The sequence below is a fragment of the Trachurus trachurus genome, assembly GCF_905171665.1.
Source record: "Trachurus trachurus genome assembly, chromosome: 16".
Lineage (NCBI taxonomy): Eukaryota > Metazoa > Chordata > Actinopteri > Carangiformes > Carangidae > Trachurus > Trachurus trachurus.
In genome coordinates, this window is record NC_139902.1 from 27,672,434 (window position 1) to 27,883,160 (window position 210,727).

At 41.1% G+C, this 210,727-nt stretch overlaps 10 protein-coding genes across 12 annotated transcripts; 6 read left to right on the forward strand and 4 right to left on the reverse strand.

The window, feature by feature from the left end:
- Positions 1 to 1,022: 1,022 nt before the first annotated feature.
- Positions 1,023 to 27,759, forward strand: adcy3a (adenylate cyclase 3a; the record flags this gene model as incomplete). 2 transcript variants are annotated; one of them, XM_083989924.1, is made up of 20 exons in its annotated part: positions 1,023 to 1,697; positions 5,619 to 5,768; positions 10,621 to 10,751; positions 13,011 to 13,122; positions 14,539 to 14,666; positions 15,710 to 15,868; positions 16,818 to 16,983; positions 17,706 to 17,825; positions 18,177 to 18,319; positions 19,062 to 19,223; positions 19,381 to 19,468; positions 20,944 to 21,060; positions 22,283 to 22,575; positions 23,828 to 23,909; positions 24,027 to 24,185; positions 24,820 to 24,966; positions 25,047 to 25,160; positions 25,251 to 25,377; positions 26,012 to 26,136; positions 27,191 to 27,759. In XM_083989924.1, the coding sequence occupies 20 exons, from the start codon at positions 1,023 to 1,025 to the stop codon at positions 27,368 to 27,370; spliced, it is 3,378 nt and encodes a 1,125-aa protein (XP_083846050.1). In that variant the 3' UTR covers positions 27,371 to 27,759. The 2 variants fall into 2 exon arrangements, with proteins under 2 accessions (XP_083846050.1, XP_083846051.1); XM_083989925.1 differs by having other exon boundaries at positions 16,818 to 16,980.
- Positions 27,760 to 38,465: 10,706 nt separating this feature from the next.
- On the reverse strand, positions 38,466 to 44,948 carry LOC310999774 (G-protein coupled receptor family C group 6 member A-like; the record flags this gene model as incomplete). Its single annotated transcript, XM_083990328.1, has 7 exons — positions 38,466 to 39,589; positions 40,352 to 40,475; positions 41,313 to 41,531; positions 41,942 to 42,139; positions 42,638 to 42,736; positions 43,229 to 43,508; positions 44,902 to 44,948. The coding sequence occupies 7 exons, from the start codon at positions 44,946 to 44,948 to the stop codon at positions 38,466 to 38,468; spliced, it is 2,091 nt and encodes a 696-aa protein (XP_083846454.1).
- Positions 44,949 to 60,923: 15,975 nt separating this feature from the next.
- On the forward strand, positions 60,924 to 79,553 carry wdr26a (WD repeat domain 26a). Its single transcript, XM_083989936.1, has 14 exons — positions 60,924 to 62,083; positions 63,549 to 63,648; positions 63,762 to 63,818; positions 64,682 to 64,818; positions 66,695 to 66,792; positions 68,323 to 68,479; positions 69,401 to 69,539; positions 69,665 to 69,805; positions 71,861 to 71,980; positions 73,366 to 73,511; positions 74,069 to 74,147; positions 74,331 to 74,460; positions 75,154 to 75,348; positions 77,371 to 79,553. Exons 1-14 carry the CDS (start codon positions 61,641 to 61,643, stop codon positions 77,391 to 77,393), a joined length of 1,965 nt encoding a protein of 654 aa, XP_083846062.1. The 5' UTR covers positions 60,924 to 61,640; the 3' UTR covers positions 77,394 to 79,553.
- Positions 79,554 to 82,541: 2,988 nt separating this feature from the next.
- On the reverse strand, positions 82,542 to 86,888 carry cnih4 (cornichon family member 4). Its single transcript, XM_083989964.1, has 5 exons — positions 86,802 to 86,888; positions 85,537 to 85,605; positions 85,301 to 85,413; positions 83,766 to 83,906; positions 82,542 to 82,809 (listed from the first exon to the last, which is right to left on the reverse strand). The coding sequence occupies exons 1-5, from the start codon at positions 86,868 to 86,870 to the stop codon at positions 82,782 to 82,784; spliced, it is 420 nt and encodes a 139-aa protein (XP_083846090.1). The 5' UTR covers positions 86,871 to 86,888; the 3' UTR covers positions 82,542 to 82,781.
- Positions 86,889 to 92,663: 5,775 nt separating this feature from the next.
- LOC310999775 (G-protein coupled receptor family C group 6 member A-like) lies at positions 92,664 to 99,880 on the forward strand (the record flags this gene model as incomplete). The annotated part of the gene is made up of 6 exons (XM_083990329.1): positions 92,664 to 92,911; positions 94,664 to 94,955; positions 95,624 to 96,427; positions 96,779 to 96,994; positions 97,699 to 97,822; positions 98,757 to 99,880. The coding sequence occupies 6 exons, from the start codon at positions 92,664 to 92,666 to the stop codon at positions 99,878 to 99,880; spliced, it is 2,808 nt and encodes a 935-aa protein (XP_083846455.1).
- A 4,101-nt stretch (positions 99,881 to 103,981) lies between these two features.
- LOC310999776 (G-protein coupled receptor family C group 6 member A-like) lies at positions 103,982 to 110,421 on the forward strand (the record flags this gene model as incomplete). Its single annotated transcript, XM_083990330.1, has 5 exons — positions 103,982 to 104,059; positions 104,207 to 105,004; positions 106,162 to 106,386; positions 108,423 to 108,546; positions 109,298 to 110,421. 5 exons carry the CDS (start codon positions 103,982 to 103,984, stop codon positions 110,419 to 110,421), a joined length of 2,349 nt encoding a protein of 782 aa, XP_083846456.1.
- Positions 110,422 to 120,339: 9,918 nt separating this feature from the next.
- On the reverse strand, positions 120,340 to 137,092 carry kpna5 (karyopherin alpha 5 (importin alpha 6)). 2 transcript variants are annotated; one of them, XM_083989831.1, is made up of 14 exons: positions 137,021 to 137,092; positions 134,342 to 134,478; positions 132,698 to 132,799; positions 132,465 to 132,564; positions 131,989 to 132,083; positions 130,628 to 130,759; positions 129,256 to 129,344; positions 129,046 to 129,145; positions 127,830 to 127,993; positions 125,979 to 126,057; positions 124,135 to 124,260; positions 123,911 to 124,038; positions 123,073 to 123,251; positions 120,340 to 122,006 (listed from the first exon to the last, which is right to left on the reverse strand). In XM_083989831.1, the coding sequence occupies exons 2-14, from the start codon at positions 134,468 to 134,470 to the stop codon at positions 121,819 to 121,821; spliced, it is 1,611 nt and encodes a 536-aa protein (XP_083845957.1). In that variant the 5' UTR covers positions 134,471 to 134,478; positions 137,021 to 137,092; the 3' UTR covers positions 120,340 to 121,818. The 2 variants fall into 2 exon arrangements, with proteins under 2 accessions (XP_083845957.1, XP_083845956.1); XM_083989830.1 differs by having other exon boundaries at positions 134,342 to 134,475; positions 137,020 to 137,086.
- Positions 137,093 to 138,234: 1,142 nt separating this feature from the next.
- Positions 138,235 to 167,491, forward strand: zufsp (zinc finger containing ubiquitin peptidase 1). Its single transcript, XM_083990332.1, has 12 exons — positions 138,235 to 138,284; positions 141,293 to 141,770; positions 142,865 to 142,978; positions 143,198 to 143,290; positions 144,517 to 144,612; positions 144,696 to 144,811; positions 147,108 to 147,276; positions 152,524 to 152,712; positions 155,820 to 155,985; positions 161,257 to 161,417; positions 166,329 to 166,549; positions 167,417 to 167,491. Exons 2-12 carry the CDS (start codon positions 141,302 to 141,304, stop codon positions 167,462 to 167,464), a joined length of 1,842 nt encoding a protein of 613 aa, XP_083846458.1. The 5' UTR covers positions 138,235 to 138,284; positions 141,293 to 141,301; the 3' UTR covers positions 167,465 to 167,491.
- A 2,920-nt stretch (positions 167,492 to 170,411) lies between these two features.
- On the forward strand, positions 170,412 to 180,854 carry LOC310999505 (amine sulfotransferase-like). The gene is made up of 6 exons (XM_083989955.1): positions 170,412 to 170,867; positions 174,999 to 175,213; positions 177,219 to 177,345; positions 177,467 to 177,561; positions 178,545 to 178,725; positions 179,633 to 180,854. The coding sequence occupies exons 1-6, from the start codon at positions 170,699 to 170,701 to the stop codon at positions 179,755 to 179,757; spliced, it is 912 nt and encodes a 303-aa protein (XP_083846081.1). The 5' UTR covers positions 170,412 to 170,698; the 3' UTR covers positions 179,758 to 180,854.
- A 6,777-nt stretch (positions 180,855 to 187,631) lies between these two features.
- Positions 187,632 to 192,008, reverse strand: rwdd1 (RWD domain containing 1). The gene is made up of 7 exons (XM_083988817.1): positions 191,763 to 192,008; positions 190,784 to 190,849; positions 190,356 to 190,486; positions 190,026 to 190,169; positions 189,782 to 189,914; positions 189,627 to 189,689; positions 187,632 to 188,214 (listed from the first exon to the last, which is right to left on the reverse strand). The coding sequence occupies exons 1-7, from the start codon at positions 191,833 to 191,835 to the stop codon at positions 188,102 to 188,104; spliced, it is 723 nt and encodes a 240-aa protein (XP_083844943.1). The 5' UTR covers positions 191,836 to 192,008; the 3' UTR covers positions 187,632 to 188,101.
- Between the last annotated feature and the right edge of the window lie 18,719 nt (positions 192,009 to 210,727).

Sequence of the window (210,727 nt, forward strand, 5' to 3'; positions counted from 1 at the left end):
TCGTCCAACATCCAGCAACCAGCCGCCGCCGCTGCCGCCCGACCGGGAACACAGGAACAACAAGTCACAGTCACACACGTCGCTCACCACAACAGCAACAACAACAAGAAGCCCGAGCTGCTGCAGACCCGGTGTGGATGAAGACATGGCGGTTCACGGGTGTGGCTCTACGGTGCACGGGCGGAGAGGAGGAGCCGACGCAGCGATAGAAACAGCAGCACGTTGTTGTTGTGACGCCTTCTGACGACACAAACACACACAAGTAGAAGTAGAAGTATTAGTAGAAGTAGGCGTGCTCAGATTTTGTGACAGCAGCAGTGGATGCAGCGATGTAAAGTAAAGAGAGGACTGGTCTCGTCTCTCTCTGCACAGTCCAACAAGCAGAGACAATCTAACACTGTGTCGCTGTGGTTCATGCCGCCGCCTCAGACGGGGGCTCTGAGGTCGGCGCCGGCGGTTCGAGAGCAGCAGGTGATGTGATGCACACCTGAGAGAGCCGTGGTCTGACACCTGCAGCACACGCACAAACACACTATATGGCTGTTCGATTAATCGATTTAAAATCGTAATCGCGATTATTTGGAATCGTAAAAATCGATTTTTTTACTCTAACTAGGGTAATTACGGTAGGCTAAGCCCCTGTTCATGAATCTGGGCTGCGCTGAATTACCGTAATGACTGCTGCCTCCTTCCTCCCATCACCACTGCCCTCCCCACACACTGTAAACAAGTATGTCGGCATTTTGCTAAGACCAGTGATGAGGATTTCGTTGCCAAAAAGACCCTTTTCCCTTTTCCACTACACAGTTAACAGCTCTCACGGTCCATTACTGTAGGTCCATTTAAAAAGACACAAGAAACAGCACACAAAATAGTTTGTGTCATTTAACAAAAAAATCGTAATCGGAAATCGATTTTTCAGAGAGAAAGAAAATCGCGAGATTTTATTTTGGGGCAAAATCGAACAGCCCTAACACACACACACACCGCTTTAACAGTTCATGAACAACCGGAGCGCCACCATGCCGAGGAACCGAGCCTTCTCCGAGCCCGAGTACTCGGCGGAGTACTCTGCCGACTGCTCGGTGACGCTGCCCTCGGACCCCGGGCAGGCGGTGGGCCGGACGCACGAGGTGACGGTGCGGAGCTCGGGCTGCTGCCTCTGCCTGCCGAGGTTCATGCGCCTCACCTTCGCCCCCGAGTCTCTGGAGAACCTGTACCAGACCTACTTCCGACGGCAGAGGCACGAGACGCTGCTGGTGCTGGTGGTGTTCGCCGCGCTCTTCGACAGCTACATCATCATCATGTGCGCCGTCGTCTACACCGGCGACAAACTGGCGTCCGTGCTGGTGGCCTCGGTGGGACTGGCCGCGGACATCGTGCTCTACCTGCTGTGCCGCTTCGGGCTGCTGCCGGACCGCATCTCCCGCCGGGTGGTGCCCTACGCGCTGTGGGTGCTGATAGCGGCGCAGATATTCTGCTACCTGGGGCTGAACTACGCCCGTTTCCACCAGGCCAGCGACACGGTGGGCTGGCAGGCCTTCTTCAGCTTCTCCTTCTTCCTCACGCTGCCTCTGAGGCTCACGCCCATCGTGCTCATCACCACCGTGTCGTGCGGCGTCCACACGCTGGTGCTGGGCGTCACCATCGCCCAGCAGCAGCAGGAGGAGATCCAGGGGGCCGCGCTGGGCAGACAGGTAAGGAAAGAGGGTCCGGGGGGAGGAGAGGGGTATAGTACCACATTCACTTTACTTTTTGTAGCTTTTGACCATCTCATCAGCAATCTGACCAAACTTTATCCACAGTTTATTCTTCACCCTGGAAACTTAAAGCAGAAGTGAGTGATATATTTGTGTTAATATAGGCTAAGTCTTAAATAGTTATATCTTCCGACAGCAATCACTTACATAGAGTGTTTGGTCTGAAACACGGGTCTGTCAGTCACTCTGCTCTGCTCTGAGCCGAGGAGAAAACATTTATCGTATCCTACAGTTTTTATCCAATGAGGAGAGAGAACGGCATGCAGGGCTGTGTGTGCAGCCAAGGGATGCGCGTGAATGTGGTGATGTAGGGACGAGGACTGTTATGGTGCGTTCAAGGAAACTCGTTTTTTTCCGACCTGTGAAGTCATACCAGTTCGATCTGGTACATAGACTGTACAAAAAGACGTACTGGTACGATTTCACGGGTCGGAAGTTACGAGTGGCCGTTATAGTGACTTTCACCGGTAAAACAGGTCGGAAAAACACGAGTGGGTTGCCTGGAACGCTACAAAGTCGTAAGTTGTGACTTGAAGCTGTAATTTATGATTTCAAAAGCCTGCCTGGAACGCAGCATTTGCGAAAACGACCGGATCACTCACTTCTGCTTTAAAGCAGAAGTAAGCGATCCGGTGGTTTCGGCTAACTTCCTGTCAGCCGATGGAGATAGCAGTCCCCGCCCTCGTCCCTACATCACCACATTCACGTGCATCCCTTGGCTGCACACACAGAGAGGATTGCCCCTTTATGCCGTTCTCTCTCCTCATTGGATAAAGGTTGTAGGATACAAGGAAAGTTTTCTCCTCGGCTTACAGCAGAGCAGAGTGACAGACAGACCCGTGTTTTGGACCAAACACTCTATATAAGTGATTGCTGTCGGAAGATATAACTATTTAAGACTTATATTAACACAAATATTCAGCTTACTTCTGCTTTAAGCTCAGGGGAGTTAAACTAATTTTAGTTCAGGGGCCACATACAGTGCAATTTGATCTCAAGTGGTCCGGACCAGTAAAATAATAGCATAATAACCTATAAATAACAAGAACTCTAAATATTCCCCTTATTTTAGTGCAAATGAACCCTCTGTTTTACAAAACATGCTATGATTAAACTGGAATTTGTTGAGAAAAACACTGGCAATTTCAACAATATTATGCCTCTTCTGGCTTCTACAGTATGTGATTTTAACACCGGGCCGGTTTTGGCCCACGGGCCGTATGTTTGACATCCCTGCTTTAGCTGAAGAAAAAAAAAAGAATCTGAATATGTTTAATAGCAAAAAACCAAATGTCACATCTGATCTATCACAAGCAGCTCCACAGTTTTTATTGATAAGACACTGGAGGTGGACAGATAGTGGATAGTGGATTTTTAAAGGCAGATATAATAGAATAAGAAAACTTTTTATTGTTTGTCCTCACAGAACATTTTTCTTTGGCATGGCTCAACTACATAAAACAATCAATAATAAACACTCGGACTAAAAGAGATGCAGTGCAAAACCAGCGTAAAAATAAGTTTAATGTATGTGAAGTGGTATAATGCATCAGAGTTATTCATGTTCGTTATTCATTGTTTGTTTAAGATGTTTATAGCAGTGTGGATGAGTGAGTTCTTGCAGGTCTTCTTCTTGACTACTGGGATTTTGTAGCAGTATGAGCTTGAAGGATTTGTGCAGGGGGGGGTTATGATAAACAATAGTTTGGAGCAGGGAAAAGCCGACAGCTGATTAATCGACTGAATCCCCGCCTAAAAAAAAAGCAGATTAGACAGTCGGTAGTTGGTACGTATGTGAGTGATGCAACATATTTTAATCACAATAACCCTTTTTTTGTCCCTCACCGTCTCCTGTAGAAAAGATTGTCTGCAGAAAACTCCACTTTCATGATATAAGAAGCGGTTTATTTTGCATTTAATTTATCAGGCATCAGCAGTAATGTTTAAATATGAATCATCTCAGGGACACAGTGGAGTTTCCCTGATCTGAATAAGATGCTGTGGATCGACTGTGTGACCGGTGGAGGGTGAACAGACATCAAACACGATCAGAGCCGATACTTCAAGTTGATAAAACGTCCGATTGCAGCCAATTAATCAAACTATAGAAGATAATGATCATAATCAAGAATGATCTGATTCAGTAATCAACAGCATCACCCAGCTCTGTGCAAAGAAACAGAAAACTGATGAAGCTGTAGTTTCTATGAACAGATACAGTGTGTTCAGTCTTTTACCTGCCTGCGCTAACACTGTGTGTGTGTACTTAAGCAAATGAACCATATTCAGCTGAATGGACCAAACACACACACACACACACACTCACAGCTGAAGGTGTTGTACGAGCGCTGAGCTGTTCAAACTGTGTCTGTAGCTCTGAAGTGGAACGAAGCAACAGGAAGCAGATCCACCAATGTTTAACGATCGTTATCCAAACAGGAATGGTTGTTCCCCCATGCAGGTCTGTGATGTATGAACATCCTGAATCTGCGTTTATGAATCTGTCACTGATCAATGTGACTCATTATTTCACTCTCATATGATATAAAAACACAATATTTAGTTAAAGGGATAGTTCAACATTTTGGCAAATTCTCCTCTCACCTTAATCCCTCCCACCTAGTCATAGCAGTAGGTTCATTACCTTTAATTATCGGTGCATGTTGTTTTGAGATCCGCAGGGCAGAGACATGAGCTGCTCAGTGAACACAATGGAGGTGAACGGTGCAGGTCCCCTGTCCCTCATCAAACTCATCAAATACACAATCCAACAACTCCAAAACGCTCTGGTGGACAAGTTGTGACCTGCACATTCACCACGCTATGAGATAATAACAGAACGTTACCAGACAGAGTTGCTTTAGAGGCAAATGCAGAGACTGCTTGATGAAAAACTGCCCCCGATGGGAACGCACATCAGTGGTTTTACATGAATTTACCTCTAAAACAACTGTCTGGTAACGTTCTGTTATTATCTCATAGCGTGGTGAATGTGCAGGTCACAACTTGTCCACCACAGCATTTTGGAGTTGTTGGATTGTGTATTTGATGAGTTTGATGAGGGAAACCAAGAAATCCCATTAGCCTCCGTAGCGTAGCTCTGAGCAGCTCACGGCTCTGCTCCGCCGTTCTAAAAATAGCTTGCACCGACAATTAAAGGTAACAAACCTACTGCTAAGACTATAGTGATTATGGCGATAGGAGAATCTGTCAAAATATTGAACTATCCCTTTAAACACCTGTCGTCAGACACTGTCACTGTCTCTGAAGTTAGAATAAATAACCGTCCAGATGTTTAATGTCTCATCAGATGTTTTTTTCTTCAGTATCCGTACTAGTTTCTGAGGTCTGAGAACTAATAGGATCAGATAATCACAGTGTAACAGGATGTTTATGGGATGGATGTGGTTTTAGACTGAGGTTCATCAACTCAACTTTCACAGCACAGTCTTTCAACAAGCTCATCACGAGCTTTGACCTCTCTGGCATTTCCTCTGATGGAGGAGTTGATAAATAGAGCTGCACTGCTGGTTCAAAGGGTTTTCTGGTTCCAGATCAGTGTGGGAAAAGTATGTAAATTGATTTTTAGTCATTTCCTGATCAGATACAGAGAGATCATTATGTTCAGTTTTCTAAGATACTGGTCCAACGCTTGTTCTAATGTTTCAGCTGCATTCAAACGACCTGTTACAGAAACACCCTGAATGAAAGGAATAATGTGTGTCTGTGTGTTGAGCAGAGTAAAGTCTGATGGGAGAAACTGGAGCTCCATCAAACAGCAGGATGGAAACTCAAATGAAATATAATAATACTTTAGTTTCTAATAATGATGTATTTCTCTTGTCTTTTCACCTGCAGCTTCTGGCCAACATTGTGATCTACGTGTGTGCGATCACCGTGGGCGTGATGTCGTACTACATGGCCGACAGGAAGCATCGGAAGGCCTTCCTCGAGGCGCGGCAGTCACTGGAGGTCAAACTCAACCTGGAGGAGCAGAGCCAGCAACAGGTCAGAGCAGATCAAACCTTGTTCCTCACAGCTGTAGTTGAACCTCTTTAAAGGGATAGTTCAACATTTTGGCAAAGTGGCCCATTGCCATAATCCCTACAGTCATAGTAGTAGGTTTGTTACCTTTATTTGTGGGTGCAAGCTATTTTTAGAACGGCGGAGCAGAGCCGTGAGCTGCTCAGAGCTACGCTACGGAGGCTCATTATGGGATTTCTTGGTTTCCCTCATCAAACTCATCAAATACACAATCCAACAACTCCAAAACGCTCTGGTGGACAAGTTGTGACCTGCACATTCACCACGCTATGAGATAATAACAGAACGTTATCAGACAGAGTTGTTTTAGAGGGAAATTCAGAGACTGATTGCTGAAAAACTGCCCCGACACTGATCAGTGAACAAACCCAGTGTAGGTTATAAGGAGTAAAATAAAATAATAGCATGTAAATTTCCCTTCAGTAATGGTATTTATCTTCATAGAGTTTAGAGTTTCTGAAATCCAGTCACGCATCTGTCCTCAGATCTGCAAACGCAGTCACATCTGCTCACAGATCAGTGTCAGGGTTTATGGATCAATATCAGATTGTTCAAATGAAGATCAATTAGAGTCAGTCTGACTGGCCTCGAAATCCAACAGTGCAATAGAAGTAATGATTGAACAGTGTGTTTCAGTTGTTGTTGTTAATGATGGATGGTGGGAGGCTGAGCTAACATCTGGACAGAGGTTGAAAGTTACAGTTTGTTCTCCCACAGGCACGACTTCAAATCCAGTTTGTTTCATGACGTTTTTATTTTATTTTATTGTGAGTCAAAGGAATAGTTCACCAAAAAATGAAATTCAGTCATTATTGACTCACCCTCATGCTGATGAATACTCCGGAGTAGTTTTTTATTCCTCAAAGTGCATCTAGAGACCCGGGAGGGGGGTTCGTAGTCCAACGAAAACTTTATATGAGAGTCAATAGCGTCCGACACAAAAACGTCCATAAAACTACACAAAACCCATTTAATATTCCTCCACACTGCTCGTCCACTGCAATCCAAGTGTCCTGAAGGGAGATAGTCCAGAGTTTACTGGAAACAACGTCATATAAGACATTCTTACAGGACTGTTTAGGCTGTAAAAATGATGTTGGTTAGAGTAAACTCTGGACTATCTCCCTTCAGGACACTTGGATTGATTGCAGCGGACGAGCAGTGTGGAGGAATATTAAATGGTTTTTGTGTAGTTTTATGGACGTTTTTGTGTCGGGCCCTATTGACTCTCATATAAAGTTTTGGTTGGACTAGGAACCGGCCTCCCGGGTCTCCAGATGCACTTTGAGGAATAAAAAACTACTCCATAGTATTCATCAGCATGTGGGTGAGTCAACAATGACTGAATTTCATTTTTTGGTGAACTATTCCTTTAAACTTGGCAGCATGGAGAAGATTAGTAATAATAATAGGATGTTATCCAGATGTTCATGCTCTCCAGAGGTTGTCACACCTCCATGAGGTCGACAGCAGACGGCTGCTGGGTGGATGGATGGAGGGTGCTGACATCTTGGACAAAAAAAAAAAACTGTCACGGTCCCAGTTGGCAACACGTTACATGTTACCATGGCGATCATGAGACTTCCCATCAGGCTCAGCTGTAGCTACTTTTGTGTTAAATGTTAATTAAGCTCATGCATGTAGCAGCAGTAGTATTAGTATTAGTGGTAGTAGTGGTGGTTGATGGCATTAGACAAAGAAAGAAAAAAAAACCCAAACATGACCACGACCGACCAAGTCTGGCTGGTCTGGATGACCCGTTTCCATGGTAACTTCACTCGGACTTATTTAAATGTAGGTTACTTCTTCTAAAATAATCCTGATTCTGTGAAGTGATCGTGTGTGTGTGTGTGTGTGTGTGTGTGTGTGTGTGTGTGTGTGTGTGTGTGTGTGTGTGTGTGTGTGTGTGTGTGTGTGTGTGAGAGAGAGAGAGAGAGAGCTGGTACTGTGTCAGCAGTCAGCTCTCTCTCTCTCCTCTCACATCTGCGGCCTCTGGGTTTTTTCTCCGTCACTACTATTTATGGAACAGATGGTTTACACCACGGAGAGAGCGAGAGAGCAAGCAAAAAGACCAGAGGAAACAGAGAGAGAGAGAGAGAAAAGAGAGAGAAGAGAAAAGAGATAGACAGAGACAACAAGAGCTCTGATGAAAAATAAATAAATAAATAGATTTAAAAAAAAAACACAAGTGGAAGAAACTCCCAGAATACTAATGGAGAAGCCACGACGACGACGAGGACGAGCTGCCGAGAGAGACGAGGGGGCCGTCAACCAACCAATCAAGGAGCATCCGGTGGTGGCTGCCGGTTACCGTGGCAACCGGCCCTCCTGAGACGGTGTCAGCTGTAATCACAGAGTCGACCCGCTCGGCCGTTTTGTTGCCTCTCTCCCTCTCTCTCTCTCTCTGTCAGGTTTTTTGATAAGAGTATTGAAGCTGCCACACTAACACTCAGCTGTGTGTGTGTGTGTGTGTGTGTGTGTGTGTGTGTGTGTGTGTGTGTGTGTGTGTGTGTGTGTGTGTGTGTGTGTGTGTGTGTGTGTGTGTGTGTGTGTGTTCAGCTCCTGTAAACACGGACGGCTGCTCTCACCTCCTTCATGCTGTTGTAAAAAAAAAAAAGTATTGACTCGAGACTAAATTGTTTCTGTGTTTTTAGTCTCAGCAGCTGTTTTTTTTTTTTTTCTGGGTCATGTGACCAGGAAGCAGCGTCATTTCCTGTGTTGCCATCTCTGTTTGTCATGCGCAACAGGTAAAAAAAATATATATATATAGCCTGGCTACATACAGAGGTGAACAGGTTTACTACCTGTGGAGCTGCTGCCTCTGATTCTCCTCCTCTTCCTCCTCTGTCCGTCTCAGACCAGATGGGAGTTATCATAATCCCCTCCTGCACTTGAACTTCATCAGAGCCTGAACCAGCTTGTCTATTATAATAATAATAATGATGATAAATTTCATTTGTAAGTGCTTTTACAGATGCTCAAAGACACTTTACACTTTAAAAATCATAAAATAGAGCAAAGTCAGGGTGGAAATCCAACTAAAAAACAGCAATAAAACAGTATAAAACACACATAGAAATTATATATTAAAAGCTCATTTAAAAAGGTGTGTGTAAAGGTGTGTATAATATAACCCTTTTCCACCGAGGCAGTTTTATTTGGAGCTGGTCCCAAAACCTCAAGGCCATGATGCAGGAGAACCGGTCCCAGCAGGGCAGCACCCGTTCTCCACTGGTCTAGAGCCAAGGAGCGTTTATGGTGTCATGTTATCATGTTCTGCAAAATCAACCAAAACTTGATGATCACGAGTTTAAAAAAAAAAAAAACAGACCGGAGGATTGTTTACAACAGGAACAGAAGTGTAGTTCCTGAATTCAGCAGCTCAGCTCACCTGTACCTGAGGATAATTCATCTAAACTCACATAGACAGATCCTAGTTAAATACACACTTCATACCTTGTAATATATAGAATAATGAAGCACGCTGCCTCTGTTCATTTTCATTGATTTATTGTTATTGAAATGTGTTGAGTGCTCAGAGGCAGAGCTGTTGTTAAACTCTTCTCAGACCTACGAGCAGCTACGACTATATTTCATCTAGTGCAATAATCTGTGAGTACTAGATAGATAGATGTCAGTGGAGACAGTGATATCTGTCCTTCACCTCATTCCCAAATCTTATCCTCAATAAACAATAAACAATCGACCCCAGGAGGACGACCAACAATGCCCAGACTATATGGACTCATCAATACACTCATGGAGCAATTTATTAGCACACTTATACCTATGTACTTACAGCCAATCGTGTAGCAGCTGTAGCTCCGGGTGAGGAGCTGCAGACCTGCTAATGATGTTTCCTTCATCAAACTCAAAAGAGGTAAATGCAGAGGCTGCTTGCTGAAAAACTGTCCCTGACGGGAACGCGCATCAGCGGTTTTGCATGAATTTCCCTCTAAAACAACTCTGTCTCGTAACGTTCTGTTATTATCTCATAGCGTGGTGAATGTGCAGGTCACAACTTGTCCATGAGAGCGTTTTGGAGTTGTTGGATTGTGTATTTGATGAGTTTGATGAGGGAAACCAAGAAATCCCATGAGCCTCCATAGCATTGCACCAACAATTAAAGGTAACATTATTATGGTAATGGGCCAATTTGCCAAAATGTTGAACTATCCCTTTAATGTGGAACACACACAACCCAAAAATTGACTGCTGCATGCTGGACAATCAAAAATAGAAAAGTCTGCACACCAGAAAGTTCTCCTATTGGATATATCATTAAAATGCTTTAATGACATATCACCACATACAGTATGTGCGTGCGACTTTTCAAACGACCTGCCCTTTACCAACAAAAGTGGAGACACACCTTCATAATATATACACAGTTACACACACATACACACACCCAAAAACACATGATTTATAACCTGTGTGTCATGTGATAGATGATATGCAAACAACAAATGAAATAACTTCTTTTTTTTTTGTAGCAGAGAAGTTACATCAGATGAGAGAGACGACGTGCAACAATAAACACAATATCTCTATACATTGCTAATTGGTACAAGGGCACATATTGTGTATATATATAACACACTTACGTAACAAAAGTATCAATGTAACTTTTTTTCTTGGGGAACATTTGACTCATCTGACACTTCAGGCCTTAACACAGATTAGTCACAGTCTGATACTATAGCTGTTAATGAAAGACACTGTGCTTTTCACACGCAACCAACCACCATTACTAAAGTTGTGTGTGTGTGTTTGTGTGTGTCTTTCTGTGTGTGTGTTTGTGTGGTCTCCACAGGAGCGTCTGCTGCTCTCCATCCTCCCGAAGCACATCGCTGACGAGATGCTGCAGGACATGAAGAAGGAGCCGAGTCAGAAGGAGATGCAGCAGTTCAACACCATGTACATGTACAGACACGAGAACGTCAGGTGATCCGCCGCCTCCGTCTCTCTCGCCCGTTTTGCTGCCACAACCGGTCTGCAGCCTGTTTACTCAGCGCCGCCGTGGTTAATGATAATTAGCTGCTCTTTTTTTCTTTTTTTTCAAGTGTGCGTGTGTGTGTCCGTTTACTTAAAAGAAGAGGAAGATTTATTTATAGAGCACATCTCAAGCAGAGGGCGTTGCACTTTTTCTTTTCTTTTCTTTTTCTGGAGCATGGTAACTGAATGAAGCTTCACCTGCAACTACAATAAGGCTGGAGCTCTAGTGGAAGTGGACTCTATAGTGGAAGACACTATGAGAATACATATTATACATATTATTAGGGTATATATTAGCCAGAGTAATGTGATGTAACATCATATAAGGTAAACACTTTACTTATAAATATAGTTATTATGTGTTATAATTGGCTTATAAACGTGCATAACTATTATTATAAACACTCATAAATTATCATAAGGCTTTATAACAATAAAGAGCATCATAGAGCATTTTATAATGGCTTAGTATATATATATAGGGCTAAGTATTATAATAGAGTTCTCTATAATGTGTTATAATTTCTTATTGTTATAAAGCATTATGATCATTTCTGAGTGTTTATAACTATATTATACATTATAACTAAGTATGGATATAATGTGTTATAGAGATAGGCGTCAAATAAAGTGTTACCTAATAGAATGTAACATACGGTAACATAACTTGGATTTCTTTTGGGATCAATAATGTATATCTGAGTCTGATAACATAACATAGAAACTCACAGTATAGCACACAACAGCACAACACAACACTATGCGTGTGTGTGTCCGTTTACTTAAAAGAAGAGGAAGATTTATTTATAGAGCACATCTCATGCAGAAAAAAGCAACTCGGTGTGTGCTTCACAACAGGAATACTTGTAAATAATAAAACATACATGAATGAACAGGAGGATTATGATGTGTAATGGTTCCACAGAGAAGGTGTAGATAATTAATGTGGATTATAGGAACAAGACAAACCAGTGCTGAGCCCCATTAAAAAGATAAACCTGTTAAATCTGCTTTTAATAGAGTGTTTGGGCGTTTCCGACGTTTCTGGGAAGGGCGTTTTTCTTTTCTTTTTTTTTGCAGCATGGTAACCGAATGAAGCTTCACCTGCAACTACAATAAGACTGGAGCTCTTTTACTTTTACCTTTTATTTTTATTTGTTCATTTTCACAGGGACAGCAGTGCATATTAATCAACTTTTCTGTGAATGCAAGAGTATTTGCTAAGTACATGTAGCTGGTTTTCAACTGCAGTCCCTGGGCTGCAAACATGTAACAAAACAACATTACATACTGTTTAGTTTAGTTTAGTTTAGTTTAGTTTAGTTTAGTTTAGTTTAGTTTAGTTTAGTGTGTTTATTTTGGTCTTGTAAAAACAAGTACAATAGATAAATATAAAAGTATAGATACAAAACAAAACAAAGAAAAACAATGAACTTGCATCAGCTTATTTTGCCTACCCTTCTTAAATTAACATTTTCTGTTCACTCATTTAAAAATTTTTGACAGAACAAAAAACCTGCATATTCTACATGAGCACACTAGTATTTATAATTCAGTTTTATATTTATTAATAATATTTTTAAATAAGCTTTTCAATCTGTTAAGTGTGTTACACAGTTTGATTTCTAATTCTAGATTATTCCATTGATTGACTCCTTTAATTGATATATATCTTTGTTTCAAATTTGTTCGTACCTTTGCTTTTGTATACTGTACACATAAGTCCCTCTTAGTTCATATTTACAGGTTCGAGTCTGAAACATCCTCTGGACACCATCTGGAAGCATATTATTATTTACTTTATACATATAGTACATACATACAGTTTTATAGTCCACAAGATCATTAAATTTTAAGGTCTGTAGGTTTATGAAAAAATTGTTTGTTGAGTCTCGATAATCAGCCCTGTTGATTATCCTTATTGCTCTCTTACTGTATTATACTTATATTATTACTTACTGTATGCATATTACATGATACGTCCCTAAAATAATACTACATTAAAGCACATATGTCATTGAAATAGTAACACATATGCATACAGCGAATAGAAACATACAACATAAGGTTTCCTGTTTGCTCATATGGTGCAAGCAGTGCTTTGATAAATTAAGGTATAAGACCATTTAGTGCTTTATAAGCAGTTACAAGACTGTACTGATGCTCTGTGTGTGTGTGTGTGTGTGTGTGTGTCTGTGTGTGTGTTAGTATCCTGTTTGCAGACATCGTTGGCTTCACCCAGCTGTCGTCGTCCTGCAGCGCTCAGGAGTTGGTCAAACTGCTCAACGAGCTGTTCGCTCGCTTCGACAAACTGGCCGCAGTGAGTTTCACTCTGTTACCTCACCACCGCCACCGTTCAGTTACATACGAGACACGAACATGAATTTAACATGACGTCGCAAAGGAACATGATCAAAGTGTGGAGACGCTTCGATCTGAGTGGTTTCTGTCTGTTTTAAACAATTAGACGATGTCACAGTTACATAAAAAAGAATATTATCTTATTCTCATCTAATTTCCATGAACGACTGTAGAACGTCCGGACATATTCATGTTTGATCCTGATCAGATATTCTGATTAACTGATTGTTATTCACGCTGAGTGAATGTTTTATAACCACCAGACTGTGGGGAGCACGATGACACAGGAACATGTGTGTGTGTGTGTGTGTCAGCCCAACATGAGTTTAACAGTAATTCACACTCATGTCAGATCAGTGTATATGACGGAGCACTAGTGACAGTAGAGGTCAAAGGTCACGAAATCTGGGCTTTTACAGACGTAACAGGAATGTGAATGTAGTGAAAGCAGGAGGCGTTGTCTTTCCAAATTAAACAGATTAAAGCAGAATAATTATTACAACCAATGTGGTTTCATCAGCTCTTAAAACAAAAACTCCTGCTTTATTTCAATGTAGAGATGCAACACACTTTGTTTTTCTGCTCTTTGCAGTTTTTCATGTATTTATGATCCTATAACCACATTGTTTGTCTACATTGAGTTATTATCCTGTTGTTTAACAGTTTTTTTTTTTTTTACTTCTTCTAAGACTATGTTTCTGAAATAGTGGAAGACACTATGAGAATACATATTATACATATTATTAGGGTATGTATTAGCCAGAGTAATGTGATCATATAAGGTAAAAACTTTATTTATAAATATAGTTATAATGTCTTATAATTGGCTTATAAACGTGCATAACTATTATCATAAATACAAAAAACATATATATATATATATATATATATATATATATATATATATATATATATATATATATATATATATATATATATATATATATATATATATATATATATATATATATATATGTCTTATTGTTATAAAACATTATGATAATTTATGAGTGTTTATAACTATATTATACATTATAACTAAGTATGGTTATAATGCATTATAGAGATAGGCGTCAAATAAAGTGTTACCTAATAGAATGTAACATAACATAACATAACATAACATAGCATAACACAACTTACATAACTTGAATTTCCTTTGGGATCAATAATGTATCTCTGGGTCTGATAACATAACATAGAAACTCAGTAAAGCACACAACAGCACAACACAACACAACAACATGTTGCTGTTTTACATGTTTTACAACATGTAAAACAGTATTTCCAGATATATCCAGTGGTTGATCGGTGGTGTCTCTTTCTCTCCGTCTGGTCTCGTCGTGTCTCTGACTGAACTTTGTCCTCCCGTCAGAAATATCACCAGCTGAGGATCAAGATCCTGGGAGACTGCTACTACTGCATCTGCGGGCTGCCGGACTACAGGGAGGACCACGCTGCCTGCTCCATCATGATGGGCCTGGCCATGGTGGAGGCCATCTCGTAAGTACCGGGACCAGAACCGGGACCAGAACCGGGGTCTGTGGTCTCTGTGGTCTGTGATGCAGCAGCGTGTTAGAGATAATCGATGCTCTGATGGACTCGTATCGACTCGGCTATGAAGTAAAGTGAAGTGAGCAGCAGCTGACAGTGAGAGGTCATGGAGCTCACACTGGTGCTGATGCAACGCTTTGATTAGACCGGAGAGGAAGGGAGAGGGGGAGAGGGGTGAGGGGGTGAGGGACAAACTCAACTAGGACCTGGTCTTTTTTTGTTCTTAAAGGGATAGTTCAACATTTTGGCAAATTGACCCATTGCCATAATCCCTATAGTTTTAGAAGTAGGTTCATTACCTTTAATTGTCGGTGCAAGCTATTTTTAGAACGGCGGTGCAGAGCCGTGAGCTGCTCAGAGCTACGCTACGGAGGCTCATGGGATTTCTTGGTTTCCAATAGCGTGGTGAATGTGCAGGTCACAACTTGTCCACCAGAGCGTTTTGGAGTTGTTGGATTCTGTATTTGATGAGATTGATGAGGGAAACCAAGAAATCCCATTAGCCTTCGTAGCGTAGCTCTGCTCCGCTGTTCTAAAAACAGCTTGCACCGACTATTAAAGGTAACGAACCTACTGCTGTGACTATAGGGATTATGGCAATGGACCAATTTGCCAAGATGTTGAACTATCCCTTTAATGTGGAGACAACATACACAACCCGAAAAACTGACTGCTGGGTGCTGGACAAAAAAACGGGTACAAAAGATCAAAAATAGCAAAGTCTGCACACCAGAAGTTCTCCTATTGGATATATCATTAAAATGCTGTAATGATATCACCACATCTGTGCTTGCGACTTTTCAGACGACCTGCCCTTTACCAACAGAAGTGGAGACACACCTTCATATATATACATAGTTACACACACATACACACACCCAAAAACACATGATTTCCTACTGCTAAGACTAAAGGGATTATGGCAATGGGCCAATTTGCCAAAATGTTGGAACTATCCCTTTAAAGCGTTTCTCTCTGTGAAACCACCTCAGGTACGTGAGAGAGAAAACCCAGACCGATGTGGACATGAGGGTGGGGGTCCACAGCGGCACCGTGCTGGGAGGGGTGCTGGGCCAGAAACGCTGGCAGTACGACGTCTGGTCCACCGACGTCACCGTGGCCAACAAGATGGAGGCTGGAGGAATCCCAGGGTAAGACCCCAGACCCCAGCCGGGGGTTTTAATTTATTTATTGTTAACACTATTAAGCATTAGTTAAGCAATACTGAATTTCTTCATTTCCAACACATGGATACTCATTAGTATGTAGTTTATAATACAGTTAGTGCTTATCAGTGATGAGTAAAACATTTTTAACTGTGGTTATAAACTACATACTAATGAGTATTCATGTGTAATAAATGATGAATTCAGTATTTCATGCTTAACTAAATGCTTAACAGCGTGTTCTTATTATAAAGTGTTACCTATTTATTTATTTATTTATTTATTTCGAACATGTAAGGTAGTATAAAAAGAAACTGACACAAGACAAAGCAAAAAATAAAATACAAAAACAAAGCAAATGGTAACAGAAAACAACTAAAATTCTTATTAAGTTATATTCATCAGTAGTCTAAACATGTTCGATAGCAAGTAGGAAGAAGTAAAGAAAACTTATATGATCCTACCCCTTGTCCTTTTTATCATATTTTCCTCTAATGATTATTGTCAATATTGCTTATCAATATATGAAATATATGGTAACACTTTATAATAAGTACGTTAAGCATTAGTTCAGCATGAAATACTGAATTCATCATTTTTAACACATGAATACTCATTAGTATGTAGTTTATAACCACAGTTAAGCACTAACTGTGTTTATAAACGACATACTGAGTATTCATGCGTTATAAATGAAGAATTCAATATTTATTAATGTGTGTACTTATTATAAAGTGTTACCAAATATAAATATATATATATAAAGTTATGCAGTTTCATCCTGAAGACACAGAGGATTCATGCAGGGAAATGTTTAGGTTAATTGATGAGAGCATGCCGCATCGTATGTTATGACGACTGTAAGATCCGTAGATGGATCAATGACCTGTCTGATCGATCAATAACCTGATGTGACCTTCTGCTGTGGACGCAGTCGTGTCCACATCTCTCAGAGCACCATGGAGTGTCTTCACGGAGAGTTCGACGTGGAGCCGGGCAACGGGGGCGACCGCTGTGACTACCTGAGGGAGAGGGGCATCGACACCTACCTGGTGGTCGTCCCCAAAGGACCCGTGGGCAAGAACGGCATCAACGGGGTAGTAAGTCACACACCTGTCACACACCTGTCATAGAATAGAATAGAATAGAATAGAATAGAATAGAAACTTTATTTGTCTGAAACCAAGGGTATTTGACTTAAATTTGTCTTTGACAGGGCTCAACACCACCTTTACATACACACAAGACGTTAAAAAAAAGACCACCAGATGAAAAAAAAGTAATTCACACAGCTGTCACACACCTGTCATAGAATAGAATAGAATAGAATAGAATAGAATAGAATAGAATAGGAACTTTATTTGTCTGAAACCAAGGGGAACACTACCTTTACATACATACAAGACGTTAAAAAAAAGAGCCATAAAAACAAAGAACACCAGATGGAAAAAAAAAAGTTTCACTTTATTAAAAACCTTTTTTCTTTTTTTGTCATTAAAGTATTTATTTTCCATCAAATAATACAAATAACTTACAAAAGACAACAAAAACTAAACACAAAACACAAAAAGGCAAACTTAAAGGACAACACACCTCTGTACCATTGTATTGACTGTGATTATATCAGTCGCAATGTGTTTCAACATACCGGTATACTTAATGTAACAAGCCCTTAATATATAAAAATAAATCGTCCCATACTAAATGTAACTTCCCTTTAACATTGTTCCTCCTGGTAATCGAATATTCGTATGATGCAGTCTCCAAGATTCGTGGGGCTCGCCTCAGCTATCTAACTTCCTGTTCCCTGACTTGTCATCAGAAGCTGTCTGTGACGTCGTCCAATGGAAACTCTCCCCTGCTGATCAACACCACCGAGTGCAACGGCAGCGCCAACACGGCCTGCACCACCCCGGAGGAGCCGGAGGAGCTGGACACCAGGGTAACCGATGGATAGATAGATAGATAGATAGATAGATAGATAGATAGATAGATAGATAGATAGATAGATAGATAGATAGATAGATAGATAGATAGATAGATGGATGGATAGATAGATAGATAGATAGATAGATAGATAGATAGATAGATAGATAGATAGATAGATAGATAGATAGATAGATAGATAGATAGATAGATAGATAGATAGATAGATAGATAGATAGATAGATAGATAGATAGATCCTGAGACACTGATTGGTGAATAGATAGGTTTACAAAACAGAGAGATGTTGGACGCGGGTCTCCTCCATCATGAGAGCTGTTTCTTTATTGTTTGTTTATTTCTCTCCAGGTGGTGAATCCGTCCTTCCCGAACCCGCGGAGACGACTGCGGCTGCGCGACCTGGCTGAGCGGGTGATCGACGCTCAGGAGAACGAGCAGGAGCTCAACAAACTGCTGAACGAGGCTCTGCTGGAGAGAGAGACGGTGCAGGCGTAAGTGACGATGGCCAGACCGGACACTAACTGGGTCAACTCAGTGACATGTAGTCATGGAGTTCCTGTGGTAGTCTAGGTTTATAGCAGTGTCATTAAAGGGATAGTTCAACATTTTGGCAAATTGGCCCATTGCCATAATCCCTATAGTCATAGCAGTAGGTTTGTTACCTTTAACTGGTGGTTCAAGCTATTTTTAGAACGGCGGAGCAGAGCCGTGAGCTGCTCAGAGCTACGCTACGGAGGCCAATGGGATTTCTTGGTTTCCCCTCATCAAACTCATCAAATACACAATCCAACAACTCCAAAACGCTCTGGTGGACAAGTTGTGACCTGCACATTCACCACGCTATGAGATAATAACAGAACGTTACCAGACAGAGTTGTTTTAGAGGTAAATACAGAGACTGTTTGCTGAAATCTGCCCCGACGGGAACGCGCATCAGCGGTTTTGCATGAATTTACCTCGAAAACAACTCTGTTTGGTAACATTACATTATTACATTATTATCTCATATTGTGGTGAATGTGCAAAAAAATAGCTTGCATCGACAATTAAAAGTAACAAACCTACTCCTAAAACTATAGGGATTATGGCAATGGGCCAATTTGCCAAAATGTTGAACTATCCCTTTAACACACCACTGCATGCCAGGTACTTACTATCTGAGCTGTAGATGCAGATGAAGTCTAGTATTGTTTTCCTCTCTAACAGCTGAAGGTTTTTTCCTCGTGTCATCAGATTGAAGGGGAAACACACCAACAAACTCTCCCTGAGGTTTGTGGACCCGGACCTGGAGACTCGTTACTCTGTGGAGAAGGAGAAGCAGAGCGGAGCGGCCTTCTGCTGCTCCTGTGTGGTCCTGCTCTTCACCGCGCTCATGGAGGCGCTGATCGACCCCTGGTGAGTCCACAACGACACCAGAACCGAACCCTCACACTTCTGTGTATCCTCATGTTCATCATGACACACAGATGTTGGAGGACTTGTTGACAGATGTTTGCTGCTCTGCTCTCACCATCTGTGTATTTGTTTGTTTTTTTCTTTGCTGTGGAAACAGGCTGATTGCAAACTACATCACCTTTGCAGTGGGAGAAGTCCTGCTCCTCGTCCTCACCATCTGCTCTCTGGCTGCCATCTTCCCCAGAGTGAGTCACAGCACTTTTTATTTATTTATTTTTTTACATCTGACAGCTGGGTCATTGAGGGTCTGGTTGGTTTCCTTTAGGGGCACCAGGAAATATGAATTCCCACCAGAGACTGGGACTCTTAATGCAAAATATGTAACTTATCTAATAAAATAATAACAAAAGATGTCATGAAATAGCAAGGGATTATGGGAGTTGTTGTTCTTTCCACTATAACTATCACCTTCTAAGTGTCAGTAGCTCAGGAAATCAAACAGATACAGTCAATAAATGCATTTAAAATGTTTAAATCCAATCCATTTTATTTATAAAGCACAATTTTAAATAAACACAAAGGTTTCCAAAGTGCTGTACAGTAAAATAAAAACCATAAAACATAATAAAAAGACAAAATACTAATGATAAAAGACACAATAAAACATAATAAATAAATAGAGTGACCACCCCAGATAAAATATCTGTACAGATAAAATCATACGTAGTGTGAAAAGCCAAAGAAAAGACAGATTTGGCTTAAAACAAGATAAAATAAAGTTTTTACACTTCTGTCGGACATACACTATGCAAACACATGTAGAGGATTTTCATGTCAATGACATTTACGGTTACTATGATTAAATTCACTGATTTTTCCAGTTTTGAGAGCCGATGGAACAACAACAGAGGTGTTTTTAGACACTTTAATGTGGAAAAGTCTCATGAAAGAGCTGCCAGAGAAACATTTAGGAAATGTTTTGGGACATTTTGTGTTCAGAGAGGATCAATATCAGCGAGTGTGTGTTCAAACTGGAGCTGGAGTTGAGATGTGGTTTATCAGGTTTATTCTCATAACGATAAACATTAAGAAGAACAAAATGTAATATAAGAAAGGTCAAGCAAATCGTATGAACCAGGTCTGGCCTTGAAGACTTTAGTGAACTCTGATAGAGGAGGTGTTGTCTTTGTGATTGCTGTTCAGTGTGTGTGTGTGTGTGTGTGTGTGTGTGTGTGTGTGTGTGTGTTTGGCTTGCAGCGGTTCTGTTGATTCCACCTCGTCATGGAAAGTCAGATGTATTGACGCAGCAGCGAGCAGGACGCTATCGACCGCCGCTGTCACACTCACTCAGTCACATGCTCTGAGAAAGATGCACACTCGATAATCACGTCAGATATCACAGTGTCACCACCAGGCTGCTGCGCTGACGTTTCCATTAACACACACACACACACACACACACACACACACACACACACACACTAACACCTGTAACTGACCAATAATGAAAATCTTTAAAGAATGTGATTGTGTTGTAAATGAATGAACGATCACTTTATATAAACAAATCCTTGTAAAGACTAATGTGTTCACCAATAAATAGATAAATAGAAAAATAAATAGATGATGACGTTAAAAAGCAGATGGACGATTCGTGTGAATAGTAATCAATCAAATGAATAAATCTGGACTTGTGTGTTTGTGTGTGTGTGTGTGTCAGGTCTTTCCCAAGAAGCTGGTGTCCTTCTCCACCTGGATCGACCACACCCGCTGGGCCAGGAACACCTGGGCCATGGCGGCCATCTTCATCCTCACCATGGCCGACATCATAGACATGGTGAGCTGTCTTCAAGCTCTCTTCAAGGTGTTAGTTTAACCCATGGTGTAGAAGTACAGCAGCCCCTCCAGAGATCAAGTTCACCGACCGCAAACTTCTCTAGTAGATGGATGGATGGATGGATGGATGGATGGATGGATGGATGGATGGATGGATGGATGGATGGATGGATGGATGGATGGATGGATGGATGGATGGATGGATGGATGGATGGATGGATGGATGGATGGATGGATGGATGGATGGATGGATGGATGGATGGATGGATGGATGGATAGATTGATGGATGGATAGATTGATAGATAGATAGATAGATAGATAGATAGATAGATAGATAGATAGATAGATAGATAGATAGATAGATAGATAGATAGATAGATAGATAGATAGATAGATAGATGCCTTCCCCCCAGTGCAGAGTTGTAGAGCTTGACAGCTCTAGGGACAAAAGAGTCTTCGAGTCTATTTGTTTTGCTTCTGGGAAGAAGCAGTCTTCCACTGATCCAGCTTCTCTGTGCGCTGATGATAGTGTGCAGTTGTAGCGACTTTAGCACAGACCGCACGATAGCAAAATACTCCTGTCTTTGTAGCCAAGAGGAGAATCGGTGAGATGTTTGTTGTTTGTTTTTTGTCTCTTTTCAATAGAAACCAGGCAAAGCCAGCATGTGCTTGATGCTTCGTATTAATGTGCTGGGACCGTATTTGTACTGTTGACGAAGTTTGGTGCTGTTCTGAGCATCATTTGTGGCTACGAGTGGCTTTTTTGATGGCGGTTGGCTCTTGGCTCCATAGACAGCAGTGTTTTGCTGTCTGGCTATCTGTGCTGAAGTCGCCACAACTAGAGAAGTTTGCGGTCGGCAAACTTGATCTCTTGAGGGCATGTTCTACTCTGTCTCATGGTGCGTTAGACCATGGGTTAAACTTACGCTGGAATATCCCTTTAAAGGTTCAGTGTGTAATAAATGTCAAGGTTTATTGGCAAAATCTGAATATACTACCCTTGAATATATTTGTACAAGTGTATAATCGCTATAAAATAAAATTTGTTTGGTGAGGGGTACAGTAAGTGCGAGTGAGCGCTGCAAACTAGAATCTGAACGCTAGATGTCACGGTTTCCCTCCATTTTACAGACTGGACCTTTAACGTGACCGTGGACAGGAACTCATCAGAGTCCAGTTTTAGAAATGATCCTAATGATGACTTGTGTCTCTCCTCCTGCAGCTGAGTTGTCTCCCTCGGGTCTCGGACTCGGGCAGCACCACTGTGGCTCCTTCCTCTTCCTCTTCCTCTTCCTCCTCCACTCGGCCCAGCCCCGACGGTTGCCTGGGCAACCCCAAATATTACAGCTACATCGCCGTGTTGGCCCTGATGGCGACCACCATGCTGGTGCAGGTCAGCCACATGGTGAAGCTCACGCTGATGCTGCTCATCACCGTGGCGACCGGCATCGTGAACATCTACAGCTGGAGGGACATCTTCGACCGCTACGACATGGCCCGTTTCCAGGACTACAGGTGAGGCAGGAGGAAGCACGGGGGCGAGACACACACACACACACACACACACACCTGGGGCCTGTCCCAATATGCACACTCGATCACACTTATACGCTTGTGCACTTGGCGTGTGCGTTTGTGTGCTTAAGTGTGTCCCATTTCTCCAACGACCAAAAGTTCTAGGGCTGGGCCAAAAAATCGATTTTCATATTAATTGCGATTTTTTTCTGGCGATTTTGTTTTTTAAATTTTGATTTTTTTTTTTTTTTTTTTTTTTTTGGGACGACCAATCTTTATTGTACGATCATGTATTCTGTGCCATTAAACTCAACAAAGTCAAACCGACCTGTTGTGTTCGTTTGTTCACAGATATCTATGTGAACAAACAAACACAACAGACAAACTGATGTGATGTGTGTATTCTTTTTTTGTAAATATGACTTATGATGTATTGTCAAGTGTTTGGTTCAACCTACTCTTGTTTAAGGAAAGAAAATCACAATAATTGAAATATAAAATCGCAATACTTGTTTAATCAGAATCGCAATTTAAATCGAATCGGGACCCAAAAATCGTTAGAGAATCGAATCGGCACAAAAGCGTATCGGCCCAGCCCTAAAAAGTGCAGCGCACTTGATTTGCACTTTACCCACACGTACGGTAAGACCGCATCGGAGCGGTACAGTATTTGGCCAAGTATAAATCCCACAATGCACCAGCTGGTGAAGTCTGCCGTCACCCAGAGCCACAAGCCACATTTGGGAAATGCCATTGAATACATTTCAATAAAATGAATTTGACTTTCTGTCCCATAATTATGACTTTTTAATCTCATATATTTTACATAGGCCTACTTTTATCTCATATTTTTCAATTCCAGTTTTGTTGTCTTTTTTGACCTGTTATCATGTTATTATGAATTTTCTCTATTGATTATAGCTTATGTGAAAATTTTTCATCACACTCTGTTTAATCCGATGTGTTTATCTTTTTTTCTTTCTTTTTTTACATTTTTTACAAGACACTTTTGGAGTAGATGAGACTGTGATCCAGCAGCACTGTTTATTTAAGTTGTTGCTGTGCTCTGTGTGTGTCGGAGTTGTGCTACTAGTGCACAGTAGCACTCAGATGACAGGCTTCACTTGTCTAGTACAGGGTGTATGTATGTATTTCATGTATGTCCCGATTGCTTTTAAATATCCCCGCGCGCTTGGCCACTTAATCCCAAAAGGCTCCTGCACCAGGTCTCACACACTGTGTCTCTCTGCAGGTCGTACCTCGTTCCCTCCAAGTTCATCATGACCATCATGATCTTCATTATGATGGTCAGCTTCTACTACTTCTCCAGACACGTAAGTTCATGTGTTCATTAGGGATCATTCATGCTTGTGCTGTTCACACACACACACACACACACACACACACACACACTGACACTAACACTGATGGTCCGGTCCCACTGTGTGAAGGTGGAGAAGCTCGCTCGCACCCTGTTCCTGTGGAAGATCGAGGTCCATGAGCAGAAGGAGAAGGTTTATGAGATGAGGCGCTGGAACGAAGCGCTGGTCACCAACATGCTGCCGGAGCACGTGGCGCGGCACTTCCTGGGCTCCAAGAAGAGGGACGAGGTGAGATCCAGTGTGTGTGTGTGTGTGTGTGTGTATGTGTGTGTGTTCATCTGCAGCTGTGTTCTCTAAGACAGAAGTCTTCACCAGGGTGTCCGCGCCCTCTAGTGGGCCGGCTGAGGTACTGCAGGGGTCACAAATTGAGATCTCTTTTCCAAGGAACAGATTAAACAGATGTAGTAACAAAAAAATAACAATCAAATGCAATCGCCAAAACAACTGTAGCAATGAAACACCAAAGCTTCAAAACGATAAAATAAAATAATATAAATGGCTGCACTGTACTTTGCACATGTTTAAAATAAAAACATAGATTTATAAACCTGTGTATTATTTGAATAGCTTAGTATCGAATGCACAATAACAAGGTACGTTTATACATGTTCACTAGACCCAGTTTAACATAAAACATAATGTTGGGTTGTGCATTACATGCTGTTTATTTTTTCACTGTGGTGATGGTTAATTGATTAATTGACTTCTGCTTATTCCCTCTTTGAGGTTATCAACCTGCTTATGATTCAACAAAATTGACAAAAGTCAAATAAAAGAAAGGACTAAGTTGAAGTCAGTTGACTCCTGGGTCCTCTTTACTAAGCCTGATCGAGCTCTGTTCTGACCCTGTAACCTGATCCAGGAGCTGTACAGTCAGTCCTACGACGAGATCGGCGTCATGTTCGCCTCGATCCCGAACTTCTCCGACTTCTACACAGAGGAGAGCATCAACAACGGAGGCATCGAGTGTCTGCGCTTCCTCAACGAGATCATCTCTGACTTCGACAGTGTAAGTGCTGCTCTGTGTGTGTGTATGTTAAAGCGTTTGACCTCATGTTCTTGACCTTTGACCTGTGTCCGCATCACCAGCTGCTGGATGAGCCTCAGTTCCGCTGCATCACCAAAATCAAGACCATCGGCAGCACCTACATGGCCGCGTCGGGCGTCACCCCCGACGTCAGCAACGGCTACACCTGCATGAAGGTGAGTTAACTAACCGACCGCTGTGATGTAACGATGCAGCAGTCTCTGACCTCTGACCTCTCTGCTCTCTGATTGGTCTGCGCCTGACAGAAGGAGGAGCAGTCGGACAGGGAGCGCTGGCAGCACCTGGCGGACCTGGCGGACTTTGCTCTGGCCATGAAGGTCACGCTCATGAACATCAACTACCAGTCGTTCAACAACTTCATGCTGCGAATCGGTACGTTAAGATCTCTGCCCTTATAAGGATTTTTTTTTTAAGTAAAACAAGTCGGCATGTATCTTAGTTCAGGCGAAGAGTGCAAAATCATTCACTTTGATAAAAGGCTTTTGGCATTCCCATATTCATTGCAGAATAGTAAAAGGTAAAAGGCTAATTCAGTCATTTCCCACCATTATTCTTAATTAGTGATGTCACGATTACAAATTTTGTTGGTACGATTACTATCAGAGAAATAATCAAGGTAGTAACGATTAATTTCCCAACACTATGAATGTGTAAAATCAAATACATTCAAAATAGAATTACATTACTAAATATTTGAAGCATTAACATAGGACCAATTATTACAGTAATCCCCCAGGGGAGATGTTTGAAATATTCAGGTCATAAATTGTGATTCACAACAAATGTTTAAGTTTATTTGAATCGTTTTTTTAAATACAAAAATATTACTTTCGGTTGCAATCAGTAAAAACGACTTCTGCATACCAGCTTGTAAATATTTATATTCACTGCGATTGTATGATTATTTAGGGGGGAATATTGGCTGGGTTAGATTTTTGGGGGGATTTACGCCCATGGCCTAAATTGACGACAACCCACCTGTCTCCTGTGTCCACTGTTCCTTCAGGTCTGAATAAGGGCGGAGTCTTAGCCGGAGTGATCGGTGCCCGTAAACCTCACTACGACATCTGGGGCAACACTGTGAATGTGGCGAGTCGCATGGAGTCCACAGGGGTGATGGGAAACATCCAGGTACAGTAAATTGTGTCTACTGGGATCACTCACACTATTTATACTGCTGTCGCAATGCTGAAGTTGAAATTGGATTGGATGGTACTTTATTGTCCAGTAGAGAAATGTGTGTTGGGCTCCAAGCCACTGCATTACACAGCACAGTAAACATTACACAATATATACATTACTGTAACGTACTGTACATACACAGTGCTTCCATACAATACATATAAAATAGTAAGAAACCCACAGTTCTTAAAGGGATAGTTCAACATTTTGGCAAATTTGCCCATTGCCATAATCCCTATAGTCTTAGCAGTAGGTTCGTGACCTTTAATTGTTGGTGCAAGCTATTTTTGGAACGGCGGAGCAGAGCCGTGAGCTGCTCAGAGCTACGCTACGGAGGCTAATGGGATTTCTTGGTTTCCCTCATCAAACTCATCAAATACACAATCCAACAGCTCCAAAACGCTCTGGTGGACAAGTTGTGACCTTCACATTCACCACGCTATGAGATAATAACAGAACGTTACAAAACTGAGCCATTTTCGAGGTATCCGCTGATGCATGTTCCCGTCTGGGGCAGTTTTCAGCAAGCAGTCTCTGCATTTACCTCTAAAACAACTCTGGTAACGTTACATTATTATCTCATAGCGTGGTGAATGTGCAGGTCACAACTTGTCCACCAGAGCGTTGTGGAGTTGTTGGATTGTGTATTTGATGAGTTTGATGAGGGAAACCAAGAAATTCCATGAGCCTCCGTAGCGTAGCTCTGAGCAGCTCGCGACTCTGCTCCACCGTTCTAAAAATAGCTTGCACCGACAATTAAAGGTAACAAACCTATTTGCTATGACTATAGGGATTATGGAAATGGGCCAATTTGCCAAAATGTTTAAGTATCCCTTTAATAACAGCTGGAATAAATTAGTTCCTATACCTGTTCAGTCTGCTTTTCAGTACTCTGAGCCGTCGAGCTGAGGGCAGCGCATCAAATTCTGGATGGAGGATGTGTGTCGGGTCGTTAAACGTATACGTGTGTGTGTGTGTTTGTGTGTGTGTGTGTGTGTCCCAGGTGGTGGAGGACTGCTACAACATCCTGAAGGAGTACGGCTTCCGCTTCGTGAGGCGGGGGCCCATCTTTGTGAAGGGGAAGGGGGAGCTGCTCACCTACTTCCTGAAGGGCAGAGACAAACAGGGCTCCTTCATCAACGGCTCCTCCGTCACTCTGCCTCACCAGGTGGTGGACAGCTAGAGGCCACGCCCACACACACACACACACACACACACACACACACACATACTGCCCACCGGTGTGATCACTGCAGGGTGGGGAGGACTGAACCTGGCCTGAGCTTCACACAATGTTTACAGTTCACACTACACTACACACACACACACAGCTGTGACAATGTCGATGGAAAGAGATGAGAGCCAGGAGAGTCTGAATGTCACGTTCAGGTTGAACCACGAATTCAAAACCAGAATCATTTTAATTTAAATTAATTGAAAAGAAAAATATGTATGAGTAGTTTTTATTGTCAGAATCTCATCTTTTCTTGCGTCCAGAACACTTTAAAAAACATTACAAAATATAACACAATATAACACCAAACAGACTAAATGACAGAAACATTAGAAAAATGTAACACAAGACAAACAGCAGACATGTGACGTGCTATACTGTATATGTAGCATCAAAGTGCTACGTATATAGCACGTCACATGTCTGATATTTGTCTAACACACAGCAATAATTAGACTGTGTTTATTGTTTATTTTGGATCCCCAATTAGACTTCATTGAGATGAAGACTATTCTTCCTGGGGTCCACGCTAAATCCAACATAGAAAATGAAAAGCATTACAGCATCTTCACCTAAAGAAAATCCATGAAGTCATTCACTTCATTGAGTCCCAGAATGAATAACTAATTTAGCAACAGCATTTTTGCTTTTTACAACCAATAGATCTGCATCCTTTTAAGCTATGAACAAAAACAAATTGCACATTATTCAGTTATTATTCAGTAACATTTTTGCGAATACCACAAGATCCATTTGAAGACAACTAAACAACACACATATTTATACATGTGTGAGGTTCAGGTGTCATCATAGTCCCGTCATTCATGTGCAGCTGATGAATAAAAATCACCAGTTTATTGGCCCATGACACTAAATGTGACTTAAAGGGATAGTTCAACATTTTGGCAAATTGGACCATTGCCATAATCGCTATAGTCATAACAGTAGGTTCGTTACCTTTAATTTGACCTGAGCCTGAATGTGATTTAACAGGAGTTTCATGAAGTCAGTAGTGTTCTCCAGCCCTCGCACAGTTGATGCTTTATGATATTATTAATAATAATGATGAGATAATGAGAAGTTAGATGTCCGAATTCTAAAATGAAAATGATTTAATCGTTAATTTTTGTGTTTGTTTTTTTTTAATTCAGTGTTTCTGCATGAAGATGACTAATTCAGATTAGGATTTTTATTTAAATACAATGATGGGCTTCATCTCTTTCCGACACTGACCACACACATACACACACACACACACACACACACACACCCATCTCCTCAGCACATTAACACCACGTGTCTTTTAAATTCTGGACGTTGCCGTTTACAGAATACTTCCATGTACTGAGTCTGACAAGACAGACTGACAGATCTGAGTTCAGGTCTCTGTCTCTGATGAGGACGAGGATGAGGACGTGGACCAATCAGAGACCAGGGTGTGATGATGATAATGAAGATAACAGTGATCAGACTCTTGGTTCTGCTTGATCCTGATCCGGGGGGGAACAAACGTCCATAGTGTCAAATGTAAGAGCAGCAGGACACGCTGCTGCTGACACATGGTGGACTGATGGAAGACGCCTCAGTCCCAGTCCACCAGTTCATTTCAGTTCATTATAAAGGTCATAAAATAAAAATAAAAAGAGATCTGGAGAGACAGACACGAGCAGTCGGACGAGGACACATCAGATCCTCTCTGTCACTTTCAAAATAAAGCGTTGATCGTCTGACTGACTGCTCCCACGTGACCTCGGACACCGACGTTAAATAGAAAAGCACCGAAGACGGACGGACACCTGATCACAGCGGGGGGAGAAAAAATAGGAAAAGAAGAAGTTGATATTTTATTATGTAAAAGCGTAAGAGTTTAACTTTTCCAGCAGGTGTTTGAACATGTGAGCTGCACCTGATGTCGTCGAGGCCTTTGAATTCACACCTGGAAGTTTAATTCATGTTTAATTCCAGCTAGCTCTCTCTACACACACACACACACACACACACCTGTTGTGCAGCAGACTTTTTCAGACGTTTCCAGTTGTCCACCCACTGTGCTTATTATGTGTGTTATGTGATGTTAAACACACCTGGATGAGGTAGATTCAGTGGCACAGACGCACAGATCTGATGTTGGAGTGTACATACAGTACCTCAGAGGTGAAAGAATGAAGGAACCGACGTCATCGTGAACCCGTGCGGTTCTGTGGACTCACTCAGACAATCTAATCTCGTCCTCTCACGGCCTCTTCACACTTCAGATTCACCTCAGACTCAGATCTTTTCTTCTACTTGGGGTTTAGATGGAGAGATCAGCAGGTACATTGGTGGGGAGGAAAAAAAAAAAAAAGGTGTGACAATACAAAAATCCAGGGGTTTTTCTGGGTTCAAACTCGAAAACCCTTAGAGAAGTGACGTTGGACCTTTGTCTGAGGTTTTGGGGGAAAGTATTTTAGGAGCCGAGTGCTGCTCTTTCCTCTGTTGATTGTAAAACCCATTAGTGTCTCTGTAGAATGGGATGAAAGTGCAATAGTTTCTTCTTCTACAAACCCCCGACGCTCTCCTCTCCTCTCCTTAAAAGGCTCAATCATTCCTTCCCCTTTAATTCATATTTTTATAAAGTAATGGTTTTGTTCTATATTTAAAGAAAGGGAATGAGGACGTTTCCTCACTGTACATAGAGTTCAGACTGTGTTTATTGGTCAGATTTATTTATTGGAGATGACAGGGACATTGTCCTGTGTTTTTTTTTGTTTTTTTTTCTTACACAGATGTGAAAGTGCCAATGATAAAGGAATGGCTTCAGATGTAAAAAGCCACATCACGGACCACGGCTGTTTCCTCTCCTCTCCTTTGTATTTTAAAAAGAATCTCAGGCTTGGGAACAAAATAGCACTTTGAATACTGTGTCAACTCTGTAATATGATTCCAGGTTTTGATCGCAAAAACATTTTTTGAGCTAATAAGTTCCAACACCAGGAGGACGGTGAGAAGCCGTGTGCGGGGCCCGAGCCGAGCCACAGCCATGGGCCGGGCCGGCTGACGGCTGGTGATCCGATCCTGTGGTGGTCGTGTAGTTGTTGTTGTTACTGTTCAAGATCCAGAGCTGCGTCTCCTCTTCACAGTTTTGTGGATTGAATTAGACACTGTAGTTCTGTTCTGAGCAGCTGAACCCAATCGTGGTCTTTAAGTTGAAGAATCAGTGTACGTACCCTCTTTCATTTCAGTTGTTTGTCATCATAAGGTGAGTTGAATAAAGAAATCTAATAAAATCAAGTGTCATCATTGTGTCATCATCACTCTTAGTAGGGGTGGGAGAAAAAATCGATTCACATAAATATCGCAATGTCTTTTCTGACGATTTTTAAATCGATTTCCTTTTTCAAAAATCGATTTTATTTTTTGAAAAAAAAATTTAAAAAAAATTGAATTTTTTAAAATATTGTGCAATGTGCATTTGTTATCCTTTTTTACATAGCTACAGAGAGTACAGGTTTTGAAAAGGGTTTAAGTTCACTTTATAATGGAGTATGCTAATTTATAGGCTCCTATAGTATTTGTGTGCAGATAAATGTTAAAAATGCAGACTGAAAATCCAGAGAATCGGCAATATCGTAGAATCGCAATTTAAATCAAATCGCCATCCAAAAAATCGTAGAAGAATCGAATCGGGAGAAAAGCATATCGTCCCAGCCCTAACTCTTAGCCTGCACACGTGAGAACACTTCAAACTTTATCATTGTATTTATGACACAAAAGATCAGGCTAAAGGAAAAAGACCACACTGACACCCAGATATAATCAAATAAATCTATTGTGCTTTAATGGAAGTGAGATCAAAAATTGCAGTTTGAATTAGTTTCAATAGCAGATTTTCCTGCTTAACAGTACAACAATAGTGCATTTAAGACTAACTGTAGGAGCTGAGCTGGAAATAATAAGATCAAATAAAAATACACAATTATCGATATCAATGTATTGTTTTTAACAAGAGGGTATCATCATACCTCTGCAGTCTGGACACACGGTGCAAGGAGTTTTGAAGGTCAGTGCTGCACAAACTTATTCACACTTGGCTAGAAAGAGCATTTTTGCACTAATGAGAGCACACATTCAGCTCATAATCAAGCATAAGTTACTCACCACACACATACACATAATTTTAGGCGATTACAGTCACACACAAACACACAGGATCAACGGGATACCAGGAAATGCTTTGTCCCTGTTTGGCCAAAGACACAGAGCAGTTGAGATGCAACTACAATTTTCATTATTTTCTCACAGCCATGGGAAAGACAGCAAATGTCTTTGTTCTTGCAGGTCTGGGAGGAGCGGCCCAATTTGAATGTTGTGTTTACAGCACCAGCCAAAAGTTTGTACAACGTTTGCTATATCATTATATATGTGAATAACAGTAGCCTAAATTATTTTAGGCTGCAACCATTGCTTCCTAGTTTCTGTATCCTCTCTATCTGATGAGCCTCTCTTCTCCCTTCCCTCAAGCTCCTGGTGAATATCAGTAATCAGTCTTGGACTGCCATCTAGTGACCAGTCTTTGTTAGTGTAGGAAAGGTAGAAAAGGGAGGAGACTATTGAGCCCTGTAATCTGAACAGGTGCTCATCGCATTTTGGTATCTGAAGTCTGAATTGAAATGTATGGGCAGTCTAGTTTTGGGGGTTGTTTAGTAACCTGTTGAGAAATTATAAATGAAATGCTTTGCCTGTGTCTAAATCTCTCTGTTTTTTTTATTGTTTTTTTTTTTTACTAGCCTACTTTCCTACAGTTTCACAGTGGTAAGGCAGGGAATATAATTTAAATACCCTACCTGTAGCTACAATGGTCATCATATATTTAAAAAATGAAACAAAAACATTTGACCTCATAAGCATTCACTTGATAGCCTGACAAGCCAGACTATCATTAAAATGTATAAATAGAAATATATTTGCTGCCGCTAGGGCGCGTCTAGATTTCACTTGAGTGTTTCTTAGCAGGATCAGGACTTCCGGTCAAGATGGCGGACTGCGTGCAGTGGAAGTCAGCTCACGATTTTACTCAAAGTTTAAAAACTAACTATACTGGGTCCTTCAGTAGGCTATATTAACGGGGAAATACTGCTGAGAATTGCGTCGTGATGACTGTGAAGCGAGCTCCACCTGAACCGGAGCTTCCCGTGGACCGAGCCGCCGAGATGGACTCAGTACTCGGCTGCAGGTAAGCTAAAGTTAACGGTGAACGGACGATATGCTAATTTAACAGAAGTCTGCGCTGGAACAAGAGCTAAAGTTAGTGTAGCACTGAGCTACTGTGACAAAATGTCACGTTATACCGGTTATAAAGTAATAACAAATTAAAGTTATCCGTTTTATTGTTAAATCCAGCACGTGAAACATGCATAGTAACTGTCACCATGGCAACAGGTGCTGGTTTAGTTGCTAATGTTAGCCTGACAGAATCAATAAAAGTGAGTCAAAGTCATGACAAGGAAAAAATGATCGCCGATCCTAACCAGGGGCCTGTTATCTTTTTACTTTTACTGGAAAAAAATGTCATAAAGTACAAACAGTGTTCTATGGTTGTCTGGATGTGATCTCATAATTTCCAAAGGGATACAAGAGTTTTGGGTTCAAACTGTCCCAAAACTTTTGTATTAGGCTAAATGCAGATATACAGGTGCAGAATTGAAAACAACACATATATATTCACAAATAATCCATCTGAGAATTGACTTTTGTTTTGTCTGACATGTGTATTTGCAAATATGCCATATTTGTGAAGTTTTTTTTTTTTGTTTTTTTTTTACAGATCACATAAAACAATTTTCAGTCTGTTTAGACAAAGCGCTTTCTTAGCTACTCAGTGCTTATTATTTAGTTAAAATTTCTTACATTTGTTTTTCAACAAAATTTTAATAGAAACAGGAGCTAGAGTTAAATGTTAAGACTGTTTAGGAGACACATTACTAATATTATTCATATAGATGATTGGTGATTATGTCAATTAGGCTATATTACAGGGCAATAAATTAATATCTGACAGGGAGACTCTTTTCCTGTTAGGTAGGTCACATCAAGATGACCCGGATGTCCACCCCGGAAGTGGATATAGTCAACAGTGCTTATCCGGTTAGCAAAGTCCAGGGCAGGCAATACAATACAGAACGTCTCTGTCGTTAGGCTGGCCTGAAAATATTTTTCTCCAGCTGTGAAAACACAGTTGTCTCAGGGGCACCACCCAGGACATCTAAGCAAGACATGTCAAAGAACATCCATTCAAACGGAAGTCGCATGTTTATTGAAACTTCATTTTACCGCTGTCAGTAGGCCTCCTCGCCGGAACAGGTAAGATCAACATTTCTTACATCTTCTTGCCGGTCATTTGTGTCATAGTTGTACTCAAACAGCCTTCAGTGATGACACTGTACTGTAGTTAACTGTGCTTCCAAAAAGAGAAAAGATTGAATGAGCCCACAGCACGGGCATGTGTGTATATGAAGCTAACTCAGCAGGCTGAAAGCTTCACTGTAGATGCTAAATGAGGGATCTGTGTAGAAAAACCAGGCAAAGCCTTCATTTATTCTTGTCGAACATCATAATAAAGGTGTGTTGCTGGTGTGTGTGTCACAGAGAGATGATGGAAAGTTACCAGTCACCACCACCTCGTGCTCATGTCGTCTCCATTTGTTTTTCTTGTACAGAGCTCAAGAAATCTAACAAGACGATGACTGTGAAGAGTAAACTACTGTTGTTGACTGTGATCTCTCTGTTGATGCCCCACCTTACAAGAGTAGAAGGTGAGTGAGGCGTTCACTGTCTCTCTGATCTGATTCCTGTCAAAATAAGCTGATGACCATGTTAACACTCACCATTGTGCATTCAATGTTTCAACAAGCTATATTGTATCAATATTTTTTCACAATTAATAATTTCTATGAATGTTGTCAGTGTTTTATTTGTCATTTAACTTTGATATTATATTAAATCTAAGAATAAATCAGGTTCTTATAGGGCTGAATGTGAGGGTAGGGCTTTAAAGGGATAGTTCGGGTTTTTTGATATGAATCTATATGGCATCCCCATCATCAGTTACGTGCTGTGACGGTGACTTTCCCCGGACTGTGTCCCGTGAGCGGAGTTCCGGCCTGGTTTCGGTGCTGACAAATGTAGTCCGGCTATTGGCTGGGGTCACGAAAATAAAGCGTTTTTCTTCTCAAAACAATATGCATTCAAAAGAGTGATACATTTGCATCACAAAACCGTTGTCCACGAAAAAGTCTGACCTCGCAATCGCTTGGCGCTATTTTCTCTCCTCCGTATCACTGCGCGCTGCCGCCTGTAGACGGCTGTGCACGTTTCTATCAGCTGTTTCACGGAGTTTACTGCTCGGATAGTTCACATAAACATATCTGATTATGACACAAGTGATGAAGCCATCCCTTGTTTTAGCACAGAGCCAAAGGGAGAGCTTTATGAACCTGATGTGATGCTGAACTTCGTCAGATGGAGTTAGGTAAAGAGGTGGGTGATCGTTGCAGCGCAGTTCATGGTGGAAGATCAGACCTACAAACATACACAGACAGACAGGGTGCATCACCTGCACCGGACGGTGCTGCTGGAAAAAAAAGAAAAAAAAAAAAAAGAACGGCACTAGCTACTCTCCAGCCAGCTGACGTGCAGCTCACCTGCGGCTCACCTGCAGCTGTCAGAGGAGCCTCAGATCTTCCATAACGGACTGCGCTGCATTACTGATCATCACCCTGTCCGTCACAGCTACAGCTGTGGTCTAACTTCAGCTTGTCACTTCCCTGTCCCTCCTCTCTCTGTCTGCTCGTTTTAACTCCATCTGACGAAGTTCAGCATCACATCAGGTTCATAAAGCTCTCCCTTTAGCTCTGTGCTAAAACAAGGGATGGCTTCATCACTTGTGTCATAATCAGATATGTTTATGTGAACTATCCGAGCAGTAAACTCCGTGAAACAGCTGATAGAAACGTGCACAGCCGTCTACAGGCGGCAGCGCGCAGTGATACGGAGGGAGAGAAAATAGCGCCAAGCGATTGCGAGGTCAGACTTTTTCGTGGACAACGGTTTTGTGATGCAAATGTATCACTCTTTTGAACGCATATTGTTTTGAGAAGAAAAACGCTTTATTTTCGTGACCCCAGCCAATAGCCGGACTACATTCGTCAGCACCGAAACCAGGCCGGAACTCCGCTCACGGGACACAGTCCGGGGAAAGTCACCGTCACAGCACGTAACTGATGATGGGGATGCCATATAGATTCATATCAAAAAACCCGAACTATCCCTTTAAGAAGCCCTGCCCTGTCTAATAAGAAGATGACTGTGAGGAGTAAACTACTGTTCTCTCTCTTAAAGCAGAAGTAAGCGATCCGGTCGTTTTGGCTAATGCTGCGTTCCAGACAGGCTTTTGAAACCGGCAAGCTTCAAATCACGACTTAAGACTTTGTAGCGTTCCAGGCAACCCACTCGTGTTTTTCCAACCTGTTTTACCTGTGAAAGTCACTATAACGGCCACTCGTAACTTCCGACCCGTGAACTCGTACCAGATCGAACTGGTACGACTTCACAGGTCGGAAAGGAGTTACGGGTTGCCTTGAACGCACCATAACGTCTTGTCAGCCGATGAAGTTAGCAGCCCCCGCCCTCGTCATGGATCTATTGGTCCTCGTCCCTACGTCACCACATTCACACGCATCCCTTGGCTGCACACACAGCCCTTCATGCCGTTCTCTCTCCTCATTGGATAAAACTTGTAGGATACAAGAAAAGTTTTCTCCTCAGCTCAGAGCAGAGCAGAGGGACTGACAGACCCGTGTTTCAGACCAAACACTCTATGTAAGTGATTGCTGTCGGAAGATATAACTATTTAAGACTTATATTAACACAAAAATATCACTTACTTCTGCTTTAATGCTTGGCGATCTTACAAGAGGAAAAAGTGAGTGAGGCGTTCACTGTCTCTCTGATATGATTCCAGTCACAATATACTGTTGGTCATGTTAACACTCAACATTGTACTCACTCAATGCTGTATCAATTATTTTTCACCTTTGATATTATATTTAATTTAGGACTAAACCAGGTTCTTGTATAGGGCTCAATGTGACGGCAGATAACACAGGGGTTATGTAATATTGTTGTTAAATCAGAAAACTTTTTTCAGTCTCTTAAATGCTACATACAGATTGTTTATTGATGTCTCTCTCTCATTAACAAGCTCTTCTTCACCTGATGTTTTGCAGATGTAACAGTGCACTGCGCGGAGGGGGGGAGCTGCATTTTACCATGCAGCATCCCGCCTGGCACTGATCCAGACATCCACTGGAATAAAATTGAAGGACACCAGAATGATGTGGAAATTAATCTACACCTACTACAACAACGCAGACCATCTTGAACACCAAGACAAGCGCTTCAAAAAGAGACAAAAACTGTTCCCACATCAGATCTTCAAAGGAAACGCTTCACTTGAGCCGAGAAGTGTTAACACTTCAAGACCAGGGCATATACACATGCAAAACCAGGAAACGGTCGTGCATCAGCCTACAGGTGATCGGTAGGAGATATTTTTCAATAATACAAAAAAAGAACTGGTTTGTGCGTAGTTACCTTACCTGAGCCTGTAAAGCAGGTTGATATATTTTTCAATTAAAAAAAAATCTTGCTCTGTCATTGCTAACAGGACAGACGCTGTTCTAACTGCTCCTGTGCTGAGCAGCCAAATCACAACAGACTATCAGTGTTTTTCCAACATTTTATTTTAAAATTCCCATAGCACACCACCACCACCAATAATTGTTTAACACAAAAAAAGAAAACAAACAGGTTAATTGGTGAATTATTTTTGTTAAGCCTCTCATGGTCTTAACATAAAAATAGATAAATATGTTCCACACAAACAAAACCATCCCCAACATATGAATTCTACCATAAATATTGTAAATAACCAGACACATCTAACCATCTTTAAATTAGATGTATTGTTTAGCAGACTAGTGTATGAGTTTAAAGGTACATTGTGTAAGTTCTCCTTTTATCTATTCACGAAAATCGATTACAGTATTTCGTTCAAAAGTACGTTTTTCATTCATCAATAATTACCCCCATCAATAAACTGAAGTGTTCCGGTAAGCTCTGAGTTTGCCGTTCATATCATTCATATATACATCGAGTGGGCAAGCTCGGTGGTAGCTGCCATGTTGTGTCACCATGTTTTTACGTTCAGTGGCAGCGTGACGGTAGGAAACCACAGAAACTCACCGGAGACACCGGAGCTGTCGGCTCAGGTCGAGGTGGCGTCTGTGAAAAGTCACCACGGTGCCGCACGTTAATGCTGCATTCAGGTGCAGTCGGAAAAACGGCCGTCAGTAGGCTAACAAACTAGATGTCATTTTAGTCACAGAAGTCCAGAGAAAGCCGGTAAAACGTGGGTCAGGTAAACAATATGACATCGCCATGACAACATATTGTCACGTCTATTGTTTTGCCTCGTGCTGACGGGCCACTTGTTTACATAAAGACTTGTTTAAGCCGTTACCTGCAGCGGCTGTTGTCCGTCTGCCATCTAACCGATTTCACATGAATGCAGCATGAAAAATACGACCGAGTTGCTTGCGATCTACAACCGCACCGCTAGATGGGAGTAATTCTTACACAATATACCTTTGATATGAACAAGTTTCATTAGTTTGGAGCAAAACATCTGAATAACTGAAAGAAATTCCGAAATGTCTTCAAATCAGCAAAAACTATGACGCCATGCACAGTAGGAATGACATTTATTTTTTGCTGACTGTTAACCGACGCTCATTAACCGTTTATTAAACGTTAATAACAATGCATGTTAGTGTTTAGGTTCCGTAACATATTTTTTAATGTTTCCAATCTTTAACCTACTGTGGAATCAAGAGATTCACAATGTGACCACAGATACAACTAAAAGAATCCAGTACAGAGCACTTACTTTGAATCATAAAATATAATTGAATATAAAATCTTTAGAGTTTGCAAAAGATTTTGAGCATCACATGCTGGTGTGTCTCTTGAGGCGGCGGTGTGTGATTGAGCCCCTGAGCAGACCTGGATACAGGTGCACAGGTGTGTTTGTTTCTTTGTAGTCCGTCACCACAGCAGGTTTGAGAGGAGCTGCTGGTACAGGCAGGGTCAGAGCACTGGCAGTGGTGTGTTGACAGCTGCACTGAGACTCTGACCCTAAACTCCCAGACACAGAGAAAGGCTCAGTGGTTTGATTGGAGTATGCATAGAGATTCTGCCTGAAGACACTTTTGGTGTTTTTCTCCTTCTTAAAGAGGATTGTGTGGCACTTTGGAAAGAAATGGCAGCAGAGGATGCTGTAATTGGAGATGAGAATGACAATCATTTCCACTGCTGACAGGTATTTTCCTTTGGTGGTCACCTGGATAATGATAAAGAGCATCCAGGAGATGACGTTGAGCAGCATGCTGAAGGTGATGGACTTTGCATCGTTATACTCCTGTGGAAGTCTACGTCCTTTGAAGGCGCAGACTAAACATACAAAAGCCAAGACAGCTATATAACCTAGCATCACCCAGAAGGCCACATGTGAGCCCTCATTACATCGCTCAAGCAGAATTGTATCTAGTCCTTCAACATCCTTTTCAGGGCCTCTGAGGAGCAGCCAGCAGGTACAGATGATGACCTGCATGGCCACGACAACACCGATGATGATATACGGCTGGTAGAGCCTCCTCAGAACATCCTGCAGCCCAGGGTTGAACTGGAAGGCCAGCAGGATCTTCAGGCTCTTGACCAGGATGCAGGAGACACACAGAGTGAAGCTGATACCAAACAGCACCTGTCGACTCTTGCACTGGATAGAGTTGGGCTGACCCACAAACAGAATGGCACTGATGTAGCTGACGAGCAAAGAGAAGAGAATGACCTGGCACAGAGGCCCCCCAGCAGCCTTCACTACCGGAGTGTCAGCCTGGTGAAAGAATAGAGCTGATACCATGAGAACCAGGATGATGCCCAGGGCAGTGGAGGTCACGGGCGCTATGGCGAAGCTGTCGTCCCAGGAGAAATAATCCACAGTTTTCTGTCTGCAGTTGGGACTGCCTGCTGCAGACCACTCTTCCTTGCCACACTTCTTACACTTGTCCATGTCTGCAAAGGAGGACAGAGCACAGGTGCACATAAACACACTTACTACACAGAGCTCTAAGCCTGACCCGGTACTCATCCACCTAGTTGTGCTTTTGATAGCAAATGTTTGTGCTACACCTATTTCTGTTTGTGCAAATTGTCTACTTGCAGTTAAGGTTAGGAAACTTGACAGTATAGTTGTTAGTCTGGACGCCGAGAAGGCTTTCGATTGAGTCGAATGGCCATATCTCTTTTCTAATCTGGAGATAGGCCTAGGTGAACCATTTCTTAGCTGGGTGAAGCTATCATACGACAACCCATTGTCAACTGTATCTACCAATGGCAACAGATCGCTCTATTTCAGGCTGGATCGGGGTACTAGATAGGGGTGCCCTCTGTCCCCACTACTATTCACAATTGCTATTGAGCCGTTAGCAGAGGCTATCAGGCGCGCCCCCTCTACTTCAGATATCTCAGTTGGTGGAAAAACTCAAGAAATATCTTGCTGACGATGTTCTCCTGTTTCTTACTAAGCCAGCAGTGCTAGACCTGACTGGTTGCTTCAGGCTACAAAATTAATTTTTCAAAATCAGAAGCACTTCCTTGAGGTGGTTTCCCCCACACAAATCTCTCACCCCCTTAATCTTGCCCATTCAGATGGGCACCACAAGGCTTTAGGTATTTCGGTAACTCCATTCCTTCACCAATTATAGCTGCCAATTTTACAGCTTTACTTATATGAGGACCTTGAAAGGTGGACTTCCTTACCACCATCCATGTTACCTTTTTCATCAGAGTAGTGGTTCTTAGTGCAGTTGATGCACTTGTAACAGCAGTCTTGTTGACCCCCAGTGCTCTTCTTTATGGTTCCAGGCATACAGGTGTTGAAGCATCTGGATGTGGTGTTCTGAGGAAAACACAGAGACGTAGGCTGTCGTCAGAGGGTCTTTTTTTTCAGGAAGATCCAAAGAACTGGGCTGAAGTGTCTGAATTGCAACGTGATGGTGTTTCCTGTCTTACCTCCAGTAGCAGAGGAAACAGTGCACCTTGCTTCACAGAGGAAATTACGTCTCATAATTTATCACTGCAGCAGCATTTAAAGCAAAGTCCTGTCATAGTTTGAGAGCAGCTGTTTGATGTTTGGGACCTGATCCGGAAACTGATGGAAATCTTTATCTGTTCTTTCATATCTACTTGGGAGTCGCCATGAAGAACAACCAGACTGAATTTCTTATTAATAATATTATTATCATATACAGCCTACACGTAAATGCCTTTTACACTAAATCCTAAAGCATTAAAAGTGAACAGCTATTTAAAAAATGTAAAATGTAAAATGCACAAATGAACATATGAATGGATGTATTATACTCACTTGCTCAATTCTGTTAGCATTACTCGACTCGACTTGACTCTGTTTTTTATTTTATTTCACATTAGTACTTTGTACTTGATGCTTTATTTGGTGTCGCCTCTGGCAAGGAACCACTGATCTGTACTGCAACTGTCATACGAGTAGCAAGCACACCGTCATCTCAGTGTCCTCCAGTTGCGTATAAAAGGACATTGCGGCAATTTCGCACAGCCGAGCTGTGATGGCCCCACCCACGTTGAGGGGGCACTATGAAGTACTCAATTGTAATGGAAAATTACCATAACAGAGTAGGGTCGAGTCGAGTACAGCCGAGTAGTGCTATAAGTGTGTAGTGGAGAAGGGCCATAAAACTATAAAAGAACAACACACCTTCAGCTCCATGAACTCCTGGGTTCTGATGGCCCACCTCTTCCAAGTGAAATTCTTTGCAAATATGTCATATTCAGCCAGCATGTAATGGATGATTTTTCCTTTTTTTCGTGGCATCCCTAGGGTCACGACGTAGTTCCGGTACAGGTCTCCCTCCTTGGTGAAGCTGTAGGTCTTTCCTCCATGTTTAAACTTCTGCTTCTTCAGTATTTCCAGCAACTATGGAACATTATTTTCAGGTGTTAGTATCATGATCAGCCCACTTCCATGGACGAGTCAACCAAACCACTATATCTCAACTTGACAAGGACAAACAGCCTCTAGCAGAGACTCTCTGCCAATATGATGTATGAGGGTTAGGGTTAGGGAGAAACATGCTGCCAATTGTCCGTCATAAACCCTGTTTTTATGGTATGTAAACCAAGTGTCATATGCAGTGTAAAAATGAGCTACAGCTAGAATAATTAGCTCCTGTAACCTGAATCCAGACTTACTGTACTGCTAATCTAGCCCATAAACTTTACCCATGTTAATCCCAAAAACATAACAGACGCACGCACGCGCACACGCACGCACGCACGCACGCACGCACACACACACACACGTCTAAGTCTTGTGTAAGTAAGTACCTCATGTGGCTGCACTTTGCCTGGTGTTTTACAGTCTCTTCTCCAGCACAGTGAAGATACAGCATGAGCAATGGCGCTCACAGCCATCTCCACACCAATGCCAACACGACTCCTACGTTTTAAGATCTTTACAGCCTGAGAGAGCACCTTGGCATCAGTACGGACACGATAACGGCGTCTTATCTGATTGAAGAACTTCTGCAGAAAACCATTATTTATTGAGTCTAGACGCTTAGTTTTCTCCAGCCTGTGTAGGTACCCATCGAAGGATCTTTGGTTTCCATGTTGGAATGTGAAGCCCACAATATGTCCGATTTCCTTTAGACTTAATTTTCCTTCCACAGTGGGGGACCAGATGCGACTGGCCAACCAGACCCGTCTCATTGATTCTGAGCTATTTAGATTTCTTAGTGTCCAGTTCTTCATCTCTTGTAAAAGAGACTCCATGATAGTGCCACCAGCAAATGAGACGATGACTTTCACATTGTTGTGGTTGCAGATGGTTTTGGCAGCACTCATTATTTTATTGTTAAAATCCAGACTGTCACTGGAAGCAGGGAGAAGTATTTGAAAGGCTACACAGATGTTCTTTGTAAGGTAATTGGGCACAAAAAAATCAAGAGGTGCGCGACCATACTCATCAACTGTGGTTACAACACCCACAGAGCTCCATTTACGTTTTTGGATAAAACGGACCATGGCAGCTGTTTTGTGCTTATCACTAGGAACAGTCCTCAGGAAGGCAGGGAATTGGTCCTTATCACTCAGTCTCTCTGCAGTTGATGAAGGACTTATCTGGAGAACAATGGAAAATGAACGGAAAAGCAGGTTACATCTAAAACTAGAGACATGGTCATCTAGAAGTTGGGGTGCATGAAAAGCAGGTGATTATTCAGAGAATGAACTGGCATTGGATCAACTATAAATGATCCCATCTCATTTCTTCTGAGCTCTTAAATAAATGTATTTTTTGTTCCAGGGTTTGTTCCTGTTCCACTTCTAACATGGCAGAAGGTATGAATGATTTGACTTTTGTCACATCATGAAGGCAAAGCCTGTCCCGATGGCACAATTCCCCCGAATAACGATAATGATTGTTTTATTTTTGGGTTATGGTTAGGGTTGTGTTATCAAATGGCCAAATTGAACACCCAGGTACCACAGTGACCCCTAGTAGTGCACATTTGAGCTTGGATTATATTGAAGATTCAGTTGTTAGTGTCCCTGTTTATCTGTGATTCATCACCCTGAAAACTGTCACACTGAGTCAGCAGCTTGGTCTCTTACCTGAGGAATGGAGTTGAAAGTCAGTTGCCTGGCAATGGCCATGGAGACCTCCGAGTTGGGCGGACCTACAACAGCCATGATTGGCTGTCTCCTTCCTGCATGGCAGTCGTGCTGTTGCACCAAGTCTGCAGTGAGTCTCAGAGCTGTGCTCACATCACGGCAGTAGTCCAGGACCCGGTATCCCAGAGTAATGTTCACTCGTCTCAGCAGTGGGGATTTATTACTCCATTCTATGGCGTTGATCAACATCAGAACACGGATCAGGGTTCTCCTACGGAACCTGAATGAACAGGAAAAACAATACTGAACTGTACCGAACCCGGAGGAAACTACAGTGATCTGCGTGAGAAGCATTGTGGATCATGTCAAATACAAATGAATATCATGCTCTGGATATTGACAGGATACATACTGCAGAACTCATAATCATTCTACATCAGACGACATCCACATAAAGCAATGAATAAGGGGATATGAACAACTGGAACTGAAAACATTTTAATACACTGAACTTAGAACAAGACCCTGACAATCATTGCTTCTCCACCACTAATCACAACTATGCCGACAGTCAGTTCAGACAAAACATTAAAGCTGCAGGGTAAATTTGGAATTATTCACTTTAATGGTAGAAGTCGTATGGAAATTTTGACAATATTAGGAACTATTTATGCAAATTCTCACAGTCATTCAATTTTATAGCAATATCTGAAATATGGTTCAACACTGATAAAAGGATTGAATTCGAATTGGATGGGTATGAGCTGAGATATAATGACAAGAAACAAAGGTGGTGGAGGAGTTGCTTTATTCGTTTGTAAATCTTTAGATTTTAAAATATTTGCTGGGCTGAGGGCTTGTTAAGCTTTATAGAGAGGCTATAGTCCTCGCCGCAGCTGGCCCCGTATCAAATCCGAACTCTGGCGGCCTTTGCTGCATGTCATTCCCCGTCTCTCTGCCTACTATTTCTTGTCTGTCTCAACTGTAGTATCCATTAAAGGAAAAAATACCCCAAAATGTACTTGATGGGCTGACAATTGTGGTTGATAACCAGTGTTGTGCTAGTTACTGGAAAATAGTAACTAGTTACAGTTACTAGTTACTTCATTAAAAAAGTAACTCAGTTAGTAACTCAGTTACTTCAACCAAAAAGTAATGCGTTACTGAGAAAGTAACTTTTTCGTTACTTTAAAACGTTTTTTTCCCCAATGCTCCCATTAAATAAAGGTTGATTGAATTCCCCTCCTCTAACCTCATTTCAGTTCTGTACTGATGCTGATGAAAAAACGGTTTTTATCTTTAAAATGTTACCATCATCATCATCATCATGCTGCATGATGTCAGCATGTAGCCTACAGCAGCATGACAGAACTGCAAACATCTTGAGGATACTACTTTGACCGAGTTACGTTCAAGAACCTGATTTAATGACGTTAAGTACTAAATTCACTCCAGCAGTAATTTTTTTTTATCGATCGATCAGCTTTGTTTACCCAGAGCGATCAGCTGTGTTTACCGTTTCAGGCGTCCGTCTGTCGGACTCCAACACCGCTGCTGCTCGGTGGAGTGGGTGCTTAGTGTCTCGCTGTGACTCGAGCTGTGTCCCAGTTGAGGGGCTGCAGCCTGAACTGACACACAGCTTCGGTCTCGGATGCTGCGTTAGCAAACGTTACCTTAGCTCGCCGTCATGCCCTGCCCTGACCGGTCCAGTCCTCTTCATGGAGCGTGTTAGATTACGTGTGGGACGCTAGAGGGCGGCCACCAAGCGCTTTGTTTTTCACAGTGTCACAGTGTGCTCTGTCTTTCTTTCAATTCAATGAAACTTTATTGATCGCTGAAATGTTATAGCAAGTGTGTGCCGCTGTAAAACCTCACGAAAAGGAACGGAGTAACGCAGCGTCTGGTAACGGGAACGGAGTTACTGATTTAAAAAAACAACGCGTTACGTTATTAGTTACTGAAAAAAGTAACGGCGTTACGTAACGGCGTTACTAATAACGCGTTACTACCCAACACTGTTGATAACTTACTGGAATGTCTAACAATTGAAATCCATAAAGACAAAATCTGTTAGCTATAGAGTACCAGGAACAAACATTGAAACTCTCAACAAATGGATGGAAAGTACTATGTTCTCAAAAATAAGTAACAAAACATTTTTCATTTCTGGGGATTTCAATAATGATTTATTGAACCCTAATAAACACACCACTACAGACAAAATTAATCAATAATGTGTAGTATGTGACTATTTCCGAGAATCACAACCCTGCATAATTACGGCCCATAGTACCTCTCTCATATTGTAATATACAGTATTCTCTAATGGCATTGATAACAACGCACACAATGCAGTGTGTTGCCAGTGTTCACAATTCACGCACGAACTCACTGTTTTTACAGTCCAAATTAATTAAATGTATTGTGTACATATGTTTACACAGCCTAATTGAGATGAAGCACATTATTGTATACAGTAATGTATTAGCCTAATTTATGGAGAAGAGGTATATTTTATACATTTGTGTTACGTACTTGCATATTTGAAATAAACACACACTTGACTTCACTATCTGAAGCCCCTTCAAACTTGTTTAAACTGAATTTGAATGGTTTCTGGTCTGAGCTATTTTATTGTTGTATTATTTATCAGTTTATTCATAAATTCCCTATTTAATGTCTCATCCCCTACATCCTGTCCTGATTATGTCAGATTTTAGATTTATCAGCAATATTAATGTAGCAGCCATTTTTTTAAGTTGAATGCAAGGCTTTTGGAGTCTACTTTGAATTGCTTTTTATCATGTGATTAAATTAAATTTAATTTAAACGGTCTCACCGGTAACACTTCCTCGGCCAAGGTGAGCATGGTTTGTTGTAATTCTTTACTACACGTCCATGAAGTGGGTACAGTATTCCGATCATGATATCTCCTGGAGCTTCAGCTGTTGGCTGTCTGGTGTGTTTTCCAGCAGTGTGTCCAGTCTCCAGGATGATGAGGAGGAGAAGGACGAGGTGAGAAGAGATGATAAGACCAGTCGAGGCCATCGTCCTGTCCTCTGCGATGTCTCTCAGCTCCCTGTCGCTCTGATCCACTGATCCTCCTCTTTTTAAGCATCTTCACAGCAAAAAAAATCCCTTGTGCCTCCTCCTTGATGCTGCACTGTTCACACGTTCTACCCTGCAGCCCTGCCCACCGTTTCGTGACTGATAACAGGTGAGTTACTGTTCAGCAGAAGCATCTGTCATCACATCTGTTGTTGTTTTGCATCTTTTTGAGCTGTCAGCTATGCACAGATACCCAAACTCACGAATAGCCTACACAAACGGTCACTCTTTTTTGAACATCAACAGACTCTCTGTAAGGTTGTTTGACATTTGTATTCACAAGGAAGTTAGTAGCTGTTGATGCAAATAGCAAAATTTTTTCCATATTAAATAATGTGTAAATGGAAACAGATGTCTATAACCACACACTGATGCATTGATCACACATTACTGTTTGGTACTAAAAACCAATTGGTAATGGGAACAATTGTTATCAGATGGTGGACATCCTGTTGATGGGTCTCTGGCCCAGTCATGAAGTAGATGACTAGGCCAGAGACCCTGACCTCGGCCTCATCACTAATATTTTCAATACCCCAATAGCAAAACCAGGCACCTGAGAGTTGGAATTCATCACATCTGTTGCTGTTTTGCATCTTTTTGAGCTGTCAGTTACGATCTGATGCACAGATACCCAAACTCATGAAGATGTCACTCTTTTTTGAACAACAGACTCTCTGTAATGTTGTCTGACATTTGTATTCACAAGGAAGTTAGTAGCTGTTGATACATTACAAATAGCAACATTTTTTCCATATTGAATTATGTGGAATTCAATGCAGTAGAGTTTTATTCACTTTACAGTCAACAAAACCGGAGTTGTGCCCAAACAAGAGTAGGGGCCCCACTCATACAACGGGACACGACTGAAGGAATTCCTCTATACCATACTGACTTAGGTGAAGTCTCTCCGCCTCCTTTCCATTATTTCAACCTCAATCAATCATATTACTGGGCTGATGTTGCACTTTTAATGCCAGTATCACCATCCTCTCAGACTTGCTCCTCAGAGGCTCTCTCTCTTCTGATCATAGATCCTCTGACCTACACACTCCTTTCACTACACTACTACGCCACAGTAGGGATGCAATGTCCAAGTTTGAAACTGTTTAAAAATAAATAAAAAGATTTAGTAGTAAATTTAGAAGTAAATGTTGGTAGTTACCATTAGGTATACGGTATCATTTTGTGTACATTTGTCTACATAGGCTAATTGAGAGGAAGCAGATTATGACCTGACTATGTCGATGCCTCCTAATTACTACACCACAGTAGGGGCCTGCTGGTACTGCCTGCTCCCCTCGATGGCCAGGGGGCTCGGTACTCTTCCCTGTTTCAATTTATAGAACTTGATTGGATTATAAGACCTAAAAAGGTGCAGAGGTGTGTCGTTTAGCTCAGTTGGTAGAGCAGGCTCCCCATATACAGAGGCTGTAGTCCTCCCTGCAGCTTTCCCCGCAGGTTTTTAGAGGTTTACCGCCGGCTGGATAAATAAATGTTGGTCTTATATTGATTAGTTGTTGTTTGTTTGTTTATTTGTTTAGTTTGTTTGAATGAAAAGTGAAGCTTCATGTGTGACCTGGACAGAAGAGCAGCGCTGCCTCGGGGCTCTGTGTGTACACAAATCACCATCTATAGATCAATAAATAGATGTTTTACAATGAACTGATCAGTCTACATTGAATTTAACTTACATCGAAATTCGGTGCGATATGCTTGTTATTTTGTGCACGTATATTGTATATGTTGGTGCATGTGCAGAAGCAGTCCGGAGTGGTCTTAATACTCAGCCTGCACATGCCACACATGCAGGCCTGGGTTTTGTATAACATCAATCATGGCTGAAGGTGACTGATTATTCATATCAATCATTATCTGTTTTATTCAAGGTAGTGTAACTGTAACTGTGCTGAGTGCCAAGTAAGTTTCAAGTCTTAAACTTTAAGTCTCAAGCAAGTGCCAAGTCATTTTTTTCTTGGGGAAGTCAAGTCACCTTATTATAGAGTAGCCTATAGCCTAGTAAGCCTACCTAGAGTATAATGATATCATTGGCCAATGTATCTAACCCATTTAAAAAGTGTGACAATGAATTGACCATATTTACAGCATAACTTGGATTTACTCCATTTTAAGATCATATTTTCTTCATTTGCTCCGTTCTCAAACCATTTCTTCATTTACTCAATATACACACACACACACACACACACACACACACACACACACACACACACACACACACACACACACACACACACACACACACACACAGGAGCAACAGGATAACAGGAAATGCTTTGTCTCTGTTTGATCAAAAGCACAGAGCAGGTGAGATTCAGTGCATTTTACACTCTTTTCTCGCAGCCGTGGAAGAGAGAACACATTTTGCTGTTCTGGCAGGTTTGGGCTACCAGCCAAAAGTTTGTACAAAGTTTGGTTTATCATTTATATTATATGTGAATAGCAGTAAATTATAGGCTGCCACCTCTGCTTCCTAGTTTCTGTATCCTCCATCTGATGACCCTCTCTCCTCCCTTCACTCAAGCGCTGGTGAATATCAGTAATCGGTTTTGAACTGCCATCTAGTGACCAATGTTTGTTAGTGTAGCAAAGGTAGGAAAAGGAAGTGACTTACTTTTCATATTCAGGATATATATTTTAGGATGTTGTGCATCCCTACAGTACAAACAAACAGAATGAGTGTTAACAACTGCTTTGATAATAACGTGGTCTTGTGGCACAACTTAAGTTGTTGAGGTTTGGGAAGTTTTGCGATTAGGCCATATTGCATCTTGGGAAGAATCCTGCATCTTCCTCTTTGAAAGTAAAGCTTGACCTAACCATAAACAACTTTACCTCAGGAACTTACTTAATGTAGCCTGTAACGCCGCATTATGTAATAATGACGCATTATGTAATAATGTAATAAATCTTCACGTCATTATGTAATAACGCCGCATTTTGTAATAATCTGCCGCATTTTGTAATAAAAATCTTGAACGCAATATGTAATAAACTTTGCCGCATTTTGTAATAAGTTGTTACATTTTACATCACTTATTACATATTGCGGGTGTTACACTTTTTTATGAAAAAAATGTAATAATTTGGTGCATTATGTAATAAACCACCAAAATGGATGTCTTAATTAGAAAAAAAAGACATTAGGACCATCAGAATAACATTGACTTTAAGCATACCAGCATGCATGAATCATATGAATTAATTTCTAGTAGGACGGTCAAATCTAACTATCTATCTATCTATCCCACTGACCAGCACCCAGGGTGCTCAACCTGGGTGCTCCCTGAGGGGCACGCCACCAGATGCGCTTTTCTCCGTGCCGCTCGGCAGGCGCCTCGGCCCCTCAGATGTGTGTGTGTGTGGGTATGTGTATCATGTGTAGCCCGTATGTGTCGCCTGTGTGAATGTGTGTGTTAAATCTCGCTCGCGCTCTGTTAAGATGAATAAACAAATCGTTGCAGAGCACGAGCCTGGCACAGAGGTGCGCGCTCTGGCGCATCTGTTAAAGGAAACTGGCTCCGCTCCGCGGCTATTTCGCGTCCGACGTCTTATGTTAAGCACATGTTTTTATTGATATTGTAGCGTCCGACCCAACGTAACTATACAACAGCATAACACAAACTTTATCAGACAGCTCTCACTTCTTCCTCTGCTCCACCTCACTCACTCACTCACCTACACATGCACACATGAGGACCCCCAAACTGGGATCATCCCTATGTTCCCCGGGTCCTATGTTCCCCGCTTTGTATGGAACCGGGGAACATAGGACCCTTCTTTTATAAAAAGGTCCTATGTTCCCCGCTGTTCACCCAAAAGGTCCTATGTTCCCCGCTTTGTATGGAACCGGGGAACATAGGACCCTTTTTTTTAAAAAAAGGTCCTATGTTCCCCACTGTTCACCCAAAGACCCGCGAAACATAGGACCCTTTTTTAAATAAAGGGTCCTATGTTCCCCACCGTTGCCGGTTGACGGACGCGGAGAATCTCTCTCTCTGTCTCTCTCTCTCTCTCTCTCTCTCTCTCTCTCTCTCTCTCTCTCTCTCTCATACTTTTTACTGGACTCAATCGGTCAGCATCTCTGTTAAAATGAATAAACACAAATCGCCGCAGAGCGCGAGCCTGGCACAGAGGTGCGCGCTCTGGCGCAACTGGCACAATCGGCACAGAAATGAAATTGGCTCCGCTCCGCAGTAGCGTCCCAACCGACGTAACTACAACATAACACAAACTTATCTGACAGCTCTCACTTCTTCTGCTCCTCCCCACTCACACACCTACAGGCACACACAGACAGACAGGACTCTGTCTTCCTCACCCTTAACCCAGCCCATTATAAAATGCGTTATATTATTATTTTATTATTATATTTTTCTACTTGTGGAGAAGACAGTGTTGAGTTCTCTTTCTGCCTTATGGACAGTGCCATGGATGTATTTGCCACAGAGTGAACTACTGATATCTTTTGTCTAGTGCTGAACTGTGACCAAGTCACGCTGTCCGCTGTCTCGGTGCTGAAATGAATGACAGCGCGTCACTGAGAGAGAGAGAGAGAGACGGAGATCGCGGCGGATGCATCTTTATCCACAGGATGCGCTGCGCTCTGACTCTTTCTTTTCTTTCTTCCTACCAGCTCTCCTGTTCGTCTACACATTTGTTTTTCAGTTTATGACTCCTGCCCTCCCTGCAGATTAACAGCTGATTTGAGAACCTAATGCATATGATTTACTATTGCACATTTCCTTTTGCTGCTATAATAAACATTTTCTCAGGATTTATTGTGATACAAATATGATGGAAACTGGTAACAAACGTGCAGTAAAATGACAGAAAGAAGTGGCAGGAAAGAAGTTTTGCTCAAGACAAAGTTTCTTCATCTTAAAGAATGAAAATGTCAATTTGTTAGGCTTTCAAATCACCAAATGATTTGCTTGGAATAATTTCGTTTGTTGTAATGGTTGTGAGCATAGACAACGGACATCTTGGCTGAGCCAAATGTCATTTTACGTGTAGGTGGAGCTGAACAGGCAGACGCACAGAGGCATGCGTAAAACACACATTTTAACTACTTCGTGCTGTTGCTTTTTTTGTTTGTTTGTTTGTTTTTTCTTTACCTTTCGTTTCCTTTGGATCTTTGTGCATATTATAAAGCTGTCCTGGTCCCTGTTTGTAAGCCTTTTTTATCCGGAGGAAATTCCCCAAAGTTGCAACAACTTGTAGTGATCCACTGGGTTTTGCCTATAGTCTGTTGGAGCTATGGGCTCGTTGATTTGCAGCTTTGCTCCCCAGGTTTTTTTCATGATCAATTATGCTTGGCGTTTGCGCACGGGGATGTGCGGACCTGTAATGAATGAATGAATGAATGTTTTGTTTTTTTGCCGTAAGTTGTGTGCGTAATGCGCACAGGTGCATTAATGGGACCGTGGCAGTCGGCGTTTGGACGGCTGGTGTGGGGGCGATTCCAAAGCATCATAGTGGATTATTTATGGTGTGTGGTTACCCTGTAAAGGCCCGTCTGGACGCAGCACGGCCGGGTCCGTCTGCAGCCAAGCGGGACGAGGGAGAGGATTGGCGTGGTCACCTCGGCGTCTCTCGTGTGGACAGACCAACAAACTCTCCCTCACTCGCCCTCACCACGCGCCAACACACACACACACACCTGCACACGGGGGGGAGACTTTGTGTTTATTTATTAAGCTTCCACTGACTGTATCACATCTGTACGCATGTCTTAAAACGTGCGTGTGTGTCAACCAGCAACAGCGGGGAACATAGGACCCTTATTTAAAAAGAAGGTCCTATGTTCCCCGGCAACAGCGGGGAACATAGGACCTTCTTATTAAATAAAGGGTCCTATGTTCCCCGGTTCCATACAAACCGGGGAACATAGGAGCTTTTTTGGAAAAAACGGGGAACATAGGACCTTTTTTAAAACAAAAGGGGGAACATAGAACCCGGGGAACATAGGTACGCTCCCCTCAAACTCACCTTTCAGTTGTGCAGTATTATTAATAATGAGTATGAATATTAAAATCTGGTGAAAATCAGAGGCAAAATCACTTCCAGCATCATCAGCCCGATGAAATCCCACAGCTCGATCCCCCCCAGCTCGCCCCAGCTGCGGCTCCGGGGGCGGTGATCCCAGCCGCCCCTGCCGCTGCTGGAGCAGAGCTGGACCCGGCCTGGAGCTCCAGTCGGACCGTGGTCCATGTCATCCCTCCACAGACGAACATGACCCGGGCGTATTATTGTCGGTGGGCAAGGGGGGAGGGAGAGACGCGGAGCGGTTACCATCCCCATGGGACCCGCTGTCGGAGGAGACCGCTCTGCTCAGCGGGGAGGAGGAGCAGCGTGTATTATTGTTAATGTTTTTTTCTAATTAAGACATCCATTTTGGTGGTTTATTACATAATGCACCAAATTATTACATTTTTTTCATAAAAAAGTGTAACACCCGCAATATGTAATAAGTGATGCAAAATGTAACAACTTATTACAAAATGCGGCGAAGTTTATTACATATTGCGTTCAAGATTTTTATTACAAAATGCGGCAGATTATTACAAAATGCGGCGTTATTACATAATGACGTGAAGATTTATTACATTATTACATAATGCGTCATTATTACATAATGCGGCGTTACATAGCCTAATCATAAAAATCCAGAATCTTGATTTAATAATTATGACATATAGACAAAATACACTCATTAAAGGGCAGGTGGCTCAACTTACCTCTGAGCATCCATATTGACAGCTAAAATTGTATTTAAAAGAAATACAATAAGAAAGAAAAGTAGCCTATAACTATATTTTTATACAGTAGCCTAAATAAATTAACTATCACCACCATATGATATAGAAATAAGAGCTATTAGGTCTGACCACAGATACAGGGGATGAAGTGTAAATTCAAATATGTGAATTCACTAACTACAATGATGTAACATTTTAAACACGTCGGCACCACAGAAGCAGTAGCCTACGTGCCAGAACATGCACAGCCCGAGAGAATAACTCGACTCACACACTCGAGACCTTTGCCAATTTCATGATCCAAACACAGTGTGTGTTGAGACACAGCAGGTTAGTGGACGAGAAGTAAGCTTAAATGTAGGGAGCAAGTCAAGAAAGGGCTTTAGGGAGAGGCTAAGGTTTGGCGGGTGCCAAGTGCACGTCCCATCCAGTCGCCAAGAGCCCTGATTGGTCCTCAGTGTCCACATGGGCTCACTCAATTGGCTGAGTCCGACTGCAAGCGGGGTATTAGATTGCGCGCGAGTAGCTATAGGTAAAAGCTCCGTGAAGACCTCCTCCCATTTGTTGTTCGAGGTCTTGGACTCCGTTGGTTGCCTACAGTATTATCCAGGTAATTTAGCTATTCTACCTCATCACATCTCATTATGTAATGACTGTCCATTACTTTTTTGTTTCAATTTAATGTATTGCGATTAGCGTCTGTTTCCTCCGGTCCAAGCTCGTTCGTCGTCGGCGGTGTCTGCCTAGTTGCAGCTTTTCGCCTGATCACACCCTTTATTTATTTTTCTTTTTACTGTGATGGAACAAGACAGTCTGTGGATTGGACAATGTGGGAGACATGAAAACAGGGGAGACAGTATACATACTGTCTCTCATACATACTCGGTGCTGCTACCGAGCTAGCCACTTAGCTAACGTGGCTCTGCACATCCGGTCAAAAATATGTTGTGTATAGTTTGTTTTAACAATGCTTGTGCCTTTATTACGTGTTTGTAGTACTGTTCGGAGTGTGTTATGACTGCCTTAAAAAAAGAGTAGTTACTGTTATGTTGTCTTTACTGTACCGGAAGATAGGTATTCATCAAGCTGTAGCAATACTACCACCACCGGAAGTGTACAGTGGGTTTCACAATAAAAGTGTCCTGACTGTTCTGCAGTAGGGTGAATATATACGCTACAGGAAGTGTTGTGTAGGCCTAAACACTGATGGTAACTTGACAGAGTGTGATAAGTCTGAGTAGAAAGTAGCATGTTGAAATATTAAATGTATCAGTTTGAGTTTTAATCTGACCAACAGTGGAATCAGATCAGAGAGACAGTGAACGCCTCACTCACCTTCTCCCGTTAGATGTAGAAAAGTCACAGTCATCTTCTTGTCAAATAGAGCTACCCTGTTGTACACTCTTGTACACTGTTTAAACATGCTAAGTAAACATTAAAATGATCTGCAGCTCTGATTTCCTTTTGTTTCTGCAGTCATCAGTCACCACACCCTGGACTGCTCTGCTGCTCTACTTCTTTTTGTATTTTTCTGTTCATTATCGTTTTGCCGTTTGTTTTCTTTACCCTTTTGAACCCCTTTTGTCCTAGTTTTTAAATAGTTTTGAATATGTTTCATATGTTTCCCTCTTCGGCTGTGTGAATTGACTTTATTTAGTTTATTATATTGTTTGTTGCATTGTTTTGTCATTTACATGTTATATATGTTGTAGCCTATATTTATTGTTTTTTTATGTTAAAACAACAGTAATAGAAATACACTACGCTCGAGCGCGGCTGAACCTGGCTTGAGCTCACAGGGGCGTGAGGCTGCTGCAGCCGCCGCTGGTGTTGACAGCTGACTGAGGGAGATGCTTTGGTTGGGCTTAGGCAATGAAGAAAGGAGTTGGTTAAGTTTAGTAAAAAGACCAGGTAGAGGCTAGACAGGCTAGAAGCATAATGAACATTATATGTCATTAATATGAAGTATATATGCTTGTTTTGCAGTTAATTATGCACATGATCCGTTTGACCCCAAAAAGGAAAGAAGGATCAATGCGCACTGGGGGTTTCCCCCAATAGCCTTTTCGGAATAGCGGGGTCTTTAGAAAAAATAGAAAACCCCGCTATTACGATGAATGGAAGTCTATTGTCAGAAAGGCGGGGCTCCGGAAAGGCGGGGTGTAACCACTTCAAGGGTTGGCGTTGTTGGAAACCTTCAATCCCCCTCTCATGTTACACATGCACTTAAAGATCCTGTAACAATAATATCATGACTAACAAACCTCTGCCAAAAAGACAGTGGGCCTGTACGGACAAGAAACTAACTGAAGTAGACTGTGGATTTCACTGTAGAGTTCAAACTAACTAAAAAAACAGGGAAACTCTTCATGTATTTGTTGCTTGTACCTAATGTTTCTCACACAGACATGATAGAAAGTCTATAACCACCACCCATGTGCTCATGTTGTCTCCATTTTGTTTTTTCTCATACAGAGCTCAATAAATTTAGCAAAAGATGAATAACCCATTTAGGGGGACTGTGATCTTTGTGCTGATCTTTATGCTGTTTCTACATTTTACAAGAGGAGAAGGTGAGTGAGGCGTTCACTGTTGGTCTGACATGAAAACAGTCACAATACAGTGTAGGTCATGTAGGCCAGTATTTCAACACGCTACTTGCTATGTTTTATTGTCACCATTAACAGTTTGTATGAATGCTGAATGTTCTGTGTTTTCTTTGTCATTTAACTTTGATATTATATTTAATTTAAGACAGAAACCAGGTTCTTGCAGGGCTGAATGTGTGGGCAGATAACACAGGGCTTATTTAGTGTTGTTGTTAAATCAGAAAACCTTTCTCAGTCTCTTAAATGCTACATACAGATGTTTATTGAATTATGTCTCTCATAAACAAGCTCTTCACCTGATGTGTGTGTTGCAGATATGAAGGTGCCCTGTGTGAAGAGGAAGGACACTTTAACATGTAACTTCTCGCCTGGCCCCGTCGAGGCAATGAGGTGTGTTAAGACAGAAGAAGACCTTACTGTCCTCGACTACTACAACAACACAGACCATCCTAAACATCAACACGGACGCTTCAGTGGCAGGTGGTCACTGTTCCTGAATGAGTCCACAGGAGACGCATCAATTCAGCTGAGAGAGATGAAGCCTTCGGACCAGGGCAGATACAAATGCTACGTTATAACTAAAGGAGGGGAAAAGTTAGTCTTCTGGTTTGAGGTGGAAGGTATGGAACATTTTCAGTAATACATTAAATCACTGGTTGTGCTTTGTTTGATTTGTTACCTGAGCCTTATATGATATTGACACCAGCACCTCAGTAAATATTGAAAGATTTTTCCACAGTTAACCATGGTGACAGTGACAATTGTTTGTTGTGATTCATCTGAACCAGTGAGGTGGAGCTGAGTCAGAGTTAATAGCAGAAAGAAACAATGCAAACATTAAACATAATGTAAAACAGATACAGTAGACCTGCTATGTCATGAAACAAATAGTCCAGAAACATTTTCTACTGTTGGAACCAGATCAACATTAAAATATTCTGTTGTTACATGTCTGTGTCTTTCAGATTCAAACAACGGTTCACACCCAGAAACAACAACAACAACAACAACAACAACAACAACAACAACAACAACCCCCAGCTCTGAATCACCCTCTGCCCTGGAAAATGACACCAACAAAACCAGTATGAGCAGGAACTGTTATTATCTATGTGACCTGCAGAAATCAACACGTCATTATTGGACCTCAAGTAACTGATTTTGATTTCTGTCTCAGGGAATTCAACTGGAGATGAAAAGAAAGCAGGTGGGATAGCCAACTGGATCTACCCAACTATAGGAGGAGTAGCAGTAGCAGGAGTAGTTGTTGGCCTGACAGTCTACTGGTGCAAGAAAAGAGGTAAGGTAACATTCTTCCTACTTTTTTTAATTTGCCTTGTTTGTTTCTATTGATGATATTTCTTCCTGGACTCAGGTCAAAGGAGAAACAACCAACCAGGCAATGAAACTGATATGTAAATCATATATGTAAGTAAATCCTCTGTCAGGCATGAATGAAATACTCACCACCAGTTCTCTACTGTTCACTTATATAACCTCCATTGAACACATTGTGATTGAATAATTCAGTTAAACCGTTCTCCTTTGTTAAAGTCTAGTTTATAACAAACTTCTGCTGTGGGTTAAAAAGAGCTGATCTCACATCACAAATGAGGATTACAATAAAGAATCTGATCAGATCAGTGAGGGAATCATGATCAGTGTGATCGTGTCTCTGCAGAAGTTGTTCTTTATGCTTAAGAAGAGTAATTAAGAAATTGTACTGATTTAATTGTATTTTTTGTTTGCAGTGAGATGCAACGTTTAAACTCTGACCTTCCCCACCCTGCTCCACTGCACCGCCCCAATGGTGTTTATTATGTCTGTGAACTGTGAAGGAGGAAACAGCTATTTTACTATTGTTAAAGGTAGAGTCTTTTATAATTATGAGTGTCTCTCACTCTCTCTCTGTTTCTCTCTCTCTCTCTCTCTCTCTCTCTCTCTCTCTCTTTCTGTGTCTCTGGGCCTGTCCCAATATGCACACTCGATGACACGCTTGGGCACTTCACTTGGCGTGTGCGCGTTCATGGCCTTAGTGTAACTGTGTCCCATTTCTCCAATTAACGACCAGAAGTGCAGCGTGCTTGATTTGCACTTTACCCCCACACTTACGGTAAGACCGCATCAGAGCGGTATGTGGCCAAGTATAAATCCCACAATGCACCAGCTGGTGAAGTCTGCCGTCACCGGAAGCCACAAGCCACGTTTGGGAAATGCCATTGAACACATTTCGATAAAATGAATTTGACTTTCTATCCAGTGTTGGGAGGGTTACTCAAGTAAAGTAATTTATTCTAAATACTTTCTGGATTACTTTTAGAATACTTCAAAATTATTTTACGCATGAACTTATAGGCTACCGTGGCTCCTTTAAACTAAAGCATTAATAAATGTGTTGGAATTTGTCAAACCACAGTTTAATTAGTTATTGATTACTCAGCCACATTTATTTTATTTTTTATCTCAATCAATCACATTGAATTAGTAGGCCTAGGCTATACAGTCCAGACTACAGCCCCTAAACCTCTCATACTTACTGAATGCAGAATACCTTCGAAACATTTTACATTCCGTTACTCCCCAACCCTGTTTCTATCTTACTTTTTCATCTGATAATATTTTGAAAGCAGTGAGTAAAACATTTTTAACTGTGTCTCTCTCTCTCTCTCTCTCTCTCTCTCTCTCTCTCTCTCTCTCTCTCTCTCTCTCTCTCTCCATCTCTGATCTATTATTTGAAATGAGAAGCAGTATCTCCAGCCTGTCGTTTGAAATAACCGACTGAAAAACAGCTGTCCATCATTTCTAAATATAATCATGCACTGAGAATCGGTACTATATAATATACGGTACCACTTCTCATCACAGCGGTGACGTTCACTTAAAGGTGATAGCTACAAGTTTCCTCCTGGCCAGTAGGTGTAGAACTCACACTGCTCTCGCTCCAACATTCCGTTTTACTGGTCGCCAGTTACACATGACATCAACATTCTAATGCTGTTGCCACAGAGATCATTCCATGCCGACGTTGCCAACGTAACCAGATGTAAATATTTATATTTCGGACCCGCCAAAATTGATTGAACAATTATTTATATACTATTTTTTTTTTAATTCAGTAAAATTAATACTTTTATTCTGCACCTCTCTAGACATTCTGTGGATGCATTATTTTTGAAAAATGAATCCTTTTGATGAAAAAGTTGTAGCTATAACCTTTAAGTCCTCGTCAAGTAATGAATTGCACATCTAAACGAGAATGAAGTATCCTCTCGTCAATACGTGAATATTTTCCGGTACCGCTTCTCATCACTTTGCACCTTGCAGAGTTTGCACTGTAGTTGAGCCCGAGAAGATGGGCCCAGTTTGAATGTTTTGTTTACAAATTGCAACAAACAAACCTCCAGACTCTACCTTTAACTGTTGTTTCTACTCTTGAAGTATTAATGAGCAAAGTTACAGAGACTGCAATATGATTAAGTGCAATACTCAGGCCTCTGAGGGGATTTTGAAGTAAACAGCCCTTGTTGCAGCTTCATGCTCCCTTTAACATGCACTTTTTTAAAAGGGGAAAACTGTTGTGTTGTTTGATAGTCATATTGATGTGTTTATTAATGAAATATATTTATATTTGTGCATGTATAAATGAATGAAATATGTATTTTTATATCTTTTTTTAGGAAATATGTATTTTTTTTATTTACTAATTAAGTATATTTATATTTTCATTGAGATACTCCCCAAAACTTGCAGTATCTGTAAAAGTTTGATTATGCCATGTTTTTCAGGGCCCGTAAAGTTTGATTTGTTCCTTTGTTGTCTTGTGTTTCCTGTTTGTCTTTTATTTTCTTTCCCTGTGTCTATTCCCCACTTCCCCTCTGGCAATAGAAGTAGGTATAGGTTTAACTCAGTACCTGAGGAGGGAAGACTATGCACATTATGTAATCTAATTGATGAACTGCATTTTGTGTTTCTTTATCCGTTATATGACGAAGCCAAGCGGTTTTTGTTCAAGAAAATGCAAAATGTGAAACCTGAGTTGTTTTGGGCTGATGGGAAAAAAAAAGTGTAAGTCTGTTTAAAAGTTACAAGTGTATTATTTAATGCACTTTTTCTTAGTGTCCAGACTTCTTTTCTGAAGAACCAACAACTTAACCTCATCATCAGACAAAACACCTGTCTCTCATCCCCCTTGTGCTTGTGTCTTTTATTTTCTTTCCCTATTCCCCACTTCCTGTCTAGTCCTCTCTCTTTTGATTGCTGATTATCTGTGTCTCATCCCTCTTGTGCTTGTTTACCCCACTGTCCGTCTTTGTCAGTTCATCTGCGTCTGTGACTGTAGGCAGTGACTCTGTTCCTGCTTACTGTAATAAAACTTTTGTTACTTTCCATAACTTGACTGGTACTTTGGTTATTGCACAGTCTATCAAACTGACAAAATTTGAAGCCATTTAACCTCTAATATTCAATCTACAATCTCAAAATCGACACTTTCATTGTCCGCTACAACTTTAGCTATTCCACAGCAGGACATTGCCTGAAATTGTGTGTTTGTTAATTACTTTCCATTGTAACTTGACTGGTAGGTTACTTGTTAAAGGTGTACAGAAATGGCCGTTTGTCCTGTTTGTCGCGCCGAGTTGTCACGAGCTGCAACACGAGTTTACCCGAGTGAGGAAAACGAATTTGATTGGTCGTTATCGAGCGGGCGGGATATTCAAAGCTTGGGGCGAGCCCGAGCTCCGTGTGTGTGTGCGTGTCTCAGACGTTGAATGACGGATTACGGATCCAATATCAGTGGCTGGTGAATCGTGTACAGGCTGACGTATAATCCGTGCGCCTGCATTATCCAATGCGAAAAAAAAAATACACACTTTCATCCCGGATTTACTCAAAAATAGAATTTTGCACAAAGTTTGGCCTACAACGTCTGAAAGATGAGTTATCACATTAATTTTATGACCCAAAGTGGGCTCAAATTCAATTTTCTTTTCTGTACACCTTTAAAATGTTTTTTGTGTTCATCTTTTTTGTATCATTGTTGTGTGAGCTACTGGACAAATTTGAATTTCCCTGCTAGGGATGAATAAAGTATTCTCTACTCTACTCTACTTTGGTTATTTCAGTCATATTTAACAACTCATTGCCTCAGTCTATCAAACACAAGTGAACGTAATGAGAACAAGACCTCTTGGTTATTGATTTATTGGGGGAAATTAAAGCCATTTAACCTTCAAATTCAATTAAATCTCAAAATCGACACTTTCATTGCACCTTTGTGAATCTTTTCACTAGCAGCAGCCTGTACTGTATCCATGGTTACTCAGCTCACGCTCACAGCGCTCTGCCGCCCTCTAGCGGTGACGCAGCGCGTACGTACGTACGGACCGAACGAGCCGACGTGAAGGAATTTCCGCCGACGTCACCGCGTACATGTCCATAACAGGGCTGCAGCTGTCTGAGAGCAACAATAACAAGCTGTACCCAAACTACTTCTCTACACCGCGGCTCTGACAGCGCCGTGCGCCACCGCCGAGCCTCGCAAAATGCGGTCGTCTAAATAACTGTGGCCTCCGTCGCTTCGACCTACGAGCCGGACAAAAAAAAAATCGGCGTTATCGTCGCGGAGGAGGACACACACACAGAGACACACACACACACACACACACACACAAGGAGACGGAGACTCGGCCGCAGGAGGAGAGGAGGGGGGAGCAGAGCAGAGCAGAGCACAGGGCAGTTCGGGGCTTGCATCTGGGTCAGTGGGCCTGTCGACGACCGGTGGTGTCGGTCGGTTGTTCTCCCCGCAGTGCCGTTGCCGTTGCTAACGTTGCCGTTGCTGCCGTTGCTACGTCCGTTGATCGGCCGTTTGTGTAGCAGCGTCGCGTCGTGTGGTGGGCCCCCCAAGTCAACAACATGCAGGCGAACGGGGCAGGAGGAGGAGCAGGAGGAGGAGGAGGAGGAGGACAACAGGACCGGGATTCAGAGGTGTCCTGCAGAAACGGAGCCCAAAACGGTGACTCGTCCTCCGGCGGAAGCAGCGGCAACAGCGGTGGTGGTAGTGGTGGTGGTAGTGGGGCAGCAGCAGCGGCAGCAGCAGCTCACTCCAACGGGCTGGTGTCAGTCTCCAACAACGGCAACAACACTGTCAGTGTCAGTGTCAGCAGCAACAACAATAACAACGGAGTGTCAGCGCAGCCTGCACCCAATAATAACAACAATAACACCAATAACAGCAGTGGAGGTGGAGGTGGAAATGGTGGTGGGTCGTCGGACGTGAAGAAAAAGAAGCGTCTGTCTCAGTCGGAGGAGGATGTCATCAGGCTGATAGGACAACACCTCCACGACCTCGGTCTCAAGTAAGTCAAGTGAGGCCGAGTACAGCTGCTCGTCGCTGGGCCAGCTGTCAGAGGAGGAGGGGGGGTTGGTGACCTCTGGGTGGAGAGTTAAAACAAACAAAACACATAACAACAGACAGCTACAGTGTGTGCACCATGTTTGTGTTATGTCAGGACTAGTGTGTGTGTGCAATGCATCATGTTTGTGTGCAAGGCCTGTTTTATTTTAAAGTGTGGCATCATCATCCTCCTCCTGTTCACTGCAGCAGATTGAACTGACACTTGTGTTTACATGTGGAGGAAGGGAGGATGAACCCCATGACCCACACACATATACATATACACACACACACTCCTGTTACAGAGTTCATACACTGTAGTGACCTTGTAATGTGACTGATGGAAACAGCAAAGCCACTGTTGTTGTCACACCAACTAGATGGTAGACCAATCAGACAGTTTTATCAATTATTAGTCAAGTCAAGTGACAGTTTATTTATAAACCACAAGACCATTTATTGATCCTACACATGGGGAATTTGGTTGTTACAGAAGCATTTGCAAAATACAATGTAAAAAAGTAGAAGATTATGCAAATATAGAGATATAAAAACAATATAAGACAAACATATAGTTATTATGTAACAAAATGTGTCAGGAATATACGGTATACAGTTATTATAAGATTAGAATAAAATTATATACACAGTGTTGGTCGTAACGCACATTTAAAAACAACCTCAGTCGACCAAAGTGCTGTATAGTTATATATTTAAAAAAGAAAAAGAAAAAATACAATATAGTTAATCATGGATAATATAATAATAATAAATAAAACAATACAAGGAATATAAGAACTCAATTTAAAGATTACTCTTAGCTGAAGGAGTTGACGTATTGATAGTGATTGATAGCTGTACATCATTTTATTGCACCACATCTCCACACACATGAAATATTTATTTTATAAAACCAGGTTTTATCTACATTAACGCTGCCCACTAAACTAAATACATAATAAAGTGCTGGAGCTTTGTAGAGCTGACCTTCCTGTGTTGTTATGGTCTTTTCAATGGGAGCTGTTGAGGGACAAAAGGGAGTTATTGTGATTTAAATATGTTGTGTAACTTACTCATGTGCTGACTCAGCTGACCGACCTGTCAGCTGATTAATAAAGTATTGTTTTGTTTTTTTTCCAAAATCTACAGATACTTTATAATAATATAAAAATGAAAAACCAAGAAATCTTATTGATCAATTCCCTGTCAGTTGATTAATTAGTGAATTAATTGACTAACTGTTCTGATGTCTGCTCATAGATACAGAACTAAACCTGTGACTCAATCCGCTCTGCACATTGTCACATGTTATTTTATCAGTCGGTCACATGACGACAGTGAACGAACGTGTCAGAACTTGGTCGTGAGTGACTGATAGTGATTGATTATTGATATTGATATTAACTGATGGTTTCCGCTGTCCACAGTCAGACGGTGGACCTCCTGATGCAGGAGTCCGGCTGCAGACTGGAGCACCCGTCCGCCACCAAGTTTCGCAACCACGTCATGGAAGGAGAGTGGGACAAGGTGCAGCATGGGAAATAATATGGATTTGATTTATTGTTTATCAACTATAAAAGATTGTTTATGTTTCTGACTTGGTGAATCTGACGTCGGTCCTTCTTTCTCTCTTCACACAGGCTGAGAGCGATCTGAACGAGCTGAAGGCCTTGATGCACTCTCCAAGTGCTATTGTGGTAAGTGACAAGTCCAGCAGCCGTCGGTCCACTCTCTCACAGGCTGTTTTCAGATTCGTTGCAAATGTTTGAAAGAAAACAGGCGAAACTACCACCAGTTTCTAAAAAAAAAAAAAAAAAAAAAAACCTCAGGGAAACTGCAGCAACTGTTGCAAATCCCTGAACAAAAACCACATGAAGCATGATGCTGCTAAGTCTGTGCAAATCCAAATGGTTCTGGAGCTCAGTGGTCTGAGCTGACACACACACACACACACACACACACACACACACACACACACACACACACACACACACACACACACTGCCTCACTGGTTCATTCTGGATGTTGGATGCTGTCAAACACAAAGACTAAACCCGAACAGACAGGCTGCTGTCAGTGTATCTGCACACTCGTCTGCTCTAGACATTTAACACTTAAACAGATACACAACAACGGAAATTCTCCAGAAATGCAGCGGTGAAACTGTGAGGTGGTCTGTTTTTTTTTTGTTTTTGTTTTTTATTTCAGTCCTGCAGTTTCTGTCACAAACGTCCAAAGTCTGTTTTTATTTCATCATCACCACGTATGTGTCAGAGAAGAAGACAAACAGGACAGAGTCTCTTTCTGTGATTGACAGTCTGTCACAAAAACAACAGTAGACGTCGTAGACACACAGTATTGGACGGAGATGATGAAAATGTGCTAAAATATCAGTAAAATAAAACTGTCTCTGTGAAACCAGCTGATTTTAGGTGTGAAGACCAGGTTATAGCAAACGGACTCTTTGCTATCAAGATTTCAATCAAATTTTTTGCAATAATGTAAAAAATAAACCATCATTGATGACCGCTGTCTCCTCTCTCTCTCTCTGGTCCTCAGAGGATGAAGTTCCTCCTGCTGCAGCAGAAGTACCTGGAGTATCTGGAGGACGGGAAGGTCCTGGAGGCGCTGCAGGTCCTCAGAGCCGAGCTCACCCCCCTCAAGTACAACACGGAGCGGATCCACATCCTGAGCGGGTCAGTTCATCAGTTCCTCCTCCAGCAACAGACAGACAGAGAGGAAGCTGAGTCACACTGATAGTAGCATGGAGTTATTAAACTGAGGTGTTGAATGTCAGGGCTGGAGTTCAACAAGACCTTTATCAACCACTTGGAGACAGTTCTTCATGTTTCTGTCTCCACCGATCCTTCATGCATGTGACGCTCCACCAGCCTGACAAGCGAGACTACATCATTAACATGTATAGTCTGGCAACGACCGGTAGACCTCGGCTCAATCCAGGGGGCGGGATGAAGGCTGTCTTTCAAACTGCCTATGCACGCAATAGGGTAGCGCTACGACCAATCAGAGCAAAGAGCAGGATGACGTTAGCCTGACAAGCCAATTAAAATGTATGTCGTCATCGCGTTAAGCCCGCCCAACGACTCTCTAAACGGATAGAGCGCTGTGATTGGTGAACACAAACGGTGTTCGAGAATCAAGAAGTTCCTATGGCTCGTTTCTAGACCCACCTACGGAGCAAATAGATTTGCTGCCGCTAGGGTGCAGCTAGATTTCTAGGCTAACGCTCCACAGCACAGGAGCGAGAAATGTGCCAACTGTGTATTTCCTCATCAGTGGTATTGATTATGATCAATCATTATCTACTGACAATTCCTGGTAAATTCAACCTGGGGCTCTAGTTTCCTAATATTTTAGGTCTGAAAGAATGAATCTGAAGATGTTCTGCAGTAATTGTGTCTGTCCCCGCATCGCTGGACCGATCTTAGGCTGTTTAGGCTGTTTACATCCCACAGAACTGCAGCATTTTTTTCACAGACAACGTCAGATGGCTATTCAAACATACACCGAAGGGTTTGTTTAATTCAAAAAAGCTGATGTGTTTGTGAACAGAGCTATAATACAAAGTCTTGCGTGAGAGTCAAGTTAACGGCTCACTGTGTTTACAGGTCGTCTGAAGCTCCCATTTGTTTTATCAACAGAGGAATATCAACTCGTAGTAGCACTAAGAGTAAAACTGCCTGTAGACAGTGTTGGGCAGGTTACTCTGAAAAACTGAGAACAAAATAAAAGTAATTAATTACAAGGAAAGTAACTATTGTGTTACTTTTTTTCAATAAAATGCTCAAATGTGTCAAATTACTTGAACTTCCCTCCCTAACCCGTAAAAAAATAAAGTAGCACGGTTATGTTATAATGCCGTTATTCCAACCACTGCCTGTAAACATACTTGAGCGCGTCAACTTGACTCTTGTGCAAGACTTTGTGCTACAGCTCCGTTTACATATGTCATCTTTCTTGAAGTAAACAAACCCCTCGGTGTATGTGTGAAGCCATCTGACGCTGTCAATGAAAAAAAATTGCAGTTTTGGGGGAAGTAAACAGTCTAAGATCAATCCGCTCCCATTATTCACTGCTGTGGCGATGCAGGGACAGACACAGCTACTGCACAACAGGAAACATTAAAAAAGAAAATCTTAAGATTCATTCTTTTAGACCTAAAATATTAGGAAACTAGAGCCCCAGGTTGAATTTTCCTGGAATTGTTCTTTAAGACGTGTGATAAACCTGCAGCCCTCTGTTGTGTGTTGATGCTCCTCAGCAGGGTGGAGACAGTTTGTCCTCCTGACGTCCTGTACTGAATTTGATTAACACCTCCAGGAAGGCTGCGTTCACTCTGACCAGACTCTGAGACACAAAGCTTTGTCATTGAAGAAATAGTGCATGTTGTCCAGAACAGACTGATCCTGACTCAACTGAAGTGCTTTAGTGTTTATCCTAAATCAAAAATCTGCTGTGGACCATGAAAATATTGACAGGGGAGGGGCTTAGTGAAAGCAGATGTGTGTGTGTGTGTGTGTGTTAATGAGAATATGTCACTGTGTGTTGCAGGTACCTGATGTGCAGCCATGCAGAGGACCTACGAGCCAAAGCAGAGTGGGAGGGGAAAGGCACGGCATCCCGAACAAAGCTGCTGGACAAGCTGCAGAGTGAGTAGTACAGTGTGACTCACTCACACACATACTCACACATACACACACTCACACACTCATGTAGTTAACACTCTCCATGAGCTGTCACTGTGTGTGTACTGTATATTGACCTGTAAGCCGTTACTCACTGTGAAAACCCTGCAGCTGCAGCAGGACATCAGCACGTTTCCTGTCGAGATCAAGTGTAGATGAGATTCAAGTGGATTATATACACACAGAGTTACATGTCAAGCTCTGCAAACAAGTGTTTATATAACATCCTATTGACAATATACTATATATATTAAAGATCTTTAGGTACGATTTACAAATCTAAGTTCATTTTGTAAAGGTCCCATTAGGTCTAAAGATAGATGTTTCTATTAAAGGGACAACGAGGAGTTTCTATTTGGTTATAAAAAAGTCTCATGTTAATGTGGATGAATCTACGCTACCCACACTTGTTAATGGGCCCATTTTCGATAAATATATCGTTTTGTCTCTATCGTTATTTTGTTATTTTAATTAATGGTGGAAATGCTGGGCGAGCCGACAAGCGTTTCCTTACTTTCGGTTTCACGGACGCTGCCTGGCAGGTCATGAGAATAACGCCGCAGAATCGCCGTTTATGGTCGGAACTATGACGGTATCTGATCGTCTTCGAACCTCTGACTTTAATTCTTGATGAATGAAAACATTCATGGCAAGACGTCCGTCTTGCACTGGTCCAAGAATTTCACCGTGCGCGCGGAGGCTCATGGTAAATGTAGTATGAGAACACTTCGCTTTCCAAAACTCCTCGTTGTCCCTTTTAAAGCTTCTTCAAAATAAAGGTAGATGTTTGTGTTATAGCTCCATACAGTATAAAGGTAGATGTTTGTGTTAAAGCTCCATACAGTATAAAGGTAGATGTCCATGTGTAGTGTGATTATAAAGCAGCTCTAGGTTCTATATTAATACTGTGAAAGTATCAAAGCTTCAGTCCACAGAGAAATGCACACAGCCTGTATTCAGAAACTGAGCATTTAAAAAACAGCCGTCAGGACTTCCTGTCACTTTGTGATGTCACAACAGAGTCACCCTAAGCCCCGCCCACAACATGGACCCATTCACCATCCAACACTTTGCAGGATTTGTTGTTGTTTTTTCTGCTAAAATCTGCTCTATTTTTATTGAATCACTCAGAAAACAGTCAGAAGCCAATCAGAAGAGAGGTTCAGAGCCTCCTCTCTTCTGATTGGCTGACACCGACCTGTTGTTATAGAGACAAAGAGTTACTACACTGAGATGTTTTATCTTCTTATTCAAGTGTAAAACTTTTAACAGCCACATTAGAAAGATAATCAGTTGAATATTCACCTCATGTGACACAGACTGAAAAGACTCAGCTGTTGTCGTGTGTCCAACATGCTTTGGTGAAGACACAGTCAACACACACAAACACACTGTGGTTGATTCATTCATGATGTTCCCTATGATGGATGTAACACAATTAAAGGCGAAACAAAATTAATCAAATATGTATGTTTTGTGTGTTTTTGCCTTCAGCCTACCTGCCTCCCTCGGTGATGCTGCCCCCTCGCCGTCTGCAGACTCTCCTGAAGCAGGCGGTGGAGCTGCAGAGGGAGCGCTGCCTCTACCACAACACTAAGCTGGACAGTGGACTGGACTCTGTGTCCCTGCTCCTGGACCACGCCTGCAGCCGGTACACACACACAACACACACACACACACACAAGCAATAAGCAATTAAGCAATACATAACGACAGGCCGTATAATGAGCGTATACCACGGACTGGAGTGATGTATTGCTTTTATAAAACGGTTACCAATAATGGCAATATGGAAGAGGAATACACAATCGATTTCATGCCGTTTCTATTCAATCAGATACATATTATTTAATAAAATGGCCCCACTATATAAAAATAACAGGGTTGTGTATTTGCTGGTTTTGTGAGGTTCATATTGATCCACAGGCAGCATTGAGAGTAAATGCTGCGTTCAGGACAAACCGAGAAGTCAAAACTCCAACTCTGAAATTTCCGGCTTCCAGCATCATAGCGTTTGGCATATTGTGGCTGATTGCTGAACATGAAAAATAAATGCAGCAGCAATTTATGCTTATTTTAGGAGCAGATGAAGATGCATGAAAACATCGACAAATAACAAATCTCATTCTTTCCATTAACGGCGATGCGGGACGCCAAGTTTTGTTGCTGTCGCTGACATCAAGTTGGAAAATCGGAGCTCTGAGATGATAACCTGTAATTTCCAAATTTGATGCTGTTTCAATTACATTTTGGAGAACATGGAGCTTGTTTTTTCCGAGTTTTGAGTTGTCTTGAACGCAGCAAAAGTGTTGGAGAGAGAACAGAAAACAAATGAAATATCTTCGCTACAGCTCTTCAGGACTCATTGATAAATTCAGTAATAAAGACTGTATTTAACGAGTGCAACTACACCAAAGTCATAAAACCATAAAAGAAAGCTGATGTGTTTTATTGGTTTGATTTAATTTATTTCTGCCTTTTAAATTAAAAGTCAAAAAGTAATGAGAGGAATTTAACCGAACCAGTACTAACACACATATCTGTGTGTGTGTGTGTGTTTCCTTATCTGTAGGAAGCAGTTCCCCTGCTACACTCAGCAGATTCTCACCGAACACTGCAACGAAGTCTGGTTCTGCAAGTTCTCCAACAACGGCACCAAACTGGCAACCGGGTCCAAAGACACCACCGTGATCGTGTGGCACGTGGACATGGTGATCACACTCAGTCGTCTTCATCATCATCATCATCATCATCATCATCTTCAGTTCTTCTTCCTCCGAGCTGAGGTCACAGGTTTGATGACGGTGTGTGTGTGTATGTGTGTGTGTGTGAGCAGGAAACGCAGCAGCTGAAGCTGATGAAGACTCTGGAGGGTCACGCCTACGGGGTCTCGTACCTGGCCTGGAGCCCCGACGACACCTACCTGATCGCCTGCGGACCTGACGACTGCTCCGAGCTGTGGCTCTGGAACGTACAGGTAATAATAATAATAATAATCATGGTGTTAACGATTATCACGATTATTATGCATTAATTAATTGTTTACCAAAATATTTTAAGTATCTGTTAATATAACTATTAACCCCCCAGGGGAAGTGTTTGAAATATTCAGGTCATAAATCGTCATCTATACCAAATGTTTACATTTATTTTAATCGTTTTTTGTTTTTCTTTAATACAAATGACACGCTAACATTTAACTTCCTACCAATTCAATGTTACGTTACGTTAAATGGACCAGTATCTGAGCATTTACCCTCAATTTGGCGCACATTAGATTAGATTAGATTATACTTTATTTATCCCCGAGGGGAAATTAGTTTGTGACAGCAGCCTTAAAAAGAAGAAAAAGCAGGATATTGAATACTAAATAAATATATACATAGCTATGCAAGAAATTATACAAAGAATAAAATACACAATTCATAAAAATACTTTGTACCTGTGCTCCCTGTCTGCTGGGCAAAATAACAGATTAAAAAGTGCTTGCTGCTAGACAAAGAAAGAAAAAAAAACAATTTTAGACAATTTTTTCTGCCGATATCGTTCCGACATAATCTTTTTTGGGGTATTTAGGAATCTTTTGTGGTGTTTAACACCACGATTAATTGTGAAAACAAGTAATCGTGACCTCCCTACCTCACACACAGTCAGAGAAGTCTAAGATAAATATCAGAGGTGTAACAGTAGGAGACTCAGATCCCCTAATCCCCAGATTTAATATAAAACAAACACGGTTTTAGTTTTGTTTTGTCGACAGTGATCTGAGTACAAGATAGAGACTCCAGAGGAGATTAAAGTCTGAAAGAAACGTCTGATCCCATTAACAAACAGAAGGAATTATGACCCTGTCAGTGTAGATTCATGATCCAGTCGTTCATCTCTGTAGTTCTGGCCACTATTTCATCACACACAGCTACACAGCTACACACAGACACACACATTATGAAAAAAACCTGCAAAACCAAATTAAGAAGCGAAGGAACAACCAGGAAAACATAGAAATGTAAAAGATGAACAACATTCAGACACTAACAACTGCTGTGTTTGAGTTTTCTCACAACAGGAAGGAGAAAATATAAAAATCTAGAGAACAAAACATAACAAAATAAAACTGCAAGCTCACAGTAAAGACGCACATGCACAACGATCCGTGCAATTACTGAAATGACCATAAGTGTCAGGATTTAAGTTGATGCTATTGAGACACAAAGGTCTAAGAAGGCAAGTAAATGAACCTGGTGAATCACAGACACTACAATGCAAGACAATATAGTCTAATTTAATAAAACACCTCTTCCTCCTCATATGTTTAATAAAGAGTCCCCAGATCTTTCTTTTTTTTATGATTAACACTTGATTGGCATTTATGAATATCACACATTACAAGTATTCATGTGGCAAATGTTGGTTATGTAACAATTGTATAGACAGGAAAACATGTTAATCAGCTATAATGTGCATTTTATTATGGCATCAACAACAATAAGAATCATTCTGTCACTTTACCTTGCGTCTAAAAATGATCAGTCAGTGTTTTAATAATTATCAACACACGGCAGAATTGTCTTGTAAAGAAAAGAGACAAAGTGTTGTTGTTGTTAGAAAGAAAATCTGAAAATTGTAACGGGTGCATCTGTAGTCTGGAGTCAGTGGAGGGAGAAACAGCTGCTGCTGCTGGAGGGGGAAACCAGGTCAGTGGGAGTGAAGCTTAGATCTGAGAGGAGCTGCAGAGACGCTGACAGTGATCTGTGGGTTTTTGTAGCTCATTAAACTTCAAAACCTAAAGCTCCTCATCCTGGATGTCACAGCTTCTCTGTCTTAACTTAAAAAAAAACACCCTAAAGCTGCAATAATAAAAGACAAATCTAAATATTACATGTGTTACTGTCGAGTCACAAACACTTTGAACCTATAAGAGCCTGTTTTCTGTTGATTATAAGGTCACAATACTATCACAGTGTCGTAGAGTGATGAGTGTGTGTGTGGTCTGATGTGTGTGTGTGTGTGTGTTTTCTCCCGCGCTGTGCAGACGGGCGAGTTGCGGACTAAGATGAGTCAGTCCCATGAGGATAGCCTGACCAGCGTGGCCTGGAACCCAGATGGTAAACGCTTCGTCACAGGAGGCCAGAGAGGCCAGTTCTACCAGTGTGTGAGTATCTGTCACTGCACACACACACACACACACACACACACACACATACTCACACGCACACACATGTCATGGCTGCTACAGACTAATCACATCGCTCTGAACACGCAGCCTGCACCGGCTCTCTGGGATCATGTGAACAGTTCCTCCTGAATTTGAACTGAATGTTGAAAAGCTTCTTGTTTGTTCACCACAGGAGCTGAAATGTGATTCGGTCAAACAAAAAACCTGCAGCTACAAACTGTTTCATGTACATTTTGCAATTGCTACAGTACAAAGCCAACGTTATAATTAGTAGCTGTGTTTTTAGCAGTGCAGAGGTAATGCCGTGATTTTCAGTATCAAAATTAATTCCTTCACTCAGCAGTTTATTGGAAAGAACATACTGTAACGTCTTGTCTTGTAAATATGGAAATTAGCCATATGGCTGTAATGTCATTCATATTTACATTATAAATGTCTATAAATATGTACTTTCCCATTTCTTAATAAATAAATAAATTGAAATTACAACAGTAGTGGAACAACTGCTAATTCTAACGTTATGTAGTATAAACTAACTTGATTAACAGGCTCCATTAAGTGTGACTCTAATTAATATAATAGGATCCTCAGGACTCTTCAGGTCATGTGCCAGTGTTTATTTTCTGATATTTTATGGACCAGATTTGTGACAAAACTATAAATAGATGATGAAAAATAAAAACCAGCTGCAGCCATAGAGTTATTTTTTGTTATTTTTATGAATACATATCACCATTCAAGTAATGTAATAGACAGAAATTAATACACCAAACATAAAAACAAACAAAAGGACAAAAAAAACCAATTTACTTACAGATTAATACTAAAACAATTCCAGTACGATGCAGTAACCAAATTAAGTTTCAAATATAGTTTTAGTCCGCAGATGACTCATCCTCTGGGGACAGATGTTATTCATTTTTCATTTAAATTAACCTTCTAATAATAAAAATAAATGTTATTTATAATGCGCTTTTACAAGTGCCCAAGGACGCTTACATGTGCAAAATTAGAATACAGAACAATGTCAAAAATAAAATAAAATAAATAAAACTCGAAAATAAAAGAACAGGAATTAGACACACTCATTAAAAGCCAGTTTAAACAGGTGGGTTTTTATAAGGGATTTGAAGGGCTTGGAGGTCTGTACAGTCTCTGGGGTTCGGATTAGTAGATAATCAATAACCACAGGTTTGTAACATAGTTGTTGTTCCTGGTTCTCCACACACACACAGAGAGTTTGTGTTGCTCAGGTTTTAATAAAACTAAAGTGTGTTAGATGGGTCCATCATTGATCCTGCTCTTATTATTATTATTGATTAAGTTATGGCTTGGTGTTTTCTCCTCCTGCTGCCTCCCAGGACCTGGATGGGAACCTGCTGGACTCGTGGGAAGGCGTCAGAGTGCAGTGCCTGTGGTGTCTGAGTGACGGCCGGACCGTCCTCGCCTCTGACACCCACCAGCGTATCCGAGGATACAACTTCGAGGACCTGACGGACAGAAACATGTGAGTCGGACTGTGAGGCCGTGGTTCTGGTTCTGGTTCTAAATAAAAATAAATGAGACGCATATTAATAATAATAATAGATATATAGAAATACATTAAATAAATCATTATTATTAATAGTTTAAGTTTACACAAATACACACTTATACACAGGGAAATTATATGTACATATATACATACCCCATGCTGCATACACATCCATATGGGTAAACATATAATACCTAATACACAATAAATTAAGCTTATAAAAATAATTGGATAAATAATTGAAAAGAAAGAAGAGAAAAAACAAGGTTATGGTCTGGCCATTATTCTATTCTCCCCCTTACAAGCCACTCTGGACTGAAATACAAAATTATTCAATCTAATTCTAATCGCAGACATTTATATATTCAGCTAGTTCAAAAAATGAAAGAAAGACTTTTCCCTCTGACTGTGTAAGTCAGTTTTTCCAAAGCCAGACTGCTAGACATCTCCCTGACTCCTTGTCTAGGATCGGATCTCTCTGTCTATCTCTATCTCTATCTTTCATGTTGTGTCATGTTGTGTTGTTGCAGAGTGCAGGAGGACCATCCCATCATGTCCTTCACCGTGTCCAAGAACGGGAGGCTCGCTCTGCTGAATGTTGCGACCCAGGTGAGCAGCTGGTACCACACTGACTGACTCACTGACCGACTGACCGACTCACCCACTCACTCACTCCCTCACTCACTCGCTGACCGACCGACTGACTCACTGACTGACTGAGTGTAAACCCAGTCCCTCACCTGGTCCAGAACCAGAACCAGCTCCTCCAGTTAACTCCTCTCTGCTCTGCAGGGAGTTCACCTGTGGGATCTGCAGGACCGGGTGCTGGTGAGGAAGTACCAGGGCGTCACCCAGGGCTTCTACACCATCCACTCCTGCCTCGGGGGCCACAACGAAGACTTCATCGCCAGTGGCAGCGAAGGTGACACAGCATCATCATCATCATCATCATCAGTAGAAACTCTCGAATTAATGCTGCGTTCAAGACAACGCGGAATCTCCCAATTGAAAACTCAGAGTTCTGACTTCAAAGCGTTTGAGACGACGCACCACGCCAGAATAACCAAAAACACAGCGAACAGGGACAAACTTTGCATTCACGGTGCTTCACATTAAAACATTAAAAAGGGCACAAAAACAAAACAAAAATGAAACGGATTATTTAAAATAAGATAAATAACAACCTAAATTCACTGTGTTCCACAACATCAGTAGATAATCTGTAAATATCAGTAAATATTCTATATTTCATAACGTTTCAATGTATGTTAATCGATGTTTGGACGTCAGACAACTGATTCTCAGAGAAGTCGGGGGAGATTTTTTTCCTCTGACTTTCTCGAGAGAGAGAGAGAGTGAGAGAGAGAGAGAGAGAGAGAGAGAGAGAGAGAGAGAGAGAGAGAGAGAGAGCTCCGACATGAGTTGGTGTTTAGTTGCACTTTTTCAAGTAGGAAGTCGGAAAAACCTGAGTTCAAAGTTGTCTTGAACGCAGCATAAGTCTTGCACAGAACTGAAATGTAAACATCTCTGCAGAGAAAGGGCTTATGGGTAATGTGTCACACATTCACACCATCTCCCTTTAAGTCTAAACCCCGTGTCTCCCATCTCCCATCAGACCACAAAGTTTACATCTGGCACCGGCGCAGCGAGCTGCCCATCGCCGAGCTCACCGGTCACACCCGCACGGTCAACTGTGTGAGCTGGAACCCCGTCCTGCCCGGGCTGCTGGCCAGCGCCTCAGACGACGGCACCGTCCGCATCTGGGGACCCGCCCCCTTCCTGGACGTCCAGGACGCAGAGGGGCTCAACGGTACGAACACCACAGGTTTTACTGTACAGAACAGGTCACCGAGGTTTTGTCACAGAGTTGCAGAGGGAAGATTTTAGTCACTAAACCTTTTTAGAGCACTCATTGATATACCTGGATTTTCCTCTATCTGTGTAGCCTAGATAATAACGGAAATTCATGCAAAACCACTGATGCGCGTTGCCTTCAGGGACCTTTTTCAGCAAGCGGTCTCTGAATTTACCTCTAAAACAACTCTATCTGGTAACGTTGTGTTATTATCTCATAGCGTGGTGAATGTGCAGGTCACAACTTGTCCATCAGAGCGTTGTGGAGTTGTTGGATTGTGTATTTGATGAGTTTGATGAGGGAAACCAAGAAATCCCATGAGCCTCCGTAGCGTAGCTCTGAGCAGCTCACGGCTCTGCTCCGCCGTTCTAAAAACAGCTTGCACCGACAATTAAAGGTAACAAACCTACTGCTATAACTATAGGGATTATGACAATGGGCCAATTTGCCAAAATGTTGAACTATCCCTTTAAGCACAATGGAGAATACTCATAAGACACGTCGTACTGCCTAGCAACGGCCAAGTTATCTCTTACTCATGAAGATGTTTTCAAAACATAACCTCTCAGAGCTGTTTGCATACCTCCACTATCTTCAAGGTCTCTTTGCTCATTAAAACTGTTCAGGTTCTCACAAAACTTAGGACATAATCAACATGGTTAAATGAACACTTGTGTGTTTTTCCATCACAATACACAAAAAAATCTTATTCTAAACATAGGTTATTAAGTTCAATGGGTTAAGTTATTTATTCATGCTCAGTATTTATTTTATTTGTCACAAATTAGCTACTGAATGTTGTTATTTGTTAAATAAAGTGATATCTTCCAACTATATCTTCTTATGGATCAACTTATCAGAAAAAGCTGTATAAATTTAAGTTTAAAAAAAATGGTGAGCAGCATAGAGGTCATGGTGGTTAAATGCATTACTCATTGTTTTTTAGTATAACTGTACTTGCTAATTGCTAGTCTATCTAAAGTCTCTCTAAATCTGTCTGTCAGTGATCCTTTGCTCTTTGACAACTCTTAGTTTTCTTTTGACTCTGTCAGGAATCTTGTGAGGACCTGGTCGTGGCCAGTTTATGGTGAAATAACGTTATTTTTATGCACTAACGGATAAAACGGTGCATTCAGACACATCTGTAATCGATGCATCAGTTTTTTCTGCAACATCAGTTTCTGATGGTCTGGAGAAGCTCTTTGCTTTTCTCCGTCATGAGACGCCTCTTGTGTGACACCTTGGTGATGAGAAACATTTTTATAGGCGTCAACTGGACTAAAGCAGCTGATATTACTTTGCACTGATAGGGGACAGGATACTTTCTACAGACTCCAGCTGCTTTCTTGGCTTTCCAAACCTTTTTGCACCTCCTTTTCTGTGTCGTTTCACTTTATTACACATTACTTAATTTATGGACATAAATGTTTGGATTTCTATGTATGTGTGCATTACTTCACTTGGGTTGTTGCCGACATCTGGTGAACATTTCATTTATTTATTTAAAAGGATCCCCATTAGCTGATGCCAATGGCACAAGCTAGTCTTCCTGGGGTCCGAAGTACCATACATCGAAAAGAGATGTAAAAAACGTATCACATTTTCAATATCATATCAGTCAAATAGACATCTTAATACATCATGTTTGCAGTAATACTTACAACAGCACATTGGTGCTGTGACATCTTACATTCTACGCCTTACATCTGATTGCATTTAAACAAGTTGGTAGTCGTCTTAATATCAGTCATTCATTTACATGTCAGTGGCTCTATTAGAAATATATTTTCTGAGAAAGATGTTGACACATTCAATACTTATTTACCCCGCTGTATGTACAGTATATATCCTGTTTGAAATGGAGTGAGATGAGTTTTCTGTGGTTCAGATGAAAGTGGAGTTTATACTGTGAATAATAACGATCCAGATGTTGGTTTGATCTGGTTGTGATGGTGTGTTTCCTCCGTGTCCCGTCAGAGTGCTGCAGCATGGACAGCTGATGAGCCGCTGGACCCGCGACGCCCTGAGGAGCATTAAGACTCTTTACACACTTGAACGGATGAAGCCGGGAGGAGAGAGGAGGGGAGATGGGGGAGAAAATCTTTGTGTTGATTGGACAGCTTCTTCCTGGAGGCGGAGCCAAGCTGGACCTCCTCCTCCTCCTCCTCCTGATCCTCCGTGTGTCAGGACGCCACAACACAGAGACGATGATGTCAGACTGGGTCACATGACACAGAGCAGAGCCCCCTCCTCCTCCTCTATCTCCTCCTCTATCTCCTCCTCCTCCTCCTCCTCTTCCTTCTCCTTCTTCTGAAAAGGAGGGTGGACTCTTGGCTCTAGGACCTCCAGTATCTGACCCACTCACCTGTCTGGACCTGTCTGTTCCCTCAGCACCATCCAGGACCACCCACCCACCCATCTACCCACCTCCTCTTATTTATTATCAGCTACATTATTTATTCATGATGATGAGTAGTTCACTGACTAGCGTTACCGTAGGCGACGGACGGCGACGGTGGCGTCTCGTCTCGTTCTCCTCCTGAAGCTTTGAAAGAGATTTTACCTGCAGGAACATTTTAACAGCCGTCGCTCACTTGAAGAGGAGTTTGATGCGTTTGTTTTAAAAAAGAAGAGAAAAAAATCTTGTTATATTGTCTTTTTTTTTTTTTTTTTAAATACAGAACTTTTTGGTTTGTTTGCTTTTATCTGAGTAGAGCCAGAGAAAGAGGAGGAGGAGGAGGAGGAAGAGGAGGAGGAGTTGATGATGATGAGCATGTTGCACAGGACGATGTGTTTGATGGCGACTCGTGTTTTTTTTTTACACTTGCAGTATAGTATCATAATATCTATTAAATGTGTTGAGTGGTGGTTTTTGCTGCTGTTACCTCTGGACGACCTGAGTCTCCTCCTCCTCCTCCTTCCTCCTCTTCTTTCTGATGTCGCTCCCTCTCTTTTACTCTTTTACTTCTGTTTCCGTTGCAGCTTTATTCTCCTTTTTGGGTTTTTTTTTATTATTTTTTTAGTTGTTACAGTTGTTTTAAGTTTCATTTACTATCACTGTGTTTGTTTTTTTTGCTTTGTTTTTTTAAATTATTATTATCATTATTATTATTATTATTATGCACCTCACATGGAGCTTTAATAATGAAGGAGACGCTCCCAGATTTTTTTTCCTCTTAAAACCTCAGCTGAACTGTCGAGAGCTTCAAAAGATGATGAGGCTGGAGTTACAAATATCTGGATTCACTACATTTTTTTAAATCAAGCAGGAGGAGATAGCGACTTTATTAGGGACTATTTTCAGCAGCGGATGAATCCACGTTTGCATTTTTCAGAAAACGCACTCACACACTGATTTTTAATAAAAAAAATAAATACATAAATGGATAAATAAATACATAATTTTATTAAATAACTTCCCAGCCGGCCTCATCCTTTTGAGTTTTTGACGCAGTAGTAACACACTGGCCGGCGTTGAGTGTGTGTGACACATTTTTGTACACAAGTGTAACATAAAAGTTATGATGATGATAATGATGATGATAAAGATGAAGATGATAATAATGAAGTGTTTTTTCAGGAGAAGAGTCGGGAGAAACCGTCCTGACGACGATGATGATGATGTGACGTTGTGTGAAATGTGCTGTTTAGTTGTAACGTTATGGCATGTGATGATGATGATGAAGATGATGATGATTATGATGAAGATGAAGATTAAGATGATGTCGATGGTTCCTCACTGTCACACCTGCTGTTTGAAAACACACACATAAACAGACACACACACGTTGAGTTTGTCAGTGTGTTTCCCATGTTCATCCGCCCAAACGCCATCACAGCCACCAGCAGCTTCAGCTCTGCCACCACACAACACACACACACACACACACAACACAAACACACACCTACACACACACGTGGTGTTTTAGCTTCGTTCTGCAGTTTGTCCATTCAGAGTATTTCAGGCTTCTTCTCTTCTACTTCTACTTCTTCTTCTTCTTATTCTTCTTTTCCTCTTCTCGCTGTAAGAAGCCAAAGTAGATCTTTGTTTTGCTTGCAGGCAGTTTTACATTTTAAATGTGTTACTACAAGAAAAAAAAAAGTGATTGTACTGTTCTGTATTGTTCTGTAGGAGAAGTATTATGTATGCATATTTTAAATAAAAGCATTCAGGGTTTTAAAAATGGACGCACTTTTTGTTTCTTTTCCTGACATGAACATGTGAGTGTGTGGATTGACACAGAGCTGCTGCACCGTCACCACACTGGATTATCTTCAGCTACAAACTCATTATTCATTAAGGGAAACACTCTGAAATTCACTGATTCAGTTAAACACAAGACTGTACAAATCATGTACAAAGCAAGATATAACCTACTTCTGGGTGAGGTACAAAATATGTTTATGGAAAGGCAGTGTGGGTATAATCTGAGAGTGGAATTGAATTTTAAGAGAATGAAATGTCAGAACAACTCTGAAAAGTATGTGCACAACAGTCTGCAATAGTGGAATGGGCTGGAGATGAAGCTCAAAAACAGCACAAACATGAAACTATTTTTAAAAAATTATTATACAAAAACATGTTTCTAAAAAAAATATGAGAATGAGGAAAAGTAGGTTGGAATATTATTTTGACTACAAAGGGATACTGTAGGTGATTATAAAACTGAGAGTGAGTCTGTTGACTTTGTTTGCTTGTATATTCGGTTTATTTTGTTATACTTGAATGAAAGTGTATATAATAAGGGTGGGAAGTGAAAAGCTCGGCTTCCTCCTGCTCATTTTCGAGCAAACTTTGTTTACTCGGACTTGTTTTTTGGGACAATAACGTGTTTCTTTCTGTCTGTCTGTCTCTTTCTTTCTTTCTTTCTTTCTATCTGTCCCTTTCTTTCTGTCTGTCTCTTTCTTTCTTTCTTTCTGTCTCTTTCTTTCTATCTATCTGTCTGTTTCTTTCTGTCTTTCTCTGTCTATCTGTCTCTTTCTTTCTATCTATCTGTCTGTTTCTTTCTGTCTTTCTCTTTCTTTCTCTCTTTCTGTCTGCCTCTTTCTTTCTATCTCTCTGTCTCTGTCTTTCTTTCTGTCTGTCTCTGTCTATCAATTCAATTCAATTCAATTCAATTAGCTTTATTGGCATGAACAGAAACCCGTTGTTGCCAAAGCACTGCACAAACCACTCAAACATACTATCTGTCTCTTTCTATATATCTGTCTCTTTCTTTCTATCTATCTGTCTGCCTCTGTCTTTTTCTGTCTGTCTCTTTCTTTCTTTCTTTCTTTCTTTCTTTCTTTCTTTCTGCCTCTGTCTTTTTCTGTCTGTCTCTGTCTCTTTCTTTCTGTCTGTCTCTTTCTTTCTTTCTGTCTGTCTCTTTCTTTCTTTCTTTCTTTCTTTCTTTCTTTCTGCCTCTGTCTTTTTCTGTCTGTCTCTGTCTCTTTCTTTCTGTCTGTCTCTTTCTTTCTTTCTGTCTGTCTCTTTCTTTCTTTCTTTCTTTCTTTCTGTCTGTCTCTATCTGTCTATTTCTTTCTGTCTGTCTCTTTCTCTCTTTCTATCTGTCTTTCTGTCTCTTTCTCTGTCTGTCTTTCTATCTGTCCCTTTCTTTCTGTCTGTCTCTGTCTTTCTGTATCTGTCTCTTTCTTTTTCTGTCTTTCTTTCTTTCTCTCTGTCTCTTTCTTTCTGTCTGTCTCTTTCTTATTATCTTTTTGTCTGTCTCTTTCTTTCTTTCTGTCTGCCTCTTTCTTTTTTTCTGTCCTGTCTTTCTGTTTCTCTCTGTCTCGTTCTTTCTGTCTGTCTCTTTCTTACTATATTTCTATCTGTCCCTTTCTTTCTGTCTGTCTCTTTCTTTCTTTCTTTCTTTCTTTCTGTCTATCTATCTCTGTCTCTTTCTTGCTTGCTGCTTTCAGTATTCACACGCATTTCCTCCTTGAAATGCTTTCTTTTTCTAGTTTCATATGCCTTTCCTTTTGTCTCTTTTTTAATATGTTCGAAATAAAGAATAATCAAATCAAAACAAATCAAACCATGGAATCGAGTGAGGACAAAAAACAAAACAAAAACAAGCTTCTTCTTTTTTTTTTTTTGTCTTTTCATCTTTATTTATGAAACTCTGCAATTTTTCTCTCCAGAAACAAACACTGCATTATAAGACATTATACTGTGTTGTAAATCAGACAGGAACCCATTCACCAGTTCACCCAGTTCATACACACACACACACACCGAACGAAGAGACAACATGGACGTCCAACCGTCCTCCTCCTCCCCCTCTCCTTTGACTCTGAAGTCAGTCGGTAAATACATCATCAGAACACACACTCACACACACCCACACATTCACACACAATCGCTTCTTTCAACATTAAACCCATTTTATGGCAAATCACATGACCCCAGTTCACAGCATCCAGGACTGATGTGTATGTGTGTATGTGTGTGTGTTCAGTGTGATTGTCCTTTAACTCTGCCCGCTGGTTCAGACTTTAATATGGATCAAATATAAATGAAATGAATATTTATCAGTCAGCTGTAGTGTGTGTGTGTGTGTGTGTGTGTGTGTGTGTGTGTGTGTGTGTGTGTGTGTGTGTGTTGAGGCGGCTCCTGTTTGCACCAAAAACCACTGTGAGAGGAACAGGATGGAGTGATAAAACACCGCTGTCACAGAGTTTAACGTCAGGTCAGTACAAAGAAACATCACAACAAAGCTCTGGTTTCAGTTTCTGTTCGACTCGCTGGTTCTGACCCGCAGTCGCCAAGGAAACCAGTGAAACACCTCGAAGAGATCAGCTTCATTCACACAGACTCAGTGTCTCTATCTTCTTTTTTTTAAATCTACATTTAATACATTTTTTCTTTTATCTCTGTTGTTTCTGAACCGTGACGTGCAGCTTAAAAAAAAAAAAAAGTTACGACTGATCCAGATTCTTTCTAAACCAGAACAAAACAAATCACATTACGTTTCACTGGTAAAAGCAAGAAAAAAAAAAGAGAAAAAGGCACAAGCGGGGGAAAAACAGATGGCGATTTAACTTCAAAACACTGAGTCTGCTGAACATCGCTGACGGTGCTGCAGGTTCAGGAGCCAGAACACGGAGCTACGTGTGTCTGAACAGGAAGGAGGAAAACTCTGAGCACTGAGCTACGGATTCAAAATGACGATCGTAGAGTTTTGTCGTGACGGAGCTGCAAAGTGTTTAAAAAACTCTGGGGTTGTGACAGCACAGTAAAGTATAGTAGCGAGTCTGTTCTCTGACAGGTTTGGTGCAACACAGCAGGACCGGAGCAGGAGCAGAGAGGAGGGAGGTGGAGGTGGAGGTGGAGGTGTCGGGGGAGTGAAGCCTGGAGTTTGGGATGATTTTTTTTGGCAGCTTGGGGGTCAGAGAAGCTGCCGAGAGCTTCAGTCGTTGATCAGAGCGAGGATCATGCTGCAGGAACAAAACAGAAAGAGAGAGGTGCTTGTCAGTCCAAACAACAATGGTCTCCATGTCAGATTAAAACGATCACAGTGGAATAAATTCTTGCCAAGTATGACCCCGACCAATCATCGATCATGACCCTGTGTGAGTTCATAGGACATCGGGGAGGCGTCACAACAAACTGTCAATCATGGATACTGCAGCGGTGTGTGTTCAGTTCAGGAGGTACATTAACGTATGTGTTCACATCAAAACCATTATCTCACATTGTGCACATGAAGCACATGTTCACCGTAAACACCAGCTGGGTTTCCATTACGCAAAATAAAAGCGATATTTTTGAAATTTCAAAAAAGTACAATTGCCATTTGCAGGTGTTTCCTTTGAAAGTTGTTTTGCGAATGAGCCGTGACTCTCGTAAAGTCTAGTTAAGTCCTTATGTGTGGCAGCGGCCATGTATAAGGGATTTCTGGGAGAGGGTTGTGAATGAGGATTTCACAAACTACGAATACAAAATTTCAGGTTGACCCGGGATACATTCAATGAGCTGTGTGAAAAACAAGTGTTTCCATTACACTTTTGTATCGATACGTCTGAAAAATCCCCTCACGAGAGCAAAGAAATGTTTTAACAATATTTGAGAGGTTTTTTGAAAATGTCGGTGTTTCCAGTTTTTTATTACGATATTTAGGTTTTGCGCATTTCTAGGGGAAATGGAAACGCACCTAATGTGTCATAGCGCTCCATTATCCTATTGGTCAACGCCAAGGTTCACCTCGAAGAAGATGTCAGACCAGGCGAAGAAATTCAAAAAATTCTAACATGCTAAACTTCCGTCACGGCGTCGTACAGCGTCCTAGACACTCATAATCGGGCCCAACGTTGAAATCGTGTGAAAATCAGTCTGAAATCGTGGGTCTGATCCTGCCTTTAGTGTGTTAAAACAGTAAAACACAGTTTCCCACCTGTACAGGTAAATGAAGAAGCAGAGCAGGTGGTAGCCCAGTTTGATCATGGCTTCCTTCATGTGCGACTTGAGCTGCCCTCGGTTGTGGATCTCAGTCGGGTCGAACACGCCCATGTTCCCCATCGGGACCTTCACGTGCCTGCGGGGACAAGAGGAGGGTGAAACCGACCAGGCGTGGACCACAGGTGAGTGATGAGGAGGAGGAGGAGGATGACATGATCAAGCAGCTTAAACTATGTAGCTTTTTTTAAGACTAGAGTTTGAGGTGTAAACCTGTTCACTTTATAGTGAACAGGAAGCTGATTTTTATTTAAAAAATAGGATGTTTTGAAAAGCAGGCTACATCTCCTCCCCTACCTTTAATAGTGTTTAATCAAAGGGATGGTTCAACATTTTGGCAAATTGACCCAGCATTGCCATAATCCCTATAGTCATACTAGTAGGTTCGTTACCTTTAGTTGTCGGTGCAAGCTATTTTTAGAACGGTGGAGCAGAGCCGTGAGCTGCTCAGAGCTACGCTACGGAGGCTCATGGGATTTCTTGGTTTCCCTCATCAAACTCATCAAATACACAATCCAACAACTCCACAACGCTCTGGTGGACAAGTTGTGACCTGCACATTCACCACGCTGTGAGATAATAACAGAACGTTACCAGACAGAGTTGTTTTAGAGGGAAATGCAGAGACTGCTTGCTGAAAAACTGCCCCCAACAGGAACGTGCATCAGCGGTTTTGCATGAATTTACCTCTAAAAGAACTATTATGGCAATGGGCCCTTTAAATTTCTGGTTAAAGCCCAGAATTAAAGCAGAAGTAAGTGATATATTTGTGTTAATATAAGTCTTAAATAGTTATATCTTCCGACAGCAATCACTTACATAGAGTGTTTGGACTGAAACACGGGTCTCTCAGTCCCTCTGCTCTGCTCTGAGCCGAGGAGAAAACTTTTCTCGTATCCTACAATTTTTATCCAATGAGGAGAGAGAACGGCATGCAGGGCTGTGTGTGCAGCCAAGGGATGCGCCTGAATGTGGTGACGTAGGGACGAGGACCAATAGATCCATGACGAGGGCGGGGGCTGCTAACTTCATCGGCTGACAAGACGTTATGGTGCGTTCAGGGCAGCCCGTAACTCGTGTTTTTCCGACCTGTGAAGTCGTACCAGTTCAATCTGGTACGAGTTCACGGGTCAGAAGTTACGAGTGGCCGTTATAGTGACTTTCACAGGTAAAACAGGTCGGAAAAACACGAGTGGGTTGCCTGGAACGCTACAAAGTCGTAAGTTGTGACTTGAAGCTGTAATTTACGGTTTCAAAAGCCTGCCTGGAACGCAGCATTAGCCAAAACGACCGGATCACTTACTTCTGCTTTAAGTACCGGTATGTCAAATGATATTTTAGCTGCTTTTTGTGTCATATCGGTCACCAATCCCTGGATCGTACTCAAAACAGTCCCATATAGTATTGAGCTGTGGCGTTTTCTTCTCAGAAAAGAAAACCAGGAAGCAGAAGCAGCACAGACGTTGGACGCACCTGTAAATGTTCCAGGCTGCTACAGGCAGGTTGAGCAGGAAGATGAACCAGTGCATGGAGACCAGCATCAGCATGGTGGAGAGACACTGGCCCACCATCTCTGGGATCACCCACTGAAACAACACAGCAGCAAGAAAACACACACCAGACTCATCAACACACACTGATATTGACAATCAATCATTATAATACATTTTAAAAAAACTAAGAAGGAGGCGCCAGGATCAATGACTCACTTTGTTGAGCTTGGAGCAGCAGGCCCGAGCATTGATGTAGTCGCACTCCAGGTCAGAGAGAGTGATGATCTGAGAGCCCAGTCAAGTAGATAAACACACATACAATGCACAAATAATGCCTGAAAAGTCTCTGCTTCATCAAACTGAACTATACTCTGTACATACTAGGGGTGTAACAACTTATCAATTCAATGAACAAGGAGTCAATAGCATCGATCCATAATAAAAACAATGATTGCATATCAATATCATCGTTTATAAGGCGCACCTTTATTTTTAAGTCTCCCTGGACATTTTAAGCAATGAGTATCTGCTGTAGGTTCATATTTAATTTCCCAAAACATGTCTAGCTGATCAAAGAGAGATCAATTAGTTTAGACTCTGCATGAATTTTAATGCTATAAATAGTTTATTATGTCTGGTTGAGCTCAAACATAAAAATAAATGATATTTTATTTTGCTTTCTGTGGTGTTGATATGAATGGAAGTGATTGTGTTGACGATATCGTTTCATATCGATCACTGATCCCTGAACTGAATGAATCAAATGAAACTCCTATCATAACAGACTTTTGCCTTATTGAATCGATATCGATATACTTGAGATTTACAGCAGGTGTAAAGTTTGACTTCTAAACTCGGTAAACGCGTGTAGTTTCAGGCCCCGGAAGTGCAAGTAAAGTGTGTAAAGTGACAGCGCTCGTCGTGTTGTGATCGAGGTCATCGGTTGTTGTGAAGCCGGTGCATATTCCCATTTGTCCAGGTCATAGTATTTCAAAAAGGAGGTTAAATTAAATCGAAAGCAACTGGACTTAGTTATTTGTCTAGTAGGAAGACGTTTCACCTCTCATCCAAGAGGCTTCATCAGTTCATGTACGCATCTATCTGACCCGACCAGGCTGGGAAAAATTAAGTTGTGAAACAGCAGCAACACACCGACCGACTGACCGACACCTCCGAGAGCTCAGACCGCGGGGACCGACCGGACCGACCGACCGCATCTCCTCACTCCCGGGTGTCGGTGCCGTGTTTTCTGGTAGTTTGTGACCACACCTCACCCCGCGGCGCAGACTGTAGAGACCGGGGGCTCAGCTCCGACAGCGACAGCGACAACACCGCGGCGGGTAACGGGTAACTCAGCTAGCCCGCCCCGGCCGCCGTAGCTCGGAAACAAACGCACATAAACAAACGGATCAAACGACCCCGCTTCCCCCTCCTCCCCAGCCTTGAAGAAACACTGAAACACCCAACAGCCGAAAGGATACGAAGTAAACCGAGAGGAAAATCAGTGCACAGCAGTCCACCAGCGACAGAATGAACACTGCCGCCTCCATCTTTCTTCTTCCGCCACTGCTCCGCTGCCACTTCCGGCCCCGGGCTGTGACCGTCCTGTCGGGGAGCGGGGAGCCACCGAGCGGCCGCGGCGGCGCCTCGACTCAGCGCCCCCTGGTGGCCGGAGAATACGGTGGCCCTGAAGTGCAAAACACAACGGCAAAAGAGAAAACACAACGGCAAAAGAGAAAACACAACACAAAAAGAGAAAACACAACACAAAAAGAGAAAACACAACGGCAAAAGAGAAAACACAACACAAAAAGAGAAAACACAACACAAAAAGAGAAAACACAACGGCAAATCAGAAAACACAACACAAAAAGAGAAAACACAACGGCAAAAGAGGAAACACAACACAAAAAGAGAAAACACAACGGCAAAAGAGAAAACACAACACAAAAAGAGAAAACACAACGGCAAATCAGAAAACACAACACAAAAAGAGAAAACACAACAGCAAAAGAGAAAACACAACACAAAAAGAGAAAACACAACGGCAAAAGAGAAAACACAACGGCAAAAGAGAAAACACAACGGCAAAAGAGAAAACACAACACAAAAAGAGAAAACACAACGGCAAAAGAGAAAACACAACACAAAAAGAGAAAACACAACGGCAAATCAGAAATCACAACAAAAAAACAGAAAACACAACGACAAATTACTAAAAAACGGCAAATCAGAAAACAGTGTATTTATGCATGTGGGGTGTCTGAGTACTATCTAAGTGTATGTTTAATACATAAAAAAAAAAAAATTATAATTTTTTTCTAAATTTTTTTGTTGTTGTATCATATATATGTGTCTGACATTTATAATAAACCAAACGGCTTGAGAATCGGTTGAATATTCGGTGAGTTATGGCGATTTTAATGGTTGATAGACCTCTGCCTCTGTTGACTAGTGCAGTAAGTAGACACGGCTTCCCCCTGACCAAGATGGCGGCCGCGTTGACGTATTCCACTCAAGGGTACCTACCTTTTCCGGTTTGGTTAATGTTGTTTTGTTTTCTCTTTCTGTGTTGTGTTTTCTCTTTTGCTTTTGTGTTTTCTGATTTGCCGTTGTGTTTTCTCTTTTTGTTTTGTGTTTTCTCTTTTGCCGTTGTGTTTTCTCTTTTTGTGTTGTGTTTTCTCTTTTGCCGTTGTTGTCTGATTTGCCGTTGTGTTTTGCACTTCAGGGCCACCACAGGGGAGGAGGAACAGCCACGGCGCAGCGGCAACCACCAGCATATACAGTACAGGCCAAAAGTTTGGACACACTCAATGCATTTCCTTTATTTTCATGACTATTTACATTGTAGATTCTCACTGAAATTCCACTAATGAACCCTGACAAGGCACACCTGTGAAGTGAAAACCATTTCAGGTCAGGTTCACCTCTTGAAGCTCATCAAGAGAATGCCAAGAGGGTGCAAAGCAGTAATCAGAGCAAAGGGTGGCTACTTTGAAGAAACTAGAATTGGTGGGGGCAGCAGAGATAGAGGAGGAGGAGGAAGAAGGAGAGGAAGAAGAAAAGAAGAAAGAGAAGACAAAGAAGAAAAGACATGTTTTCAGTTATTTCACACTTTTTTGTTAATTCCACATGTGTTCATTCATAGTTTTGGTGCCTTCAGTGAGTGAGAAGGTGTGTCCAAACTTTTGCCCTGTACTGTAAATACTGTATGTAGATATTTCTGCCTGAAGAGTCGCACATCAAGACTCCAGAACAGTTTTTTATTCTTGTGCCATTAAAGAACTAAATAGCAGCCTAAAGCAGGGGTTCTCAACTAGTCTCGCTCTGGGACCCACATTTTCCCATGGTCATTAAAGCAGATATCAGTGGAATGTTTTTGTTAATATAAGTCCTAAATAGTCCTATTTTCCGTCAGCAATCACTTACATGAAGTATTTCAGCCTAAACACGAGTCTCTCCGTCACTCTGCTCTGCTGTAACCCGAGGAGAAAATTTTCCTTGTGGGATACAAGTGTTATCCAATGAGGAGAGAGAACGGCATGAAGGGCTGTGTGTGCAGCCAAGGGATGCGCGTGAATGTGGTGACGTAGCACGAGGACCAATTGATGCCTGACAAGGGCGGGGGCTGCTAACTCATGGTGCGTTCAAAGAAACTCGTACTTTGTGTTTTTCCTTCCTGTGAAGTCATACCAGTTCGATCTGGTACGAGTTCACGGGTCGGAAGTTACGAGTGGCCGTTATAGGGAACTTTCACAGACAACAGGATGGTAAAAACACGAGCTACGGGTTACCTGGAACGCTACCAAGTCGTAGTTGTGACTTGAAGCTGTAACTTACGGTTTCAAAAGCCTGCCTTGAACGCAGCATTAGCCGAAACGGCCGTGAAGCTGATATCTGCTTTAAGTCGCGACCCACTTTTAAAGAATTCAAATTTCAAACCAAGATTTTTTTTTTTTCAAAGCCTTTAAAAACAAATTTTCCTCTTTATTGAGCAAAGTGCATTTCAGAGCACATGAATGAAACTGAGGACCATGACAACTGCATGTACGGAAGTGAATAAAAAAATATCAAACTGCACAAAATGGAGACCAACAAAACGATATATTTGACTTCTAATGCATCTCTGCATTCAGAGCATATTCACAAAAGTTAATAAATATCAAATTGCACAAAATAAAGACCCACAAAACAAAACAAGATTCACTGCATTCAGGCCACATTAATAAGAAACTGATATCTTTGCATTCAGAGCAAATAATAAGAAACTGAGGAGGACCATTGCAACTGCATGTGTTCATGTTATTTTTCAAAATAAAAGACATGTCCAACATCAGATGTGCATTAAATATTATTTACTTTTTTGACCAGCTGTCCGCGACCCATCCAGAACGGGTCCGCGATCCACTTTTGGGTCCCGACCCACCAGTTGAGAACCACTGGCCTAAAGAACAGATAGGCAACAATGGGTTGTGCAATCCCCAGCGGGCAATATGCAATATCTTTTTTTTTTTGTGGACTATATTTCATGATGTTTTTATAGGTTTTATGTTTCGTATTTATTCTGTCTTGTGTGTGTTGTGTGGTATCACAGCGGGGAAGCAACGTGAATTTCGTTGAATTCTTTTTTCAATGACAATAAAGGCAATCTAATCTAATCTAATCTAATATTTCCCCCCCAACAGAGATGGACAGAGTACTCGACCCCAGTACTTAAGTAAGAGTACAAATACTACTGGTCAAAATTTACTCTGTTACAAGTAAAAGTAGCTCAGTCGACATGTTACTCGAGTAAGAGTAAAAAAGTACTTGCTTTTAAAGGTACTTTAAGTAAAAGTAAGAGTAAGAGTACATTTCTTATTTTTCACATCAATGAATTACTATAATTTAAGGACCTTTTAACTCTTGTTTCTGAGAATTAACTCTTTGAAACCACCTGCACTGATGTGCTGCTTTTAGGGGTTAGGGTTTCCTTCTTTGACAAACACAGCTTGTGTTCAATAGTATTTTAAGGGCAGACCTGAAAGTAACGAGTACTTTTCAGCCTTCCTAGAAATTAACTTGAGTAAAAGTAAAAAATATTTGTCTTGGGAATGTATTAAAGTAAGAGTAATAAGTACCAAAGAAATCTAATACTCAAGTAAAGTACAAATCCTCTGGATATGTACTTAAGTACAGTAAATTCACTCCGTTATTGTCCACCACTGCCCCCCAAAAAGTAAGATCTGAAAAAAGGTAATAATTTTGGACGAATACCATATAGGCTACAACCTTGCAAATGGAGAAATAAATCTCCCTCAGTAGTGTGGTTTAAAAATGAGTTAAACATATTGTTTTTACTTTTATGTTTTATTGTCATAAGATTGTGTATCTTAATTTTGCCTTTTTTTGTTTTGTTTTACTGGTTTTTAGTTTGGCCTTGTAAAAAATTTAAAACTCAATAAAAGTTGAATCATTAAAAAAACTGAGTTGAACAAATAGTTTAGTTCCTTAAGATTATTGGCGAATGAACATGAGAAAATCAATATAATTGTGGAAACTGCAACGCAATGAAGAGTCTCAATAAGATTAAGTGCCTTGATTTGTTTTTGTTTTTTTTCTTGTTAGGAACATATAGTGCACATGCATTGTAGATTTTATTTATGATAATTGATGCCTTGTGGAAATAAAAATGCAATATGTTCCCATCAAGAGCCTATTTAAGTATTTGAAATTTAAGATAAAGTTTGTTTTTAAGAAAAGAAGTCAAATTTAGTCATCTATAATAAAGTGATGAAGTGGGAGTGACTAGATCCTAATTAATACATTTAGTGTGAGTTACAGTGTTTGATTTAAGCAGGAATCTACATTAAGATAAGATAAGATATTCTTAATTTGTGGTATTGCAGCAGCAAATAGAATAAAAAATAAAAAAGCTATAAATAAAAGGGGCAAAGACAAATAGAAAACAAAATAAGTTAAAATATAAATAAAAAAATAGTGTATATTCTGGCATTTCATCACAATGTTATATTGATTCAACTGACAACGATTTGACGTTTGTCTATAGCCCAAAAGTCTGATGTCAAGGTAATTCAATTCAAGGATCAGTGATCGATATGAGGCAATGTCATCTCTTCCATTCCTCACAAAAAGCAACTAAAATATAATTTCACATTTTTATTTCTGAGTTCAACCAGACATTTAAATGAACAACAACAATGAATTCTTAAAAATAAAATCAGCCTTCTGTTCACTATGAAATGCCAAATTGAGCTTTATTGAGCCTTACAGTTTTCACCCTCTACAAAATAAAACTGAAAGAACATAAAATTCCAGTTTGTCTACATTAAAGTAGGATTTTAGTAGAAATTTCAAGATACTCACCTCTCAGATGTGTAGGGGAATTTCAAAATAAAAATGCTTCTTACAAACGATTATATGTAGGCTATTAATGTCTGATCGATGTTTTGATGTGGTTTCAATGCTATTGACCTGTTGATCATTGAATTGACAATGTATTTCCACACCACAACAGCTATTAACTTCCTTGTGAATACAAATACCAAGTAACTTAGGGTGTGTTGATGTTCAACAGTGAGTGACAGTTTGTTTAGACTACGAGTTTGCTTTACATTACATGGAAAGCAAAAATGCCCTAAGGTTATTTTCTTTGCTGGACTTATTTACTATTGTGGACTGAGACCCTCACGTTCTCTTTTTTTCTTTTTGTTCTTGATCAAGATAGCTGATTCAGCACTGTGCATTTATCTATTACCAATGTGCCTTTAATATTTGTATTTTGAAGATACTTCAAAAAACAAAAAAAAACCTATTCCCCCCCCAAAAAGTAAGATCTGAAAAAAGGTAATAATTTGGGGCGAATACCATATACGACCTTGCAAATTGAGAAATAAATCTCCCTCAGTAGTGTGGTTTAAAAATGAGTTAAACATATTGTTTTTACTTTTATGTTTTATTGTCATAAGATTGTGTATCTTAATTTTGCCTTTTTTGTGATTTTGTTTGTTTTATTGGTTTTAAGTTTGGTCTTCAATAAAAGTTGAATCATAAACAAATACAAATACTTCCTTTAGTTCACATTTTTATTTCTGAGCTCAATCAGTTTGAAAAAAACAATGTTTTCTTAAAAATAAAATCACTTAGGTTACAGGTTAACAGGTTAAAAATATGCAAAACATCAACAGATGTGATGGCAGCTGCTTCTGCTGAACAGAGACTCACCTGTTGACAGTCACAGTCACGAAACAGTGGGCAGGGCTGCAGGGTGAAACTTGAGAACAGTGCAGCATGGAGGAGGAGGAGGAGGAGGCGTGAGGGAATTTTTTTTAGACCAAGTGAAGATGCTTAAGTATCAGTGTGCCGGAGGAGAAACAGCAGAAGGCAGGACCATGGCCTCGACTGCTCTTATCATCATCTCCTCTCACCTCATCCTTCTCCTCATCATCCCGGAGACTGGACACGCTGCTGCAAACCTCACCGGACCGCCGACGGCCGTAGCGCCAGGAGATATCATGATTGGAGTACTGTACCCACTTCATAAGATCGAGAAGAATGACACCCTCCTACCTGGACCTGAGAAGTGCACCACGTGAGACCATGCACATTTAATTGAATTACATTTCAATGATAAACAGCTGATAAAATAACATTTAAACAGCACAATTCAGAGACATAAAATGGGTTAATTGTAAATAATCCAAAGCCGCCAGAAGTGTTGGTATCATGCGAAGAGTCAAGCATATACTAAATTACCAGTCTTTACTTTCACTATATTATGCTTTTGTTTTTCCTTATTTGAACTACTGTGTGGAGGTCTGGGGCAATACATATAACACCAATTTGCACCCATTGATCATCCAACAGAAAAGAGCTATTCGTATTGTTTGCAATGTAAAGTACAATGAACATACTAATGACTTGTTCTTGAGGGCAGCTGCGTTGAAATTCTTAGATTTGATTAAATTTAAAACTGTACAAATTGCCTGTTTGGCAAAGCATAATCAATTACCTGTAATTATTCAAGGCCTTTTCTGTGAAAGGGAAAGTGCCAAGAGATACTGTATGACCTTCGGGGTCAACATAAACTGGCACAGCAGCTCACAAGGACAACTCTTAAATCTATGTGTGTCTCAGTTTGTGGAGTAACTGTAAATGTGGAACAGTTTGGCTGAAAACATCAGAAACAGTAAAAGTCTAAGTGAGTTTAAAAGAAAGTTTAAACAGCAGATGTTTGACGTGTATAGGGAAGATGGGGGTGGTTAAAGCAGAAGTAAGCGATCCGGTCGTTTTGGGTAATGCTGCGTTCCAGGCAGGCTTTTTAAACCGTAAATTACAGCTTCAAGTCACGACTTACGACTTTGTAGCGTTCCAGGCAACCCACTTGTGTTTTTCCGACCTGTTTTACCTGTGAAAGTCACTTTAACGGCCACTCGTAACTTCCGACCCGGGAAGTCGTACCAGATTGAACTGGTACGACTTCACAGGTCGGAAAAACAAGAGTTACGGGCTGCCTTGAACGCACCATAACCGCCCTCGTCCCTACGTCACCACATTCAGGCGCATCCCTTGGCTGCACCAGACTGGCTCTGGCTGCACACACAGCCCTTCATGCCGTTCTCTCTCCTCATTGGATAAAACTTGTAGGATACAAGAAAAGTTTTATCCTCGGCTCAGAGCAGGGTAGAGTGACTGAGAGACCCGTGTTTCGGTCCAAACACTCTATGTAAGTGATTGCTGTCGGAAGATATAACTATTTAAGACTTATATTAACACAAAAATATCGCTTACTTCTGCTTTAATACAACAATAAAAAAAAGTTAAGATCAGAAAAATTCAGAACAATTCACTTTAAACAAGTAGTTTGAAGACAGTGCATCAGTATCCCGAGAAAGACCAGAGACTGAGTGATCCTGTACCTGTGAGTTTAAACTAATGACAGCTCAGCAGCGTACACTCACAATCTATACCGAAACTTTCAACCACATATTACACTTCTGCTTTAAGTTAAAGTTGTTGAAGCAGGGGCATCTGGGAAAAACCTTAAAAGTAAAACTTGACATTAAATAATTTTTTTTCAGGTCAAGAATGATCTTCCTCATTCTTTATACTGTTGGGAAAGTGATGACATGTCTAACATATCTCTATTGTCATTATAATCAGATGAATGAGGTAGAGCAAAATAGTCAATATATCATTCTTCTGAAATAAAAAACTCAGCTCATGTGTGATTTTTACTACACAGTTATTACAGCCACAAGAAGAAGAACAACAATATTAATGTATTGGCTTGACTAGTTTAATATTACTGATACTGTAGTTATTGTTTGTCCTTTTCATTCAGGTTGCAACATGGATCCCTGACCCGTATTCTGATCTTCATTAACGCCATAGAGAAGAGTAATAAATCCCCACTGCTGAAAGAAATGAACGTTACTCTGGGATACCAGGTCCTGGACTACTGCCGTGATGTGAGAAAAGCTCTAAGAATTACTACAGACTTGCAACAGCACGACTGCGATGCAGGAGGTAACGTCTCCACCAGGAGACAGCCAATCATGGCTATTGTAGGTCCGCCCACCTCGGAGGTCTCCATCGTCATTGCCAGGCAACTGACACTCAACTATATTCCTCAGGTAAGAGACTGGACCAAACTGCTGTGAGTGAGACACTTTTCAAGGCAAGAATTCATAGATAAACAGGGACATGAACAACTGGATCTTCAACATAATCTATAAACTCAAAGGTGCACAACTGGTTGTTTAGGTCTTAATTCAACAAGGGTGGTGGCCGAGGTGTCACTGTGGTATGAGATAATAACGGAACGTCACGAGACGGAGTCGTTTTAGAGGTAAATTCATGCAAAACTGCTGATGCGTGTTGCCTTCAGGGAAATTTTTTCGTCAAGCAGTCTCTGCATTTACCTCTAAAACGACTCTGTCTCAAAACATTCCGTTATTTAGCATGGTGAATGTGCAGGTCACAACTTGTCCACCAGAGCATTTTGGAGTTGTTGGATTGTGTATTTGATGAGTTTGATGAGGGAAACCAAGAAATCCCATGAGCCTCCGTAGCGTAGCTCTGAGCAGCTCGTGGCTCTGCTCCGCCGTTCTAAAAATAGCTTGCACCGACAATTAAAGGTAACGAACCTACTGCTGCTAAGACTAGGGATTATGGCAAAGGGCCAATTTGCCAAAATGTTGAACTATCCCTTTGATTAAACACTATTAAAGGTAGGGGAGGAGATGTACCCTGCTTTTCCATTCACCCTAGACACATTACACCTTTGTCTTCTGTTCTCCAGATAAGTCCTTCATCAACTGCTGTGACACTGAGTGATAAGGACCGCTTCCCTGCCTTCCTGAGGACTGTTCCTAGTGATAAGCACCAAACAGCGGTCATGGTCGGTTTTATCAAAAAATATGACTGGAACTGGGTGGGTGTTGTTACCAAAGATGATGACTATGGTCGTGCACCTCTTGACTATTTTGTGCCCAATGCCCTTAAAGAGAAGATCTGTGTGGCCTTTGAAATAATTCTCCCTACCTCTGAACACAGCCTGGATTTCAACGAAAAAATAAGGAGTGCGGCCGAAACCATCAGCACACACAAAAATGTTAGAGTCATCGTCTCATTTGGCGACGTGAGTCACATGAAATCTCTCTTCAAGGAGATGAAGAACTGGACTCTTAGAAATCAAAATAGCTCAGAATCGATTAAACGAGTCTGGTTGGCCAGTGACAGCTGGTCCTCCAGTAGCTCTGTGACAGGGAACTCAACTCTGAAGGAAATCGGACATATTGTGGGCATTACATTCAAAAATGGAGACCGAACATCATTCATTGAGTACCTAGACAGGCTGGAGGAAGCTGAGCGTCTAGACTCAAGGAATAACAGCTTTCTGCAGGAGCTCTACAACGAGATAAATGCCAATGGTTCCCTTAGCGATACTAAGGTGCTGTCTGAGGCTGTGAAGATCGTCAAAGGGAGAATTCAGAATGACATTGTCCTGAGTCAGGAGATGGCCGTGAGCGCTATTGCTCATGCTGTGTCTTCACTCTGCAAGAGCAAAGACTGTAAAACACCAGGCGAAGTGCAGCCACATGAGGTACTTACATGACTCTCTCTCTCTCTCTGTGTGTGTGTGTGGTTAAATTTACAGGCTAGATTAAGGGTAAGTCTGGATTCAGATAACAGGAACAAATGATCAGGTTCTAGCTGATCATTGTCAAACTAAATATGACACCTTGGTTTACGTACCATAAATACAGGGTTGAGACAATTGGCAGCATGTTTCTCACACCTGTGGACTTCATGTTCAAGTTTTTCTCTATAAACATCACATTTAACAGTAGAACCACTTATCATGTCAAGTTGAGATATTGTGGTTTTGTGGACTCATATACTGTAGGGAAGTAGGCTGATCATGATACTAATACCTGACAATAATGTTCCATAGCTACTGCAAATTCTGAAGAAGCAGAAGTTTAAACTTGGAGGAAAGGACTACAACTTTACAGAAGAGGGAGACCTCAACCTGGGCTACGACCTGACCCTGTGGAAGTCAGATGATAAAAAAATCAACGTCCATAACATCCTGGCTGAGTACGACATAAAGACAAAGACCTTCATTTGGACCAGCCTCAATAACACCCAGGAGTTCATGGAGCTGGAGGTATGATGCCCTTTGGTAGTTTTATATACACAGACACACATACAGTTTGTGTTTACTAAAAACAATTCATTCAAGAAATCTGAAATTCACTGATGCTCAAGACACTTTGAGTCATTAAAATAATAGATAGCCTAAATACGTATACAGAATTGGGCAAGTGAGTATATTACATTCAGCCATAAGTCCATCTGTGCTTTAGGATTTAGTGTCAGAAGGCATTTACGTGTAATGTGTATAATGATGATGATATTCTTCATAAGAAATTCAGTCTGTTTGTACTTCATGACGACTCCCAGGTTAAAAGAACAAAAACCTGTTTTTTTCTCTCCAAATATTCTTATTGAAAAACAAAACAAAACAATAAGATACTTCCAATCAAAGAAATACAATTTAACTTGTGCACACAGTCACACATATATACTACAAAAACAACAATTAAAATATAGGATAAAATGATAACATTTTATTACAAAGTACAATGTAATGAACAATGAACAAATTACACAGTATTGCAAACAGCTGCTCTGATTAAACGACAACAGGACATTGCTTTAAATGCTGCTGCAGTGAGGAATTGTGAGACGTCATTTCCTCTATGAAGGAACATGCAGTGTTTCCTCATAAGATAGGAAGCTCAGATACTTCAGCCCAGTTCTGGGTTCCAGGTCTCTACTCTGTGATCATGGTCTCTGTGTTTCACTCAGAACATCACATCCAGATGCTCCAATAGATGTTTGCCTGGAAAAAGAAAGAAGACAGCTGAGGGTCAACACGTCTGCTGTTACCAATGCATCGACTGCAATGAGGACCACTACTCTAATGAGACAGGTGACACACACACACACACACACACACACACACACACACACACACACACACACACACACACACACACACACACACACACACACACACACACACAGAGAGAGACAAACACATCCAGGTCAGAATCACCTGTTAACATGTTTAAGGACCAGTTCTTCATTGTGTGAGGCTTGTGTTGTTTCAGCATCATTGAATGCACAATATCAAGAGCAGGATGTCAGCTTCATCACACAACAAACAGAAGTTGGTGAAAACAAACAGGGGATACTTCTGAACATTTATTATCTAAAGCAGGAACCACAATAAAAATCCTCTGCTCTTTTACAAGTGCTTAATAATTCCCAATAATATACTACAGTAATAGTGTTGTCAAAGCCTCCATCTGACAGGGTAATGCCTGAGAACTTACAAAGGAATCATGTTCAGATACAATGAGTCCAATGAGCAAGGCTTCGACTCTATAGCTATGACCAGTTATGATGCTTCGTTGGACCATTACCAGGTCAGGCTTACTGTGCGTTCACACCAAAAGCTTCCAAAGCGTCAAAAACGCTCGAGAGTGGGCGTCAGACAAGACAGCTTCCAAAATGGCAAATATTTTTCAGCCGCTTTGGCCGCTCGTCACGTGACTGATGTCAAAGTTCGATCGCGCTGGTCATTGTCGCCGGTTGCCGCCGAACCGCGTCATAGCTAATTACCCTAAAGTTAACCAGGGCTCAACTTCTCATCTGGTGACGCTTTGGAAGCTTTGGACGCTTTGGAAGCACGGCGACGCCTGTGGACGCTTTGGACGCTCAGTGTCGCCGGGCTCTCATTGAAAATGAATTGACTTGGCATTTTGACGCTTTGGAAGCTTTTGGTGTGAACGCACAGTTAGAGGTCTCTGTAGTACCCAGGTGTTTTAATGTGCACCTCTGTGCTCTGTGCTCTTCTGCAGACATGGGCGAGTGTACTAGTTGTGGCAAGGAAGAGTGGTCTGCAGCAGGCAGCCCCAACTGCACACTCAAAACTGTGGAGTATTTGTCCTGGGAGGATGGCTACGTCATAGCGCTCGTGACCATCACTGCCCTGGGCATCATCCTGGTTCTCATGGTATCAGCTCTATTCTTTCACCAGGCTGACACTCCGGTAGTGAAGGCTGCTGGGGGGCCTCTGTGCCAGGTCATTCTCTTCTCTTTGCTCGTCAGCTACATCAGTGCCATTCTGTTTGTGGGTCGGCCCAACTCTATCCAGTGCAAGAGTCGACAGGTGCTGTTTGGTATCAGCTTCACTCTGTGTGTCTCCTGCATCCTGGTCAAGAGCCTGAAGATCCTGCTGGCCTTCCAGTTCAACCCTGGGCTGCAGGATGTTCTGAGGAGGCTCTACCAGCCGTATATCATCATCGGTGTTTTCGTGGGGATGCAGGTCATCATCTGCACCTGCTGGCTGTGCCTCAGAGGCCCTGAAAAGGATGTTGATAGGCAAGATAGAATTCTGCTTGAGCGATGTAATGAGGGCTCACGTGTGGCCTTCTGGGTGATGTTAGGTTACATAGCTGTCTTGGCTTTTGTATGTTTTGTCTGCGCCTTCAAAGGACGTAGACTTCCGCAGCAGTACAACCAGGCAAAGTTCATCACCTTCAGCATGCTGCTCTACCTCATCTCCTGGATACTCTTTATCCCCATCCACTTGACCACCAAAGGAAAGTACCGACCAGCAGTGGAGATGATCATCATCCTAATCTCCAACTATGGCATCCTCGGCTGCCATTTCTTCCCAAAGTGCTACATAATCCTCTTTAAGAAGGAGAAAAACACCAAAAATGCCTTCAGGCAGAAACTCTATGAATACTCCAACAAAACCACTGACGCTTTCTCTGTGTCTGTGAGCTCAGGGTCAGAGTCTCAGTCCAGCTGTCAACACATCGCCACCAGTGCTCTGGCCCTGTCTGTCCCAGCAGCTCCTCCCACACCTGATGTGGTGATGGACTGCAAAGAAACAGACACACCTGTGCACCTGTATCCAAGTCTGCCCAGAGGCTCGGTCCCACGCCACTGCCTCAGGAGACGCTCCAGCCTGTGACAGACACTCAAAAAATTTCTTTTGTTGTTGTACTGGATTCTGGATTTTGGAATCCAGTAATTAGACACACACACGTCTTTGCAAATGAAATACGAAATTGCAGCAGATACTAAATAAAGTTGTGTCCTATAAATGATAATATATAAGAAAAATAAAATAAGAATTGCTCTATCAATCCCCAAAGGGAAATTCATTATAATATATCAATGTCTGATCTATGTTTTGATTTTGGATTCATGCTTTTGATTTGTTGATTTGTTGAATTGAAGTATCAATGTATTTTTAGTCGACTGGGCACCATGTATCCTATTACTGTAGGGAAGATGATTAGGATGGAAGAGACAGCCAATGGCTTTATAGGTCTTATAATCTGCCAATTAGAATGATCAAGTTGTCAGATAAGCCCTGTTCTATAAATTGAAACAGGGAAGAGTACCAGGGGCCCTGACCATTGAGGGGAGGAGGCAGTATCGCCAGTAATTACATAGGAGGCATGGTCATAAAAGGAGTGTGTAGGTCAGGGCCCATGATCTTTAAGGCAAGGCAAGGCAATTTTATTTGTATAGCCCGTTTTTACAAACAGTTTGTCTCAAAGGGCTTTACATGGCATCGTAACAACATCCTCTGTCCTTAGACCCTCACATCGACTGAGGAAAAACTCCATGGAAACCCTTTTAACAGGGAAAAACAGGAGAAACCTCAGGGTGAGCAACAGAGGAGGGATCCCTCACCCAGGACGGACAGACGTGCAATAGATGTTGTTACAGACAAGAAAACAGTTTACAGTTTGTCACAGAATGTGCGGAATATGGAAATGTTAGCAGGGGTTGATGAAGGCAGTCTCTAGTGAGGGGAGGGGGGGGGGCAGGGAGAGCCGGTCAGCTCGATGGGAGGACTGGGTGGCAGACTGGTCCATGGGAAGGGAGGGGAGGCCGGTCTAACGGCAGGGGAAGGGGTGGGATGGGGGCGATGTAGGCGGCGGCTGGTGCAGAGAGATGGAGCTCCGGTGGATCTGCGGAAACACAGAGAGAGTGCGAGACACCAAGGCCAAACTACAAAGTACAACAGAAAATGACAGTTCAAAAATATACTGAGGAGAGGAGAGGAGAGGAGAGGAGAGGAGAGGAGGGGAGGGGAGGGGAGAGGAGAGGAGAGGAGAGGAGAGGAGAGGAGAGGAGAGGAGAGGAGAGGAGAGGAGAGGAGAGGAGAGGAGAGGAGAAACCTTAACATGCTTACTGCCATTCAGTTGCTGAATAGCAGATAACTTACGATTGGGTTATAATTGCCTCGTGCTCATATGTTTATTTGCAAGGATTGAGCAGGCCGTTGAAATCTGCACCTTCTTGGGCACTTTGCATCTGCACTTTATGCTTCCATGCTGTTTAACTAACGTTAATTAAGGGACCCTTATTGTAAAGTGTTACCATGTATTGTATCTTCCTGGCTGCAAACCCATTTTCCCTGTTTGGGACAATAAAGATACTTTGACTTTGACATTGTTGTGTGCTTGGGGCTCCTACTCTTCTTTGGGCACGGCCCCGGTTTTGTTGACTGTATACTAGTGAATAAAACTTTACTCACTCAGGTGCCCGATTTGAAGACTCCCTAGTTGTGGACTTTATAGGACCCATCAACAGATGCCCACCATGTTATCGCTTGTTCCCATTATCAATTGGTTATTAGTATCAAACAGTAATGTGTGATCAATGCATCAGTGTGTGGTTATAGATATCTGTCTCCATTTACACATATTTAATATGGAAAAAATGTTGCTATTTGCATCAACAGCTACTAACTTCCTTGTGAATACAAATGTCAAACAACCTTACAGAGAGTCTGTTGATGTTCAAAAAAGAGTGACCGTTTGTGTAGGCTATTCGTGAGTTTGGGTATCTGTGCGTAGCTGACAGCTCAAAAAGATGTAAAACAACAACAACAGATGTGATGGCAGATGCTTCTGCTGAACAGTAACTCACCTGTTATCAGTCACGAAACGGTGGGCAGGGCTGCAGGGTAGAATGTGTGAACAGTGCAGCATCAAGGAGGAGGCACAAGGGAATTTTTTGCTCAGTGAAGATGCTTAAAAAGAGGAGGATCAATGTGTTGGAGGAAAAACAGCACAGAGAGCGACAGGGAGCTGAGAGACATAGCAGAGGACAGGACGATGGCCTCGACTGCTCTTATCATCTCTTCTCACCTCGTCCTTCTCCTCCTCATCATCATAAAGACTGGACAGGCTGCTGGAAAACACACCGGACAGCTGACGGCTGAAGCTCCAGGAGATATCATGATTGGAATGCTGTACCCACTTCATGGATACGTACAAAAGAATGACACATGCGCACCTTGGCCGAGGAAGTGTTACTGGTAAGACCATTTAAATTAAATTACATGATAAACACCTGATAAAATAAAGTTAGTAAAACAGCATAATGTTGGGGTGCTTTAAAGGGATTTAACCCTATAACACTGCAATATAATTTTCAGCCTATCAAAATAAAACTAGATTAGAGGGGGAAAAAAATCAAATATATTTTTAGGGGCTTTTTCGCCTTTAATGGATAAGACAGTTCAGAGAGAGACAGGAAATGGGAGGCAGAGAGGGGGGGAATGACACGCAGGATAGGCCGCTCGACGATATTAACGGACCCACAAGAAATAAATGCAGAATTTCGCAACTTTTATTCTAACCTTAGACTTATCATTAAATGTCGAAATGCAGTGAATTTATGGAAAATCGCAATCTCCTCTCCATAACTCAAGAGGAAGCAATCAAGTTGGAGTCCCCTATTACCCTAGATGAACTTAAAAATGCTGTTCTGAATATGAAAAGAGGAAAATCCCCCCCAGAATTATATGCTATATGTTTTGGGAAGAACTTGGACAATATATGTTAGATATGATATTAGCTTCAGTTAAAAATTGTTCTTTCTTTAAATAAAAAACTACATGGAATCGATTGTGTAGTCCTCTTTCATATTGCCATTATTGGTAACCATTTTATAAAAGCAATACATCACTTCAGGCCGTGGTATACACTCATTATACCACGCTAAGGGGCGTTCTTCAGCTGGTGCGAGGCGGATGTATTGCTTAAGTATATGAAAAGCAGTGTTTTGAACTTGGATCCTGGTCCCTCTTGTGAATAACAGGAAAATATCTTCAAAATATGATTAGATGTGGGTTATATAGATTAAATGATTTTATCTATCCATATATACAAAAACAACATAACTGGGATTTTATAAAATCACAGGTATGTTGTTTTTGTATTTTGTGTCACATCGTTTTATTGTAGTGGCACCCTCATTGACAAGAAAATTTCAAATCGGCACTCAATGTCACAAAGGTTGCCGACCCCTGGTGTATACTATGATTTGATGATACTTTTATGATGATAGATGATACATGTTCGAAATCAAATTAATTAACTCATTCATTGACAAGGCCAAAGACTGCCAGGATACTCAGTCGCAGAGAAAAAACACAAACAAAGTATAGTCCAAATTCTGAAAATCTTTACTCAAGAAAAGCAGGCCGGGTCAAACATGAGAAGGCAGTCCTAAATCAGGCAAACAAATCCAAAGAGGGCAAGGGAAGCTCCAAAACCGGTGAGAGAGAAACAGATCATGCACTAAAATCTAAACAGAAACAACAGTGTGGTGATAATTGGAAGGAAAAAGACCAAGGGAGTTTGACAGGAAGTGATGAACCACAACATGGATGAATACCGATTACAAAATAAAACAGGTAGTCCAAGCAACATAAAGACAGAGACCTGACATTCATTCATTAAATGCATTGGCTTGACTTGAGGGAATAAATCAGATTCATTGTAGTTATTATTACTGATACCATAGTTATTGTTTGTCCTGTTCATTTAGGTTGGACTGGACAGCCCTGACCCATGTTCTGATTTTCATTAACGCCATAGAGAAGAGTAATAAATCCCCACTGCTGACAGAAGTGAACATTACTCTGGGATACCAGGTCCTGGACTACTGCGGTGATGTGAGCACAGCTCTGAGACTCACTGCAGACTTGGTGCAACAGCACGACTGCCATGCAGTAAGTAACACCTCGACCAGGAGACAGCCAATCATGGCTGTTGTAGGTCCGTACACCTCGGAGGTCTCCATTGCCATCGCCAGGCAACTGACTTTCAACTTAATTCCTCAGGTAAGAGACTCAACCAAGCTGCTGACTCAGTGTGACAGTTTTATGGTTGGCACTTTAATTTCTACACAAACAATGTCTCCAGATTTATATGTTGCCCACTTTTCCATTCACCCCAGTTACATCACACCTTTGTCCTCTGTTCTCCAGATAAGTCCTTCATCAACTGCTGAGAGACTGAGTAATAAGGACCAATTCCCTGCCTTCCTGAGGACTGTTCCTAGTGATAAGCACCAAACAGCTGCCATGGTCCGCTTTATCAAAAATTATAACTGGAACACTGTGGGCATTGTTACCACAGATGATGAATATGGTCGTGTACCTCTTGACCTTTTTGTGCCCAATGCCCTTCAAGCAAACATCTGTGTAGCCTTTCAAATAGTTTTCCCTTCAGACACTCAGGACATCAACTATGAAATACGGAGTGCCACCAAAACCATCTACCAACACACAAATGTAAAGGTCATCGTCTCATTTGCCAGTTGGTATCACATGATGTATCTTTTCCAAGAGATGAAGAACCAGACACTAAGAAATCAGAATAGCTTGGAATCAATGAGACGAGTCTGGTTGGCCAGTGACAGCTGGTCCTCCAGTGGTTATTTGTATGGAAACATAACTCTAAAGGAAATCGGACATGTGGTGGGTTTCACTTTCAAAAATGGAAACCCAACATCATTCACTGAGTACCTCAGCAGGCTGGAGGAACCTGGGCGTCTAGATTCAGGAAATAATGGCTTTCTGCAGGAGTTCTACAAAGAAATAAAATCCTATGGTCTCCAGACTGATGCCGAGGTGCTCAATGTGGCTCTGAAGTTATTTGATATTATCAGTCGTGATGGCACTCTCCTCAGTCTGGAGATGGCTGTGAGTGCTATTGCTCAAGCTGTGTCTTCACTCTGCAGGAGCAAAGACTGTAAAACACCAGGCAAGATGCAACCAAAGGAGGTATTTACACATGACTGTGTGTGTGTTGTGTTTTTGGAATCCACATGGGTTAAAGGAATAGTTCACTCAAAATTGAAATTTCACTCATTATCTACTCACCCTCATGTCGACTAAGGGCTGGGAGAAGTTTCAGAGTTATCCGTGGCTTCTCTGAGTTACAGCGGGGCTCCGTGCAGCACTGCATGTCCATATGACGGTTGTAAATGGATACCACTTTTCTTCGTAACAAAAAGACACACCAAAAAACATCCAAATACCTCCATAGTGCTCGTATATAATGTCCGTCTTGTATTGAAGCCCCGAAATGCGAAATTGTTCAGGTCCGTCCAAATCTCGCGAGATTTGCGCCGGCGTCAGCGGCGTCGCAAATCTCACGAGACCAGGAAGAGGAGCTTCCGCTACAAACAAGCTTGAAATATAGACTTATTTAATTTTTTTCGGAACAATTTCGCATTTCGGGGCTTCAATACAAGAGGGACATTACATACGAGCAGCATGGAGGTATTTGGATGTTTTTTGGTGTGTCTTTTTGTTACGAAGAAAAGTGGTATCCATTTGCAACCGTTATATGGACATGCACTGCTACGCCGAGCCCCGCTGTAACTCAGAGAAGCAACGGATAACTCTGAAACTTCTCCCAGCCCTTAGTCGACATGAGGGTGAGTAGATAATGAGTGCAATTTGAATTTTGGGTGAACTATTCTTTTAAGTTTACTGGCTAGATTAGCTGTCTGGATACAGGATTCAGGTAACAGGAACTAATTATTGTACGTGTAGCTACATATGACACCTTGGTTTACATACCCTAAACACAGGGTTGAGACAACTGGCAACATGTCCCTCACATCTGTGGATTTGTTTCTATTTTTCTATATTAACAGCATATTTCACAATAGAACTACTTCTCATGTCCTGAATCCAAATACAAATTCTTTTTTAATTCACTTTTCCTTGAACAGCACCTTGAGTTATTCAATTTTTTCACTTTTTTTCCTTTGGCCTTTGAAGCACTCACCCCACCCCATCTTTTGTACAACTTTGAAAGGCCCAGAGTTACTGCAAGAGGCTTTTGTGTTTGTCAAGTTGAAATACTGTGGTTGGGTAGACTGGGAAGTAGGCTGATAATGATACTAATACCTGACAATAATGTCCCGTAGTTGCTGAAAATTCTGAAGAGGCAGATGTTTGAACTTGGAGGAAAGACCTACAACTTTACCAAGGAGGGAGACCTCTACCGGGACTACGTCGTGACCCTGTGGAGGTCAGAAAAAGCGAGAGAATTTCAATTTATTGTCCATGAAATCGTGGCTGAATATGAAATTATCACAAAGAAGTTCACTTGGACCAACCTCAGCACCACCCAGGAGTTCATGGAGCTGGAGGTGTGTTCCACTTTTGTAGTTTTATGGCCCTTTTCCATTACACAATTATAGCACTACTCGGCTCTGCCTTTTATATGTGACACAAACACATAACACATTAACAATGGGGTTGCAATGGAGTTGCTGCTCGTATAACAGTCATAGTACAGATCAGTGGTTGCTGTTTCCAGTGCATTTTTACAAGTCGCAGGTTTCACTCTTCTGCCGGACATTACGCTCAGGACTCTTCCAGTGATAACTAGGGTTGGGCACCGAAAAACGGTTCCAAATAGGAACCGGTTCCTAACGTCCGGTTCCGGAATCGTTAAGAAGCCGTTTGCATTTTGATCCTTTTTATCGGTTCCTAAATGTCCGCACTAGTTTGTTTGTTTTACTCCGCTCGCACTAGTTTGAAGTAATTTGACCCGCCCCGCACCACCGCATGTATTTTCACAACCATCCCCGCTGCTATTAAACGTCAGACAGCGGCTTTTTACTTTGAAAGGGCAGACAGAGACGCTGTGTTGCCGGTAGCTTGTCAGTGTGGAGCTCGTGAGGAGTGGGAGAGTCACAGTGCAGCAGCCGCGGCGGCGGCGACCGCCGCCTCTCCCTCTCCCCGGTCTGCTCTCTGCTCTCTGCTCTAAACCAACCCGCTCTGCTGATGCGCCCAGCCGCCGTCTCACCCGGTTCCCTCACACCTCCGCCGGCTTTCCCGTCAACATCAGCGCGCCCCTGATAACACACTCTGGACTTCATCATCAGTGTTTTTAATGACCCGCCCCACCGCGCCCCGCATCGCAAATAAAGTAAACATTTCTTGACCGGCACCGCGCGTCACTGGTGTACAGACCTCCTCAGCCTGAGAAGGCAGACATGATTATCTTCTTAAACAAAAACTGTTTTTGATTTGTCATCATGACTGCTCCAGTGTTTGTTTTATTTTGTTGCATATACATTCACCTGTTCTGCAGCTCTTTGTATGTTAGACTGCTTGCCAAGTTTCAGTTTTATAGTTACAGTTAGGGACCCTCCCTTTTAATTGAATACCATAGTTGGCAAAATCTATTTTTGGAGGCCTTTTGGAGGTCTTACAAGCTGTGTAAGATGTATGTTTGAATTCCAAGCATGCATGCAAAAATGGCCTGTGTGAAGAGTTTGTCAAATAAAAAAATATCCTGTGAAATAAGTTGTGACCTGTTGACCTGCACCTCAAAGAATCGGTATCGAGAATCGTTTAGAACCGGAATCGAAATAGAGAATCGGAATCGGAATCGCTAAAATCTAAACGATGCCCAACCCTAGTGATAACACTCTCTGACCAATCTGTGGTGGGCAGTCAGAGGCCAGAGGCAATACCTACAAAAAAAACGTAAAGTACCAAGTACTAATTTTAAAAAACAAGTCAAGTTGAGATGTGCTAATGGAGAAGGACCATTATATACACACACTACGATTTGTGTTCATTGACAACATTTAACTCTCTGCAATTCACTCATCCTCAAGACAAGTTGAGCCATTAACATAAATAATCAAACATACAGAATTGAGCAAGTGAGTACATTACATTCATATGTTCATTACTAGTGCTTTTTACATTTCTAAACAGCTATTAGGCTATGTGAAAATTCAATTTGAATGCTTTATGAATTAGTGTAAGAATGCATTTATGTGTAGGTTGTATAATGATGAGGATATCATTAAGAAATTCAGTCTGTAACCTGTATTGATGGATTTGACTTCAGTGGATTTCCATCAGTTCTGGATCAAGTCCCAAACATCAAACAGCTGCTCTGATCAAACTACGACAGGACATTGCTTTAAATACTGCCGCAGCGAGGAGTTGTGAGACATCATTTCGTGTTTATTCTCATGAAGGAAGGTGTTTCTTCTGTTATTGGAGATAAGATAAGAAGCATCAACACGTAGAAAAGTGAAACAGCTGGGTTCATGATGCTATTAACATACTTCAGCCCAATTCTTGGATCTTCCTGAGAGAAAAAAAAGCAATCTGACCACAGCTTAGGTCTCTGTGATCATGGTCTCTGTATTTTCCTCAGAACATCACATCCAGATGCTTCAACAGCTGTATGCCTGGAACCAGAAAGAAGACAGCTGAGGGTCAACATGTCTGCTGTTACGAGTGCATCAATTGCACTGAGAACCACTACTCTGATGGAACAGGTAACACACACACACACACACACACACACACACACACACACACACACACACACACACACACACACACACACACACACACACACACACACACACACACAGGTCAGAATCACCTGTTATGTAACTTTCTTTTGGACCAATTCTTCACTGTGTGAGGCTTGTGTTGTTTCAGCATAATTTAATGCAAGAGCAGGGCGTCAGGTCTTTGGTTAATCCACAGAACTATATTTTCATTTCTAAACACATCTCTATTGCTACATTTTATCCATACACAGTGGTGACACCAGAAAATTATTATTGGGGGGTGATTAGTGGGCCGGATTGTTTATAGGAGGTGCTAGTGAATTTTGACACAACAAACGTGAACAAATAATACTATAATAGATATGGATTTACTATTGTCTTTACTTGCTGCTCTTGCTTAGTGAAATTCTGCATCAACTCTGTTTCAACTCTTTGCCGTTCCTTGTTTGTCGTATTTCTTGGCAACTAATTAACTGCAAAATAGACAATTTGCGTCCTGTTCACACTGGCTCATGGATGTCTAAGTATTTTGAAATGAAAACGTAGAAGTGTGGATGTAATGGGAGGTTATATGAAGCAACAGAAATAGGTGACAACAAACAAGAGCTACTGCACAAACATGTAAGAGCAGGACCAGCAGATGGACCAGTACCAGGTCAGGCTTAAGGCTCTGTGCAGTATCCAGGTATGTTATGTGCACCTGTGCTCTGTCCTATGTCCTCCTTTGCAGACATGGAACAGTGTAAGAAGTGTGGCAAGGAAGAGTGGTCTGCAGCAGGCAGTCCCAACTGCAGACGCAAAACTGTGGATTATTTCTCCTGGGACGACGGCTTCGCCATAGCGCTCGTGACCATCACTGCCCTGGGCATCATCCTGGTTCTCATGGTATCAGCTCTATTCTTTCACCAGGCTGACACTCCGGTAGTGAAGGCTGCTGGGGGGCCTCTGTGCCAGGTCATTCTCTTCTCTTTGCTCGTCAGCTACATCAGTGCCATTCTGTTTGTGGGTCGGCCCAACTCTATCCAGTGCAAGAGTCGAGAGGTGCTGTTTGGTATCAGCTTCACTCTGTGTGTCTCCTGCATCCTGGTCAAGAGCCTGAAGATCCTGCTGGCCTTCCAGTTCAACCCTGGGCTGCATGATGTTCTGAGGAGGCTCTACCAGCCGTATATCATCATCGGTGTTGTCGTGGCCATGCAGGTCATCATCTGTACCTGCTGGCTGCTCCTCAGAGGCCCTGAAAAGGATGTTGATAGGCAAAATACAATTCTGCTTGAGCGATGTAATGAGGGCTCACATGCGTCCTTCTGGGTGATGCTAGGTTATATAGCTGTCTTGGCTTTTGTATGTTTAGTCTGTGCCTTCAAAGGACGTAGACTTCCAGGGGAGTATAACGACGCAAAGTACATCACCTTCAGCATGCTGCTCAACGTCATCTCCTGGATGCTCTTTATCCTCATCCAGGTGACCACCAAAGGAAACTACCTGTCAGCAGTGGAGATGATCGTCATTCTCATCTCCAATTACAGCATCCTCTGCTGCCATTTCTTCCCAAAGTGCTACATAATTCTCTTTAAGAAGGAGAAAAACACCCAAAATGCCTTCAGGCAGAATCTCTATGCATACTCCAATCAAACCACTGAGCCTTTCTCTGTGTCTGGGAGTTTAGGGTCAGAGTCTCAGTGCAGCTGTCAACACATCACTGCCAGTGCTCTGACCCTGCCTGTACCAGCAGCTCCTCTCAAACCTGCTGTGGCGACGGACTACAAAGAAACAAACACACCTGTGCACCTGTATCCAGGTCTGCTCAGGGGCTCAATCACACACCGCCGCCTCAAGAGACGCATAAGCATGTGATACTCTAAATATTTTGCAAACTCTAAGGATTTTACATTCAATGATATTATATGATCTGAAATAAGAGCTCTGTACTGGATTCTTTCAGTCATATCTGTGGTCACATTGTGAGTTTTTTTGATTCCACAGTAGGTAAAGATTGGAAACATTAACACATTATATGTTACCGAGCCTAAACACTGACATGCAATGTTCATATTTATTTATGTACACTTATCTAAATCATGTACACAGATCCTTATTATCAATACAGCCTCAACATACCAACCATTTTGACAGAAGACGAGGTCAGACGTAGGAAATCATAAACTTTTAAAAAACCTTTAATAAACCGATGAATGCAGGGGCGGAATGGAACAATAAATTAGGCCAGTAAATTTTGATACCATCCCAGGCCACAACCACCAGATTCATGCATGCACGACTAAGTTAGGTTTGGCGCCTAATGTTGTAGTGCAAAATAATAAAGCAAAGCCTCCACTTTCAATGCATGCCGTCCACAGGTCAGCTGAATAACATGCACCCACACACAAAATAAAAATGTTCATTGCTACTTTATGCTTTTGTGTATTTGATTACATTCATGCGCTGATCATTAAATGAATAAATCAGCAGTTACTCAGTACTTGAGTAGTTTTTTCATCAAGTACTTTCTTACTCTTACTCAAGTAAATATTTGGGTGGCTACTTTTTTTTACTTTTACTTGAGTAATATTATTCTGAAGTAACAATACTCTTACTTGAGTAAATGTTCTGGCTACTCTACCCACCTCCGTATATTTGTTTTGTTTCAATATCTTCTTAGTTTTTGCTGAATTTTGGGGGGAGGTTGTTGCAACTCTTTTGCATTTCTCTGAGTTAGTAGATATTTTGCTCCAAACTCATTAAACTTGTTCATATTAAACTCATACTTACACTAGTCTGTTAAACAATACACCTATACAATTTAAAGATGGTTAGATGTGGCAGGTCATTTACAATATTTATTTGAATGGTAGAATTCATATGTTGGGGACAGTTTTGTTTGTGTAGAACATATTTATGTATATTTCTGTTAAGACCATGAGAGGCATAACGAAATAATTCACAGGTTAACCTGGTTGTTTTCTTTTATGTGTTAAACACTTGGTGGTGGTGGTGGTGGTGTGCTATGGGAATTTTAAAATAAAATGTTGGCCAAAACACTGATGTATTGTCTGTTGTGATTTGGCTGCTCAGCATAGCACAGCATCTGTCTCACTTCAGTTTGTTAATGATTTTTTCTTTTTCTCCCCAATCCAATACAAGTAATTCATCAAAATTGACTTCCTTTTAGATTCGGGTTTCACTTGAATGTCATGAACAGATGGTCTGTTAACAGCATTAAAACAACCTCTGATTTGGAGAGCTTGTTGTGTGTTGTAACCAAACCTGGGCCAAAAGCTGCTCTTTGTGATGATGCTGTCATGTAGGAATGAGGAAGAAGTGATGACTGTCTGGACTGAGGGCTGTTCACAGTGGGTTCACCAAGAAACAGGTTCAGTTTACTTTACAACACACCTGCTCTTATGTAACCTCAGAGACTTGACTGACTTAAACGAAGTCTCTACCTCACTGTGCTTTAGAGTTTGAATAAATGTTAAAGTGTACGAAATGATGAACAATATTTTTCTCTTGGAAATAATGATGATTTCTCTGGGTGTTCTAGTTCATAGCAGCATCACTCATGGGGGCAAGACTGTTAAGTGTAAATTTGAACCCTTTTATCAGGCAAGTAACCACATTCAGTAACATATTTTTGACAAATGATCCAAGTACTTGAGCTTGGAAGAAGTATTTTCTTTACAGATTTTATGTATTAAGTTTATCTGTGTGTTTTTAAATATTTTTTATTAATTCAGAAGTTAAAGCAGAAGTAAGCGATATTTTTGTGTTAATATAAGTCTTAAATAGTTATATCTTCTGACAGCAATCACTTACATAGAGTGTTTGGACCGAAACACGGGTCTCCCAGTCCCTCTGCTCTGCTCTGAGCCGAGGAGAAAACTTTTCTCGTATCCTACAAGTTTTATCCAATGAGGAGAGAGAACGGCATGAAGGGCTGTGTGTGCAGCCAAGGGATGCGCCTGAATGTGGTGACGTAGGGACGAGGACTGTTATGGTGCGTTCAAGACAACCCGGAACTCGTGTTTTTCCGACCTGTGAAGTCGTACCAGTTCGATCTGGTACGAGTTCACGGGTCGGAAGTTACGAGTGGCCGTTATAGTGACTTTCACCGGTAAAACAGGTCGGAAAAACCTGCCTGGAACGCTACAAAGTCGTAAGTTGTGACTTGAAGCTGTAATTTACGATTTCAAAAGCCTGCCTGGAACGCAGCATTAGCCAAAACGACCGGATTGCTTACTTCTGCTTTAAGTTAAAGGTCAAGTCTTTTTATGGTTTTGTGGTTGTGGGTGTGATTTCTGATATATTGCATTTACTACCATGGAAGTCCAATGTTGTACTTCACCTGAAATCCAATTGTTCCTTCTGAGTTCACCACATTCCAATGAAACTATTCAGGAGGCTTTTAGCGTGCAAATGTTGTGTAAATAATATTAGCTCCAATGACAACAATTAATCATGTGGTATTTGTTCACATTAACACTGTGCTAACTATGTCAGTAGAAACAAGTTGTGTGGGGTTGTGACAGTCGCTGTCACAGTAATGACAACAATAGTAACAGCTTATTAATACAGCCGCTGTTAATGTTGATGCACAGAGCATCCATCTTGAATGTCCTAGGTTAGTATTAATACGATTCTTCAGGAGCTTTGTGAAAATGACTGAGGTTGGGAGGTGACTCGACCCCCCGCCCCAACATAAACTGGAAAGGATTTTATAAATGTGGTACAACGTATTCACACAAGACCAGGTCAGCGATTTAGGCCTCTGACCAGCAGCTAAAGGCGGCTAATGCTCATGCTGTTCCACGGCATGTACGCAGACACTTAATTACTTCTTATAACAAAGTGATTCATTATGACGTCACCTACGCATTGAATGGTGTTGATTAATGTAATGAAACGAAAATATAATAATTTCATGTAAACGTTACATTTTAATGTAAACAATTCATAACGTTTTTTTAAAAAGCAGAGTAAACTTACAACAAAAACATGTAATGAGCACCCAAACAAATGGGCTAGCTGTTAGCCACTGCTAGGCACAGTTGGCAATAATATTTTGATAACAACACGTGGTTTTTACACATGCAAAGAATGACGGAAAATGTCTAGAGATAATAACTGAACAGTAGTGTGTACACGGCTGATTTTAAGGTGAAACAATTACAAGAGAAATAGTGCTATGTCTTGTAATTGTCCATTGTATGACTTGTCATCACAAGGTTTTAAAGTCTTCTGTGTCTATGTCTTTTAGAAACCTGCCTTGGGACTGCGGCTGAAATTTAGCAGTTGTGCTAAGTCCGGCACATTTACACTGATGCTTAATGCGTCAGTGTTGATGATGTGCACTGTCCCAATTCAATAAATAAAGAAATGAAAATGAAATGAATAAACAGTAAAATTGCAAAGTGTTCACTTACTGTTGACCCGATGATCAGCCATTTTGAATTCTTATGTTGGGCATCCGACTCTCCGACTCGGATATCAAACTTCATGGGACGTTGCAGATTAAAATTCCAACTTTGAGCTCGGAAACTCCCGATTTCCACGTACAACTTGAACACACCACAGACCTCTAAGCTTTCCCACGCAGGAGACAGTGCTGAGTCAGTTACTTATTTTAGCATAGTGACAGTGACACTGGCTCATTGTGAAACACTGACATCCCTTTCATTCATTTTTTTTTATTATTCATTTTCATTCATAAAAATCTGCTGGGTTCTAAAACCTAGGTTTTGCTACAGTTTTTGCATTTTCTGTTCCCTCACCTTGACGTCTGTGGTTCTTCCAACCCAAATAAAAGACAGAACTGATATCTATGTTCACCACAAGCTCAAAACATTTTTACATTTTACTCTACAACATGAGATCCCTCATTAAATATACCAGTCCTGAGTGTTTTAGCTTTTTGTGGAGTTATAACAAAGTAACAAGCTAACTTCAGGGTTTGAGAACAAAGACCATTATTGATTGATATTGATATAGATTGTAGATGGTTACAAGTTTAGAGGACAAGAACATGCACATGTGGATTGTGTACATTAATGTGAGCTTGTGAACGTAATGTTAGAAGACTGTCAGCTGTGATCATTTCCTTATATCTCATTACGTTGTGGACATTCCTCTCAGCTGTGACCAGGTCTCCTGTTGTGCCTGCAGCACCTAAACAATGATCATATTGATCTTGGAGCCTTTTATGGAACCACTGTCTTATTTGTTCTGGCTGAACCGGGTCGACGGGTTCAGAGCTGGGACTTTCTGGGTGTAACTTGATGACGAGCAGCACTTGAGGCTATTTACTCTCCCATCCCAACAACCACAACCACGCAGCGTAGGCTTTGTATGAGGTGTTATTTTAATTCATGCTGTCAATGTTATCCGCCTTGTTAAATAGTAGTTTAGTGTAACTGTGTCAACATCATGACACACAATTGCCCATCTGTACACACTTCAGCAAGTTTTTTTTAGGTTTTGTTTATCGAGGGTGAAAATTGTAATGCACAATAAATCATAATGTGGTGCAACTAAGGTGAACAGATGTACAAATGTTCATTATAAAAATAATTGTTTTTTATTTAAATGTTCGGTTGAGCTCAGAAATAAAAATGTCAAATGATATTTTAGCTGTTTTTTTCTGATCTGATATATATACAGTATACTGTATATATATCACTGAACACTGAACGGGAATTTAAATGTAATTGTGAGCTCACCACATTGGTCCATTGCCACATCTGTACCTCCTCTGTCACTCAGGGCCTGGAGGTGGGGTGTGGTGAGGCCGTCGCCTTCGCGTTGGATCCCTGTGGAGGTTTCATGGCCTCGGGCTGGAGAAACATGTAATGAGTTAGAGCTAAGCATGTCAAGTCAAGCAGGATTAGTGGTTGTGTTTCATCTGTACACAAGTGGATGATCTCTGTCAACACAGCTTTGATGCGTAGTAAGTAGTACTATCTCATGCCTTGTGTAGTTTCACAGATGACCAGGACAGTCACTGTCATATCTGTGTGGATTTCAAAAAGAACGTCTCAAAATTACGTCGATGAACAGTGGCGGCCTTAGACATCTGGGGGCCCGTTTCAATATTTCATATGAGGCCCTACCCTGTTAAACATTTGATTTGCCAGCTATACGTGCCCATGTGTCGCTGCGCTTTAAACCCTGAAAGGACGCAGTAAACGCACTATCCATGCATCCCAGGTAGCTACGCACAACACATTAAAATCACTATCAGGGCAAGAAACCAGGATTTAGCAGAAAAAACGAGGACTGAAGTTGGTTTTCATCAAAAAGCTAAATCATTACATTTTCAGACACGAACAGGAATCTTAACACAATCAAAAACTAGGAGGCTTTAACAATATTCTGAATTTAAATTGGCAACAAAAGTAATGAGAGCAAAGTGCTCCGCGTTATTTCAGCACCACGGACAAGGAAAGGACGAGACATGCGGACAGACAGACGCTACAGGGCCAGGCGCTGATCCTGTCGGTGCTGCGGTGCTGGAGCAGCAGGCAGACAGACAGCTGTCTCCTCCATTATTAAAATCTGTAAATAAGCTGCCAATAATATCACATTTTAGTTGTGCTCTGGCTGTGTTTGATTTCTCTGGTAAGTTAGGACCTACTCATAGATCGCCTGTTTGGAGGCATTTTAACCCGAGGAAAAAAGAAAAGAGGAGGAAAGTGATTGACAGACGTCAATCATCAGGTTACGCAACTGGGCTCACGTCAGGAGGAAAGCAGGAAAAACCAAAGGACATAAGAGAAAAGGAATAATAGGCTACTGGGGGAAGGAAAATGAGGGTCTATTGACAGTCTGTGGGCCGTTTTCAAAGGTAAGCCTATGTTGTTATTGATATTTCCTGCCGTAGCTATTATTAATTAGGAGCGATTAGTACCGTCGCGGTGTGGCATGATGCGCACATCAGTGGTTGTAGAGCGGATCAGGGGTCGAGTGTGTGACCGCACGGTGGACAGAGCTGTTTGTGTGTGTGGTGGATGTAGGCCTGCGTGTGTGTGTATGATAAGGTGAAACCTATGAATTATTGTACTGTCTTTTACTTGGTGGCTGGCAGCTGGGGGCCCCCCTGGTGGCTGGGGCCCGTTTCAATTGAAACGGTTGAAACATAGGTAAGGCCGCCTATGTCGATGAATGTGTGTGATTGGTGGTGATCCACAAATGCTGATTCACACTTAACAAACGGAAATTTCAGTTTTACAAATGGCTTTTTTTTTACAAGTGGAAAATTATATATTTACAAACAACAAAAATGATGTGGCTTTGAATGATCAAGCATTTGGCTTTTATTGGCTCCAAAAAGCCCATTTCTTGCAAGTGCCAACAAGTAGGTAACAACACAGTTAAAGCAGAAGTAAGCGATATTTTTGTGTTAATATTAGTCTTAAATAGCTATATCTTCCGACAGCAATCACTTACATAGAGTGTTTGGACCGAAACACGGGTCTGTCAGTCACTCTGCTCTGCTCTGAGCCGAGGAGAAAACTTTTCTCGTATCCTACCATTTTTATCCAATGAGGAGAGAGAACGGCATGAAGGGCTGTGTGTGCAGCCAAGGGATGCGCCTGAATATGGTGACGTAGGGACGAGGACCAATAGATCCATGACGAGGGCGGGGGCTGCCAACTCCATCGGCTGACAAGACGTTATGGTGCGTTCAAGGCAGCCCGTAAAACTCCAGTTTTTCCAGTTCGATCTGGTACGAGTTCACAGGTCGGAAGTTACGAGTGGCCGTTATAGTGACTTTCACAGGTAAAACAGGTCGGAAAAACACGAGAGGGTTGCCTGGAACGCTACAAAGTCGTAAGTCGTGACTTGAAGCTGTAATTTACGGTTTCAAAAGCCTGCCTGGAACGCAGCATTAGCCAAAATGACCGGATCGCTTACTTCTGCTTTAACTTACTGTAAATTTAAACATACAACATTACAAATAAGGATTGCACATTTGCTCCTTCTGAAAATTACCTGTGACCAAAGAATATAAAATATCAAGCCAAACAGGTTAACAATAGGCTATAAAATTTATTTTAAAAAAAAAATGCAAATAGTACAATTAGCCTATAAGTCAAAATAAAAAACATTACATTACGGGTGCCGGCGCGGCGCCGCTGCAGTAGACACACTGCACCTTGTTCTCTTCCTTTTTGAGTAGGCCTATCTAATGATCCCAAACTTTAGATGATCTCTCTGAAGTGGTCGGGGTCAAAAGAGGTTGAATCAAGGGTAACATAAATATAATAAAGTGCTCATGACCCGGAAATATTTATTAAGTAATTTGCGGGAAAAGTTCAAGTGTCCGGAATACCGTGAGTAGCCTACTTCTGAAGTGGTCGGCCACCGTGAGTGTACGCAGTAGTCGAGTTGAGGGGGGATGGGGGGGGATGGCATCCCCCCTGAAATAAAAACGATCAAAATCATCCCCCCTGTAAAAATGCCATCCCCCCTCTCCATCCCCTTTTTACATTAAATGTTGGACATAAGACAGTTGGTTTAGGCGTGTGAAGGGAGTGGTTAAGGTTAGGGTAAGATGCAGGGATAGGCTTAGCCTTGCAGAGGCAGCCAATCAGAGGTGGAGTAAGGCGGGTCTTGGCGGGTCTTGGCTGGCCGTAGTAGGAAAAAAAATATCGCGGCCCGGTCCGGCGTGGTGCTGCAAGTGACCCACTGATGTTAGTGTGTTTACATTTTTCTAACGTCTATGAGCGTGAGGAGTGACTATTCTCGGTCAGAGTTTTGTTTTTGCTCTCCAGCCACAGCTCCACACTAGACCAGTTCTGAGTTCACTTTCATACACTTAGCCATTCTTGTCATTACAATGAAAGGAACCTTAGTCAGTACTAAATGGGCTTTTTTAAATGTTTTATCTGAAGCAATGTTGTCTTTTCCCTTTATTTTCTCCTCAGAGTACACCAGAATGCCTTATTTATGTGTTAAAAAATCACAATTTCTTTCTGGGGGAGTGCCCCCAGACCCTCCTACAGTGCTGTATGAAGATGGCAAATCAATTAAAGCCCAGCTGAGTTGGTACTAGTGGAGAAGCTCCATAATAATAATAAATTATATAATATAATTTACATGAATTACACTACCCCCCCCCCCCCCCCCGCTTTTTTTTAATAAGGTGAAAAAAATTGAAATTACTGAATTTTTTTTACAACTCGACTACTGAGTGTACGTTAGTAGAAAATGACATATCAATAAATAATATATTAGGTAGCCTACCTGGTAAAAATCATCTCTCCATCAGGTCTCATGGTCACAGCTCGGGCTAACACAAACACTGGAACAAAATAAAAATCCATGAGATTCACAGTTAGCCTACTAGCCACATTAGCCACAAGCTAACGTTAAAAGTTAGCTAACAGCTCTTATTATACACAGCAATTTATTCTTCGTGTATCACACTTAACATCAGCAATTGTTGTCTGGAGCATATCTTCACATGTGTCATAAATAAACTGCACTTTAACCATCAAAAATCAATAATATAACATATTAATTAAAGGAGCTCCGTTCTCAGTCAACTTACCAGAGTCCCACCGCCAGCAGACTGACTGACCGTTGCCTAGAAACGGCCAAACGGGGCGCACTGGTCAAGACTGCAGGGGCTCGTCGGTGTGGCATTCAAAATAAGAGTTTGTAACTCATAAATCACAAAAATAAATAAATAAATAAAACCGTTTATAACTTGATATTGTAGCAGACAGATAAATAATAATAAATTAAATGCAGTACACTTTCAATAATGACTGAAATCAGTTAGTAATGGCAAGTGGAATCACACTCAGGAGGCTGTTTGTGATAGTAGTAGCCTTAGCTCTCATAGTAATGAACGGACAACAGGTTTTTTAGGCAGAGACATTCAGTAAATAATATCAGTATGGCTCAGTATAAGTATGAATGAATAAATGAATGAATAGCCTACTTATGTCATTAGTTTTCTCACATTCAGCCATTGTGATTGATTTATTAAGTATCAATTGATTGGGGGAATAAATGTTATTGATTTCAGCATCAACATTATGTGAATGAAGGTCTGACAATTTTCAGACTTATAGGAGGGGTGGGAGAAAAAATCGATTCACATATATATCGCGATATCTTTTTTGGACGATTTTTAAATCGATTTTTTTTTTCAAAAATCGATTTTTTTTTTCTTTTTTTTTTTTTTTTTTTTAAATATTGTGCAATGTGCATTTGTTAGCCTTTTTTACATACAGAGAGTACAGGTTTTGAAAAGGGTTTAAGTTCACTTTATAATGGAGTATGTTAATTTATAGGCTCCTACAGTATTTGTGTGCAGATGAATGTTAAAAATGCAGACTAAAAATCGAGAGAATCGGCAATATCGTAGAATCGCAATTTAAATCGAATCGCCATCCAAAAAATCGTAGAAGAATCGAATCGGAAGAAAAGCATATCGTCCCAGCCCTAACTTATAGACTGATATTCTTGTGAAGGTTTGGTAAATAGACTGATATTAAATGTGGTTTCTTGAAACAGGCGCCTGTTATTGTCACTTTAAGAGCTTCTACCACCATTGTGATTGTGTCTGTTTATCATTACAAAAGCAATATACATACTATACACTATCTATGCAACTGTAGCTATAGTTGGAGTAGAAGATCTTCTCTGTTGTATTTTATAGTTTTATCACTTTACAGTTGTTTAAAACATTTATTTTGATAACAGGAGGAAACTGTGAGTCAGGACACTGTGATGCAGTGTGTTCGCCTTGTAGCCAACAGATCAGTTTATTAATTCTTGTTACACAATGGAAGTGTGTGATCCAGGTCTGTGTCGGACCTGATCCAGTCTGGACCAGGAGCCACAACACACAAACACACACACACACTTCTACTGAGAGCCACAACAACACAGCAAATCAACTCCCAAACAGGAGAAAACGAAAACACTACCAAAACCTAAAAAAAAAAAAAAAAAAAATGATATACAATCATACAAACCAGAAATATTAGAAAACTATACACAATTCAATGTGCTTGATGTAATTTCTGCATTACAAATATTTTCCATTTCACATAAATATTAGATTCATTTCATGTTCACTTCTCCGCCGGCCGACGTCGCCCGTATCCAAGCGTGCACGCATCGAAAAACTGTCCAACCGCTGTTCAGAGGGGAGTCAAAAAGTAGGACCAAACCAAAACACAGTGTGTTTCCATCCTAAGACGTCGACCACGACATGAGAACATGGGAAATTAAAAAAAAAAGAAAAAAAAAACATCAGAGAGTAAAGGGAGGAGATGAATGTCCTCATCGTGATGTAAACACGACAACTGCATCAGCTAGGAAACATAATTTGCATATCACACCTCCCTCCTCTGGCAGCCACTTTAAATACTCTGGTTACACTCTCACATGTATATATAATATACAAAAAAACCCTCCCGAGTCGACCGGTCCACCACACGAACAAAGTGATGCAGGCAGAGAGAATAATTTAGGATTAATCATGACACGAGGCTGGAAAACAGAAGAAAAACATCTTGTCTAACCAGCTGCATCATGGGATACAGAGCTGAGCCTCTGCAGCCCAAACCTCAACACCCACGAGTTTATTCAGGATTCGATTTTAGCCTTAGAAATAAAAGAAAAACAATCAGTCCGATGCTTTATCTGTTCATTCAGGGCTTTTCTTTTCTTTTTCTCCCTTCCTCCGTCCATCCACCCTCTCCCTCCCTCTCTCCCTCTCACTCTTTCTTTAGACTGAAGAGGTAGATTCACATTCAAAAAGGGATGTGGATGCTGATTTGTTTCTAATTGTAACATAAATACTCTGCACTGCACTCCATCAGGACAGGAAGTCAAAGGAACATCAACATCACAACCGAGGGGGAACGGAGAACTCTTCTTTCTAACATGACTCGGCTTTTTTGCTTTTTTTTTCGTGGCGTCAGAGGGAGAGAAAACCGGTCGGGCCGAGCCGAGCCTGCGCTCAGGGGAATCAGCTCTCACTGTCTGTCCATCTGTCCGTCCGTCTCCATAGTTACAGGCCTCTCTCTGTCTCTCCAGCCAGAGCGTGTGTTGTTGTTGTTGTGAAGGCATATTAGAGGTGGAGGTGTGGGGAGGAGGAGGAGGAGGAGGAGGAGGAGGGAGCTGGTCCCAGAAGAGTTCGCAGACCAAGAAGAAAGAAGAAAGAAGATGATGATGATGATGATGATGATAATGATGATGATGATGAAGGGGGGCGGTGGTGGAGGTGAGGTGGCGTTAAAGCTGGAATCCCTCCATGGGCCCCTCCTGCTGCTGGAAGACGAACTGGCCTTGGCTCTGGTCGACCTGCGGGGCCAGACTGGCGTCCTCCTCCTCCACGCCGAAGTAGTGTTCGATCAGGTCGAAGGCCTTCTGGTAGATCTCCTGGTTCTCGTGGCTCTGGAGGAACTCGATCTTGTCCAGGCCTGAAGGAGGAGACGGAAAAAAAGAGGAGAAAAGAGGAGGTTTAATATTGTTCTTGTCTGGATCTGTTATTTCATTAATAACATTGTTTTTTTTTACTGTTTTATTAAAATGGGGTAGTTCAACATTTTGGAAACAACTAAACAACTCTGTCTGGTAACGTTCTGTTATTATCTCATAGCGTGGTGAATGTGCAGCTCACAACTTGTCCACCAGAGCGTTTTGAAGTTGTTGGATTGTGTATTTGATGAGTTTGATGAGGGAAACCAAGAAATCTCATGAGCCTCCGTAGCGTAGCTCTGAGCAGCTCGGGGCTCTGCTCCGCCGTTCTAAAAACAGCTTGCACCGACAATTAATGGTAACACACCTACTGCTATGACTATAGGGATTATGGCAATGGGCCAATTTGCCAAAATGTTGAACTATCCCTTTAACAATGTGTGTGATAGCGGTGTTAACTGATGTGTCCCTCTGTTTTCACCAATATAACATCTGCACATAATGTCACCACTTTTTATTACACTGAACAAAACTCTTTTTTTTCTTCAATAATGCTTGCTGCTGCTGCTGCAAAACTGACAATTTTCCCATTGTTGAGGTGAATAAATATATATCTTATTAGTTAATTCACCTCACATTCCTTCATACTTGATGCAAATGTTAACTTGAACTGATGGACTAGCCTGGTCCAAAAGGCAAGGAAAGGCAATTTTATTTGTATAGCCCATTTTTACAAACAGTTTGTCTCAAAGGGCTTTACGTAGCAACATAAAGGTCAATGTGAGTTAATAAAACACGAATGGTTAATGCTCCGATTTTGACTCTCGATAAAGTTCCCAAATTTCCCTCAGGATCAATCAAGTATCTAAGTATCTATCTTAGTTTCTATCAAATGATCATAAGATGCTTGAAGCCAACAAACAATTTTTTATCAGATTATAAAAGAAAATGTAACTGTGCAGCATCTGTCTTAGCAACTGACTCAATAAACATCTGTCAGTGAGTCAGTGGAGGTGCTGTGATGTCGTAGCTGTGACGTCGTAGCTGTGATGTCATAGCTAGCCGTACCGTAGGCCTCCTCGATCAGAGCGCAGTACGGGTTGATGCCGGTCCCGTTCTGTTTGGCCTCCTGCTCTCCCAGTCTGAGGATGTTCTCCAGGCCGTTCAGAGAAACCTGCACGATCTTCGAGTCCATCACCGTCAGCAGGTCACACATGGGTTTGATGGCGTTCAGAGAAACCAGATACCTGTTCACACACACACACACACACGGGGAGAAGAGTCTGAATAAAGACGCTCAAGTTCTCTCATTTTCAATAAACTGATTAACGTAAACTCAAAATCTGGATTCCCTCTCCAGGGTATACACACAGGAATCTTGAAGTTAATTTTAATACCTTTTTAAGACTTTTTCAAGACCTTTTCAATATTTTTCAATACCTCACCGCCACGTCAAGCTGTAACCATACATCAGTGACACTTTTGACTTAACAGTTTTAGTTTGTGATAAAGACTATAGACCACTATGATACAACAGAATTCAAAATAGGCTATAGGATAAAAAATCAAAGGCAAAGTTTATTAAAAAAAAACAAAAAAAAAACATTGCTCAACTCTCAAAAAACAAAAACAACAATCTTCTTTTCTTTTTTATGTACAGGTTCATCTTTGTTTTTTAATAAAATGAATAAATTCACACACTTTTACAATGTCTTTAGGACTCAAACTCTTGGACAGCTAATTCAGAAAAAAATACCGTCAAAATTTAAGACTTTATAAAGTCATGAAAATACTTTTTAATACTTGTTAAGGGTCTTAATTTTCCCAAAATTCATTCAATCACCCTTTAATACTATTCAAGACCCCGCGGATACCCTGCTCTCTCTCTCTGTGATGATAAACACACCTGATCTGTGCCGGTGTTCCCCCTGAGGTGGCGTTGGTAATCGCCCACGCCGCCTCCTTCCTCGTGCGGAACTCGGCCTTCTGCAGGATCTCGATCAGGACCGGGAAGATGTTGGCGTCGATCACGTTCTGGTAGAAAAAAACACACACAGTTAATCAGCTGCGTGGGACGGCGTCTCTCCTTCACACAGGAAACACTGAGGGACGGGTGAAGGCGGCCGTTACCTGGATCTGAGCTCTGTTTCCTGCCGTGATGTTGGACACGGTCCAGCACGCCTCCTTCTTGATGGACTCCTTGGGGCTGCTGAGGAGGTGCAGTAAACATGGCAGCGCCGAGCAGTTCAAGATTACCTGAGGTGACGGGACACAGACAGCAGAGGGCGACGGAAACATCAGACACTCGACGTTCTGAGTCTATTTTGTTTTTAAATACTTTTGATTTTGCCTTTAAAAATGTTTAACATGCCCATGCTTAGTACAGACATGAAAATGGGTCATGGGTCAAAAAGGTGAGAAGGATACGACTGTTCTAGGGGGGTCGGGGGCATGCTCCCCTGGAAGAAAATTTTTAATATTTCATATTTGAAGGCATCAATCTGCTGCATTTTGAGAGGAAATTCAAGCAGAACTACAGACAGTATGAGTGTATAGTAAAGTATCTACATGGTCACATTATGCTATTACGATACCAACATTTTGGTACCGGACGGTATCAGTACCAACATGTTTTTCGATACTTTTCCAAATAAAAAGAGAATACAAAAATGTCATTATTGACTTTATTTTAATAGAAAATCTTAAAACTATAATATATGCATCAGTAAATAATCAGTAAACAATCACTGCTGCTGCAGGATTAAAACTGAAATTTCCATCGATATTATTCTGAACGATTCCTAAATTAAAACATTAGTGGTCTGTTTAAAAATGAATATCAACTTGTTGCATTATTTGAGGTCTGAAAACACTGCATCTCTTTTTGTTATTTTGACCAGTTGTAATTTTTGGGAGAAACTGTTATCAGTCATTTATAGAATGAAACAAAAACGATCATTTTACCCAAACACACACCTATTGTTTCCCAGACCATCTTTTTTTTCCAGCACAACTTAATCAATATGATCGGCTAATTATTTCCTGCTTTATTAACACCCTGGGCCCAAAAATACACAGAAATAAATACTTTTTATACTATGAAATTCGACAAACAAAATCAGCAATCGCACACTCAACTCTGTGCATATCTCAATTTATTTGCAAGCTTTCGGTCTGTGACCTTCTACAGGCATATACTATCAAATTAAAATGATTGTATCTCTGGTTTTACATGGTCTATCAAATAAAAACTGGAAGAGAGTTTCAAAACCGCACTTTCAACTGAAGTGGAAGTTTTTATGGCGCTTTGAAGACGTCATGTGATCATATGCTGCGTTCATAACAACTCGGAGGTCGGGATTCCCAACTCGGAAATTTCCGACTTCCGACATCATTGCGTTCACGCTGCAGGAACTCGGGAGAAAAAAAAACATGGATACCTGAAGGAAGTTTGGCATATTGTGGCTATAGCTGAATACGGAAAATAAATGCAGCAGTAAATGATGTTTATTTTGGAGGAGAGGAGACGCCGTAGATGAGTGCACATATAATGTTATAGCCTTGATAACAGTTAAACGTTATTTCCGTCACATACGAGGGCCGCAATTTCACACCATACAACAATCACAGCTTAATATAAACGTATTTCATATAGGCTACTGCAATAACTACACAAAAATATGCATTCAAACCTCAGCAAATAACTTAAAATGTCTAAATTCTAACCGTTTAAGACGAGGGCTGCCATGTTTTGATGTTGTCGTGACGTCAAGTCGGAAAGTCGGAGCTCTGATATGATACCCGAGTTCCCGACCTGTAATTTCCGAGTTCGACGCCGTTCAATTCATTTTTTACAACTCGGAGCTCGTTTTTTTCCGACTTCCGAGTTGTCTTGAACGCAGCAATAGACCCCAGAGGGTTAACAACACTGTGATAGTAAATGAATTAAGGGGATGAAGGAGGAGAGTCAGTACCTGAGTCTGGATGTCGTCTCCCGTCACGATGTTTCCCACCGCACGTAAAGCAGGAGAGACCACCTTGTAGTCACTGTGCCTGAAAGACCACAACACACACACAGTTTCACATTAAAACACTGAGAAACAATTCAATTTCTTTCCACCGAGGTTTCAACAATACACCAATCTACATCGATTATATCATCAATAAGTAAATAGCATCAATCCAAAAGGAAAACATCCATCAGACAATGATACACACGCCTTTATTTTGAAAATATCCTGGCATGTCTGAGCTATGATGATGTCTTCTGTAGTTTCATGTTTCATTTTCCAGAGACATGTGTGTAGCTAATTATCAAGATCTAAAAATATTTGGTTTGAGAGTCTGAACAGGACTCGTCCATTACAGAGTGAGGTCTTAAAATAAACAGTTTTTTCTTATTATTATCAATTATTATCATCCATTTTCTGAGAGGAGCTGGAAACTTTTAAAAGTAAACTCTTTTTAGTCTGACTTTGATGTAGTGAAAAGTGGCGGCTGTGGTTTAGAGTTACCTTATTTATTACTTTTATCTGTATTTGTTGTTTTTACTGATTGTTCTCATCTTTTATTCCTTATCTTGTCTCTTTCATTTATTACTGCTGCGTTTGTTTTTATTCCTTTTATCGTTATCTCACTGATTATTTCTATTTTTATTCCTCATCTTTTATGTGCATCAGTCTCCACGTCCCTTTGCTTTTACCTCTTTATTGCTTTTTGAATCAAACTGTAAAACACTTTAATTGCTCTTGATTGAATTGGAGGTTCTATTATAAATAAAATGTGATTGATTGTTTAATTTCAAATTAGCTCATAATTTAAAAACTGGAATTGAAAATGAATATTACAAATTTAAAGAACAGATTAAAAAATATATTTATTTTATTTAACACCCATTAAATGCACCATTTATGAATTCATAAATGGATAAATAGTGGAGTATGAAAACGATATGAGAAGCCAGTTTCTAAACATAGATTTGTTCTCTCATAAATCATTTTGTTTTTCCTGCTGATGTTGCTTTTCCTATCAGTAAATCAGTTAACAGCCTCTTCATTCAGCTTCTCCGTGACACTCAGGCTATCACACTGTTACATCTCGCTGCTGTTACATTTCATCTGAAGTATTTCATGATGGATAAATTATTCATTCATAACTTCTTCTTTTTTTTTATTCGATGCTTTTATTTCCTGTTATGGGCTGCGTTCGTTCACACACGGATGTGACTTTACAAACAGTGCTGCTTGTGTTTACTCCCAGTAGATTTGTGCTAATATGCAGTTTAACACGAATCTCCAGCACGGCAGTGGATATGTAGATGAAATGCAAAGTGCGTTGGAGTAAACAGAAGATTCCCATTAAATACAGTTCACCTGTCAAATCAGCACTCGAGATCCATGGGAACATTTTGCTTGTGTTGTGTTATAATAGTTTAGCATGACACGCTTTGAGTTTATATTCAAGACAGCTACCATTTCACTTTTTCACTGTTTTATTTCTCCGCTAATTGCTTTACATTAAAATCAGCCATGTTATTCTTATGTTTGTGTGTGTTAAAATCATTTAAAATAGTATTGCTAACGATGGCCTTTTTGTTTTGGTGCCCATTACATGTTTTTGTCGTAAGTTTGTACGGCTTTTCAAAAACTTTATAAATAGTTTGCATTGAAATCTAATATTTAAAAGTATAAAAGAGTTTAATTTTCATTTTGTTATATTAAATCGTCCATTTTTCTGTGTTTGTTTTGTAACTGGAAAGCGCTTCTCCCTTCTAGTCTAGTGAATAAATAACTGATCTCTCTAAACTGGGTGCGTTGGGTTCTTACATGAGCAGCTCCACCAGTCTGCGACAGACGCCCGAGTCGATGACCGTCTGGATCTTCTCGTTGGGGCCGTCGGAGAGGTAGGACAGAGCCCAGCAGGCGTCGGCCAGCACATCTGGATCACTGCTGAACAGCAGCCTGGACAGCACGCTGAGACAAGGAGACACCTGACACACACACAGAGGAAGAGACGAGGACAGTGAGTAAAGAGTGACAGACCGGTTTAAAGGGATAGTTCAACATTTTGGCAAATTGGCCCATTGTCATAATCCCTATAGTCATAGCAGTAGGTTCGTTACCTTTAATTGTCGGTGCAAGCTATTTTTAGAACGGCAGAGCAGAGCCGCGAGCTGCTCAGAGCTACGCTATGGAGGCTCATGGGATTTTTGAGATTTTTTTCAATCTTTGTATCACAAAATGTGCCTTGTTGTACATTGTAATTTGATGATAGCCTACTTCAAATGAAAAGAAAATAGGCTAAATAAAAATAAATTATATAAATTATTTACATAAAAAAATGTATATCTTCTTTAAAACAGTCTATGATATCTTCTCATTAAATTCAGACACTTTGAGATCTGAAAATACATTGATTCAAATTGAACTCTTGTGTTTCATGAGGTTTGGTCATCAGATGTCCCAGACAGGTAAATAAATTTGGCTGAACACATGTGATTATTTTTCTTCAAAATCAAAATTAAAGGGATAGTTCAACATTTTGGCAAATTGGCCCATAGCAGTAGGTTCGTTACCTTTAATTGTCGGTGCAAGCTATTTTTAGAACGGCGGAGCAGAGCCGTGAGCTGCTCAGAGCTACACTACGGAGGCTAGTGGGATTTCTTGGTTTCCCTCATCAAACTCATCAAATACACAATCCAACAACTCCACAACGCTCTGGTGGACAAGTTGTGACCTGCACATTCACCACGCTATGAGATAATAACAGAACATTACCAGACAGAGTTGTTTTAGAGGTAAATTCATGCAAAACCGCTGATGCACGTTCCTGTTGGGGCCAGTTTTTCATCAAGCAGTCTCTGCATTTGCCTCTAAAACAACTCTCTCTCGTAACGTTCTGTTATAATCTCATAGCGTGGTGAATGTGCAGGTCACAACTTGTCCACCAGAGTGTGCTGGGGTTGTTGGTTTGTGTATTTGATGAGTTTCACATCGTCATGACGACAGGTGAGTGAGGTCAGCGACAGACAGGTGGACTCACCTTGGCAAAATCCGGAGGCGGGTTCTTCCCTCGGCACAGGTTGGACAGAGCCCACACGGCGTTACGGGTCGTTGTGAGACGGTTGGATTTAGCGAGGAGCCTGGATGTGACCACACAACATACACACACACAGACACACACAGAGAGATGATGGAGCTGCTGTAATGAACCGACTCTGTGACGTTTGACACGTTGAGGTCGGACACTTACTGCTGCAGAGACGGCAGGATGCCACAGTTCAACACGTAGTCTCTGCACTCTGCGTTGTCTCCGGCTATGTTCCCCAGCGCCCACACCGCCTGCAACACACACACACACACACCACAACACACCTCATGTGACTTTAACGACTAAAACTACACAAAACCGTAATACAATTATCCATCTGTGCAGCTGTTACGGATTCATTCCCAGTATGAATCAGCTCGTTTCACACTGAAGCGACCCAGTGACCCACGGCTTCATGTGTTTGTTCTGACTCAGGTTCTGTTTTCGTTTCCACTGGACTCAGGTTTCAGCTCTGCTCTGCTCTGTAGGCGACGTTCAACCAAAGCTGCAACAGCTCAGATCCAACGTTCACAAACTGAGCAAGAAACAGCGACGAGCTTCATCCCCATGTGATATTATATCAACACAATGGGCGACGATTTATTCGTTGTTTGTCGGTATTACAGAGTAAAACAGTAAGTTCTATTCATATCAAGTGTTAAAAAGCAGCTAAAACATCATTTGACACGTATTTCTAATCCCAACCAGACATTTAAATAAGAAACTGTTTACTACCTGTTTGCTATAAAGTGACACCTTTTGATTTATTGAGCTTATTCATTTGTTTGTTTACATTAAAGCAGGATTTTAGTGTGAACATTAATCCTATTCAGAGTCTCAAAGTAAATATTTTTTAGAGCTTAGTAATTACCTACACTCACATCTTTGAAATTGCAGCTGATACTCATCATCGCTTAGAGAGGAATTTCAAAATAAAGGCGCATCTTATAAATGATGATATGCGAGTCAGAGATATCTTTAAAAAATTGTTTTACTGGCATGCATCAGGTTTGTTCGAATGTACATTTCGTAATTATGTTGCTTTTATGTAATTTGAATTTTGAACCTTTTTCTAACAATGCCCCTGAAAATGTCAAATGGTGTAACCACAAAATAATTATAAATATTAGATATTTATCCACCTACAGTGGATTTAAGGGTACTTGTAAAAAATATACTTTCTTCTGAAAACATTAGCCATAATTGAAATAGGTTTTTTTTTGTGCTGTATTTCTATATTAAAATGTTAATGCATTTCGGCAATACTGAGCAGGACCTATTCTAAAAACATATATTGTGACAAATTATGTAAAATTTGTCAAGAAACATAGTGTTGCATTGCAAAAATGAATTGTATTTTTTTCCCACATTTGAGTCCAGATTTATTTTCCTGTATATAGTCCTAACCTTTATGAAAAAATGTACCCATGTATCAATAGTTTCAATTTGGATCAATGTAATGGATCGATTAAACAGCTACTCTACAGCCTGGTTGATGTTGATCATTTGTACATAGAAGAAATCTCTTTTTCACCTGCTCCTGGACGTCCTCGTACTCAGAGTTCAGCAGCTCAATGAAAATGGGAACAGCTCCTGTTTCAATCACCACCTTGGTGTGCAGGAAGGTACCAGAGGCAATGTTGGTGAGCGCCCAGGCCGCCTCGAACTGTTGGAAACACACACACACACACACACACACACACACACACACACGTCAGGCCACAGTCTGGCAAAAGTTAAAAACACGATCCGTCTCTCCTCGCTTTTCTGGGTAAATTACACATAATAAGACATGATGATCCATAGTTCAATCATCCTGTCGTCATCCTCACAGTTAAACATCTGTTGTGCATCATTTTGCAGAGACGTCATTGTGAAATTCACTGTAAATTCAATGCAACTCCAACTGATAGTAACACAACCCACGGTGAAGCTGGAGGTTCACACTATCAGATTAAACACTGAACACACATCTAAGGGCGGGTTCACACCTAAAGGTCTGCTATCTGATTAGAATCAAGGTAACAATAACCATGTTTCCATCCAAAAGTGTTTCAAATCACTGAGAAATGCGCATTAAAAGAAATTCAAATCCTGTGTGTATCCATTAAAAAGTACAGACTTTGGACATTTTAGTTCGAATTACGACGTTTCCATCATAATTTTCCGATGCAATACTTCTAGATGCGCATCTAAACAGGCTGATGGAAACATGACTACTGATACATTGTTGCAGATTTTCAATTGGTCTGGTTTGCGTTCGCAAAGGCCGAACTCAAACGGTCCAAAAATTGTAAAACAAAAGTCACGTGGCCACAAATGTCGTTCGGTTATCGGTCATACAGTTTAAGCAAGTTGACAGCAACGTCCTCGCAATCTCATCATGGAGCATCGCCGGCTTATTTTAATGTTGGTGCAGATCTAGACTGTGTATCAGCAGACTTTAATGCGCCGCACATGTGAACGGCTGGTAAGACTGTGGCAAAAAAATAATGTATTAACACAAACGTTTAGCTTAAGACACTCTGCAATCAGACGATTATATCACAGAAGACCACAGGAAGTAATGAGAGCTGACCACAACTTTTTTTTCTTTGGTGTACAATGATAAGTTCAGAATCACAACGTTGGCTCATCATAACAGCAGCTCTTGTTCATAGAGTCCATGCGTCTCCATGAGCGAACAAATAAATGAATGCTGCGTAAGACGGTTCGCTTCCTATTATTGGTGCAGATGGAGTTCACACCAGAAATAAACCGCTCTAACCCGCGGTTCGCTTCAACCAGACTAAACAAGGCTGGTTTCAACACGACCTATGTCACACATCACAGCTTCCACCTCACAGGTTGGTGAGTGTAAGCCTGAGTGTGTGTGTGTCTGTATATAGTTCTCACCTGCAGTGTGCAGTTTTCACTCCTCTTCAGGAAATCCACAAAACGATTCACGACACCGGGAGTGGAGATGACCTCGTCGATGGGCGGGTTGGGCTCTGTGCAGAGGAACACATCAACACCAACATCAACATCAACATCAACATCAGCATCAACACATCTTCTCTTACTGAACGTAGCCTGATTCAAAGACGGATAAATATGTAAAAGACGCCACAACTAACGCATATAAAGTCATAAAAACCACAGATCCCACCTGCTCATGTAGTTAAATGTTCATTAAAACTTAAGATTTCTTTTGTGCATCTGTTTTTAATGACTTCAGGACATGAAACAGCTTCTTCTTCATTGTCCACAACTGCAGAGATCATCGTCAAACAACAAACCGATCACTTATGATGTAGCACTTTCTAATGTTTCCACTCTTGTCTCAAATCGTTTGCATTTAAACATTAGGATTCCCATGATGCAACACAAACCTTTGGAGAGTAATTTCCTGAATTTCTGTGTAGCAATCAGCTGCTGGTCTGGGTCTTCAGAGAAGATCATCTGAATCATATCTGGAGTTATCACTGCGTCCTGCACAACAGATCCACACACACAGAGACACAGATTAAACTCCTCACCAGTTCAGTTCAGATCAGTGTGGTCGATACCGATGCATTAGGTGAAGAAGGAAAGAAACGGTAAAAAAAAAAAAAAAACTACGTACTCCTGCAACAGGAACTGTGGAGCTGATGTCTGGATCCTGGATCGGACACTCGAGCATGGATTCATCGCTAGAGGGCACACACACGTTTCTCCTCTTGTACAGCTGTGGGCACAGAGACGAGGTCACATGATTAACCTGCTGCTGATTTGCCAAGATAATGAATCACACTCCACACACTCTTTGCACAGTTTATATATTACGCATATTTAATTTGGTGCAGTTTTCTTCTTCATTTATTCTATTTCTAGTATTTTATCTCATGACATATCGATGTACATAATTTTATATGGATGTATATAGTGTATTTATTTTCTTACCTTTCTTATCTCGGCTTTTATGTTACTCTACCATACCCTTATATTGTATTATATTATATTATATTATCTGCACAAATGCTTGAGCATTTTAAGTCTTTATTAAAAACACATTACCTGTATCCGATTTCGTTTTATTGTTATTATATGTTTTACTTGAGTGTTTATTGTACAGAACTTTGGTCAACTTGTATTTTTGAATTTGCTATAAAAATAAAATGTATTGGCATCATAATATAATATTATATTATATTATATTATATTATATATTATATGCGCTACTGGATACTTAAATTTCCTTTGGGATCAATAAAGTATCTCTAAGTCTACGTCTAACTGACATAAAAACAGCTTTGATACACTATTTTTACTTGCACATGGTGTCTGAACCCTCTAATGTCCCAGTCATGAACATTTGAGATAAAGTGTAAAAGGTGTTAAATGAGCAGTGGGAGGATATTTAGATCAACTTGAGTCCAGCCAGAGCGCTGGGTATTAATCTGAATCCGGCAGCACACACACAGAGGCGCAGGTTTTCATTTTAAAATCTCTCTCCTCCAGCTCGTAGAACAGGTTATATCAGCATAATTACTACTTCATAAACAGTTTCTCCCTCTGTTGTTTATTAAATTCCTGCAGCACCTGAAGGCAGCAAGAATCTACAGCTTCTGATTGGACGAGTGCTGCAGCAGCGTCAGCATCTGTCATCATCATCATCATGCAGAGCTCTCCACTGTGTTTACCAAGGATTAAATTACATGCAAATGACATCAAGCTGCTGCAGTTTAACCACAAACACCTGCAGACTCGGTATCAATGAAGCAAACTTTCAGATACGATGCAAACATTTATGAAGTGATATGCAAAACTGAAATAATGTAGGATAGACGCGCCCACACTCTGTAGCTTCTTATCTTTGTTGAACTCTTAGGATTCTCATAATGTTTCATAACGTGTCTTTGCCGTTTCTCTTTTACTGTTCAGTCCTTCGTTGCACCTGCTCTACAAAAGTGTTATATAAGCAGAAGCCGTGAACTTTGGGACTTAAGCGGCAAGGAAACTTTCTATAGCTTCAATGTTTTTGCAGCTAAAGTGAATGGGTTTGGAGAGAGTGTACGAATCAGTGCCCTCACCCTCTGATCTATAGTCCACTTCCGTCGGCCCATTAACATTTTGTCCTGCTGCATAAACATCAACCAAAATAGCAGCTTCACTTTGAGTCTCCGGCTGTTTCCTCCTGTGTCCAGTCCACCACCACCACCACCTCTGCTTGTATTTATTCATCATTGCGTCGTTTTTAAAATAGAAAAACCGAGGTGAAAGAGTTTACCTGCTCCTCTCTTTTCTGTTTGCGTAGCTGGATGCCTTCCTCCTCTCTTCTCCGGCGCATCTCTTGAGGATTCAGCGCTTTGTTCTTGTAGCTCTTCATCCTGAAGCTGTCTTTCCCTGGACTCGCCATCGTGTCTGAAAAAGTGAAGGGTGAAGCGGAGGTAAAGTCAGCAATCACACAGTCTTCAATCGAGGTGCATTCACTCGTTAAATGAGGAGGATGTGTGACAGGATTTTCTCCAAAATATAAACTGATTGAGTTAGTAGGGTTTAATAACATAGAAGATAGAAGATAGTGTCGTTTATATGTGACTTTGCAGACTGTTACGACTTAGAAAAGCGGTTTGTTTCCAATTTATTAACTATATAATTTCTATCTACACACAATTGCAACTAACTACAGGTGACACTTGTGCAATATGAACCTGTGCGTGGTTTCTGCTCTACATCTGATAGACGTACAGTGAAGTAAAGACGACAGATCTCCTGCAAAAGCTCTGGAGATAAGCACATACCAGTGTGTGCAGCCGGGTCTTATATAACCAAACATACAGCGTTAAGTATGTGGCCTCCGATTGTCAGGCACGTTGTCCAACAAGCTTATTATTATTATTCACAAATACTTCCCCCCAAAAAAACCATGTTATCTCCCCGAGGACACTGAGACAACATGTTGTGAATCATTGACCGTGGCCTACAAGAGGACCGGGCCCTGAACGTCTCACTGCCACACCCCTTCAGTGAGCGGCTGTTGTGAAAGCGCTCGAAGCCACCGAGGAGAATAAAGACAACAAAGACCGCTGATACATAAAGGATTTGGAGATAATAATGATAATATATGACACTACTGTCTCTCTCTGCACCAACAATAACATAGTGTAAAGCCGAGCTGAGAGATGAGGTGGTGCAGTGTTTGAATCTACATCCAAACTTCAACAACTTGACAGGCAAACAGACAAAGACAGCAGCACTACTTAAAATGGTTATGTTGTCAATCTGCATTAAACAGAGGGTTGTTATCCAAACACTGAGGACATTGTAGGTTTATTTACCTTCAAAACTGTGGGAAATTAGCAGCTCGTTAACATATAGGAGCATACAAACATCACATTAAAACAATATAAAGGCCAGCATGCAGGTGCACTGTGCATATATAAGTTACAAATTGATTAATCTAAAGGGAATAAAAAATAGCAGAAAGTGCATTCAGACCATGGTATGTACAGCGGTGTGCAAAAGTTTGGGCACCCCTAGACAAAGTTTCTGTTAATATGAACAGTTCAGCAAGTGGAGGATGAAATGATCTCTAAAAGGCATTAAGGTAAACATGAAACACTCTTTTACAATGTTTTAAGCAATATTGGTGTATTATTTTAGTTTTCTACACAGTTTTAGAGTGAAAAGGGGAAACAAAGCAGCACACTGCGACAGAATGAGAAACCCAGGAGACTTGAGCTCTCAGATAACTTTGACCAAGGTATCAGACAAGATTTTTACTATTTACACTTTTGGTGTGTGGTGATAGTTTCCAAGAGGAGAGGGCAAACCTTTGTTGCAGGTCCTTTTCCTTTTCTGTCACTTTGAAAATGTAAAAGATGAACATAAAAAGAATATATATTGTTTAAAATGTAAAAGGGAATATGTCATCTGTAACTTTATGCCTTTTAGAGATAATTTAATCCTCCACTTGCTTCACTCTTCTTCACACATTACCTCAGCCTGGACACAAACTCTTCCAGACCCTCCCAGGACCTCAGTGGGGAAGAGAAGACCAGTTTCTTTCCCACTGCAGTCAGCCTAATAATAAACAATGCCCCAGTCGCCCCCTAAATAACCCCCAACCTGTGCACAGTCACTCTGCACAACTACAACAACAATTTACACAACAACTTCTCTGTATTCTGTATAAATCTTTATCTTTATTCTATTCTTTTTATATACACCCTAAACTGTATAGCTGCGTGTTTTTTGCACTAGAATCTTTTTAATTTATTCTATTTTATCTATTCTTTTTAATTTATCGCTACCTTATACTATTTTTTGTACCTTCTGTGTCTGCACCTGACACCACGTCAAGCTCCTCGTGCTGTAAACTGACCTTTACTGCTCCTGGTGATACAAACATTTCTGGTTATGATTATGAAATTTTGACTAGGGGTATCCAAACTTCTGCATGATGCCACTGTATATCTGAATATAACTGAGTGGGAGTGGGAGATGTGTTATGATGATGCTCCCCTCACTCCCTTCCTTCCTTCTCCTTCTCCAGCCCTCTCTGGTCCCCGGAAAGCAGAGATTAGGGGTCGGTCACGGTGACAGCTCAGCCGCCCGGGAGGCTGTTACCGCTGTTACACGGTCCCAAACCTTCTCCACTCCTGTCTCCTCTCCTCCTCTAAACACCGACCGCTCCTCTAGCACATGAAAAGGAGGTCAACACGCAGCCCCGACTCCTTCTTCCTGCTCCTCTCCTCTCCCCTCGGCTAACTAACGGTTAGCATCAGCAGCTAACGGTTAGCAGCTAACAGCTAACGGTTAGCTCTCATGCTAACGCCGCGGCCGTGTCAACTTAAGTATCCCGGATGTAAGTTTTTTAAGCATCACTGACTGACAAATATCCACAGTCCAGCGAGGAAAAAACACCGACACCGACACCTTTCACCCGCCGAGGAGACAACGTACCTGTGTGTGTGTGTGCGGCTGTTTAGTCGCTGCTACCTCCGCTGCTCTGCCTCCGTCTCCAGGAGCAAAATGGCGTCCGGCTAAAACTCTCCCAGCAGCCCCGCGCATCAACAACACGCTACGTCACTTCCGCCAGCTGTGTGAGACCTGAGACCGGGTGGACTCTAACTTGTTCTATATCTTTAATTTCATTTTTTTAAGGTCTTTTTTTTTTATAATTTATTTCTTTTATTAGACCTATTTATTTATTTAATTTATTTACTTATTATTTTATCATCTCTATATTTCTTTTATTATTTATCTACTATATATTATTTGTTTAAATGTTTTGATAATGTTTGCCTTTATTATGTCTTGGAATGTCTGTTGCTTAGTTTTTTGTTCCTTTTTCAATTGTTGATGTTATTTGATGATAAATAAATTTATAAAAAAAAAAAAAAAGAGAGACCGGGTGGTCTAACATTTTTTAGACGCCATGGATGTATTAGGCTATATTATTCACCACGCTATGAGATAATAACGGAACATCACGAGACAGAGGTGTTTTCGAGGCAAATGCAGAGACTGCTTGCTAAAAAACTGCCTCTTACGGGAACGTGTATCAGCGGTTTTGCATGAATTTACCTCGAAAACAACTCTGTCTCATAATGTTCAGGTCACAACTTGTCCACGAGAGCGTTTTGGACATAGACTGTAGGTTTTGGAGTTGTTGGATTGTGTATTTGATGAGTTTGATGAGGGAAACCAAGAAATCCCATTAGCCTCTGTAGCGTAACTCTGAACAGCTCGCGGCTCTGCTCCACCGTTCTAAAAATAGCTTGCAAAGGTAACGGACCTACTGCTAAAACTATAGGGATTATGGCAATGGGCCAATTTGCCAAAATGTTGAACTATCCCTTTAATTTTGATTTGATTTGAACAAGGCAGAAGAAAATAATTACATAAACCACATGTTCAACCAAATTTATTTAGCAGTCTGGGACATCTGATGATCAAACTTTTATTCAATTAATTTTCAGATCTAAATATGATTTAATTTATTGAGATGATTTAAGTTTTTTAATGTAAATAATGTATACCGGTAAATTATATTTTGGTTTTTGGGGCTGATTCCTCCTCTAGGCCTGTCGGCAGCGCTGTTGCACCAACTCGTCGTTTGTCAATAAAGATCCAGGAAGAAGAAGAAGAAGAAACGAAGCCGGTTTCGAAACAGAAGAAAGGAAAGAAAAACAAACCGACCTGACTGCTGCTTCTTTTTATTATTCGTGAGTATATTTTCTTGACACGATTTGGAAAAAGACCTTGAATGTGACTCACGCACCTGTGGACAGGAGAGGAAAGGTGAAACGTTGTGTTTTATTATTTCACAGCTCCTGTAGGTTTGTTTTGGTCACTAAAGTCCATTCAAAAAGCTGCTCATTTACTATAGTTTCACCAGTAAAAGGCGTCATACACCTTCTTGCAGGTACAGGTAATCAAATATGATAATAGTATTAACTATTATTTATTTCGGCAGATACAGAGAACACCAATGCCAATAGATGGTTCAGTTTAGAGACAGGTTCATGACAGGGTTAAGTCACATTATTTATTTATTTTTACCAGGAAACATTTACAGACTTTAACAAATTAAAAGATAAAACCTGAATAAATGGGGAGAGACAGAAAAACACTGTCTCTGTCTATTCACAAGTCACAGCCATGTGGGAGCAAAACAAATGGAGAACAGTACAAACCAGTGTTCATCCTCCCTGTAATAACAGTAATAAAACTGTATTTGTTTTGCAGCTTTCATACACAGAGTGCAGCTCAAATTGCTTTACACAAACAGGACAGGAGCAACCAAAGAAATGCATTAGGTGTAGGCTAAATACATTTGGCAGCATAGACTACCTACATAAAAACATGACATTAATTAGAAAAAACTTATGAAGACAACAGGATCAATACGAATACAAATTACTTTATTAATAAAAAATTAATATAAAATTAATTATTAATATAAAAATGATTTGTCTGTCAGCTTATACCATTTGCAGAAAAATTAAAAAGTCTGGTGGCTGTGGGTATAAAAGATCTTCTGTATCAAATTGATCAAGGGATAAAACACAAGATTAAAATGGGCTAATCAAAAGCCTTGCAGTTCAGATATTACAAAAATGTCCATTGAGGGTGTGTGGCCTGTTTAATGTGCATTAAACATTTCGGTAAATGGTTCATAAAATCAACTTATGGTGTGTCTAAAGAGCAGCTGTGGAGGATTTCAGCGTTTTTTGTAAATCGAGAAGAGCTACAAAATGTGTAACAGTGTTGCACTCACAGCTTTAATAGTGAATAAAAATGACTTTAAACTCACTTCTAAAAAGGAAACATGGAGCCACCAGTGTTAGTCAGATAAAATAGCAGTGATGTGCTCTTACGCTTGGGACTTGTAAGGTATAAATAAGTTTCTCTGCACCGTCTTTTGATATAAGTGGTCGTATATTTCTTAAATCTGTATCTAAATTGACAGCTGGACTTTTGACGTCTGATTGAGGCCTGTTTCTGTTTAACCGAGGTCCCAGGAGAAGTGTCAATACTCACTTTGTGTTCACTGTTAATTGTGTGAAATGTGGTCAGAAACACAGCTGCTGCACCTGCTCTGTGGTGATTCATTTACAGTATTTAGTATTTTACTGCGTTCAGTGTCAGAGAGCAGCCACTAGGGGTCTGCACCGACCAGGACAAGAGACCTCAGCATCATCCTCCTCTGATTGCTTCCCAAACTTGACTGGCTCTCCATGCTGCTGTTCAGTAACTGTAACCTTCATAATAATAAAAACAAAGAAAAAAAGAAAACAACATATATTTTTTTTATATAGCACCTTTAAAAACACAAGTTTACAAAGTGCTTCACAAAACAAAATATAAGAAACAAGTCACAAATGCCATAAAGCTATAAGAGATGGACTGATATATTGAAAAGTCATGTGATTGAAGTTAAAATGTCATATATTTAATACCATTTGGGTTAAAAGTACAGTTACAAATGTGGTGTTATTTTACCAGGCAGATTGCTTGAGATTAAAAAAAATATTTTTTATAAGCAAAGCCTGGCCAAGAAAGCAGCAACAAGATAATACACACAAAGAAGAAGGGACAGACATGAGAGAGAGAGAAAAAAAGAAACGATAAATACGGTCGGTGTCTTGAAAAATTGCAGTCATCTTGAAATTTAAAGTGGTCAACTTGTCGGTTGACCGATGGAGTCATCTCACTCCAATCTTCATGCCGGTACCACCACAGCAACTTCATATATACATATGCCTTCAAAACGGTTGGATTTATGCAGATTTATGCAAATTTATGCAAATTTGCTCATGTTAACAAAGAATTTCAAAAAACTTGTAATACATTTTTTGTTTGTCTTAATGTAAGTAATCAACTCAGTAATTTTCATGGAGATATCTAAAGGTTAAAAATGTTACCCTATTCACGTGAAAAAAAATATATATATATGCATATAGGCTACAGTAAATGGGATATGTTTGTGTGTTTTTCGAAACTTTCCCCTAATGGGATTCTTCGGGGCTTTTTTTCCCTCACTCAGGACATGCTGAGGATACAAAATCAGTTGAGTTTGCTTCTGTTGCAATTTGTTTAACGTTGACCCCTTTTTTGGCCTAAAATGACTGGACTATGATGTTTATGACAGGTGTTATGTCATGGTTATGACAGTTTTATGTCAATCTTATGAATACCTATTCAAGTAAAGTGTTACCTAAAAGTCTCTGTAATTTGAGATAAAATAGATGATGATGAAGTCTGTAAAAGCGGATTTTAAGAAGTTTGGACACCTTATCTACTAGGGCTGGGACGATATGCTTTTCTCCCGATTCAATTCTTCTACGATTTTTTGGATGGCGATTCGATTCTACGATATTGCTGATTCTCTCGATTTTTAGTCTGCATTTTTAACATTTATCTGCACACAAATACTGTAGGAGCCTATAAATTAACGTACTCCATTATAAAGTGAACTTAAACCCTTTTCAAAACCTGTACTCCCTGTATGTAAAAAAGGCTAACAAATGCACATTGCACAATATTTAAAAAAATTCCCCCCCAAAAAATTTCTTTCAAATCCCCCCCCCCAAAAAAAAAAATCGATTAAAAAAAAAAGAGAAATCGTCAAAAAAGATATCGCAATATTTACGTGAATCGATTTTTTCTCCCACCCCTATTATCTACTCTGTTTAACCTGTGTGTTTAACCTTTGTGTGTGTGTGTGCAGGCTGCAGCCATGTTGACCTGTGACATCTGCGGAGAGGAGGTGCTGCTGGCGGAGGACATGAAGACGCACCTCCTCCTCAGCCACCTGGAGGACGAGGCCAACAAGTGTCCGCTCTGCTCGCTGTCTGGAGTGTCCTACGATGAACTGTGTTTCCACATCGGCTCCGCTCACCCAGACACGCAGAGCAACAACAACCAGCAGCAGCCACGGACCTCTCAGTCCTGCTCAGCTGCAGCCAGCTGTGGTCCAGCTGTTGCACCCACACACACTACAACTACGACTACGACAGACTCTGTGCAGCCCAAAGAGAACAGTGCACTTGAAACTGGGCGTTCGTCACAGAAGGGAACGACTACGCACATCGCCTCGACTTTGCCGTCACAAAGTCCTGAAGCAAGACGCTGTGATGAGGATAACGACAGGTTTAAGTCTGAGCACAAAAAAGCCAAACAGAAGCGGCTGTCGTCACCGAGAAAAGGTTATTTAACCTCTCCGATCTTTTTTTATTTCAGATTTTAAAGTCACCATATATAATATTAAAGGGATAGTTCAACATTTTAGCAAACTGGCCCATTGCCATAATAATCCCTATAGTTTTAGCAGTAGGTTCGTTACCTTTAATTGTCGGTGCAAGCTGTTTTTAGAACGGCGGAGCAGAGCCGTGAGCTGCTCAGAGCTACGCTATACAGAGGCTCATGGGATTTCTTGGTTTCCCTCATTCAAACTCATCAAATACACAATCCAACAACTCCACAACGCTCTGGTGGACAAGTTGTGACCTGCACATTCACCACGCTATGAGATAATAACACAACGTTACCAGACAGAGTTGTTTTAGAGGTAAATGCAGAGACTGCTGATGAAAAACTGTCCCAGACGGGAACGCGCATCAGCGGTTTTGCATGAATTTGCCTCTAAAACAACTCTGTCTGGTAACGTTCTGTTATTATCTCATAGCGTGGTGAATGTGCAGGTCACAACTTGTCCACCAGAGCGTTTTGGAGTTGTTAGATTGTGTATTTGATGAGTTTGATGAGGGAAACCAATAAATCCCATGAGCCTCTGTAGCGTAGCTCTGAGCAGCTCACGGCTCTGCTCCACCGTTCTAAAAATAGCTTGCACCGATAATCAAAGGTAACAAATCTACTCTTAAAGCAGAAGTAAGCGATGCGGTCGTTTTGGCTAACTTCTTGTCAGTAGATGGAGTTAGCAGTCCCCGCCCTCGTCCCTACGTCACCACATTCATGTGCATCCCTTGGCTGCACACACAGAGAGGACCGCCCCTTTATGCCGTTCTCTCTCCTCATTGGATAAAGGTTGTAGGATACAAGGAAAGTTTTCTCCTCGGCTTACAGCAGAGCAGAGTGACGGACAGACCCGTGTTTCAGACCAAACACTCGATATAAGTGATTGCCGTCAGAAGATACTATTTAAGAACTTAGACTTATGCAAAGACTTATATTAACACAAATATTCCGCTTACTTCTGCTTTGAGACTATAGGGATTATGTCAATGGGCCAATTTGCCAAAATGTTGAACTATCCGTTTAAGTATGGTTGTGTTTGTTACAGAGAAGCTGTTCTCCTGCCCCATGTGCGCTCTGGTCTGCAGCAGCTGCTTCGTCCTGCAGGAGCACGTCGAGCTGCATCTGGAGGAGCAGCAGCAGCAGCAGAGCTCAGCCGAGGGTAACGGCGCTTAAAACCTGAGAACTGTGCTCCTTCACACACTTACACCTACTGTGAAAAAAAAAATTTAAAAAAACATCCACATCAGCTCCAGCTAGTTCAGCGCATACCAGCCCAGTCAGCTGAGCTCAGACGAGACACAGGAGCGTCTTTGTTTTCTGAAGGTTAAGACGCCCTGAGCCACACAAATCTGTACATTATGCAAATTCTCATCGACAGCTGCTGTTCGTTCGGGGGCAGAACCGGAGGCGAGTTCACCTGCAGTGACATCATCATCGCCATCACCTTCATCATCATCCAGCTGTGTCTCAGGTGTGTTCGACGCTCTTCTTTCTGCATCTGCACACTACGTTTCTTTGTGTGAACTATCTGAAGGAGCGTCAGTTCACACACACTCAGCACATTCGACATTGATTGGATGTTTGCAGATGTCGCACGCAGAGAGATAAGAGACTTTTTCTTGATCGCACTCATGGGAAATTCACTTTCTACAGCAGCAGAGAAGCAAACAACGAGCAAAAGTGAAGAATAAAATGTAAAAAAGACACTTATGTATCAGAAAAATATATAGGACAACAACGTGTCACATGTCAAGTGGTGTAAATAAATCTGGACTCAAATGTGGAATAAATGTAATTCACTTTTTTAACACAACGCTATTTTTTTGACAAATTTTACATAATTTGTCACATTATTTAGAAGAAAAGCAATGTTATAGGATAAGACCTGCTCAGTGTTGCTAAAATGCATTACAATTTAAATATAGGAAAAAAAAACAACAGCAACGCCCATTTCAATTTAATGTTACAGAAGAAATTGTATAACTACACTTAAATCCACTGTGGGTGGATCAAATATTTAAACATGGTTCAAATGTGATTTCAACTGACACAAAACCAACTTGAATGTACATTTTAACAAATCTGATGCTTTTAAAACTATTTTAAAACAAAAAAGATATTTCCGAATTGCTCATTTTGCCGACCTTTATTTGTCACTGACCCATATAGTCTTTTGTACTAGATTTTTTTTTTTTTTTTTTTGTCATTTACTTTTTATTGGTTTTTGATTTTACATGTAAATGAACAAACAGTCAAACAATCAACATGAAGACCTATAGGCAAGTACAAAAGTATCAAGGGGAAAGTAAAAGCGTACATAAGGGGACTGGTAAACTGTAGGCTACTAGAATGAGAAGAACATACATACACAGTTGTTGAGAAGACTGAAAAATAATATATTTAGGTGCATGAATAAGAATAAATGTAGAGTTTTTTTTATACATAATATGTGGCAAACTGTATGAATACAACCGGATAGGTGGAGTGAACAATGAAAAGAGTGACCTGTGCAAAGATGGCAGATCAGTAGTGCGATAATATCAAAGAGTCCAGAGTGCAGGATATTACAGAGTCTGATTCAATTCAGGGATCGATATCACCTGCAGATTTGACACGATTACTTCCATCCACATCAAACCACAGAGCGCAGAGCTTCACAGTTTAAACTGACGTGGGGTTTCCAACATTATTCTGCAGGTGAGCGGAGGTTCGAGTGCCCGATGTGCGCCGTCGTCTGCGGCGACAGCTTCTCTCTGCAGGAGCACGTGGAGCTGCACCTGGACCAGGGAGCAGGTGGGTGGATCAGTCGCTCAGCTCCATCTCCTCCTCTGTTTAACTTCTGATGATGTCCACCTGTGATCCTGTCTGTGGTTCAGCTGCAGGGAGCCCGGGCTCAGACCTGAAGCTGGCGACGAAGCTGCAGCAGGAGGAGGAGCAGAGGAGGAGGCAGGAGGAGGCGCAGCAGGAGAAAGAGGAGTTCAAGAAGCTGCAGGTCTGGACCATAAGACCTGCTGTTACTTTATAGAGCCACATTCTGACCTATTGATCTCTACACAATTCACTTTATAGAAAAACAACAACAATAGAGGAACTATGCCGGATTCGTAGCTTAAAGGGATAGTTCAACATGTTGGCAAATTGGCCCATTGCCATAATCCCTATGGTCATAGCAGTAGGTTTGTTACCTTTAATTAACGGAACGTTACGAGACTGAGTTGTTTTCGAGGCAAATGCAGAGACTGCTTGCCGAAAAACTGACCCCGACGGGAACACGCATCAGCGGTTTTGCATGAATTGACCTCTAAAACAACTCTGTTTCATAACGTTCTGTGATTATCTCATAGCGTGGTGAATGTGCAGGTCACAACTTGTCCACCAGAGCGTTTTGGAGTTGTTGGATTGTGTATCTGATGAGTTTGATGAGGGAAACCAAGAAATCCCATGAGCCTCCGTAGCGTAGCTCTGAGCAGCTCGCGGCTCTGCTCCGCTGTTCTAAAAATAGCTTGCACCGACAATTAAAGCTAACGAACCTACTCCTAAGACTATAGGGGTTATGGCAATAGGCCAATTTGCCAAAATGTTGAACTATCCCTTTAATTCTTCCAAATGTTTATCTCAATTAAACAGCTCCAGAGTAATTGTACACAAAAACTACACAAATGCACATGGCCAGGAGGAGGGTTAGCAAAACAGAGGAAAAGCGATCAAACTTGCATAGTTCCTCCTTAAAGCAGGACTTTAGTGTGAACTTTATCTTTATCTATTTAGAGTCCCAAACTAAATATTTAGTATAGGATTTAAACTTCAGATGCACCCACACGCGTCTCTGCAAATGAAACATGAAACTGCAGCAGACGCTCATTGCTCAGACGTGCCAGAGGAATTTCATAATTAAGGCGTGTCTTACACATAATGATTTATATACTATATATACATATACATACAGTACATACATACAGGCCAGCTGACAGTCTTGTCTGGGCCTGGGACGAGATAATTTTAGAGCAAGAACTTTGACTGATTAATACTATCGGTTCACTCATAGGGGCATGTCGACACGTGCAGCAAAAAAAAATACATGGAGTAGACTCGGCTATATGTGCCAGTGAGACGATAAATGACGCCTGCATGTGTGTCACCTGTAAGGTCAGTGCTGCTTTAAAAAAAAAAAGAACAAAAAAAGGTGTTTGGCTTCACTTTGTATAAAAACAGTTCAACATGTGAAGATCTGACCTCCATCTGAGGCGCTGCACAGCTGTGGTGCGTGTTTTATAACTGCAAAAAAAACAAAAAAAACATTGTCAATCATCCTCTCAATCGCCAATAGAGGATCGGCACAAGCCTTCACGGACACTCAGAGCATGTTAATCCTACGGTTAACGGTTATTAATCAGTTAACAGCGTCAATTATTGATTTAAAAACAAATAAAAAGCTTTTATGTAACTCAAATATTAAATTTTTCCCCACAAATGGGCCTATTTTAAAAAAACAGAACAAGGGATAAGACTGTCTGTTCTCCAAGCATTTAATTTATCTGATGCTGATTCTGTTGAGTACTCCGCTAAAAGGTTATAGAATCTAGATACGTATGTGTTTTTTTACCATTCAAATTATTAATCACCGTTTCCTCAATGATAGATAGATAGATAGATAGATAGATAGATAGATAGATAGATAGATAGATAGATAGATAGATAGATAGATAGATAGATAGATAGATAGATAGATAGATAGATAGACTTTATTGATCCCAAGCTGGGAAATTACAGTGCAGCAGCAGCATTACACAGACACACAGTGACGATATCAATATATAGTATAAGAATATAAAGAATAAGAATATCAAGAACAAACTATACATAATAAAATAGCAAAATATAAAGCGCAAACTATACATAATAAAAGAAAATGTAATGTACAAAAGTATATACAACAGAATTGGCAGTAGCGGGGGCCCTCTGAATATTGTCATTACGTATATGTTGTCATATCACATTATTATGAGCTCTAGGATGCAGACATCATAGCATCAACTGAATCAATGTAGGTCGGTGTTTCCTAACCCCCCCCCCCCCCCTTTGTACTGTACATTCACGTCACAGCATGAGGTCTTCCAGAATAAGAGTATAGCCGTGGTGATGGAGGGGTTGGATGCTGCGTGCAGACCAGCTGAGCAGCGGCTGATGTGTGAACTCTGAGTCTTATGCTTCCACACGAGCCTGCAGCGAACGATCGGCCCTGACCCATGTGTGTATGTGTGTGTGTGTGTGTGTGTGTGACGGTGCAGAGGCAGTTCGGTCTGGACGGCAGAGGGGGCTACCGCCGACAGATGGAGCGGACCATGGAGAAGGCCGTCGCCAGGGGCCAAATGGGCGCCGCGGACTTTCACAGCAAGAGGGCGGAGATGATGGAGTCTCTGGCCTCGGGGGTCGACGACGGCAGAACCAGAACGCAGGGTATGTATGTGTGTCTGTGTGTGTGTCTATGTGTGTGTGTGTGTTCATGCCCTGAAAGCACAAGTCTGTGTGTATGTGTGTGTGTAGTAGTCAGCTGAGAGGAGTTATCACTGCCCTCGTCTGTGGTTTTCATGCTGATACAGACTTGTTTATTACTGAGGTCATGACAAGTGTGAACATAAATCAGCTGCTGATTTGATATACGTTTGTTTCTCCTCACACTGATCCTTTTGTTTAAAGTCCCAGTATGTAACTTATTTGGCTTTTTATTAGCAAAAATCAAACATTGCTTTCATAAATACGTATTTCACTGAAGTCGAATCATCACACCCGCATACAAATGAAAGCTTTCTCGTACCTTAGAATGAGTTGTTACAAGTCGTTACAAATACATAAGTGGGCGACGCACTGAACCGAGGCGGCCATGTTGCATCGCCATTTTTTTCGGTGAGTGGCAGCGTGACCGTAGGTAACCACGGAAACTCAGCGGAGCTGTGGGCTCGGCCTGTTAAAACTGTCACCACTGTGTAGTGTGAGGAAGGATGGAGGCACTGGTGTTGCATTCAGGTGCAGTCAGGCAGACGGCCGTCGGCAAACCAACCGGATGTCATTTTACTCCACGAGAGAAAGACGGTAAAACGTGGGTCAGGTAACAATACGTCCTTGTGCTGGCGGACCACGTTTACATAGACGCTTGTTTATCCTGTTACATGCAGCGTCCGTTGTCTGTCTGACGTCTGCCCGATTTCATGTGAATGCAACATCACAAATACGTTCTGATATGCGTTGCTTTTATAAAGAAGCATTTTATGGAGCTAATTTATTCCTTCATTCTGGGGAAGACGTACTGGTGTGGGCGGAGTTGTGTTTTGTTTTGGGTGTAATTCCTACACATTAAACCTTTAAGAAGATACAAGCTGGTTCCAGTTGTATAAGAGCAGCGGCCATATTGTATTTCAGCCTGTTCGTCTGGTTCCTAACTGCATCATCATGTCACATACGTTGTTGTGACGTACGGTGTAGCCTATAGGAGAAACAGTTATAGTTTTTAAGTGGTGACATTTTCCACAGGTGAGTCGTTTCAGGTGAGCTGCAGCCAGGGGCATGTTTAGATCATCTTCTATACGTCTGCATGACGTGTGTTGCACCGTAAGAACGTAAACGATCACAATAAGGAGAGGGTCACACGACGTCATGCAATTAAAAAAACACACAGGTGTGTCTTCTTCTCCTTCTTCTACTTCTTCAGGTACTTCTTTTTTCTTCTTTCTCCCACTTCTTCTTTTTTTTTTTTTACTTTTTTTTTTTCATTTTTCCACAAAAACCAAACATTCACTGACATACGACCATATGAATTGAAATACAGGTAAATAAAATGCAGTAAAAATACCATAAAGAGAAATCGCACAGAGAATAAATATATGCACCAAAGGGAATAACAGCAGCAGGGCCGTTGCTAGGAATTCTGGGCCCCCTTAAAGAATACTAAAGTGGGCCCCTCCCCCCAACTTTTCCTTTTTTTTTCTTAGACTACGTATGTATTATCGTTTTTTATTTAGCCTTCTTTGTTTTGATGCTAGTGCAGCATTACACTGCAAAAACTCAAGTATCTTAGCAAGAATATTTGTCCTTTTTCTTGTCAAAATGTAATTTCTAGTCAAAACAAATCTCATAATACTTAAAATAAGACACATCATATTAAAAGTAGCTTGTTTTTAGACACTTTTTACTTCTTTCAAGCATATTTTCATGTGGAATAAGTAGAAAAAATCTGATAGTGGAGCAAGTTTTTCTTCCTTATTACAAGCACAAAAAACTTACTTTCACTGGCATTTTTTTCTATTTATTGTGAAAATTATCTAAAAACAAGTAAATTTTTAGGTAGTGGGTCTTATTTCAAGTGGAAAGAAATTAGTTTTGACTAGAAATGAGACATTTGGACAAGAAATAAGACAAATATTCTTGGAAAGATGTTGTACTATTAGTCGGGTCTTACGCAGAATAAATCAGTCATACAAAGATTAGACTACTGGGGTTTTTTATGGGCCCCACTGGGCGCTGGGCCCCTAGAATTATCATCACCTTTCTCCCCTATACAACGGCCCTGAACAGCAGTACAATATCAATCTTAGAGATGTATGACAGTCTTATAATAACCCATATTCCTCCATTAGTCCTCCAAATAGAGAGTAATACAGTTCCACCTTTGTTCAAAAGTGTCCATTTTCAGTTGTAGACTTGCAGTCATTCTTCTCCCGCTTCTTCTCCTTCCTTTTCAGCTTCTCCTCCTCCTCCTCTGTTTTCTCATCATCATTACTCTTGTCAACAGCATCTCTGTGTGGAACTTGTTGACACTCACAATATTGTCTCTGTGTGGTCCAGCCATGTCTTTCAACAGTGTCCTCCTAATGTTCAACCGCAAAGCGCAGTTTCATCCAAAGGCCGCTGGCAGGAAACCAAATGCCACGTCGAGGACACAACCACTTCACATTGACACGTCCGATCCAAGAGATTCACAGTTTTTTTTTCACTAGTTCACACACAACAGCTCATTAGGACGCTGACACCGCCGTGACCATCGAGCTTTGTCCTTGTGTGACTTTTATTTTGGTAAGAGGAGCAGCAGCAGCAACAGAGAGTCCGCTGCTCTGTGGGCTCAGTTTGCAGCTGATGTACGTGGGAGTCTTTGTAAACACAGACTGAGTCGTACAGGGGGAGGCCAGTGGGGTGAGGTAAAAAACACTCAGGTGAGGGATTTCTCACTTTATCCACTTTATTCTCGTATAAAAAAAAAAAAAAAAAACTTTTTACACTTTAAAGGGATAGTTCAACGTTTTGGCAATTTCTCCTCTCACCATAATCCCTATAGTCATAGCAGTAGGTTCATTACCTTTAATTATTGGTGCATCTTGTTTTGAGATCGGCGGGGCAGAGACGTGAGCTGCTCAGTGAACACAATGGAGGTGAACGGTACAGGTCATCCTGTCCCTCATCAAATACACAATCCAACAACTCCACAATGCTCTGGTGGACAAGTCGTGACCTGCTCATTCACCACGCTATGAGATAATCATGTAACATTATGTAACATGCAAAACAAGCAAAAACTACAGTACTTGCGCTTTAGAAATCCCTCCGCCCAGCAGCCGTGTCTGGGATGTACGCATTTGCCCCGAAAACAACTCTGTCTCATAATGTTACATAATTGTACATGATTATATCATAGCGTGGTGAATGTTCAGGTCACAACTTGTCCACCAGAGCGTTTTGGAGTTGTTGGATTGTGTAATTGATGAGTTTGATGAGGGACAGGATGACCTGTACCATTCACCTCCATTGTGTTCACTGAGCAGCTCACATCTCTGCTCCGCCGATCTCAAAACAACATGCACTGATAATTAAAAGGTAACGAACCTACTGCTGTGACTATAGGGATTATGGCGATAGGAGGATTTGCCAAAATATTAAACTATCCCTTTAAATGATTTTAATATAAACAGCAGGACAACACTGACATTGTGAGGACTTTGTGAATGAACGGTGTGTTTCCCCACACACACACACACACACACAGACTGACAGTTGGTGCCCTGCAGCAGGAGGCCTGGTCTTCCCTCGGTTCGACAGCCAGTCAGGACCGGTGACTGGATGTTCCTCCCACGTCAGCGGCGCTTGTTGTCAACTCCCTGTTTCAGTCCAGCTCTTTATCCTGGACCAGTTTTTCAACATTCCCCTCAACTCTCACAAAATGTTCCTGGTTATAATCAATGTCATTGTGACTGTGTGTGTGTGTGTGTGTGTGTGTTGATTTACATAATTGTAGCTGCTTTGTTCTGCTGCTTATACAAACTACTGTCAACTCTAATAATAACACATGAACAGCTCAGCAGGTGAGTCATGCAGACACACAGGTGTAGCAGGCAGCATCACCCTGTTGTGCTGTGTTCTGTTACGTTGTGTTACAGTACATTGTGTTGCGTTGCATTGTTGTGGTACATAATGTGCAGGGAAAAACCTGAAAAGAGGAGGCTGCTCACTGACCTCATTTGTGACCACACAGCACAAATGATTATGTTGCCTACTCACAGTTTTAGTTCCAGTACAGAGAGACGCACCAAAGGTCCTCAGCTGGACTCGGACCAGGGACGTTCAGTCCAGGGTCACTGCTTTAACCTCCGGGGCCCCCAGGAGCCCCTCCCCTCCTGTGGAAGCGTTAAAGCTCCAAAAAATGTTTTCCTTCTCCTCCTCCTCCTCCTCCTCCTCCTCCTCCTCCTCCTCCTCCTCCTCCTCCTCTCCTGTGTTTTGTTTGAGCTGTTGATTCATGAGAGGATATGTTTGTGGTTTTAAGAAGAAACAAAATGATCTCCTCTCTCTTGGCTTAACTTCTTTTATTAATGACCAAAGCTGCTGTAAATCACAAGTTTTTATCACAAAACAATATTATATTAATCCAGTGGACATCTATTGGATGAACACAAAGTCTAAAAAGAGATGTACACTACATTTTCCTTCATATCAAATAACAAAAAGCAACAAACGTATCATTTGACTTTTTTTTTCTCAGCTCAACCACACATTTAGCTTAATTTTTAATAAAAAATTGTCCTCCTGAGATTAAATTCAGTATTTTTAGAACTTAAATGTTAGCTACTCTCACATCTTTGCAAAGGGAAATCGCTCAGAAGTGCCAGGGGAATTTCAAAATAAATGCACGTCTCACAATGATGAATTCATAATAGATTAATAAAGTAATTTGTATCTGTATTCGTAGACAAATAATGATTTAAAAATAAAAAGTCTGATTAATAGATCACTTTCTGTCGATGCTATTGAATATTTTTTTAAGGATTTGCGTCATAGCCTGAAAAATGATTTTCTTTTTTTTTTTTTCTTTTTTTAATTTCTGATGTCATGTCTTAGTTGTTTTTAGTTGAGTCAGATTCAGTTTAGTTAAAACGTTGTCACATACTTTGGAAGTCACCTGCCTGTCATCTCATGTCAGCGACCAGAGTTGAAGCTGATGTAGAGCTGGTGTTTACTGAAGCTAAATAAGCATTAGCTGCTAATTAGCACCTCTGAGTATTGTGATGATGTTTTCTTTCTTATCACATTACAATGGGCTCTAGGTCACAGATATCAAGACATTAAACAATCAAATAAAACCAACCATGTGTGAATGACAGGTGTGTAAACTGTCAGCTGTGTGTGTACTTGTCTTACCTGTGCTCTCCTCACCTGACTCTGTAGGCGTGGTCTCAGCGCTGTGTGACTACTACCAGACTGAAGGCAGAGACGTCGCTCACGTGTGGTTGAGCGCCGACACCGACCACTACTGCTCCTCGGCGGGGGACAAAGGCTGGGGCTGCGGCTACAGAAACTTCCAGATGCTCGTCTCCTCCCTGCTCCGGACGGACACCTACCTCACCTGCCTGCAAGGTGCACAAACACACCTGTGATAGTCTGACCTGCAGTCAGTTCCTCACAACACACAAGTCTGAGGAGTGGGGCCTTGTGCAGACTGACAGATGTTTATGTATGATAGGATGGGATGGGATGGGATGAGATGGGATGGAAGGGATGGAATACAATGGACTGGGATGGAATGGAGTGGAATAGAATGGAATGGAATAGAATGGATTGGGATAGAATGCAGTGGAGTGTAATGGAATAGAAGAAATTAGAATGGAATGTAGTGGGATAGAATGGAATGGAATGGGATAGAATCCAATGGAATGGAATGGAATGGAATGGAATAGAATAGAATGCAATGGAATATAATGGAATGGGATAGAATGCAATGGAATAGAATGGAGTGGAATAGAATAGAATGCAATGGAATAGAATGGAGTGGAATAGAATAGAATGCAATGGAATAGAATGGAATGGGATAGAATGCAATGGAATAGAATGGAGTGGGATAGAATGGAATGGAATACAATAGAATGCAATGGAATAGAATGGAGTGGGATAGAATGGAATGGGATAGAATGCAGTGGAGTGGAATGGAATACAATGGAATAGAATAGAATAGAACAGAATAGAATAGAACGCCTTGTTTGTGTTGTGCAAACTACAACAAAATAAAAGAGATGGTTTCAAATACGTTAACATATTCTCAGTATAAATCATGAAACCTGAGGTCAGAGGTCACAGATCAGACAGGTGGTGAGATGGTTTCTTTATGAAAAAGATTTTATGATTATGAAAAAGATTTTATGATTATGAAAAAGATTTTATTCTGTGGGTAATGGGGGCGGGACTAGATAAGCTTTTGCTTCTCCCGCTTTCCCTTTCGGCCATGTGTATTGTATTACTCGAACTAAGATGAAGTGTGATGATGATGATTTAAATTGACATGCCCGAAATAAACAAATTGATTGATTGATTGATTGATCACATAGTACTGTAGGTGTTTTTCTGTGTGGTGTAGTATAGTGTTTATGACCCTGTTAAGATATTTTTTTTGTCTTTGTTATTTAAATCAGAATCACAGACTCACTGATGACGCCCCAACAAACACTGGGACTAATGGGAAACTTGATTAAAGAGGAACTATGCAGGATTTTTATCTTAACTGCGCTCCATGACACAAACACACCCCATAACAACCCATAATCTCTTGTCTATGACAGATAGGACTACACAAATATACACGTCATAACATGGTATATGATATATAACATTATGTACCGCACTATTGATTGATTTCTCGCCGGCTTTGTTGAAAACAAATGCACATGACCGGGAGGAGGGTTAGCAAAACAGTGGAAAAGCGACCAGACTTGCATAAAACAACAGCTTAGGAGCTCTGGTGTCTCAGGTATGTGTTGGGTTCAGATAAACACCTGGTTTTCTGTGCAGCTCAGGTAAAAAAAACTGTTGGTGAAGTGTTGTTGTTGTAGTTTATTATGAGGAACATGTGGCCTTGTTAGACCTTGGAAGGAGTTGCATGAGTTCACCAGCCGACAGCAAGTCTCCTGCATCATATAAAAACAACTTCAGATACATGCTGAGACTTTTATTTTGGGTTATTTCAGCTTTGTTTGTTTAATTTTTCCCATGAGCCTCCTGTTTTGTTTTTTTTGTCTGTTTGTTGAGTTGTGGTTCAGGAGGCGAACACAGTGTAGATTAAGCTGCTGGTTTAATCATCTGTCATTTTCTGCCTACAGGCGTCACGGTGGTTCGGTGGTTAGCACCGTCAGCTCACAGCGAGAGGCCTCTGAGTTTGAATCCTTTATCTGTGTGTGTGTGTGTGTGTGTGTGTGTGTGTGTGTGTGTGTGTGTGTGTGTGTGTGGGTGTCCCACCGATCAAAAAAGATGATTACTGATGATAAATGCCAGGTGAACCCCACCCTGGGACTACGTTATAATAACACAGTGTACTGATGTGTCCTCGTCTGACTCCAGCTCCGCCTCCTCCCACCACAGTTTAGAGATGAGGAGCTGATGTTCTGAGTAGAGATCAGGAGATGTCGTCTTTTTAGTGTGAAGTGGAGTTTTGAGCCGAGACAACAGAGGGAGGCGCAGGCGTAAGGCAGAAACATGCGGGTCTACGGGATAAATATAGCTGGTTAGATAAGTGAGTGGCAGCTCGTGATGCTGGGTGGGTGTGTGTATGTATGTGTGTGTGTGTGTGTGACGGCGCTCAGAGCACATCACGTCTTGTCCTTGTTCTGAGATCTGGTCTGGTGACACTACTGTTGTTGTTGTAGAGATGAGTATCAGTTCCTCTGCCTCCACCGCCACGGTGTGACAACAAAAGGCAGAAACACTTGAGCAGGAAAAACAGCAGGAATAAAAACATCAATGGAAACGCAGCTTTAAAAAAAGAGACTACACAGCACACACCCAAGCTTTTCACTGTGGGCTTAACTTTATTTATTTATTTATTTATTAAGATCCACACTAGCACACTGGAACATAACATTATACAGAAATCGATGAATAAATAACGTTTCCATAAGAAACATGAATCTGCAAGAACCAGAAACCATTCAGTTTTATACTTTTCATTAAGTTATTCATCCTATACCTGTATACGTATATTCAAGTTGTTTAAAATACATTTTACTGCAAAATCTATCTTTTAGATTGATTCACTTGTTACCTTTTTTACCAAAATTTAATTTATGGCTGCCCAAATATTAATAGATGTGGTTTTAACAAGTTTTTGAGTGAAGTATGAGTCAAAAACAGAAAAAAGATTCCCCACATACTGTAAAACTTGCATAAGGACTTTTACCTCTGTCCAGAAGTAAAAGTCCTTATGCAAGTTTTACGCACCTGTAGCCAAGACTTCTTAGAGGTGTGCATGAGCTCACTTTGAAGTAAGTAAAATAATTCAACAATAGATAACTAAGTAAAAAAGTAAAGGAGTGAGATTTAATTAAAAGTGTGAGACTAAAACGTCTAAGAGGGACAGACAGAGCAAACTAGCAAACTTTTTGCCAAAAGCCTCAGAAAACCTGAGAAAAATATATTTATATCATTTTTTTAAAGACTGAGAACTGAGAAACCTCCTTCTCCTCCTCCACCTCCTCCAGACAAGGCCGTACCCAGCATCCCCCGGGTGCAGACTCTGATCGAGGAGGCCTGGAGCGCGGGGCTGGACCCTCAGGGCGCGGCGCACTTCAACCAGCGGCTGCAGGGAACTCGAGCCTGGATCGGAGCCACGGAGATCTACAGCATCCTCACCTCTCTGGGAATCAGGTGAGTTGTATGTTGTATTTTATTTTATTTTTTAAAGGTACATTGTGTAGGAATTCCTCGCATCTAGCGGTGCGGTTGTATATCGCAAGCAAATCAATCGTATTTTTCATGCTGCATTCACGTGAAATTGGGCAGACAGCAGACGGACGACAAATTAGAATATCAGAATCTGTATGAATGAATGATTTATTTATTTATTTTAATTAATGATCATTATTAGCTTGTAAATATGTGAGATTGTCGTCACGCTGCTCATCTCCATCTCTAGTAGATTTACAAAGAAATTCAAAAACAGGCGTCAACAAAACAGCAGAGCATGAAAAACACTTCAGAGCAGCAGTTAAAGGACCACATGAGTTATTGTGCAAGACTGTAAAGTGCCAGGGTGTGTAGCATGATCCCATCGCACACACTTGCTCGTGCAGATGTGTGTAGATATTATTGCACTTCATTAAAGGTACATTGTGTAGGAATTACTCCCGTCTAGCAGTGCAGTTGTATATCGCAAGCAAATCAATCGTATTTTTCATGCTGCATTCACGTGAAATTGGGCAGACGGACGACAGCCGCTGCACGTAACGGCATGAACAAGCCTCTATGCAAACAAGTGGTCCGTCAGCACAAGGCAAAACAATACATGTGACAATATGTTGTCATGGCAATGTCGTATTGTTTACCTGACCCACGTTTTACTGGCTGTCTGCCCGACTGCAGGTGAATGCAGCATCAGTGTAACGCTCCATTCCTCCTCACTGCACTGAGTTTCCGTGGTTTCCTACGTCACGCTGCCACTGAACGTAAAAACATGGCGACACCACATGGCAGCCAGCACCGAGCTTACCCGCTCCATGTAGATATGAATGATATGAACGGCTAATTCAGAGCTGAAAGGAACACTTCAGTTTGTTGATGGGGGGCGATTACTGATTAATGAAAAACATACTTTTGAACGAAATAATCGATTTGCATGAATAGAGAACAGGAGAAGTTACACAATGTCCCTTTGACAGCAGAAAAACCTTGTTGAAACAAAGGAAGGAGAAGAAAGATGAAGCAACAGCTGAACAACAGGGAGAGTTGAACTTGTGAGCAGGAGGTCGAATGACATGTGGTCACTTCGGTATTTCTGTGACTGTGACTGTGACTGACCTCTGGGTGTGTACTGTATGTTCCTACAACTGGGTGGGTTGGTGTTTTGTGTGTCAATCTGACCATAGATGAAGCTGAAAAGCAGAACTTATAGCTGAAGCTGAAGTTGAACGCTTGACACAATAGAAACAACAGATGTATAGACTTTATTGTCACTGTGTGTGCTGCAGCTGACGACTCAGATAGAAATAGAAATGCATGATAGATAGATAAAGAAATAAACATAAATACGCTGTAATAAAACAAATCACAATCAGAGCAGGTGCAGTGTTGTTACAGTTGATAAAAGCTGTCATGAAAATGTTGCACAAGATTGTGGGGGGGGTTGTTAAGTTGTTGGTTCTTGTTTTCATGTTGAACTTTGCTCTGATATATTGGAAAAAGTAACTGAAGCAAGTTACTGAAGGAGTTGCTAAATCAGTTGCTGAGATGGTTTAATGTACAACGGGGAGAGTACATGTATGTATTGAATTCGTCAACAACAGTCTTGTGTGTTAAGCCAGCGTGCACCGAGGCCGTGGTGGTTGAATGCATTACTCATTGTTTTGTTTTGCTTTGTTTTGTTTAGTTTGCTCCTCGGCTCTGGGACGACTCCTTTCACTCCTGTCAGAAAGTTCCTGGTCGTGGCTTGTTCATGGTGAAAATTATGATCTTATCACTTCACATGGTGCATTCAGGGGTTTAGAAACAACCTGTAATGGCATCAGTGTGTTTTTTTAATCAACATACGGTTGGGAAGGTCTTGAGAGAGCTTTTTGTCTTTACCCATCATGAGATGCTTCCTCCTGTGTGACACCTTGGTGATGAGAGAAAACCTTTTATAGGCATCAATTAGGACTAAAGCAGCACTGATTACCGTACTTTCTAACCACTGACAGATTCCAGCTGCTTTCTTGTTTTCCCATTCCTTTCTGCACCTCCTCCTTTTCTTTCTTTCTTTTGTCTGTCTTTATTGGTATTTTACATGTTGGAACCACATGAAGCCTACAACATATAATGCAGTTTCAGCTATACAAGTCTGCACTTGGGTCCCCTATTTATAAGCACTTTTTGCTTCTTTGGAGTTCCCTGTTGCAACTGCTCATGTGTAACATATTTTTCTTTTTATCTGAATCTGAATCTGAATCTAAAACAATCCAGGTCAGAGCAGGTTCCAAAAACAACAGCAACAATCAGATTTAATGAATCAAAAAATCTTACATTGACACATAAAAACATGAAACAAACAAAAGGCTCTCAGACAAAACAAGTTACATTCAAAGTTTCCACAATCATTATAAATTAAAGGTCCTTCATTATTTTATTTTCATTTCGTTTCGTTTCATTTGTGAGGTTTACACTGATTGATTTGTGCTCAGTTTTTTTTCATCCGTTGGCTCCATATCTTTTTACAAACAAAGCAAACCTTATTAGATAACTCTTGCCTCCCTCTCTCCCTCCCCTCATATGTTATTCTTTCCAGAGGAAAGGTTGCCTGGCCCAGAACGTAATACTTGGTCTGTTTGTCTTTAATAGTGCAATTGACTTTCTTTTCTTTTTTTTAGCAAAAAGCACTTATCTATCAGTATTCATGCCCTTTGGGTGTAGTTGTGGCTCTTGGGATATAATCCTAAAAGAAAAGGGCAGGAACCATTAAAAGGTTTTTTTTTTTCTAAATAACCTTTTCGGCTATTGTTTTGCTTAACTTCCTCCCAAAAGGCCTCGACTTTACTACATTGACATATGCAGTGAAATAATGTCCACTTGACCACTTTTCCTTCATACATTTCGTGCACCGCCTACTTTTCTTCTTCAATACTTATTCACTTTATTTCACCTAACTTCATTTATGGACATGTATGTTTGGATTATTTTGTAAGTGTGGTTTACTTGGGTTGTTCCCGACACCTGGTTAAAATGTCATGTCAGCAGCCCCATTGGAAATATACATTACTTGAGAAAAATGTGATATGACGTGTTCGATACTTATTTTCCTGACTGTGTGTCTGACCACACATTCAACCCCCTGCTGCGGTCAGAACTTTCCCTCTTCAGCTGTTGCTTCATCGACATGTTTCAATAATATTCTTGAAATATGTGAGTAGACCTCAACATTGCTACATTTTTTTTTTTTTTTCCACTTATCTTCATCAGTTCGGTTTATTTCCAACCATTTCATGCAAATCAACCTCCTCCTCACAAATTCTACTTTAAATCTGTTCTCAGTGGAGTCGGCAATTTTATCTATCCTCAGTCCTCGTCATTTAAACCTCATAATTTAACTTAAAGGTACATTGTGTAGGAATTACTCCCATCTAGCGTTGCGGTTGTATATCGCAAGCAACTCAATCATATTTTTCATGCTGCATTCACGTGAAATTGGGCAGACGGCAGGCGGATCGAGGCAAAACAATACACGTGACAATATGTTGCCATGGCGATGTCGTATTGTTGACCTGGCCCACGTTTTACCGGCTTTCTCTCGACTTCTGTGACTAAAATGACATCGGGTTTGTTACCGACGGCCGTCTGCCCGACTGCACGTGAATGCAGCATCAGTGTAACGCTGAATGAAAAACATACTTTTGAACCAAATAATCGATTTTCCTGAATAGAGAACAGGAGAAGTTACACAAAGTTGCATCAAATGATTTTTTTTCTTTTAATTAGTGATCCATTGACTCAGATTCAATGTGGTAAATGGACTTTGAGTTTATTGTGTCGTTTTTTATTTAACCCACTTCCTATGATGAGTAGATTTATGTCTTGGATATAACAGCACCAGTCAGCTGCTACAATCAGTATGACCATCAGCCTGATTGTTTTGTAGAAGTGGAAGTGGAGTAAAAGGTGGAATGATATATCATCTATTATTGTTTCCACAATTTCTTTATTTTAGTTTTAAGCAGCAAAAATATATAATACATTGACATTCAACATAGGTTTGCTGCTGTGTAAACTAAATGATTCAATTTTTTTATAGGAATTTAAGAGGGAAATAGAAAATAAATTTTTTTTTAGAAGCTTGGACACTAAAATATCCACAAAAATGAGTCGTGCTTCAGCTGCATTGCTGAGCTCAACCCTCGAACATTTAAACATGCAGGACTTTCAACATTTTCCTCTTGTATTTTGACTTTTCCACTGTTTTTAGCCTTTTTAAAGCGCTTCATCATCTCTCAGCCTTTTCAGTGTTGCTTCAGCAACGTCTTCAGCTAATTCAACTTTCACACATATTTTCTTCAGGAAATGCATTTTCTATTTTGGATTTTGTTTTCATATTCATTCATTACTTTTCATATTTCTGGTTTTTAGTTTTTTGATATTAGTTTACGTTTTTCAGTTTTTAAAATCTTCATTATTCTGACTACGTCTGCTGTTTTTCAGTATCTAACTAGTCCCACATACTTTGTGCTAGAAAAAACTTTTCCGCTTTCAAACTGATTATCAAAAATGCTTTTTCTGTTGTGTCATGTTGTTACACACTGACATTTACAGAAACTCAGATACCTCAACTCAAGGAAAATGCATCATATTTATTGTTTCCTCGGGGGGGAATCAATGTACTCCACTGTATGTTGGATAAAGCCGCTCATTTACTGTCGAAAAAATATAAAGTCATGTGTTCCTGAATCAGAGCAGCAGCGTGTTCACGAGCTTCACCTTCAACACGAGGAGCTGAACGTCTAAACATCAGCAGACAGATTGATTTTAAAGACATAAAATCTGAGAAATGAGCAGTTGTTGAATATGATATCAAGATCTAAAGTTTTCATTACATTAATAGTTTTGTTCTTAACTGATCCGTACGATCTGCAGCAGCATTACTCGGCAGTTTTAGTTGGTCAGACTGTCCTGCTCCTCAGCAGAGACGAGATGAGTGAACTGTGGTCACTGACTGTACGTCCGTCCGTCCACAAAAGCTGCTGTCAACAGGACGACTCAGCTCTAAATCTACAGCCTAAGTGTCCTGAGGTGAAACTGATGAGTCGTCCCTCTGAAATCTGAGCTGAGGTCAGTGCATCAGCTTCATATCTCGGAGGATAAAGGTGCTGAGTCATCCTCACACCCAGACTCGCACTCTCACCCTTTGCTCACTTATTTTAAAAACTCTTTATGACCCAAACTTTTTTGTTTTTCCAGCGCACGAATCGTCGACTTCCACCGGCCGACGGGTCCGAGCGACACCCACCCGCGCCTCTTTGACTGGGTGAAGCAGTACTTCAGTCAGTGCAGCAGGAGCGGCCGGCTGCCGCCCCGGCTGGTCCAGACCGCCCTGCCCCCGCTCTACCTGCAGCACCAAGGTAAACAGATGTTCTCTCTCCTACAGGGAACATTGCTGAAGTTAAAGGGATAGTTCAACATTTTTGGCAAATTGGCCCATTGCCATAATCGCTATAGTCATAGCAGTAGGTTCGTTACCTTTAATTGTCGGTGCAAGCTGTTTTTAGAACGGCGGAGCAGAGCCGTGAGCTGCTCAGAGCTACGCTATGGAGGCTAATGGGATTTCTTGGTTTCCCTCATCAAACTCATCAAATACACAATCCAACAACTCCAAAACGCTCTGGTGGACAAGTTGTGACCTGCACATTCACCACGCTATGAGATAATAACAGAACGTTACCAGACAGAGTTGTTTTAGAGGTAAATTCATGCAAAACCGCTGATGCGCGTTGCCTTCAGGGACAGTTTTTCATCAAGCAGTCTCTGCATTTTCCTCTAAAACAACTCTGTCTGGTAACGTTGTGTTATTATCTCATAGCGTGGTGAATGTGCAGGTCACAACTTGTCCACCAGAGTGTTTTGGAGTTGTTGGATTGTGTATTTGATGAGTTTGATGAGGGAAACCAAGAAATCCCATGAGCCTCCTTAGCGTAGCTCTGAGCAGCTCGCGGCTCTGCTCCGCCGTTCTAAAAATAGCTTGCACCGACAATTAAAGGTAACGAACCTACTGCTATGACTATAGGGGTTATGGCAATGGGCCAATTTGCCAAAATGTTGAACTATCCCTTTAAATCATATCCAGATGTTGTGATATCCACATCAGCATCGCCCTGTCCAGTGTGTCGTCGCTTTTTATACAACAGCTCCATTTTTAGTTCACAAGCAGCAACAACAACAGCAGGTTATTTATGAACTGTTTGTTTATTTCGTTATTCATCTGGCCATGTCAACACAAGTCGCTCCACAGCTGGACTGTTGCTAAGTAACGCCATCACAGCTGGAGGTCTCTCTCCCCTCTCTCCCCTCCTCTGACGACCACACATCATTTTTAGCTCAAACTGTAACAAACTTTTGGTTCAGTCCGTCCTCAACCTTGGGTCATGTCACAGGAGACCTCGATCAGTTGCATTATGGGAAATGTAGGATCAGTAATAGTAATCGGTAATATAAATATATAGGCTGAAACTTAAAGGGATAGTTCAACATTTTGGCAAATTGGCCCATTGCCTTAATCCCTATAGTCATAGCAGTAGGTTCGTTACCTTTAATTGTCGGTGCAAGCTATTTTTAGAACGGCGGAGCAGAGCCGCGAGCTGCTCAGAGCTACGCTACGGAGGCTAATGGGATTTCCCTCATCAAACTCATCAAATACACAATCCAACAACTCCAAAACACTCTGGTGGACAAGTTGTGACGAACAAACCTACTGCTAAAACTATAGGGATTATGGCAATGGGCCTGTTTGCCAAAATGTTGAACTATCCCTTTAAATTTTATATTTGCTTTTCTTAAGTGTGATGCATGTAATCGCTGTTGCTCGTAGTATTTTGTATTTCTTGGCTCTCCCTTCGCTTGCCTTTCAGTAACAGATCTAGCACGGCCACTGTTGAAACCTCAACTCTCTCTGCTGCTTCAGTTCGAAGCATAAAATAAAGCATTATATGTAAAAGTGAAACTGAACAATCCTGCTGCACATTTCCTAGTCAGATAGCGATCTGCTCTGCTCTGCTCCGCTCTGCTCTGGCTGCTCTCCAGAGAACAGATTCTTTTAAATCTCACTCTCAGATAGCGAGGAAACATTTTTAAAAGCAGGTAATCAGGTCTTCACCTGATAACAGAGGGTTCAGGTTTCCTGTTTACACACTGACCGACCTGTTGGGTTATTTCAGTCCATGTAAACAGTGTGACTGACTGAGGCCTGCACATGTTTCACTGTTATGTTTATGTTTGTGTGTGTGTATGTGTGTGTTTGTGTGTGTTGCACATCTGCGAGGACGGCGGTGGGATGCTCGATCTTCAGTCAGACACTTTTATCATGACGATCAGCTGCTCGGTTCGTCTCTGAACTGTTTTATTACCAAGAGCAGTAAAGGTCAGTTTTCAGCACGAGGAACTTGTCTTGGTGTTGGATGCAAAAAAATATATAAAATAGAATTAATTAAAATATTCTAGTGCAAAAAAAAGCATATACTATAAATACACATATACTATGTACTATATATTTAAGCAATATGTCACGACAGGCCGTGGTATATGCTTGCTCATTATACCACGGTTAAGGGGTGTTGTTCGGCCCGACGGTTACCAATAATGACAATATGAAAGAGGGATACGCAATTTCATGTAGTTTTATTCAACCAGAAATAGCCTACACATTATCCAATAAAATAGCCTCACTGTGAAAAAAATAGTCCCACCTCTCCGGACGTTAGCTCCAAGTAGCTCTGCATCTCGTCTTTTCCTCCGCTTTTTTTTTAGGTGAAAGTTACTGCTCAGTCCCCTCTACCATTGTTAACCCTCCCCGGAGGTGAAAGTTCACCTTAAACATGTGAATTCAACTACTTTAGTCCATTTTTTAACATCGTAAAAACATCAGCTGTCTTTTGCATGGATACATGACAACTCCCATCATACGTGCCTGACGCGGAGTGATAGCCTACGCTGTGATAAGGCTTTAGAATAGTAGCCGTGGTATATGCTCATTATACCACGGTTAACAACCAATCAGATCGCCGGGTTTCACCTTTCTGTTTTATAAAAAGGAATAGAATAAAGATATATACAAAATACTACTAAATAAGTTATTGATTATTATTATTATTATCTCGGCAGGACTTAGAGTGTGTGTCGGGCTAGATGTTTACACACTGACCAGAGCACGAGTGTGTTTGTGTGTTTGTGTGTGTGTGTGTGTGTGTGTGCGAGAGAGAGTGTGTGTGTCCTGCTGTTAATTATAAACTCATGTTGACTGATGTGACTTTTCTTTATAAACGATCCTTTGCTTCCCAGGAAGTGATGGAACAAACTTGATTAAACGCCGTCCAAGGATCAATCGAATGTGTGAAATGTGCAGAGACAATGTGTGTGTGTGTGTGTGTGTGTGTGTGTGTGTGTGTGTGTGTGTGTGTGTGTCTGTTTGTGTGTCTGTGTGTGTCTGTGCGTGTGTGTGTTCATATCCACATTGAGGAAAGATTTATTTATTTGTTTGTTTTTCCATGACGCCGGAAGAACAACGACGACGTGTCATGACTCAGCAGAGTCGTTAACGCTCCGTCATGTTGAACAGGCTCAGCTGCTCCGAAGAGTTTCTGTGTGTGTGTGTGTGTGTGTGTGTGTGTGTGTGTGTGTGTGTGTGTGTGTGTGTGTGTGTGTGTGTGTGTGTGTGTGTGTGTGTGTGTGTGTGTGTGTGTGTTTAAACACATCTGTTTTCCTACAAGGTCACAACCAGAACCACCACCTAGTTCACAGCCACATGGTTTCTCCTCTCCTCTCTCCCCCTCTCCTCTCCTCTTTTCTCTCCTCTCCTATCTCCCACTCTCTCCTCCTCTCTTCTCCTCTCCTCTTTTCTCTCCTCTCCTCTTTTCTCTCCTCTCCTATCTCCCACTCTCTCCTCCTCTCCTCTTTCGTCTCCTCTCCTCTCTCTCCTCTCCTCTCCTCTCTCCCCCTCTCCTCTCCTCTTTTCTCTCCTCTCCTATCTCCCACTCTCTCCTCCTCTCTTCTCCTCTCCTCTTTCGTCTCCTCTCCTCTCTCTCCTCTCCTCTCCTCTCTCCCCCTCTCCTCTCCTCTTTTCTCTCCTCTCCTCTCCTCTCCTCTCCATCTCCTTACCTCTGTCTTCCTCTCCTCTCCTTTCCTTTCCTCTCCATCTCCTCTCCTCTCCTCTCCTCTCCTCTCCTCTCCTCTCCTCTCCTCTCTCCCCCTCTCCTCTCCTCTCCTCTCTCCCCCTCTCCTCTCCTGTTTTCTCTCCTCTCCTCTCCTCTCTCCCCCTCTCCTCTCCTCTTTTCTCTCCTCTCCTCTCCTCTCTCCCCCTCTCCTCTCCTCTCCTCTCTCCCCCTCTCCTCTCCTGTTTTCTCTCCTCTCCTCTCCTCTCCTCTCTCCCCCTCTCCTCTCCTCTTTTCTCTCCTCTCCTCTCCTCTCCTCTCCTCTCTCCCCCTCTCCTCTCCTGTTTTCTCTCCTCTCCTCTCCTCTCCTCTCTCCCCCTCTCCTCTCCTCTTTTCTCTCCTCTCCTCTCCTCTCCTCTCCTCTCCTCTCTCCCCCTCTCCTCTCCTCTTCTCTTATCTCCTCTCCTCTCCCCTTTTGTCTCCTCTCCTCTCCCCTTCTCCTCTCTTTCCTCCCTCCCACCTCTCCTCTCCTCTCTTCCTCGCTGCTATCTTTCCTCTCCTCTCCTCTCTTCTCTCCCCCTCTCCTCTCCTCTTTCGTCTCCTCCCTCACTTTCCTTTCCTCTCCTCTCCTCTTTTGTCTCCTCTCCTATCTCCCACTCTCTCCTCCTCTCCTCTCTCCCCTTCTCCTCTCTTTCCTCCCTTCTCCTCTCCTCTCCTCTCATTTCTCTCCCTTTCCCCCCTTCCACCTCTCCTCTCCTCTCTTCCTCGCTGCTATCTTTCCTCTCCTCTCCTCTCTTCTCTTCTCTTCTCTCCCCCTCTCCTCTCCTCTTTTGTCTCCTCTCCTATCTCCCACTCTCTCCTCCTCTCTTTCCTCTCCTCTCCTCTCCTCTCTCCCCTTCTTCTCTCTTTCCTCCCTCCCACCTCTCTTCTCCTCTCTTCCTCGCTGCTATCTCTCCTCTCCTCACTCTCTCCTCTCCTCTCTCCCCTTCTCATCTATTTCCTCCCTTCCACCTCTCCTCTCTTCCTCGCTGTTATCTTTCCTTTCCTTTCCTCTCCTCTCTTCCCCTCTCCTCTTCTGTCTCTCCTCTCCTTTTTCCTCTCCTTTCCATCTCTCCTCTCCTCCTCCTCCTCTCCTCCCCTCCCTCCTCCCCCCCCCCCCCCCTCCTGCTGCAGGTCACAGTCGCTCCGTCGTCGGCCTGGAGCAGAGGAAGAACGGGACCTTGTGCCTCCTGGTTCTGGACCCCGGCTCGTCGCCGTCGGAGACCAGGAAGCTGCTGAGCCGAGACTCCGTCGCCGCCGCCGTGCGACACGTCAGGAAGTTCCCCGGCGGCCTGAAGCACCGACAGTACCAGGTGGTGTCGGTGCAGGGAGCGCTGACGGCCGAGGAGAAACAGGTGAGAAACGTCCTCAGCTCCTCGGCCCAGTTGTTCTAAAGGTGTAATCTGGATAAAAATTATCCCGATTTTGAAATCCTCTTTTTTTGCTATCAGGATCACGTAATCCGTCCTAATTGTTCAAAGCAAAGTTGGATTGAATCAGTCTGATCCAGATCCAAACTTTTCAAGATTACCAAATCCGGATAATGATGCTCTAGATGGGACTGTGCATCAGTGCATGAGTGTATGTGTTGTTTTCTGTGCACTTTGTTGTTTCTTCAATGTCTTTTAAACAGCCAGACCCCATCTGGTTGGGCTGTTAAAATACATTTTGATAAAGCAAATATACAGTACATTAGTGAAATTGTGAATATTTCCCCATGTGTTTCAAATTCAAACTTGAAATTTTAAAATTCAAACTTCAAATTTAATTTAAATTTTAAATTTTCAGTTGTAGAATATTCAAAATTAACTTTATTTACTAATCACTGTTATGGTTTAAACATTAGGTGCAAAATATAAATCAATAAATGTATATATACTACATTATAAATATTGTTTATTTGACCAGTTTGAATTTAATTTAAATCACATTTTGTTCCTGAAATCCACCCGACTGCTGGGATCAGAATAATCCTGTTTTCCCGATCCTACTAAACACAAACTGAATCTTTGATCCTGATGAAAACCAAGACTGGATCACGTGATCTAATCTGATCCGATCTCAGAATCCGTTTTTGGTTTTGAACAACCCATTTTCAAGATTTGATCCAATCCATTATCCCAAATCCGATCGGATTACCCTTGAACAACTGGGCCTAGAATTTAAAATTTAAAGTTTGGATGAGTAATAAATCCCGTTGATGTGTGCGTTTGTTCTTCCAGAGACGCATCTTGAACTCCAGGACGTTGTGTGCCGAGAGGATCCCGTGAAACAGAAACACACTGTTTTTAATTTTCTTTTATTCACTGTGAACATCTGATTTACCTCAAATTTTATTAAACGTTTTCCTTTCCTTTTGTATATTTGAAATAAAAATATTTTGCTTTCAACACTTGCGTCAGTGATTGATCTGCTCTGGTTTTCGGCAACGTCGTCACTCACTGGGGTCGTTTCCGTCAGCAGCGGCGGCTCTGTGAGGACGTCGACTCCTCCAGGAGCTTCATGGAGGATTATTATTATTATCCGTTGTTTTAGAAATGAGGAGGCTCTTTCAGCTCCTTTGGCTGCACAGATCACATGTTTAATGAGTGTGTCTGTTGTCAGATGTTCATCTCTGGGCTGAGTTTCCACATAAAACCATCCATCATCAGCAGCAGCAGCAGCAGCATCATCGTCATCGTCATCATCAGGGCTGCGTTCAATGATCATTTTTCTCACATTAGATCATGAATATAAATGTGAAAAGTCACGTATCAGCTTCCCAACAGATTTTAAAATGTCACATTACAACAGTTCATGTGAGTCGTCGCCACAATGCAGATAAAGATAAAGAAGCCACATGTGCATGTTTAGGTGGAACTGATTGATAACTTGTGATTATCTCTGTCAGTATTGATTAATGCTGCAGTCGTGGGATGAGTGTGTATGTAGCTCTGTGTGTGTGTGTGTGTCACGTTCACAGCAGCAGCAGCAACAGCAGCTGTGGATCTGAACACACAACAAACCCCCATGGAGGAGGTTTGTGGACCTGCAGTCCGTCCAGGAACTGATCTGTGCTGTACGTGGTCCCAACATAAACTGTTGCCCCCCCCCCCCCCCCCCCCCCCCCTTCTCACTCTCCCACAGTCCAGATGTGCGAAGCTGACCCTGCTGCCAGATGTGCCTCAACACTGAAGCATTTGTGTTTTACTGACTGCTGCTTGGACAGAGACAGGGCTTTCAAAAAAATTAACTTTAACATGAACTACATCCACTATAATTAAAGACACTACAAGCCTTAATATCTACTGAAAACATGGATGTGATGTTGTGGTATATTGATGTGTTGATGAAAAGAAGTGATCACCGCCAACACGTCTTTTCTTGCATACAAAAAGTAAAGTTTAGTACAAGAAAAAGAACAGTGTCTTATATACGCTTTTTAATTCTAAAACTCCACCTTCTCCAACAGAAGGATGTACTGACTGTAGTCAAACCAAGATGGTCAGACAAAGACAAGATGTAAAAACAGAATCTAACCTGTATATCTTCTGACATTTAACCTCTTGACCAGGCTAACTTAAACATACGTAGATAAGGTATCAAGTATCCCCAAAAACCATAATAATACATTTTAATCATTTTATTTATAATGCACTTTACATTTAAGCAATCTCAAAATGCTACACTACAAACTTAATTTAAAAAGGGACACAAGTTAAGAAAAGACAATGAAAAATTTAGCAGAAAGCTTTCCTGAATAAATATGTCTTCATGACCCACAGAAAAAGGGTAAATGACAAGGAACACATTCCACAAGAATCACTCATTATATCTCATCTATTAGACTACTAAACACCTAATCCAAACATCTTTAGATATGCTGTAAATGTATGTGTGCCTTTTTTCTCTCTTGTATGATCTGCATTTATTCATATTTATTCTATTTAAATATAAACTGTCATCACTCATCACAAATGAAGTTCCTGCTGTCGTCCTTCAGATTTGAATTGACCTGAACTGACCTTAAGTTGAGGATAATATACCACAATGTCATCTAAGCTTTGGACAAAAACGTCTAAAATATGAATAACAATCAAAAGTCGTTAACACTTTACAATAAGGGTCCCTTAATCAACGTTAGTTAATACATTATTAAGCATTAATTAACTGTTTACAGATATATTAACACTCATTATTATGTATTAGCCTACTTAGGATTAGGAAACACATTAATTTATGTAGCCTATTAGTAAGCAGTTAATTAATGTTTACTAGTACTCAAAGCTAGTTAATAAATTAAAAAGTTGAATAATGTAATTAGTTATCATTATGTATGCATTACTCAGCATCAATTAACACATTAGTTTATATAGTAATGCTTAATAATGTACTAACTAAGGTTAATTAAGGGACCCTTATTGTAAAGTGTTGCCAAAGTCTTGTGCAGACTTATGGGAAATGTAAGATCCCGTGTTATCTGAGGTGAAGCCAGCTCCTCCGAGGCCCCGCGGTGGTGGTGGACTCGGTGGTGGATGTCCAGCTGTACAGAGCAGAGCGGGGCGGGGCCAGGCTCGAATCCCGAGTATAGTTGGAGGCTCTGGTTCATGTGAGGTGAACCGGTTCAGGGGTTCAGCCTCTGGACGGTCTGTTCTGCTGCTGCTCTGTGTGTGTGTGTGTGTGTGTGTGTGTGTGTGTGTGTGTGTGTGTGTGTGTGTGTGTGTGTGTGTGTTCTGCATACCGCTCTCTGTAAAGTGCTGCTTATGCAACATCCAGAACCTTGTTTTGGGTTTTTTTTTTATGTTGCATAAGCGGTTTGGGGCTTTTTCCTGTATCGAGCTCCTGTGGTTCTTCTTTTTCTTGTCTTATCGCTTGACCCACTGCGCCGCTTCCTCCCTTCCTTCCCTCCCTCCCTCCTTCCTTTCCTTCCTTCCTTCCTTCCTTCCCTCCTCTCCTCCTCTGTCATCACTGCTCAGGCTGAGGTGAGCGAGGGCGCGCTGCTGCTCTGAGCTGCTGCTGCTGCACTTTTTTCTTCCCAGTGCGTAAAAACGCGCATCTCCTCCTCTCCTCTCCTCTCCTCCTCTCCTGTCCTCGCGCCGCGGCTGAAAGGAGGAGGGACCTGCTGTGTGGCTCCTCCGGCCCCCGCAGCTCGCTCCTCTGCCACTGATCTGGGTTCATATAAGGTGTTTCCTGCTGCTGCTGGTGGCAGTCAGTCACTCAGTCAGATCACAGCAGACGCAGACGCACCGCGCGGCCAGAGGCTCGAGCGCAGCAGGTAGGAAGAGCGCGCGGACGCATTTCAGATCATTAGTTACTGTAAGAGCAGAGCAACTCCTTTCTGCAGCTGAATGACTCCATAGAGTTAATAACAACAGGGTTTTTGCTGTTTCTGCTGGCGAGCGGAGCCTAATGTAAACACAGCGTGTCGGTGTGACGCTGAGCTGAGAGAGATACGACAGGTAAAGAAAACACACCTGTGCTTGTGTTGTTATTGTGCTCCAGTTATTATTATTATCGTTATCATCATGGATGGATTAAACGGCGCCACGACGACCGACAACAACAACCACCAGCTGGTGCCGCACCGGGGCTTCAAGCTGATCAGCGGGACCCACGACCCGCAGGATGTGGACCAGATCCACGACCTGGAGATCCGAGACTCTGACGTGTTTGTCGTCACTTACCCGAAGTCAGGTGAGTAGAGAGAGGAGCAAGGAGCACAGAGGTGGAGGTGGAGGAGTGGCGCTGCGCACACACACATACACTACACACTCAAACACACACATATACACACCAGGGCCGTTGTAGGGGAGAAAGGTGATGATAATTCTAGGGGCCCAGCGCCCAGTGGGGCCCATAAAAAACCCCAGTAGAATAATCTTTGTATGACTGATTTATTCTGTGTAAGACCCTGACTAATACTCATAGTGCACTGTAAAAACTCAACATCTTTCCAAGAATATTTGTCTTATTTCTTGTCCAAATGTCTAATTTCTAGTCAAAGCTAATCTCTTTCCACTTAAAATAAGACTCATTACCTAAAAATTAACTTGTTTTTTTTTGATAATTTTCACTTGTTTCCAACTAATTTTCACTTGAAATAAGTAGAAAAATCTGCCAGTGAAAGCATGTTTGTTGTGCTTGTAATAAGGAAGAAAAACTTGTTTCACTATCAGATTTTTTTCTACTTATTCCAAGTGAAAATATGCTTGAAAGAAGTAAAAACGTGTCTAAAAACAAGCTACTTTTAATATGATGTGTCTTATTTTAAGTATAATGAGATTTGTTTTGACTAGAAATGACATTTTGGCTGGAAATAAGACAAATATTCTTGGTAAGATACTTGGGTTTTTGCAGTGTAATGCTGCACTAGCATCAAAACAAGGTAGGCTAAATAAAAAATGATAATATATAAGTAGTCTAAAAAAAAAACTGGAAAAGTTAGGGGGAGGGGCCCACTTTAGTATTCTTTAAGGGGGCCCAGAATTCCTAGCAACGGCCCTGATACACACAGCAAAGAGGCTCCAGGCTCCATCACACACACAAACACACACACAGACACAGACACACGCTGCTGTATCCAGTGTCACGCAGTAATTTTTGCATGTAAAAGTAAATGTTCTTGCTGTCAACTTAATCAACTGTTGTGCCAAAGCAAATTGATTCAGGTAGAAAAACGTATATGATACATGATGACGAACTATACCAACACATAAAACCATGTGATGATGCTGGCTGAAAATTAGCCTGAATTTCTAAGAGAGAGATCGTTTTTTCTTAAATGGGGGTGTTGGGGTGAAGTGAGACAAATGCTGCGGGGTAAAGTGAGACAAATGCTGCGGGGTAAAGTGAGACCATGGATGTATTATAATAAATCCATGAGTGAGACTGTGAGCACAGCACACACAAAGATTTACACTAGAATCTCGTCCCCCAAGTCAGAAATCTGCATGATCAAACATGATCTGTAGCCACACTGCTTTGTTATGCTATGTGCTCTCAGTCAGCTCGCTTATTTATTGGTCACTTAAGGCCAGTGCTGATTGGTATGTTCAGCATTTCTTCTTTTTATTATTGTTATTATCATTATTATAACCTTTATTTAACCAGGTTTGTCCCATTGAGAAGATCTCTTTTGTAAGAGAGACCTGGCCAAGAATGGCAGTTTCAACACATCGTCACATTAACAACAAAAAAACTAATAGAATACAAAAAAAAAAAAAATCAAATCAAAAGTCAAATAAACTTTATGTGTCCCGGAAGGGAAATTTGTCTTTGGCAAGTGAAGTGGCGTCCGTATCAGTTGCTTTGTACTTGTAATACATACATACACACACAATACATACAGTACACTACAGTAGCAACAATGGCACACATATCCAAGAAAGAAAAGAGAAAAAGAGAAAGTGCGGACTAGAGTGCAATAAATAGTTTCAAATACTCACAATACAAGTTCAAATAAAAACATACAAAAAAACAAAAAAAAAAAAAAAGAACAAGGGATGTTGATTAAAGCCAGCAGGTGAACAGGCAAAACCGGATGTAATAGATATGATTGGCTGATTGATGGGTTGATGGGCAGGGGATCCACAGCCATGGCCTCCCCCCCCTGCCAAATAACTATATAATAATTGAATTTTCAAAATTAGTTAAAAGAATTTACAAGATTAGTCAAACATTTGCACTAAAATAAAACATTTGCACTCCTGAAGCCTGGATGTAATGGAATTTATCATGGACTTGAATACATTCAGAGATACCAACCAGACTTTGGAGTTTGAGCTCTGACTGCAAAATGTTCCATGTACTCGGAGCAGAAAATCTAAAAGCTTTCTTCCCCATTTCTGTTCTCACCTTTATAGGAACAGTAAAATGACAAAAGTCCTGAGAGCGGAGACTGTGTAGGCCCTAATATTCAAGATTACTGTAAAAGGGATGATAAATAAGATGGAATCATCTCAAGAATAGCTTTGTAGATCAGTACATACCAATGGCCGAGCCGGTGCACATATGGCCAATTTACTTTATATAAGACACAATGATGCGTTAGAGCTCCATAGTTTGTAATAAACCTCTGAGCACCATGAAATCTAAATGAATGTGCTGCTCTTCTGTGTGTGACCAACTGATTCCTGCAGAGGACATGGAGTCGAACCATCAGCCACACGAGTATTGTGAAATGCAAGATTGGCCCAAGCCTCCATGGGGCCCTGAGCTCTTTATTTTGGTGTCCTCTATTACTGCCAATAATACTATTTCATTCATTACGAATCATCATATCCTGGCAGGTTTTTACCCATCTATGGTTTTTATTCTGAAATGGCACCAAATTCAGCTAAAAAGTGCAGCCTGGGGTTGATTTACATTTAATCTTCAAATTGATACAGTATAGATAGATAGATAGATAGATAGATAGATAGATAGATAGATAGATAGATAGATAGATAGATAGATAGATAGATAGATAGATAGATAGATAGATAGATAGATAGATAGATAGATAGATAGATGGATAGATAGATAGATAGATGGATAGATAGATAGATAGATGGATGTATTGGTCACATGCAAAGCTAAAACCAGTGAAATGCAAAAAAACAAGCTCTCAATTTGAAATGCAACAATAAAAAAGTTTCGACTCACTACAATTTAAAAAAGTTACTTGCCTTTTTGGGGCCCCCCAATAGTCACGGGGCCCCAAGCAGGTGCTTAGTTCGCTCATGCCTGATTAGTATGTTCAGCATTTCTAAATGAATGTGCTGCTCTTCTGTGTGTGACCAACTGATTCCTGCAGAGGACAGGGAGTCAAACCTTCAGCCACACAAGTGAGTATTGTGAAACGACTCCAAGAGAAACCGGGCCTGTAAACACACACAGAGACTGGATATTAGGGGTGTGCCAAAAAATCGATTCACATAAGAATCGCAATTCTCATTTAACACGATTCAGAATCGATATAAAATGTCCCAAAATCGATTTAAAAAAATAATAAAATGAAACAAATCTGCTGGCTGTCGGCCTCCATTTCCTTAGAATTTAAAAGGCAGCATGTTTAAAGCAGAAGTAAGCGGAATATTTATGTTAATATAAGTCTTAAATAGTTATATCTTCCGACAGCAATCACTTACATAGAGTGTTTGGTCTGAAACACGGGTCTGTCAGTCACTCTGCTCTGCTGTAAGCCGAGAGGAAAACTTTCCTTGTATCCTACAACCTTTATCCAATGAGGAGAGAGAACGGCATAAAGGGGCGGTCCTCTCTGTGTGTGCAGCCAAGGGATGCGCGTGAATGTTGACAGAAAGTTAGCCAAAACAACCGGATCGCTTACTTCTGCTTTAACTGCACTATTTTTTTAATAAAGAGGCACTTTTCCCACTGAGTTTTTCCTCAGTCGATGTGAGGGTCTAAGGACAGAGGATGTTGCTACGATGCCATGTAAAGCCCTTTGAGACAAACTGTTTGTAAAAACGGGCTATACAAATAAAATTGCCTTGCCTTGCCTTTTAATTGTGTTACTTAAGCATATGTGATATTGCTTTTATGCAACAATTCCATCTAAGCATGGATAAATGTTTAAAACTCAATAAATGTGAAAAAAGACACTTTAGTCATTCTGTCTTGCAAAGCAGACTGGAGTAGATCATGAGGATCCTTTGCACACCGACAGACTGAAGCAGAAATCATTAGGAATCAAATTGTTTTGAATCGCAAATTGATTTTGAATCGAATCGTAGCCCCAAAAATCAGAATCGAATCGAATCGTGAGATAGTAAAAGATTCCCACCCCTAAATGAGGCCTTTCTGTCTCCTCTGTCCGTCCACCAGGAACCATCTGGATGCAGCAGATCCTTCTTCTCCTGGAGCAGAAAGGAGATGTGGCGGCCATCAACAAGCACAACAAGTTCTCCAACGCCGACCTCGTCCCCTGGATCGAGGTGACGGGCAACAGGCAGGCGTTCGACAGCGCCCCGTCGCCCAGACTGAGGGTCACCCACCTGCCCCATCGGTTCATGCCCTCGGGTCTGAACCAGCGGGGAAAGGTCAGCTCTGCAAGAAAGACACAATGAGGCTTTTATACTTGTTGTTGCATCATGTTTACAGTGTTTTATCTGAAGCGCTGAGCCTTGAGAAGATGGAAACAACATCTTAGTGTGTATAGTCTCTAGGCAACTGGACTTAGTTTCACCCCGTGGCTTCATCAGTTCGTATAAGTCCAGTTGACTTTATTCAGCTGCCTAGAGAAGCCTTTGACCTGGACAAATGAGAACTTGCACAGACATCTTAGTGTATTTTTATCTCCTCTCTCTAGGGTAAGAATCTGTTGCTACCATACAAATCCCAAAGGAGGATGACAGTAGTACGATAATTTAGGCTATTTTGGGATACTGTAACTGATATGAATGAACAAATACAGGGTATTCCGAGTCAGAAACAGCTGAACCATGCATTTCCTCAAGTTGCAAGTTTCATCATAGTAAATACTTTGAATTTGAACAGAATAGCAAAACTCAAAAGTGCGTGGAGAAAGGAAAAGATAAACATTGAGAGATGAAATAAACAGTTAAAAGTGTGGTAACACTTTATAAGCATTAGTTAAGCATTAAATACTCAATTCATCATTTATAACACATGAATACTCATTAGTATGTAGTTTATAAACACAGTTAAAAATGTTTTACTCGTCATTGATAAACACTAACTGTATTATAAACTACATACTAATGAGTATTCATGCGTTATAAATTAAGAATTCAGTATTTATTAATGCTTAACTAATGCTTAATAGTGTGTATACCTATTATAAAGTGTTACCAAAAGTGTTATTAATATAATACATGGTTGCTGCAACATCTGGCATAACACTATTTTTCGTGCACCATCGACTGACTGATTGATACAGTAGTGACAACAGATTACTTTGGTCCTCCATTTTCTTTTCTTTTTTACGTGTTTACTTTTTAACTAAATGTTAAGGCTAAACAACAGAAAAATCTGTGTGAAACATCTGTCCCACAGGTGAAGTTACACCCGAAACAGCCTCTCTGTTGTGTCGTGCACAGTGGAGATTTAGTCAACAGTGAGTTCAGCCGCTGCGCTGGTCCTGGATCAGTGTTTTTCTGTTCCAGCTCGACCCTGCTGCTCCAGCCACAACACAACACGAACCCCCCCGACGTTCACTTTGTTGTCTCGCTCTCTCTTTATCCTTTTGTTCCCTCCCTCGTGTTTGTTGTTGTTGTTGGTCTTGTGACTTCCTGCCCTGTAGCTGCAGGAAACGGTGCACGCCCAAATCACCTCATTAACACTGAGCGGCCGCTATCGGACCCCCAGAAGGATTGAAGCACAAACACAGCGTTACTTAGATCTACAGTGTAGGAGTTCAGTTAACAAGTTAAAGCAGAAGTAAGCGATATTTTTGTGTTAATATAAGTCTTAAATAGTTATATCTTCCGACAGCAATCACTTACATAGAGTGTTTGGACCGAAACACGGGTCTGTCAGTCACTCTGCTCTGCTCTGAGCCGAGGAGAAAACATTTATCGTATCCTACAGTTTTTATCCAATGAGGAGAGAGAACGGCATGCAGGGCTGTGTGTGCAGCCAAGGGATGCACCTGAATGTGGTGACGTAGGGACGAGGACCAATAGATCCATGACGAGGACGGGGGCTGCTAACTCCATCGGCTGACAAGACGTTATGGTGCGTTCAAGGCAACTCGTAACTCGTGTTTTTCCGACCCGTGAACTCGTACCAGTTCGATCTGGTACGAGTTCACGGGTCGGAAGTTACGAGTGGCCGTTATAGTGACTTTCACAGGTAAAACAGGTCGGAAAAACACGAGTGGGTTGCCTGGAACGCTACAAAGTCGTAAGTCGTGACTTGAAGCTGTAATTTACGGTTTCAAAAGCCTGCCTGGAACGCAGCATTAGCCAAAACGACCGGATCGCTTACTTCTGCTTTAACAAGTTAAAAGTCAGTGAACAACAGGATGGAGCTGCTGCATGCACAACACAACGCTGATGTCCTGCTGCTGTTTGACATCTTCAGGTGATCTACGTGGCGAGAAACCCCAAAGACGTCCTCGTGTCCTACTACCACTTCCACAAACTCGCCAACATGTTGGAGACTCCGAAGGATTTCGACGACTTCTTCGAGAAGTTCATGAGAGGAGATGGTGAGAGCAGAATGATGTCCACACAGTCCTGATATGATGAGTGTGGGAAGTGTAAATATTAACATTGGCTCAATGAGTTAGTAGCATCGATCCAACTGATGTTGTGCTTCGTTGTTTGCAGTGTTCGGGGGCAGCTGGTTTGATCACGTGAAGACCTGGTTCTCACACAAGGACGACATGAACATGCTGTTCATCACATATGAAGAAATGATCCAGGTGGATGAATCGCAACATTTCAGTCTAGAAACTTCCTGTCACGTGGTGTAAAGTCTGTCTTAAAGGGGCATTTCCAGTCGTAGTCAGTGTTCATTAATCTACGACTAATTTTATAATTGTTCTGTGGTCGCAAGTAACGTCCTTTTGACCATCATTTAAATTAAAAAATTCGCTTTACAATCAAATTAATTCAAAATTCGGACTTACCGGGGCTTCGGCATTGTTGCTTTCCAGGTTCAGAGAACAAACACACCAGTAGAGGGACTTTGAGGCGTTTGTTTAATGAACATTGAAAAAACGATGTATGTAAATGTAAACGTCCACACGCTTCAGGTGGGAGTCTGGACGGTATGAAATGAACTGATCATAGGTGACCTGATATCTGAGGTAAACACTGATTACGACTGGAAATGCCCTTTAAAAAGGGAACTATGCCAGTACTGTCACTTTTCCTCTGTGTTGCTAACCCTCCGCTCGGCCATGTGCATTTGTTTACAACGAAGCTGGCGAGAAATCAATCAACAGAGCGGCGGATAACGTTATTTATCATATACGATGTTATGATGTGTATATTTGTGTAGTCTTATCTGTCATGAACAAAAGATTACGGGTTACGGGGCGCATTTATGTTGCGGTGCTGCAGAGACACGACACTGAGCAGGAGGCTCTGATCTTACAAGGTTGGTTTTCAGCCAAGAGACGCTAGGTGGAAGGCAGAGAGCCTCCATTCTCCCTGGAACTAGTTACAAGTCATTGATTTAACCATCACAATTACTCAAAAGCTATTTAATTAAGTTATTAAAAATGTAGCATATGTAACCAGGTGCACTCACTCACCCATTAAGGACGTGCAAACCAGACTGCCAAGCGGTCATTGACCTCTTGGCACAACGGTTTGCATAGTCGCATCCTGCATAGTTCCTCTTTAAAGATGGATCATTGTTGACCATTTGGTGTTTGGTCCCGTGTGTGTTTGCGTCCAGGACCTGCAGACGGCGGTGGAGAAGATCTCCTCGTTCCTGGGTAAAGAGCTGACGGAGGAGCAGCTGGTCGACGTGGTGAAGCACAGCACCTTCAAGAACATGAGGAAGATCCCTCAGGCCAGCTACGAGCAGGTGCCGGTGGACCTGCTCAACCACCACCAGGGCCGGTTCATGAGGAAAGGTGAGGAGTGCGTTCGCTGCTTCGGGTGCAATGAGGAGCTCATTATATTTTACTACTACTAATGATATCATACCCAAGAGCTTCAACTGTCAACCTGCAGATTGTCAACCTGTCAAAATTATGATTTATTATTATTACACTGGTTAAGCCTGTGTGCATATTCTCATTTGTCCAGGTCATAGTATCCCAAAGGAGTTTTCAATCGAATGCAACTGGACTTGGTTATTTGTCTAGGAATGAGGCATTACACTGATTCAATGGGCAAAAAGTCAATGTTGTCACAATGTGATATCAATTTGATTGGATTCAGGGATTTACACTGCAAAAACTCAGTCACTCACTGTCTTATTTCTAGTCAAAATGTCATTTCTAGTCAAAACAAATCTCATTATACTTAAAATAAGACTCGTCACCTAAAAATTAACTTGTTTTTAGATTATTTTCACTTGTTTCAAACAAATTCTCACCTGAAATAAGTAGAAAAATCTGATAGTGGAGCAACTTTTTCTTCCTTATTACAAGCACAAAAAAACTTGCTTTCACTGGCAGATTTTTCTACTTATTTCAAGTGAAAATTTGTTTGAAACAAGTGAAAATTATCTAAAAAACAAGTACATTTTTAGGTGATGAGTCTTATTTTAGGTGGAAAGAGATTAGTTTCGACTAGAAATGAGACAAATATTCTTGGAAAGATTTTGAGTTTTTGCAGTGTAGGGATACAAATGACAATATATATAGATATCTGATTGATGTTTTCATTTTGGATCAATGCAATCAACTAACAGATCCCTGATGGCGATAAATGTACTACTCCTAATCCTGACAGGGTTGAAAAACAAGAACTAGTTTGTTCATGACTACAACCTTCTTCTCCCTCTCTCTCTCCATCATGTTTTCGTGTCGTCAGGGACCATTGGCGACTGGAAGAACCACTTCACCGTGGCCCAGAGCGAGAGGTTCGACAAGGTCTTCCACAAAGAGATGAAGGAGTTCCCTCTGTCGTTCGTTTGGGACGTCAGGGACATTCAGTGATCACTTGTTTGTCTCATGACCGACGGCACACAAAAGAAGAACACAGTCACAGTTGCAGCTTTGTGAACTTTATACAGAAAACAAACATCTGCTTCTTTTTTTTCTTTTTTTTCCCCTCAAGAGTCGTCCTCTTCACTCCAGGCAGCTGCTGCTTTTCCATTCATTTTAGAGAGTCTATGCAAATCTGCACCGGGGTCAGATAATGTTAAACTTATTTTTGACAGAGTAGCACTGATGTCCTCTTGGCCGTGCAGCAGCAGCAGCAGCAGCTGCCATGTTGTCACGTACAGAGCCTCGTATTGTGCAGAGTCAAGTCAAGAGTCAAATCTGCAGCTGATCGCTCGCTGTGCTCTTGCTTGACTGTTGTCATCGTAACATTATTGTTGCTTGGTAACACGCCGAGGTTACCATGTAACCCTGCAGCCTGCTGAGCGTGGCGGAGTCTAGCAGAAAACTTTAACTCCGGCCTATTTGTATTTCATTGGTTTAGTAGCTGTTTAAGCCCAACTACATCCGATTTCATTGGTTTAGTAGCTGTTTAAGCCCAACTACATCAGGTTTCATTGGTTTAGTAACTGTTTAAGCCCATCTACATCGGTTTTACAAACATTTAACTCCACCTACGTCTGATTTTGGTGGTTTAACAGACATTTAATGCCACCCACATCAGATTTCATTGGTTTTACAAACATTTAACTCCACCTACGTCTGATTTTGGTGGTTTAACAGACATTTAATGCCACCCACATCAGATTTAATTGGTTTATTATACGTTTAACTCTGCCTACATTTGATTTTGCTGGTTTAACAGACATTCAGCACCACCTACATGAGATTTCATTGGTTTATTAGACGTTTAACTCTGCCTACATCAGATTTAATTGGTTTATTACATGTTTAACTCTGCCTACGTCTGATTTTGGTGGTTTAACAGACATTCAGCACCACCTACATGCGATTTAATTGGTTTATTAGACGTTTAACTCTGCCTACATCAGGTTTTATTGGTTTGACAGATGTTTAACTCCACCTATGTCTAATTTCATTGAGTTTCATTGGCGCTTTCATTTAACTCTGCCTACGTCTAATTTTGGCTAACTTAAAGCAGAAGTGAGTGATATATTTGTGTTAATATCAGTCTTAAATAGTTCTATCTTCCGACAGCAATCACTTACATAGAGTGTTTGGTCTGAAACACGGGTCTGTCAGTCCCTCTGCTCTGCTCTGAGCCGAAGAGAAAACATTTATCGTATCCTACAGTTTTTATCCAATGAGGAGAGAGAACGGCATGCAGGGCTGTGTGTGCAGCCAAGGAACGCCGTGAATGTGGTGACGTAGCGACGAGGACTGTTATGGTGCGTTCAAGGAAACTCGTATTTTTCCGACCGTGAAGTGGTACCAGTTCGATCTGGTACGAGTTCACGGGTCGAATGTTACGAGTGGCCGTTATAGTGACTTTCACAGGTAAAACAGGTCGGAAAAACACGAGTGGGTTGCCTGAAACGCTACAAAGTCGTAAATTGTGACTTGAAGCTGTAATTTACGATTTCAAAAGCCTGCCTGGAACGCAGCATTAGCGAAAACGACCGGATCACTCACTTCTGCTTTAACTCTGCTCTCATCCGGTTTCATTAGCTCAACAGACGTTTAACTCCACCTACAACTAGCCTAATGTCACTGGTTTAACAGCCGTGAACAGACAAGGCCTCAAGGCCCAGACTTAATCCTTTATTCACATGTTAATTATTCATTTATCTGTTGATATTTGCCAAATTCATGTCAAAAAGCTATTATCTCAGTATTGTCACATGTATTTTCTCTTCCTGTAAAACAAATTCAAACTTTTGATGACTCATCCTGCACTGAGGGGCGTTCCTAATTTTGCGTCCAATTACAATTACCTCTTGCATTTTTTACGTCCGTCCCACGAAATATAAATCCTGTCAGTCACTGTCACTCACAACCTCCGAGCTGTGATGTGCTGACACTTTTGTTTGTACCCTGCAGAGCTCCATCCTGAAGATGAGCCGACATCTTTCCCGTGCTAGCTCTGCTCCGCTACCTTTCGCTCTGCTACTGGCTAAAACAGCCGGTCTCAGTCCAACACTGTTTTACCTGTTTTCTCCCGTTTCTTCGTCTCCACCCGACTCATCACTCTCAAAAGTGCAGCTACAGGGACCGACAATCCCACAGGGAACATAAACTCACAATTGGGATACTTGGCTAACGTCGCTTGGTATCTTTACCGGAAACATGTAGCTAATGGTGCGTTCCAGGTGTAACGGAGGCACCCATAAAGGATCTGCAGACCCGATTGCCAAGTGGTCATTGACCTCTTGGTAAAACGGTTTGCATCATTGCCCGCGGTGCAGGAGACCATGGTTCGAACCCCACCTAGGGCAGTCCGTACTGAAAACACATCGCAGAGGGCCTGATAACATCGGCTACACAGCACTGCAAAAACTCAAAATCTTTCCAAGAATATTTGTCGTATTTCTTGTCAAAATGTCTCGTTTCTAGTCTAAACCAATCTCTCTCCACTCAAAATAAGACTCATCACCTAAAAATTAGCTTGTTTTTAGATAATTTTCACTTGGAATAAGTAGAGAAATCTGCCAGTGAAAGCAAGCTTTTTGTGCTTGTTGTAAGAAAGAAAAACTTGATCCACTGTCAGATTTTTTCTACTTATTTTAAAGGTACAGTATGTAAGAATGTGGCCAAAAACGGTTACTGCAGTCAAATTCAAAACACAGTGATCTCGTTTTTTCTCCCAGCCGTAGCGGCAGCTCAGTGGAAGCAGACCGGAGGCTGAAATGCCACTGACGCCACCGTGACTGGGAGAGAGGGCTAGGTGGCGCAACATGTAAACACATAAATTCAAAACATAAACATGATTTGCAGTCTGCAAAAGAAAATTTTTAATGCGAATACTCTGGCTGTACTATTGTTGTTGGTGAGTTCATCATGTTATATGAACATTATTCCTGAGTCTCTGTGACATATTAGGAGGATTTTACAGCCAGTTGCTTTAGATTTCTTACATACTGTACCTTTAAGTAAAAAAAAATGCTTGAAAGAAGTAAAAAAAAGTGTCTTAAAACAAGCTACTTTCCATGTGATGAGTCTTATTTTAAGTATAATGAGATTTGTTTTGACTAGAAATGACATTTTGACTAGAAATAAGACAAATATTCTTGGTAAGATTTTGAGTTTTTGCAGTGAGGCAACCCGTCACCCGTGTTTTTCCGACCTGTGAAATCATACCAATCTGGAACGAGTTTGAGCCGTTACAGGACTAACAGACTCCGCCCACACCTGGTTTCATTGGCTTAACTTGACGTTTGGCCATGCCCACTTCCAGTTTAGCTCTAGTTTAGTTTAGCTCCGCCCACAAATTGTTTTAAAAGATGTTAATAGCTACAAGACAGACATTTAACGGACGTTTAACTAGTTCAACTCTGCCCATGTGTGATTTCAGTGGTTTAACTGTAGAATTTCAGCGGTCAGCCCTTCAAATTAAAAGTAGCCTACTATTTTACAAAACTCTTGACGGCTTATTTCAAATGTTATGATTGTTTTAAACCATGTGTTGTTAAACTATGAAAACGATGTGTAAACTATGTATAACTTCCTGTTAATATTGTACTTTTTTTTTTTTTTTTTTTTTTTTACTACTTTGTTTTATTAGTTGTAGCTAGTTACAAACAATTTCTCAGATTATTACTTTTTGAATTTTCTGTTCAATGATAATTACTTACTATGTCCAGATTTGGTGGGTTTTGGTTGAGATACCGCCATTTTTCTTTAGAAGTTCGCTTCACATTCTAGCAACCAATCACAGCCGACGTTGAATTGCGGCCAAATTTAATAGTTAAAGGGATAGTTCACCCTAGAATGATATTTCGCTCATTATCTACTCACCCTCATGTTGACTAAGGGCTGGAAGAATTTTCAGAGTCCACCGTCCCTTCTCTGAGTTACAGGGGGTCTTGGCGTAGCAGTGCATTTCATGATGCTCGTATGTAATGTCCGTCTTGTGCTGAAGCCCCAAATTGCATAATTGTCCCGAAAAAAATTAAATAAGTCTATATTTTAAGCTTGTTTGTAGCGGAAGCTTCTCGAAGCTCCTCTTCCTGGTCCGTCCAAATCTCGCGTGATTTGCGCCGGCGTCAGTGCGGTTACTGCGAATCACGCGAGATTTGGACGGACCAGGAAGAGGAGCTTCGAGAAGCTTCCGCTACAAACAAGCTTAAAATATAGACTTATTTAATTTTTTTCGGGACAATTACGCAATTTGGGGCTTCAGCACAAGACGGACATTACATACGAGCATCATGGAGGTATTTGGATGTTTTTTTGTGTGTGTTTTTTTACGAAGAGCTCTGTCCCTTTGCAACCGTTGCATTGAAATGCACTGCTACGCCAAGACCCCCTGTAACTCAGAGAAGGGACGGTGGACTCTGATAATTCTTCCAGCCCTTAGTCAACATGAGGGTGAGTAGATAATGAGCAAAATATCATTCTAGGGTGAACTATCCCTTTAAACAAATAAAATGTAAAAAATGTAAATTATTGATTATGATGGGGTTAGGGTTGTGGCTGCTACATCATCATGAAATCACCGTTTGTCCTCAGTAACACAGGCGTGACCTCAGGCGTTACGACCAAATCAAACAGATCAACGACTGAATGAATCTGACTTTGACCTCGATACCAACGACTCATGACCTCGTCTGTTCTTCATCCTTTTGGCTCTTGACTGACAAACCCTAACCCAACAGGTTCAACAACAATACACACATACACACACACACACACACACACACACACACACACACACACACACTAGTTTACATTACAACACCGCAGTGTGAGTAACAAGTAGAAACTCCCTCAGTATTTTGACCCCGATTTAACGGTTGACCTCTTGAACCATGTGACTCCGACCCCGAGGACACGTTCACTAACACTGTACATTCATGTATGTTGATCACCATTATCGATATTTTAATGCAGTATAATAGCCTACATTAAAGTAATTTGCACCGTGGTGTGACAGTAATAATAATAATGTGGGAATCAGTTCACTGACATTTAGTCCTGTTAACTTATGTTCTTCTTCTATCATCATGTTACCAGATGTAAATTATATATTTTTAATATTACACCATATTTTATTCACTTCTTATATGACTGTTAACAATAAACACCAATGCACTGAGAGTTTGTGTCTTGTTTCATCACCCTTCCATCCACAGCTTCACACCTGATCTTACCGTTACATTTTACACACCACAGGTCAAAGACACTATGAGTTGCACGTGAGAAATATTGTAATATATCGTAATAAACTGTAATATTGTAAGTCCTGGGATTGTCCCAGACGATTGACCTGTAGTTCCTCATCAGTTTGCCATGGTCTTCTGACCCCTAACCCTGTCTGATGTATCTACACTATTTAAAGGGATAGTTCACCCAAAATTCAAATTTCTCAATATCTACTCACCCTCATGTGGACTAAGGGCTGGGAGAAGTTTCAGAGTCCTCCGTGGCTTCTCTGCGTTACATGTCCATATAATGGTTGCAAATGGATACCACTTTTCTTCGTAACAAAAAGACACACCAAAAAACATCCAAATACCTCCATAGTGCTCGTATGTAATGTCCGTCTTGTATTGAAGCCCCGAAATGCGAAATTGTTCCGATAAAAATTAAATAAGTCTATATTTCAAGCTTGTTTGTAGCAGAAGCTCCTCTTCCTGGACGGGTGAATAGAGGAGCTTTTTGGATGTTTTTTGGTGTGTCTTTTTGTTACGAAGAAAAGTGGTATCCATTTGCAACCGTTATATGGACATGCACTGCTACGCCGAGACCCCCTGTAACTCAGAGAAGCCACGGAGGACTCTGAAACTTCTCCCAGCCCTTAGTCGACATGAGGGTCAGTAGATAATGAGTGAAATTTGAATTTTGGGTGAACTATCCCTTTAATTTGTGCTTTAACCCATCCGCAATTGTCCAGAAGAGGGCAGTGTAGCATCAAATGTGAGTGTGGAGAATTCAACGCTCTGTTGAAGTTAAAGCATCAATACAACAATCAATCAAAGTAGTTTAAGTCTTTAAAGCTCAGAAGTCAGAGGGAAACAAAACAAACCTGGATTTACTTATCCAAACAAGCAGAAAACCAAAGAACGAAGGGATTGTCTTTGCTGCTGCTTGTTCTGCTCTGGTAAAAAAAAAACGCCACAGGCCTGCACAGGTGCATGCTGGTCTTAAACCAGTCTATCGACCTAAACCCTCATGGGCATTATCCAAGATAAACCAAAATACTAGCCGAGCAAAACTCACTACACTTAAAAAAGCAAATAAAACAGAGAAAGTTATGACTAACCATGACTGTTGTTGCCCTCAGGCCGTCGGTACGGAGCTTTGCAGATTTATGGTTTCCTTTGTCCTCACTGCCATTCAGTTGCACAGATTGTTCAGGCTGTTGAAATCTGCACCTGCTTGGGCACTTTGTATCTGCACATTACGCTTCATGCTGTTCATTTATTTATATATTACTTTTAAATCGTATTTTATCCCTATAAGGTTCTTCTAATCTGCCCACTATGACATGCTATCTGTTGTTGTCCAGTGTGTTTGAATGTCTCTGTGTGTGTGCATCTTCCTGGCTGCAAACCCATTTTTCCTGATACTTTCACTTTGACTTTGAACAAATGAGCAGATTATTAAGAAACAAAAGAAGTTATCAGACACAAAACAGATCAATAAATAGAAAAACCTGTAAATTACAGGTCAAATACTTTACAAAACTTGCTGAGAGGCAACAGTGTTTAAGCCTCGTGACAATCTGATACAGTTTCTGTTTTGTCTCTGAAGCTTTTTGGAAAAGTTGTGTAAACAACTCAACAAAAGTGTTTGACTCTCCCACAAGAATAAGTGGTGGAGATCAACTTTGGACACCACTATTAAACAACAAAAGTGCTGTGTTTATGCTGTTAACTTTTATTTAAATGTTATTTAAACACACGATCTTTGGATATTATTGGTGCAAATGGTGTTTACAAAAGATATGGCCATGTGTGAGAGAGAGACTACCTCTGAATAGGGCTGCAACTAACGATTATTTTCATTATCGATCAATCTGTCGATTAGTTGTTTGGTCAATAAAATGTTAAAAAAAAATGCTGAAAAATGTCAATCAGTGTTTCCCAAACAAGATGATGTCCTCAAATGTCGTGTTTTGTCCACAGACCAAAGAGTTACTCAGTTTATTGTCATAAAGGAACAAAGAAACCAGAAATATTCACATTTAAGAAGCTGAAATCAGAGAATTTGGACTCAAACTCAACTACTCAAACCGATTATTTGATTATCAAAATAGTTGACAATTAATTTAATAATCAATTATTGGTCGATTAATTGTTGCAGCTCTGCCTCTAAATGTGGTCTGAGTCATCAGACCCCAGTGCACCCTGGGTTCACACCTGTGATGATGAGATCACCATAGGTGTTAATACATAGATTAATTAGAAATCACATGGATAGTAATGTTATAAGGCTTGAATTCTTATGAATGTTTCGTTCTTCAGTATTTTCAAGTTCTATTTGTTCGTTGGTTTTTCTATTTATTAATCTGTTGTGTTTTATTACTTAATTTAATCATGTTTGGATAAATAACTTTGGTTTTACCTCAGACTTCTGACTTCTTGTTCAGTCTCAAATTACTTTGAAACAGACAACTACACTTATATTTAACTTTAATCGACATCTTATTGCAGATTAAGATCTTAGAAACAATAAAGCATGAGTATGGTTATATGTATGTAGTTATATACAAAATCAAACTGTTGAAACATCAGTAAATGAAACAATAAAAACTCTGTCTCCATGATGAAACTTTTAATTATGAACATTGATGGAACATTTTTTAATGTCAGTTCTTCTTAAACCTAAATAAAATGTAGTTAACTGACTTTATTTATTGATTTATTGATTCATTTATTGGTGTATTATTGTTACTACAACTTTCAACAAAGCCTTGAATTCTCCTCCCACACCTGATGTTACACTGCCCTCTTCTGGCCGGATGAAGCGACGACGTCCTGCAGGTCAAACAGCACCAGAGCCGAGTCGCACGTTGGTCTGGTCGCTTTAACGCATCGGGCATAGAGACACACACACTGATGGAGCGTATGTGTGTGTGTCTGTTTGTGTGTGTTTGTATTAAGAGTCTTTTATAAATGGACACAGCTGCTGGGTGGGTGTGTGTGTGTCTGTCAGACGATCACGTCCCAGAGAGAAGCAGCAGCGACGGTCCTCGGCTGCTCCTCTCTCCGCTGCTTCAGTCCTCGTCGCTGCCCATCTCCAACGGGTCGAAGTCCGGGTCGTCCTCGTCCAGGTCCAAGTCCTCGATGTCCTGGAACAGCGACTCGTCCACTTCAACGCTGTTTCCACCTGCAGAAAGAAAGAAGAAAGCAGAGAGCGTTTAGTTTATCTATGCTGCCAACATCTGGAGCAAACAGCTGCTTATGTTTCCATAACAGGCTCGTCACGATACCAGAACTTCAGTAGTCCAGGGTACCGACGGTTTTGCTGTTGTTATGGTCAATACAACACCTCTGTTTCTATGCCAACTGGTTCTACCACTAGTTATTTATTTTAGCTATTCACATGTCTGTATTTATTGTTGTGGTATAGGGTTGTTCGGTATACTGGTACTAGATTGGTACCGGGGTACTGACGCATTTAAAACGGTACTATACTGCGCTTAGATGGGACCGGTACTTTCATTTTGCGCCGCCGGCAGCGGTGACGTCGCCACGTGAAGTCACCGCATTGTAATTTGAGCCGCGGCGAGCGAGTTGATATTAATTTTTAAACAGACCACTAATGTTTTAATTTAGGAAGAGTTCAGATAAATATCGATGGAAATTTAATCCTGCAGCAGCAGTGATTACTGATTATTTACTGATGCATATGTTATAGTTCTAAGATTTTCTATTAAAATAAAGCCAATAATGAAATTTGTTGTGTTCTCTTTTTATTTGGAAAAGTACCGAAAAGTATCGAAAAGTATCGAAAAACATGTTGGTACCGGTACCGGTACCAAAGTGTTGGTATCGTGACACTATCTTGGTATGTGTGACTGGTTCTGTGTGAGCAGTTGACCACATCCGGATTTCCTTCGAGATTAATAAAGTACATATCTATCTATCTATCTATCTATCTATCTATCTATCTATCTATCTATCTATCTATCTATCTATCTATCTATCTATCTATCTATCTATCTATCTATCTATCTATCTATCTATCTATCTATCTATCTGTCTGTCTGTCAATACATAAAAGTTAATTTCCACAATTCTCAATACTTATTCGATACCACGATAAAAAAAAACAGAACCCATGTGCTTCTAAATTCATTCAGCATACTTCTTTTAAATTGTTTCACATCAAACCTTCTTGTATTTAAGCTTCACTTTGAATCAACAGCTTCTCAAACTGCACTGCAGCAACATAATGTTAAGGAGAAGAAGTTTGTTTTCCCTCTGGTCCAAATCATGGATGACAGATCCACGGCCCAAATGCCGCACTACTGACCGGACAAAGACACGTAACATGTAATTTTTAGATGAGCTCAGACTTGTGGCGTCGACCGAGCAGTTGGAGCGGACTGCAGCCTCATCGAGCTCAGACTCACGCCCAACGTATTTTTTGCGTGCACCGAAGTATCAGTTCTCGTGACATAATAAAACTAAATGTGTTGTTGATACTTTTGTCCATTTAAATAAAAACCAAACAGATTAAAATTATTTTCATTATTTGTCCTAAAGAGAAACAACAGAGACAGAAACTCTCGTTACCGTCTTCCAGGAACTGAATGTCTGACGTGTCCAGGTTGTGGTCCGTCTCAAACAGCTGTTTACCTGGAAAACATGGAAAACAGGTTCATCAGTTCATTTTATTCATGTGATCTGATTCCCAGCTAGTGAGTGTTAGTATGTGTGTGTTAATGTACCGGTGAGTTTGTTTTTCCCCGACTGCTCCTCCTCCTTCTGCTTCTTCCTCCTCAGCTCGGCCATGTCCACATCGAACCCGGCTTTCCACGCCAGGAAGTTCTCGATGGTCACCACGGTGCCGTGGAACGCCACCTGTTTTACACACACGCACACAGACACAGACACACACATAGACATGTTATCTTTGGTAAACATACAGTGTATTACATTAATTTAAGGTCAATATGTGTTTCCAGCTCTCACCTTCTCTGCCTCCTCGGCTTCTCTCTCTTTCCGCATCTTCTCTTCTTCTTGTCTGGTTTTCATCATGTCGACTATTTCGTTGAGTTTCTCCTGAACGGCGGTGACCAGAGTGAAGATCATCACCATGCCCAGGTTTTCTTCTGCCTGCAGCCGACACACACACACACACACACACATTAGAGCTTGGTTCTTATGTATCTATTATTAACACTTTTTTATACTTATTTCCATCCTTGTTGCTTTAACGTCCTCAGAGGGATCAATAAAGTTTGTATGACTCAGACATGAATAGCACGATAGACAGGAAGTGTCCTGATTGGATCCACACACCTGCTGCTGCAGTAACGTGAGGACTTGCTCCACATCCTGGTCCTCCAGGTTTTCCTGGGAGAAGATCTCCCACAGCGGAGGCTCGTCTGGATATTTCTCTACATATGTGAATTTGAGTGTCGTTTCCACAGCTGCAGAGAGAAAAAAATACAAAAACAAGAGTTCATTTCAGTCATCGATAGGACAAGATCATAATAGAAAGTGAACACAAAACATGATACAATATAGAGATGCCCAATATACAATGCTCCATTCGTCCTAACGCACGATAAATTACAGTTAAAGTACATTAACAAGAACAGGAGGTTTAGATGAACTAAATCCTCTATATGGTTCTGACATAATCCTTTTCGGGAAGTGACGGTATTTGGAAATCTTTACGTTTAATTAATTGTGGCGTTTAATACCGCGATCGGTGTGCTACTCACTTTCTCCATCTTCTCCTGCATCTGATGCGACATTGATGGTGAAGCTTGTGGGTTCATCTGAAAGCACTGAAGTAAAAAACACACAAGAGAGTAAGTTAGTCAAGGCTCAGTCCAGACTAACGTTATTTACCAAGAGGAGCACAGTTGCCCCCTAATTTAACATTTCAGAAGCTCCAGCAGAAAATGTAGGGGCCACACTGTAAATCATCTGGCAGATTTCATTTCATTTATTCAGGGAAGGTCAATTGAGAGCGACACCCTGATTACAAAACAACACAAATATACAAATACAATAGACAGACTGCAGAACATTTGATAGTAAGTTCTTAAAGCTATCAAGAGATTTCTCTTGATAGCTTTTTTTGATCAAGTTTAAGACAGTTTTGTAAGTTATTCCCATAGACTGTATAAAGAAGGTTATTCCACATCTTCCCTAACTCTGTCCTTATACTAGGAGTGTGATAGCAGATATTCACATTTCCTTTTCATTCATGAAACACATTAATTGGCCTGCTGACACCTGCAATTACAGATAGCAGTGTCTCTGATCCGTCTGAGGCAAATTTACTGGTGGCATATGCACAAGTAGATTAAAATTTTACTTGCACTGTCTCAGATTTTAGCAGCAGCAGCAGGTTAGACTGACTGACTGACTGACTGACTGACTGAGCTCAGACCAGTGGCAGCTTCACATCTGACCACACTTCACATACCACTAACTTACACTCAGACACTACTACTTCACATATGTACTACTTATATACATATTTACATTGACATTTATGTATCAAAACACAGATCAGCCCCCGGGTTAAAGGAGCAGTCCGTGTCATGTGGTCTAGTTTATCATGATGTTTAGTTGGACTAAGTTACAGCTGCTGAGTTAGCTGCCGGTTAGCTGCCCGTCAGTATCTATGGTTGTCCGTTAGCTGCCAATTAGCCAGTTAGCCTGTTAGCTGTCCGTTAGTTGCACGCTGACCTGTGTACGAGTCCGGGTAAATCGCCTCTATCGCCTCCAGCTCGTTCCTCTGCTCTTCGGCGTAGTCCGTCATGGTGTTGACCGGGGTGAGGCTGCAGGTTATCTGGAAGTTAGACTGATCATCCCGCTGAGCTGAGCTAAGCTAAGCTAGGCTATGATGCTAACACGCACACACGCTCCGCTGCTGCTGCTGCTGCTGCGTCTTCTGCTTCGTTTTCTTCGACGCGCTTTTTCCGGCAGTTGACGCACAGATGACGTCAGATTACTGCCCCCTTCAGGTTGTCATCGTCCACTACACCCACACACACAGAGAGACACTGTAGCTACATAAATAGCATATATAACCAACATGAAAATGTGTAAAATATACATTTGATGCATATATTATGTATTTATTGAAATAATATAAAAGATTCTGTATGTGTTTACATTAATATACATTAATTCCTTATGTATTTATTTTGAATAAGGATACATATTACCAGTGTTGGGAACGTTAGGCTACTTTTAAAAAGTAATTAGTTATAGTTACTAATTACTTCTCCCAAAAAGTAACTGAGTTAGTAACTCCACTACTTCACTATAATAGTAACTAGTTACCAGGGAAAGTAACTATTGCGTTACTTTTTCTTTCTTTTTTTTAAGTTTAAAGGGACAGTATGGGACTTTATTGGCTTTTTATTGACAAAAATCAAATATCGCTTTCATAACTACGTATTTCACTGAAGTGGAATCGCGCCCGCATACAAACGAGCGCTTTCTCGTACCTTAGAATGAGATGTTACAAGTCGTTACAAACATACAGGGGGGGGTTCACCGAACCTTCTCTGCCATGTTGAATCGCCATGTTTTACGTTCAGTGTCACCGTGGCTGTAAGTAACCTCAAACTCGGGCCGCCGGAGCTTCTCGGCTCGGGGAGAAAGTTTTCCAGACAGCGCCTGTTAAAACTGTCACCACCGTGTAGCTAGTGTGAGGAAGGACGGAGGCACTGGTGTTGCCTTCAGGTGCAGTCAGACACCTGAATGACGCCGTGAGTGACGCCGTCGGCAAACCAACTGGATGTTATTTTACTCGAAGAGAGAAAGCCGGTAAAACGTGGGTCAGGTAAACAATACGACATCACCATGACAACATATTGTCACGCCTGTTTTGCCTCGTGCTGGCGGACCGTTTGTTTACATAGAGGCGTGTTTATCCTGATACATGCAGCGTGTGTTGTTTTTCTGACTTCTGCCCGAGTTTACGTAAACGCAACAGCAAGAATACGTGCCGACATGCAACCGCACCGCTAGATGGGGGTACATCTCACATACTGTCCCTTTAAATATGTCGAAGAATTTGGATTTTTTTTCTCTCATTTTTAAATTGTATTTTATTGTTTTCATATATTTCACTGATCGCAATTATGGAATGCGAGTGTGTGTTTTATTGAAAGCGAGGCTGGTGTGCCTATGAAAATAGGTTACAGTGGGTTTTTTAAGTGCTGTGGCTACAAGCAAATCTCATATTGTCTCTGTACAAAGACAACAAAGACCTTTTTAAATGTGAAAACAGCGGAGACCTATTCAAGATTTGCATTTAATAACAGGCGAAACATCGAAATTAATTTATTCATGGCCACATTAAGTGAAATTATTAACTTTACCGATTATCCATCTGATTATCTGTCCTGCTGCGAGCGCACAACAGGGTATCTGCGGATCCTTAAAAAGTCTTAAATTCATGTATCTAAAATTAAGGCCTTAAAAAGTATTAAATTTATTAGAAAATTCTAAGATGGTCTTAAATATATAATACACAGCATCATAAAATATGTATTTCGTTTAAATGCAATAAAAACTGGTGTGTGTCATAGAGGAGGCTTAGCTCACACGCCTGTCGTTTTTTTTTTTACCATTTTTTTTTTCTTTTTGACGAAAATTTAAAATTTCTCCAAACTCGAATATATCATCTGGGGGTCCGAGGGGAGTCCAACGCAGAAGGTTTGGTTGAAATCGGGCCGGTGGTTTTGGAGAAAATGACCAAAAACCAAACAGGCGATTTTAAAAAGACGACAGGTTTTTTTTTGACCAAATCTTTTTTTTTTTTTTGACCAAAAATTAAAATTTCTCCAAATTTCTCCAAACTCGGATATATCATCTGGGGGTCCGAGGGGAGTCCAACGCAGAAGGTTTGGTTGAAATCGGGCCGGTGGTTTTGGAGAAAATGACCAAAAACCAAACAGGCGATTTTAAAAAGACAACAGGTACGCGCCTGTCGTTTTTTTTTGACCAATTTTTTTTTTTTTTTTTGACCAAAAATTAAAATTTCTCCAAACTCGGATATATCATCTGGGGGTCCGAGGGGAGTCCAACGCAGAAGGTTTGGTTGAAATCGGGCCGGTGGTTTTGGAGAAAATGACCAAAAACCAAACAGGCGATTTTAAAAAGACGACAGGTTTTTTTTTGACCAAATTTTTTTTTTTTTTTTGACCAAAAATTAAAATTTCTCCAAATTTCTCCAAACTCGGATATATCATCTGGGGGTCCGAGGGGAGTCCAACGCAGAAGGTTTGGTTGAAATCGGGCCGGTGGTTTTGGAGAAAATGACCAAAAACCAAACAGGCGATTTTAAAAAGACGACAGGTACGCGCCTGTCGTTTTTTTTGACCAATTTTTTTTTTTTTTTTGACCAAAAATTAAAATTTCTCCAAATTTCTCCAAACTCGGATATATCATCTGGGGGTCCGAGGGGAGTCCAACGCAGAAGGTTTGGTTGAAATCGGGCCGGTGGTTTTGGAGAAAATGACCAAAAACCAAACAGGCGATTTTAAAAAGACGACAGGTACGCGCCTGTCGTTTTATTTTGACCAAATTTTTTTTTTTTTTTTGACCAAAAATTAAAATTTCTCCAAATTTCTCCAAACTCGGATATATCATCTGGGGGTCCGAGGGGAGTCCAACGCAGAAGGTTTGGTTGAAATCGGGCCGGTGGTTTTGGAGAAAATGACCAAAAACCAAACAGGCGATTTTAAAAAGACGACAGGTACGCGCCTGTCGTTTTTTTTTGACCAAATTTTTTTTTTTTTTGACGAAAATTTAAAATTTCTCCAAACTCGAATATATCATCTGGGGGTCCGAGGGGAGTCCAACGCAGAAGGTTTGGTTGAAATCGGGCCGGTGGTTTTGGAGAAAATGACCAAAAACCAAACAGGCGATTTTAAAAAGACGACAGGTACGCGCCTGTCGTTTTATTTTGACCAAATTTTTTTTTTTTTTTTTGACCAAAAATTAAAATTTCTCCAAATTTCTCCAAACTCGGATATATCATCTGGGGGTCCGAGGGGAGTCCTATGCAGAAGGTTTGGTTGAAATCGGGCCGGTGGTTTTGGAGAAAATTACCAAAAACCAAACAGGCGATTTTAAAAAGACGACAGGTACGCGCCTGTCGTTTTTTTTTGACCAATTTTTTTTTTTTTTTTGACCAAAAATTAAAATTTCTCCAAACTCGGATATATCATCTGGGGGTCCGAGGGGAGTCCAACGCAGAAGGTTTGGTTGAAATCGGGCCGGTGGTTTTGGAGAAAATGACCAAAAACCAAACAGGCGATTTTAAAAAGACGACAGGTACGCGCCTGTCGTTTTTTTTTGACCATTTTTTTTTTTTTTTTGACCAAAAATTAAAATTTCTCCAAACTCGGATATATCATCTGGGGGTCCGAGGGGAGTCCAACGCAGAAGGTTTGGTTGAAATCGGGCCGGTGGTTTTGGAGAAAATGACCAAAAACCAAACAGGCGATTTTAAAAAGACGACAGGTACGCGCCTGTCGTTTTTTTTTGACCAAATTTTTTTTTTTTTTGACGAAAATTTAAAATTTCTCCAAACTCGAATATATCATCTGGGGGTCCGAGGGGAGTCCAACGCAGAAGGTTTGGTTGAAATCGGGCCAGTGGTTTTGGAGAAAATGACCAAAAACCAAACAGGCGATTTTAAAAAGACGACAGGTTTTTTTTTGACCAAATTTTTTTTTTTTTTTGACCAAAAATTAAAATTTCTCCAAATTTCTCCAAACTCGGATATATCATCTGGGGGTCCGAGGGGAGTCCAACGCAGAAGGTTTGGTTGAAATCGGGCCGGTGGTTTTGGAGAAAATGACCAAAAACCAAACAGGCGATTTTAAAAAGACGACAGGTACGCGCCTGTCGTTTTTTTTTGACCATTTTTTTTTTTTTTTTGACCAAAAATTAAAATTTCTCCAAACTCGGATATATCATCTGGGGGTCCGAGGGGAGTCCAACGCAGAAGGTTTGGTTGAAATCGGGCCGGTGGTTTTGGAGAAAATGACCAAAAACCAAACAGGCGATTTTAAAAAGACGACAGGTACGCGCCTGTCGTTTTTTTTTGACCAAATTTTTTTTTTTTTTGACGAAAATTTAAAATTTCTCCAAACTCGAATATATCATCTGGGGGTCCGAGGGGAGTCCAACGCAGAAGGTTTGGTTGAAATCGGGCCGGTGGTTTTGGAGAAAATGACCAAAAACCAAACAGGCGATTTTAAAAAGACGACAGGTTTTTTTTTGACCAAATTTTTTTTTTTTTTTGACCAAAAATTAAAATTTCTCCAAATTTCTCCAAACTCGGATATATCATCTGGGGGTCCGAGGGGAGTCCAACGCAGAAGGTTTGGTTGAAATCGGGCCGGTGGTTTTGGAGAAAATGACCAAAAACCAAACAGGCGATTTTAAAAAGACGACAGGTACGCGCCTGTCGTTTTTTTTTGACCAAATTTTTTTTTTTTTTTACCAAAAATTAAAATTTCTCCAAATTTCTCCAAACTCGGATATATCATCTGGGGGTCCGAGGGGAGTCCAACGCAGAAGGTTTGGTTGAAATCGGGCCGGTGGTTTTGGAGAAAATGACCAAAAACCAAACAGGCGATTTTAAAAAGACGACAGGTACGCGCCTGTCGTTTTTTTTTTGACCAAATTTTTTTTTTTTTTTTGACCAAAAATTAAAATTTCTCCAAATTTCTCCAAACTCGGATATATCATCTGGGGGTCCGAGGGGAGTCCAACGCAGAAGGTTTGGTTGAAATCGGGCCGGTGGTTTTGGAGAAAATGACCAAAAACCAAACAGGCGATTTTAAAAAGACGACAGGTACGCGCCTGTCGTTTTTTTTTGACCAAATTTTTTTTTTTTTTTGACGAAAATTTAAAATTTCTCCAAACTCGAATATATCATCTGGGGGTCCGAGGGGAGTCCAACGCAGAAGGTTTTGTTGAAATCGGGCCGGTGGTATTGGAGAAAATGACCAAAAACCAAACAGGCGACTTTAAAAAGACGACAGGTACGCGCCTGTCGTTTTATTTTGACCAATTTTTTTTTTTTTTTTTGACCAAAAATTAAAATTTCTCCAAATTTCTCCAAACTCGGATATATCATCTGGGGGTCCGAGGGGAGTCCTATGCAGAAGGTTTGGTTGAAATCGGGCCGGTGGTTTTGGAGAAAATGACCAAAAACCAAACAGGCGATTTTAAAAAGACGACAGGTACGCGCCTGTCGTTTTTTTTTGACCAAATTTTTTTTTTTTTTTGACGAAAATTTAAAATTTCTCCAAACTCGAATATATCATCTGGGGGTCCGAGGGGAGTCCAACGCAGAAGGTTTGGTTGAAATCGGGCCGGTGGTTTTGGAGAAAATGACCAAAAACCAAACAGGCGATTTTAAAAAGACGACAGGTACGCGCCTGTCGTTTTTTTTTGACCAAATTTTTTTTTTTTTTTGACGAAAATTTAAAATTTCTCCAAACTCGAATATATCATCTGGGGGTCCGAGGGGAGTCCAACGCAGAAGGTTTGGTTGAAATCGGGCCGGTGGTTTTGGAGAAAATGACCAAAAACCAAACAGGCGATTTTAAAAAGACGACAGGTACGCGCCTGTCGTTTTATTTTGACCAAATTTTTTTTTTTTTTTTGACCAAAAATTAAAATTTCTCCAAATTTCTCCAAACTCGGATATATCATCTGGGGGTCCGAGGGGAGTCCTATGCAGAAGGTTTGGTTGAAATCGGGCCGGTGGTTTTGGAGAAAATTACCAAAAACCAAACAGGCGATTTTAAAAAGACGACAGGTACGCGCCTGTCGTTTTTTTTTGACCAATTTTTTTTTTTTTTTTGACCAAAAATTAAAATTTCTCCAAACTCGGATATATCATCTGGGGGTCCGAGGGGAGTCCAACGCAGAAGGTTTGGTTGAAATCGGGCCGGTGGTTTTGGAGAAAATGACCAAAAACCAAACAGGCGATTTTAAAAAGACGACAGGTACGCGCCTGTCGTTTTTTTTTGACCAATTTTTTTTTTTTTTTGACCAAAAATTAAAATTTCTCCAAACTCGGATATATCATCTGGGGGTCCGAGGGGAGTCCAACGCAGAAGGTTTGGTTGAAATCGGGCCGGTGGTTTTGGAGAAAATGACCAAAAACCAAACAGGCGATTTTAAAAAGACGACAGGTACGCGCCTGTCGTTTTTTTTTGACCAAATTTTTTTTTTTTTTGACGAAAATTTAAAATTTCTCCAAACTCGAATATATCATCTGGGGGTCCGAGGGGAGTCCAACGCAGAAGGTTTGGTTGAAATCGGGCCGGTGGTTTTGGAGAAAATGACCAAAAACCAAACAGGCGATTTTAAAAAGACGACAGGTTTTTTTTTGACCAAATTTTTATTTTTTTTTGACCAAAAATTAAAATTTCTCCAAATTTCTCCAAACTCGGATATATCATCTGGGGGTCCGAGGGGAGTCCAACGCAGAAGGTTTGGTTGAAATCGGGCCGGTGGTTTTGGAGAAAATGACCAAAAACCAAACAGGCGATTTTAAAAAGACGACAGGTACGCGCCTGTCGTTTTTTTTTGACCATTTTTTTTTTTTTTTTGACCAAAAATTAAAATTTCTCCAAACTCGGATATATCATCTGGGGGTCCGAGGGGAGTCCAACGCAGAAGGTTTGGTTGAAATCGGGCCGGTGGTTTTGGAGAAAATTACCAAAAACCAAACAGGCGATTTTAAAAAGACGACAGGTACGCGCCTGTCGTTTTTTTTTGACCAAATTTTTTTTTTTTTTGACGAAAATTTAAAATTTCTCCAAACTCGAATATATCATCTGGGGGTCCGAGGGGAGTCCAACGCAGAAGGTTTGGTTGAAATCGGGCCGGTGGTTTTGGAGAAAATGACCAAAAACCAAACAGGCGATTTTAAAAAGACGACAGGGTTTTTTTTGACCAAATTTTTTTTTTTTTTTGACCAAAAATTAAAATTTCTCCAAATTTCTCCAAACTCGGATATATCATCTGGGGGTCCGAGGGGAGTCCAACGCAGAAGGTTTGGTTGAAATCGGGCCGGTGGTTTTGGAGAAAATGACCAAAAACCAAACAGGCGATTTTAAAAAGACGACAGGTACGCGCCTGTCGTTTTTTTTTGACCAAATTTTTTTTTTTTTTTACCAAAAATTAAAATTTCTCCAAATTTCTCCAAACTCGGATATATCATCTGGGGGTCCGAGGGGAGTCCAACGCAGAAAGTTTGGTTGAAATCGGGCCAGTGGTTTTGGAGAAAATGACCAAAAACCAAACAGGCGATTTTAAAAAGACGACAGGTTTTTTTTTGACCAAATTTTTTTTTTTTTTTTGACCAAAAATTAAAATTTCTCCAAATTTCTCCAAACTCGGATATATCATCTGGGGGTCCGAGGGGAGTCCAACGCAGAAGGTTTGGTTGAAATCGGGCCGGTGGTTTTGGAGAAAATGACCAAAAACCAAACAGGCGATTTTAAAAAGACGACAGGTACGCGCCTGTCGTTTTTTTTTTGACCAAATTTTTTTTTTTTTTTTGACCAAAAATTAAAATTTCTCCAAATTTCTCCAAACTCGGATATATCATCTGGGGGTCCGAGGGGAGTCCAACGCAGAAGGTTTGGTTGAAATCGGGCCGGTGGTTTTGGAGAAAATGACCAAAAACCAAACAGGCGATTTTAAAAAGACGACAGGTACGCGCCTGTCGTTTTTTTTTGACCAAATTTTTTTCTTTTTTTGACGAAAATTTAAAATTTCTCCAAACTCGAATATATCATCTGGGGGTCCGAGGGGAGTCCAACGCAGAAGGTTTTGTTGAAATCGGGCCGGTGGTATTGGAGAAAATGACCAAAAACCAAACAGGCGATTTTAAAAAGACGACAGGTACGCGCCTGTCGTTTTTTTTTTGACCAAATTTTTTTTTTTTTTTGACCAAAAATTAAAATTTCTCCAAATTTCTCCAAACTCGGATATATCATCTGGGGGTCCGAGGGGAGTCCAACGCAGAAGGTTTGGTTGAAATCGGGCCGGTGGTTTTGGAGAAAATGACCAAAAACCAAACAGGCGATTTTAAAAAGACGACAGGTACGCGCCTGTCGTTTTTTTTTGACCAAATTTTTTTTTTTTTTTGACGAAAATTTAAAATTTCTCCAAACTCGAATATATCATCTGGGGGTCCGAGGGGAGTCCAACGCAGAAGGTTTGGTTGAAATCGGGCCGGTGGTTTTGGAGAAAATGACCAAAAACCAAACAGGCGATTTTAAAAAGACGACAGGTACGCGCCTGTCGTTTTTTTTTGACCAAATTTTTTTTTTTTTTTGACGAAAATTTAAAATTTCTCCAAACTCGAATATATCATCTGGGGGTCCGAGGGGAGTCCAACGCAGAAGGTTTTGTTGAAATCGGGCCGGTGGTTTTGGAGAAAATGACCAAAAACCAAACAGGCGAATTTAAAAAGACGACAGGTACGCGCCTGTCGTTTTTTTTTTGACCAAATTTTTTTTTTTTTTTGACCAAAAATTAAAATTTCTCCAAATTTCTCCAAACTCGGATATATCATCTGGGGGTCCGAGGGGAGTCCAACGCAGAAGGTTTGGTTGAAATCGGGCCGGTGGTTTTGGAGAAAATGACCAAAAACCAAACAGGCGATTTTAAAAAGACGACAGGTACGCGCCTGTCGTTTTTTTTTGACCATTTTTTTTTTTTTTTTAACCAAAAATTAAAATTTCTCCAAACTCGGATATATCATCTGGGGGTCCGAGGGGAGTCCAACGCAGAAGGTTTGGTTGAAATCGGGCCGGTGGTTTTGGAGAAAATGACCAAAAACCAAACAGGCGATTTTAAAAAGACGACAGGTACGCGCCTGTCGTTTTTTTTTGACCAAATTTTTTTTTTTTTTGACGAAAATTTAAAATTTCTCCAAACTCGAATATATCATCTGGGGGTCCGAGGGGAGTCCAACGCAGAAGGTTTGGTTGAAATCGGGCCGGTGGTTTTGGAGAAAATGACCAAAAACCAAACAGGCGATTTTAAAAAGACGACAGGTTTTTTTTTGACCAAATTTTTTTTTTTTTTTGACCAAAAATTAAAATTTCTCCAAATTTCTCCAAACTCGGATATATCATCTGGGGGTCCGAGGGGAGTCCAACGCAGAAGGTTTGGTTGAAATCGGGCCGGTGGTTTTGGAGAAAATGACCAAAAACCAAACAGGCGATTTTAAAAAGACGACAGGTACGCGCCTGTCGTTTTTTTTTCACCAAATTTTTTTTTTTTTTTACCAAAAATTAAAATTTCTCCAAATTTCTCCAAACTCGGATATATCATCTGGGGGTCCGAGGGGAGTCCAACGCAGAAGGTTTGGTTGAAATCGGGCCAGTGGTTTTGGAGAAAATGACCAAAAACCAAACAGGCGATTTTAAAAAGACGACAGGTTTTTTTTTGACCAAATTTTTTTTTTTTTTTTTGACCAAAAATTAAAATTTCTCCAAATTTCTCCAAACTCGGATATATCATCTGGGGGTCCGAGGGGAGTCCAACGCAGAAGGTTTGGTTGAAATCGGGCCGGTGGTTTTGGAGAAAATGACCAAAAACCAAACAGGCGATTTTAAAAAGACGACAGGTACGCGCCTGTCGTTTTTTTTTTGACCAAATTTTTTTTTTTTTTTTGACCAAAAATTAAAATTTCTCCAAATTTCTCCAAACTCGGATATATCATCTGGGGGTCCGAGGGGAGTCCAACGCAGAAGGTTTGGTTGAAATCGGGCCGGTGGTTTTGGAGAAAATGACCAAAAACCAAACAGGCGATTTTAAAAAGACGACAGGTACGCGCCTGTCGTTTTTTTTTGACCAAATTTTTTTCTTTTTTTGACGAAAATTTAAAATTTCTCCAAACTCGAATATATCATCTGGGGGTCCGAGGGGAGTCCAACGCAGAAGGTTTTGTTGAAATCGGGCCGGTGGTATTGGAGAAAATGACCAAAAACCAAACAGGCGACTTTAAAAAGACGACAGGTACGCGCCTGTCGTTTTTTTTTTGACCAAATTTTTTTTTTTTTTTGACCAAAAATTAAAATTTCTCCAAATTTCTCCAAACTCGGATATATCATCTGGGGGTCCGAGGGGAGTCCAACGCAGAAGGTTTGGTTGAAATCGGGCCGGTGGTTTTGGAGAAAATGACCAAAAACCAAACAGGCGATTTTAAAAAGACGACAGGTACGCGCCTGTCGTTTTTTTTTGACCAAATTTTTTTTTTTTTTTGACGAAAATTTAAAATTTCTCCAAACTCGAATATATCATCTGGGGGTCCGAGGGGAGTCCAACGCAGAAGGTTTGGTTGAAATCGGGCCGGTGGTTTTGGAGAAAATGACCAAAAACCAAACAGGCGATTTTAAAAAGACGACAGGTACGCGCCTGTCGTTTTTTTTTGACCAAATTTTTTTTTTTTTTTGACGAAAATTTAAAATTTCTCCAAACTCGAATATATCATCTGGGGGTCCGAGGGGAGTCCAACGCAGAAGGTTTTGTTGAAATCGGGCCGGTGGTATTGGAGAAAATGACCAAAAACCAAACAGGCGACTTTAAAAAGACGACAGGTACGCGCCTGTCGTTTTTTTTTTGACCAAATTTTTTTTTTTTTTTGACCAAAAATTAAAATTTCTCCAAATTTCTCCAAACTCGGATATATCATCTGGGGGTCCGAGGGGAGTCCAACGCAGAAGGTTTGGTTGAAATCGGGCCGGTGGTTTTGGAGAAAATGACCAAAAACCAAACAGGCGATTTTAAAAAGACGACAGGTACGCGCCTGTCGTTTTTTTTTGACCATTTTTTTTTTTTTTTTAACCAAAAATTTAAATTTCTCCAAACTCGGATATATCATCTGGGGGTCCGAGGGGAGTCCAACGCAGAAGGTTTGGTTGAAATCGGGCCGGTGGTTTTGGAGAAAATGACCAAAAACCAAACAGGCGATTTTAAAAAGACGACAGGTACGCGCCTGTCGTTTTTTTTTGACCAAAATTTTTTTTTTTTTTGACGAAAATTTAAAATTTCTCCAAACTCGAATATATCATCTGGGGGTCCGAGGGGAGTCCAACGCAGAAGGTTTGGTTGAAATCGGGCCGGTGGTTTTGGAGAAAATGACCAAAAACCAAACAGGCGATTTTAAAAAGACGACAGGTTTTTTTTTGACCAAATTTTTTTTTTTTTTTGACCAAAAATTAAAATTTCTCCAAATTTCTCCAAACTCGGATATATCATCTGGGGGTCCGAGGGGAGTCCAACGCAGAAGGTTTGGTTGAAATCGGGCCGGTGGTTTTGGAGAAAATGACCAAAAACCAAACAGGCGATTTTAAAAAGACGACAGGTACGCGCCTGTCGTTTTTTTTTCACCAAATTTTTTTTTTTTTTTACCAAAAATTAAAATTTCTCCAAATTTCTCCAAACTCGGATATATCATCTGGGGGTCCGAGGGGAGTCCAACGCAGAAGGTTTGGTTGAAATCGGGCCGGTGGTTTTGGAGAAAATGACCAAAAACCAAACAGGCGATTTTAAAAAGACGACAGGTTTTTTTTTGACCAAATTTTTTTTTTTTTTTGACCAAAACTTAAAATTTCTCCAAATTTCTCCAAACTCGGATATATCATCTGGGGGTCCGAGGGGAGTCCAACGCAGAAGGTTTGGTTGAAATCGGGCCGGTGGTTTTGGAGAAAATGACCAAAAACCAAACAGGCGATTTTAAAAAGACGACAGGTACGCGCCTGTCGTTTTTTTTTTGACCAAATTTTTTTTTTTTTTTTGACCAAAAATTAAAATTTCTCCAAATTTCTCCAAACTCGGATATATCATCTGGGGGTCCGAGGGGAGTCCAACGCAGAAGGTTTGGTTGAAATCGGGCCGGTGGTTTTGGAGAAAATGACCAAAAACCAAACAGGCGATTTTAAAAAGACGACAGGTACGCTCCTGTCGTTTTTTTTTGACCAAATTTTTTTTTTTTTTTGACGAAAATTTAAAATTTCTCCAAACTCGAATATATCATCTGGGGGTCCGAGGGGAGTCCAACGCAGAAGGTTTTGTTGAAATCGGGCCGGTGGTATTGGAGAAAATGACCAAAAACCAAACAGGCGACTTTAAAAAGACGACAGGTACGCGCCTGTCGTTTTTTTTTTGACCAAATTTTTTTTTTTTTTTGACCAAAAATTAAAATTTCTCCAAATTTCTCCAAACTCGGATATATCATCTGGGGGTCCGAGGGGAGTCCAACGCAGAAGGTTTGGTTGAAATCGGGCCGGTGGTTTTGGAGAAAATGACCAAAAACCAAACAGGCGATTTTAAAAAGACGACAGGTACGCGCCTGTCGTTTTTTTTTTGACCAAATTTTTTTTTTTTTTTGACGAAAATTTAAAATTTCTCCAAACTCGAATATATCATCTGGGGGTCCGAGGGGAGTCCAACGCAGAAGGTTTGGTTGAAATCGGGCCGGTGGTTTTGGAGAAAATGACCAAAAACCAAACAGGCGATTTTAAAAAGACGACAGGTACGCGCGTGTCGTTTTATTTTGACCAAATTTTTTTTTTTTTTTTGACCAAAAATTAAAATTTCTCCAAATTTCTCCAAACTCGGATATATCATCTGGGGGTCCGAGGGGAGTCCTATGCAGAAGGTTTGGTTGAAATCGGGCCGGTAGTTTTGGAGAAAATTACCAAAAACCAAACAGGCGATTTTAAAAAGACGACAGGTACGCGCCTGTCGTTTTTTTTTGACCAAATTTTTTTTTTTTTTGACGAAAATTTAAAATTTCTCCAAACTCGAATATATCATCTGGGGGTCCGAGGGGAGTCCAACGCAGAAGGTTTGGTTGAAATCGGGCCGGTGGTTTTGGAGAAAATGACCAAAAACCAAACAGGCGATTTTAAAAAGACGACAGGTACGCGCCTGTCGGTTTTTTTTTGACCAATTTTTTTTTTTTTTTTTGACCAAAAATTAAAATTTCTCCAAATTTCTCCAAACTCGGATATATCATCTGGGGGTCCGAGGGGAGTCCAACGCAGAAGGTTTGGTTGAAATCGGGCCGGTGGTTTTGGAGAAAATGACCAAAAACCAAACAGGCGATTTTAAAAAGACGACAGGTACGCGCCTGTCGTTTTTTTTTTACCAAATTTTTTTTTTTTTTTGACCAAAAATTAAAATTTCTCCAAATTTCTCCAAACTCGGATATATCATCTGGGGGTCCGAGGGGAGTCCAACGCAGAAGGTTTGGTTGAAATCGGGCCGGTGGTTTTGGAGAAAATGACCAAAAACCAAACAGGCGATTTTAAAAAGACGACAGGTACGCGCCTGTCGTTTTTTTTTGACCAAATTTTTTTTTTTTTTGACCAAAAATTAAAATTTCTCCAAATTTCTCCAAACTCGGATATATCATCTGGGGGTCCGAGGGGAGTCCAACGCAGAAGGTTTGGTTGAAATCGGGCCGGTGGTTTTGGAGAAAATGACCAAAAACCAAACAGGCGATTTTAAAAAGACGACAGGTACGCGCCTGTCGTTTTTTTTTGACCAAATTTTTTTTTTTTTTTTACGAAAATTTAAAATTTCTCCAAACTCGAATATATCATCTGGGGGTCCGAGGGGAGTCCAACGCAGAAGGTTTGGTTGAAATCGGGCCGGTGGTTTTGGAGAAAATGACCAAAAACCAAACAGGCGACTTTAAAAAGACGACAGGTACGCGCCTGTCGTTTTTTTTTTGACCAAATTTTTTTTTTTTTTTGACCAAAAATTAAAATTTCTCCAAATTTCTCCAAACTCGGATATATCATCTGGGGGTCCGAGGGGAGTCCAACGCAGAAGGTTTGGTTGAAATCGGGCCGGTGGTTTTGGAGAAAATGACCAAAAACCAAACAGGCGATTTTAAAAAGACGACAGGTACGCGCCTGTCTTTTTTTTTGACCAAATTTTTTTTTTTTTTTGACGAAAATTTAAAATTTCTCCAAACTCGAATATATCATCTGGGGGTCCGAGGGGAGTCCAACGCAGAAGGTTTGGTTGAAATCGGGCCGGTGGTTTTGGAGAAAATGACCAAAAACCAAACAGGCGATTTTAAAAAGACGACAGGTACGCGCCTGTCGTTTTTTTTTGACCAAATTTTTTTTTTTTTTTGACGAAAATTTAAAATTTCTCCAAACTCGAATATATCATCTGGGGGTCCGAGGGGAGTCCAACGCAGAAGGTTTGGTTGAAATCGGGCCAGTGGTTTTGGAGAAAATGACCAAAAACCAAACAGGCGATTTTAAAAAGACGACAGGTACGCGCCTGTCGTTTTCTTTGACCATTTTTTTTTTTTTTTTACCAAAAATTAAAATTTCTCCAAACTCGGATATATCATCTGGGGGTCCGAGGGGAGTCCAACGCAGAAGGTTTGGTTGAAATCGGGCCGGTGGTTTTGGAGAAAATGACCAAAAACCAAACAGGCGATTTTAAAAAGACGACAGGTACGCGCCTGTCGTTTTTTTTGACCAATTTTTTTTTTTTTTTTTACCAAAAATTAAAATTTCTCCAAATTTCTCCAAACTCGGATATATCATCTGGGGGTCCGAGGGGAGTCCAACGCAGAAGGTTTGGTTGAAATCGGGCCGGTGGTTTTGGAGAAAATGACCAAAAACCAAACAGGCGATTTTAAAAAGACGACAGGTACGCGCCTGTCGTTTTTTTTTTGACCAAATTTTTTTTTTTTTTTTGACCAAAAATTAAAATTTCTCCAAATTTCTCCAAACTCGGATATATCATCTGGGGGTCCGAGGGGAGTCCAACGCAGAAGGTTTGGTTGAAATCGGGCCGGTGGTTTTGGAGAAAATGACCAAAAACCAAACAGGCGATTTTAAAAAGACGACAGGTACGCGCCTGTCGGTTTTTTTTTTGACCAATTTTTTTTTTTTTTTTGACCAAAAATTAAAATTTCTCCAAATTTCTCCAAACTCGGATATATCATCTGGGGGTCCGAGGGGAGTCCAACGCAGAAGGTTTGGTTGAAATCGGGCCGGTGGTTTTGGAGAAAATGACCAAAAACCAAACAGGCGATTTTAAAAAGACGACAGGTACGCGCCTGTCGTTTTTTTTTGACCAAATTTTTTTTTTTTTTTTACGAAAATTTAAAATTTCTCCAAACTCGAATATATCATCTGGGGGTCCGAGGGGAGTCCAACGCAGAAGGTTTGGTTGAAATCGGGCCGGTGGTTTTGGAGAAAATGACCAAAAACCAAACAGGCGATTTTAAAAAGACGACAGGTACGCGCCTGTCGTTTTATTTTGACCAAATTTTTTTTTTTTTTTTGACCAAAAATTAAAATTTCTCCAAATTTCTCCAAACTCGGATATATCATCTGGGGGTCCGACGGGAGTCCAACGCAGAAGGTTTGGTTGAAATCGGGCCGGTGGTTTTGGAGAAAATGACCAAAAACCAAACAGGCGATTTTAAAAAGACGACAGGTACGCGCCTGTCGTTTTTTTTTGACCAATTTTTTTTTTTTTTTTGACGAAAATTTAAAATTTCTCCAAACTCGAATATATCATCTGGGGGTCCGAGGGGAGTCCAACGCAGAAGGTTTGGTTGAAATCGGGCCGGTGGTTTTGGAGAAAATGACCAAAAACCAAACAGGCGATTTTAAAAAGACGACAGGTTTTTTTTTGACCAAATTTTTTCTTTTTTTTGACCAAAAATTAAAATTTCTCCAAATTTCTCCAAACTCGAATATATCATCTGGGGGTCCGAGGGGAGTCCAACGCAGAAGGTTTGGTTGAAATCGGGCCGGTGGTTTTGGAGAAAATGACCAAAAACCAAACAGGCGATTTTAAAAAGACGACAGGTACGCGCCTGTCGTTTTATTTTGACCAATTTTTTTTTTTTTTTTGACCAAAAATTAAAATTTCTCCAAATTTCTCCAAACTCGGATATATCATCTGGGGGTCCGAGGGGAGTCCAACGCAGAAGGTTTGGTTGAAATCGGGTCGGTGGTTTTGGAGAAAATGACCAAAAACCAAACAGGCGATTTTAAAAAGACGACAGGTACGCGCCTGTCGTTTTTTTTTTACCAATTTTTTTTTTTTTTTTGACGAAAATTTAAAATTTCTCCAAACTCGAATATATCATCTGGGGGTCCGAGGGGAGTCCAACGCAGAAGGTTTGGTTGAAATCGGGCCGGTGGTTTTGGAGAAAATGACCAAAAACCAAACAGGCGATTTTAAAAAGACGACAGGTTTTTTTTTGACCAAATTTTTTTTTTTTTTTTGACCAAAAATTAAAATTTCTCCAAATTTCTCCAAACTCGAATATATCATCTGGGGGTCCGAGGGGAGTCCAACGCAGAAGGTTTGGTTGAAATCGGGCCGGTGGTTTTGGAGAAAATGACCAAAAACCAAACAGGCGATTTTAAAAAGACGACAGGTACGCGCCTGTCGTTTTTTTTTGACCAAATTCTTTTTTTTTTTTGACCAAAAATTAAAATTTCTCCAAATTTCTCCAAACTCGGATATATCATCTGGGGGTCCGAGGGGAGTCCAACGCAGAAGGTTTGGTTGAAATCGGGCCGGTGGTTTTGGAGAAAATGACCAAAAACCAAACAGGCGATTTTAAAAAGACGACAGGTACGCGCCTGTCGTTTTTTTTTGACCAAATTTTTTTTTTTTTTGACCAAAAATTAAAATTTCTCCAAATTTCTCCAAACTCGGATATATCATCTGGGGGTCCGAGGGGAGTCCAACGCAGAAGGTTTGGTTGAAATCGGGCCGGTGGTTTTGGAGAAAATGACCAAAAACCAAACAGGCGATTTTAAAAAGACGACAGGTACGCGCCTGTCGTTTTTTTTTGACCAATTTTTTTTTTTTTTTTGACCAAAAATTCAAATTTCTCCAAACTCGGATGTATCATCTGGGGGTCCGAGGGGAGTCCAACGCAGAAGGTTTGGTTGAAATCGGGCCGGTGGTTTTGGAGAAAATGACCAAAAACCAAACAGGCGATTTTAAAAAGACGACAGGTACGCGCCTGTCGTTTTTTTTTTACCAAATTTTTTTTTTTTTTTGACCAAAAATTAAAATTTCTCCAAATTTCTCCAAACTCGGATATATCATCTGGGGGTCCGAGGGGAGTCCAACGCAGAAGGTTTGGTTGAAATCGGGCCGGTGGTTTTGGAGAAAATGACCAAAAACCAAACAGGCGATTTTAAAAAGACGACAGGTACGCGCCTGTCGTTTTTTTTTGACCAAATTTTTTTTTTTTTTGACCAAAAATTAAAATTTCTCCAAATTTCTCCAAACTCGGATATATCATCTGGGGGTCCGAGGGGAGTCCAACGCAGAAGGTTTGGTTGAAATCGGGCCGGTGGTTTTGGAGAAAATGACCAAAAACCAAACAGGCGATTTTAAAAAGACGACAGGTTTTTTTTTGACCAAATTTTTTTTTTTTTTTTGACCAAAAATTAAAATTTCTCCAAATTTCTCCAAACTCGGATATATCATCTGGGGGTCCGAGGGGAGTCCAACGCAGATGGTTTGGTTGAAATCGGGCCGGTGGTTTTGGAGAAAATGACCAAAAACCAAACAGGCGATTTTAAAAAGACGACAGGTACGCGCCTGTCGTTTTTTTTTGACCAAATTTTTTTTTTTTTTGACGAAAATTTAAAATTTCTCCAAACTCGAATATATCATCTGGGGGTCCGAGGGGAGTCCAACGCAGAAGGTTTGGTTGAAATCGGGCCGGTGGTTTTGGAGAAAATGACCAAAAACCAAACAGGCGATTTTAAAAAGACGACAGGTACGCGCCTGTCGTTTTTTTTTGACCAAATCTTTTTTTTTTTTTTGACGAAAATTTAAAATTTCTCCAAACTCGAATATATCATCTGGGGGTCCGAGGGGAGTCCAACGCAGAAGGTTTGGTTGAAATCGGGCCGGTGGTTTTGGAGAAAATGACCAAAAACCAAACAGGCGATTTTAAAAAGACGACAGGTACGCGCCTGTCGTTTTATTTTGACCAAATTTTTTTTTTTTTTTTGACCAAAAATTAAAATTTCTCCAAATTTCTCCAAACTCGGATATATCATCTGGGGGTCCGAGGGGAGTCCAACGCAGAAGGTTTGGTTGAAATCGGGCCGGTGGTTTTGGAGAAAATGACCAAAAACCAAACAGGCGATTTTAAAAAGACGACAGGTTTTTTTTTGACCAAAATTTTTTTTTTTTTTTACCAAAAATTAAAATTTCTCCAAATTTCTCCAAACTCGGATATATCATCTGGGGGTCCGAGGGGAGTCCAACGCAGATGGTTTGGTTGAAATCGGGCCGGTGGTTTTGGAGAAAATGACCAAAAACCAAACAGGCGATTTTAAAAAGACGACAGGTACGCGCCTGTCGTTTTATTTTGACCAAATTTTTTTTTTTTTTTTGACCAAAAATTAAAATTTCTCCAAATTTCTCCAAACTCGGATATATCATCTGGGGGTCCGAGGGGAGTCCAACGCAGAAGGTTTGGTTGAAATCGGGCCGGTGGTTTTGGAGAAAATGACCAAAAACCAAACAGGCGATTTTAAAAAGACGACAGGTTTTTTTTTGACCAAATTTTTTTTTTTTTTTTGACCAAAAATTAAAATTTCTCCAAATTTCTCCAAACT

What these genes read in the sequence shown, in the direction of transcription:
- wdr26a (XM_083989936.1), top strand. Translation starts at nt 61,641, where the DNA reads ATGCAGGCGAACGGGGCAGGAGGAGGAGCAGGAGGAGGAGGAGGAGGA. An exon ending in ACTCTCCAAGTGCTATTGTG is followed by an intron (nt 63,819 to 64,681) that starts GTAAGTGACAAG and finishes TCTGGTCCTCAG; the next exon opens with AGGATGAAGTTCCTCCTGCT. An exon ending in GAGGCCAGTTCTACCAGTGT is followed by an intron (nt 71,981 to 73,365) that starts GTGAGTATCTGT and finishes GCTGCCTCCCAG; the next exon opens with GACCTGGATGGGAACCTGCT.
- LOC310999505 (XM_083989955.1), top strand. Translation starts at nt 170,699, where the DNA reads ATGGATGGATTAAACGGCGCCACGACGACCGACAACAACAACCACCAG. An exon ending in CATATGAAGAAATGATCCAG is followed by an intron (nt 177,562 to 178,544) that starts GTGGATGAATCG and finishes GTTTGCGTCCAG; the next exon opens with GACCTGCAGACGGCGGTGGA. An exon ending in GGGCCGGTTCATGAGGAAAG is followed by an intron (nt 178,726 to 179,632) that starts GTGAGGAGTGCG and finishes TCGTGTCGTCAG; the next exon opens with GGACCATTGGCGACTGGAAG.
- rwdd1 (XM_083988817.1), bottom strand. Translation starts at nt 191,835, where the DNA reads ATGACGGACTACGCCGAAGAGCAGAGGAACGAGCTGGAGGCGATAGAG. An exon ending in TCACGTTACTGCAGCAGCAG is followed by an intron (nt 190,170 to 190,355) that starts GTGTGTGGATCC and finishes TGTCGGCTGCAG; the next exon opens with GCAGAAGAAAACCTGGGCAT. An exon ending in GGGGAAAAACAAACTCACCG is followed by an intron (nt 189,690 to 189,781) that starts GTACATTAACAC and finishes CATGTTTTCCAG; the next exon opens with GTAAACAGCTGTTTGAGACG.
- kpna5 (XM_083989831.1), bottom strand. Translation starts at nt 134,470, where the DNA reads ATGGCGAGTCCAGGGAAAGACAGCTTCAGGATGAAGAGCTACAAGAAC. An exon ending in GAAACAGAGCTCAGATCCAG is followed by an intron (nt 124,039 to 124,134) that starts GTAACGGCCGCC and finishes TTTTTCTACCAG; the next exon opens with AACGTGATCGACGCCAACAT. An exon ending in GGAACACCGGCACAGATCAG is followed by an intron (nt 123,252 to 123,910) that starts GTGTGTTTATCA and finishes GTGTGTGAACAG; the next exon opens with GTATCTGGTTTCTCTGAACG.
- cnih4 (XM_083989964.1), bottom strand. Translation starts at nt 86,870, where the DNA reads ATGGAGGCGGCAGTGTTCATTCTGTCGCTGGTGGACTGCTGTGCACTG. An exon ending in GCTGCTCCAAGCTCAACAAA is followed by an intron (nt 85,414 to 85,536) that starts GTGAGTCATTGA and finishes GTGTTGTTTCAG; the next exon opens with TGGGTGATCCCAGAGATGGT. An exon ending in TTCTTCATTTACCTGTACAG is followed by an intron (nt 82,810 to 83,765) that starts GTGGGAAACTGT and finishes TTGTTCCTGCAG; the next exon opens with CATGATCCTCGCTCTGATCA.
- zufsp (XM_083990332.1), top strand. Translation starts at nt 141,302, where the DNA reads ATGTTGACCTGTGACATCTGCGGAGAGGAGGTGCTGCTGGCGGAGGAC. An exon ending in GCTGTCGTCACCGAGAAAAG is followed by an intron (nt 141,771 to 142,864) that starts GTTATTTAACCT and finishes TGTTTGTTACAG; the next exon opens with AGAAGCTGTTCTCCTGCCCC. An exon ending in GCACCTGGACCAGGGAGCAG is followed by an intron (nt 144,613 to 144,695) that starts GTGGGTGGATCA and finishes TCTGTGGTTCAG; the next exon opens with CTGCAGGGAGCCCGGGCTCA.